General features: G+C 43.1%; 1 protein-coding gene and 2 long non-coding RNA genes across 5 annotated transcripts; 2 read left to right on the top strand and 1 right to left on the bottom strand.

The window, feature by feature from the left end:
• The first annotated feature begins 16,630 nt into the window (after positions 1 to 16,630).
• On the top strand, positions 16,631 to 23,465 carry LOC121232808. Its single transcript, XR_005931698.1, has 3 exons — positions 16,631 to 16,773; positions 20,169 to 20,176; positions 23,452 to 23,465. It is a non-coding gene; the product is annotated as an uncharacterized LOC121232808 (long non-coding RNA).
• A 2,164-nt stretch (positions 23,466 to 25,629) lies between these two features.
• On the bottom strand, positions 25,630 to 218,066 carry LOC121232769 (probable global transcription activator SNF2L2). Of its 3 annotated transcripts, XM_041121185.1 has the most exons (33): positions 217,819 to 218,066; positions 214,533 to 214,656; positions 207,146 to 207,475; positions 205,666 to 205,767; positions 203,827 to 204,076; positions 170,014 to 170,140; positions 161,590 to 161,763; positions 161,175 to 161,348; positions 156,534 to 156,704; positions 155,118 to 155,171; positions 148,787 to 148,917; positions 148,526 to 148,586; positions 147,080 to 147,180; positions 146,589 to 146,736; positions 144,522 to 144,685; positions 142,800 to 142,866; positions 142,243 to 142,353; positions 132,299 to 132,541; positions 131,873 to 131,986; positions 125,436 to 125,543; positions 121,975 to 122,061; positions 121,055 to 121,101; positions 113,526 to 113,692; positions 112,540 to 112,703; positions 106,448 to 106,675; positions 99,081 to 99,158; positions 84,442 to 84,660; positions 63,628 to 63,845; positions 33,639 to 33,744; positions 32,715 to 32,816; positions 28,872 to 29,010; positions 27,129 to 27,271; positions 25,630 to 26,507 (listed from the first exon to the last, which is right to left on the bottom strand). In XM_041121185.1, exons 1-33 carry the CDS (start codon positions 218,041 to 218,043, stop codon positions 26,472 to 26,474), a joined length of 4,713 nt encoding a protein of 1,570 aa, XP_040977119.1. In that variant the 5' UTR covers positions 218,044 to 218,066; the 3' UTR covers positions 25,630 to 26,471. The 3 variants fall into 3 exon arrangements, with proteins under 3 accessions (XP_040977119.1, XP_040977120.1, XP_040977121.1); XM_041121186.1 differs by lacking the exon at positions 32,715 to 32,816; XM_041121187.1 differs by lacking the exons at positions 84,442 to 84,660; positions 99,081 to 99,158; positions 106,448 to 106,675; ... (22 more) ...; positions 214,533 to 214,656; positions 217,819 to 218,066 and adding an exon at positions 65,484 to 65,576.
• On the top strand, positions 77,173 to 89,641 carry LOC121232825. The gene is made up of 3 exons (XR_005931715.1): positions 77,173 to 77,182; positions 88,766 to 88,769; positions 89,607 to 89,641. It is a non-coding gene; the product is annotated as an uncharacterized LOC121232825 (long non-coding RNA).
• Positions 218,067 to 252,266: the final 34,200 nt, after the last annotated feature.

Genomic DNA, 252,266 nt, shown 5'->3' with positions numbered 1-252,266 from the left:
GCTAACTAACTTAATTTAAAACAGGACTTTCTAATCTACCACAGGATTTTCTGTATCTGGCATCAGATTGACCCCAGCCAGCAGCTAAGCACCCACACAGTCTCTTGCTTACTAGCCCCTTAGCGGAATGGGGGAGAGAATCAGAAGGCCAAAAGGGTGAAAAGTCCTGGGTTGAGCTAAAGATAGTTTAATAAGTGAAGGAAAGATATAAAAGAGACATTGGAAGAAACAAGCATGCCCAAGACATCAATACCTGGCTCCAGGACTGGTGCCTCTGCCAGAACTTTGGTTTTTATAACCTTGAAAGAGTCTTCGAGGCACAAGGTATGCTGGGGCCTGACAGGATCTACCTGTCCCGATGGGGGAAATGCATCTTTGCTCATAAGCTGGCAGGACTGATTGAGAGGGCTTTAAACTAGAATCAGTGGGGGAAGGGAATACTAAGAGGATTGCCGAAGGTAAACCAAGGGTTGGCACGGCATCGCTTGAGGCTGGCAATGCTAGTGGGAACATTTATGCTGCTCCTGGGAGCATGGAGGGCTTAGGAGCACATCTGAAATGCCTGTACACCAATGCACGCAGTATGAGAAACAAACAGGATGAACTGGAAGCGTTGGTCCATTCCCAGAGCCATGTTGTCATTGGTATTAGTGAGACTTGGTGGAATGAGTCCCACGACTGGAGCGCTGGGATGGATAGCTACAGGCTGTTCAGGAGGGATAGGCAGGGCAGGCGAAGTGGAGGAGTTGCACTGTATGTAAGGGAGAGGTTTGATTGTACAGCCCTCACAGTTAGCAGTGATGTGGTTGAGAGCCTCTGTGTGAGGATTAGGGGGATGGAAAACAAAGCAGATGTCATTGTGGGTGTCTATTGTCGATCGCTCAGCCAGAATGATAGCACCGATAAGTTATTCTGTAGGCAATTAGGAGAAATCTCTGGATCGGTAGCCCTTGTCCTTATGGGAGATTTCAACTTCCCAGACATCACCTGGGAATATCATACTGCTGTGACAAGCAAGCCTGGCAAATTCCTGAAGTTTGTGGAAGAAAATTTCTTGTCACAAGTACTCAGTGAGCCAAATAGGAAAGATGCCCTCCTAGACTTGCTGTTTGTGACTAGAGATGGACTCGAGGGAGATGTGATGATAGGTGGCTGTCTTGGCCACAGTGATCACAAAATGGTTGAGTTTAAAATTTTCGGTGTAACGAGGAAAAAGGTCAGCAGAGTTGCTACCCTGCATTTCAAGGGAGCAAACTTTAAGCTACTCAGGGAGCTACTTAACAGTGTCCCCTGGGAATCTGCTTTTGAGGGCTTAGGGGTCCATGAGAGCTGGTCAGTTTTTAAGAACCACCTTTTAACAGCACAGGAGCAGGCAATCCCATGGCGTCGCAAGTCAAGCAAGCGGGGCAGAAGACCAGCTTGGCTGAACAGGGAACTCCTCTTGGAACTCAGGTGGAAAAAGAAATTGTATGATCTCTGGGAGCGAGGTCAGGCTTCGCAGGAAGATTACAGAGCTGTGGTTCGCATATGCAGGGAGAAGACATGAAAGGCCAAAGCTGAACTAGAGTTGAAACTGGCCAGAGTTGTGTCAGACAACAAGAAAGGCTTTTTTATGTATGCTAATAGTAAGAGGAGGTCCAAGGAAAACATTGGACAGATACTTGTTGAAGATGGTCACCTGACAAATAGGGATGAAGAAAAAGCAGAGGCATTCAATGCATTCAATGCTTTTTTTGCCCCAGTCTTTAAAATCAATGATAGACCTTGGGCTGCCCGGTCCTCTGAGTTGGAGGACCACGACTGCGGAAACAGTACCTTTCCATTTGTGGACACTGAAATTGTAAGGGACCGGCTGTATCAGCTGAATGTTCATAAGTCCATGGGGCCTGATGGGATTCATCCCAGAGTACTGAAGGAGCTAGCGAACGCTACAGCAGGACCCCTCTCGATCATCTACCAAAGGTCTTGGGAGTCCGGGGAGGTCCCTGCTGACTGGAAGCCAGCCAATGTTATTCCAATTTACAAGAAGGGCGTGAGGGAAGACCCAGGAAACTACAGACCTGTTCGTCTAACCTCGGTTCCTCGAAAAATTATGGAGAAGATCATACTGGGTGCTATTGAAAGGCATTTAAAGGACAATGGGATGATTGCATCAGGCACAGCCAACATGGGTTCACAAAGGGAAAGTCCTGTTTAGCAAATTCAATATACTTCTATGATAAGGTGCCTCGCCTAGTGGATGAAGGGAAGGCAGTGGATGTAGTTTTTCTGGATTTTAGTAAGGCTTTTGATGCTGTCCCTCACAGCATCCTTCTGGACAAGTTGTCCAACTGTGAGATGACCAGGTTCACAGTCCACTGGGTGAAGAACTGGCTGAATGGCAGGGCTCAAAGGGTTGTAGTGAATGGGGCTACATCTGGCTGGCGACCGATCACCAGCGGTGTTCCTCAGGGCTCAATTCTAGGGCCAGTTCTGTTCAATATTTTTATCAGTGATCTGGATGCAGGAGTTGGATGCACCCTTAGGAAGTCTGCTGATGATACTAAATTGGGAGGTGCTGTTGACTCTCTTGAGGGACGAGAGGCCTTGCAGAGGGATCTGGATAGATTGGAGCATTGGGCAATCATCAATGGCAGGAACAAATGCTGGATTCTACACCTGTGATCGAGTAATGCTGGACACAAGTATAGACTGGGAGAGGAGTGGCTGGAGAGCAGCCCTGCAGAAAGGGATCTGGGGGTGCTGGTTGGCAGTAGGCTCAATAGGAGTCAGCAGTGGGCCCTGGCAGCCAAGACAGCAAACCTCATCCTGGGGTGCATTCAACACAGCATAACCAGCCGATCAAAAGAAGTGATTATCGCTCTGTATTTAGTGTTGGTGTGGCCTCACCTTGAGTATCGTGTGCATTTCTGGGCCCCACAATTTAAGAAGGATGTTAAGGTACTTGAATGCATCGAGGAGGGCAACAAAGCTGGTGAAAGGGCTGGAAGGCATGTCCTATGAGGAGTGGCTGAGGACACTGGGTTTGTCTAGTTTGGAGAAAAGGAGGCTGAGGGGCAACCTCATTGCTCTCTACAGCTTCCTGAGGAGGGGAAGTGGAAAGGGAGGTGCTGATCTCTTCTCCCTGGCATCTAGTGATAGGACACGTGGGAATGTGTCAAAGCTGCGTAAGGGGAGGGTCAGACTCAATATTAGGAAAAATTTCTTTACTGAGAGGGTGATCAAACACTGGAACAGGCTTCCTAGAGAGGTGGTTGATGCCCCATGTCTGTCAGCATTTAAGAGGCATTTGGACAATGCCCTTAATTAGATGCTTTAAGTTTTGGTCAGCCCTGAAGTGGTCAGGCAGTTGGACTGGATGACTGTTGTAGGTCCCTTCCAACTGAACTGTTCTGTTCTGTTCTATTCTATTCTATTCTACTCTACCTTGGAAGCTAACACACATATACACACACACCCCCCCACCCCCCACCCCCCCCCCCACCCCCCCACTGCCCAGTTTTTATTGCTGAACATGACATTATGTGGCATGGAATATCCCTTTGGCCGATTCAGGTCAGCTGTCTCAGCTGTGTCCCCTCCCAACTTCTTGTGCACCCCCAGCCTACTCCCTGGAGGGGCAGAGTGAGAAACAGAGAAGGCCTTGACGCTGTGCAAGCACTGTTCAGCAATAGCCAAAACATTGCTGTGTTATCAACACTCTTTTGGTGAAAAATCCATATCACAGCACCATCCCGGACAAGCCCCCAACAGGCTGATATGAAGAAAGTTAACTCCATTCTAGCCAGACCCAATACATAAAATTACTAATGCATTTAAGATATTCAGAAATAGTGGTTTGCTTTAGTTACACAGGTTTATATCTGGACTTTATAATATATACCTAGTTATATCGTTGCCGCTGTTCTTGTACCTGGACTAGAGAGTTGCTTTACTTCAGGGTTCCTTTCTGGCCTGAAAGGCCATGAACTCTGAGTGGCAGAGAAGAATTACATACTGTGGCCTATCTTGGTCACTTACTGCACATGCTTTCAAGCAGTGTTTGACTTACTGCATTCACATTGTACAGAGCATGCACATATTTTTTTCCCTCCAGTTTGCCTGCCTGGGTCTGATGAACTCCCAAGAAGGAGGATAATCAGGAATGAGCTAGAGAAATTGTGGTGGGCTGTAGCTTGAACGCTTCTTTTTGTTATGCTGATAAAACCCAACATTACGGTGTCCTTTAAGCAGGGAGTGATTTGTGTAGCACAGTTACGTTACGCATCATTCCATATTCTTTGCCTAATAGGATTTGCAGGCCCAAGACCGAGCTCATCGAATTGGTCAGCAGAATGAGGTTCGAGTCCTGCGACTGTGCACTGTGAACAGTGTGGAGGAGAAGATACTCGCTGCTGCAAAGTATAAACTGAATGTAGATCAAAAAGTTATTCAGGCTGGAATGTTTGATCAGAAATCTTCAAGCCATGAGCGGAGGGCTTTTCTACAGGCTATATTGGAACATGAGGAAGAAAACGAGGTAAGGCAGTTAAAAACAATCAAAGAGAAGATGTTTCAGTTGGTGCTTGGGAAGCAGCTATATAACTGGTAGGCGAGAGTGCAGTTTGAGTGCAGCTTGGGACTGCTTGAGACTGCAAGCTATTATATAATTTCCTTACAAGAAAACAACTCTATTCCTAAAGGATATTCTCATGAGAACTTGTTGCTGCACTTTTAGATAAAGGCGAGGCCATGCGGGTGGCGTAGTCAGGATACCAAGTGGAGCTGCCTGCAGGCTCCTCTGTTACAATGAGCTGTCTGAGTTTATCCTGTGGCCAAGGAATTTGTGCAGCACAACACAGGCCTGAAAGCCAAGCTGTACGTGCAGCGCAGCACAGGCCTGGGTCTACTCCCATTAACTGTTATGTGGATCACTAACTCCTAAACGTGCAATGGTTTCTCAGTCAGGATCTCTACATTTCACCCCTTGATCCACATACAGCTTACCTTTAGCAAAGATATATTGTAAGTTACAGATTATATTAATAACATACAGGCTTCTCAAGCCCTAAGTACGAGCCCCAATAGAGCAGACAGCCTGTTCAAGATCCCTAACTCCTCGAATACAATGTCTTCCGCAAGGCTCCCAATACAGCTGTGTAGCATGGGGAAGGATGGGCAGGAGGTGGTCTTCAGAGACCCTACAGAGGCAAAAGCTTGCAAATGATGCAAAGGAGGTACATTTAGAGGCTGTGCGCAGAGGAGCATAAAGCCCTCAGCAACCTGGTCCAATCTCGTAGCTGACCCTGCTTTGAGGAGGAGGTTGGACTAGATGACCTACTGAGGACCCTTCCAACCCAAATTATCATGTAATCTTATGACCAGTAGATGGAGACTCCTGTGTCAGGGAAGACCTGAAGCTTCTGACTTCTGGCAACAGAAGGAAGACTCCTTCTCTGCCTTCAGATCTGCAATTACAGAACAGGTATAGTGACCTTGGAACAATTGAGGAGGAACAAGCTCTGTCAAGGGAGGCATCAGTCAACTGAGCCTATACCAAGTATCTACTCAGCACTGATGAGACCACATCTGGAGTACTGTGTCCAGTTCTGGGCTTCCAACTACAAGAAAGAAATGGACATACTAGAGTGAGTCCAATGAAGGGCCACTAAGATAATTAAGGGATTGGAGCACCTGACATAAGGAAGAGGCTGAGAGAGCTGGGATTGTTTAGCCTGGAGAAGAGAAGGCTCGGGGGGGGGGGGGGGGGGGGGGGGGGGGGGGGGGGGGGATGATATCTTATCAGTGTGTCTAAATACCTGATGGGAGGAAGTAAAGAAAATGGAGCCAGACTCTTCTCAGTGACAGGACAACAGGCAATGGGCACAAACTAAAATACAGGAAATTCCATTTAAACATAAGAAAAAAAAACCCTCTTTTTTACTGTGAGGGTGGTCAAACACCAGAGCAGGTTGCCCAGAGAGGTTGTGGAGTCTCTGTCCTTGGAGATATTAAAAACCCAACTGGACATGGCCCTGAGGAACCTGCTCTAGTTGACCCTGTTGGGGGGGGGCTGTTGGACTAGACAATCTCCAGAGGTCCCTTCCAACCTCAACTATTCTGTGATTCTGTGATTCCTTAAAGGAGTCTAATTTTCATATCACCTCCAAACAATTCAACAAAACAATTAACTATCTTAATTAAGATAACAGTATTTTTGCATGCATAACACACCTCTCGGCTTAAACAGAATAACTGTCAGATCCTGATATAATTTCTGTGGCTTAATGAGTTGTCTTAGGTTATTGAAAGGTTTTGTCATCTGTAGTTCTTTATTTTAGGCTTTCAAAATACTTAACTATTTTTAATAAAATTTAAGCAAAACCTTTGTGAATATCTGCCAGAATCTTTCCATATTAAAAGAAATTCCTTCAGTAGTCATTAAATCTATTGCATTGAAAGCAGTTAAAACTGTGAAATAATAAAGCTAATACATTTTTTACATTCACTGTGATACAGGTTTGACTTATACCATTACTTCACATGTTCATACAATTCTTTCCAGTGTGACATATATTAAAAGCAATGTTGCTGCTCCCTATCATTCAGTTACAAACATGCCTTTTTGTAGGATTGAAACCTCTCTGAAAATGCATTCTGGGAATGCTCCCAAAGAGGGTACTGAAGGTGTCATCAGTTAAAACAGCTTAATATGTGATATGTTGCATCAGTATTATTTGTCGTATACTTCTCACAATTTTCGCTTGCATTTTTTACTAGACATTTTTTACTAGACTAGATTTAAAAATTACACATGCTTTCTCTTCTAGGTCTGCACATTTCTGGGTTTACAGAAAAATATGATAAAATTGAAGGAAAAAATATTATTGAGTAATTCAAGATGATTGTAAATGCACACACATTGAGAGGAAGAGAGAGAGTTTCACTAGTTCAGAATCCAAATATTTTGTACTTCTTGTATTCTTTTGCAGGATTTTTGGGGCAGCTTTTAATAGTTTACTTAATGAAGGGTTTTTTATGCATGTGATTTTTTCATTGTTGTTAGGGTTGGTGTTGGGTTTTTTTTAACTCTCAAATTTCTTCTATTCCCCTCCACTTCTTATTTTCATTTCTTCCCATACACACATGCGTTCAAGTATATGCACACCCACAAAATATTTAATGAGTTCTTTTAAAAAAAAGAACAGCTAGCTTTTTCCAAATATTGAATGTATGAAATATTGGTGGGGAGGGGAACCAACAGTTCCAGAGCTTATGCTGCCAGAACACTATCACTTTTCTAACTGCTTTACTTATTTCATGTTTGAATTACAAATTACACGAGTATTTAGTGAGAGCTGAAGTGGTAATCATACTTTTTTTCCTGAAGTGTAGAAATCTTACCAATGGAAGGAAAATGGGATGCATAGATATAGATGCAGGCCTCTTTTTTGATTATTTTGAAAATAAAAGACTGTAGAAAGTTAATTTTGAGGGTACTATATACTGCATTCTACTCCACCTCCATTTTAGTGAGTACAAAACATTTATTGTCATGTCAAACCCTTAACTGTAGGTTTACAATATACTGTAACACAGATTCAGTAAATGTTTTAAGGTTTTTATGTGGGAACCAAACTAAAGTTTGTAGCTTTGATTTACCTGTCCTGTTATGAAATTTAAAATGCCATGTACTTTCAAAATAGTTGCTGTATTTGGAGAGAGGAACTGAGCATTATGGAGCCTGATCATGTTAAATATGGGCACCGTAGCTCTTCAACATTTATGTTTTCAGTTGAATCCTAGAGTTTTGGTTTATTTTGCCAATGAATGTTTTTGATTTTATGAAATAACTTTTTGTCAAAAAGACAGATCTTCACCAGACCCACTCCTTAGGGAAGTCTGCTGCCTCCCTGGGGCTTGGGTCAAAGACGTTACGAGAAAACTTCCTACCCTGGTACGGCCCTTGGATTATTATCCATTATTGCTTTTTCATGTAGGCAGCGATGAAGTTGCAATAAGAAGTCCAAGGGCGATCAAAAGAGACTTCAGGGCCTTGAGATGACTGGTTAAGGGATCAGGAGCACAAGTAGTGTTTTCCTCTATCCTTCCAGTTGCAAGGAATGTTGTTGGAAGAAACAGGAAGACCCAGTTGATCAATACCTGGCTCCGTGACTGGTGTCACCGGCAGAATTTTGGGATTTTTGACCATGGGTCAGTCTACACGACACCAGGCCTGCTGGCAACAGATGGGGTACACCTTTCTCAAAGGGGGAAAAGGATCTTTGCGCAAGAGTTAGCAGGGCTCATTGAAAGAGCTTTAAACTAGATTTGAAGGGGAAAGGGATAAAACCAGGCTCACTACAGATAAGCCATGGGATGGCATGCCAATGTTTGCGGGACAGTGTGCTAGCGAGGTCCTTCGGTCTGCTCCACGATGTGCTGAGTACACTGGAGCACATTTGAAATGTCTCTATACTAATGCGCGCAGCATGAGGAATAAACAAGAGGAGCTAGAAGCTTTGGCCGAGTCCCAGAGCTACGGCATCATTGGCATAAGCAAAACCTGGTGGGATGAGTCCTGTGACTGGTGTGCCATGATGGACTGTTATAGGCTCTTCAGGAGGGATAGGCAGGGCAGGCGAGGCGGGGGGGGGGGGTGGCACTGTATGTAAGGGAGGGGTTGGATTGTATGGCACTTGCAGTTGGCGATGACACGGTTGAGAGCCCCTGGGTAAGGATTAAGGGGAAAACAAATAAAGTGGATGTTGTTGTGGGAGTCTACTATCGACCACCCAGCCAGAACGATGACATCGATGAATTATTCTACAAGGAATTAAGGGATATCTCTAGATCAGCTGCCCTTGTCCTTATGGGTGATTTTAACTTCCCAGACGTCAACTGGGAATATCATACAGCAGACACAAACAGGTCCAGGAAATTCCTGAAGCATGTTGAAGATAACTTCTTGGTGCAGGTACTAAGGGAGCTGACTAGGAAAGGTGCCCTCCTAGATTTGTTGTTTGCAAACAGAGAGGGACTCGTGGGCAAAGTGGTGATTGGTGGCTGTCTTGGCCACACTGAACACGAAGTAGTTGAGTTTCAAATTGTTGGTGATAGGAGAAAAACTGCCAGCAAAACTTTGACCCTGGATATGGGGAGAGCAGGCTTCGGGCTGCTGAAGGAGCTAGTTAGTAAGGTCCCCTAGGAATCTGCTTTTGAAGGTATTGGGGTCCATGAATGCTGGTCACTTTTTAAGAGCCATCAATTAAGAGTGCAGGAGCAGGCAATTCCAAAGTGTCGGAAGTCAAGCAAGCAGGGCAGAAGGCCGGCTTGGCTGAGCAGGGATCATCTTCTAGAACTTAGGCAGAAAAGGAAAGTGTACAGACATTGGAAGCAAGGACAGGCGACACGGGAGGACTACAGAGATGCTGTTCGCCACTGTAGGGAGAAAATTCACGTGGCCAAAGCTCGATTAGAGTTTAAGCTGGCCAGCACTGTGAAGGACAACAAAAAGGGCTTTTTAAAATATGTTAATAGCAAAAGGAGAATCAGAGATAACATTGGTCCATTGCTTGACAGGGTCAGTCACTTCACAAATAGGGACGTAGACAAAGCGGAGATGTTTAATGCCTTTTTCGCCTCTGTCTTCAACACCGATGATGGGCCCTGGGACCCCCGGAGCCCTGTGTTGGAAGACTGTGACTAGGGGGATGATAAACTCCCAGCCGACTCTGAACTTGTTTGAGACTTGCTGCTCCAGCTGGATGCACATAAGTCTATGGGGCCCGATGGGGTTCATCCCAGGGTACTGAAAGAGCTGGCCGATGTTATCACGGGACCTCTCTCCATTATTTTTCAATGGTCTTGGGAGTCTGGAGAGGTCCCAGACGACTGGAAGCTGGCAAATGTTGTCCCAATTTTCAAGAAGGGTAAGAAGGAAGACCCTGGTAATTACAGGCCTGTCAGTCTCACTTCAGTGCCTGGTAAAATTATGGAGAAGGTTATTCTGGGAGTTACTGAAAAACACTTGAGAGACAATGCAGTCATTGGTCATAGCCATCACAGGTTCACGAGGGGAAAGTCCTGCTTAACTAACTTAATTTCCTTTTATGACAAGGTCACCCATCTAGTTGATCAAGGGAAGCCAGTAGATGTGGGGTTTTTTTTTTTTTATTTCAGCAAAGTTTTTGATACTGTCTCTCACGGTATCCTTCTGGACAAAACATCCAGCATACAGCTAGACAAGTCCATAATACATTGGGTGAGCAATTGGCTGATGGGTTGGGCTCAAAGAGTTGTAGTAAATGGGGTTACATCAGGCTGGCGGCCAGTCACCAGTGGGGTTCCCCAGGGCTCAATTTTAGGGCCAGTGCTCTTTAATGTTTTTATAAATGATGTGGACACAGGAATCGAATGTACATTAAGTAAGTTTGCCGATGATACTAAACTAGGAGGAGCTGTGGACTCCCTCGAGGGTAGAGAGGCCTTACAGAGAGATCTGGATAGACTAGAGAGCTGGGCAATCACCAACCGTATAAAATTTAACAAAAGCAAGTGCCGGATTCTGCACCTGGGACGGAGTAATCCTGGTTATACATACAAATTGGGGTACGAGAGGCTGGAGAGCAGCCCCGTGGAAAGAGATCTGGGGGTTTGGGTTGATGGCAAGTTGAATATGAGTCAACAGTGTGCTCTGGCAGCCAAAAGGGCCAACTGTGTCCTGGGGTGCATCAAGCACAGCACCACTAGCCGGTCGAGGGAGGAGATTGTCCCACTCTACACTGCACTGGTGCGGCCCCACCTCGAGTACTGTGTGCAGTTTTGGGCGCCTCAATATAAGAAGGACATCAAACTATTGGAGTGTGTCCGGAGGAGGGCGACCAAGATGGTGAAAGGTCTCGGGGGCAAGACTTATGAGGAGCGGCTGAGGTCACTTGGTTTGTTCAGCTTGGAGAAGAGAAGGCTGAGGGGTGACCTCATCGCAGTCTACAACTTCCTCAAGGGGGGCAGCAGAGGGGGAGGTGCTGATCTCCTCTCTCTGGTGACCAGCGATAGGACATGAGGAAATAGAATGAAGCTGCGTCAGAGGAAGTACAGATTGGACATTAGGAAAAGGTTCTTCGCTGAGAGGGTGGTCAGTCACTGGAACAGGCCCCCCAGGGAAGCGGTCATGGCACCAAGCCTGTCAGAGTTCAAGGAGCATCTGGACGACACTCTTAGCCATATGGTTTAGTTTTAGGTAGTCCTGCGAGGAGCAGGGAGTTGGACTCGATGATCCTTATGGGTCCCTTCTAACTCAAGATATTCTATGATTCTATGATTCACATCTCACTTTGTCAGTGGGCAGTGGTCTACGGAAATATGGATTGGGCAGGCTTTGTTGCTTTGTTTCTAGGAATATTTTTTTTTCAGGATCGTTTTCCTTCCTTCTGCTTTGACAGTAAAGACCTCATAGTGTAGAATGCTATTACTGGGGGAGTGCTGTAGAGCAGCAGAAGGGAAATGTGTATGTTTTAACTGAAAAACAAGCTGACAACTAACTGTGCTTGTGACCCTGAAAAAAACACAAACCAAAATTTCCTGGTTGCATGTTTGCTCACTTCCTCATTCTCAATGTATGAAAGTGATAAGAAGTCCTAATTGTCTCTTTGATTAAGTCTATTTTGTGTTACTTCTGAATCGATGAACAGCTAGGCACTTTCAAATTTTTAGTTTTCATTTGAGCATTTCACACTCCTTTTGAGAGAGAGAGAGATGTCAGTGCAACAGTGGCTCAATGCAAATGGTTGCCTCTCTTTGGACATTGCTTTGTATTTTTCTAATGCCTTTTTCTATTTAAATAGGAAGAAGATGAAGTTCCTGATGATGAGACTCTGAATCAGATGATTGCTCGGCGTGAAGAGGAGTTTGATCTCTTCATGGTAAGTGCATTATGATGATAAGTAGTATATCTTCTCTAGCCTTTTTAACACTTTTGTTTTGCTAAAGGTGTTATCCTTCTGTGATTCAAATGTTGGATTATTACTGTGGGAGCGAAAGGCTTCATTTTCTCACATTGTTCATCTGGGAAAAGGAAAGAATCTAAACAGGGAACAGCATCCTCACATGACAAACAAAATGCAGAAATCCCTGCTGAGTGGTACAGTGGAACACTCTCCATCCAGAGGAGGATTCATAGATGGTTTGATGGATTTAGACAGTGCAAAACGGATGATCACTGCTTGTCATGCTAATCCTACAGCATTTTTTTTGATGACTCCTCGCTTCTTGTACTCACACGTTACAGTATTAGCTAGGGCAAGTACAGGTATTTAACAAAATAGTAAGACAGGAGATTGATGGTGCTGTTTTCCTTTATTTGGGTTTGCTGAGGATTATGCCAAGGGCTCAGTTAGCTGTGTCTCTGCTACTAAAACTTTTGAACAGTTCTCAAAGCACACCTAGATGACAGTGGTTCAAATGCCACCAATCTATCTGTATTAGTACTTCCCTTGTTGTTAGCATTGATGGAATAATTACTAAAACACCAGTGTAAGTAATTGGCCTTTTGGCAATTATCCAACGTGGGGATTGCTGGAGGACCTATCAAAAATCAGTCCCTTATATTGATACAGCCACAGGAGCACACTTAAATAAATGTTGAAGGGAAACCGCCGTCCCCTATCTTTCTGCACTGGTGGGAGCAGGTTGATCTGTTCTCTAAAGTGAAGCGACACAGATACTCTCACATATGCATAAACATGCAAGTATATCAGGAAGTATCCATGGAGTCAATTGTTAACAGGAACCCCAGATATTACATTCTCACACCATCTCATTCTGTAAAACATAGTCTTTGTACAGCTATGCAAGTTACAAAACTTCAGGTGGACAGTTGGCAAAGGCCATGTTCCCTTATGTGGCAGTGCATTATGTTGTTATTGAAGTGCCAGTCTAGTCCTTTAGGTGCTAAGTTTTATTTAAGGAGTTAAGTTTTTCTCAGACAGCATTAAAGACTTGATGCACTGGAAGTGAATGCTTGCAGGGATCTCTATCATTTTTAAATTTCCCTCAATATAATTCAGATGTAAGGAGATTGGCAGGCCAGAGATCAAGAGATGATAATTTGATCCATAATTCAAAGGAATAATTTCAGCCAAATGTCTCCTTCCTGGCCTCCATCAAAGATGCTTGCTTCTGCACACTGTGTGGAATTTCCGGCTGTTGCTATATCCAACCTCACTAACTGAATGTGGAAGATGATAGATACACAGTGACTGATGTGAATGCTGTTGTGTCATACATCAGGGCTGAAAATGAAGTATCTGGAGTTCACTGTGCTGTAGAAATAGATTTGCTGCCTGAAACAGCATTTACGTGCTAAAGATCAAGAAAGAAAGAACCAAAGCATGGATTGAAACTCATTGTTTAATTGAAGACTCTTTAGAGGGAAAGATGCAAAGATAAGTAGCTCTAAGTGGAAGAAGTGCATCATTGGCTGTGCTTATTAAATCATGACACTCATTTATCACTCCCATCCACTAATTATGCAAAGGTTCTTCTTGAAATATGGCTAGTAAATTTTCATCTTCCCTGACGATGTCAATCAGTTGTTCTTGCAAACTAATTGGAAAGTGTTGCATTTTTATGTTTTTAACAAATGGGTACAAAACCCACTGAAACTCTTCATTTAGAAGATTTCTAAACAGGTTAGGAAATTCTGCTTCCAAGCTTTTTGAGTGTACAGATACGAGAGTTTTTATAGGTGACACACTTGCATCATTTTCAGCAACAAAGTCGCATAATGATGGAAACATTTCCAAAAAGCTGTTTTCAAAATGCTCTCTCCATAGCATGAGTTTCTTTCAAAAAGCAGTTACTTTCTCACGCCTTGTTAAAACGTTACCTTCACCTTGAAGGGACGCATTAAGTGTGTTTATTTTTTAAAAAATAAGTGCTAGGTAGCATACTACTGGCAGCCACTTGTCATCACAGAAAAGGTCAGCAAATTTGGAACACTTGTCTTTTTGTGAAAGAAAAATGCGTAACTCATCTTTAAGTTCAACAACTCCTTTAAGCACTTTGCCATGAGATAACCAGCGAACCTCTGTGTGGTACAAAAGATTTCCATGGTCACTCCACATCTCATTACAAAGTATTGTAAAGATTCTACTATTTACAGGTATTGTTTTTACAAACTTAACCACATTGATGGCATCGTGTAGCACTTTGTGCACTTCTGGCTCCAACATCTTTGCTGTAATAGCTTGCCTATGAATGAGGCAGTGGATGAGTTCCACATGTGGTTCTATCTCTGTAACCTTACCCCGGAATCCTTTTATTATTCCAGTCAAAGCAGCTGCTCCATCGGTGGTTACACTTGCACAGTTTTTCCACAAAGCATTGTTTTTTTATTAAAGAAGTCATTTACTGTCAGGAATATATCATCTCTGGTGCGTTTTTCCTTTAGTGGATCACAAAAAAGTAGTTCTTTGTGTATTTCATTCTTGAAACAGAATCTAGCAAATACCGTAAGCTGAGACATGTTAGAAACATCTGTACTTTCATCCAACTGCATAGCAACCCTCCCACGCTGTGTAATTTGTTCTAATACTTGTTTCTTCAAATCTTCAGCAATGATTTCTATGCATCCTTGTCGTGGTTTAACCCCAGCCGGCAACTAAGCACCACGCAGCCGCTCACTCACTTCCCCCCCCCCACCCAGTGGGATGGGGGAGAAAATCGGGAAAAGAAGTAAAACTCGTGGGTTGAGATAAGAACGGTTTAATAGAACAGAAAAGAAGAAACTAATAATGATAATGATAACACTAATAAAATGACAGCAGTAATAATAAAAGGATTGGAATGTACAAATGATGCACAGTGCAATTGCTCACCACCTGCCGACCGACACCAAGCTAGTCCCCGAGCGGCGATCCCCCCGCCCCCACTCCCCCCAGTTTATATACTAGATGTGACGTCACATGGTATGGAATACCCTGTTGGCCACTTTGGGTCAGCTGCCCTGGCTGTGTCCCCTCCCAACTTCTTGTGCCCCTCCAGCTTTCTTGCTGGCTGGGCTTGAGAAGCTGAAAAATCCTTGACTTGAGACTAAACACTACTTAGCAACAACTGAAAACATCAGTGTTATCAACATTCTTCTCATACCTAACTCAAAAACACCGTACCAGCTACTAGGAAGACAATTAACTCTATCCCAGCTGAAACCAGGACAGTATCCACCCCTTATTCTATACCATTGACGTCATGCTCAGTTCCCATACCTTCAGTTACATCCCAGTCAATCATCATCACCTTTTCCGTCCCTTTGAAACATATAAACAGATATACATACATATATGTATGCACACACAGAGATATCATTCCTTTAGTTTATGGGTGGTGTTCATAAAATGTTCGTTGAGTTCATTTAGTTCCCGACTCTGGGCTCCATCTGTCATACCAGTCTTTCTGGGCAGGAGGGATGGTGCAAAGTCCTCTCAGTTGGCGGAGCAGGATTGGGCTTCAGTGTGGTGTGACGAGCAGGTGACATTGGACGCAGCAGGAGGATGGTGTGCACCGTTGGATTGTTGCAGGCTGGAGTCAGTTCTGGTTCCATCACTACTGCGCTTCGCTCAGTTTTATCACAGTTCATTCTTGCTTGATCTAAGTGATTCTTACTCTAATACAATGGATATAGCATATAACAATTATAGTAATGATAACATACAGTAGCAGGGTTATATAGCAACTAATATCATGCAGTTTAATTCTGGCTATTCTCACCTAAAATCAAATCCCCTTGAGGCACACATCGGACTTCCCCATCTTCTCGCATCACCCACCAAGTGCACCCAGGCCCTTGAGCAAAAGCAATCTCACGAATGGGTTTGCCTTTGCCTGAGGCAGGAGTAACCCAGACTGTCTTCCCTAACATATTTTTGATGTGCACTACAGGGACTTCATCCCCTTCTACAGTACGTAAAAGTTCTGACTGGGCAGGGCCACCTCGATTGGCAGATCCTCTGGTGTTGACTAACCAGGTGGCTTTTGCTAAATGTGTATCCCAATGTTTGAAGGTTCCACCCCCCATTGCTCTCAGTGTAGTCTTTAACAGTCCATTGTATCGCTCGATTTTCCCAGAGGCTGGTGCATGATAGGGGATGTGATACACCCACTCAATGCCATGCTCTTTGGCCCAGGTGTCTAGGAGGTTGTTTCGGAAATGAGTCCCGTTGTCTGACTCGGTTCTTTCTGGGATGCCATGTCGCCACAAGACCTGCTTTTCAAGGCCCAGGATAGTGTTCCGGGCGGTGGCATGGGGTACAGAATATGTTTCCAGCCATCCGGTGGTTGCTTCCACCCTTGTAAGCACATGGCGCTTGCCTTGGCGGGTTTGTGGGAGTGTGATATAGTCAACCTGCCAGACCTCCCCATATTTATATTTCAGCCATCGTCCTCCATACCACAGGGGCTTTAACCGCTTGGCTTGGTTAATTGCAGCACATGTTTCACATTCATGGATGACCTGTGCGATAGTGTCCATGGTCAAGTCCACCCCTCGGTCACGAGCCCATCTATATGTTGCATCTCTTCCCTGATGGCCTGAGGTATCATGGGCCCACAGAGCCATAAACAGCTCACCCTTATGTTGCCAGTCCAGGTCCACCTGAGCCACTTCAATCTTGGCAGCCTGATCCACCTGTTAGTTATTTTGATGTTCTTCAGTGGCCCGACTCTTGGGTACATGAGCATCTACGTGACGTACTTTTCCAAGCAGATTCTCTAGCTGGGACGCAACATCTTGCCACAGTGCGGCAGCCCGAATGCGTTTACCTCTGCGCTGCCAGTTGCTATGCTTCCATTGCTGTAACCACCCCCACAGGGCATTTGCCACCATCCATGAGTCAGTATAGAGATAGAGCGCTGGCCACTTCTCTCTTTCAGCAATGTCTAACGCTAGCTGGATGGCTTTCACCTCTGCAAACTGACTCGATTCACCTTCTCCTTCAGCAGTTTCTGCGACTTGTCATATAGGACTCCATACAGCAGCCTTCCACCTCCGATGCTTTCCCACAATGCGACAGGACCCATCAGTGAACAGGGCATATTGCCTCTCATTTTCTGGCAGTTTATTATACAGCGGGGCCTCTTCAGCCCGTGTCACCTCCTCCTCTGGCAATGTTCCAAAATCTTTGCCTTCTGGCCAGTCCGTGATCACTTCTAAAATTCCTGGGCGACTGGGGTTTCCTATGCGAGCCCGTTGTGTGATCAGTGCAATCCACTTACTCCACGTGGCATCAGTTGCATGATGTGTAGAGGAGACTTTCCCTTGGAACATCCAGCCCAGCACTGGCAGTCGGGGTGCTAAGAGGAGCTGTGTTTCAGTACCAACCACTTCTGAGGCAGCTCGAAGTGCTTCATATGCTGCCAATATCTCTTTTTTCAGTTGGAGTATAGCGGGCCTCGGATCCTCGATATCCTCGACTCCAAAACCCCAGGGGTCGGCCTCGGGTCTCCCCAGGTGCTTTCTGCCAGAGGCTCCAGGTAGGGCCGTTCTCTCCGGCTGCAGTATAGAGCACGTTTTTAAAATCTTGTCCTGCCCGGACTGGTCCAAGGGCTACTGCATGAACAATCTCCCATTTAATTTGTTCAAAGTCTTGTCGTTGCTCAGGGCCCCATTTAAAATCATTCTTCTTCCGGGTCACTTGATAGAGAGGGCTTACAATCAGACTGTAATTTGGAATACGCATTCTCCAAAAACCCACGACACCTAAGAAAGCCTGTGTTTCCTTTTTATTAGTCGGTGGAGACATAGCTGCTATTTTGTTGATCACGTCCATTGGGATCTGAACGACGTCCATCTTGCCATTTTATTCCTAAGAACTGGATCTCCTGTGCAGGTCCCTTGACCTTACTTTCTTTTATGGCAAAACCAGCTTTCAGAAGGATTTGGATTATTTTCTTCCCTTTCTCAAAAACTTCTTCTGCCATGTTGCCCCATACGATGATGTCATCAATGTATTGCAGGTGTTCCAGAGCTTCACCTTTTTCCAGTGCAGTCTGGTTTAGTCCATGGCAAATGGTGGGGCTGTGTTTCCACCCCTGGGGCAACCGATTCCAAGTGTACTGGACGCCCCTCCAAGTAAAGGCAAATTGTGGCCTGCACTCTGCTGCCAGAGGGATTGAGAAAAACGCATTAGCAGTGTCACTTGTGGCATACCACTTGGCTGCCTTTGACTCTAGTTCCTATTGAAGTTCTAGCATATCTGGAACAGCAGCACTCAGCGGTGGGCTAACTTCATTCAGGCCACGATAGTCAACTGTTAGTCTCCACTCCCCATTAGACTTTCGCACTGGCCATATGGGACTATTAAAGGGTGAGCGAGTTTTGCTGATCACTCCTTGGCTCTCCAATATGCAAATCAGCTTATGGATGGGAAACAGGGAGTCTCGGTTGGTGCGATATTGCTGCCAGTGCACCGTCGTGGTAGCAATTGGCACTTGTTCTTCAACCCTCAGCAACCCCACAATCGAAGGGTCTTGAGAGAGAACCGGCAGGGTAGACAGCTGTTCAGTGCCCTCCATCTCCAAGGCAGCTATACCAAAAGCCCATCGATACCCCTTCAGGTCCTTAAAATACCCTCTCCTGAGATAGTCTATGCCAAGGATGCACAGGGCCTCTGGACCAGTCACAATGGGGTGTTTCTGCCATTCATTCCCAGTTAGGCTTACTTCAGCCTCCAATACAGTTAACTCTTGGGATCCCCCTGTCACACCAGAAATACAAATGGGTTCTGCCCCTTTATAACTTGATGGCATTAGAGTGCACTGTGCGCCGGTGTCTACTGGAGCCTTGTACTCCTGTGGGTCTAACATGCCAGGCCATCGAATCCACACAGTCCAATAGACCCGGTTATCCCTTTCCTCCACCTGGCTGGAGGCAGGGCCCTTCTAATTCTGGTCAGAGTATCCAGTACTCACTTCTCGTATAATTGGCTCAGAAGTCCCTTCAAGAGGATCAGAAATAAGATCAGCCCTTCTACCCTGTTTGGAAACTGGAGCGGCATTTTTCCTGTTAGAATCCCCTGTTGTGGTGGTTTTTCCTCGCAGCTCACGTACCCGTGCATTTAGGACCGAGGTAGGTTTTCCATCCCATTTCCTCATGTCCTCTCCATGATCACATAGGTAAAACCACAGGGCACCTCGTGGTGTGTACCTTCTATATTCTGTCTCTTGGCCAGAGGAGCGCTCACTCCTAATAGCTGAGACATTGGTCCTTACAGGTGGGGAGTAGGACATATCCTCTTTGATTTGCTGGAAATCCTCGGACAGCTTCTCCACAGCCGAAATGCAGGCTTGTAGGGAGGAGGAGAGATTTTCTTCGTATTGACGGAGTTGGCGAGCCACTTCATCCACCGTCAGTGCGTCTTCGTCTTTCCAGGTCATTATTGCCAGTGAGTTGGCATAGGACGATGGTGCGCTCCGTACAAACATCCGCCACATGGGTCGTGTGCATGGGACCTCGTCTGGATCTTTGGGTAATTGTGGGTTGTCCGGGTCATCATGAATTGTCTCTAGCACAGCTAATTCCCTCAGATATTGGATACCTCTTTCCATGATGGTCCACTTGCCTGATTGACATATAACATCTTCCTTGAAGGGGTACCTTTCCTTCACACTTGACAGAAGTCGCCTCCAGAGGCTGATGGCTTGTGTCCCTTTTCCAATTGCCTTGTCAATGCCACCTTCCCTGGCAAGCGATCCCAGCTGCTTGGCTTCCCTACCTTCTTATTCCAAGCTACTAGCCCCACTATCCCAGCATCGGAGAAGCCAGGTGATAATATGCTCACCTATACGGCAGCTGAAATCTTTTTGCATATCCCGCAGCTCACTCAAGGATAGGGATCGGGTGATTACCTCTGGTTCTGCCTCTTCCTCCTGTTCCCGTGATGACCCTGGCTCATCTTCCTCCTTTGCTAAGCAAACTGATTTTTTTGTATATGTCTTCTTTTGTATGGGGGCAACTGATACTGGTCCGCGTTGGTCCGCTGGCTCAGTTGCAGTACCGCTTGCCGAGGTTTGGGTAGCTGCAGTGCTTGTCGCTGGGACTGGAGGGACCGCAGTGCCTGTCGCTGTGGTTTGGGTAGCCACAGTGCTCATTGCTGGGGCTGGAGGGCCCGCAGTGCCCGTCGCCAAGGTTTCAGTAGCCACAGTGCCTGTCATCTTCTTGTTAGATCCAGAGACCTTCTCTTCCCCTTGAGGGCACTGAGTGGTGTTGAACAGGCCTCTATAGGCATAAGCTAGGCCCCAGCACTTTGCAGGAATTTGTATCTCTCTGGAGTTGCCAGGGTGACAGCATACCTTTTCCAAATATTTTACTAGTTCTTCTGGATTCTGCACTTGTTCAGAGGTGAATTTCCAAAACATTGGAGGTGCCCACTTTTCTAGGTACTTGCCCATACTACCCCACACACCCTGCCACTCATAATTATCCAGCCTCAGGGCAGACCTCTGGGTGATCTTCTTAAATAGTTGTTTAACCTTAAACAAGAGCTGAACCACATTCAGGAGCATGCTAATTCCTAGCAGTAGGGCTAGGACTGTGCTGGTCTCAGCATCCCAAGAGTATTCAAATTTTTCAAAATTCTCAAATGCCATTGTAACTGGACTGAAGGAGAAAGGAGAGGGGAAGAAAGGTATCCCACTCATAGACTGGTTTTCCAAGGAGGAAGGGTGAATGGTATAATTATTAATAGTTTCCCACAGATGACTCCCACAGTATAAAGGTGACAATGCTGAGTGCAAATACCGGATTAATCCCACAACCGATGACTTTATCATACCATAAACCAGTGTTATACAATACATCAAAGCGAAAACCTTAATCCACCTCCCACGGATGATAAGCAGCAGAAGAGGGACTACATACAGCAAGCGAGGTGATACATAACAGAACTTTAAAAACCAGAGCAACAACTCTAAGAACACATAAATCATCATAATGACCAGCGACTATTAGACCAATATAATGAATGCTTATAACAAATTTGTTTTAACGAGCTCTGGTCAGGTTTGTCGTTATCTCAACCTTTTGTGCCCCACGTTGGGCGCCAAAATGGACTGTCGTGGTTTCAGCCCAGCCAGCAACTAAGCACCACGCAGCTGCTCACTCACTCCCCCCCCCCACCCAGTGGGATGGGGGAGAAAATCGGGAAAAGAAGCAAAACTCGTGGGTTGAGATAAGAATGGTTTAATAGAACAGAAAAGAAGAAACTAATAATGATAATGATAACACTAATAAAATGGCAAAAGTAATAATAAAAGGATTGGAATGTACAAATGATGCGCAGTGCAATTGCTCACCACCTGCTGATCGACACCCAGCTAGTCCCCAAGCAGCGATCCCCCGCCCCCACTCCCCCCAGTTCCTATACTGGATGTGGCATCACATGGTATGGAGTACCCCATTGGCCCGTTCGGGACAGCTGCCCTGGCTGTGTTCTGTGCCAACTTCTTGTGCCCCTCCAGCTTTCTTGCTGGCTGGGCATGAGAAGCTGAAAAATCCTTGACTTGAGACTAAATGCTACTTAGCAACAACTGAAAACATCAGTGTTATCAACATTCTTCGCATACTGAACTCAAAACATAGCATTGTACCAGCTACTAGGAAGACAGTTAACTCTATCCCAGCTGAAACCAGGACAGTATTAGTCAAGGTTAATTTGTTTCTTAAAGTGTTAGATAAATAAATATAAGTAGAAGTTCTAATATTTTTTTCCCGCACCCCAATGGATCGTCGTGCGCATCCCCTGGGGTGCATGCACCCCACTTTGGAGGCCACTGGAGTAGATAAAAACCAGATTGAGAAGTGACTGTTTCAATGTCCTATGCAAAGCTATTTCAACATTGCTTAGTAGTGTGCTTCAATGAGTATTACATTTCCTTTTAAAACAGATAAATAAAAAGGAAAACTTAAAAGTAATTTTTAATGCTATTTTTATCCTAAATAAAGATTCTCAGTCTAAAAACTACCATTAAAGTAAAATTCTAGGTCTCCCACCAAAATGGCAGCTGATGCTCTAGTTGTGCTAATGTATTTTTTCTTCTTGAAGCCAAAACGGCAATACAGCATGTGGTAGGTTGACTCCGGCTCCTCATGGGTGGAGATAAAGACAGTTTAATAAGCAAAGGATAGAGGAAGAAGAAATAAAAGAAAAATCCAAAACAAGTGATACAAAGGCAACCACTCACCACTGCCCACAAGTAGACCGGTACCCAGCTCGGTATCCCGAGCAATGTCTACCTCCCCACCCCCACCCCTCCCCTCTGTTTTTATTGCTTAGCATGACATTATATGGCATGGAATATCCTTTTGGTCAGTTTGGTCCAGCTGTCCCAGTTGCGTCCCCTCCCAACTTCTTGTCCACCCCTAGCCTACCCACTGGGAGGGGCAGAGTGAGAAACAGAGAAATCCTTGACACTGTGAAAGCACTGTTCAGTAATAGCTAAGCTATTGTTGTGTTAGCAACACTGTTTTGGTCACAAATCCAAAATATAGCACTATATGTGCTGCTGTGAAGAAAATTAACTCCATTCCAGCCAGACTCAGTTCAATCGCCACCTCTTATTCCATACCACTTACCTCACGCTCGGGTCTTACACTGTCCAGTACATCCTCATTAACTCCCTCTCCCCTTCCCATCCTTTGATATATACACAGATAGCATTCCCTCAGTCTACGGGCCACCCCCATAAAATGTCCGTAAAATTTTCATAAAGTTTTTATTTAGTCCATGAGTTGAGCTCCATCTGTTATGGTGGTCGCTCAGGACAGGAGAGACAGTGTGCTGTGTTGAGTTATTGGGCGCCAAAGCCAACTCAGGTTGGGTCACTGCTGCACTTGCACAGCTTCCTGCGAGGCTCAGGTTGGTTCGGGTGATTCCTGCTGTAGTACTTCCTATAATCAACTCAAACCATGGGTTATTTTCCCCCAAGGTTAAATCTCCTTGAGGTACACACCGGATTTCCCCATCCTTCTGCATTATCCAAGTACACCCGGGTCCTTGAACAAAAGCAATCCCACGAACAGGTTTGCCTTTTCCTGATAGAGGAGCAACCCATGCTGTCTTTCCCAGCCAGTTCCCTACACACACTACAGGGACCTTATCTCCTTCTACAGCACATAGGGGTTTTGTTTGGGCAGGGCCAGGTCAGTCATCTGATCCTCTGGTGTTAACCAGCCAAGTGACTTCTGCTAAATTTGCATCCCCAGTGCTTGTATGTCCCAGTGCCCATTGCTATCAGTATAAACAGTCCAATGTATTGTTCAATCTTTCTGCAGGCTGGTGCTTGATAGGAAATGTGGTACACCCAACTAGTGCCATGTTTCTTGGCCCAGGTGCTTATGTAGTTATTTTGGAAATGAGTCCTGTTGTCTGAGGTGGTTCTTTCTGGGGTGCCATGCCACAACAGAACTTGCTTTTCAAGGCCCAGGATGGTGTTTCGGGTGGTGGTATGCGTTACAGGGTAAGTTTCCAACCATCCGGTGGTCATGTCCACCATTGTGTCCGCCAGTTGTCCCAGTTGTGTCTCAAGATATTCTATGAATCTTTGATTCTGTCTATTATACTCTGTGTGGCCACCTGTGTTAGTATCCCATCTATGTGTATGTGTCTCTCTGGAATACATGCTCAGCCTCACTACTGGCTGTCATGGTTTAAGCCCAGCCAGTAACAAAGCACTGCGAAGCCGCTCGCTCACTCCCCTCATAAAAGGACAGTCACAGACTGCTCCAGTGTGGGCTTTCCCATGGAGTCACGGCCATCTTCAGGGGCATCCAACTGCTCTGGCGTGGGGTCTTCCACAGGCTGCAGGTGGGCATCTGCTCCACCGTTCACCTCCACGGGCTGCAGGGGGACAGCCTGCTGTCTCACCATGGGCTGTAGGGGCATCTCCTCCTCTGGCACACCTCCTCCCCCTTCTTCTTCACTGACCTTGGTATCTGCATAGGTGTTTCTCTCACATTCCATTCTCCCTCCCCTGCTGCAGGTTCCCCTTCTTAAATATGTTATCCCAGATGTGCTACCACCATTGCTGATTGGGTTGGCCTTGGCCAGGAGCTGGGGAAGCTTCTAGCAGCTTCTCACAGGAGCCACCCCTGCAGCCCTCTCCCCTGCTACCAAAACCCTGCCACACAAACCCAAAACACTGGCCAAACCTGCAAATGTGGACAGCAGCAGCTGCATCTTAGAGTGGGTCTTAGAGTGCACCCAGCTGGGCTTCAGTGGCCAGGAAGGAGGAATTCACAAGTCCCCAAGTCCTCTAGGTTTGACAGTTCCCATAACATCCTTAACAGTGAGGATACATACTGAGAAACAAATAGTTCATGTAACATAGAAATCTTCAGTTTAAGAAATGTTCTAGGTGTAAAAATTTTATATTGATTGTATATTTAGAATCTGTGGTAGGTTGACTCTGGCTGGATGCCAGGTGCCCACCAAAGCCATTCTATCACTCCCCACCTCAGCTGGACAGGGGAGAGAAAATTGTATTGGGTCTGGCTGAGATGGAGTTAATTCTCCCCATAGCAGCCCTCATAGTGCTGTGCTCTGCATTGGTAGCTAGAAAGGTGTTGATAACACACCAGTGTTTTGGCTACTGCTGAGCAGTGCTGGCACAGCATCAAGGCTGTCTCTCCAACATTTTCGCCCCCCTCAATGGCAGGCTGGGGCAGGGCAAGATCTTGGGAGGGGACATAGGCAGGACAGCTGACCCAAAGTGACCAAAGGGATATTCCATACCATATGACGTCAGCTCAGATATAAAAGCTAAGTAAAGGGAGGCGGAAGGGAAGGCATTTTCGTCTTCCGGAGCAACCACTACGCATACTGAAGCCCTGCTTCCCAGGAAGTGGCCAGACATCGCCTGCTGATGGGAAGCAGAGAATAACATAATTTGTTTTCCTTTGCTTTCACACGCGCGACCTTTGCTTTCACTTTATTAAACTGTCCTTATCTTGACCCACGAGCCTTTTGTTATATTTTCTCTCCCCTGTCCAGCTGAGGAGGGGGAGCGATAGAGTGACGTTGGTGGGCACCTGGTGCCCAGCCAGGGTCAACCCACCACAGAATGTGAGAAGTTTGGGTTTCTACAGGAAGTAACATCAATATTAAGTGTAGATATTACATACTTGTAGTCTCTTTATATTACCACATCTTATTGTATCTCAGTCCTGGAAAGCATGATCTGATTCTTCATAATGAAGAAAATAAACTAATATATAGATGGGGTGACTGCCTACATAACTAACTGTATTCACTCCCATGAAAACATATGGACAGAAACATTTCCTAAAACAAAATAAAAAGGAACAAAGATGCTTGTTTTATTGATTAATCACTTGAATTCTAATTAGGGACTGGAATTATGCTTCCATTTCAAGGTATCTTTTAATAGCTGTCACTTGTCTTGTATCTCTCTGAGGATGTTCCTATGGAATTCAGACAAGCTCTTATGTTACCTGTTTAAAGCAAAGAACCTTGGGTCTCTCTACAAGAGGCACTCTTGTCACTATAGTAAAAAGGATTTTTGTGGAATTCATAACACAAGGCTGTGTTTATTGAGATAAATTATCCCTTTATTAGGAAAGCACCAATACAACATTCCTCAAAATTACTGGAATTTTATTTGCCTCAGGCTAATGACTTGCAACCAAAGACATTGTGCAAAGAAAGCAAAGATTAAGTACACTTTAGGGAAAAGGTGAGAATTCACACTGGTAACATAGAAGATCAGTTTGATGAAAGAAGCCATTCATTACACTATATAGATTGCAATATTCTAAAACATTTTTCAACCCATTGTTTTTAATCAAGAAGAGAAAAGTTTAGCAGAGTTTACAGTACACATACATTTGCTACAATTCAAAAAAGCATTTTTCTGAAGATCATCAAGCATGAAGTGAAAAAAATGTACACAGGACAAGGTGAGGTAAAGGCCAACTACTGTACATTTATAAGCTATTAAACAAAGTTGCATATATGTACCACAGTGTAAAAAACCAATAGAGCAGAAAACTGCCTGATGAAAAATAAAATAACCAGTGGCTTTTTATGGCTTCTCCTGGTTATCAATGCTACAAAAGACATTTTTTTGTCTTTCTGATGACACTGGAAAAATATCGAATGATAAAACCAAGCATGATGAAACCATTACCAAGGAAACCCAACCCAGAGAAATATACTATTAATGCACATTTTTTCATCAAAAGCTTTTCTGTTGTTTTGGAGATTTTTTAAAAAATCTTTGAGGCCCATTTGATCGCAGTATGTTACTTTTTTCCTTTTTTACACTATGATATCATATGTTTGTCAGGCACTATCCTAGAGCTAGTTTATAGAGGATGAGAATACAACCCAATGTCTGTTTGAGAAAATGAATTCAGTGGTGTAAAATGAGAAAAGGGAAGGGGATGGGGTCAGTTATGCCAAGGAAATAAACTCTGTGAATTACTCATCATTACTTCCGCTTGCTTCTGACTGGTCCTAGAGGTAAGAAACACAAGAAAAGTCAGAAATTCTTTGCCAAGTATTCCATGGATTTTGTTAAAGAAAAAAAGAAAAATTACAATTAAATTGACAAATCAAGATAGGCATAAGAAAAGTAATGTTATTTACTATTTTCCTTTCATGACATTTCATTCCAATTAAATTGCTGTGGGCCTCTTTAGAGAAGAAGAGGCACAGAGTCAGGAAACACTAGCTCCTTTCTGTCTACCCAGGTATTTTAAAAATGTCTGGAAAGATCTGTCTTCATTTGTTGCATTAATAGAAACACCTACAAGAAATTAAACCCAAGTGTTTCTAGGGTGGGAATGAAAGCGAACAAACCATGAGTTTTAAAGTTTTAAAGAAAGAAAGAACATCTTCAAAAAATAAGTGCCAAAAGTGTCAGACTTTTTGTCTTCCAGCACCAAGACCAGATCCCACAAGCAAACCCTAACACAGTTTGAACCTGCTCCCCCATCCTCCCAAGATGATGACACAGATCAAAAACAATGCTTAATGTTTCTAAGCATGAAGAGGTGAAAATTCTGAGTGCAAACAGGACAGGGTATAGATGAAATCACTACAACCATTTCCAAAATTTCAGTGAACAAAACTTACATTTTCATCTTCATCCTCATCACTGTCATTGTCACTCACAACAGGCTTGGCTTTTACTCGGCTTTGCCTCTTCTTGCCTTTGCCTTTGTCCTGGCTTTTTTCATCCTTCTTGTTCAGCTTGATTTTGACTTTCATTGATTTTGCTGTAAAAAGTGGAATGTGAATGTAACATCTGCCTTTATTTATTGTATACCCTTTTCGTACTAAATAACTTTTAAACAACTTCTAGTCTGTCTTCATGTAAATTCTCCCCTTGTAGCATGAAAATATCCTCTTTCTGTTCTTTGTCTGGATTCTGGAATTAGAGATATTTGCTCTTACTTGTGTTCTTGATAGTTGCAGCGCTAATTTGCATTAAACTATCAAGAAAATCTGAGAGTTGATCAGGTGCATCCTTCTTTCACTTTTAGAATGCATCGCACTTACAGATAGCATTTAGTGTTGCAACTACACTCAGGGAACCTTGTACAAGAAGATACACGTTAAGAAATAAAGTAGGTTTTGTTGCCTGCACATAGAAAAATGTCTATCTTCAGTAGGAACAGACAATTTTGTTTTTTTTTTAACTACACAAACTCCATGTGGAGGTGACTGGCAATTTTTGAGTTGACAGCTTACTGAAGAGAACACAAGTGCCTAGTTCCAGGGTATCTGCTCATTTCCAGATGAACTGCTGAAGTTGCATGCTCTGCACAGCTGCTTGTAATACTTGCAGAGTAGCTTAAGGCAAAAGTACTCTAGTTTCTCTATCCAGACACACTTTCAAAGTGCAGTTCTAGGTAGTTAGAAAGTATGGGGTAGAAGCACTTGGGTGGCAGAAAGCAGAATGAAGGGATCCCTCCTTTTCCGCAATATCATGTTTCCAAATTTGCAAGGACTTCAAGTTCAGAGGTTATGTGAGAAGGTACTTGTTGAGGAAACTAATTGGTCAGGGGATCTGAAAGGTAATATGTAGATCTGGCTCTTTCTATAGTAATTTTTTTGACATCAGTATATTGTGAACCTACTGGCAATTCTGTGGAATAGCAGAGATGCAGCGAATTAAAATTCAAATTGGAAATAAAAGACATACATTTTTACCAATGGAGATAATAAATTATATCAGAATAATTTAATAGGAGATGAGAGTATCACTTCTTAAGAGATGCTCCAACTTAACCTTTAGCATGCTCTAGATCCCAGATGAATTTTTGGCCCAGCCTGGGCCCATCTCACAACAGATTAGCTGGGCCTCTTAAATTATGAATGTCATCTCCTACTTGCCAAACAATCTGAGTTCCATTTTCCTTTTGTCTCACTGAAGTAACATTTTCTGGTTCTTAATCATATATGTTGCATAATATCAGAAAGGTTGCTCACCTATGGATTAAGGAAGTCACTAGTTCTAAACACTTATATTTACAAGTGACATGATCAGGAAAAGAAAGGTCCATATATATTCATGGTCAGTTAGATAAGTCAGATCTGTTTCCATCTGAGCAGTGCTTAAAAGCACCTACTGTGTTTTGTTTCCAGCCTATGAATACTTGAAGTCTTCAGCATAATTCTAAGAAATATAGCCAGAATAGAGTAGCCAAGAGACTTAAGCTGAACGGAAGCAGCCAAAACAGCAGACTTTATAAGAAACTACTTCCACCAGTGGAAAATGAAAGTCTATAACCAGTCTCAGTACACAAATTGAAAAATCAATTCCCCCCTCTTCCCTAAATGTATTTCCTTCTCAGCATTCAGCAGGGAACTTACATTCTGACTCTGACTCCTCTTCATCATCATCATCATCATCATCATCATCATCATCGCTTTCATCCTCACTCTCTTCTTTGGCAATCTTCTGTCGTGCACTTTTGAATACAGACTGAAGAACAATGGAATCCTCATAGATCTACAGTATGAAAGCAAACCTATGTCAGAACTGCAAGCCAAGCATCATAAAAAATTCACTTTTTTTCCTATACAAACTCACAGAACATAGCCTTTTTATTCCAAGTAACAATGCTTGTTTCATGAATTTTACAAAAAAATGCCAATATTGAATTTTCATGCTCTAAATGAAGAATCCAGCAAACAGTGAGCCATAAAAATATGACTCTTAAAATGTATCACATTTAAAACATCCAATTAGAGAAAGAGTCCATCCTGGAATGCAATTGTTTTTCTTTCATTATTATTTTATTACCACTAGAATTATGATATATTTTAATTGGATCATAAAAGCCTTGAAAAATTGTTGTTCCAAAGTGGGTAAAAAAGAAAATAATTTATCCCAAGCAGCTTTGGGATTCCTTTAAGACTCCTTCCTTTAAGATCTAAAAAGACTGAAAAATCAATGCTTATCCAAAACTATTAATATTCTGAAGCCTGCTAAGTATTTTTGGTACTATGAGCTTTTATATTAACCTCATTGGAAGAACATCTATGAATAAGAGGACTACATCTGGCTTGTAATGTATTTGCCAGATTAATTTAACAGAAATAAAAATAAAAAATAATAATGAGACACTATAATCATCTTAACAAAATGAGCTTGCACATACTGCTCTGTAAAACTTTGGAAGCAATGCATTGGTTAAACTGAACACACCATATAAGATCTGTCTCTCCCTGAAAGCACCTTTTAAGCCTCCAGCCCAGATGGAAATGCTTTGCTCAAAAAAAAAAACAACAGAGGAGCATGCATCGTACCAATAAAACAAATATGAAGTATCTCACTTAAATTTTACTTTATTGTGTACTTAAATATCTCTGTCTGAATTAAACTTATGGGTTTGTATCTTTTAATGTAAGTAGTGCACACGTAAATATTATATTTTAATGATATGTGTGTCAGAGCAAAAGTGGATCCAAACTATTACACAGAATAAAAGAAAACCTAAAAAAATTTGAGAACTACTGCAGGAATGTCCCAAGGTTTAATGAAAATGAAAATTAACGGTACAGAGAGTGTCTCATGCAGAAATTAAAAAAATCGTAGGTACAAGTTATTTGGACTTCATGCTTTAAAAAGTAATACTAAATTTGGTAGATAACATTATTATGTTGGAATGGAAAATATTTCTGCATCATTCTGTGATATGAATCTGATTACTTGCAAAGAACAGAAATATCTACTGAACATTTCTACCATCTCAGTATCATTATTGACATTATTGACATTTCTGACAAGAATAATTATCTATATTGATTTCTCATGTGACCATTGATTTTTCCTTGCATATTTTTACCTCCCTGATCAACTTCCAATTTCAAACTTCTCAGTCATGGTTTTTGATATCAGCTTCCCTTCTTCTTTTTTTCCATTTACTTTCATTAGCAGTAAAATAGCTATAAATATCTATATCACTAAGCAAAATCATAGCTTCTGAAGAATTAGTAAAAATTTCTCCCACACTTCCAATCATTAATATTTTTTGCTTGAATAATTAAGCTGATTTTGTTTTTTTTCATTTAGCTGAATGTTGTTAAGATATCAAAAAAGTCTGTACAACAGACAACATTTTATTCTGCTTGTACACAACAAAAATAATCAAGTAATGAACATTTGTACTAAAAAAATCCTCATTTTTAATTGAATGTTCAATTTCTTTGTTATTTGTCAAGATAACATGATATAAAATTCCTCTGTATAGCAAAGGGTCATCTATAGTGTTTAGACACTTGCAGAATGCACTAATATTGGCAGCATGTGACATTCAGTCTATAACATTTTTACTGAAGTCCCCCATGACATCTTTTTTTTTCCTTGAACATTACGGAAGCAGTCATCATGTTATCTACTGCAGTTTAATAGTGTGTTGCATCATGCTATTTGGGCCTCATCTGCTAGAATGTGTATTTAACATTGTGTCAGAGACTCTGATACAGGTAGTACTTTATTCTACATATGTTGCCATATAAATATAAATTTCCACATATGTTGCCGTTCCCTATCTTCTTTCCTACTGCCAACTCAATCTTTTGATAAAAATTTAAACATTCCAGTCTTCCCACCAGCTTTCAGGACCAAATAGGCTGAATTTGTTTTCATAATGAACAATTCTAATTCTGTTTGTTTGCCCAGATTCCTAAGACTGGTGTATAGGAAAGCAAAGAGTTTATTCTCTTCATGTTCTGCAGTGCTTAGATGTATTTTGTTCCAATGATCTTAATTTTGTTCAACACTTATTTTCCCCCCTTTTCACATAACACTTTATTTGTTTAATGCCTTCTTGACTAGCCTAGTGTGTCTGTCCCATCCAAGATTTAGATCTTATCCTTTTGTAACTAAATCTCAGAGAATCCAGAGCATATATTCCAATTTTCTCATATGTTTTACAGGTTTTTGTACTCTTTTCTTTTGTATTGCTGTTTACCTCTTCTATTGTGAATTCATAGGACTGAGTGCATCCTTGTGTGTAAACTAGGCAAAATCCTGAACTCTATATCTCTCCAAGATGAGAGATTTGGGTACATTATTTATTGATGAGGGTAGATTATTCCAGTCTCTCAAAATGGATATTGTTCTTTCAACAAGAAAAAAATGTCAACAATGTCCAGAGAATATGAACTATATACACAAAGATCTAGTATCAGACAAACTTTAAGCTTTATCTTCCATTAGTAGAGCTGAAAATTTCACCACTAAATACTTAACAACTGTCCCTAAGCTGGACCATTCTCTCAATTACTTGTATTATGCACTTTGGTGAGCTCAAACCAACATATGGCTCTTCAGGGCACAGCCATTTAGCATAGATCCAAATAGTCTGAAAACTGTCTGTCCTGCTTTCAGCTGGGATAGAGTTAATTGTCTTCCTAGTAGCTGGTACAGTGCTATGTTTTTGAATTTGGTATGAGAAGAATGTTGATAACACTGATGTTTTCAGTTGTTGCTAAGTAATGTTTAGTCTCAAGTCAAGGATTTTTCAGCTTCTCATGCCCAGCCAGCAAGAAGGCTGGAGGGGCACAAGTTGGGAGGGGACACAGCCAGGGCAGCTGACCCAAAGTGGCCAACAGGGTATTCCATACCATGTGACATCACATGTAGTATATAAACTGGGGGGAGTGGGGGTGGGGGGATCGCCACTCGGGGACTAACTGGGTGTCTATCGGTGGGTGGTGAGCAATTGCACTGTGCATCATTTGTACATTCCAATCCTTTTATTATTGCTGTTGTCATTGTATTAGTGTTATCATTATCATTATTAGTTTCTTCCTTTCTGTTCTATTAAACTGTTCTTATCTCAACCCATGAGTTTTACTTCTTTTCCCGATTCTCTCCCCCATCCCACTGGGTGGGGGGGAGTGAGTGAGCAGCTGTGTGGAGCTTAGTTGCTGGCTGGGGTTAAACCACGATGCTGTCTTACAGTATATCAGAACAAACTGATCTCAGGATTATAGAATCAAAACTAAATTCGCTGAATCTTTGAATTCTACTTGTGACCAAAGGATTCTGGATGCTTCAAAGAATCTGGGCATTTTTATTCATTAAAAGCACTAAGAAGATTAAAAATAGAGGTTTTTATATACAGAATTGTCATAATCAAACAAGCACTGAAAACACTGAGTAGGGAAGACACATTTAACACAAAATGGTTCAATCAATCAGACCTGTGATCCCTCCAAATTGAATGCCTGAGCATTGTGACACAACAACATGACATCTTTCTCCAGATCACTGAGGTTCCGATATTTATGGTTACGAATTCTTTCCTGTTGCATTTGTTAAGATGGGGAGAAGGATGGATGGCAGCAGTAGGGAGAGAAAAAGAAAAATAATGGACAGGACAATCAATTAATATTGCTTTTCAATACATTAAAACCTTATTTTTAAACATTTTACCTAAGTAAGTGAAATGACAAGTATCCGATTAAAACAAACAAACAAAATTTAAAGCCTGTGTGAGAGGAATATGCTGACAAAATGTATCATGGCCAAAGGCAGACTAAAAATTGTGCAATTGCTGTGTTAATTGGAAGGGCCAAAAGCAACAGAAATTGTATTGTTGTGGATGAGAAAGGAGTTCAATTCCAAGTTTCTTAGTACAGAAACAAAAAGAGGTACAGCGTGAGTGAAGGTAAAAGAGATAGCCATGAACTCCTCATGGCCTCTAAGGTGCAAGAAGTTGCCTAATCCTCACCTATCCAACTGTGGCTGTTCCAAGATGTGATGCTAGTTAAAAGATAATTGTATCCCTCCCAACAACATAAAATTTTTGCAAGCACTACAGTTATTTAAGTTTTGCTTACAGATTCAGGATTTGGTCCTTTACAAAAAAAATATTAATGTATCATCTCTGAAAGTATGATTTATGTCATCCTGTGTTTTGCTTTGACTTAGGTGTTAGTAGTGAAAAACTGCAATATACATTAAGCAAAATTCATAACAAGGGGTATATTAAAATTTAAAATCTAAACAAAAAATTAGGCAAATTTAATATCCACATGAACATAATTTTAATGATGACTTAATGTTCATATTTCTATATAGTGAAAAGGAATAAATAAATGTCCACACCCAGAAATGGTTCTCACCTTTATTTTTTTGAAGTCCACTGGTTTCCTAATTAATTCATAATACTCTGGTAATTCTTTTCTAGATGGGAGTTGAATGAAGACTTCACTTAGCTGCCGTCCAGAACTGTTGAGAAAAACAAGCACACAATACAAAGAATTACTACAACTTTCTCAGAAAATAAATTGTATACAATCAAATTATTAAAAATCTAGCATTTTTTTCTTGTAAAGGATTAGCAACAAATTTTATTCTGAATTGATCTTATTGATTTGATACAAATAATTAATCCACAGTTTAATGCACAACTTTCATGTTCTTGTCCTGATACATCACCACCATCATATGTGTAGATCATAAAGGAGAAGGATCAGGATTTGAATCTGAATTCTCTAGTGCTTTGTCTAGGGCAGCTTTATTTTTTTCTTCATTTTCTTTTATTATTCTTAACTATTCTCTTTCTTGTCACCTTAAATTTATCTTCCTCTTGGTCTTTTTTATAGCTATTTTTATAGCTCTGGTTCATAGTGAACTATTTGTCCATACTGGGTGCTATTATACCAGATGCTGATTGAAATCAGATCAACTAGGTTTTACAATAAATGCCAGTATTAACTTTCATTAATGAATGTTAGGTTTCTGGGAATATAATTGTAAGTAAGCGCGTTGAAAATCAGTACTGCAGTTTGTACCTCTTTAATCATCCAGAAAGAATTGTCAGAAGTAAAGTAATGGATTATTTAAATTCCTTGGATATCCTAAAATACACTTTGCCTATGATTTGCAACTGTCTATATTCTCTGAGATTTCCAGATTTTCCCTTGTCCATCCCTTATTAATAGCTACTTTAATGCTTCTGAATAAAAGTTCTTTTTATCCTCTCATTTGTGGCTTCCCAGGTAATAGCTGACTATGAGTTATTTGGAGAGGAAAGATCTGTTGATAGCCCTTATGGGCTCAAGCATATATATATATTTATGTATGTATTGCCATTTATCTGACAGTCATGGTAGCAGAAAAAAAGCAGCTTCTGAGAAGAACTGTAGTCTGTTTACATAGACAGCATTTACCAGTGTTTCTCAGCCCATATTTCACAGACAGAAATATCACTGTTTAATTCTATCACAACTTACTCCAAAGGGGACCTGTTATCTCATTTCCACCTTTGAATGGTAATTTGTAGGAGTTGGGCAACACAGAGCCTGCTGCCAGTTCTTGAGCCCCACCACCTGAGCTTCTCTCTTACAGCTGTCCTCCACAACACAGCATTCTGTTGAAACTGCAGGTATCTTATCAGACCCACTGGAACTAATGCTGAATCAAAGGTTAATTTAGGTAATTCTGTCACAATGAAGGAGGATAAGATCTATGGGACAGCTGTGTCCTCTATGAATATCATCATCTATGCCTTCTCAATAGGGATCTCTTAATGTGTAAAATAGTCTCAGGATTTGGGTAGATACTATTTTGCCTATGGACCTAGTAGGTTAACGAAGAATTAGGAATAAACAGTTTTCTTCTTTTACATGGAGATGTTGTTCGACTGAGCCAAGATTTCTTAATGTTCTTGGTTTAGTTCCAGGACACTTCTTCTTATAGACATTGTATGAGAGAGAGGGAAAATAATTTAAATATTCCAAGCATATCTTCCTATTCGGTGTGGTCCAATCAATATCCTGTGGTGTAAATCTTTTGTAGAATATTTTTCCATCCAGTTTACAGCAAACACAATCCTAGCAGTCAAATGCCTGTTAGGTTATGGCAGGTGCAGGAATATACTTTTAGCAGCTGCTGCTGCAGGATGAGAAGAGAAGGCTGGCTATGTATATCCACCAGGGAAGAGAAAGTGTTCTGAGCATAGATCCAACCTTTATAGCTGTTGAGGCCAGACAACCCTGTTCTGTACCTGTCATGGTTTCAGCTGGGATAGAGTTAATTTTCTTCCTAGTAGCTAGTATAGTGTTATGTTTTGGATTTAGTAGGAGAAGAATGTTGATAACACACTGATGTTTTAGTTGTTGCTAAGTAGTGTTTATACTAAATCAAGGGTTTTTCAGCTTCTCATGCCCAGCCAGCAAGAAGGCTGGAGGGGCACAAGAAGTTGGGAGGGGACACAGCCAGGGCACCTGACCCAAAGTGTCCAAAGGGATATTCCATACCATGTGATGTCATGTCTAGTATATAAACTGGGGGGAGTTGGCCTGGGGGGGATCGCTGCTTGGGAACTAACTGGACATCAGTCGGTGAGTGGTGAGCAATTGCCTTGTGCATCACTTGTTTTGTATATTCTAATTCTATTATTATTATTGTAATTTTTAAGTTATTATTATCATCATTATTATTATTTTCTTCCTTTCTGTCCTATTGAACTGTCTTTATCTCAACCCACGAGTTTTACTTTTTTTTTCCTGATTCTCTCCCCCATCCCACTGGGTGGGGGGGAGTGAGTGAGCGGCTGTGTGGTGCTTAGTTGCTGGCTGAGGTTAAACCACGACAATCTCCTGTCACAGAAATATTACCTCCTGCTCCCTTTGTGTATGTGTTTCCATATTGCATGTTTGAAAAGACAATATTTATGTAATTAAAAATTACTGTTATGGGTATGGTGGAAGAAAATTATTAATTCTGAATGCCATTCTCTGATTTTTAATCCATATTTCCACTTTTATAATTAAAAAATAATAAACTCTATAGCCACCATATAAAAAAGCATGAGCAGTAATCATTTATGTTTGCCTAGCAACTAGCAGTCTACATGTTGAAGAACAAGAGTGACCAAAATAAATTATCAGAACTGATTGTGACAGAAAGATGAGTGATGGTTCACTACTATTGTATTAGTTCATCCTTTTATTCCCATGTGTGTTCACATGTGAATACTTACATATTATATAGGTTAAAATTCCTTAAGGAATAGTACTCCTTTTTATCAAACCTCTTTCCCCTTCAGGTATTCAAAAATAATGAAACCAGAAAGGAAAGATAACAATGAAGCTGAAACTGCAAGATGCTCACATTTCTTTGGCAAATTTCACACTTCTCTGAGGAGATTGAAATAGACGGACGCCTGTAATCTTGAGAGCAGACAACAGACGACACTTTATTGCTAAAACACACACATACTTATAGTCACATATTCTGCAAAGTCACTGTACACGCGCACAAGCATAAAATATGATTGGTTATATCAACACTGTACACGCGCATAAACATAAGATATAATTGGTTATACTAACTCTGTACACGCGCATAAACATAGGACATAATTGGTTATACCAATTAAAACACGCGAAACTTGTCTCAGTCTAATTGGTCAAGATAAACTGCCGAATTGAGGTTCTTTGTGCCAAGTTCCCTTTATCGTGGAATGCGCACCTGTGTTCTTTTAATTGGCATCTTTCTTTTTTTGTCTTCTTGTTTATTCTGTTCAAGGTCTTCTAAAGGCCTCTGGAATGCTCTTGCGACCGATGTTAGCTAAACATGTGTCCACACTTCTCAACAAACACTGAAATTCCATTTACATGGGTTGGGTGAAGAGTCCTGCATGCTTGCTCTAGTCAGAGTTCTCACACCTAGCACTAGTGTGCTAATTACAACTTCCATTCAAGTGCAACTCATGGTGAAGTTGTTCTAAAAATATCCCAAACAAATACAAAAACCCCACCTTCATGGTAAGGTTGTTATTTTGTATTTATAACTTTCCAGCGGTAATCCAGACAGGTGGAGAGATTATTCAGTTTTGTTAAATTTATTTTAATTTTTTTCTCTTTCCAAGATTATTTGACTTCACTAGTAGATGGCAGACATTTCCCTATTATTTAAATGGCAATAGGAATAGCAATTCCTATTTTTGATGTATGGCTACATAGGCCATAATCTTGATCAGGGTATCAATCACAACTATTTATTTTGTATGCTTGAAGACTTCAGAGTATTGATTGGTATAATTAATTACTATTTACATTACTGATGACCAGTTACGTTACTATTTTATAACACAGCTAAAAGCTAATCAATTGAAGAAATCTCTGAAACAGTCCAAATGAAAATAATTTTACATACAAAGAAAAATCCTCTCCCCTGAACTAATCTGTCAAAACTAGGATAGTACAAGTACTAATTTAAACATTTTTATCTTTAATGATGCAGTGATCAAATGATACACACCAAAAATATGGGAAGTCATCTGTTCAAGCAAGAAACATGGGCAGGACACAATGATCCAACCCTCCAACCTTCTTATCAGCCTTATTAAACATGGTTAACAACCACCTACTAAGAGGAGGAAGCTTTATGAAGTTATCAGGTAAGGCTCTGTACTCACTACTTTGTCTAGGTCTAATGAGCTGAATAGAGAGTAGGTGGATCACAGAATCACACCACTTCATACAACAGAGCTGTTATGGTTGTAGAGATCTGGTAGGAGTCAACTGTCGCTATCTAAGCAAAGTTAATGCAAAGTAACAGGTGCAGCAAAATGTCACCAAGGCATTAAAGAACAAATTACTGCAAGGGACAAGAGTACAATGAAGTTGTAGGGAAGATGGAGAAATATTGGATTAAATGAATTTTTTTGCATTTAAAAATCAGGTAAGGGAAAAACTAACTTCTGAGGATTCTAGACTAATAGTTTATCTTACTTTGAAATTTAAAAATAAGGGAAAGCACTCACAGGAGGAAGAAGATGGTTTTGGAGTCTAAGGCAGCATGCATGTCCATGGTGCAAACAGAGCAACTAGGGCTCAGATTGATCTAATTTGGCATATAAATTCCTAGTTCAGTAAAAACATGGTTTTATTTCCAGTAAAATTGTTCCTAATTTCAAAAGAGTAAAATAATTACCCTGGTCATATAGAGAAACTTTGGTTTCTAAAAACATAAGAAAAGAATTACAAATTAATCTCTACACCAGCCTTCTATGTGGACATTTTCAATTTCAGAGGGAATGAAAGACAGAAAGGTTAAAAATGAGGATCAGAACTGGAAAAAAAAAGGACAGAAATGCTGGACATGCATTTCAACCATCTTTCCCCTTGAAGGGGAAATTCAAATTGTAACTGCTCAGCAATGGTAATTCATGACAAAGGAATGATCTGGCATGGAGGGCAAGAAGGCCTAACTGCAGAACGGGTTAAACTGCCTGATGAGATAAGAAATGCCACAGTATTGTCTTGTAACAATCGTGGAGTACTCTGGGGCCACTTTTGGTAAACACAGCTGGCACTGGGGGATGAACCAAACACCGGGCTAAGGTGCCTGATGCTGTCTGATACCCACACTCACATGACTGGCACAGGTGATGTCAGAAGGACAATCTGTTATTGAAACGATAGGAACAAGAATGGAAGGTCCCAGCATTGAATCCATTGAAGCAAGGAGGTGAAACAATGAGGTTCTGTCAACACTATTGCCTTACTTCTGATTTATATCATAAGTGCCCAGTTCTGGAGTAGTGTCAAGAAAAAAGTGTGTCCTTAGCTAACTTAGCTTGATTTTAATATTAAAAATGACACCCACTTGTGCATAATGAGTATGTAAATGTAAGACCACCTTAATATAATGAGTTAGGTAATTATCTAGACATGTGTAGAAGTACTTTTGTTATATAAATTTTTAACTAATCATGTATTTTGTTACAACTTTTTCCTTGATCCTCATGTGTATATAAGACCTTGTTTGCATTTCAAGTGTGTGCCAGCTTTGTGGAGTTACCACCTAGCACCCATCTCTGCGCAGACATGAAATAAACAAATATCTTGGCTCTGTGTGTTATCAGCTCTTCGCGCACGGGGTGAAGAACCCCGTTTTGGGACAACACAGGTGTAAGTGTATATAAGGAATTGGCTCATGCTGCATCTTTGCGGACTCCTTGTAGAACCACTTATTGCAGTAGGACTCTGTCCAATGCATTACTCATTAAATCTTTTTATATATAAGCACAAACGTGTGTTTAATTTGCCTCAAGGGGTACAATAAAAATTCCCTAACACGCTAAACAATTGTCTTATATCACAAATGCAGACCAAGTTTCAACACCTACAAGGGCACCTTTTCTAACTTGCAGATATTAGTTTCTTAAGTGTAGAAATAATTGCAACAAAATCCAAAACCAAAACACTTTAGACATTGAAGGTGGGGTCTGTAAAGATGATGCTTATGTCTAAAAATGTCAGCGTCATCCCCAAGTTTTTCCCCCACTTGTGATTTTAATTCTAAATTAGAAAGAGGGCAAATGTGATATCTGACACAAAGATAGTACATTTATAGATAGAAAAAGATTAATGAAACAATATCCTACTCATAATTTGGTGTTAGAAATTCATATTAGAGACAACAGTAAGAACGGTGTAGTTAAAAAAAAAAGCACAGCTATCAGAGGGGCTAATAAGTACAATTTCCTAATGTTTTCCTTTTTTTGTAACTTTGGGAAATTAATTACCTAGACAAGTGTTTTGTTTGTTTATTTTTTTAATGCCAGATATCTGCTTCAGGGTGATTTGGTTTGGAAGACTTCTTTCAAACAATTAAACTTCTAAAACCAAAAGCTAGCAGACAAACTCCTGTGAAGTTAAAAATTCTATTCTTACAACTGTTCTAGTGCTTCTGTACTTTGAACAGTAATGCAACATTGAGTCGCCGAGGCGAGCTGCTCCGGTGCCGGCCCGGCCCGCAGCGGCATAGGAGATCTCGGCGTACAGGGGGGTTTCCTGAGGCAGGGAAACGTCAGAGCAGCAGAGAGACTCACCAAGAGCCGGCAGCTCTCGCAAGAGACGCTGACGCAGCCTGGGCGTTGCCAGAGCAACTGCGGGAGATTTAAACGCAGTGTAACGGAAGCTAGTAGTCAGTCGCCGAGGTGAGCGGCTCTGGTGTCGGCTCGGTCTGCAGTGGCGTGGTAGATCTTGGCGTACAGGGAGGGGTTCCTGAGGCAGGGAAACACCAGGGCAGCAGACACACCCGCCAGTAGCTCTCATGGGAGATGCTGGTGAGGCCTGGGTGTTGCCAGAGCAGCAGCAGCCACCCCTACATCTATAAAAAGTAGCCTAGAGAGCACTAGCAACCAGGCTGTGGTGTAGCAGTTTGTGTGGAAGGGCATGTGGGAAGGGTGTTGTCACCCTACCATCTCCAATGGTCAGTTCAATGGGTGGTCATCACCCTCTCGGAAGGAGCTTAACTACGGTATCCACCCAGCAGAAAGCTATGTCCTCTGCACTCACCAGAACTGATGTGGCTACCCAGACAGAGCTCCCATGAAAACACACAGCCATCCAGGTCTCAGGTTGCAGGGCATGCCAGAGCCTTTCACTAGTACCTGATGGCAGGATTGAGAACAGCTGTGTGAGGTGTGACCAAGTAGATGATCTGCTCAGCCTGGTGGCAGAGCTTTGAGAGGAAGTGGACAGGTTAAGGAGCATTGGGGAGTCTGAGAAAGAGATAGACTGGTGGAACTGTGCTCTGCCCTCCCTGAGACAGAAACAGGAACAGCCACCAGAAAAAAACACAAGATCAAGGGGATCCTGTATCCTTCCCCCCCACACCAGGCAGAAGGCAGTAGCTTAAAGGAAAGGAGTGAATGGAGGCAAGTCTATGCTTGGGGTGGCAGGCAAACCCCCTCCTTGCCTACCTCGCCTTCCCAGGTACCTCTATACAACAGGTATGAGGCTCTGGATTTGGAAGGTCAGTCAGTTAATGATGTGGATGATGGTCCATCTACATTAGAGGCATTGCCAAGGTCAGAAAGGCCTACCCCCTGTATCGTGACCGCCTTCAGGAGGAAAAAAAAGACGGGTTATAGTTGTAGGTGACTCCCTTCTGAGGGGAACAGAGGGTCCAACATGCCAGACAGACCCTCCTCTTAGGGAAGTCTGCTGCCTCGCTGGGGCCTGAGTTAAGGACATCACTAGGAAACATCCTAGCCTGATACAGCCCTTGGACTATTACCCATTATTGCTCTTCCACGTGGGTGGCGATGAAGCTGCAACGCGTAGTCCAAGGGCAATCAAAAGAGACTTCAGGGCCCTGGGATGGTTGGTAAGGGAATCTGGGGCACAGGTAATTTTTTTCCTCTATCCTTCCAGTTGCAGGCAGTGATATTGGAAGAAACGGATGGACCCAGTTTATTAATACATGGCTCTGTGGCTGGTGTCACCGCCAGAATTTTGGGGTTTTTGATAATGGGATGGTCTACATGGCACCAGGCCTGCTGGCGTCGGATGGGATTCACCTTTCTCAAAGGGGGAAGAGTGTCTTTGCTCATGAGCTAGGGGGGCTGATTGACAGAGCTTTAAACTAGTCTTGAAGGGGGAGTGGGATAATATCAGGCTTGCCCGTGACAAGCCAAGGTTTGAGGGACAGGGTGCTAGTGAGGGCCCTCAGCCTGTTGCTGTGAGACTTGCTGGGTACACTGGAGCATACTTGAAGTCTTACAGAGTTGAGCTGGGGGCTCCTGAGGTAATAGGAGCTGACAGGGGAACACCGGTGAAATACCTCAAAGGAATTAAGGGGTGTTCCTCTAAGAAGGTGACATGGCCAACAGCCCAGCTGAAGTGCCTCTACACCAATACATGCAGCATGGGCAACAAACAGGAAGAGCTGGAAGCCACCGTGCTGCTAGAAAACTACCACCTAGTTGCCATTACTGAAACTTGGTGGGACGAATCCCATGACTGGAGCGCTGCTATCGATGGCTACAAGCCGTTCAGAAGGGACAGGTGAGGAAGGAGGGGCGGAGGGGTTGCCCTCTATGTCAAGAAATGGATAGATTGTGAAGAGCTGTCTCTGAAGAATAGGCACGAGCAGGTTGAAAGCTTATGGGTAAGAATTAGAGACCGAGGCAACAAAGGGAACCTTGTGGCTGGTGTTTACTACAGGCTGCCCGATCAAGGGGAGCCTATTGACGAAGCCTTCTTACTCCAGCTACAGGAGGCATCGTGCTCGCAGGCTCTCATCCTGCCAGGGGACTTCAATCACCCTGACATCTGCTGGAAAAGTAGCACGGCGAGCTGAAGGCAATCCAGGAGACTCCTGGAGTGCATCAAGGATAACTTCTTAGGCCAGGTAATAGACAGGCCTACCAGAGGGGATGCGTTACTGGACCTGTTGGTCACCAACGCAAGTGAGCTAATTGGTGACGTCAAGATTGGAGGCAGCCTGGGCTGCAGTGTTCATGCACTGGTGGAGTTTGCAGTCCTGAGGGATATGGGACAGGCAAGGAGTAAAGTCAGGACCCTGGATTTTAGGAAAGCAAACTTCCAGCTGTTCAAGGAGTTAGTCAATGGGACCCCCTGGGAAACTGCCCTCAGGGACAAGGGAGCAGAACAGAGCTGGCAGATCTTTAGGGACGCTTTCCACAGAGCGCAAGGGCTCTCTATACCCAGGTGTAAGAAATCAGGAAAGGAAGGCAAAAGACCAGCATGGCTGAGTCAAGACCTGCTGGTCAAACTAAAGGGCAAGAAGGAAATGCACAGGCAGTGGAAGCAAGGACAGGTATCCTGGAGAGAGTATAGGGACGTTGCCCAGTTGTGTAGGGATGCAGTCAGGAAGGACAAGGTGCAGCTGCAGCTGAATTTGGCAAGAGCCGCAAAGAATAATAAGGGCTTCTACAGGTATGTCAGCCAGAAAAGGAAGGTCAAAGAAAGCGTACGCCCCTGATGAACACAACTGGCAAACTGGTAACAACGGACGAGGAGAAGGCTGAGGTACTCAACAAATTTTTGCCTCAGTCTTCACTGGAAACCTCTCTTCCCACACCTCTTGAGTGGATCGGCCTCAAGGCAAAGACTGGGGGAGCAAAGTCCCTCCCACTTCAAGAGAAGATCAGGTTCTTAACCACCTGAAGAACCTGAACATACATAAGTCTATGGGACCTAATGTCCTGGTTTCAGCTGGGATAGAGTTAATTGTCTTCCTAGTAGCTGGTACAGTGCTATGTTTTTGAATTTGGTATGAGAAGAATGTTGATAACACTGATGTTTTCAGTTGTTGCTAAGTAGTGTTTAGTCTCAAGTCAAGGATTTTTCAGCTTCTCAAGCTCAGCCAGCGAGAAAGCTGGAGGGGCACAAGAAGTTGGGAGGGGACACAGCCAGGGCAGCTGACCCAAAGTGGCCAACAGGGTATTCCATACCATGTGACGCCACATCTAGTGTATAAACTGGGGGGAGTGGGGGTGGGGGGAATCGCCGCTCGGGGACTAGCTTGGTGTCGGTCGGCAGGTGGTGAGCAATTGCACTGTGCATCAGTTGTATATTCCAATCCTTTTATTATTACTGTTGTCATTTTATTAGTGTTATCATTATCATTATTAGTTTCTTCCTTTCTGTTCTGTTAAACTGTTCTTATCTCAACTCACAAGTTTTACTTCTTTTCCCGATTTTCTCCCCCATCCCACTGGGTGGGGGGGAGTGAGTGAGCAGCTGTGTGGAGCTTAGTTGCCGGCTGGGGTTAAACCACAACACCTAACGAGATGCATCCCAGAGTCCTGAGGAAATTGGCTGATGTAGTTGCCAAGCCACTCTCCATGATGTCTGAAAAGTCATGGCTGTCAGGTAAAATCCCTGGTGACTGGAAAAGGAAACATTGCACCCATTTTTAAAAAGGGTAGAAAGGAGGACCCTGGGAAATACCGACCTGTCAGCCTCACCTCTGTGCATGGGAAGATCACGGAACAGATCCTCCTAGAAGCTATGCTAAGGCACATGGAGGATAGAGAGGTGATTCGAGACAGCCAGCATGGCTTCACCAAGGGCAAGTCTTGCCTGACCAACCTAGTGGCCTTCTATGATGGAGTAACTACATCAGTGGACAAGGGAAGAGCTACAGATGTCGTCTATCTGGACTTCTGTAAGGCCTTTGACATGGTGCCCCACAACATTCTTCTCTCTAAATTGGAGAGAGATGGATTTGATGGATGGACTGTTTGGTGGATGAGGAATTGGTTGGATGGTCGCATCCAGAGGGTAGTGATCAATGGCTGAACGTCTAGATGGAGATCAGTGACGAGTGGTGTCCCTCAGGGGTCTGTATTGGGACCAGTACTGTTTAATATCTTCATCAATGACATAGACAGTGGGATTGAGTGCACCCTCAGCAAGTTTACGGACGACACCAAGCTGAGTGGTGCGCTTGACATGCCTGAGGGATGGGATGCCATCCAGAGGGACCTGGACAAGCTCAAGAAGTGGGCCCATGTGAACCTCATGAGGTTCAACAAGGCCAAGTGCAAGGTCCTGCACCTGGGTTGGGGCAACCCCCAGTATCAATACAGGCTGGGGGATGAAGGGATTGAGAGTGGCCCTGCTGAGAAGGACTTGGGGGTACTGGTGGATGAAAAATTGGACATGAGCCGGCAATGTGCGCTCGCAGCCCAGAAAGCCAATTGTATCCTAGGCCGCATCAAAAGAAGCGTGGCCAGCAGGTTGAGGGATGTATTTCTGCCCCTCTACTCTGCTCTGGTGAGACCCCACCTGGAGTACTGCATCCAGGTTTGCAGTCCTCAGTACAGGAAAGACATGGACCTGTTGGAGCAGGTCTAGAGGAAGGCCACGAAGATGATCAGAGGGCTGGAACACCTCTCCTATGAGGAAAGGCAGAGAGAGTTGGGGTCGTCCAGCGTAGAGAAGAGAAGGCTCCATGGAGACCTTATTGCAGCCTTTCAATACTTAAAGGGGGCTTATGAGAAAGATGAGGACAGACTTTTTAGTAGGGCCTGTAGTGATAGGACAAGGGGTGATGGTTTTAAACTAAAGGACTGTAGATTCAGACTAGATATAAGGAAGAAATTTTTTAGGATGAGGGTGGTGAAACACTGGAACAGGTTGCCCAGAGAGGTGGTAGATGCCCCATCCCTGGAAACATTCAAGGTCAGGTTGGACGGGGTGTGGTGGTGCATTTCTTCCCCCTCTCTGGGCCAATCTATGAACTCACGGAGTCTTGCTAGGCCTTAGCATAAGTGTAATGAGTTGGGCGGTTAAGCGTCCCTTGACCGTACCAGGAGCTCTTGCATCGCTAAGACAGGGAGCTGTACTGACCGTGCCAAGGACTCCTGTTGCCCGGCAGAGGCTGGGGACAGGAGTAGGGATAATTAGTCATTTCTTGGCAACCTTGGGACATATCTCAGTCCTCTCCTGACAGCCTTGGAGCATCCTGTATCTGAATCTTAACTCATTCCCTGACAGCCTTGGAGCCTTCCTTATCTGAATCATAACTCGTGAAACGGTACCAGTGCTACTGGAATCCCAGTAATTTGCTGATGACTAAAGCCAATCATCTCCTGAACCTATAAACAGCGGTACTAAGTGAGACCCTTTGAGCTCTCCTGGACCACAGCGGGCTGTGACCAGCATCTCCCTCTGAGTGGGACGCCTCTCAGCTCGCAAACTCTTCAGTTTGCGAAGACCAGAGGTCTGTTGCTGAAAGCCAACAAGACTTGGGCTGATACTCTTCGCTCCTTGAGGCTCAACCCTTTGCCCATTGAGAAAGATGCCGAAGCATTTGACATGAATATTTTCACTGAACTCGAGGGGAATTTTTAACAGGTATACCTCTTTGACTCGCTTATATGTATATCTCTTAGTGTCTTTGTGCGTGTGTGTGTGTACTAACCTGAATATTCTATAGCAAGTATATTACAAATATTGCTTTTCAAATCTATACATAAGTCACTGTCATGAACTTTAGTTGACTGTGAATGAATCTCAGGCTACTATTATAATTCCTTTAGATATAAACCATTGACCAAGTCTGAGACTAGGAGTTGATCCAGCCACACTTAGACTCCAACAAGAGTTTAGAAAGCAAGGGGGTCTTCTCTGAACCTCTTGACTCAACGGGAGGGTCTCCCCTACCTTTTTACATTCCCAATCTCTGTACAAATCATGAGAAATCAATTCTAACTTGATTTTTCTTTGTATGTTTCTCTTTTACCCTATTGCATCTTTGGTCTCTGTATACATAATTTTAGTTTGATTCTAACTTAATTTTCCTGTGTGCATTTCATCCATGTATTAAGTAATAGAGTGAACCTTGCCATTGAATTCTGTGAAGTTGCACTTTTATATAAATTCCTATTAAATAATTTTTACTAATACCATTGGAGGTGATTCTTTAAGCGGTCCAAACCACTCCATTTCACGACAAATTGGCATAGTCGGCAGGACGGCAAGCAGTATCACTGAGTACTTACAAAAACATGGAATTAGTTCGAGTCCCAAATTTTCTGAGGAATGGGCTCGTGATAACTGGCATAATTGGAAATCTGTGGAAGAACAGCTAAAGTTAGCCAGGGGCCATGTAAAGGATGGAAAAGGAAAGGGAATTATTTGCAAAATGTTAGGTACCTGTCTAGAAGCCGCTTGTCAGATTAGGAAGAACTGCAATAAAAGGGAATTGGACTTAAAGGAAGAAATACAAGGCAGAAAAGCAGCTGAATTAATACTGTCCTTGAAAATTGAGCAGCTGCAGAGACAATTACAGGAAGAAAAGGAGAAAAAAAAAAAAGTTGGAGGAAAGGGTTGAAATTATGCTTATGCAAGCTCCCCATCCCTCTGACACTGTGCAAATTAGGAAGCTAATTGTATCCTCTGAAGAATGGGATGGAAACATATAGGGTGACCCCGATGATAGCTATCCAAGGGGAAATAATCCTCTGCTGAAACGGGGAGCCAAAGGAACCTTAGTAGATATATGGATGTAGATAAGAACTGTTTAATAATTATCTAGCTTATAATGAAGTTAAAGAAATTTCAGTAGAGGTAGACATGGCCCAAGAGGATGAGAAGTGATGCTTAACGTTTGCATCGTTGGCCCAAGAGGATGAGAAGTGATGCTTAACGTTTGCATTGTTGGCCCAAGGGGATGAGAAGTGATGCTTAACATTTGCATTGTTGAGGCTGGCTGGGGCAGGAGATAGTCCCTGATAAGCAGCAGCAGTCAACCCCAAAAACCAGCCAAGACCGGCCTTGTGACTTTTTGGAACTAATTTTAATATGAAGCGGGGATAGGTCATGCCTATGTATAGGCGTATTGAGAAACCCCATGTATATGTAACACTTGACTGTATAAACTTGAAGCGAACTGCCGAGTTGGGCGCGCACGACTTTGGTGGGACTACCCCCTGTGCTGCCCAGCGCTGAATAAACATACCTACTTTACAATCTCACTGATTGTGGAGTCTGTTTCCGCACGTCAGTTTGGCGAGCCAGGCAGGAGACTCTCTGCTCGGCTGCGGGACTGACTGCGGAGCAGGCGCACCCCGAGCACTTTCCTCGGAGGAGCCTCCGCTGCCAGCCGCTCACCGCGGGAGCAGACAACAACCTCCTGAAGCCACGGACCAAACGGTATGTTTCACAAAGGGAGCCTGTAAAGGTACGGGCCGGGGCAGCTGGTAAATCGCGCAGAGACGTCTGGCGTGCAGCGTAGTCCCCTTATGGGAGGAGGGTACCCTGTATGGTAACAAGGGGGGATTTGCTGACCGATAGAGCGGCTGCCAGCAATCTTGGGGGTAGATCGAGCAAATCCGGGGTGACCACTGCATCCCAGTATCGGGAGCCAGGACGGACCTGTCGATGACTGGTACATAAGAGGCAGGAGAAGGGTAAGCGCACCCCCTCGCAATTGCGCTTGGTACATTTTTGGGGTAAGCGGACCCCCTCGCAATTGCACTTGGTACATTTTGCAGCTGCTGAAAGGTTGTCAACTGGAGCGATGATTGTATGATGTGAATGTTTGGAACTTTAATGTTAAAGATTTTGTGTGAGTATGTGGAAATGTTATGTTGAGATTTATATGTGTATATATGCTTGTTAATGTGTAAATGTCTAAAACTGTGAATTGAATGTTTGAGTAAAAGAGAGGCAGCTCAGCTGCAGAGCGTGTGTGAAGTTCTGATCCACAGTTTTGTAACTCCACAAGGGGTATGGCCAGAGACGAACGAAGTGTGACTCCCTGATGATTTGGAACTTGAATTTATATGTTAGCATTGTAATTGTAAGTTTGAGTTTGATTATCTTAATCATTTTGTGGTGTTGGTATAAGAAAGTCTCTGTATGGTGCATCGCATAAATGTGGGTATTTGAATGGTGTCTTTTACATCCAGGAAATGAGTGTATGCCCTCATATGTCCTGGAATGTGTGTGGTGTAAACAGAGGTTGCAAATAGATTGTGGAGGGGATATTGAATGCCCTGAGTGTCGGGTTTGGACTCCCTGGGATAAGAGGGGACGGGCTACGTACACAGTTGAGATTGATTGTGGTTGGAAAGGTAGCTGAAATAGTGAGATTGGTGTGTGGAAAGGAAAATTTAATCCTGGAAATTCGGGACGAGTGGGAGGAAAACTGGGAGAAGACTATAAAGAGGTGTAAGAAACGATTTGCATGGAAGCTTATTAAAAGGAGAAGTTATAAAATGGGAAACAATCAAGGAGGAATATTGAGGAAGAGTCCTCTGGGTTGTGTAATTGCCCACTGGAAAGATATTGTTGGGACCGGAGGTACGGAAAATAAAAAGAACCTTATTAAATATTGCAATCAATGGTGGCCGTTGTATGAGTTAGAAGGTGATGCTAAGTGGCCACTTAATGGGTCAATAGATTATAATACTCCATTACAACTAATGCTGTTTATAAGGAGAGAAGGAAAATGGGATGGGGTTTCGTATGCAGACATGTTTTTCACCCTCCGAAACCATCCGGAGTGGCAAAGGGACTGTGGAATGGTACCCCCACAGGACCCCATGGTGCTTGCACTTGAGCAAGAAAACAACAAGGAGCTTAGAGGTAAACCGAGGCGGTGCTGTTCGGCATGTAGTATTGGACAAAGATGTACAAAGCTAATTGATTTGTTTAAGCCTCCCCCTCGACCACAGGAACAGGATGCAGACTCGGACAGAACTCCAACCCCCCCCCCCGGACAGCAAGGTACCCTTTTCTACTGCTGACCTAGGGGAATGGAAAAAGGTTGCAAAAGATTATAGGAGTGATCCGATAGGTGTAACTAAGCATTTCCAGTTTATTGTAAAACAGCATAACCCTGATTGGAAGGATATACAGCTATTATTGGAATATATGACTGAGACAGAGAAACAGCTGATTTTAAAAACAGCAGGGAACCTTGCTGAAGATCATTATAAGATCACAGGAGGGGACATTAAGGAATATTTCCCTCTCCAAGACCCAAAGTGGGATGTTAATAGATCTGCACATATGGAAAGATTGCAAGGGTATCAGGAGTGGATTGCAAAAGGAATGGAGAGGGCAATCCCCAAAACTATAAATTGGTCAGCTTTATATGCAGTCAAACAGAGTCCTTCCGAGTCTCCATCTGAATTCCTGGATCGATTGAGGGATGTAATGTGCCACAGCACACCGCTGGATTCTGGGTCAGAGGTAGGAGTACAACAATTGGTCTCCCTGTTTTTGGGTCAATCTACAGGGGATATAAGGTGCAAACTTCAGAAATTACGCCCTACAGAGGGTAGGAATTTAGAAATATTGTTGGATGAAGCATGGAGAGTATTTAGTAACAGAGAAGAAGGATATAGGCAGGGGCAAAGGAAATTAATGGCTGTTATCCAGGAAGAAAGAGGAAGAGGGCCTAGACGAGACTTGCCCTGACTGGGCAAGGATCAATGTGCTTTGTGTAAGAAATTTGGTCATTGGAAAAAGGAATGCCCAAAGAACAAGAAGGAGGATCAGAGGGCTCAAACAGGAAGAACGGTAGCCCATGTGAAGGGAGATTGACGGGAACCTGGGGAATCTACCCTAGCGGATCCACTGGTTATAATTAAGCTAGGGAAAACACAACAAGAGGTAGAATTTTTGGTAGATACAGGGGCAACATACTCGGTTCTGAATCAAGCTTTGATGCCCCTGGGAGATGATTATGTCATGGTGAAAGGAGTGACTGGCCAAAGTGAAAAGGCATATTTTTGTAAACCTTTAGAATATAAATTAGGAAAACAGTGGGGCATTCATAAATTTTTATATATGCCCAACTCCCCAAAGGCACTTTTGGGAAGGGACTTGTTGGAACAATTGGGAGCAAAAATTGTATTCGAAAAGGGAGAAATTACTCTGGAGGTAAAAGATCAGCAATATATTCAAATATTGAGCCTAACCTTAACCAGTCTCCCCCTAGAAGGAAGCATTAGCAAGGACATCTTAAACCAAGCGTACCCAGGGGTATGGGCTACCGATACACCTGGAAGAGTGAAAAGTGCTCCACCTGTTGAAGTTAGGATCAAGGAAGGCCAAAAGCCGGTAAGAATTAAACAATATCCCCTAAAGAAGGAAGACAGAGAAAGAATCCGGCCAGTGATAGAAAAATTTTTGCAGTTGGGATTACTAAAAGAGTGTGAGTCTGAATTCAATACCCCTATATTACCTGTTCGGAAGCCCGATGGGTCATATCGGGTGGTCCAAGACTTACGGGCGGTGAATAAGATAACTGAAGATCTTTACCCAGTAGTGGTGAACCCATATACCCTGTTGACCGTATTAACACCTGAATTGACTTGGTTTACTGTTTTAGATTTGAAGGATGCTTTCTTTTGCCTCCCTCTTCACGAGGCCAGCCAAAAATTGTTTGCATTTGAATGGGAAAACCCCAAGAGTGGTCGAAAGACCCAGCTCACTTGGACGGTGTTGCCACAAGGATTTAAGAATAGTACTACCGTTTTCAGCAATCAGCTTGCGAAAGTCATAGAATCCTGGGAAGCCCCGTCTGAGGAGGGAAAGCTGTTGCAGTACGTGGATGATATCCTGATCGCCACCAAAACAGAGAAAGATTGTATAATATGGACGGTGAGTCTGCTGAATTTCCTGGGACTTCAAGGGTACTGGGTATCCAAGAAGGCAGCAGAGGTAATGCAACGCAAAGTGAATTATTTGAGCTATGAAATTAGTGCAGGACAAAGAACTTTGGGACAGGCCCATAAAGAGGCAATATGCCAAACTCAGAGACCTCAGACAGTAAAAGAGTTACGGACTTTTCTGGGAATGACGGGGTGGTGCCGATTATGGATCTATAATTATGGATTGCTTGTTAAACCACTGTATGCGCTGACAGCCACTGAGCAGAAACACCTTGAGTGGAACAAGGAGACCGAACGAGCCTTTGAGCTACTGAAAAAGGCTTTGATGTCGGCCCCGGCCTTAGGACTCCCAGATGTGAGTAAGCCGTTTCTTCTTTACTCCCATGAGAAGCAGGGCATTGCCCTGGGAATATTAGCACAAAACCTGGGTCCATATCGACAGGCAGTTGCCTACCTCTCTAAGCAGTTAGACACGACTGCAAAAGGTTGGCCTGGATGCCTGCGGGCGGTTGCAGCTGTAATACTGAACATACAGGAAGCCTGAAAGTTTACTCTGGGCCAGAAAATGACTGTTCTGGTGTCTCACACAGTATTCAGCAGTACTGGAAGCAAAGGGTGGACATTGGCTCTCTCCGCAAAGATTCCTGAGATATCAAGCTATGTTGATAGAGCAGGATGATGTGGAGATTGTAGTCACTAACATTGTCAACCCAGCTTCTTTTCTCAGCGGGAACACAGGAGAACCAGTACATCATGAGTGTTTGGAAACCATCGAAGCAACATACGCAAGCCGCCCAGACCTGAAAGACAGCCCCATGGAAAACGGGGAAACTTGGTTCACAGACAGAAGCAGTTACATCCTAAATGGTAATCGACATGCGGGATATGCCATCACCACCAGCCAAGAGGTAATAGAATCAGGGGCTTTGCCCATGAACACCTCCGCACAGAAGGCAGAAATAATTGCTCTAACCCATGCCCTGGAATTGGCCCAGGGAAAGTTGTGAACATTTATACAGACTCAAGGTATGGCTTTGGAGTTATACATGCACATGGAGCAATTTGGAAGGAGAAAGGACTATTGAATTCCCAAGGGAAAAATATCAAACACGCAGAAGAAATTCTGAAGTTACTGGAAGCTGTCCAGCTCCCTAAGAAAGTAGCAATTATGCATATTAAGGCACACCAGAAAGTGAGCTCAGATTTGGAAAAAGGGAACGAGCTGGCGGACAGAGAGGCAAAACAAGTGGCCAAAACAAAGGTAAAAACAGAAGGGGCTTTAATTCCTGATAGACAAATCTCCCTAAAAGGTAAGCCAGAATATACCAGGGAAGATCAGAAGCTTATTACAGATTTGGAAGGGTCATATAATGAAGAGGGGTGGGCTCATACCCCACAAGGAAAGCTAATCATTCCCTCTTGCTTACTGTGGCATTTGATACGGGAGGAGCATAGGAAAAGACATTGGGGGACAGAGGCTCTGTATAAACATTTGATAAGAGAAATTGTGGCTAGAAATTTATATACCACAGTGAGACAGGTGACTCAACAGTGTGATCTTTGCCTCCAGACTAATCCTAAGAATACCCCCAAGCCAGAAATGGGCCAGATTGGAAAAGGCAATGGGCCTGGACAACAATGGCAAATTGATTTTACAGAACTTCCAAGAAAAGGGGGGGGGTATCGATATTTATTGGTATTAACTGATACCTTCTCTGGTTAGCCAGAAGCATTCCCAACAAGAACAGCTAAAGCTCGGGAGGTAACTAAAATACTGGTACAAGAGATAATACCACGTTTTGGGGTTCCAGCAACCATGTCGTCTGACAGAGGACCACATTTTGTCTCAAAAATAGTACAACAAATTAGCGGCCATTTGGGTATAGATTGGCAGCTTCATACTCCATATCACCCCCAGTCGAGTGGTCAAGTGGAAAAAATGAACCACTTAATCAAACAGCAAATTGTGAAATTGGGACAAGAAGCAAATCTGACATGGCCTCAGTCTCTCCCTTTAGCCCTTTTGCGTATACGAACAAGACCAAGGGCGAGGGAAGGACTGAGCCCCTTTGAAATGTTGTATGGACGACCCTATGAAATACAGAAAGGGGTGTCTGTGCAAGCTGGGGACGAAATTGTGACCTCTTACATGGTAGCATTGAGTAAGCAGCTCAATAAAATCAAGAAGCATGTGGCTGGGACTCGAGGGAGACGTTTGGATGGACCTGTACATAATATACAACCTGGGTATTATGTATATGTAAAGTCTCTTACAGAAAAAACCCTGGAGCCACAGTGGGAAGGACCATTCCAAGTACTACTCACCTCCTTTACTGCAATCAGAATCAAGGAACAGGACGCTTGGATTCATCACACCAGCGTGAAAAAGACACCCAAAACTCCATGGAAAGTCACCACAAAACCCGATGGACATTTATTTTTTACGCGGTAATATGGGGAGTTGTGGGGACTCTGTGTAAGGCGTGGGATGAAAACCTGTTTGTCAGATATAACCAGGAGCTAGCAAAGGATATTAATGTATCAAGCTGTTGGATGTGTACCTTAATACCCAGACAAGGAGAAACCTTCCCGTTTATTGGTGTCCCCCTCAGAACAAACAAGCACTAAAACACTATTGAATAGAACTGCCAACTATACTTGTTTATATGGAAATGGTTCCAGAACTATAGTAAAGTATAAACTTGATCTGGATAGCAGAGACCCACATGATAATGATCGATACAATTGGTCTTGGAGATTAAAAGACATGGAAAGAGGCAGAGGGGGAGACCCTGTAATGATGCGCCCCCATTATGCCAACACTTCTAGTTTTCTTGGGACACTGAATGGAACTTGCTTTCGATGTAATGAATCACACTCTACAGGGATAACTAATACAGGTGTCCTAGTTTCAGCTGGGATAGAGTTAACTGTCTTCCTAGTAGCTGGTACGGTGCTATGTTTTGAGTTCAGTATGTGAAGAATGTTGATAACACTGATGTTTTCAGTTGTTGCTAAGTAGTGTTTAGACTAATGTCAAGGATTTTTCAGCTTCTCATGCCCAGCCAGTGAGAAAGCTGGAGGGGCACAAGAAGTTGGCACAGGACACAGCCAGGGCACCTGACCCAAACTGGCCAACAGGGTATTCCATACCATGTGACGTCCCATCTAGTATAGGAACTGGGAAGTGGGGGCGGGGAATCGCCGCTCGGGGGACTAGCTGGGTGCCAGTCGGCAGGTGGTGAGCAATTGCACTGCGCATCATTTGTACATTCCAATCCTTTCATTATTGCTGTTGTCATTTTATTAGTGTTATCATTATTAGTTTCTTCTTTTCTGTTCTATTAAACTGTTCTTATCTCAACCCGTGGGTCTTGCTTCTTTTTCCCGATTTTCTCCCCCATCCCACTGGGTGGGGGGGGAGTGAGTGAGCGGCTGCGTGGTGCTTAGTTGCTGGCTGGGGTTAAACCACAACAACAGGATGGGGAAATCTAACAGGGAGTTGTTATCTTCCTCCTCCTCGGGAGCCGTCCAATTGTAATCTCCCTGACGGGCGTTGGTACCCTTGTGCAAATGGGAAGGCACATAAGAGTTTACCTATCTATTGGTGGGGAGAATGCACAGAGGGAATAATAATCCCACAAACACTCCCTGTCTTAGGAAAATTACAGGGAATATTCCGATCCCCATGGCACCACACGAGGACTAAAAGAACCTCTAACCCTCTTATAGAACGAGGCACCACATTCCACAGCGTGGTACGATGGCTTTTCCCAATGCTTGTGTAATGAACGGGTTAACTTTGTTCATGAAATCGCATGTGGAGGTAGGGATATTCTTCACTTATCTAAGACCATGAGTACCGATGATTAGCATATGTAGAGAAACGTTTACAGAGCATGAATGGGACTTGAGTCACCTAAAGAACAGCTGAGGAAGACTTTGGCCTTCATCCCAACAACCACCAGAAGGCAAATTACGACCACTTAACACCTGATGGCACAAGATACCAGCCAGCCTTCACGTATCAGGGACTAAAAAGACTGTATAAATAAAGAGGCTCTTCCCCTGTTTGGGTGCGAGCTTGTGGCGGAGCACTGTCTCCCCCGGCCGCCCAGCGCTGTTTTGCTCTTTTATCGCTTGCTAATAAATTCGATCTTTTATTTAATACAAATTGGCTCCTCCAATTTGTCACGAGCGTCTATAACAAACTTGGTGCTGTGACTCGGATCCAGGTTCTTTGGTGCGGACCCTTGCAAGCGGGGAGGCGCCCTATCCCCGGATAGCCCTGTCTTGAAGAGGTGCCGCCGCCATACCCTGGACCCACGAACCCCTCTAAATTATGATAACTGAGCAAAAGAACCTGCAGGACCCCTTAAATTTTGTGCACGAAGACCAAACGAAGACCCCGGGAGCGGGTGAGTATATAAAGCGTGAGCCGTTTGGTTGGGGTGGTTATCCCGAGGTGCGATTGTGTGAGAGGTCTCTCTGAGATCACACGAGTGCGGACCCTCCAGTAGTGCAGTTCTCGTAGCCCGCGAGGGAGCGAGTCACGACCGAGGGGAAGTGAGTGTGTGTGTGGATAAGGGCACCTCGGAAGATGGGACAGAGGAAAAGCAAGCCCTCTGGACCCATGGGGATGGGGAAGGGAAATAAGTTACCAGACATACCCCCGGACAGTCCCCTAAGCCTGATGTTAAGATATTGAGACAGTTCACCAAGGAGAAAGGATAGGTCTAAGGAAAAAGATGATTAGTTATTGTATTGAGATTTGGGGTGGAAAACCTCTCAGCAATCCTCATATACTCTCGCCTGTGTTCGGGTCCTCTGAGGATTGGGTGTGTCAACAATTAAATATATGGGTAAACAATAAGAGACCACCAGCCAGCCCAGAGGAAAGTGAATATGCTGCCTTATGGATTTCCCAATCCTGGGAAATGTCATTCCTCTTTGCCTTAAGAGAAAACAGACCAGATAAACCTCGAAAAGATGATGAGGACCCCCTTTGGCCCCCTCCCTATGCCCCTCAGGCCCCTCCTCCTCAGGACCCACTCCAAGGCCAGGAAATAGCCCAGGCCCAGGAAGGGTCAGATTCGGAACCTAATTCCTCAGCCCCGGCACCCCCTCCCAGAAGGTCTGCACGTAATAAAATAATACGAAGAAAGGAAAGATTGTTCCTTCTTCGGGAAATGTTGGTGCCTGGTGAGGATGAACAGGGGGGACCGGGAACGGGGTATGTGGCAGTCCCCCTTAATACAGGGGATGTAAGAAAATTTAAGAAGGAAATGGGGAATCTGTTAGATGATCCCCTGGGGGTAGCCAAAAGGTTGGATCAATTCTTGGGACTGAATTTGTACACGTGGGATGAATTACAGTCTATCCTGGGCATATTATTTACCGTAGAAGAAAGTGACAAGATTAGGGGGGCTGGGATGAGACTGTGGGACCAGCAACATCAGGCTGGCCCAGCGACGGATCAAAAATGGCCCTTAAATTGGCCAAACTGGAATAATCAGGATCCGGCTCACAGGAAAAAGATGAGACCCCAATGGAATGGCTTGATTGAACCATTTGAGGTGGTTATTAAGAACCCAGAGATTCCAGTGAGAGTTAAACAATATCCCTTATCTAATGAAGGGAGAAGGGGACTAAAACCTGAGATTAAAAGACTATTGGGAAAGGGGGTACTCGAACCCTGCATGTCCCCTTTTAATACCCCGATTTTACCAGTAAAAAAAAATCCGATGGTAGCTATCGGTTGGTGCACGACCTAAGGGAAATCAATAAACGGACTGTCAGCCGGTTCCCGGTAGTGGCAAACCCACACACCCTGCTGAGTCAATTGGGACCCGAGAACCAATGGTATAGCGTAATAGATCTTAAGGATGCATTCTAGTCATGCCCTCTAAAGGAGGAATGTAGAGATTATTTTGCCTTCGAGTGGGAAGACCCAGACACTCATAGGAGACAGCAGTTAAGGTGGACTGTACTCCCCCAGGAGTTTACAGAATCCCCAAACTTATTTGGACAAGCCCTAGAACGGGTTCTACGGGAATACCAACTGCAGGATGGGGTCGTACTAATACAGTATGTGGATGACTTATTGTTAGCAGGAGAAAATCAAGAAACAGTCAGAAAAGAAAGCATACGGTTGTTAAATTTCTTGGGCCTTCAAGGCCTCAAGGTATCACGGCCAAAACTACAGTTTGTGGAAAAGGAGGTGAAATATTTAGGACACTGGATAAGCAAGGGGACTAAGAAGTTAGACCCCGAACGAGTAAATGGGATTTTATCACTGAAAGCCCTGAGGAGTAAACAACAGATTAGACAATTGTTGGGGCTATTTGGATATTGTAGACAGTAGATTGAAAACTTTAGTGCAAAAGCACGATTTTTGTATCAAAAGTTAACTATGGATGAGTTGCTTAAATGGACCCCGGAGGATGAAGAGAGATTAGAGAGTCTCAAGGCTGATCTAGTTAACGCCCCTGTCTTGAGTCTGCCTGATATGAAGAGACCCTTTTATTTATTTGTGGCCACTGAGGAGGGGACAGCATACGGAGTTTTAACCCAGGAGTGGACAGGGAAAAAGAAACCTGTAGGGTATATTTCCAAATTATTAGATCCCGTCAGTAGAGGGTGGCCCACCTGTTTACAAGCAGTTGTTGCTGTAACCCTGATAGTGGAAGAAGCAAATAAGGTAACGTTTGGAAGTGAATTAAGGGTGTTCTCCCATAATATTCGAGGAGTTCTCCAACAAAAGGCTGAAAAATGGATCACCGATGCTAGGCTTTTAAAATATAAGGGGATCCTAATCCATTCCCCTAAATTGGAGATCGGAACAACGAACTTAAAAAATCCGGCGCAATTTTTGTATGGGGGTCCTGAAGAAGAATTAACACATAATTGCCTTCAGACCATTGAAGAACAAACAAAAATTAGGCTAGATCTGGAAGAGGTAAAATTGAGAGAGGGAGAAAAGTTATTCGCTGATGGGTCATCTCGAGTAATAACAGGGAAAAGGAAGTCAAGACAAGCAATAAGAGGGCCCAAGCGAATAACTGTGGTACATGTTAAGGGACACCAAAGAAAAACAACCCCTGAAATTCAGTAAAGCCAGGTGATATGGTATTAATAAGAGCCTGGAAAAAATCCTCTCTCACTCCTAGGTGGGAGGGGCCCTTTCTTGTTTTACTTACCACAGAAACTGCTGTCCGAACTACAGAACTAGGATAGACTCATGCAAGCAGGATCAAAGGACCAATTCGGAGTTCTCATTGAGAGGTGACCAAAGACCCTGACAGCTTGAAAATCAAGCTCCGAAGAAAAGTGGAGGAGTGAGACTGTCTTTTGTAAAAATCCTCACTGTATATGTTATCTTTGTATGTTACAGGTGTAAACTTTGTAGAGAAAAGTGGTGGACACATTGCTCCTATGGGTATTCCCCTAGTGACATTTGCCACGAATGTTATAATTACGAACAGGAATTAATTGAGCAAGCATTATGTATGGGAATATCAACTGGGAAAATTATAAAAGACTCCAAAGAATGGTGGGATATTTTTGCTAAAGGCATAAACCCTGAGAGGTGTTGTCTTTATGTAAATGAGTTATGCCCAACGAAGACTGAAATAGTGCAAGTATCCCGCAGACGAACAGTGGTCAGAGTGGGGTGGGGAGCTTGGGAAGTGAAGGATACAAACTGGGACACATATAAGTCAAAACAAAGTAAATATAAAAGAGGTTCCCCTGAAGAATACGACTGCTGCTGAGAAGATAGTATACCTCGCTGCTCTAAGCAACAGAGTAGGCAGAGAAGAGGGCAGAGACGTACTGCTGTGGGGATTAAGGTTGATGAACTACCTCCAGAGAAGGCTCACAGAGCCTCTTGACTTATTACTCCCAAATAAAACATCCTCAGAGCTTCCCCAAAGTCTCCCATCTCTCACCAGGGATGAAGACAAAAATCAAAATGATTATCAACACCCTTGGAATACCTGTCGCAAGGGTAAAGGGACACCACTTTTCTCAAACTTGAGATTAAGCACTTGAATGATAGGACTGTTACTAGTGCTAATGGAGACAACCCAAGACAAAGGGAACCCCCACCAACCTTACAAATAGACGCTTTATAGGTGGGAGGATCAAAAGATACTACAGCAAGTAATTGCTGCCGGGGCCCCAAGCTTTAATCAATCCTTATGTCAAATCATACCCAGGAACCCATGTCTACATAACTTAGGCTTTTAGTTTTGTCCCAGTTCTAACCCTGGAAAGGGGTATTGCAACCATCCCGACTCTTACTATTATGCTTATTGGGGTTGCAAAACTATAGCTTCTGATTGGATTCCTAGGGGAGGTCCAGATAAATTCCTATCTGTAGGATGGGGGCCTCATGGATGTACACCTGCTTCACATGGTTGGGATGGAAGCCAAACAAGACTATGGAGTGGAAATTGCCCATATGTTTATATTAATGCAACCAACCCGAAAGATCCTGCTTGGTTAACCGAGAGAACATGGGGAATCAGACTTTGAAAACCAGGCGCAGATTAAGGGGGAATAATTACGATAAGGAAAGAGCTGGTGCCAAATAAACCCTCTGGTGTAAGACCAAATTCAGTCGTAACAGAGGAAGATGATAATAACAATATTGTACAGACTACTACTATCTTACAAGTAACTGTAATACCTAAGCTTATTTACCATCCCGAAGATTTTATTTATAACTATCAAACTACTCAGGCCCCTCACATACAAAAAACGTGAGCCCTTGACAGCCCTCACGGTAGCAACCCTCATAGCAGTCGGAGCTGCTGGAGCTGGTACAGGAATAACCTCCCTCGTACAACAAAATCAAGAATTTCAATCCTTAAGAATAGCAGTCGACGAGGATTTGGCTAGGATAGAAAAAGCCATGACAGCCCTAGAACAGTCTGTTAGGTCTTTATCAGAAGTGGTATTACAAAACAGACGGGGCTTAGACCTAATGTTCATGCAGCAGGGGGGGTTATGTGCAGCCCTACGGGAAGAGTGTTGTGTATATGTTGACCATACTGGAGTAGTTAGAGATACAATGGCCAAGCTACGGGAGGGGTTAAAAAAACGGAAGAAAGACAGGGAAGCACAACAGAGCTAGTATGAGTCTATGTTTAATTATTCACCCTGGTTAACCACCCTATTGTCAACTATTACAGGACCCCTTATCTTGTTGATCTTATTTTTGACTTTTGGGCCATGCATTTTTAATAAGTTGATCGCTATTGTTAAAGGGCCCTTAGAAGCTGCACACTTAATGCTGTTACGAAAACAATATGAACAAATAGAGGATGAAGGAATTAATCCTATCCTCGGGCGGACAAAAGAAGTATTAGATCGATTTAATGAACAAAATCAGGATAAAATAGAAAAGGGGGGATTGTAATGAATGGGTTAACTTTGTTCATGAAATCGCATGTGGAGGTAGGGATATTCTTCACTTATCTAAGACCATGAGTACCGATGATTAACATATGTAGAGAAACGTTTACAGAGCATGAATGGGACTTGAGTCACCTAAAGAACAGCTGAGGAAGACTTTGGCCTTCATCCCAACAACCACCAGAAGGCAAATTACGACCACTTAACACCTGATGGCACAAGATACCAGCCAGCCTTCACGTATCAGGGACTAAAAAGACTGTATAAATAAAGAGGCTCTTCCCCTGTTTGGGTGCGAGCTTGTGGCGGAGCACTGTCTCCCCCGGCCGCCCAGCGCTGTTTTGCTCTTTTATCGCTTGCTAATAAATTCGATCTTTTATTTAATACAAATTGGCTCCTCCAATTTGTCACGAGCGTCTATAACAAACTTGGTGCCGTGACTCGGATCCAGGTTCTTTGGTGTTTGTACAAAGGAATTCATTTCGGCCTAAAAAACAAAACAAAAAAACCGTCTCTGACAATTCAAAGATTTATCTTCCCTGAGGAGAAAACCTTGAATCTTGTGATGTTGTTGTTAAAGGAACATAGGGTATATGGGATGTTAAATCTCACCGATGGAGAATGCTGTCTCACCATATACAACGCAACTATCTCCTGAGAAGAAGCGCGAAAGAAGATGAGAAAAGTTACAAGACTGGAGAACTTTTCTAAACGATGCAACCTAGAGACTGACTTAATGGAGGATCGTTGCTGACCTCTCTTCTAACGTCCTTGGGACTCACAGGGTGGGGAAAATGACTTGTTAGCATTGGACACGTGTTGTTATGTGGATTTTTTGTTCTGTCCCCCTCTTCTGTCCATTAAGTATCTCTCTCCTTTTTCTCTCCCCTTTCTTTACATCTAAATCACCAGCCTGGGAGAAGACTAGGACAATGTTTAAGCCACGGGGTGGTGTGAGAGACTGAAGGAGTTAATGTCTCAAACTTTGTGGTGGGGCAAGTTCTGCTTAACGACTAACTCTGCATAACAAGGAACTCTGCCTAGCAAGGAACCACAGGTGAAAAGAAGCCCATCAGCACCCATCAGCAACAGGAGGGGGAGGGTGTGCTGGAGGGTGCACAGTTCCCTGTTCTGATAAGCTGTTCTGATATCCTGAACAGGGCAGCTCACCATGTATGGCGAAGGCAGGGAAGGGGAAGCTACTCCCCAAACGACCCCCAAGCCCATGGCTCAAAGGCTAGCTAATTAGCCTAATGAATTTTAGTGCCTGCCCGAAGGAGGGGCAAGGAGATGATAAAAGGACACAAACTGAAGCCCCATGTGTGCAAGCCCACCGGAACCGGACCCCTCTGCTGACTGGACCCCTTGGCTGACTGAACCAACTCTGGATCCAGGACTGGTGAAATCTTTCTCTTCTCTCTCTCTCTTTCCCTTTTCCTTTTCCCTAATCCCTATGCCTCATCCCTTTAGACATAAACCATTGACCAAGTCTGGGACTAGGAGTGGTTTCAGCCGCCCCTAGGCTCCTCACTGAGAAGGAGTCTAGAAAGCAAGGGGGTCCGCTCTGAACCTTGTGACTCAACGGGAGGGCTCTCATTGTCTCCCCGAACTGATTCCCAAATAAGCAAGGCCTGTAGTATATGTTTGGTGATGTATGGTTAGCACATGTTACACAGTTTACTGACAGTTTCATGCCAATTTTTGTTGTGAGCATACCAATTTTGGTGGTGAGCATGCCAATTCTTGTTGTGAGCAAATAAAAATTGAGTTTTGTGAGTTAAAGGATCCCTGGTGTCGTTTCACCTTAATCCTGACCTGGGAATCAGCAAACCTGAGTCATCATCCTGAGAAATTGAGATGTGACAATTAGGAGGTACTCAGTTCAGAAACCAAATAGGTCACACTGGTGCAGCTCCTCTGGTGTGAAAATGCCTTCTTTTTGAATGAATTTTATATTGATTTAGTTTACACCTGCTCCTTATTCAACTTAAATAAATAAATGTATGGCAAAATAGGAATGTCTACACAGGAAGTTTGCACCAATTTAAGTAAATCAGAAACCTCAGATCAAACAGTACAAGTTCCACACATAGCTGAAGCCTGATACAGAGTCGCTATTAAGTAATAGCCGAAGATGAGCATTTCTCAAGTTCTTTCTCAATAAAGAAGATTATTTTCAGTTGGAAAATAAACAAAATAAAAATCTCACAACTTCCCTTTGGATTAGAAGTTAGTTATATTTCTTCCTGAGGTTCAGTAGTCTAACATGTGAAATGTATATATATGTTCAAAATTGGGTTTTAAGGACAAAAAAGCTTGTCTCATTTATGAACAACCTACTAGTGCTCAGTATTTCTACAGTTTTTCCTTTGAAAAGTCAAGTGTTCATCAGGCAAACCCTAAATATTTTGGGACTATTCTTAATTGTCATGGTGAGAACTTGTATTGACAAAACTATATCCACACATTTAAAATTATTTATATAATTATTAAGACAGAATACTCCATTAAGCTAAAGAAAACCCCTTCCCAAACCTGCAGTACTGATATATATCTACTAAACAGGACAGTAGCATTTCTAAGCAGACATGATATGCCCATCTTTTAAATTACATTTTGACAAATTTCGATCAACCAGTTCCTTTAAAAAGCCCTCTATGTAGAGGAAGACTTACAAGATCAGGCCCTAAATGGAATTATTTTATTTATAAATAACTACAATTGAAAATTACATAGGATTAAGTTTCCAGAAATTATTTGTCAAAACCGAAAAAGGCTGAGCTCACCTGTCTTTGTAGTTTATCACAGTATCAATAATGGCATTCATCTGTTTTGTCAATTTAGGTGGGTTAGGCGACAACTTCTCTGCAGGAGGTCTGCCTCTTCTTTTCTTTGCTTTCTCCCCATCCTCTTTCCCAGAATCTTTATCCAAATTTCTTCGTCTCTTCCGTTTTTTAAGCCGGATTTCCTCTTCCATTTCTTCCAAATTGCCGTCTTCAATTGCCTGACAAACATGGATTAAAAAAAAAAACCCAAAAACCCAAAAGAAAAATATGCAAAGACAATTAACAAGTATTTAAAAAAAAACCCAAGAAAAATACAATGCAACAAGATATAGATAATTCAACATTAAATGCTCAGTCTATTTATAAAAAAGATTTCAAAAGGAAATTCAGTTACTGACAAATAATAAGACACTAAAATTAAATTAGTTATATAAAGAACCCTACCACCTAGATACATATTCATCTGATCCTGAATTTCATATATATGAGGGCTTGCATCAATTTGTTCACTTTAGTAGCAGTCCTAGAGAATGTAGTTCAAGAGAAAGACTCTGATGTGCATGTTTACAGACAGGATAGTCCACACCATGCTCAGCTTCCAATGAAAGAGATTACAGTTTTTTAATATGTTTTTTTTACATACAGACACACACACACTTTATCTAGTAACATACTAGACTCAGCTTCTCTTTCAAAGAACTTAAGTGACCTAACAGTTAAAACCATATCTAAAATGTATAATTTTCATTTAGAATAACAATCAACAAAGAGGCAGAAGCACTGACAATAGTGTTTTGCAGTAAAGAGCACTCAGAATGAAAAAAGAAAAAACACACGCATAGCCACAAAAAATTAACAGTTTCAATTACCCACAAATGTGTGCTTTTAACCAGAGCCAGCAGCACCAGGTAGAGAGATAAAATCTCTATGAAAATAAACCAGGCATAAAGGGAACCTGTTCACATACTAACAGATCCAGGTGAAAAAACAAGAAGCTGAACTTTTTTCTTTGGGGGGAAAAAATCCCATAAAAATCTTAAAAGTAGGCTTTCTGAGTAATACTTTCTGAAACATAACTGATGTTGATATTTGTCCCTCTTGCCTCTCAATATTGCCTTGAATACATGCAAATACTAATCAATCAATCATTTCTCATAGCTGAAAGAGCTATAATCATAAAGCAATTACCTTCATTTCTCTACAGAACCAAACATGACTAATATTTACGATCATATAAGAATAACAATTAATATAAAAAGAGTGATTACAGTCCAGACATAATTTATTTCATTTTCATTCTCTTGAAAAATATTTTATGAACAAAACCTGGTTTACTATACAAAAAAACCTGGCATCTTAAAACCACTAGTGGGATTTCAAAATCTGTTTCCTATTCATTCTCTAATGTGCAAATCCATAGAACAAACATGAACACAGAATCCTGAGGGACAGCCTGAAACAAGGCCTTAATAATCAAAAGACAATTTCCATCATGCTTTCAAGCATTCAGATAGCCACTATGAAGAAGGCTTGAGATCTGATGAGTTAGGAAGAGTAAGTAAGGAAAAAACTGCACGAAAACTCATTAATATTCATTTAGTTAAATCAGGACACCCACCATATACCACTGCAGCTAGCAAAGATTAAGAAAAGGAAATTTCTCCACAAATTTTAGAAGCTAAAAATAATAAATACAGCATGCAAGGCTGTCAACAGTTAATGTCATTGCTCTCCTTAAGTATTCAGTTGCACATTGAAATACAGAGAACACCAGCTTTTGATGTCTTATACATCTACATATTCCTGTGATGTAGTTCTACTGAACCTTCAAGACTGCAATGAAAAAGGTTATTTACCTTACCACTATCAGCAGGCCGGCTATCGGAAATCACAGTTAGTGGGGATAAAATTAACAAACCAGCAAAGCAATGAGCTGCTAGTCTCTTCATCAGCTGATCAGGGGGAAAAAAAGAGAGCTGGGGAAAGGCTATGTTTTCAGATACAAGTAATTTTATTTTAGTGAAAATTTAATACTGAAAGGATTGTAGATACTCAAATCTGCTGTTTCATTCTACCTAATACAAGGCCCAAGGCCTTCTTCCTTCAGCTTGCTTTAATATTGACAACTACTTATCATATTTTTCTCTTATTATTCTAGACACTCAGATTCTAGATTTTTAGCTGGGCAGTTACCAATTCTTGTTAGCATTTTAATTGTAAGAGCAAAATTGGTCAATTTCATGTATGATTTTAAGACTAAAATAGATTGTATGCAATAAATACAGTTTTAAAATGCAAACAATATTTTTTATTGTTCTGTACTGAACAGATTAGATTTTGGTTATTACAACTAATACAGCAAAATACTCAGAATGACAAGAAAAAAACCCCAAGGTTAGCATTTTGATGCAATGTGCTTTAGAAAATGGATATTCACTCATTAACCAAAACCAAAAAAATATTTTCTTGCCAAATGTTCCCCCCCCCACACCCTCCAAATCAATGGTGTTGTCACCACCACTGAGTACTAACATCTCATTTAGAACTGTGCATACAGTTGTTACTTAGGATATATACTATTTTGAAAAATTGTTGTGGGGGGTAAGATCGAAGTCAAAAGAATGTTTGGGGTTGTTGGTTTTTTTAAAATGACATTGGCCAATGTAGTAAAAAAAAAAAAAGAAAAGAACAGACAAGTTGTGACATTTGCTCTTCCACTCTGTAAATCATCCTTCCAAACCTTTACCAGCAGGATAATGCAATGCACCCCAGAAACAAATCTCCAGTTTCTGATGGATGATGTTGCACAAGAGTATAGGACACAGCAGACATCTCCCATGCTCAAATGCCTTTAGATTAGTGAGGTGAATAGAAAGAAAGTCAAGAAAACTACTGTACAAATAAATATTTAATGTTTTCCTTAAGGCAACAGGACCAAATACTACAATAAAGTTTGGAGCCTGTTTTCTTGAAAGAAAGCAGTAAAAACTATTAAGGAGTCCAATTCTGCAAAGGGTTGAACATCTCATGAGAGGTACTGGGTATCGATTTCTAGCCACATTCCAATGTAGAAGCCAATGGAAAACCAGTGAAAATTATGAGGACTCAATGTTGCATCCTGTACCAAGAAAATCTTCCTGCTGTTCAGTACCTTATTGCTGTTGTCTTGGTTCATGTTATATAAAACAATTCCCTTTCTGAAGAGCTGAGACCATGCAAAGTCTCTCAGTGCACCAGAATTTTAATCAGCATATTGACCATAGATTAAAGAGAAACAAACAAACAAGAATTTTCAGAAGGCAACTAGAAGTTGGTTCTGGGCTTTTCTATTGTTAATTGCAGTTACATTTCTCTCATCAGTCATGGAGGACCGTTTTGTCATTTCTTACATAAGGAAGTCTTCTTAGTAAAAGTGGATACTGTTACATGAGCATCAAGAAATGAAGTAAACAAAGAAATAGAAACTGCTTTGTTTGCATTCTTAATATTGACTTAGTTGAGAGTCTGGAAAACATGGCACAACATCACGTACATACAACTCTTCAGTCAAGAATTATGGAACAAAATGTACAATAAGATCTATAGCTCTGACTGGTGACAATGTCCTTTCACAAGCCAACCTGATAATACCTGAGAAAATCAACAACAACAACAACAAAGAATCTACCTTGGTGAGATCACCCATGGATATTTTATTAAATAAAAACCTGACATTGTATGTTACAATAAGGTAACTAATGGCATAAGATTAAATATATTAAACCTCACATGTATCAAAGATTCTCAAAGACCATAAAAAAATTTCTCAGACCAGTCCTATATTAGTTATTAGATTCATTTTATGTGAAGCAGGAACCAAGTGATTTGAGTATGGTCACATGGTGGTAGCAGAGTTGGGCATAAAAATCAGTTCCAGTGTTCAGCACTCCAATGCTTTTCTCTAATATTTCAATAATTACATTATGAGAGGTATTTGTCATGGACCAAGATATATACTAGTTTCCTTTGCTCTGAACTCATTATTAAGTACTACTACTAGAAAGTTAAAAGTCAAAGAAAGCTATTACTATTGCCTACAGTCATGGAAACTGTATACAGACACTTAAAACTAGTGATAGTAAACAATATAATGTTGAAACCTTCTTTGGATTAAATGAGATACTGTGCAAAACAGGAAATCTCTAGATGCTGCATCCCCCTCTTATTCCCTCTTAACCCAGAGAAGCATGTCCAAAGTGTTACTATAGCTTACTCCCTTCCCTCCCAGGCATTAATGTTCAACATCTCTCAAAGCTGCATAAGAGAAGAGAGTGTTCCTGCAAGTAATTTTGCATACAGACAGATTTGCTAACATGCTTGTGTTGGGTCTGGCTGGGATGGAATTAACTTTCCCCATAGCAGCTCTCATAGGGCCCTGCTTTGTATTGGTAGCTAGAAAGGTGTTGATAACACACCAGTGTTTTGGCTATTGCTGAGCAGTGCTCGCACAGCATCAAGGCTGTCTCTCCAACACACCCACCCCACCCAAAGGCCAGTAGGCTGGTGGTGGGCAAGAGGTTGGGAGGGGACATAGCCAGGACAGCTGACCCAAACTGACTGACCAAAGTGATATTCCATACCATATGACATCATGCTCAGCAATAAAAGCTAATAGGGGGGAGGAGCAGGTGGCATTCGTTATTAAGGTGTTTGTCTTCCTAAGCAACCACTACACGTATTTGTGAGGGACTGAAAGAGTTAATGTCTCAAACATTGTGGTGGGGCAAGTTCTGCATAACAATGCAATTCTGATAGCTGAGCAGGGCAGCTCACCATATATGGCCAGAGGTCATACAAAGTTTATTTGAGGAAGGGGCTCATGGCTGTCTGAGGGACCCTTTGTGACCACCACCCCCCCCCAATGGCACCTGCGCACAAGATTGAGAGTTACATAAGTCCTTATGGGCAGTGTGCAGAAGAACAAGAGGGGCGTGATTGATGTTAGAAAAGGCGGGAACTGGGCTATAAAAGACGCCAACACAAGGAGCCCTGTGGGTGCGCGCCCACCAGAACTGGACCTCTAGACTGGCTGGACCAATGCTGGACCCAGGACCGGTGAAATCTTTCTCTTTTCTTTTCCTCTTTCTCTCTCTGTCTCACTCACTCTCTCTCCTTTTCCATAATCCCTACACCTCATCCATTTAAGACATAAAACTGTTGACCAAGTCTGGGACAAGGAGTGGATCTAGCTGCCCCATGGCTCTTCTCTGAGAAGGAGTCTAGAAAGCAAGGGGGTCCGCTCTGAACCTTGTGACTCAACGGGAGGGATCTCCTTCTTCCATGAATTGATGTATATGGTTACCACGGGTTACATGGTTTACTGAGGTAGCTTCATGCCAATTCCTGTTGTGAGAGACCCCGCCACCTACTGTTACATCTTCCAAGTTCAGTTTGCTTCTGCCATGAATAAAACAGTCAACTGATCGTTTGGTGTTGTTTCACCTTAATTTAGCCCAAGGGAATTCCAAACTCACCATGACTCCTCCCTGGTCTGTCCAGCACGGGTTGTGACAGTACTAAGGGCCTACTTCCCAGGAAGTGGCTGGACCTGGTGTCACGACCCAGACTGGACAGACCAGGGAGTCATGTTTAATTTGAAATTCCCTTGGGCTAAATTAAGGTGAAACGACACCAAACGATCAGTTAAAGATTTATTTATGACAGAAGCAAATGGAACTGGGGAGGTGTGGTAGTAGGTGGCAGGGTTTCTCACAACAGGAATTGGCATAAGACTACTTCTGTAAACCGTGTAACCATATACATCAATTCAGGGAATAAGGAGATCCCTCCCGTTGAGTCACGAGGTTCAGAGCAGACCCCCTTGCTTTCCAGACTCCTCCTCAGAGAAGGGCCCAGGGGCGGCTGGATCTACTCTTAGTCTCAGACTTGGTCAACGGTTTATGTCTGGAAACGGATGAGGTGTAGGGATTGTGGAAAAGGAAAAAGAAAGAGAGAAGACAACAGAGAGAGAAAAAGGAAGAGAGAAAGATTTCACCGGTCCTGGGTCCAGCGTTGGTTCAGTCAGCCGAGGTGTCCAGTCAGCCGACGGGTCCAGTTCCGGTGGGCTTGCGTACCTGGGGCTTCAGTTTGTGTCCTTTTATCATCCTTGCCCCTCCTTTGGGCAGGCACTCGAACTCATCAGGCTAATGAGCAGTTTGTGAGCCTTTGGGCTTGGGGGTGGTTTGTGGAGTAACTTCTCCTTCCCTGCAGACGTGGCATTTGTTTGATCTTTGTATCAGAACAGCTTATCAGAACAGGGAGCTGCGTGCGCACCCTCCAGCACACCCTCCCCCTCCTGTTGCTGATGTCTGAGCTGATAGGCTTTTCACCTTGGTTCCTTGCTGTGCAGGGTTTGTCTTTAAGCAGAACTTGCCCCACCACAATGTTTGAGACATTAACTCTTTCAGTCTCTCATACCTGGCCTGCTGATGGGAAGTAGAGAATAAATCTTGTTTTCCTTTGCTTCCATGTGCGGCCTTTGCTTTTCTTTATTAAATTGCTTTATTTTTACCCACGAGTTTTTAATCTTCTTTTCTCCCCCTGTCTCACTGAGGAGGGGGAGTGAGAGAGCAGCTTGGTGGGCACCTGGCAGCCAGCCAAGGTTAACCCACCATAATGCTAATTATCTAACTCAGTATTTTCACTAAAGGCATATAAAATATAATTGAACAGAAAAAACAGCTTCCCATTTTCTTAAAAAGAAATAAATCTAACAATGCACAGCATCCTAAAGTCTGAACTTCTCCTACGGCAAAGGCATACCATTTATAGAACTACTTCCTGCTATGCTGAATGGCTCATTCCTCAACAAGTTCTTCTAGCAAGCTAGGGTAGCAGTAAGAGGTAAATCATTGCTGGCTGGGACACAAGACCTACATTGTTAACCTGTAATCATAAGTTTCATGGGACTCAAAGCTTTTCTTTTTTTATTAAACCAACAGCATCCTGGGTTTCAAACAACAAAATATGCTAAGAAAGAAGATGTGATATATTAGAATAGAATCATAGAATCATTTAGGTTGGAAAAGACCCTTAAGGTCATCAATTCCAACTGTTAACCTAACACTACCAAGTCCACCACTAAACCATATCCCTAAGCACCACATCTACACATCTTATAAATACCTCCAGGGATGGTGACTCAACCACTTCCCTGGGCAGCCTGTTCCAATGCTTGATAACCCTTTCAGTGAAGAAATTTTTCCTAACGTCCAATCTAAACCTCCCCTAGTGCAACTTGAGGCTGTTTCCTATTGCTTGTTACTTGGGAAGAGACCAACACCCACCTCGCTACAACCTCCTTTCAGGTAGTTGTAGAGAGCAATAAGGTCTCCCCTCAGCCTTCTTTTCTCCAGGCTGAACAACCCCAGTCACTCCTCATAAAATTTGTTCTCTAGACCCTTCACCAGCTTTGTTGCTCTTCTTTGGATGTGCTCCAGCACCTGAATGTCTTCCTTGTAGTGAGAGGCCCAAAACTGAACACAGTATTCAAGGTGCAGTCTCACCAGTGCCGAGTACAGGGGGATGATCACTTCCCTGCTCCTGCTGGCCACACTTATTTCTGATACAAGCCAGGATGCTATTGGCCTTTTTGGCCACCTGGGCACACTGCCGGCTCATATTCAGTCAGCTGTCGACCACCACCCTCAGGTCCTTTTCCACTAGGCAGCTTTCCAGCCACTCTTCCCCAAGCCTGTAGCGCTGCATGGGGTTGCCGTGACCGAAGTGCAGGACCCGGCACTTGGCCTTGTTGTACCTCATACAATTGGCCTTGGCCCATTGATCCAGCCTGTCCAGATCCCTCTGTAGAGCCTTCCTACCCTCCAGCAGATCAACCCTCCCTCCCAAATTGGTGTCGTCTGCAAACTTACTGAGGGTACACTGGATCCCCATATCCAGATCATTGATGAAGATATTAAACAGAACTGGCCCCAATACTGAGCCCTGGGGAACACCACTTGTGACCGGCCGCCAACTGGATTTAACTCCATTCACCACAACTCTTTGGGCCCAGACATCCAGCCAGTTTTTTACCCAGTGAACAGTACACCCGTCCAAGCCATGAGCAGCCAGTTTCTCCAGGAGAATGCTGTGGGAAATGGTGTCAAAGGCCTTGCTGAAGTCGAGGTAGACAACATCCACAGCCTTTCCCTTGTCCACTAAGCAGGTCACCTGGTCATAGAAGGAGATCAGGTTAGTCAAGCAGGACCTGCCTTTCATAAACCCATGCTGGCTGGGCCTGATCACCTGACTGTCCTGTATGTGCAATGTGATGGCACTCAAGATGATCTGCTCCATAACCTTTCCTGGCACTGAGGTCAGACTGACAGGCCCGTAGTTTACTGGATCCTCCTTCCAGCTCTTCTTGTAGATGGGTGTCACATTTGCTAACCTCCAGTCAACTGGGACCTCCTCAGTTAGCCAGGACTGCTGATAAATTATTGTCAAGCATGGGATTCTAACAAAGAGCATTCTACTTTGAAACTCCCAGATCATCCTAGTTTCTATTTTAATTTTATTTTATGCACAATCAAAACAGAGTGCACAAGCAGAAAGGTCAGGCATTTAAGGATTATACATTCTAGTATATTTAGAAAATAAATGTGATAATAATCAGAACACAATTTCATGGAGTATACTCAAATTAGATGCTCAAAATACACAGTAATACTATGACGATATAATACAGATCGCGATATGTATAAACTACTAGGAGACCAGGGTGGTAAAATTACTCCTATATTAAAGTTTGCTTTCTCAATCTGCCCCCTCCAATTTATCTCCTCAGCTTTATCCTTTATGTCTTGCAGAGATGTCCTAATACCAATTCCACTTTTCTTCCTTCTATGCCCTATCTGAAATCCCATCCCTCTTTGCTTTACATTTTTGCTCACACTGTCTCTAACATGTAATTTAACTTTTTAAGTCCTCAGAAGAACCCTCTTTAAAATCCAGTTATCTGGTTTAGTTTCTCAACACTGGTCTTCCTGATGTCTGTGGCTGTTTACAGTTTCCATATATCTGATTTTTTTTTGTTATCTCCCTAGATATGCAATAATTGAATAGTTCTTGCTATGCTACAGCATACAGGAGAATATATTATTAATAAAGACTATGAAGAAGAATAATGATACAATATTGCAGGCATGGCTAATCAGACGACACAAAGATATTCTATTAATAATACAACTGAATAAAATCAGTCAGATAATTCAGATACTGAACATCTGAGGATAATACAAGGATTGTTAGGGTTATTTTAACTGATTTTTTTTTTTTTTTTCCACTCTTGGATAGCATCACACAACAGATAAGCAAGACTGATTTTGCTGGGATTAAACAAAAACACAAGCATTTTGATTTGAAGATTTATTCTAATAAACTTTTATTACAATGTAAGTATATATTTACATATTTTCCTTTGAAGCAAAAGCATGTCATAAAAAATAAAAATATGTATCTATTTAAAATTCTTATGGGATCAAGGTTTTAATTTTCAATATTTTATTTCTTGTCTAAAAATGTTTCAAATAAAATACATTCTTAATGTAAAGCATCACACACAGCCAGCACCAGAAAATTTCACCTCAGTTATAATGAACTACAGTAGTAACGCATTTTCTGGTTTTGAATTGGTTTTGTTGTTGGTTTTTTTCAGAGCAACCTGATTAAAAATAAATAATTGAAATATCCAACAATGTAAGCAAAGTTTTAAAATTTAATCAATCAAACCTGATTTTGCAACTGTGAACTTTTCATAAACTTATGGGGACAAAAAGACAGAAGGGCACAATCACTAGAAATGATGTTGGGACTCACAGACTTCACAAGGAAAGCAAGACCATTAGGGAGAAGGAAGTGATCATCTAGTGATGACAGCCAGTTGTCTTGAAATGATATTAAAATAATTTGTCTCCTTTTGAGCTATAAACAGAGTAGCAAAAATTTATCTTATTTTACAGCTGAATAAAATTTTTGAAACATGAAAACACCAATTTTTTCTGTACATTATGAGATACCCATATAGGACAGTGGTATAAAGAGTTAACTGGAATTTGTCTTTCTGGCAAAGTAATCTCAATTCATGGCAATAAAGTCATCATATGTCACATCATGTTCTTTCTTTCTTAAATTCTCTTATGTTTTTTCTTATGTGTGCTGGTTTTGACTGGGATAGAGTTAATTTTCTCCATAGTAGCTTGTATGGGACTATGTTTTGGATTTGTGATGAAAACAGTGTTGATAACACAGGGATGTTTTCATTACTGCTGAGCAGTGCTTACACAGAGTCAAGGCCTTTTGTGCTTCTCATACCACCCCACCAACGAGTAGACTGGGGGTGCACAAGAAGCTGGGAGGGGACACAGCTGGGACAGCTGACCCCAACTGACCAAAGGGATATTCCAGACCACATGACGTCATGCTCAGCAATAAGAAGCTGGGGGAAGAAGAAGGAAGGGGGGACATTCAGAGTGATGGCATTTTGTCTTCCCAAGTAACCATTATGCGTGATGGAGCCCTGCTTTCCTGGAGATGGCTGAACACCTGCCTGCTGATGGGAAGTAATGAATGACTTCCTTGTTTTGCTTTGCTTGCATGCACTGCTTTTGCTTTACCTATTAAACTGTCTTTATCTCAACCCATGAGTTTTCTCACTTTTATCCTGATTCTCTTCCCCATCCCACTGGGGGTGGAGTGAGTGAGTGGCTGTGTGGTGTTTAGTTGCTGGCTGATATTAAGCCATGACATTATGTTTTCTTTTTTTCCTTGTATTTGGGTGAAGTAACACTTCTCATTTTGAAATAAGCAGACTTTATTTCAAGTTTAAGATGTAGAAGATAAGCAAACAGGAACAAAAAGAAGAAAATAAGTAAGGAAAAAAAGAAGAGACAAAATAGTCTAAATAAAAACAAAACTGATTGAAAAAAATTTCAAAAACCTTTTCTGTTTTTATTATTTTTTCATTTATAGTGACCTCTTACATCCATTTACTTAGAGAAAGTGGCTTTAGAGAATTTTCCAGTAGCATGGGAAATTGGTTGTAGAAATCTATTGCTATTAATGCAGGTAAGTCTGAAACTTCTGTCTGCTTAGTAGTGAGTAATCTTATCTCACCTTACATTTCCTCATTTCTTACTCTGTTATATTGCCACTCTTAACCAACTCACTACTAGAGCAGGCAGAAGAAAAATTGTAACACAAAGAAGGACTGTTCAAACAAGAAGTGCTATCAGCAGGAAGTACCCTTGTTAGATTCCCAATTTATATAATTTAGAGAAAGATAACATAAACTGAGTCACACTTTTTCAGTAAATTAAATAAAAGTAGAAGATGAAACAGTAATACAAGAAGATATATTCATACTATCTGTGCACAACATTTTGCAAAGCTACCTTCTAGCAATGAGTCCAGAGTTTTCAGGACATTTCTAGTTACAGAGTTGGCTACATTCATTAGAATACTGCAGGATTTACAGTGGAACTTTGTTCTTTAACGTACATGTCTCTAGAAGGACTTTTTGGTCTTCTGGGACAAATTACAGACTGATGAGTAAAAGCTATTATTTATGCAGGAGCTTACTGAAGAATACAAAGAAATTTCTAAGAAAGGCACAGGCTTTTAAGAATGGTCTAGGAGGAAGTGAAGTTCCTCCACAAAAGAACGGAGAATGCAGTGTAAGTGCATATATGAAATTAATTAAATTCAAGCAGGGCCTCAAGCAGCAATGAAGTCCTAAGATTCTGAGTCTTTGAGATCCATCTGATAATGTCTCATTATATGTACTCAGAGATAACTGAAACAGATGTCCAGTACACTAATCCTTAACTTCTCTGAAATATTGTAATCCAAAATTATCAAGTTTAGACTCTACACTTGGACAGATCTTCTATGTTATTGGAAAGATTTATTTTTTCTTCTTTTAAAAATAAAATCCCACTCCTAGGGTACAGAAAACAGAGTATTCAATTCACTGAGCAGATTACTTCAAGATGACTCAAGAATCTGATTACCTGAAAGGTCAAGAATCCAAAGGCCTTCTAGTTATGCCTATGGATGGGTTTAATAATTTTTGAGAAGCCCAGTTTTAAATTTAACTGGTTTTCCATGTTTGCTAGGTTAATATTTCTTTTCTTGTATATTAGGACACTAACAGTCCCAGAAATTGCTCCTCTAGACAAAGCAAAATATTAAATTCTTCTATATTTGCAGAGTGAATAAGTACTTTGGCCAAAATATATAACAAGTTGCTTGGAAAAATATAGGCAACTTTTCATCCATGTTGCAAATGCAAATCCAACAGAGGAAGCTTATTAATGACTAATCACTATTCAAAAGTCTGATATGTGACAAAATGTCATGGCCTACTGTATCATAAGCTCCATCATTTTAACTGTCAAGCCTCTTATCAATCTCAGAGAAAGGAAGGATCCAGCAGGCACCCAATATTTAAATGATTGTTTCTTCTCCTTCAGATCCCAAACTGCTCCTAGGAACCTGAATCTAAAACATTTAATGCAGACTTTCTTTTTTTCTGTATTTCTGTGAAATTTGTAATAATTATTTAGGCTTCACTTCATTTGAATTTTGACTTTTATCATGAGATATCTCAGAAATCTTATTTGCAAGGCTTTAATTTTCATGCAAAATTTGGCACCTCAAAAGAGTAAAAATATTACAATTCAAGTATGAAAGTCACTTTTAGTTCATGACTGCTGGGATATAGCAAGTCAATATGTGTGATAAATATAGCTATTTCAAACAAAATACAATTTATTTTTGTCTAATGCTCTCAAGAAGGCTACTCATAGTTGTCCAAAATAGAAAAGGATTTTTATGTCAAACATTTATTCTAACGTTTCCTAGAGGAGAATATACTTACAGTTCCAATAGAAAACATGTTAACACTTCTTATGGTATTTTACAAGTAAAACCCTTAGGACAAAGTAAAAGATAAAAGAATCTTATGAAAATATATCAAGATGTTTTGCTGATAGATATTTCTCTGAAATAGCTGTTCAGATTTCCTGACTTCAGGTTTTCACTACACAAAAACAGTTTCTGAGACATTTAAAATTGTTCTACTGAGAACATTTTTCAAATATAAAAGAAACATTTCAGAAGTATTTTGTTAGGCCCCAATAATCATACTCTCAGTCCTGCCTCTAGATTTTCAATGAGAAAGGTACCCACAATATGGAATAGGTTTGGGTTTTTCTTCACTTTAAAACTAACCCCTTCCTCACAGAAAACAGAACAATATTAAGTATTGGGTAGATGCACTTTAATTCCCAGTCATACATCAAAAAGCCAAGAAAAGCCCATTTCATCTTAACTGTCTTATCAGTCTTAAAGGCCTCATTTCCTTCTCTTTTCTAGAATAGTCTCTGAACTGAATTTTTTTCAGTTACAGTCACCTATATGTACATGGAAGATAAACACTCCTTCACTCCATGAAGACTTAAAAGCCACAGGTCAGCAGCACTTCCTTCCTCAACCTCATATCAACAGAGCCACAGTGGGAGAAAACTCACAATGTTTTCTGCTTCAGAATTTCCTGGTAGTAGGAAGCAACATACTGCCTAACTTCCTACTACTCTGAGAAAGCAGCTTCCACATGCATAAAATTGTAATGTGCAGTCAAGCCGATCAAAGTAGTTTTAGTGCTTGAGATGCGCTGATAGTTGCTGGTCATGGAATAGCTCTTACCCAGCAATGAAGGACTTTCTGGGTCCACAGTGACAATTAAAAAAATTTTTTTTACCCCACTGCCCCCCAAAACTTAATAAGTTCAATAGAATCTGCAATTAAATACTAAAAAGCACATAATTTATATCAGAATGCAATTTTCTTCAAATAAAAAAATAAAAGAAAGGAAAATAAATAAATAAAGCCATGGACAATATGCGCATGGCCTATGCAGACAACTTTTTCTCAATTTCACAAATACTTGTTTTTTCCTCTTTCACAAAATCCCAACCTTCAACAAAGCCTGTTAAAAAAATGTCCATTAGGATTAGATAAAAATCTTCATTAGGATTAAATAAATATAAGGTTCACTAGATGAAAGGCTAAACTGAAACTAATATTGAATATAAGACACACAATCCTATAGAGCTACTGTAGTATCTAATTACAACCACCTGAAGATCAAACTGAGTTCATGTTCACTAGCTACAAAATGGCATCTTAAATATATATGCTTAGCATTGATTATAAGAGATATATATAAAGGCAAAGCTCCTTTACAATACACAAGCCCTAAAAAAAAGCCTCTGGAATTTATGTCAGGTTGTAATAACAAGCTAGCTCAACTTTACTACAGTGTTTGATGCCAGAGTTGCCTTTTAACAGTTGATAAAAGAGAACATGTAACTTTTCAATTTTACATTCCAACTTATAAGAAAATAGGTTAAAACATTCCTAACACTTTCCTGGGAAAGATTTTGAGGAGATCAAAGAAAGATTGAAAAACAAGTTTTACTATACAACATATTCACTTTTGCCAGTATACATAAAGCAAGAAAAAAATGAAATAATTTTTATGTCATGATATTTTCCAACACTATTATATTCCAATACTTTTTTATATTCCAACACTTGGAATTCAAAATAGTCATGAGGATGTTAAAAATATCTATCACATACTTTGTACATATGTATGTCAATATTGGCTTTCTTCTAATTTAAATAAGAAAAATAAATATGGACTTAATGCCTTAATTTCACTTGAATTTTTTAAATCAGCAAAAGCAAGTAGTCTGCAATAGTTTGGTTTTGAATGCCTGTGTGAGATAAATCTGACACTGCTCATCTCAGGTTTCAGACTTGTTCCACTTGACACCATGCAAATCTATTTTGAATTAAATCTGCACATCTACAGATTTTTGTTCATGTCACCAAGCAAGCAACTATGTTGAATGAGAAACTGAATCCAGATGCAAAACATTTCAACTGTGTCAACTTCACAGTAAGGGTTTGGAGGATGAGTTAAAGAGCATCAGAACTAGCTTAGCCAGGTAAGAGCTGTCTTGATGCCTCTGCCTGAGTCAAGACTATTAGAATCAAGATCAGGTCAGGATAAGTATCTCAGATATCATAGAACACATCTAACAGCAATCCTGGTCAATTTAGCTGCTGAGCAGCAGCTCAGATACACTAATTTGTGACTACTGCAAACAAATCCATATATTCTTGAAAAGCCCTAAACAATGGAGTCCTTAACAGAACACTCATGGCCCTTTAAGAAATAATCTAATTGCTGATCTATCATTTTGCTGCCCTGTGAGGAGCACTGTTGTGGGAGAAATATACCAGAGGATACAATAATTCCACAATTTAAATGCTTTCTAGGATCAGAAAGCAGGCTCCTACTTCACTGTTTATAGAAAATGCAGTTGCCATACCAATAGTTAGGGCACAGCACCCTGCAGCATCAGCTAGTGATCAAAGCCTGTTCTTCTGTTATAACTTCCCAGGGAGTCTGAAGAGTGATATTCAATTACAGTTTGCCTAGGGCAGCTGCAGGCCTCCAAAGTAGTTTCACTACATATTGCATAAGTTCATCCTCTTGGCTCTAATAATAATTTTTATTTTTGTTCCACTGCTTCCAAACTCAGAACTCAGTTCTTCTGATAAGGAGAAAGATTACATATTTTTGTCTGTATATGCACATGCACAAATGCCTTGAGGTCTTTTTTTTTCTTTGGGGATCTGCAATGATGCATATGCTTGTGAACGTGAGCATAGGCACCAAGTACTACCCAGCACCCAGAACTCCAGGAAAGGAAAACTGGAATTAGATGGTTTTGTTTCCTTGGGGTTTTTTTCACCTTCAGAGGCAACAAGAAGGAATTAAGCCTATAAGACCCTTACTGGACTATTCAGCATTGAGGTATCTGTGTTATGGCCAGGTATATTGGGAGCCTTGCGGAAGACATTGTATTTGAGGAGTTAGTGATCTTGAGCAGGCCATGTCTGCTCTATTGGGTCTTGTACTTAAGGCTTGAAAAGCCAATAGGTTAGCATGAGTAGCCATTGTAAAGGAATCTGCTGGCATGCCCTGTGCTAGCCTGTGCTGTGGATGTTATGACAGAGACAACATTCCAACTTGTCAGGATAAGATGTATGGGGTTTTTTTTACATAAGATAAAAGGCACTATGGTACAGGAGGGAGGAGGGACTACTTCACGGACATGGGATCTGCGCAGTGTGCCGTGGGAAAATCTATCTGGGGTCCGTCCGATGCTGCATGAAATTAGGGTTCCCAGCATCTGAAGGGTTGTAAGATTTACTTGCTATCTATATTCCTCTTTTTATTCTATATTATTAAAACATCTATTTTATTATGCTATTTGTTGTCAGGCCTTTCTTACTGAGATCCAGAAAGAACCCTGTGCCTTCTCTCTCTTCCCGCCCTTGCCCACCCCCCCCGCCCCACCTGGTGCAGAACACCAGGGTCCAGCTCAGAAGGAGCAGGTAGCTGATCTGCAGTCAGAATTCTGGCTGCTGACCTGTGCAAAACTCCTCAGAAATTAAAATTCAACTGAATCTCTCAAAGACAAATGCAGCTAAGGAGACAGCTGTGAGTTGGATAATGATATTATCAAACCAATAAATTAATCAGAAACTTAAAGTTTCCTTCTGAAAAGCCTCATGTAAGTATAGCTTAAAGGTATCAGCAGCTGGAGAAAGAAAAAAAACCCTAGAGATATAGCCCTGCTGCTAGTGACCAACAGGTCTGTTTCTTCTACAGTGCTCCAAGAGTGGAGAGTGGCATAATAAAACATGTGGGGTAGTAAAGGGAAAACTTCTATGAAATAAAGTGCCATCCTTAATTTAAAATGTATCAAATCTTGTGGGTACTTTTTAAAAAGCCTTAGCCATTTAAGTAGTTTATTTTAACAAAAAATTATTTGATTTAAAATTTCCATACAATGTGTATGATATTGTTACATTGCAAGTTGGGAGTGGCAAAACCTCAGGGTAAAGCTGCTTATCGAGTCCCTCTGATAATTTTACACATTTAAAGATTCCCTTGAAAATGTTGTACATGATTGTCATCTCTTTTTCTATGATCCCTGAGGTATGTAATTTAAAAAGAAAAAACAACAGGAAAATTTAAATTGCTCAAAGAAAAGACAAGTGAGGGGTAAAAATGCAGAAAACAGAACTCCTTACTTTCCACGCAAAATAAATCTCATGAAAACACTCAGGAAAGTTTCACTTCATTCAAGTTTTCATTGTCCACCTAATGGATAGGACCTTTTACTGTGAAGCTGCATGACCAGTACTACACTATAAATCTAATCCTCAGAATACAAGCATTCAAAAATATTAGTAACTCTTACATCAGCATTTGCTGTAACACTCTGAAGTATACAGACTTGCCACCTGAAAATGCAATTGAAAATATGTACACAATACAGTTAGAAGTGACTGCTATGTAGTATGGAAACATCTGATCTAGCTTTAAACTAGCTAATTTCAGTACACAGTTTAACAGCAGAGGAGGAAGGAACTTGCAGTTTTCTTCAACAAGGTAACAAGCCATGTTGAAAAGGAGTAGCAGTGCATACTGTATCCTGACTTTAGCAAGGCTTTGACCTTGTTTCACACAACATTATCACAAACAAACCAGGTAAACATGGACTACATAAAATTGCTATCAGGTGTGTAGCAAATAGCCAGAAAATTCTATTCAGAGCACTTCTGAAAACTCGGAGTAGTTCTGTCAAAATGGAAGGCTGTGGAAATAGGGGTCCAGTGCTATTCAATATCTTTTTTTAATTACCTGGATTATGGAATGAAAAGTGTGCCTATTAAATCTGCAAAGAGCACCAAATTGACAGGGACCACAAGTATACCTGAAAACAAGAATAAAATTCAAAATGATTTTGATAAATTGGTGTAACAAGTGGAGGAAACATGGATAATTTACAACAAGGATATATGTAAAGTATTTCTATTAGGCAAGGAAAAATCAACTATTTTATTTATTACATGGCAAAGTTTTGGTAGCGGGGGGGTCTGCAGTGGTGGCTGCTGTGAGAAGAGACCAGTGGCTGCCCTCATGTTGGATGGAGCTGGTTCCAAGACGGACCCACCGCTGGCCAAAGCTTAACCAATCAGCAACGCTGGTGGCACCTCTCTAATAACATATCTACAAAAGGGTAAAATATGCTGCACAGCAGCTGTGAGAGAGAAGAGTGAGAAAAATGTGAGAGAAACAACCCTGCGGACACCAAGGTCAGAGAAGGATGGGGAGGAAGTGCTCCAGGTGTTGGAGCAGAGATTCCCCTGCAGCCTGTGGTGAAGACCATGGTGAAGCAGGTAGTCCCCCTGCAGCCCACAGAGGACCACATCAGAGCAGATATCCACACTACAGCCCGTGGAGGGGCCCACACCTCAGCAGATGGATATGCCCTGAAGGAAGCTGCAGCCTGTGGAGATAGTCCCACGCAGGAGCAGGTTTTCTGGCAGGAGCTGTGCCCTGTGGATAGCACCCATGCTGGAGCAGTCTGTTCCTGAAGGACTGCAGCCCATGGGAGAGACCCACATTGAAGCAGTTCATGAAGGACTGTCTCCCGTGGGAGGGACCCCACACTGGAGCAGGGGAAGAGCGTGAGGAGGAAGGAGTGGCAGAGACAAAGCATTATGAACTGACCACAACCCCCATTCCCCATCCCTCTGTGCTTCTCAGAGTGGGGGGGAGGAGATAGAAGAGTCAGGAATGAAGGACTAAAGTTGAGCCTGGGAAGAAGGGAGGGGTGGGGGGAAGGTGTTTTTACTTTTGTCTTTGTTTATTGCCATGCTACTCTATTATTAATTGGCAATAAATTAAATTAATTTTCCCCAAGTTGAGTCTGTTTTGCCTGTGACGGTGATTGGTAAGTGATCTCCCTGTCCTTATCTCGACCCACAAGCTTTTCTATCTTATTTTCTCCCCCTGTCCTGTTGTGGAGGGGGAGTGAGAGAGTGGCTAGGTGGGCATTTGGCAGGCAGCCAAGGTCAACACACCACAACTGTACAAAAAAATATATGGAAAAATTGGATAGGGAGTAGTTTCATAGAAAGTGATTGAGGGTTTATACTGGATCATAAGTTGAACACAAGTCAGTGTCTGTACTGCTGAGAAAATAGAAAAACACTATACCATGATGTATAAACACCCTAGCAGTTATGTGAAAGAACTCTTCCCTTTTATTCAGGCAAGGCTGTACCTGGAGTATTGGTGTTTAGCTTTGAATAAAACTTAAAGTTGTTAATCACTTGGAGAGAGTTTATGGAAGTTGAATGAAAATGATCAGAGGTCTAGAAAACAGGGCCTATGGGAAAAGATCATATGAGCAGGGATTGTTAACACAAAGAAAAAAAGACTAAGCAGGGTTATGATAACAGTCTTTTAAGACATAAAAAGATGTTGGGGGAAAAAAAGAAGTGAACAACCTGTTCTTCATGATCACAGTGAACAGAACAAGAAGTAATGCACTCAAAAACCAGCAAAGAAATTCAGATTAGGGAAATTCAGGTATTAGGGAAAACTAAATCACAGCAATAGCTTCCCTTAGGGAGTTCTAAATTTTCCATCAGTGGAGACCTTTAGGCAAACATCTATAAGGAATGACATAGGAATAGCCGATCTTGCCTTGAGGTAGAAAGATGACTTCTTGAGGGCTATTATTTTTTGACAGAAAACGGCTTAACATTGAGTACAAAACCAACCTGAGAAGTAAAGTATGAAAGTCCAAGCTGAGCTTTTGCCATAGCCAGAGTATTTCAGTACTGAAGCTAACTAGTTTAAAATGAGCTTGAGCAGATCTACCTGATATACACTTTATTTTGGTGTTTTTTTCCCTAGTTTTTATGGTCCTAGCTGCACTGTGTATTAGTGTCAACCACATAAGCATGTGATTGTTCTACCATGGTAGAATACTACCTATCAAATCAGAGACTAGTTCTGTACATGAAAAATCTTACTAATATGCTTTAGAAATCATAATTTAGTTAAAAATTATGAAATTTCCTGGTTTTGACAAGACTTTCTATAGATCAAACCTAATTTCTTTACCACCCCTGATATTAACATTCTGAAAAGCCATATACATTAGTGTTCATTATCTAATGCTTTTTGTAAGCATTTTTAAGCATTTTCATTATCTGTTTTTTTTTAAGCAGAGGAATGACAAGAAATCCTTAAGGGCAACAAAATCATAGATTCAGTGAGAGTAAGTTTAGATTTTTTACTTTCAGGCATGGAAATCCTGCAACATGGTCCTCATCGAGTTTTTTGATCTCACTGGGATCAAGAAACACAGAGGCACTTGGAAATAAAAAAGCTTAAGAGAGACACTTGCTTGAAAGTTTCCAAACCTTTAAAATTGATCAGTTTGGGTTTTTTCTTATACACTTGCAGCACAGAAAGCTGTAATGCACAATGATCATAGGTTTCCCATACTTTAAACTGAAAAGTCTCTTAATGATGACAATCTTATTGTGTCAAAAAACATAAGTGAAATATTGAAATATCTATGGCCACAGAATAGTTGCAATAGAAAAAAAACTATAATCATGATTCTGCATCTAGTAATGAGTTAAGCTTCAGCAACATAGCTTGAAACCTAAGATATGTCTTGAGCAGTTGTAAAAACAGAATAATAAGAATACATGGACCTTAGATATTACACGGTGTTTTCACTTGTGCAACTTTGTATTCTTCAATGAAAACATCCCCCCCCCGCAAATAGCAACTGTCAAAAAGAAAAAAGCAATACGTACCCGTAGCCACTGTTTCTCTGTAAGAGCATCGCTATAGTCCACATCCCTGCGCTGACGGGACCCTCTTCCAAATATTTTCTCTTCCTCTTCCTCACATGTGAGCCTTTCAACTTCAGCATCATCCTTAATAATCCAAGATGGCAATTCATCCTCTTCCATCAAGCGGGGCTTGCGCTTGGGGTTTCTGGCATCTTCCCTACGACGATCCATGTCCATGCGCTGCAATGGCAGTTGGGAAAAGATACAACAATTTGAAGGGTCTTGATTAAATAAACCATGGGAATAGCTGGTTATTTACTTATGCTTGAAACTTTAAACCAACTCCTCTGGTGGCATTTTCCTCCTCCACCCCAATACTTATAAAATGCCACTATAAAAAGGAATATCCCCACATGAAAGTTGATCTTCAATCAAATTCATTATTACAAAGTAAATTTCACTGAAGTGAAGAATATTATAGTCTGGATGGGTGGACAACCAGATGTGTAAAAAAACCTGGCTGGATAATCTGGCACAAAGAATAGTTGTTAATGGGTTGTACTCTACATGGAGACCAGTCACGAGTGTAGTACCACAGGGGTATATCCTGGGACCTGTCCTATTTAGCATCTTTATAAATGATATGGAAGAGGTGACAGCGTGCTTGCTCATAAAGTTTGCAGATGACACCAAATTGGAGGGGGGGATTTTAAGTTGATATGCTTGAGGGCTTGTTAGACCACATCTACAATACTGTATCCAGATTTGGGTCCCCAAAAAAAGAAAAACTTTGATGAACTGGGGAGAGTTCAGCAGAGGGCCACCAAGATGGTCACAGGGCTGGAGCACATGCCCTGTGAAGAGAGGCTGAGGGGACTGGGCTTGTTCAGCCTGGAGAAGAGAAGACTTCGGGACACCTAATAGTAGCTTTCCAATATGTACGAGGAAGTGGTACATGTTGGGAATATGAGAGACAACAGGCATAATTTGAAAGAAGAGAGGTTCAGACTGGATATGAGGAAAAGCATTTTCACCAGTGGAACAGATTACCCAGAGAGGTTGTGCAGTCTCCATCCTGGATAAAGCCCTGAGCAACCTGGTCTGATTTCATAGCTGACCTTGCTTTCAGTAGAAGGTAGGACTAGACACTTCCTGAGGTCCCTTCCAACCTGAATTATCCTATGATCTGATTTCTAAGTCCAGATGAAAAACAGCATGAAATACATGCAACCTGACTATGCAGGTCCAACTAGATTCCAGAATCAATGATATTCCATATTTCATTACTTCATAATGGGGAAGTGACTGTATGGACTTCTATTTGCATAGCAGACTTTCGTATTCCCCCTTTTAAACAATGTATTCATTCAAACTGGGCACATGTGGTTTAGTTTATTGACAAACCTGCCAACTGGCAAGAAATGAAGATCTGTAGTCAAACAAAGCCCAAATCAAAATACTTTTCTATTATTTAGTAATGAACTTTAATGAAATACATAATGACCAAAAATTGTATTTATTTTTTCACTGATTAATATGCTTGCACTTGAAAAGTACAGACTGAAGAACTAAGGATATGTTAGCTGCTATTTTTTTGAAAGGAAAGAGCATAACAGAGAAAATTAAAGACACTCCCAATTAAGCTGAGAAATGAGACAAATAACCATTTGCTGTTTCTCAAAAGATTCTATTCAAATCCCTTTTATCTCTGAGAAGCCTCTAGTCTCATCTTCCCATGTTTTAGCAAAACATATATTTACAAAAGAGATCCACCTTATTTTATTTAAAATAACAAAGTAATTATATTCACAGTGTCCTCAGTGAGGGCAAAAGCCTAGAAACAAAGAAATTAATATGCTACGAATGCTTATATGTGAGCAAAGAATGCATGCTTTGGTAAAATTAGGGCCTAAAACTTTCAATTTCAAAAAGCACACAATACTGCTGACCTTCGAAAAGTTATCTTATTCTTTCTAAATTGCAACTATAACTGTCCTTATATAAAAAAACCACTCATCTTAAACCCACTGACTTTTAACTCAAATGCCATGTAGTGGGTCTGGCTGGGATGGAGTTAATTTTCCTCATAGCCACCCACGTGGTGCTGTATTTTGGATTTGTGACCAAAACAGTGTTAATAACACACCAGTGTTTTCACTATTGCTGAACAGTGTTTGTACAGCGTCAAGGCCTTCTCTGTTTCTCACTCTGCTCCCCACAGAGGGTAGGCTGCAAGAAGGGACACAGCCAGGACAGCTGACCTGACCTGACCAAAGAGATATTCCATACCAAATAACATCATGCTCAGCAATAAAAATGGAGGGGAGGATGTTTTGGGGTAGGTAGCCATTGCTTGGGAACTGGCTGGGCATCAGTCTACTTGTGGGAGGTGGTGAGTGATTGCCTTTGTATCATTTGTTTGGTTTGTGGTTTTTTTCCTTCCTCTTTCCTTTGTTTATTAAACTGTCTTTATCTCAACCCATGAGTGGTTTTTTTCACTTTTCCCATTCTGATTCTTTCCCCCATTCTACTGCGGGGGGGGGGGAGAGTGAGCGAGTGACTGAATGGGGCTTACCTGCCAGCCGGGGTCAAGCCACCACAGTCCTTTTTGGAGCCCAACATGGGGCTCAAGGGGTTTGAGATAATAACAGATTTGATCAGAGTGTGCTAGACTGAACTTCTAGCCATTACACCTGTTTAGCTGAGTTGTTACTTGGTAGGCTATTACTTGTTGTTGCTGGTCATGACGCTGACGTATTTACTCTGTGTGGTGGGTTGACCCTGGCTGGTTGCCAGGTGCCCACCAAAGCCGTTCTATCACTCCCCCTCCTCAGCTGGACAGGGGAGAGAAAATATAACAAAGGGCTTGTGGGTCGAGATAAGGACAGGAGAGATCACTCACCAATTACTGTCACAGGCAAAACAGACTCAGCTTGGGGAAAATTAACTCAATTTATTACAAATCAACCAGAGTAGGGTAATGAGAAATAAAACCAAATCTCAGAACACCTTCCCTCCACCCCTCCCTTCTTCCCGGGCACAACTCTGGATGCTAATTTATGTGTTCCCTCCCCTGCTCTGGTGCTTCATCTCTTTCCTGCTGTACAACAAACTCCAAGAATTGTTAATGACTGTTTTCAATTGTTGCTGTTTGCTGTCTTGTTTATCACTTGGTTTTGTTTTGCCTGGGAGAGATATGAGCACTGGCCTTGAGCCTAATCTGGTATTTGGGCTGCTGTCCCAGTACTCCAAGAACGATCTCATGGAGAAAATTAGCAATTACACTTTTCCCCTTTTCTCCTCTGAGACACGCTTTGTGGAGAGAGGGAAGAATGGCGCCTACCCCTTCCTCTCCTCCAGGATAGGTCTTTCCAGGCTTCTTGTAATGGTCTTTCAGTTTCTTGACTATCCTTATGCAATCAGACTGTTTGCACTGGTGTGTGTCATGAGCCTGGTATTCATTTTGATTAATGTTCATAAGGTTAAACAACTAATTGGGAATGCCACACAGGAACATGTCCTGAAGCTGTCGATCCCTGGGTGTTAGGGTGTATGGGAGGATTTGGGTAAGTGCGCAGGGCCATTATCATCTCTGTTAGCCTGGGATTTTACACCTATACAGGCATGTAATGCCATTGAATTGGTATAGCATTTGAAAGAGAGAAGCCTTGCCTGCCCCAATGAAACAGCGAATTCTAATGTTGTGTTGGGGCCTGGCCCATGCCTATTGATGGATAGGCCTCATGCCCTCAGTAGAGCAAGAAGGTCTCTTGCTCTGAGGGCACACAAATGGACACTGAGAAGGTTGCTCACGCTGAGGTCACATGAACAGACACTGTGGCTAAACCAGATACCCAACCCTCAACTTTCATAGTTGCTCCTGTAGTCAAGAAGAAACAATAGAAGCAGAGGTTGACCCAGTTAGTAAGAGAGGAAAAAGCTCCTCCTAAGAGGGAGCAGGAGGAAGAATCAGAAAAGGCAGCCTGTTCTGCAGCAGGACACCCACAAGAAGAAGAGACAGAAATCATAAAAGAGGTGGAAAATATGCAGTCCCTATCCCTGAGTGAGCTGCAAGATATGTGGCAAGATTACAGAGGTTAGCGAGGTGGGTGAATTTCTACCTGGTTGCTCTGATGCTGGGATAAGGGAGCCAACGGTCTAGAACTAGACAGTAGGGAAGACCAGCAGCTGTGATCCCTCGCTAGGGACCATGGAATCAACAAAGGGATCAGAAGAGGGACAGCCATCTGCAGGATCTGGAGGCAGCTCCTATCAAGCATGAAGACAAGGTATCCCCCTCAAGGAACATCTTGTAAACTACCGAGACAAGTGGACTACTGCAGAGGAAGGTATTCAGTATTTGAGGGAATGAGCAGTGGTGGTGGTCTACAGCGACCTGGATAACAACCAGGCCTCTAAAGATCCAGATGATGTCTAGTGCACATGGCCTATGTGGCAGAAGTTTGTACAGAATACACCGACGTCCTATGACAATGCTCTGGTGATCATGGACTGGGCAGACATTGAGGCACCAACTGTGGATAGACTGGCCTGCCAGCTCCAGCAATTCGAAGAGAATTTCTCTTTCCCCTCCCCCTCTACACGACAGGCCTGTATCTCAGCTGTGGAAAGGCTGTCCCACCAGTTCCAGTGACTCGAAGAGAATATGGAGAATATATCTTCTTCCTTGCCCCTACAGGCCAGTGCCTCAGCTATCGAGTGCCGTATGGAGTTGGTCTTTCTCTGCTCAAAGGAAAGGGATCTTTGGGCACACGCCACGTGCCACCCTGTGGTTCTATCTGTGAGACTATGGGGAGGATATGAGGAAGTGGGAAGGTGCACCTACCTCGGACCTGGAACTGCAGGGAAAAACAGCAGCTAAAAAGGATCCATCCAGGAAGATTACTGCTCCAGTTGCTGTCGAGCAATTCCCCAGATGCACTAGAAGGGCTGAAGATGCCTCTCTTCCTTCTGATACTGAGTCAATGAACATAAGTCTGTGTGGCTTCGAATGCTACTCCTGGTACCATGATATAGGGACTTGCAGTTTGCAGTTACAGGAGTCAGGTCATAAATGCTCTGAAAAGGAACAGGGGGCCCCTGCCTCCAGCCAGGCAGAGGAAAGGAACAACCAGGTTTGCTGGTCTGTATAGATTCAAAGGCCTGGCTCATCGGACCCGTGGGAGTATGAGGCTTTGGTGGATACCGGTGCAGAGTGTACCCTAATGCCATGAGGGTATGTCCTGAGTTCAGCTGGGATAATTTTCACAGGAACTTGGGAGGGGGCACAGCCAGGACAGCTGACCTGAACTATCCAAGGAGCTATTCCATACCATGTGACATCATGCCCAGTATATAAATGGGGAGCGGGCTGGGGGGAGCCCTCTCGGCTTTCGGTGGAGGAAGTGGCGGAGCGTCGGGTTCCGGGTGGTGAGCAGTTGCACTGTGCATCACTCTTTTTGTATACTCTTTCATTAGTACCGTTGTTGTTCTTGTAACTTCTCTGTTTGTGTTGTCCCAGTAAACTGTCCTTATCTCAACTCTTGAGGTTCTGGTTTTTTTTTTCTTTTCTCCCATCACACCGGAGGGGGGCGGGAGGAGTGAGCGAGCGGCTGCGTGGTCCTTTGTTACCGGCTGGGCTGAAACCACAACAGTCCTTTTTTGGCGCCCAACGTGGGGCAGAGAAGGGTTGAGATAACGACAGATCTGGCCAGAGCGTGTTGAAACAAATTTGTCATATGCATTTCTTATATTAGATAAATAGATGTTAGTCACAACGTTGGTTCATTTGTTCACGTGGTGGCATTGTGTAAGTTCTTATATGCTCTATGTATTGCCTGTAGTTACGTTTATCACCTCTGGGAGAGTGATTAGGCTTATCATTTTGCTGTACTGGGCAATGTCAACTTGTGAAATGATTACATCACTGGTCATGAGGTTAAGCTGGTATCTGTATGCAGCAGTGATATCATTTCCATACTTTGGGCACCTTCTATCGGATTTTATTGGTAATTACAGCCAATCCATGGGGAAGTCAGGGGGGGATACTTCCCCCTGTCCGTTCACCTCCCTTCTCTCCTTCCGGCTAATTACAACAGCTTTTGAGAACTTTGAATATCCTTGGGATGCGCAAGCCAGTGTGCTGTTAGTGCTATGCCTCCTGAATATGTTTCAGGTCTTGTTTAGGGCTACAAAAAGGTTTTTTAAGAGTACCACCCAGAGACGTGCCCCAAGGCTGGATATTCATGGGTGGCACGGCATGTGGGAGGATATGGGCAGGTATCTAGAGAACTTCTCACCCCCAGTGGCTTGGAAGTTCACTCCCGAACAACTACAGAACCCTCATGAAGTGGTAGAATATTTGAAAGAAAAATGCTGTGGCTATTCCAAAGACGCACAACTTACCGCACTGTGCTGGGCCCTGGCCAGTATCTACCAAACACTGCTTGATATTAGGCAGCACCCTCAGGGGGAAGAGAGGGAAAACAGAGCAACAGGCAGCATGGCTACCCCTACCCTGGCGACAGGTACTGCAGCTAAACCAGAGAACCAACCTGTGCCAGTATCAGTCGCCCCTGTACAGAAAAAGAAACACACAAAGAAATCGGTTCACTTAGTGAGGGATGAAAGTGAACCAGGGTCATTGCGAGAACAGGAGAAAGAGGCAGAACCTGAAATAATTACCCGATCTCTATCCCTGAGTGAGTTGCGTGACATGCGAAAAGATTTTGGCCGCCACCCAGGTGAGCACATTGTTACCTGGCTGCTCCGATGCTGGGATAATGGGGCCAGTAGTGTGGAATTAGAGGGTAAGGAAGCCAAGCAGTTGGGATCTCTGTCTAGGGAAGGGGGCATTGACAAGGTGATTGGGAGAAAAACACAAGTCCTCAGCCTCTGGAGGCGACTTCTGTCAGGTGTGAAGGAAAGATACCCCTTCAAGGATGAAGTTACATGTCACCAAGGCAAGTGGACCACCATGGAGAGAGGTATCCAGTACCTGAGGGAATTAGCCGTGCTGGAGGTGATTTATAATGATCCAGAAAATGCGCAGTCACCCACAGATCCAGATGAAGTCCAATGCACACAACCCATGTGGCGGAAGTTTCTACGAAGTGCACCACCAACCTATGCCAACTCATTGGCAGTAACGTCCTGGAAAGAAGGCCATGGACAAACTGGCTGTCCAACTCCAGCAATAAGAAGGAAGTCTCTCTTCCTCCCTACGGGCCTGTGTCTCGGCTGTAGAGGAATTGTCCCGAGAGTTCCAGCAATTCAAAGTAGATATGTCCTCCTCCCCACATGTACAGGCCTGCATCGCAGCTATTGGGAGTAAGCATTCCTCTGCCCAAGAGAGAGGAGAGAGAAAGTACACACGATGGGCTAACCTGTGGTTTTACCTGCGTGACCATGGAGAGGACATGAGGAAGTGGGATGGAAAACCTACCTCAGTCCTGGATGCACAGGTACGGGAGTTGTGAGAAAAAGCAACCAGAAAAGAGGATTCTTCTTGGAAAACTGCCGCTCCAGTTTCCCGTGAGCAGTCCCCCAGACGCAGTAGAAGGTGTGATCTCATTTCTGATCCTCTTGAAGGGACTTCTGAGCCAATTTTATGAGAAGTGAGTACTGGATACTCTGGCCAGAATTAGAAGGGCCCTGCCTCCAGCCAGGTGGAGGAAAGGGATAACCGGGTCTATTGGACTGTGTGGATTCGATGGCCTGGCACGTTAGACCCACAGGAATATAAGACTCTAGTAGACACCGGTGCACAATGTACCCTAATGCCATCAAGTTATAAAGGGGCAGAACCCATCTGTATTTCTGGTGTGACAGGGGGATCCCAAGAGTTAACTGTATTGGAGGCTGAAGTAAGCCTAACTGGGAATGAGTGGCAGAAACACCCCATTGTGACTGGTCCAGAGGCCCCGTGCATCCTTGGCATAGACTATCTCAGGAGGGGGTATTTCAAGGACCCAAAGGGGTACCACTGGGCCTTTGGTATAGCTGCATTGGAGATGGAGGAAATTGAACAGCTGTCCGCCATGACCGGCCTCTCTGAGGACCCTTCGGTTGTGGGGTTGCTGAAGGTTGAAGAACAACAAGTGCCAATTGCTACCACGACGGTGCACTGGCAGCAATATCGCACCAACCGAGACTCCCTGTTTCCCATCCATAAGCTGATTTGCATATTGGAGAGCCAAGGAGTGATCAGCAAAACTCGCTCACCCTTTAATAGTCCCATATGGCCAGTGCGAAAGTCTAATGGGGAGTGGAGACTAACAGTAGATTATCGTGGCCTGAATGAAGTTACGCCCCCGCTGAGTGCTGCCATTCCAGATATGCTAGAAATTCAATACGAACTAGAGTCAAAGGCAGCCAAGTGTTATGCCACAATTAACACTGCTAATGCGTTTTTCTCAATCCCTTTGGCAGCGGAGTGCAGGCCACAGTTTGCCTTTACTTGGAGGGGTGTCCAGTACACCTGGAATCGACTGCCCCAGGGGTGGAAACACAGCCCCACCATTTGCCATGGACTAAACCAGACTGCACTGGAAAAAGGTGAAGCTCTGGAACACCTGCAATACATTGATGACATCATCGTATGGGGCAACATGGCAGAAGAAGTCTTTGAGAAAGGGAAGAAAATAATCCAAATCCTTCTGAAAGCTGGTTTTGCCATAAAAGAAAGTAAGGTCAAGGGACCTGCACAGGAGATCCAGTTTTTAGGAATAAAATGGCAAGATGGGCATCGTCAGATCCCAATGGACGTGATCAACAAAAGAGCAGCTATGTCTCCACCGACTAATAAAAAGGAAACACAGGCCTTCTTAGGTGTTCTGGGTTTTTGGAGAATGCATATTCCAAATTACAGTCTGATTGTAAGCCCTCTCTATCAAGTGACCCGGAAGAAGAATGATTTTAAATGGGGCCCTGAGCAACAACAAGCCTTTGAACAAATTAAACGGGAGATTGTTCATGCAGTAGCCCTTGGGCCAGTCCGGGCAAGACAGGATGTTAAAAATGTGCTCTATACTGCAGCCGGAGAGAACGGCCCTACCTGGAGCCTCTGGCAGAAAGCACCTGGGGAGACCCGAGGCCTACCCCTGGGGTTTTGGAGTCGAGGATATCGAGGATCCGAGGCTCGCTATACTCCAACTGAAAAAGAGATATTGGCAGCATATGAAGGAGTTCGAGCCGCCTCAGAAGTGGTTGGTACTGAAACACAGCTCCTCTTAGCACCCCGACTGCCAGTGCTGGGCTGGATGTTCAAAGGGAGGGTCTCCTCTACACATCATGCAACTGATGCCACATGGAGTAAGTGGGTCGCGCTGATCACACAACGAGCTCGCATAGGAAACCCCAGTCGCCCAGGAATTTTAGAAGTGATCACGGACTGGCCAGAAGGCAAAGATTTTGGAACATTGCCAGAGGAGGAGGTGACACGGGCTGAAGAGGCCCCGCTGTATAATAAACTGCCAGAAAATGAGAGGCAATATGCCCTGTTCACTGATGGGTCCTGTCGCATTGTGGGAAAGCATCGGAGGTGGAAGGCTGCTGTATGGAGTCCTATATGACAAGTCGCAGAAACTGCTGAAGGAGAAGGTGAATCGAGTCAGTTTGCAGAGGTGAAAGCCATCCAGCTAGCGTTAGACATTGCTGAAAGAGAGAAGTGGCCAGCGCTCTATCTCTATACTGACTCATGGATGGTGGCAAATGCCCTGTGGGGGTGGTTACAGCAATGGAAGCAGAGCAACTGGCAGCGCAGAGGTAAACCCATTTGGGCTGCCGCACTGTGACAAGATATTGCGTCCCAGCTAGAGAATCTGCTTGGAAAAGTACGTCACGTAGATGCTCATGTACCCAAGAGTCGGGCCACTGAAGAACATCAAAATAACTAACAGGTGGATCAGGCTGCCAAGATTGAAGTGGCTCAGGTGGACCTGGACTGGCAACATAAGGGTGAGCTGTTTATGGCTCTGTGGGCCCATGATACCTCAGGCCATCAGGGAAGAGATGCAACATATAGATGGGCTCGTGACCGAGGGGTGGACTTGACCATGGACACTATCGCACAGGTCATCCATGAATGTGAAACATGTGCTGCAATTAACCAAGCCAAGCGGTTAAAGCCCCTGTGGTATGGAGGACGATGGCTGAAATATAAATATGGGGAGGTCTGGCAGGTTGACTATATCACACTCCCACAAACCCGCCAAGGCAAGCGCCATGTGCTTACAAGGGTGGAAGCAACCACTGGATGGCTGGAAACATATTCTGTACCCCATGCCACCGCCCGGAACACTATCCTGGGCCTTGAAAAGCAGGTCTTGTGGCGACATGGCATCCCAGAAAGAACCGAGTCAGACAACGGGACTCATTTCCGAAACAACCTCCTAGACACCTGGGCCAAAGAGCATGGCATTGAGTGGGTGTATCACATCCCCTATCATGCACCAGCCTCTGGGAAAATCGAGCGATACAATGGACTGTTAAAGACTACACTGAGAGCAATGGGGGGGTGGAACCTTCAAACATTGGGATACACATTTAGCAAAAGCCACCTGGTTAGTCAACACCAGAGGATCTGCCAATCGAGGTGGCCCTGCCCAGTCAGAACTTTTACGTACTGTAGAAGGGGATGAAGTCCCTGTAGTGCACATCAAAAATATGTTAGGGAAGACAGTCTGGGTTACTCCTGCCTCAGGCAAAGGCAAACCCATTCGTGAGATTGCTTTTGCTCAAGGGCCTGGGTGCACTTGGTGGGTGATGCGAGAAGATGGGGAAGTCCGATGTGTGCCTCAAGGGGATTTGATTTTAGGTGAGAATAGCCAGAATTAAACTGCATGATATTAGTTGCTATATAACCCTGCTACTGTATGTTATCATTACTATAATTGTTATATGCTATATCCATTGTATTAGAGTAAGAATCACTTAGATCAAGCAAGAATGAACTGTGATAAAACTGAGCGAAGCGCAGTAGTGATGGAACCAGAACTGACTCCAGCATGCAACAATCCAACGGTGCACACCATCCTCCTGCTGCGTCCAATGTCACCTGCTCGTCACACCACACTGAAGCCCAATCCTGCTCCGCCAACTGAGAGGACTTTGCACCATCCCTCCTGCCCAGAAAGACTGGTATGACAGATGGAGCCCAGAGTCGGGAACTAAATGAACTCAACGAACATTTTATGAACACCACCCATAAACTAAAGGAATGATATCTCTGTGTGTGCATACATATATGTATGTATATCTGTTTATATGTTTCAAAGGGACGGAAAAGGTGATGATGATTGACTGGGATGTAACTGAAGGTATGGGAATTGAGCATGACGTCAATGGTATAGAATAAGGGGTGGATACTGTCCTGGTTTCAGCTGGGATAGAGTTAATTGTCTTCCTAGTAGCTGGTACGGTGTTTTTGAGTTAGGTATGAGAAGAATGTTGATAACACTGATGTTTTCAGTTGTTGCTAAGTAGTGTTTAGTCTCAAGTCAAGGATTTTTCAGCTTCTCAAGCCCAGCCAGCAAGAAAGCTGGAGGGGCACAAGAAGTTGGGAGGGGACACAGCCAGGGCAGCTGACCCAAAGTGGCCAACAGGGTATTCCATACCATGTGACGTCACATCTAGTATATAAACTGGGGGGAGTGGGGGGGGGGGGATCGCCGCTCGGGGACTAGCTTGGTGTCGGTCGGCAGGTGGTGAGCAATTGCACTGTGCATCATTTGTACATTCCAATCCTTTTATTATTACTGCTGTCATTTTATTAGTGTTATCATTATCATTATTAGTTTCTTCTTTTCTGTTCTATTAAACCGTTCTTATCTCAACCCACGAGTTTTACTTCTTTTCCCGATTTTCTCCCCCATCCCACTGGGTGGGGGGGGGGAAGTGAGTGAGCGGCTGCGTGGTGCTTAGTTGCCGGCTGGGGTTAAACCACGACAAGGATGCATAGAAATCATTGCTGAAGATTTGAAGAAACAAGTATTAGAACAAATTACACAGCGTGGGAGGGTTGCTATGCAGTTGGATGAAAGTACAGATGTTTCTAACATGTCTCAGCTTACGGTATTTGCTAGATTCTGTTTCAAGAATGAAATACACAAAGAACTACTTTTTTGTGATCCACTAAAGGAAAAACGCACCAGAGATGATATATTCCTGACAGTAAATGACTTCTTTAATAAAAAAACAATGCTTTGTGGAAAAACTGTGCAAGTGTAACCACCGATGGAGCAGCTGCTTTGACTGGAATAATAAAAGGATTCCGGGGTAAGGTTACAGAGATAGAACCACATGTGGAACTCATCCACTGCCTCATTCATAGGCAAGCTATTACAGCAAAGATGTTGGAGCCAGAAGTGCACAAAGTGCTACACGATGCCATCAATGTGGTTAAGTTTGTAAAAACAATACCTGTAAATAGTAGAATCTTTACAATACTTTGTAATGAGATGTGGAGTGACCATGGAAATCTTTTGTACCACACAGAGGTTCGCTGGTTATCTCATGGCAAAGTGCTTAAAGGAGTTGTTGAACTTAAAGATGAGTTACGCATTTTTCTTTCACAAAAAGACAAGTGTTCCAAATTTGCTGACCTTTTCTGTGATGACAAGTGGCTGCCAGTAGTATGCTACCTAGCACTTATTTTTTAAAAAATAAACACACTTAATGCGTCCCTTCAAGGTGAAGGTAACGTTTTAACAAGGCGTGAGAAAGTAACTGCTTTTTGAAAGAAACTCATGCTATGGAGAGAGCATTTTGAAAACAGCTTTTTGGAAATGTTTCCATCATTATGCGACTTTGTTGCTGAAAATGATGCAAGTGTGTCACCTATAAAAACTCTCGTATCTGTACACTCAAAAAGCTTGGAAGCAGAATTTCCTAACCTGTTTAGAAATCTTCTAAATGAAGAGTTTCAGTGGGTTTTGTACCCATTTGTTAAAAACATAAAAATGCAACACTTTCCAATTAGTTTGCAAGAACAACTGATTGACATCGTCAGGGAAGATGAAAATTTACTAGCCATATTTCAAGAAGAACCTTTGCATAATTAGTGGATGGGAGTGATAAATGAGTGTCATGATTTAATAAGCACAGCCAATGATGCACTTCTTCCACTTAGAGCTACTTATCTTTGCATCTTTCCCTCTAAAGAGTCTTCAATTAAACAATGAGTTTCAATCCATGCTTTGGTTCTTTCTTTCTTGATCTTTAGCACGTAAATGCTGTTTCAGGCAGCAAATCTATTTCTACAGCACAGTGAACTCCAGATACTTCATTTTCAGCCCTGATGTATGACACAACAGCATTCACATCAGTCACTGTGTATCTATCATCTTCCACATTCAGTTAGTGAGGTTGGATATAGCAACAGCCGGAAATTCCACACAGTGTGCAGAAGCAAGCATCTTTGATGGAGGCCAGGAAGGAGACATTTGGCTGAAATTATTCCTTTGAATTATGGATCAAATTATCATCTCTTGATCTCTGGCCTGCCAATCTCCTTACATCTGAATTATATTGAGGGAAATTTAAAAATGATAGAGATCCCTGCAAGCATTCACTTCCAGTGCATCAAGTCTTTAATGCTGTCTGAGAAAAACTTAACTCCTTAAATAAAACTTAGCACCTAAAGGACTAGACTGGCACTTCAATAACAACATAATGCACTGCCACATAAGGGAACATGGCCTTTGCCAACTGTCCACCTGAAGTTTTGTAACTTGCATAGCTGTACAAAGACTATGTTTTACAGAATGAGATGGTGTGAGAATGTAATATCTGGGGTTCCTGTTAACAATTGACTCCATGGATACTTCCTGATATACTTGCATGTTTATGCATATGTGAGAGTATCTGTGTCGCTTCACTTTAGAGAACAGATCAACCTGCTCCCACCAGTGCAGAAAGATAGGGGACGGCGGTTTCCCTTCAACATTTATTTAAGTGTGCTCCTGTGGCTGTATCAATATAAGGGACTGATTTTTGATAGGTCCTCCAGCAATCCCCACGTTGGATAATTGCCAAAAGGCCAATTACTTACACTGGTGTTTTAGTAATTATTCCATCAATGCTAACAACAAGGGAAGTACTAATACAGATAGATTGGTGGCATTTGAACCACTGTCATCTAGGTGTGCTTTGAGAACTGTTCAAAAGTTTTAGTAGCAGAGACACAGCTAACTGAGCCCTTGGCATAATCCTCAGCAAACCCAAATAAAGGAAAACAGCACCATCAATCTCCTGTCTTACTATTTTGTTAAATACCTGTACTTGCCCTAGCTAATACTGTAACGTGTGAGTACAAGAAGCGAGGAGTCATCAAAAAAAATGCTGTAGGATTAGCATGACAAGCAGTGATCATCCGTTTTGCACTGTCTAAATCCATCAAACCATCTATGAATCCTCCTCTGGATGGAGAGTGTTCCACTGTACCACTCAGCAGGGATTTCTGCATTTTGTTTGTCATGTGAGGATGCTGTTCCCTGTTTAGATTCTTTCCTTTTCCCAGATGAACAATGTGAGAAAATGAAGCCTTTCGCTCCCACAGTAATAATCCAACATTTGAATCACAGAAGGATAACACCTTTAGCAAAACAAAAGTGTTAAAAAGGCTAGAGAAGATATACTACTTATCATCATAATGCACTTACCATGAAGAGATCAAACTCCTCTTCACGCCGAGCAATCATCTGATTCAGAGTCTCATCATCAGGAACTTCATCTTCTTCCTATTTAAATAGAAAAAGGCATTAGAAAAATACAAAGCAATGTCCAAAGAGAGGCAACCATTTGCATTGAGCCACTGTTGCACTGACATCTCTCTCTCTCTCAAAAGGAGTGTGAAATGCTCAAATGAAAACTAAAAATTTGAAAGTGCCTAGCTGTTCATCGATTCAGAAGTAACACAAAATAGACTTAATCAAAGAGACAATTAGGACTTCTTATCACTTTCATACATTGAGAATGAGGAAGTGAGCAAACATGCAACCAGGAAATTTTGGTTTGTGTTTTTTTCAGGGTCACAAGCACAGTTAGTTGTCAGCTTGTTTTTCAGTTAAAACATACACATTTCCCTTCTGCTGCTCTACAGCACTCCCCCAGTAATAGCATTCTACACTATGAGGTCTTTACTGTCAAAGCAGAAGGAAGGAAAACGATCCTGAAAAAAAAATATTCCTAGAAACAAAGCAACAAAGCCTGCCCAATCCATATTTCCGTAGACCACTGCCCACTGACAAAGTGAGATGTGAATCATAGAATCATAGAATATCTTGAGTTAGAAGGGACCCATAAGGATCATCGAGTCCAACTCCCTGCTCCTCGCAGGACTACCTAAAACTAAACCATATGGCTAAGAGTGTCGTCCAGATGCTCCTTGAACTCTGACAGGCTTGGTGCCATGACCGCTTCCCTGGGGGGCCTGTTCCAGTGACTGACCACCCTCTCAGCGAAGAACCTTTTCCTAATGTCCAATCTGTACTTCCTCTGACGCAGCTTCATTCTATTTCCTCATGTCCTATCGCTGGTCACCAGAGAGAGGAGATCAGCACCTCCCCCTCTGCTGCCCCCCTTGAGGAAGTTGTAGACTGCGATGAGGTCACCCCTCAGCCTTCTCTTCTCCAAGCTGAACAAACCAAGTGACCTCAGCCGCTCCTCATAAGTCTTGCCCCCGAGACCTTTCACCATCTTGGTCGCCCTCCTCCGGACACACTCCAATAGTTTGATGTCCTTCTTATATTGAGGCGCCCAAAACTGCACACAGTACTCGAGGTGGGGCCGCACCAGTGCAGTGTAGAGTGGGACAATCTCCTCCCTCGACCGGCTAGTGGTGCTGTGCTTGATGCACCCCAGGACACAGTTGGCCCTTTTGGCTGCCAGAGCACACTGTTGACTCATATTCAACTTGCCATCAACCCAAACCCCCAGATCTCTTTCCACGGGGCTGCTCTCCAGCCTCTCGTACCCCAATTTGTATGTATAACCAGGATTACTCCGTCCCAGGTGCAGAATCCGGCACTTGCTTTTGTTAAATTTTATACGGTTGGTGATTGCCCAGCTCTCTAGTCTATCCAGATCTCTCTGTAAGGCCTCTCTACCCTCGAGGGAGTCCACAGCTCCTCCTAGTTTAGTATCATCGGCAAACTTACTTAATGTACATTCGATTCCTGTGTCCACATCATTTATAAAAACATTAAAGAGCACTGGCCCTAAAATTGAGCCCTGGGGAACCCCACTGGTGACTGGCCGCCAGCCTGATGTAACCCCATTTACTACAACTCTTTGAGCCCAACCCATCAGCCAATTGCTCACCCAATGTATTATGGACTTGTCTAGCTGTATGCTGGATGTTTTGTCCAGAAGGATACCGTGAGAGACAGTATCAAAAACTTTGCTGAAATAAAAAAAAAAAAAACCACATCTACTGGCTTCCCTTGATCAACTAGATGGGTGACCTTGTCATAAAAGGAAATTAAGTTAGTTAAGCAGGACTTTCCCCTCGTGAACCTGTGATGGCTATGACCAATGACTGCATTGTCTCTCAAGTGTTTTTCAGTAACTCCCAGAATAACCTTCTCCATAATTTTACCAGGCACTGAAGTGAGACTGACAGGCCTGTAATTACCAGGGTCTTCCTTCTTACCCTTCTTGAAAATTGGGACAACATTTGCCAGCTTCCAGTCGTCTGGGACCTCTCCAGACTCCCAAGACCATTGAAAAATAATGGAGAGAGGTCCCGTGATAACATCGGCCAGCTCTTTCAGTACCCTGGGATGAACCCCATCGGGCCCCATAGACTTATGTGCATCCAGCTGGAGCAGCAAGTCTCAAACAAGTTCAGAGTCGGCTGGGAGTTTATCATCCCCCTAGTCACAGTCTTCCAACACAGGGCTCCGGGGGTCCCAGGGCCCATCATCGGTGTTGAAGACAGAGGCGAAAAAGGCATTAAACATCTCCGCTTTGTCTACGTCCCTATTTGTGAAGTGACTGACCCTGTCAAGCAATGGACCAATGTTATCTCTGATTCTCCTTTTGCTATTAACATATTTTAAAAAGCCCTTTTTGTTGTCCTTCACAGTGCTGGCCAGCTTAAACTCTAATCGAGCTTTGGCCACGTGAATTTTCTCCCTACAGTGGCGAACAGCATCTCTGTAGTCCTCCCGTGTCGCCTGTCCTTGCTTCCAATGTCTGTACACTTTCCTTTTCTGCCTAAGTTCTAGAAGATGATCCCTGCTCAGCCAAGCCGGCCTTCTGCCCTGCTTGCTTGACTTCCGACACTTTGGAATTGCCTGCTCCTGCACTCTTAATTGATGGCTCTTAAAAAGTGACCAGCATTCATGGACCCCAATACCTTCAAAAGCAGATTCCTAGGGGACCTTACTAACTAGCTCCTTCAGCAGCCCGAAGCCTGCTCTCCCCATATCCAGGGTCAAAGTTTTGCTGGCAGTTTTTCTCCTATCACCAACAATTTGAAACTCAACTACTTCGTGTTCAGTGTGGCCAAGACAGCCACCAATCACCACTTTGCCCACGAGTCCCTCTCTGTTTGCAAACAACAAATCTAGGAGGGCACCTTTCCTAGTCAGCTCCCTTAGTACCTGCACCAAGAAGTTATCTTCAACATGCTTCAGGAATTTCCTGGACCTGTTTGTGTCTGCTGTATGATATTCCCAGTTGACGTCTGGGAAGTTAAAATCACCCATAAGGACAAGGGCAGCTGATCTAGAGATATCCCTTAATTCCTTGTAGAATAATTCATCGATGTCATCGTTCTGGCTGGGTGGTCGATAGTAGACTCCCACAACAACATCCACTTTATTTGTTTTCCCCTTAATCCTTACCCAGAGGCTCTCAACCGTGTCATCGCCAACTGCAAGTGCCATACAATCCAACCCCTCCCTTACATACAGTGCCCCCCCCCCCCCCCCGCCTCGCCTGCCCTGCCTATCCCTCCTGAAGAGCCTATAACAGTCCATCATGGCACACCAGTCACAGGACTCATCCCACCAGGTTTTGCTTATGCCAATGATGCCGTAGCTCTGGGACTCGGCCAAAGCTTCTAGCTCCTCTTGTTTATTCCTCATGCTGCGCGCATTAGTATAGAGACATTTCAAATGTGCTCCAGTGTACTCAGCACATCGTGGAGCAGACCGAAGGACCTCGCTAGCACACTGTCCCGCAAACATTGGCATGCCATCCCATGGCTTATCTGTAGTGAGCCTGGTTTTATCCCTTTCCCCTTCAAATCTAGTTTAAAGCTCTTTCAATGAGCCCTGCTAACTCTTGCGCAAAGATCCTTTTCCCCCTTTGAGAAAGGTGTACCCCATCTGTTGCCAGCAGGCCTGGTGTCGTGTAGACTGACCCATGGTCAAAAATCCCAAAATTCTGCCGGTGACACCAGTCACGGAGCCAGGTATTGATCAACTGGGTCTTCCTGTTTCTTCCAACAACATTCCTTGCAACTGGAAGGATAGAGGAAAACACTACTTGTGCTCCTGATCCCTTAACCAGTCATCTCAAGGCCCTGAAGTCTCTTTTGATCGCCCTTGGACTTCTTATTGCAACTTCATCGCTGCCTACATGAAAAAGCAATAATGGATAATAATCCAAGGGCCGTACCAGGGTAGGAAGTTTTCTCGTAACGTCTTTGACCCAAGCCCCAGGGAGGCAGCAGACTTCCCTAAGGAGTGGGTCTGGTGAAGATCTGTCTTTTTGACAAAAAGTTATTTCATAAAATCAAAAACATTCATTGGCAAAATAAACCAAAACTCTAGGATTCAACTGAAAACATAAATGTTGAAGAGCTACGGTGCCCATATTTAACATGATCAGGCTCCATAATGCTCAGTTCCTCTCTCCAAATACAGCAACTATTTTGAAAGTACATGGCATTTTAAATTTCATAACAGGACAGGTAAATCAAAGCTACAAACTTTAGTTTGGTTCCCACATAAAAACCTTAAAACATTTACTGAATCTGTGTTACAGTATATTGTAAACCTACAGTTAAGGGTTTGACATGACAATAAATGTTTTGTACTCACTAAAATGGAGGTGGAGTAGAATGCAGTATATAGTACCTCAAAATTAACTTTCTACAGTCTTTTATTTTCAAAATAATCAAAAAAGAGGCCTGCATCTATATCTATGCATCCCATTTTCCTTCCATTGGTAAGATTTCTACACTTCAGGAAAAAAGTATGATTACCACTTCAGCTCTCACTAAATACTCGTGTAATTTGTAATTCAAACATGAAATAAGTAAAGCAGTTAGAAAAGTGATAGTGTTCTGGCAGCATAAGCTCTGGAACTGTTGGTTCCCCTCCCCACCAATATTTCATACATTCAATATTTGGAAAAAGCTAGCTGTTCTTTTTTTTAAAAGAACTCATTAAATATTTTGTGGGTGTGCATATACTTGAACGCATGTGTGTATGGGAAGAAATGAAAATAAGAAGTGGAGGGGAATAGAAGAAATTTGAGAGTTAAAAAAAACCCAACACCAACCCTAACAACAATGAAAAAATCACATGCATAAAAACCCTTCATTAAGTAAACTATTAAAAGCTGCCCCAAAAATCCTGCAAAAGAATACAAGAAGTACAAAATATTTGGATTCTGAACTAGTGAAACTCTCTCTCTTCCTCTCAATGTGTGTGCATTTACAATCATCTTGAATTACTCAATAATATTTTTTTCCTTCAATTTTATCATATTTTTCTGTAAACCCAGAAATGTGCAGACCTAGAAGAGAAAGCATGTGTAATTTTTAAATCTAGTCTAGTAAAAAATGTCTAGTAAAAAATGCAAGCGAAAATTGTGAGAAGTATACGACAAATAATACTGATGCAACATATCACATATTAAGCTGTTTTAACTGATGACACCTTCAGTACCCTCTTTGGGAGCATTCCCAGAATGCATTTCAGAGAGGTTTCAATCCTACAAAAAGGCATGTTTGTAACTGAATGATAGGGAGCAGCAACATTGCTTTTAATATATGTCACACTGGAAAGAATTGTATGAACATGTGAAGTAATGGTATAAGTCAAACCTGTATCACAGTGAATGTAAAAAATGTATTAGCTTTATTATTTCACAGTTTTAACTGCTTTCAATGCAATAGATTTAATGACTACTGAAGGAATTTCTTTTAATATGGAAAGATTCTGGCAGATATTCACAAAGGTTTTGCTTAAATTTTATTAAAAATAGTTAAGTATTTTGAAAGCCTAAAATAAAGAACTACAGATGACAAAACCTTTCAATAACCTAAGACAACTCATTAAGCCACAGAAATTATATCAGGATCTGACAGTTATTCTGTTTAAGCCGAGAGGTGTGTTATGCATGCAAAAATACTGTTATCTTAATTAAGATAGTTAATTGTTTTGTTGAATTGTTTGGAGGTGATATGAAAATTAGACTCCTTTAAGGAATCACAGAATCACAGAATAGTTGAGGTTGGAAGGGACCTCTGGAGATTGTCTAGTCCAACAGCCCCCCCCCAACAGGGTCAACTAGAGCAGGTTCCTCAGGGCCATGTCCAGTTGGGTTTTTAATATCTCCAAGGACAGAGACTCCACAACCTCTCTGGGCAACCTGCTCTGGTGTTTGACCACCCTCACAGTAAAAAAGAGGGTTTTTTTTCTTATGTTTAAATGGAATTTCCTGTATTTTAGTTTGTGCCCATTGCCTGTTGTCCTGTCACTGAGAAGAGTCTGGCTCCATTTTCTTTACTTCCTCCCATCAGGTATTTAGACACACTGATAAGATATCATCCCCCCCCCCCCCCCCCCCCCCCCCGAGCCTTCTCTTCTCCAGGCTAAACAATCCCAGCTCTCTCAGCCTCTTCCTTATGTCAGGTGCTCCAATCCCTTAATTATCTTAGTGGCCCTTCATTGGACTCACTCTAGTATGTCCATTTCTTTCTTGTAGTTGGAAGCCCAGAACTGGACACAGTACTCCAGATGTGGTCTCATCAGTGCTGAGTAGATACTTGGTATAGGCTCAGTTGACTGATGCCTCCCTTGACAGAGCTTGTTCCTCCTCAATTGTTCCAAGGTCACTATACCTGTTCTGTAATTGCAGATCTGAAGGCAGAGAAAGGAGTCTTCCTTCTGTTGCCAGAAGTCAGAAGCTTCAGGTCTTCCCTGACACAGGAGTCTCCATCTACTGGTCATAAGATTACATGATAATTGGGTTGGAAGGGTCCTCAGTAGGTCATCTAGTCCAACCTCCTCCTCAAAGCAGGGTCAGCTACGAGATTGGACCAGGTTGCTGAGGGCTTTATGCTCCTCTGCGCACAGCCTCTAAATGTACCTCCTTTGCATCATTTGCAAGCTTTTGCCTCTGTAGGGTCTCTGAAGACCACCTCCTGCCCATCCTTCCCCATGCTACACAGCTGTATTGGGAGCCTTGCGGAAGACATTGTATTCGAGGAGTTAGGGATCTTGAACAGGCTGTCTGCTCTATTGGGGCTCGTACTTAGGGCTTGAGAAGCCTGTATGTTATTAATATAATCTGTAACTTACAATATATCTTTGCTAAAGGTAAGCTGTATGTGGATCAAGGGGTGAAATGTAGAGATCCTGACTGAGAAACCATTGCACGTTTAGGAGTTAGTGATCCACATAACAGTTAATGGGAGTAGACCCAGGCCTGTGCTGCGCTGCACGTACAGCTTGGCTTTCAGGCCTGTGTTGTGCTGCACAAATTCCTTGGCCACAGGATAAACTCAGACAGCTCATTGTAACAGAGGAGCCTGCAGGCAGCTCCACTTGGTATCCTGACTACGCCACCCGCATGGCCTCGCCTTTATCTAAAAGTGCAGCAACAAGTTCTCATGAGAATATCCTTTAGGAATAGAGTTGTTTTCTTGTAAGGAAATTATATAATAGCTTGCAGTCTCAAGCAGTCCCAAGCTGCACTCAAACTGCACTCTCGCCTACCAGTTATATAGCTGCTTCCCAAGCACCAACTGAAACATCTTCTCTTTGATTGTTTTTAACTGCCTTACCTCGTTTTCTTCCTCATGTTCCAATATAGCCTGTAGAAAAGCCCTCCGCTCATGGCTTGAAGATTTCTGATCAAACATTCCAGCCTGAATAACTTTTTGATCTACATTCAGTTTATACTTTGCAGCAGCGAGTATCTTCTCCTCCACACTGTTCACAGTGCACAGTCGCAGGACTCGAACCTCATTCTGCTGACCAATTCGATGAGCTCGGTCTTGGGCCTGCAAATCCTATTAGGCAAAGAATATGGAATGATGCGTAACGTAACTGTGCTACACAAATCACTCCCTGCTTAAAGGACACCGTAATGTTGGGTTTTATCAGCATAACAAAAAGAAGCGTTCAAGCTACAGCCCACCACAATTTCTCTAGCTCATTCCTGATTATCCTCCTTCTTGGGAGTTCATCAGACCCAGGCAGGCAAACTGGAGGGAAAAAATATGTGCATGCTCTGTACAATGTGAATGCAGTAAGTCAAACACTGCTTGAAAGCATGTGCAGTAAGTGACCAAGATAGGCCACAGTATGTAATTCTTCTCTGCCACTCAGAGTTCATGGCCTTTCAGGCCAGAAAGGAACCCTGAAGTAAAGCAACTCTCTAGTCCAGGTACAAGAACAGCGGCAACGATATAACTAGGTATATATTATAAAGTCCAGATATAAACCTGTGTAACTAAAGCAAACCACTATTTCTGAATATCTTAAATGCATTAGTAATTTTATGTATTGGGTCTGGCTAGAATGGAGTTAACTTTCTTCATATCAGCCTGTTGGGGGCTTGTCCCGGGATGGTGCTGTGATATGGATTTTTCACCAAAAGAGTGTTGATAACACAGCAATGTTTTGGCTATTGCTGAACAGTGCTTGCACAGCGTCAAGGCCTTCTCTGTTTCTCACTCTGCCCCTCCAGGGAGTAGGCTGGGGGTGCACAAGAAGTTGGGAGGGGACACAGCTGAGACAGCTGACCTGAATCGGGCCAAAGGGATATTCCATGCCACATAATGTCATGTTCAGCAATAAAAACTGGGCAGTGGGGGGGTGGGGGGGGGTGGGGGTGGGGGGGTGTGTGTGTATATGTGTGTTAGCTTCCAAGGTAGAGTAGAATAGAATAGAATAGAACAGAACAGAACAGTTCAGTTGGAAGGGACCTACAACAGTCATCCAGTCCAACTGCCTGACCACTTCAGGGCTGACCAAAACTTAAAGCATCTAATTAAGGGCATTGTCCAAATGCCTCTTAAATGCTGACAGACATGGGGCATCAACCACCTCTCTAGGAAGCCTGTTCCAGTGTTTGATCACCCTCTCAGTAAAGAAATTTTTCCTAATATTGAGTCTGACCCTCCCCTTACGCAGCTTTGACACATTCCCACGTGTCCTATCACTAGATGCCAGGGAGAAGAGATCAGCACCTCCCTTTCCACTTTCCCCTCCTCAGGAAGCTGTAGAGAGCAATGAGGTTGCCCCTCAGCCCTCCTTTTCTCCAAACTAGACAAAACCCAGTGTCCTCAGCCACTCCTCATAGGACATGCCTTCCAGCCCTTTCACCAGCTTTGTTGCCCTCCTCGATGCATTCAAGTACCTTAACATCCTTCTTAAATTGTGGGGCCCAGAAATGCACACGATACTCAAGGTGAGGCCACACCAACACTAAATACAGAGCGATAATCACTTCTTTTGATCGGCTGGTTATGCTGTGTTGAATGCACCCCAGGATGAGGTTTGCTGTCTTGGCTGCCAGGGCCCACTGCTGACTCCTATTGAGCCTACTGCCAACCAGCACCCCCAGATCCCTTTCTGCAGGGCTGCTCTCCAGCCACTCCTCTCCCAGTCTATACTTGTGTCCAGCATTACTCGATCACAGGTGTAGAATCCAGCATTTGTTCCTGCCATTGATGATTGCCCAATGCTCCAATCTATCCAGATCCCTCTGCAAGGCCTCTCGTCCCTCAAGAGAGTCAACAGCACCTCCCAATTTAGTATCATCAGCAGACTTCCTAAGGGTGCATCCAACTCCTGCATCCAGATCACTGATAAAAATATTGAACAGAACTGGCCCTAGAATTGAGCCCTGAGGAACACCGCTGGTGATCGGTCGCCAGCCAGATGTAGCCCCATTCACTACAACCCTTTGAGCCCTGCCATTCAGCCAGTTCTTCACCCAGTGGACTGTGAACCTGGTCATCTCACAGTTGGACAACTTGTCCAGAAGGATGCTGTGAGGGACAGCATCAAAAGCCTTACTAAAATCCAGAAAAACTACATCCACTGCCTTCCCTTCATCCACTAGGCGAGGCACCTTATCATAGAAGTATATTGAATTTGCTAAACAGGACTTTCCCTTTGTGAACCCATGTTGGCTGTGCCTGATGCAATCATCCCATTGTCCTTTAAATGCCTTTCAATAGCACCCAGTATGATCTTCTCCATAATTTTTTCGAGGAACCGAGGTTAGACGAACAGGTCTGTAGTTTCCTGGGTCTTCCCTCACGCCCTTCTTGTAAATTGGAATAACATTGGCTGGCTTCCAGTCAGCAGGGACCTCCCCGGACTCCCAAGACCTTTGGTAGATGATCGAGAGGGGTCCTGCTGTAGCGTTCGCTAGCTCCTTCAGTACTCTGGGATGAATCCCATCAGGCCCCATGGACTTATGAACATTCAGCTGATACAGCCGGTCCCTTACAATTTCAGTGTCCACAAATGGAAAGGTACTGTTTCCGCAGTCGTGGTCCTCCAACTCAGAGGACCGGGCAGCCCAAGGTCTATCATTGATTTTAAGACTGGGGCAAAAAAAGCATTGAATGCATTGAATGCCTCTGCTTTTTCTTCATCCCTATTTGTCAGGTGACCATCTTCAACAAGTATCTGTCCAATGTTTTCCTTGGACCTCCTCTTACTATTAGCATACATAAAAAAGCCTTTCTTGTTGTCTGACACAACTCTGGCCAGTTTCAACTCTAGTTCAGCTTTGGCCTTTCATGTCTTCTCCCTGCATATGCGAACCACAGCTCTGTAATCTTCCTGCGAAGCCTGACCTCGCTCCCAGAGATCATACAATTTCTTTTTCCACCTGAGTTCCAAGAGGAGTTCCCTGTTCAGCCAAGCTGGTCTTCTGCCCCGCTTGCTTGACTTGCGACGCCATGGGATTGCCTGCTCCTGTGCTGTTAAAAGGTGGTTCTTAAAAACTGACCAGCTCTCATGGACCCCTAAGCCCTCAAAGCAGATTCCCAGGGGACACTGTTAAGTAGCTCCCTGAGTAGCTTAAAGTTTGCTCCCTTGAAATGCAGGGGTAGCAACTCTGCTGACCTTTTTCCTCGTTACACCGAAAATTTTAAACTCAACCATTTTGTGATCACTGTGGCCAAGACAGCCACCTATCATCACATCTCCCTCGAGTCCATCTCTAGTCACAAACAGCAAGTCTAGGAGGGCATCTTTCCTATTTGGCTCACTGAGTACTTGTGACAAGAAATTTTCTTCCACAAACTTCAGGAATTTGCCAGGCTTGCTTGTCACAGCAGTATGATATTCCAGGTGATGTCTGGGAAGTTGAAATCTCCCATAAGGACAAGGGCTACCGATCCAGAGATTTCTCCTAATTGCCTACAGAATAACTTATCGGTGCTATCATTCTGGCTGAGCGATCGACAATAGACACCCACAATGACATCTGCTTTGTTTTCCATCCCCCTAATCCTCACACAGAGGCTCTCAACCACATCACTGCTAACTGTGAGGGCTGTACAATCAAACCTCTCCCTTACATACAGTGCAACTCCTCCACTTCGCCTGCCCTGCCTATCCCTCCTGAACAGCCTGTAGCTATCCATCCCAGCGCTCCAGTCGTGGGACTCATTCCACCAAGTCTCACTAATACCAATGACAACATGGCTCTGGGAATGGACCAACGCTTCCAGTTCATCCTGTTTGTTTCTCATACTGCGTGCATTGGTGTACAGGCATTTCAGATGTGCTCCTAAGCCCTCCATGCTCCCAGGAGCAGCATAAATGTTCCCACTAGCATTGCCAGCCTCAAGCGATGCCGTGCCAACCCTTGGTTTACCTTCGGCAATCCTCTTAGTATTCCCTTCCCCCACTGATTCTAGTTTAAAGCCCTCTCAATCAGTCCTGCCAGCTTATGAGCAAAGATGCATTTCCCCCATCGGGACAGGTAGATCCTGTCAGGCCCCAGCATACCTTGTGCCTCGAAGACTCTTTCAAGGTTATAAAAACCAAAGTTCTGGCAGAGGCACCAGTCCTGGAGCCAGGTATTGATGTCTTGGGCATGCTTGTTTCTTCCAATGTCTCTTTTATATCTTTCCTTCACTTATTAAACTATCTTTAGCTCAACCCAGGACTTTTCACCCTTTTGGCCTTCTGATTCTCTCCCCCATTCCGCTAAGGGGCTAGTAAGCAAGAGACTGTGTGGGTGCTTAGCTGCTGGCTGGGGTCAATCTGATGCCAGATACAGAAAATCCTGTGGTAGATTAGAAAGTCCTGTTTTAAATTAAGTTAGTTAGCCAAGATCATTCTGATCTTTTCTATTCTTCCTGTTTAATGGTGCCTCACCTGGAGCACCAATTCTGATCCTTTCCATTCTTCCTGATTGATGGTGCGTCCCTCTTGGCAGGAAAAAGAACCACTGATCCGATACAGAGCAACTTAGCGGTCAAAGTGAGGGGGGATACCTCCTCAAACGACCACCGAAGACCCCCGCGCATGCAGAGAAGGCATCTGATGTGTCATGGTTACATAATGCTATGCATATGCATTAGATAGATAGTTTCAATATGTATTAGGTAGGAGTAGTTTAATAAATTAGATGCAATTGTTACTGTATAAAAGGGACACACCTGATGAATCTGGTGTGCTTGATTTGTGGAAAGTCCACCGAGCACCCTGCACAGAATAAAGCAATATCTCTCCTGAGTGTGCGAGATTGGTCTATTGCACACCAGGTAATGAATCCGCTTTTAGGACAACAGATCCACCACAATGTGGGGCACCAAAAAGGACTGTGGTGGGTTGACCCCAGACAATGGCCAAGCACCCACACAGCCACTCGCTTGCTCCCCTCTCCTGTGGGATGGGGAGAAAATAGAAGGAAAATGAGAAGAATGGTTGATCGAAATAAAGACAGTTTAATAGGTGAAGCAAAATCTGTGCATGCAAGTAAAGCAAAAGAAGGAATTTATTTACTATTTCCTTTTGACAGGCAGATGTCCAACCACTTCCTGGAAAGCAGGACCTCAACACATATAACAGTTGCTTGGGAAGACAAACGCCATGACCACAAACGTCCCCACTTTCTCCTCCTTTCCTTGAGCTTTTATTGCTGAGCACAACGTCATATGGTATGGAATATCCCTTGGTCAGTCTGGGTCAGCTCTCCCGGCTGTGTCCCCTCCCAGCTTCTTGCCCACCCCCAGTCTACTCGTTGGTGGGGCAGAGTAGGAAAAATCAAAAGCCTCCTGGCTGTGCAAGCACTGTTTGGCAACAAACAAAACACTGGTGCATGCATTATCAACACTGTTTTGGTCACAAATCCAAAATACAGCACCATATGGGCTGTTATGAAGAAAATTAACTCCATCCCAGCCAGACCCAGCATAGACTCTAGTCCGGGTACAAGAACAGAGGCAACAATATAGCTGGATATATATAATAAAATCCTGCTATAGAACTGTGTATCTAAAGCAAATCACTATTCCTGAGACTCTTAAATGCATTAGTAATCTTAGAAATTATTTCATCTGCTGCATGAGCTTTTAACTTTGAATGGAGAGCCATTTATTAGTGCCTTATGATTAAAGGGTGAACAAAGTTATACCAATGAAACAGAAAACGCAGACTGTAAGACTCTAACTTTGAGGATTCCCTGACACTCAGAAAAACTATATACACGGACACAGTATCACTTTACCGATTTAAAACAAAACACTACTTGATTGTAGCAGTTTGCCTTACCAATTCTTCTCAAGCAGCATTTTATGATATACTTTCATTTCACTGTCAATCTTCCCAAATTAAAACACAAAGCCTAAAAAAGCACAATTATTTCCATATTACATGAAGATAATTAAATAAAAATAACCTGATGAGGATTCCAATCACTGTCAAAGATTATAACAGTGTCAGCAGCCTGGAGGTTCAAGCCCAGCCCTCCTGCCCTTGTACTCAGCAAGAAGATGAAGTACTGTGAGCCAGGTTCATTAAACTTCTTCAGCAGGGCAGCTCGATCCTCTGATTTTGTTGTACCTGAGAAGAAATTAAAAAAGAAATAAAAAGAAACCCTATGACAAAGATCTACTGAAATAATTTAAAAGCAATCTTAGTTGTTTAAGGCACATGTGGAAGGGAAATTTTAGCTCACTTGTTCTTTGCCATCTCAGCTATATTTTCTATAATACAGACGCAAACGCTAACCATGGATGTTTCAGCCAACTGTCTACAGCACTTGGGAGGAGGGTTCCCAAACTTTTATTTTAAGTAGGCTTGACATTTCAAAAGGGGACTTTGAAAAGATGCAACTATCTATTTGACAACATTTTATGACTGACAAGTTTCAATAGATGATATACAGATGCTTCAGTTTTGATTAAGGCCTTATGAGCACTCACAGAATCTAAATATTTTAAAAACTATATGTGTACACAAACATAGATTTATTAACATTTCACTATTGGCCTTAAAAAAATCAAGATTAATATCAAGGGAACAAAAATTCTTAAAAGATCACATTCAAAACACAATGGTGTCTATAGGGGAGGGAGAGAAAGCAGAGAATTCAACCACGGTAAAAGGCCTACACAAAGCTCTAAGTAACAACTAAGCACTGTACACATTGGCAACAAGGTGAATTTCCTGTACTTTGACAATCAGTTTTTACTGATCAGCTTGGTCTGACCCTCTGCTTGTTTTATCTTTTTACATCTCTGCCTGTAGCTGAAGACAGACAGAAGTTTGATATTTTTATTCAGATGTCCATACGCATATAGTACAGAGGAGGAAGTTTTTCTACTACATAGTCAAATTGCTGAACCAGGAAAACACTTCCAAATTTATTTTCATTCCTCTTACCATCAAGACGTAAGTAAAGGAAATTTCGAAATGCAAAATAGTCCTCCATAATGGTCATGAGTGATGTCATTTGACAGAAAAGAAGCACACGATGGCTAGTGGCTCGCAACTTAGGTAAAATACGATCAAGTAGTTCAAATTTCCCTGAGGCCCGATAAAGCTCAGCTCTGTTTAAGAGGAAAAAACACAATAAATGCCATGACAAGCCTGCTTTTAGAAGAGTTTTTTAATAATGCATTCTAATTACAATTGTGTCATATCATGATAATGGATAGATTCCTTTACTCAAAGGAAAACAAAACTGATAGCACTTTTCTCTCTTTAAAACTGTTTATGATGTTGATTAAAATAAGAAAAAAAACCTGCATGAATTGCATCTATGTATTTATTTGTTAGGAAAGGATTCCTCCCCCAAAATATAAGAATTCTGTGGACTCTAAAGCACATCAAATATCTTCCTTTATGAGCCCAGTATTTTTTTTTATTATTTCTCAAAACAAGTGTTATTTCTGAGGTATATAAACATTTTATTGGTTTAGATGCTGTCCCACAGGATCTGCTTTCAATCAGCATCTACTGGATCCACAAGTTCTATTCATCAAGTGTATGTTAGAATTGATTACTTTTCCACTCGCTACTGTGCACATGAAAGCAAAGGAGTCCAGACCATCCTAGTTTATATATAGAGAAACAATGGGAAAAGTTTGATAATGGACATATTCTTTTATTGTATACACTTATAACTGTCTTGAACTATCTCTATTTGCTCCAATTACTAATCTTCTGTCTTCTATGCTATCAAGATGAGTTGCAAAACAGACTGAGCTCTACGTTTGTATGCAAAGATGTTTAAGCCAAAAATCAGTAAGAGAATAACAAAGGTGACTAAATGAGTAGGACAACCATATAGTTTAGAAAATCAAATTACACATAACTCTTTTCTAACTCTAAATCTGTAGCCTTAAAATATAATTTAACATTAGGAACTGTATACTCAGTCCACAAGATACAAGGCCTTCTGAGATGTATACATATGCAATTGCTATGCAAAAGGCCAAACTATTTGAGAGACAGATGGTCTCATATACTAATAATAAAAAAAAGACATTGCTGACACTTAAACAGGAAGGGAGCCATGTGGAGGATACACACAATCTCCTCTATCCCTTGCTCAGAGTAAGACAGAAACCATTTCTAGCCAGTTGCACAGAAGTGTTGAGAACAAATTTAAATCTATTTACATTTTTTATCTAAGCAATGGATAAAGTGTTAAAATAACTTTAATTTGGAATAAATTAAAAAGGAAGAGTAGAAGAGGGAGAGAGTGAGAGAAATTAAACCCCCTACTGAAATTCCTAAAGAGCCTCCACGATAAATTTCAGATAGTGTCTTTGTTGTTTAAAAAACAGGAAGGGAGGCGGGGAGGCAGGAGGGAGGCAGGCAAGCAGGCAGGAAGGATAGGCAGGAGGGAAGGCAGGCAGGCAGGCATTGGTTTGTCTGCATGAAGACAGGATTTATTATTCAGTATATTGACATGCAGTGTGATAATCATCTTTCCCTGTTTTCCCAAGACAGACAGAGGGGCAGAAAAGCTTCACATAACACCTCTAATACCAGCATCTTTTGGTTCAGGTATGGATCCTGTGCCTCTCTGTCCTCCTATAAAAGGGTATAGAGGACAAAGGAATCAGGATTCTTCTTCAGGTCCCTCCCAAACTGAAGTCCATGCTAATGAAAAACTGATGAGAAGATGAGATATATCACAGGGCTGCTGTGGTTGCCTGCTGGGATTTGCCCCTGATCAGCAAATCATCTGGACATAAATAGTCTTCCGTGCTCTTAAATACCCTTCCATTACATCATGTCACTCTGAGAACTTTTTGATAGTGGGGAAAATCCCTGGGTAGAGCATTCTGTTACCACCTACGTTTCATTGAGAATCTGAAATATCTTCTTCGATGAGGGAAGGGGAGATTCCTAATGTGAAAGTATGAATCCAACAGCTGGAAATCTGTAAACAGTCTTGAGCTTGGAGACATGGAATGATGGAGTCGTGTTATAAATAATTTAGAATGATATATGCACTTGGATTTTAGGATAGGAAAAACACACTTCCTTCTTGTACAGAATGAGAAAAAATATCAAAACATTCTGTTAACCCTGAAATATCTTCTGTAACTGTGACTTCTGTAATGAGATCATTGCCATGTGCAGACTAATGATTGATCCTTGAAATGGACATAGCAGATGTGGAATGAGGCAGTATCTCTTGTCCTTCCACTGGGTGTCACTAAGAAGAGTCTGGCTCCATCTTCTTTACTCCTCCTATGAGGTATTTAGACACTTTGATAAGATCCTCCCATAGCCATCTTTTCTCCAGGCTAAACAGTCCCAGCTTTAAGCCTCTCCTCATGAGACAGATGCTCTTGTGGAAGCAAAATAGTTAATGCCTCATAGGCCTTTGCAGGCCTCACTAGTTAAGAAACATTTGCAGCTAATGGTCTCACCAGGGAGCAAGATTTCATTAACAAATGAGTGAATTATTTGTAAAAGGATATACTATCTAGAGCCTCCTTATCTGAAGAATTCCAATCGATGTTGTTATTTACCATATCCTGCTTATCTGACACAGTTTTGGTGAAGAACCTGGTTGTATAGCCTAAAAGGTATATAAACTCTGTAACTGCTCCATTTGCACAGGATTCATATCAGCAGTCTCTCACTGCTGCTTTGTTCTCTCCTATAGCTATAGTAATAAACTGCTTCTGTTCTGACCTGATCTAAATAGTAATTCTAGTTATTCCACAATACTCCAAACCCTTAGTCATCTTTGTAGCCCTTTGCTGGACTCACTCCAGTATCCCTGTGTCTGTCTTGTACTGGGGAGCCCAGAACTGGATACAGTACTTGAGATGCAGCCTCAGCAGTGCTGAGTAGAGAGGAAGGATCTCCTCCTTCGACCTGCTGACACTGTTCTTCCTAGTGCAGCCCAGGATGCTGTTGGTCGCCTTTGCCATGAGGGTGCGTTGGTGGCTCATGGTCAGATTCTTTTCCACCAGAACCCTCAGGTCCTTTTCTGCAAAGCTGCTTTCCAGCTGGTCAGCCCCCAGCCTGTACTGGTGCATGAGTTTATTCCATACCAGGTGCAGGACACGGCATTTCCCTTTGTTGAACTGCCCATTTCTCCATCCTGTTGAGGTCCCTCTGAACGTCAGCACAACCACCCAGTGTATCAGCCACTCCTCCCAATTCTCTATCATCTGCAGACTTGCTGAGAATGCACTCTGTCCCAAGATCCAGGTCAGAAAAGAAGAGGTTAAACAGTATGGGCCCCAGTATTGGCCCCTGGGGAACACCACTAGTGACTGCCCTTTAGCTGGACTTCATGCCTTTTGCTGTTGATAGACCTGCAGAAGCCTTTCTTGTTGCTCCTCCCATACCTCTCCAGATTCAAATCTAGATGGGCTTCGGCTTTCCTAACTGCATCCCTGTATGCTTGGACAGTGTCTCTATATGCCATCTGGGTCACCTGTCCCTGCTTCCACCTCCTGTATACTTCCTTTTTATGTTTGAATTTATTCAGGAGCTCCTTGTGCATCCATACGTCCTGCCACCTGTGCTTGACTTGCTGCATGTTGGGATGGACCATTCTTGAGCTGGGAGAAGGTGATCCCTGAATATCAACCAGCTCTCCTGGACCCCCTCTGCTTTCTAGGACTGTCTCCCATGGGATTCTTCCAAGCGGATCCCTGAAAAAGCCAAAGTCTGCTTTCCTGAAGTCTAGGGTTATGATCCTGCTATTTGCCTTGTTCCTTCCTTTCAGGATCCTGAACTCCACCATCTCATGGTCACTGCAGTCAAGACTGCCCCAACCAGTCCTTCCTTGTTTGGAGGTATTCAGGTCCAGCAGAGTGCCTCCCCTCATTGGCTCCTTGATCACTTGTGTTAGGAAGTGATCACCAAAACACTCCATAAACCTCCTGGATTGCTTATGCCCTACTGTCTTGTCCTTCCAGCAGATATTGGGGTGGTTAAAGTTCCCCATGACAACCAGGGCCTGCAAATATGAAGCTTCTTCCAGTTGTACAAAGAAGGCCTCATCTACTTCTTCCTGATCAGGCAGTCTATAGCAGATGCCCACCACAATGTCACCCACATTGGTCTGCCCTCTAGTCCTAACCCATAAGCTCCTGACTGGCACGTCATCCATCCCTAGGCAGAGCTCCATGCATTCCAGCTGCTGTCTCATATAAAGGACAGTTCCCCCTCCTTGCCTTCCCAGCCCGTCCTTCCTAAAGAGCTTGTATCCATCCATGGCAGCAATCCAGTCGTGTGAGCTATCCCAGCACATCTCCATGATCCCAGTGAGACTGTAGCCCTGCAACTGCACACAGATCTCTAATTCTTCCTGTTTGTTCCCCATGCTGCACGCATTAGTGTACAGGCACTTCAGAGAGGCACACAGTCATGCTGATTTCCCAGGAAAAGGGTGAGAGCTTCCCCCACAATACTGTCCTCCTGGCACTTCCTTATTTGTGTGCATGTGCTTGGGGTGGGCTCTCTTGTGTCCCGTTTTGTTCATTTTGAGGTCTCTCCTGTCCACATCACCTTGCACCCTCTGCTTACCAAGCCAGTCCACCACTTTCCCACTTGACTGTGGGTTGTCCTCTCCCTCCCCTGTCATTCCTAGTTTGAAGCTCTCCTCACCAGGTTGGCCAGCCTGTTGGCAAAGATGTTTTTGCCCCACTTGGTCAGGTGGATCCTGTCTTTCCCTATCAGTCCTTTATCCTCAGAGGGTCCTATGGTCATTAAAGCCAAATCTCTATCAGCAACACCAGCTGCGCTGCCAGTTGTTGATCCCCAGGATCCATCCACTCCTCCTCAAGCCCTTCCCCTTCATCAATAGGATAAAGTAGAAAACCACCTGGGCCCCCATACCTTTGACCCTCATCCCTAGATTCATGTAGTCACTCTTGATATACTCAAGGTTTCCCCTGGCAGTAGCATCGGTGCACACATGGAAGAACAGCAGAGGGTAATACTCTGAGGGCCAGACAAGCATCAACAGTCTCTCAGTTCCAGATCCGAGCCCCTGGCAAGCAGCAAACCTCCCTAGAGAGTAGATGGGGGTTTCTGTTCCCTGCAGGAGGGAGTCAGCCACTACTATTGCTCGCCGCTTCCTCCTGATGCTGCTGCATGGTTCAGTCTCAGCTGGCTCCAATGTTTCTTCAGACAGAGCTTTCAGCCCCTCATCTGCTACCAGGGCACTGCACCTATTCTGTAGTTGCAGATCTGCAGGTAGAGCAGGAGCCTTCCTCCTGTTGCCAGAAGTCACAAGCTTCTAGCCTTCACCATCATGGGAGTCTCCATTTGCCACCCCAGTGAGTACAGACTCTGGTTGCTCTTTCTGTGCAGGTGAGGATTCAGGCTCTTGCTTCTGCAGGGTGTTAGAGAAGATCCTTTCCATCTCTTTTTTCATCATCCTTATTGCTGTGCATTGATATTGACATACTGGAGCAAGTCCAGAGGTGGGCTACCATGATGCTCAGGGGACTGGAGCACATGACATAGAAGAAAAGGTTGAGAGAGCTGGATTTTTTTCAGTCTAGATAAGAGAAGGCTCAGAGAAACCTTATTGCTTGTTTACAACTGCCTAATGGGAGGATACAGTGAAGACTCTTCTCAGAGCTGCACAGTAATAGGACAAGAGGCAATGAATACAAGTTGGAACATGGGAAATTCTGATAAGATACTAGGAAAAATATTTTTTACCATGAGGGTGGTCAAATACTAGAACTGGTTGCCCAGTGAGGCTGTATAATCTGCATCCTTGGAGGTGTTCAAGACTTGACTGGACAAGTCCTTGAGCAACCTGACCTGCTTTGCGTAGGGGTTAGACCAGGTGACCTCTGGAGTTCTCTTCCAACCTAAATTATTCTATGATTCTAACCTTTTTTAACATGGTATTTATCAAAAACGTACATGTCGAGAACCTGTAAGCAAATGAGCCAGGACTTGCTGCCAAGAGATCTTTAAAGTCTGAAGTCTGACATAGATTTTGAACAATTAAGAACTGGGTACAAGTATCACTGAAGTATCAATTTAAGCATTTTATGTAAATATGTGTTGCTGGATTATAAGAATTGTGTTAAAGGTTACACAGAAAGTTTTTGAAAAGCAAAATATTAGTAGTTTAGTAGTAAACTTAAAATTTTGTTATGACAAGGTTAATTTAAAATGCTGACAAAAAATTTGAGTGGACAGATGCCAATAATCTAATTGCAAGTGTAATAAGAAAACATACCCCCCATAAAATCAGAGGTAGATTAAGGCTAACTGGAAATCATTCCTAGCCCAATACTTGGATGAGCCACAATAACAGAGGAATTTAAATGCTTTCTGTTAGAGAAAGTTTACTAATATTTCCCTAATTTGAAAGGGAATAAAAAGAAAGAGGAGATAAATTAAAACTGAGAAATGGTACTGTAACAAATAATAATAAATCACAGATATGAAAACACCAGGGACCTCTGTAAGGAAACTTTGATAATCATAGAATCATAGAACAGCCCAGGTTAGAAGGGACCTTGAAAGATCATCTGGCCCAACATTTCATGGGAAAGGGAGCCTAGATGATATTATCTAGCACCCTGTCCAATTGCATCTTGAAAACCTCCAGTGATGGGGACTCTACCATGTCCCTGGGGAGGTTGTTCTAGTGAATGATTGTTCTTACTGTAAAAAATTTCTTTCTTATGTTGAGATGAAACCTCTCCCAGTGTAACTTGTACCCTTTTCCCCTTGTCTTCTCCATGTGACATAATGTCTCATGCCATTGCAGTTGGGCAAAGGTGTCAATCTTGTCCCTAATTTAGCAAGGACTAGTGTGCAGTTATCAATAAATAAACAAGAATCCTGCATGTGACCACCATAACTATTCCTTATGTGATGGGAAAGAAAAAAGAAAAAAGACTCTTGTTACAACAGGAATAAAAGCTTTCTGAAGAACCAGCAATCATTTCTATGTTCAGTCATTGTCCAAGGACTGGAAGCTTTATGAAAGAAAGGGTCCTATATCTCGGTAAGATGTTAATGAAAATAATGGAAATCCATCTTCAAAATTCTCCTAACCATTCTCTGCTTTAACTGAATGCTTCTTTTCAAAGCACGAGACTACTTTAAATTAGATAAAAACTTTCTTGCTTTGATATTAGTCACTCAGCAGGGCTTCAGCATCAGTCAAGGACAAGACTGGAGTCCAGAAGATTCTAATTACCATCCAACTATAAAAGCAACTTTAAACTGCCAATTTGGAGAAGAAACATCCCTTGAAGTAAGAAGCAGTCCCTTAGGCTGGGGGACTATGGGAAGAGTTTTAAGCTGGTTAGGTTCCTTCTAAAGCATGTTATTTCTATAGCTGATTAGATTTATCTTAGAAACTACTTAGTTTTTGAGAACATATAGCTTTTGGAAACAAGATATGATATAATAGTTTCATTACAGTATATATGAAGAAGATAAAGATTTACCCATTGATGACACCATTTGAGTAGCCTAAATGTTCAGCGAAGGATTCCTGCAGAATTATAAGCAATAAACAGAATATTAGACACAGTCTATACAGTGGCAAAAATTATGCATCCCTATATCAAGAAATTATATGAATTGGGTTTGAGTCCCATTACACTCATACCCTTGGAATTTGCCTTGTGGCACAAGTACTCTAATGTTTTCCTGCTACTGCTTTATTTAAAATGCATGGCTTGTAGGAATAATTTCCCTCTGTATGCTTTTTACCAGATTACAAATACAGTAGAACTTAATTAATTTGCACTGATTACTGGGAGACCCATTTGCAAAATACTGAATTTCATGAGTTAATAAGCAAGTGAGCAAATGATAAAAAACATAATAATACACCACAGGAGATACTTGTTAATTTCTTTGTATATTGTAGCTACATTTTAGTTTGCTTTAGCTCAGTAATGAGAAATGCTATGCAGTAAACAAATCTTTGCTGAAAAAAAGGAGGGGTATGGAGGGGGGGCAATTTTTGATAGATATTCTAAAGGATTAGCAGTCTGCTGGATAATAAGGTTCTACTATATGGCATTTTAAACTGATATCTCTATTTTAAAATTTAGTTTTATTCTAAGCACAGGTAGTGGCAAGTTGATATGGAATATCTTAAACTCAGAAAACTATATTTTTTAAAGATAGTGCCTCAAAAAGAACAAATGCTGTAAAAGAGAATTTAAGACTGCGGATAAAAATCTGGTGACTGCTCCATTTCTTCACTTATACAGAGGAATGGAATGAGTGTTTCTCAAATGCGTTCTTTCCAGCACAAGTGTTGTTGCCAAAGATGTTCCCTCTCGCACTAGCAGTTTTTGAATATGTTAGCCACCTGAATAAAAAAGGCCCCCAAAATCAAACATAACAGACTTACCTCAATATGTTGAAACATATACGGGTGATTGCATATCTTTCTCAATTGCATGATCGTGTTCATAAGAGTTTTTGCCCCACCTTTTCCCTAGGGAAACAAACAACACAAATCATATTATGAAACCCATTTCCTAGCTTGTTAATGAAACTTTTGAAACTCAATTTCAAAAGGAGACATAAAAATACTTCTACCCCAAAGCAGAACACCATATCACCATGAAATAAAAAATATTTGAAGCTATGAAATAAGGTGCAGTTATCTGGCTGCTCAAATTAAAATATCATGAAGATGATCCAAAAAGACAAGGAGATCAAAGACTTCCAAGTAACCTGGAAAGTGTACTACATCTCATATCTGTCTATAGCAGTCACAATAAGCACTTACTGCTTATTTCTATTGCTTATTTATGAAACCATGTAAATTGTAAACAGTAAAATATTATCAGGTGTTCCACTAAGCCGGGATGGTTACAATCTAATTATCACTGATGAATACATTTGGTAACACCATATTAAGATTGATTAACACTTCTCAATTTAAGGTCCCATTTTGATTTGCTATAACTTTGTGAAACTGTTACCAAAGTTGGTACAATTTCCAAACTCACTATGTCACTCAGGTGAAATTATTTTAAACTATATCAGCCAAAACAATTCAGACATTTCCAAGAGTGAGATTAGGAAAAATTACATTATGTGATCATTTTATATTCCTGGTAAATTCATCTTTGGAAGGGAACTGACATTTAATTGGGGGTAGTCTACATGTCAAAGTCTGCTGTTGATCCCTTGAAAGTCTATCTCAATTTGCTCCAAACTGCAGTTTGCATTTGTTTATGAAATGTTTACTAGAGCTTTGCATCCTAATGAATTCTCTCTAGTTTGAGCAGATTGCAAGGCAGAGCTGCAGAGTTTTCCCTAAAACCATAGTTATTGGATCTTCAAAGTCAAGAGCTCTCAATGACCACCACCTCCTTCTGCTGGCACCAGGAAGCATGAATAAGAAAACCTGATGAATTACTTACAGAAAAGAAAAAAGTTGGAGGATGGGGAAAAATTGGACCTATGAGTATGAGGGAGTTGAGATTGCAATGTTCTGGCCAAAGAGACTAGAAAGCTAGAGGACAGCAGAGGCAATTAGAACTGTTTGAGGCAAAGAGCTGGGCAGGGAAGCAAGGAAGAAAAAGCAGAGAGAAGATTCTGAACTAGTGAACAAGAGAAACCAGAGAGAGAGGTAAGCAGAAGGCTGGGATGCAAAATGAAATTGGGGGGGGGGGGGGGGGAAGTTAGAACAAGGAACAGGATGTAAGATAGACAACGTTGAAGTGGACATAAACCTGCTGAGGTGGACAGGGAACAGGGAATGAGAGCATAGAGATGGCTGACCTCTGTTTAGTTGAGTAAGGTGACTGCACACAAATCTTGAGTCAGAGGAAGGGCAACAGGAATGGCTGTGCCAGGAAACTGGGCCTAGTTAGGCACAGAGAACTGAACTAGCAGAAGATGTTGGGATGAGGAAGAAAATAGACTGGAGATGGACCAGTCAAAGTGATTATGGTAAAAGGCATCACACTCAGGTCAGGAATAGGGGGAGATGAGCAGGAGGGACAACATCCATCCAAGTACCCTCTCTCCAGATCTTAGAGCAAACTGAAGACTCCCCAGTCTCACTGCTCTTCTGTCATCAAATATGTATTAAACCCTCAACCACATCAAACGTTGCATTGTAAAAGGCAACTACTATCAGTTATTCAGGTAACTCAAATCTCTAGCATAGGTCTCTGTAGTGCTTCTAAACTTCCAATCATTCTGATGACCTCCTTTGGATGTAAATGTGTCAAATGACATTTTCTAAGGCTTAAAAAATGGTAGCTGAAAAATTACATTAAAAATACAACAAAAGAAATTAAACTGATGTTTGCAAAGTACTCAGAACCTATATAGAGATAACTGTCATAGAAGATCCGATGAGGAAAGGACTAACTTTGTTTTTAGAGTGGGGTTTGAATACTCAACAGTAAATAACACATCAGACCACACCAAATAGAGGTTAAAACAAAATAAGATATTGAACAAAAATATCATCCATTGTGACAATGAAATTGGCAGGAAGCAGGTGGAAAAATAGTATGCAATCATATTGTATCATGAAAACACATATAATGGGGCCAATATATGGGACTGGTGCACACACCAGCTGTTACACACCAGCTGCTCAGAACCACAGAATGGTTGAGGTTGGAAGGGACCTCAGGAGGCCATCTGGTCCAACCCCCCTGCTCAAGCAAGGCCACCTAGAGCAGGCTGTCAAGGACTATGTACAAACAGCTTTTGAATATCTCCAAGGAGGGTGACTCCACAACCTCTCTGGGAAACCTGTTTCAGTGCTCAGTCACTCTGACAGTAAAAAAGTATTTCCTGATGTTCACATGGAACCTCCTGTGTTTCAGCTTGTGCCCATTGCCTCATCCTGTCACTGGGCACCACTGAAAAGAGCCTGGCTCTGTCGTCTTTGCATCCTCCCTTCAGGTATTTATACACATTGATAAGATCCCCCCTAAGCCTTCTCTTCTCCAGGCTAAACAGTCCAACAGTCCCAGCTCTCTCAGCCTTTCCTCAAAGGAGAGATGCTCCAGTCCCTTCATCATCTTCATGGCCCTTCACTGGACTCTCTCCAGTAGCTCTATCTCTTGCACTGGGGAGCCCAGAACTGGACACAGCACTCCAGGTGTGGCCTCACCAGTGTTGAATAGAGGGGAAGGATCACTCCCCTCGACCTGCTGGCAACACTCCTATTAATGCAGCCCAGGATACCATTGGCCCTCTTTGCAGCAAGGGCACATTGCTGGTTCACGTTTGTTGCTCTGTGTTAAGTGCCTACATGATCTTACTCTGAGGAATCTCATGGTAAATCCAACCTACCTCACATCTATTGCAATGTAAAACATGTATTTACAGACAAGCTGATGCATGGCTACTTGTCTTCTCTACAATAACTTGACCACGTGCCAAAGTCCTAAGATAGAAAAGTCAACATTTATTTTGGCATATTCCAATGTATGACTACATGACTTTGAATCTTATTTTTCTTTTAACACTTTTTTGCATGAACAGATGTTTTTTGTATGTATGAACAGAGGCACTCATAACCTAGCTGGCCAAAACAAGATTTGTGCTTAATAATGGCTCTCAGAGAAAAGATGAACACTCGGTAGTAGTCAGTGCTGCCACAATCCCAATTAGTCAGGTTTTTTATTGGATTAAACTCAGCATATTTTTACCTTATGAATGGAGAGCACAAACTACTGTCTTAAAACACAAACATGTCTAATTGAGATTTCTTTCTTCAAGGATATCTGTGGTAAGAACCTACTTATTCATTTTTTTAGAAAAAAGAAGTCATGTAGTTAACACATGATCATGATCTATTGTTCTGTAAGTGTTCTAGTTTCCCCTTTGTACCTTCTTGTCTTTCTCAGAACCATCTGTGAGAAGGATTCCCTTGGCTTGCATGTGGCGGTACAGAATCTTCTGAAGAGCTGACATGTCACATTTGATTACATATTCAACCTAGTGTAAAAACACAATTAACAAATACAGTGTCAAGTTTTACCAAGATATAATAATTTCAGTATGATTTTAATTCCAAGTCCTTGCCCTCCTAAACAAATAAAACAAAAACTATATTTCTTTGATCCTCATCATAACAGCACCTTTAAACAAGTTGCAATCCACTTGCAAGCATAATAATGACTATTTGAAAAGATTAACTGTGGGATTTATGATTAATACAAGACACATAGATTCTAAGGGTGTGACTGTAAATTCAGTGCTGTTTTATCAAACATATAAAAAAGGAATTATTATTTCCTGTTTCTCTCTTCTTATAATTTTAACCAACTGTTGAAAGATTGAAAGGCTAATAACCTGTGAAATTTATTATACCTCCAAAGCATCAATCACAACCTGGCACAAAATAAATAACATCACTTACAGTCCTAAGTAGCATTCTACTTGCCAATGTGGAGATGGAAACATGCTATTTTGTTTCTCAATATCTACTAAAAAAAAGGGGGAACTAATGAAGTAGAGTATGAACACCAAATTCATTTTGACTTCTTGTTAAATATGATTAAAATAAGTTAGTTTCAGAATGTTTTGACTGCACACCACCCTTAAGTCCAGTAACACAAGAAAAGTTTTCATGTACCAATTTAACACACATTTTTTCGACTGCCAGGCCTGTATACTTCACTGCCTTTAATAACTAGGCTAAAATGAAAATAGTCACATAATGAAGCCAGAATAATGGTGACAAATAATACAAGAAGTGATTAAATGAAAAAAGAGCAAGATGCTTAATGTTTCATAAATAAACTTGTGGAAGTTAACAGTTATATTTAACACTTCATAGGCCTTTGGAGGTGTCCTGGTTTCAGCTGGGATAGAGTTAATTGTCTTCCTAGTAGCTGGTACAGTGCTATGTTTTGAGCTAGGTATGAGAAGAATGTTGATAACACTGATGTTTTCAGTTGTTGCTAAGTAATGTTTAGTCTAAAGTCAAGGATTTTTCAGCTTCTCATGCCCAGCCAGCAAGAAGGCTGGAGGGGCACAAGAAGTTGGGAGGGGACACAGCCAGGGCAGCTGACCCAAACTAGCCAACAGGGTATTCCATACCATGTGATGTCATGTCTTGTATATAAACTGGGGGGAGTGGGGGTGGGGGGAATCGCCGCTCGGGGACTAACTGGGTGTCGATCGGCAGATGTTGAGCAATTGCATTGTGCATCACTTGTATATTCCAATCCTTTTATTATTGCTGTTGTCATTTTATTAGGGTTATCATTATCATTATTAGTTTCTTCCTTTCTGTTCTATTAAACTGTTCTTATCTTAACCCACGAGTTTTACTTCTTTTCCTGATTCTCTCCCCCATCCCACTGGGTGGTGGGGGGCAGTGAGTGAGCGGCTGCGTGGTGCTTAGTTGCTGGCTGGGGTTAAACAACAACAGGAGGCCTCACTAATTAAGAAATACATGTCAGCATCACCTAACAGCCTCACCAAGTCAGCACAATTTAATTAACAAAGGAGGGAATTATTTGTAAAAAAGAGGTCCTGTCTAGAGCTTCCTTATCTGACTGTTTGGAGCCTCCCTATATGAAGTAATGTATGTTACCACTCTTTGTTGCAATTTACTATAGTCCTGTTTCTCTGACATGGTTTGGTGAAGAACGAGTTGTATAACCCAAAGGTATATAAACTCTGTAACTGCCCCATTTGGGCAGAGTTCATATCAGCAGTCTGTCACTGCTGCTTTGTGTTCTCTCCTATAGCTATAGTAATAAACTGCTGCTGTTCTGACCTGATCTAAATTGTAATTCCAGTTATTCTGCAACAAACTAAATAAAGAGCATCTTTGCTAACAATTTCATTAACCTAGTGAGGAAAGCTTTCAACTAGGTACATCAGGGAAGGATTGTCATTAACTGAAGAAAAGCAAAGGCATGGGGGCAGTGAAGTGTCTGGGAGACAGCACGACTTGGGAGGTTCTTGTGCTTCCCCTATGAAAGCAGCATGACTGGGGGCCCATCTCAAGTGCCTGTACACAAATGCACACAGCATGGGCAACAAACAAGAGGAATTATAAGTCCATGCACATTTGCAAAACTCTGATCTCATTGGGATTAGAGAGATGTGGGAGATATAGCTCACATGATTGGAGTGCTGCCATGGATGGGTACAGGCTCTTCAGGAAAGACAGACTGGGAAGGTGAGGATAGGGGATTGTGCCCTATGCACAGGAGGGGCTCGAATGCACAGAGCTTTGCCTTGGAGCAGGTGATGTGCCAGTTGAGAGCTTATGAGTAAGGATCAGAGGACAAACCAGTGCAGGTGCTATTGTGGTAGGCATCTGCTACAGGCTTTCTGATCAACAAAAGGAAACACATGAAGCCTTCTTTACACAGCTCATGGGGGACATGCTCTGCTGGACTTGATAGTCATACACAGAGAAGAACTGCTCAAAGATGTGAAGGCTGAGGGCTGCACTGGCCACAGTAACCATGAAATTGTGGAGTTTAGGATCCTGAGAGAAGCGAGCAAGACAAATAGAATCACAGCCCTGCACTTCAGGAGAGCAGTTTTCAGCTTGGTCAGGTATCTCCTTGGCAGGATCTCATGAGAGACTGCTCTGGAGGGCAATGGGGCCAACGAGAGGTAGATAATCTTCAAGGACAGCCTCCTCAGAGCAGAAGTTGTTTCTTATGACGTGGAAGAAGTTGAGCAAGCATGGCAGAAGGTCAGTGTGGATGAACAGGGAACACATGACTGAGCTCAAATGCAAAAAAGGAAGCACACAGAAGGTGGAGACAGACATGGGCTACCTGAAAGGAATATAGAGACATTGCCTAGGAGTGCAGGGATGAAGTTAGGAAAGCCTAAGCTCAGCTCAAGTTGGAACTAGAGAATGACAAGAAGGGCTTCTATAGGTACGCTGGCATTAAAAGGAAGGCTAAGGAAAACAGAGGCCCACTGCTCAATGGGGCAAGGGACCTAGTGCCAAAGGACACAGGAATGATGACTGATGTACTCAGTGCCTTTTTTTGCTCCAGTTTTCACTGGTAAAGGCTTGTCCTCAGGCCTCACAGGTCCCTGAGCCTAGTGGCAGAGTCTGGGGGAGTGAAGCATTACTCATAGTAGAGGAAAACACAGTTAGAGACCACTTAAACCAGTTTGGCTATATACAAGTCCATAGGACCAGATGGGATTCATCTAAGGCAGCAATAGGAGTTGGCTGATGTCATTGTGAGGTCACTCTCTATCATCTTTGAAAGGTCATGTTGATCAGGGGAGGTTCTGAATGCCTGGTAAAAGCAAATGTCACGCCCATTTTCAAGAAGGGTAAGAAGGGGAATCCAGGGAATTACAGGCCAGCCAACCTCACCACCGTCTCTGGGAAGCTTATGGAACAAATCCTTCTCAAAGACATTTCCAAGTACATGAAGGACAAGAAGGTGACTGGCAACAGCCAGCATAGATTTATCAAGGGGAAATCATGCCTGACTGATTGCCCTCTATGATGAGATAACTGGCTGTGTAGACAAGGGGAAAGCAGTAGATCTTGTTTACCTTGATTTTAGTAAGGCCTTTGACATGGTCTTCCATAGTATTCTTATAACCAAACTAGTGAGATATGGACTGGATAAGTGGACAATAAAGTGGGTGGAAATTTGGCTGGATTGCCAGGCTCAAAGAGTACAAATCCAGTACCACTACTCAGTAGTAGTCCAACTTGCAACCAGTTATCAGTGGTGTCCCTTAAGGGTCAATACTTGGCCAATACTGTTTAATGTCTTTATGAATGATCTGGATGATGGGACAGAGTGCACTCTCAGCAAGTTTGTGGATGACACCAAATTGGAGGGGGGAGTGCTCAATATGCTGTAGGTCAGAGAGACCTGGACAGGCTGGAAAAATGGGCTGACAGGAACCTCATGAAGTTCAACAAAGGGAAATGCCAAGTCCTGCACTGGGGATAGAATAATGCCAATATACTCTGGGGACCAACTGGGTAGGCAGTAGCTTTGCAGAGAAGGACCTTGGAGTCCTGGTGGACAAAAAGTTGAACATGAGCCAGCAATGTGCCCTTGCAGCAAAGACGACCAACAGCATCCTAGGCTTTATTAGAAAAAGTGCAGCCACCAGATCAAGGAAAGCAATCCTTCCCCTCTATTGAGCACTGGTGAAGCCACATCTGGAGTACTGTGCTCAGCTTTTGTCTCCCCACTACACAACAGACATGGACATACTGGAGCAAGCCCAGCAGAGGGCCACCAAAATGGACAGAGGGCTGGAGCACATGACATGAGGAGAGTTTGAGGGAGCAGGACTTGTTCAGCCTGGAGAAGAGAAGGCTCAGGAGACCTTATTGCTTTCTTTAACTACCTAATGGGCCAGACTCTGCTTGGAAACATTCAGCACAAGGACAAGTGGCAATGGTCACAAGTTGGAAAGTGAGAAATTCTGATTAGATATAAAGAAAAAATTTCCCCATGAGGGTGGTCAAACATTAGAACAGGGACCCAGAGAGGCTGTGGGATCTCCATCCTCAGAGATATTCAAAACTCAACTAGACAAGGTCCTGAGTGACCTGCTCTGAGCAGGAGGTTGTATTAGAGACCTCCAGAGGTCCTTTCTAACCTATATGACTTTATGATTAAAAAATCAATAGGTTATTTTCATCTCAGAAGCACAGGAGGATGACCTCACATGTAAGAAACATGAACATCCACTTAGCATCTTTATCAGGGGCCTGTCAGAGCAGCTAGAACTGTCACCAACAGACTTTGGTCAAAAAGTCTGATGCTTCAAGTCAGACATGCTTTGTTTTGAAAACAGGGGGACAGAAATGAAAGAAGTGCTCCACTAAGTAACAGTGCATATTCAACTTATAAATTCTTTTTCTCCCATGACTCTTCATTGTTCTATCAAATACAGGGGCTCTAATTGGCAGAAATTTGAAAAGCAAAAAAAATTTCAGTAATGAGATTTTCCTGGTAGAATGTCAGACAACATTTTCAGATCTATGTTTCAAGCTCAAATAAATGCTACATAGAAGGCTATTGTGAATATGACATTTGGGGAAACAGAGGGTCAAAATAGCAACAGTCTTCATAACATTCTAAATTTTTAGGTCTTTAATTAGAGCATAAGTCTTATGAGGAGCGGCTGAGGGAGCTGGGGCTGTTTAGTCTAGAGAAGAGGAGGCTGAGGGGAGACCTTATCACTCTCTACAACTACCTGAAGGGGGCTGTAGTGAGGTGAGTGCTGGTCTTTTCTGTCAGGTGGCTGGAGATAGGACAAGAGGAAATGGCCTCAAGTTGAGGCAAGGGAGATTTAGGTTAGATATTAGGAAAAATTTTTTTACTGAGAGGGTTGTCAAACATTGGAATGGGCTGCCCAGAGAAGTGGTTGAGTCACCATCCCTGGAAGTATTCAAAAAGCGAGTAGATGGGGTACTTCAGGACATGGTTTAGTGGGCATGGTTGATGGTTGGACTCGATGATCTTGAAGGTCTTTTCCAACCTAAATGATTCTATGATTCTATGATTCTAATTAGAAGACTTTTTTTTAAATGCAGATAAAGAACTCTTCATTCATTCAACGTAAATACAATCTCACAACTCACATGTAACAATAACTTGATTTTTGTTACGGTTTTAACCCAGCAGGTTTAAGTATCAAATGTCGCCCCAACCTGCCTTCAATTTTCATTTTTGGCTATGTTTCTGTGGGTTTAGGGGGAAATGCAAAAGGGGAAGGAGGCTCAAAATCACAAAGGAGGGCAGGGGTGTGGGTCGAGTGAGATGCCTGGAAATTAAAATAGTGGTCTTTCAAATCAGTGTTGAATTTTACATTCTGAGATGCACAAACTGGTTAAGACACATATACAAGCCAAACAAAATACTTCACACAACTCAAGAGTCCTGAAAAGTTAACTAAAATTCTGCTAACTTTATGAATGTCACACAGTCCTTTAGGAGTTTCAGTGAAACAATTCAGTGAACAAAGTTTCTTCTCAGTGCATGAGTGGCACAATATGACTCTCAGGGTATGACTGGCATTCATTAATGCCTTGAAACCAAATACTATGGAAACAAGCTGTATGTCTTATATAAACCTTGGGTGGCTACATACAGAATTAAAGCTGTAGGACTGAGGATTAAGACCGAGAATGCAGAAATCAGGATTCCTCAGTGGCCAGTATTTCTTCTTTGCAGAGTTAAAAACACAAACCACAACAACCAAGACTTAATAAGTCCTTTTATCTAGGATGTATCTCAAAACCCAATATTATATAGTGCTAAAAAAAAAGTATAAACCCCCTTTCTATTGCAAACCTTTTCTGGCAGTTGAGACTCAACTTCTTTTTTCAGTCTCCTTAGCAAAAAGGGCCGGAGCACTTTGTGGAGACGACGGATGATCAAGATAGTCTCTTCCTCATTTAAGTCCACCTACAAAAGTTTATAAAGGTCACAACAAGGCAACTCAGTGTGTTATGTAATGTCTTTGTGATTAGGTAAATTATTATTTCTCATTATAAATGTTTGCAGTAAATACTTGTTATGTTACAACTAAATTGACTCAGAGTCCAGAAAGAGACACTTTAATGAAGGCTTTTAAAGCTGTAATAAAGGTGGCTTTTAAGTACGCTAATTCTCTGAGCACAAAGGAGAGTTCAAAGACTATTCATATAACATGGCCTCCATTCTGTTTCCATCCTAATGGTTTGTTTCTAATGAACTTTAAGCAAACTGTTGCAGTACCCTTTCTCCAGTCATGGCAAATGGAGCATTGAACCACTGTTCAAAGGTGCTACAGCTCTTGAAAATGGTAGGGAGGAGGAAGTTGAGAAGAGCCCAGAGTTCAGGCAATTTGTTCTGAAGTGGAGTCCCAGTCAACAGTATCCTCCTAGGGGCTACATAGTGAGTGTTCAAGACCTGAGTCAGCTTGCAGTGATGGTTCTTCATTCGATGGCCTTCATCTACTATCATGTATTTCCATCGAATCTGCAAGAAAAAGAAAAGCTGGTAAAGAACAAGCAGGTCAGATAGCATCAGAATTAGAACCTACCTCCAAGTAGATTTAAAACAGGAATGTTTCAAAACTGAAACATCAGTCATTCTTGTTGAATGACTGGAAACCCAAATCTGACATTATCCAAGCATTAGTGGCCTCCCAAGCAACAAGAGGAGAAACAAATACTAGGTAGGCTACATCTGTAAATAAGCTTGCATCAGCAGACAGCTGAATCCCCTCATTTCTTGGGAGGAGTTAAAGAGACTGGCACCATAAGGTCAGAATTTGTCTTACTGGGGAAGAAAAAGAACATGAGAAATCCAAATGAAACTGTCAGAAAGAAGAAACTAGACAGGATGCAAAGGCATTTTCAGACAAAATAACTGCATTCTCTCAAAAGATAGTAACCTTGAAATTTGCTTTGATTCAGTTAATCCCTTTCTTCTAACCCCTAAATGAAGCAACATAATTAAAGATATCTCAGTCACTACATCTTCTGAAATAAAAATTTAATGCAGTCAGAGCAGATGCTGAAAGAAAACTGCCATGGTTTTTATTACTTTCTGTGCTAAGACACGGATAGCTAACCTATACCCCATAGGATGAGTTTGATGGGGCACTGCTTGAACCTCAGCACATCAGTGATTCAGGCAATTCTTTAGTTCAGTCCTTTCAGACACTTCATGTCAGCTGTTGGGGGGGGGGGTTGTTGTTTTTGCTTTTTAAAAAGCAAATACTGCCTCAAAACCTACTCTGCTACAGATGTGAACCTTTCAGTGCCTCTTGCTGCTTAATATGCTTACTGAGGCCCTCAGTGATCAGAAAGTGGGCCAGATAACCAGTAGACAAGCATGCGTCACATAACCAAAAATATAACAACCCCCCCCCCCAACAGATGTTGGGCATATATCCAAATCCTAGGCCATGTGACCAGAGGCTTCATGTAAGTCAGGTCACATGCCAAGAATAGAATAGAATACAATAGAATAGTTCCAGTTGGAAGGGACCTACAACGATCATCAACTCCAACTGACTGACCACTTCAGGGCTGATCATGTTAAAGCATGTTATTAAGGCCATTGTCCAAATGCCTCTTAAATGCTGACAGACTTGGGCATCAACAACTTCTCTAGGAAGCCTGTTCCAGTGTTTGACCACCCTCTCAGTAAAGAAATGCTTCCTAATGTCCAGTCTGAACCTCCCCTTCCACAGCTTTGAACCATTCCCACGCATCCAGTCATTGGATACCAGGGAGAAGAGATCAGCACCTCCCTCTCCACTTCCCCTCCTGTAGTGGTTTAACCCCAGCCAGCAACTAAGCACCACGCAGCCGCTCACTCACTCCACCCCCACCCAGTGGGATGGGGGAGAGAATCGGGAAAAGAAGTAAAACTCGTGGGTTGACATAAGAACGGTTTAATAGAACAGAAAAGAAGAAACTAATAATGATAATGATAACACTAATAAAATGACAACAGCAATAATGAAAGGATTGGAATGTACAAATGATGCACAGTGCAATTGCTCACCACCCGCCGACCAATGCCCAGTTAGTCCCCGAACGGTGATTCCCCCCACCCCCACTCCCCCCAGTTTATATACTAGATGTGACGTCACATGGTATGGAATACCCTGTTGGCCACTTTGGGTCAGGTGCCCTGGCTCTGTCCTGTGCCAACTTCTTGTGCCCCCCCAGCTTTCTCACTGGCTGGGCTTGAGAAGCTGAAAAATCCTTGACATTAGTCTAAACACTACTTAGCAACAACTGAAAACATCAGTGTTATCAACATTCTTCTCATACTGAACTCAAAACATAGCACCGTACCAGCTACTAGGAAGACAATTAACTCTATCCCAGCTGAAACCAGGACAGTATCCACCCCTTATTCTATACCATTGACGTCATGCTCAGTTCCCATACCTTCAGTTACATCCTGGTCAATCATCATCACCTTTTCCATCCCTTTGAGACATATGAACAATGATATATGTATATATACATGTATACACAGAGATATCATTCCTTTAGTTTATGGGTCATGTTCATAAAATGTTCGTTGAGTTCATTTAGTTCCCGACTCTGGGCTCCATCTGTCATACCAGTCTTTCTGGGCAGGAGGGATGGTGCAAAGTCCTCTCAGTTGGCAGAGCAGGATTGGGCTTCAGTGTGGTGTGATGAGCAGGTGACATTGGAAGCAGCAGGAGGATGGTGTGCACCGTTGGATTGTTGCATGCTGGAGTCAGTTCTGGTTCCATCACTACTGCGCTTTGCTCAGTTTTATCACAGTTCATTCTTGCTTGATCTAAGTGATTCTTACTATAGTACTATGGATATAGCATATAACAATTATAGTAATGATAACATACAGTGGCAGGGTTATATCTATATAACATATATATAGGAAATAATATCATGCAGTTTAATTCTGGCTATTCTCACCTAAAATCAAATCCCCTTGAGGCACACATCGGACTTCCCCATCTTCTCGCATCACCCACCAAGTGCACCCAGGCCCTTGAGCAAAAGCAATCTCACGAACGGGTTTGCCTTTGCCTGAGGCAGGAGTAACCCAGACTGTCTTCCCTAACATATTTTTGATGTGCACTACAGGGACTTCATCCCCTTCTACAGTACGTAAAAGTTCTGACTGGGCAGGGCCACCCCAATTGGCAGATCCTCTGGTGTTGACTAACCAGGTGGCTTTTGCTAAATGTGTATCCCAATGTTTGAAGGTTCCACCCCCCATTGCTCTCAATGTAGTCTTTAACAGTCCATTGTATCACTCAATTTTCCCAGAGGCTGGTGCATGATAGGGGATGTGATACACCCACTCAATGCCATGCTCTTTGGCCCAGGTGTCTAGGAGGTTGTTTCGGAAATGAGTCCCGTTGTCTGACTCGGTTCTTTCTGGGATGCCATGTCGCCACAAGACCTGCTTTTCAAGGCCCAGGATAGTGTTCCGGGCGGTGGCATGGGGTACAGAATATGTTTCCAGCCATCCGGTGGTTGCTTCCACCACTGTAAGCACATGGCGCTTGCATTGGAGGGTTTGTGGGAGTGTGATATAGTCAATCTGCCAGACCTCCCACTGTTTATATTTCAGCCATCATCCTCCATACCACAGGGGCTTTAACTGCTTGGCTTGCTTAATTGCAGCATGTGTTTCACATTCATGGATAACCTGTGCGATAGTGTCCATGGTCAAGTCCACCCCTCGATCACGAGCCCATCTATATGTTGCATCTCTTCCCTGATGGCCTAAAGTATCATGGGCCCACAGAGCCATAAACAGCTCACCCTTATGTTGCCAGTCCAGGTCCACCTGAGCCACTTCAATCTTGGCAGCCTGATCCACCTGCTGGTTGTTTTGATGTTCTTCAGTGGCCCGACTCTGGGGTACGTGAGCATCTATGTGATGTACTTTTACAACCAGATTCTCTAGCCAGGATGCAATATCTTGTCACAGTGCGGCAGCCCAAATGGGTTTACCTCTGCGCTGCCAGTTGCTCTGCTTCCATTGCTGTAACCACCCCCACAGGGCATTTGCCACCATCCATGAGTCAGTACAGAGATAGAGCACTGGCCACTGCTCTCTTTCAGCAATGTCTAACGCTAGCTGGATGGCTTTCACCTCTGCAAATTGACTCGATTCACCTTCTCCTTCAGCAGTTTCTGCGACTTGTCGTGTAGGACTCCATACAGCAGCCTTCCACCTCCGATGCTTTCCCACAATGCGACAGGACCCATCAGTGAACAGGGCATATTGCCTCTCATTTTCTGGCAGTTTATTATACAGCGGGGCCTCTTCAGCACGTGTCACCTCCTCCTCTGGCGACATTCCAAAATCTTTGCCTTCTGGCCAGTCCGTGATCACTTCTAAAATTCCTGGGCGACTGGGGTTTCCTATGTGAGCCCGTTGTGTGATCAGTGCAATCCACTTACTCCACGTGGCATCAGTCGCGTGATGTGTAGAGGAGACCCTCCCTTTGAACATCCAGCCCAGCACTGGCAGTCGGGGTGCTAAGAGGAGCTGTGTTTCAGTACCAACCACTTCTGAGGCGGCTCGAACTCCTTCATATGCTGCCAATATCTCTTTTTCAGTTGGAGTATAGCGAGCCTCGGATCCTCTGTATCCCCGACTCCAAAACCCCAGGGGTCGGCCTCGGGTCTCCCCAGGTGCTTTCTGCCAGAGGCTCCAGGTAGGGCCATTCTATCCAGCTGCAGTATAGAGCACGGTTTTAACATCTTGTCCTACCTGGGCTGGCCCAAGGGCTACTGCATGAACAATCTCCCGCTTAATTTGTTCAAAGGCTTGTTGTTGCTCAGGGCCCCATTTAAAATCGTTCTTCTTCCAGGTCACTTGATAGAGAGGGCTTACAATCAGACTGTAATTTGGAATATGCATTCTCCAAAAACCCAGAACACCTAAGAAGGCCTGTGTTTCCTTTTTATTAGTCGGTGGAGACATAGCTGCTCTTTTGTTGATCACGTCCATTGGGATCTGACTACGTCCATCTTGCCATTTTATTCCTAAAAACTGGATCTCCTGTGCAGGTCCCTTGACCTTACTTTCTTTTATGGCAAAACCAGCCTTCAAAAGGATTTGGATTATTTTCTTCCCTTTCTCAAAGACTTCTTCTGCCTTGTTGCCCCATACGATGATGTCATCAATGTATTGCAGGTGTTCCGGAGCTTCACCTTTTTCCAGTGCAGTCTGGATTAGTCCATGGCAAATGGTGGGGCTGTGTTTCCACCCCGGGGCAGTCGATTCCAGGTGTACTGGATGCCCCTCCAAGTAAAGGCAAATTGTGGACGACACTCTGCTGCCAAAGGGATTGAGAAAAACACATTAGCAATGTCAATTGTGGCATAACACTTGGCTGCCTTTGACTCTAGTTCGTATTGAATTTCTAGCATATCTGGAATGGCAGCACTCAGCGGTGGCGTAACTTCATTCAGGCCACGATAGTCAACTGTTAGTCTCCACTCCCCATTAGACTTTCGCACTGGCCATATGGGACTATTAAAGGGTGAGCGAGTTTTGCTGATCACTCCTTGGCTCTCCAGTTGATGAATCAACTTGTGGATGGGAATCAGAGAGTCTCGGTTGGTGTGATATTGCTGCCGGTGCACCATTGTGGTAGCAATTGGCGCTTGTTGTTCATCAACCCTCAGCAACTCCACAATCGAAGGGTCTTGAGAGAGACCAGTCAGGGTAGACAGCTGTTCAGTGCCCTCCGTCTCCAAGGCAGCTATACCAAAAGCCCATCGATACCCCTTCGGGTCCTTTAAAATACCCTCTCCTGAGATAGTCTATGCCAAGGATGCACGGGGCCTCTGGGCCAGTCACAATGGGGTGTTTCTGCCATTCATTCCCAGTTAGGCTTACTTCAGCCTCCAATACAGTTAACTCTTGGGATCCCCCTGTCACACCAGAAATACAGATGGGTTCTGCCCCTTTATAACTTGACGGCATTAGACTGCACTGTGCGCCAGTGTCTACTAGAGCCTTGTACTCCTGTGGGTCTAACATGCCAGGCCATCGAATCCACACAGTCCAATAGACCTGGTTGTCCCTTTCCTCCACCTGGTTGGAGGCAGGGCCCCTCTAATCTTGGTCAGAGTATCCAGTACTCACTTCTTGTAAAATTGACTTAGAAGTCCCTTCAAGAGGATCAGAAGTAACATCAGCCCTTCTACTCTGTTTGGAAACTGGAGCGGCATTTTTCCTGGGAGTATCCCCTGTTGTGGTGGTTTTTCCTTGCAACTCTCGGACCCGTGCATTTAGGACCGAGGTAGGTTTTCCATCCCATTTCCTCATGTCCTCTCCATGATCACATAGGTAAAACCACAGGGCACCTCGTGGTGTGTACCTTCTATATTCTCTCGCTTGGCCAGAGGAGCGCTCACTCCTAATAGCTGAGACATTGGTCCTTACAGGTGGGGAGTAGGACATATCCTCTTTCAATTGCTGGAAATCCTTGGACAGCTTCTCCACAGCCGAAATGCAGGCTTGTAGGGAGGAGGAGAGATTTTCATTGTATTGCCAGAGTTGGTGAGCCGTTTCATCCACCGTCAGTGCCTCTTTGTCTTTCCAGGTCGGTACTGCCAATGTGTTGGCATAGGACGATGGTGCGCTCCGTACAAACTTCCGCCACATGGGTCGTGTGCATTGGACTTCGTCTGGATCTTTGGGTAATTGTGGGTTGTCCGGGTCATCATGAATCGTCTCTAGCACAGCTAATTCCCTCAGATATTGGATACCTCTTTCCATGGTGGTCCACTTGCTTGATTGACATATAACATCTTCCTTGAAGGGGTACCTTTCCTTCACACTTGACAGGAGTTGCCTCCAGAGGCTGATGGCTTGTGTCCCTTTTCCAATTGCCTTGTCAATGCCACCTTCCCTGGCAATCAATCCCAGCTGCTTGGCTTCCCTACCTTCTAATTCCAAGCTATTAGCCCCATTGTCCCAGCATCGGAGGAGCCAGGTGATAATATGCTCGCCTATATGGCGGGCGAAATCTTTTCACGTATCCCGCAGCTCACTCAAGGATAGGGACCGGGTTATTACCTCTGGTTCTGCCTCTTCCTCCTGTTCCCGTGATGACCCTGACTCATCTTCCTCCTTCGCTAAGCGAACTGATTTTTTTTGTATGTTTCTTCTTCTGTATGGGGGCAACTGATACTGGTGCAGGTTGGTCTGCTGGTTCAGTTGCAGTATCACGCGCCGGGTTTTGGATAACCGCAGTGTCTGTCGCCGGGGTTTGGGTAGCAGCAGTGCTCGTCGCCGGGGCTGGAGGGGTCGCAGTGCTCGTCGCCGAGGTTTGGGTGACCGCAGTGCCTGTCATCTTGTTGTTAGGTCCAGAGACCTTCTCTTCCCCTTGAGGGTACTGAGTGGTGTTGCACAGGGCTCGATAGGCATGGACCAGGCCCCAGCACGTTGCAGTGATTTGTATCTCTCTGGAGTTGCCACGGCGACAGCATACCTTTTCCAAATAATTTACTAGTTCTTCCGGATTCTGCACTTGTTCAGGGGTGAATTTCCAAAACATTGGAGGTGCCCACTGTTCTACGTACTTGCCCATACTACCCCACATACCCTGCCACTCATAATTATCCAGCCTTGGGGCAGATCTCTGGGTGATCTTCTTAAATAGTTGTTTAACCCTAAACAAGACCTGAACCAAATTCAGGAACATGCTAGTTCCTAGTAGTAGGGCTAGGACTGTGCTGGTCTCAACATCCCAAGAGTATTCAAATTTTTCAAAATTCTCAAACACCATTGTAACTGGACTGAAGGAGAAAGGGGAGGGGAAGAAAGGTATCCCACCCATAGATTGGGTCTCCGAGGAGGAAAGGTAAATGGTGTAATTATTAATAGTTTCCCACATATGGCTCCCGGAGTATAGAGGTGACAATGCTGAGTGCAAATACCTGATTAATCCCACAACCGATGACTTTATCATACCATAAACCAGTGTTATACAATACATCAAAGCGAAAACCTTAATCCACCTCCCACGGATGATAAGCAGCAGAAGAGGGACTACATACAGCAAGCGAGGTGATACATAACAGAACTTTAAAAACCAGAGCAACAACTATAAGAACACAAAAATCAACATAGTGACCAGCGACTATTAGACCAATATAATGAATGCTTATAACAAATTTGTTTTAACAAGCTGTGGTAAGGTTTGTTGTTATCTCAACCCTCCGTGCCCCACGTTGGGCGCCAAAAAGGACTGTCGTGGTTTAACCCCAGCCAGCAACTAAGCATCACGCAGCCGCTCACTCACTCCCCCCCCACCCAGTGGGATGGGGGAGAAAATCGGGAAAAGAAGTAAAACTCATGGGTTGAGATAAGAACGGTTTAATAGAACAGAAAAGAAGAAACTAATAATGATAACACTAATAAAATGACAGCAGTAATAATAAAAGGATTGGAATGTACAAATGATGCGCAGGGCAATTGCTCACCACCCACCGACCGATGCCCAGCTAGTCCCCGAGCAGCGATTCCCCCCGCCCCCACTCACCAGTTCCTATACTAGATGTGATGTCACATGGTATGGAATACCCTGTTGGCCACTTTGGGTCAGCTGCCCTGGCTGTGTTCTGTGCCAACTTCTTGTGCCCCTCCAGCTTTCTCGCTGGCTGGGCATGAGAAGCTGAAAAATCCTTGACTTGAGCCTAAACACTACTAGCAACAACTGAAAACATCAGTGTTATTAACATTCTTCTCATACCTAACTCAAAACATAGCACTGTACCAGCTACTAGGAAGACAATTAACTCTATCCCAGCTGAAACCAGGACACCTCCTCAGGAAGCTGTAGAGAGCAATGAGGTCGCCCCTCAGCCTCCTTCTCTCCAAACTAGACAAACCCAGTGTCCTCAGCCACTCCTCATAGGACATGCCTTCCAGCCCTTTCACCAGCTTTGTTGCCCTCTTCTGGATGCATTCAAGTACCTTAACATCCTTCTTAAATTGTGGGGCCCAGAACTGCACACGATACTCAAGGTGAGGCCACACCAACACTAAATACAGAGCGATAATCACTTCTTTTGATCGGCTGGTTATGCTGTGTTGAATGCACCCCAGGATGAGGTTTGCTGTCTTGGCTGCCAGGGCCCACTGCTGACTCCTATTGAGCCTACTGTCGACCAGCACCCCCAGATCCCTAAATTCCTATGCCAAGGGCATGCCAGTCATAAACCAGAGGATATCTTTGTTTGTAGTTATGTGCAACATTTTAGTCATGTGATGGGGTATACAGCAACATAACAAGACTATGATGTACTGATCACATGACCAGTAATGTCTCAGTTTGTAGTCCTTAAGTGCTTTCATCAGATGCTACATAGCCCCATTGAGCAGAAAAGGTTGGTGCCACACTGCTGTTCCCTGCTCTTATCTTTTAGTAATGGTGGGCAAAAACTAGAGGGATAGAAAACCTGTGCAGAATAAAACTGTTTTCAACCATTCAGAATTATGCTAAGGTCATGTACTGTCTATGTTCCAGAGAGGACAAATGAGACATCTAATTATATAATAGGATAAAAGGAAGACAATAGGATCACAAGGTTTCACAGTATGGCAAAACATACCTACCTGGTCAGGTTTGTGTGTATTTTATAAAATACTTTTATACTACCATATAGTTTTCAAAACAATTCATTACATGAGGCACCAATATCCACAGATCAGTGTGTGAGTTTTTAAAAACTGAGTCTTATGTAATAAAGCGTCTGGATATAAAATTCATTATATAGGTGGTCACTTGGGAAAAAAACACCACGCAGCTGGAGAGGTTGTAATAACAGTGAGCTTCAGTTCAGAAACAAAACTAGAAAAGTAGAGTCAGGATGACAGATTAGGATAAATGCTATCAGGCAGTGGAAAGAAAAATCACACTTTTCTAAAGACAGGTAAGTCCACAGTACTGACAAAATTCCAGAGCAATAATATTATTCTCTGAATTATATACAGAAAATCCTGCTGTTTTCAGGAGGGAGAGATCCAGTTGTCAACAGGGGAATGAAAAGGTAGATGAAATGGTTAATTTTTAGCAAGACAAAACAGCAATTCAGGACTATAAATCAAAAACAGGTGTTTTGTCCTAGGCACCAAATAAGATGATGTCTTTAAGGGTTAGCTGTTAAGAGATGACAGACATTCCTTACCTTAGCAAGAATATGTTTGTCTTTTATTATGTACTCGTAAGTAGTTAAAAGAACATTAAATTTTCCACTTCGAAGCTGAGGAACAAGTGAGCGACGCATGGCAGGTGTCCCCTAGAAGAGAGACAAAGGATGAAGAAAACAGATATACCTATATTTCTATGCAGCACAGTCATGAATTAGCAGAGAAAGAGCCAATATATGACCTTGTAATCCTGCAAAATCATACCAAATATATTGATATATTCCATACTCTTTCAAGAGTGGTTTCCCTAACCAGCTGCTGGACTGTAAAGCTCTGTTTATATGGGAATGGAAGCATGCAGATGGCAGTCTAGTCTCCTTACTAATTGCTTGACTTTATAGGAACTGAAGTAGCCAAACAACAAAATATTCAGCTGTATACAAAATGTGCAGTAGTTATCATTTGTATTGCTCTCAGCAAATCCTTGCATTTTGCTAACTGAAAGCAATTACAGTTAATTACAGTAATCTTGGGATTATTAACTCTCATGTTTTATTCTTTCAGCTTTATGTTCATATAAAAAAATAAATCAAACCTTGTAAGATATTTTCACCACAGAAGGAGCCCATTTGTCAAATTCGTATGTCCAGTTGGATAAAGTTCTAAATACAAGATTAATAGGTAAAAATAATATATTTCATTATTTGTTAAAAAAAAAAGTTAAACTTCATAATTATGCCATCTGTTTCCCACTGAATGCTGGATTCTCAACATACTTCTTACACCCCCTATAATAAACAGTATATTTAAAAAGAAGCACATAATATATTGTATCAGGATATATGTATCTTTATTTGAGAGGGGAGGAAATAGAAATAAAGTGGGGAAAATGTCTCTTCCCCTTATATTCAGGGGTCCCTTTCAGACCAATTCAGCAAAGTATCTGAAGTGTACCTTTGCATTTTGGCACATATTAAGGGGAAGATATACCTACACAGAAAGACTTATGTGTCATTGTAAGCTGATCGCTTCTCATAAATTGAGCCTGCAACTTTCCTGATATAGCTATATGAAGTCTACAGTAAAAAACACCTGTATTCAACTGTAATGACATACTATTGCCACTAGGCAGATTTGGTTTTGCACTGTGTGGTTTCAGCTTTATAATCACAATAAATAGTCTTTTAAATGGGTAAAAGTGTGTTTGCCAGTATGATATGGGAACAGAAGATAACCTTTTGTTTGTGAAGTCATTGGACATGCCAAGGCAGCACCAACCTGGTCTAATGTGCATCTTATGGGGGGAGAAGAGTGTCCTGGTTTCAGCTGGGATAGAGTTAATTGTCTTCCTAGCAGCTGGTACAGTGCTATGTTTTGAGCTAGGTATGAGAAGAATGTTGGTAACACTGATGTTTTCAGTTGTTGCTAAGTAATGTTTAGTCTCAAGTCAAGGATTTTTCAGCTTCTCATGCCCAGCCAGCAAGAAGGCTGGAGGGGCACAAGAAGTTGGCACAGGACACAGCCAGGGCAGCTGACCCAAAGTGGCCAACAGGGTATTCCATACCATGTGACGTCCCATCTAGTATAGGAACTGGGGAGTGGGGGCGGGGAATCGCTGCTCGGGGACTAGCTGGGTGTCGATCGGTGGGTGGTGAGCAATTGCAATGCGCATCATTTGTACATTCCAATACTTTTATTATTACTGCTGTCATTTTATTAGTGTTATCATTATCATTATTAGTTTCTTCTTTTCTGTTCTATTAAACTGTTCTTATCTTAACCCGTGGGTTTTGCTTCTTTTTCCCGATTTTCTCCCCCATCCCACTGGGTGGGGGAGGAAGTGAGTGAGCGGCTGCGTGGTGCTTAGTTGCTGGCTGGGGTTAAACCACGACAAAGAGAAGGAAGAAAGAGTTTTAAAATAACTAGTGACTCAAGTTTCAGCTTCTCTCTTCTAGAAACTTTAAGAGGTTCCTAGAATGGGGAAAACTACAGGCATGTAATATAAAAAAAAAAAAAGTATCATTCCTCTCTCATGGCTAATGTGAGGAGTAACTAACAGTGAAGTAGGACATACTATATAGCATGCCAACAGAGTGAACAGCAAAATTAATGAAACAAAGTGTTTTTATCAGCCATCTGGTCATCTTTCCAATGCTAGACAATCAGTTAGGAAGAAATAATCACAGACTAAATTCAGAGTACACGCTCAGTGCAATTCCAAGATGTGCCTCATCTTGTCATTGTGTGAAAAAAAAGTACATGTTGCTAAGAAATCAAACTACAATACAGAGAATAATAGTAGAATGAGTTTACTTACGAAAGGGGAACAATGATGAGATAGGGGCCATTGAGTCTTTTGTGTTCCATCAGATAAGTGATGAGCGCAATAGTCTGTATGGTTTTTCCTAGTCCCATTTCATCAGCTAAAATTCCATTCAAATTGTTATTATAGAGTGAAACCATCCATTCCAGGCCCTGAAGCTGAAATGAATAATCATTTCAATTATTTGAAATCCACAGAGGTAGGTAGTACTAATATTACAGAAGCAAGGTTCTTACTTAGATGCTGTTTTTCCTTCCATGGTACTATGTGCATGCAATTCCCAATATGTCTTGGAAAAGGTGATATGATTTACATCTATATTAAAGTCATCACCGCTACTTAGGGCTAGTGTGGCCCATGCTACAAAGTCATATTTCATACATTCTGAAGTTTTTTTGTACTGTAGGCAGACTAACACTGCTGCCCATGCTTCAGGTTTCTTAACACTTACCACTAAAAGATTGTATTTGTTAATTTAGACACTGTCAAATTTAAAACCTTCGGAGTAAAATTTCATGTCAGATCTTTGCCTCAACTAAAACTTTCTCAAAACCAAACCTATCAAGTCTCATGCACTAACCATAAGACTCACATTTGGTTCCACTTCACACCCCCTGACTGTATCACTAGCATCTTGAAACTCTTGTAGTACACACCCATTTAGTGTTTGCTGTCCACAATTCCATGTGTCAGAAGAGGTCCACTGGCCAACTATGCCTGACATGTAGAATCCCAGAGCTTGGAAGAAGCCACAACAGTGTAGTAAGCAGTATCTACCTAGCTGGGCTAGCTAGAAGGCACACTCACTCTATCACATCCTAGCACGGTGACTACTTCCTTGTCACACAGTCTTCTATGCATGTACATATCACATTATCCCATACAAGTGTAATCTAGACACATTCCCACTTCCATGATCCAGATGTTTGATGAGTCTCATGCATGGGGAGAGAAGTAAATTAACAGGTCTGAGAAAGTTCAGCTAAGAAGTATGGGGAAAACATTGTACGTCAAAAGTAATCCATTGTATCCATGAAAATTTATACAAAATAATACAGCCAATCTATCAGCTTCACACATATGCTGATTGATTTATATTTAGGTACTAAATTCTCTGAAGACTGTCTTTACTGAACTCAGGGCAACAACAGTCAAGCAGAACTTTTTCTGCAATTGTCTCCCACTTACAAGTGGCTGCAGAACTGATAATAGAGAAACTCTTTCCTGTGTCATTAATCACCCCTTCACTGACATGTACTGATGTGCAGAAGGAAGAGGCAGCCTAACTAAAGTCAAGAATGAAGAACACGTGAAAAAGGAAAAAAAAAAAGAGAAGGAAAATGGGGCAGGAAAAAATGGATAAGATCTAGCGGATATTGAAGGGCATAAGAGTCAAAGGGAGAGTGATAGGACAAGAACCAAAACCAGGCCTCAACATGCCTGCTGTAAAGCTCTCTGGAAAAGTGTGCATCTTATCTGTAACACTAACAATCTGTATATAAAACAAATATTGTATAGAACAATTTTATCAATTCAGTCACTAGAGATCCACACTGAGGTGCTAAAAGCTCAAATTGTTAAATTTTTAAATATTAAAAGAAGAAAAAGATTATTTAAAAATAATAAATTAAAATTAAAATAATGTGCAAAAATACAAATACTGGGTTGATAGGAAGGAGAGCAAAACCAAAATACTACTGGTCTGCAATGAAGAGAGATGTTTACAGGTATATATAGAAAGCTGGTATTATTCAAGCAGTATGTATGAAATTTGATCCGGGATAGAAGACTACATTCCCTTTCTCCATATGATCATCAATTTCTAACCTAATAGATATCTTGTGTTTCTGAACGCATTTTCAAACAGTTTGTCATTTTAAGTACTGTAATGAAATATCTAGGATAAGGCAAGTCTTAAACATTTTAACATACTTTACTCAATGAAAAGTATATTATATAGAGGCCTGGCCATTATTATGTAACTGTCAGCTGTAGAGCAGGGTATTATTTTGAATAAAAGGGTTTGGAACTACTTAAGCTAACTCCAACTATATTTCTTACCTGATAATGTTTTAGTGTACCATTAATAAGAAGAGAAGACTGCTTCTCCACCCTCTCTATGATTGCATGAGCAACGGTGTAGTAGGACTGAGACCCTCTAGCACTATATTGCATACTGTATTCATCATCCACATCTTGTTTGGCTGTCCTGGAAAGCAGACAAAGAATAAATGTAAATTCCCACAAATACATATATTTTTCAGTATAGTTCACTTATTTATACAAGTGGTAAAGAGGCAGTAGAAATCCTCAACTGTGGGAAATTCACCCTTAGAAGAATGCACGTTACTTTTTTAGTAGTACACAAGTACTACCGAGTGCTCATATCCCTTCTCCTGCAGACGCATGTCACAGGCGTTACAACAACCAGCCACTCATGGTAATCTAGAGCAAGCTAATTTTGATAGCCCTGATAAGAAATCACCATTCAGGGGCAGGGGGAGGAGAGAAAAAACAAAAAAAAGAAAAAAAAGGCAGAATCCAAAGCTCACTCAATGATTTGTTTAGCATCTTTCTCAGAAACTTCCTCGCTGTTAGGATCCAGAAGTATCTTCTCATCTGCTTCTAACCTACTTGATTCTTCTTCATCATCCTAGAGAAGATGGAAAAAGAACAGGAAAATGTTGTACTCTCCAATGCTACTCTGTCGTAACTTTGGCTAACACTCACACATTTATTAACAGTTTTCATTGAACAATGCTTTATACTGACAGGAACCTAAACTAAAAAGTTCAACTGACAGCTATCTTGATACACTGCACTGCAACAAAACACAAAAAAAGATTTACATAGATTAACTAATAGAAAGTCACAATACTTTAAGAAAAAATATTTTCCTCTTCAATGTTCTCATTTATAAAAATCTTACTCTACCTGTCCTGCTCATAGAGCAGACTGATAGTATGCATATGTTTGTATCATATTCAAGATGCACGATACTGTAAGACAGCTTAAAAAACTGGCACGAGCTCCTGCATTCATGCTGTTTTAAGCTTTTGGTTTATTATTTTTTTAAAACAGATTATATTTTTTATCTTTATTTATAGTTTCCCTTTTAGCTACAGCTTAAATGGATGACAAATGGGTAAATTTTTCTGATTTTACTGGGGGCTCTCTAACAATGCTTGAACCATTTGAAGAAAAGGGTGTTGTGGAATAGTTTAAATTCTTAACAATTAAACAGAGCAAAATATTGCTCTATAATATTGCATCTATCAAAGATGATATAAGCAGACAAATGAATGTACCTAACTATGTCTTATTACATTGGCCCTATTTCATCCCTACTGAAGAATTACCAAGGAAAAAACCCACAAAATTACCCTGAAAGCTTCCAAATGCTGATGTGCAACTGTAAAAATGAAGGTGTATTCTAGTAAATGATCCTAATAAACCTTTGCCATTTACTGACTCAAAACACCCGAGTCAGAATCACACCACAATCAATAAAATTTGTCTTTTCTCATCCTCTCAATAGGCAATACTTCAATGTTAAGACTAGGAAAGCATTGCTTTCTGTAGAAAAGTATTACATAATGGATACAAGATGCATCTAAAATATAAAAGATGTTAACTTCATTCAGCACAAAGCCACCATATGTCCTTTACAGAGGTGTATTTTAAAATAGGAACCTGCTTGCCTGTTCTGACATGATTATTTCATTATTTTTACTCTGATGATATGAGAGTAAAACAAGTTCTCTTTTCCCCTCATTCAGATTATCCGGTAGGCATTTACAGCACATATAAAAGACATGCTATGCAATGAGCATCACTGCAAAAAGGATGTATTTTGCTGTTTGTATTATGTTTAAAACAATTAGACACTTGCTACTGCTTTTCTTCAAGCCTATGAAAAAAAGGAACATACAGGAAAACAATGTGGGGTTTGCTCTACTGCACTACTAAAAATGAAATTTGAAGAAAAGCATACCTACCTCCTCCTCATATTCAGAACCACTTTCATCTTCACTGTCTGACCTGGGAGCAACTTCATATCTGTACAGAGAAGACAAAAGAATACGAATTAGAAATACAAAGGGAGGAATGGAATAGATTCAATACATTTCCTACTCGACTTACAAGTAATAAATTAAAAGGCAAATGTAATAGATAAAAAAGACAGTTTAATAAAAAATAACAATGCAGTTGACACCCCCCAATAATAAAAATACCCCATTGGTTTGCTAGCTACATACCCAGGGTTCATTTCCAACCAAGCATCTAGCTGACTTGCTTTTGGTGCTTCTGGTCCAAGAAGAACTTTGCCTGTTTCAGTGTGAGTCACTTTGACTGGAAGGTCACTCATCTGACTGCTCTCATCTATGGGCTAAAAATTCAGATGAAATTTTATAAGATAACTAGTCTTCCTGTGTTTGCCACAGTTAACGAAGAGAGCTAACAGCAACTGCAAAGTTATGACTCTGAATAAGTTAATGTGTTACTGAAGCCTCGGCTTCCCATACTGCTACCAAGTTAACACTAAGTCACAGTATTTCTGTGTGTAACATCTCTACATTTAATATCCACACATGCATCACAGTATTCCAAGTAAATGAATGGGAGCAGTGTGGAACAGAAGTAACTTGACCTCTCTGAAAGAAGAGAGAAAGTATATTATGCTTACAGTCCTTTCACTCTTGCTGCTTATACTGATGGAGATCTGTAAGGAGAAAAAACATTGAGCTTTCAGCCTTTTTCTTTCTTTATGGATGAAGAAATGGAGTTATAAGTTTTTAATTAACTTTTAAAGTAAAGAAGGCCTAGTTAAATATTCACTGTCCTGACTCCCTTTCACTTTGGTGCTCTAACAAAAGAAAAACAGAACAAAATTACATCTCTGATACTTCTTTGGCCTGCTCAAACCACAGATTTTCTACTTTACAAACTATTTTGGTTAAATATCTTCTTTTTAATAATAATTAGCACAATAAAGAACCCTTTCCCAAAATATATAAACACAAAACTGGAAAAAAATTTGAACAGATATAAAGATGACTTACAGTGAGTATAAAACTTATCCCCCCTTCTATAAATGATTATGTTACAGCAGTATATGTACATTTTCCTGGTGCAACTGTATATACATTAAAGGATGTGACTGTACTTTTTTAACTACACCAGCAAAGATATTACTTTCATGTGTAGATAAGACTAAGTAATAAGCAGAATTTTCAAGTTGTATTTACACATAAATGAGTAAAAAAGGACATAACAGTATAGCTCTTAATGAGGCAGCATATGTCCTCCAATTCTACTAAAAAAAAGAAAAAAAAGAAAAAGAGAGATAACTGTTCAAAGAACAATATGGGAAAACCTTTCATTTTCAATTGCTTCTGAGGGACAAAGTACCTTCAGGTATCTTGAGAAGCCTTTGTGACAGTATATTTTACCCTATGCCAGAAAGGGAATTGATGTGCAATGTCAATAGTGTATTTTCTAGTAATGAGATGATATAATCTGTTGTGCTTATAAGTGCATTTTGAAAAATAAATAATTTACTATACACAGATTTTTATCTCAAGAAAAACATTTGGTTTTAAGTGTCTGCAAAGCTCAAAAGGATTTTTCAGCATACTCAGTGATAGATTCAATGTACCTTTGTTGTAGACTTCCAATTCTTTGAAGAGAAACAAGTTAGCACCAATGTTAATCCAGACTGGATAAAATCCTGGTTATAAAAAAAGCTATGGCAATGGTATATGACTTCTCCAAATTCCTTCACTCCTATGTACTGTAACACAGAGCTCCCAGCTTGTGCCCAGGCAATCCACTGACCCACAGTCATGTTGGCTGAAGCAGCAGGTCAGATCTGAAGCTGCAAGGATTAAACAGTAAGGTTTGCCCAGCCGTGCCTAAGGGCGACTCAGGCAGGAGCTGTGAGCAATGAAGAGGAGTAAATGAGCTTGATTAGCAATCAATATCAACGGCTTCTGAATCAATTGAACCCTCTCCTGAGCCAGCTCAGGGATAGCAATACCTATGATGGGCATGGGATGAGAATGCATGATCATGCAATTCTCCTTCCACACATCACAGTACAGTCTCCTTCTTTGGACAGCTCCCAGTACATAGAGAGAGCTAGGAAGAGCTGGTAGCTCTTGATGCTGCTCTGGGTAGGATTTCCAAGGTAATGCCTCTCTAGAACCTCTCTTTTCTTCCCAGGAGGAGAAGCCATATACCACTCCCATGACTCAGACCAGGATTAACAGCCATCTTTTATTCTCTGACTGTACTGCCCCAAACAGAGCTTTTAAGAGGTCCTTTTTGTTAACACATGTAAATCTAACAAGACTCCATAAGAATCAATATAAGTGTTTTATATAAATATGGGGTCTGCACATAGCAAGAGAGAGAGAAGTAGAAGAAAAGAAGAAAGGAAAGCAAGCAAGCAGTTCCAAACCCGAAACCAGACACCTTGACTCCATACTCCACAAAACTTAAGGACAAGTATAGTTCTCCTCACTTTACTCATGAGAAAGTGAAGCTCTGTCTCTCACACACACACTCTCTAATAGTCTTTCTTTCTCTTTTCCTGATGCTCACAGACTTCTGTCTTCAGTCAGTCATCCTTGTTGTAAATTGTTTTAAATTGTAATTGCATAATCTTCCAGATTCTGGGGGGGGCCTTTTGTCAGAGGAATTCCTGGAGATATAGCCTCTATTTGATGAAATTGAGAGTTGCTAAATTAACAAAAGACAAACTGAAGATATGATTCTTTGTTCATAGTAGAAACTGTTTTAAAGTGTTACTGAAAAGCTCGGAATGAAGAACTTATCAACACCAATTTAGTGTAGATAAGCAGACACTTCTTTATTGACGGCCGGGTGCGTGGGCGAGTACTCTCAAGAACCACGCACACCTGTCTTCAAAACAATACACCTTATATTAAGACTTATCGATACATATTCATTAGATTTCCAAGAAAAGTTATACATATTCATTAGATTTTTGGGAAATCATTAGCATATGTAAATATCTTTTACGCAGGCGTAGTGAAGGTCTCTCCGAGGCGTGGTAAGTCTTGGAGGCGGGTAGCTTTTGACCAGGAGGTGTGTTTTGGTATTATAATGAAGCAAAGTTCGTCTAGAGTTTATGATTTCTTCATTGATGTTATGGCAACAGGTGCGATCCATCCTTTTTGACAGTAGCTATGCGGTTATCTCTAACGGCTCTAGCCAGGGACCTTCCAGGAGCTTTGTACTGCACATTCTATCTTTGGGGATCGGCCGCTGCGTTCCAAACAGGCCGTTGTCAGGTAACGTACTGACAACTCTTACACCACCCCGTTGTCAGGTATTTCTTTATCTTGTTATTTAAGTTCTAAATGTTCCTACTAGATGATTTTAGCCAATTTCTCTGGCCTTGATACGGGGCTATACAGGGGATTTTGCAGCAGACACTGGTTGGTGGTTAAATATATAAAATACAACATACATATGATTTTGCTAAAATATTAAAACTAAATATGATTAATTCTAACTAATAACAAATTAATGACAAATCAGTAACAAAAGGAACAAAATAGAGTACTGAAGGAGTTAGTGGATGTTACAGCAGGACCCCTCTTGATCATCTACCAAAGGTCTTGGGAGTCTGGGGAGGTCCCCACTGACTGGAAGCCAGACAATGTTATTCCAATTTACAAGAAGGGTGTGAGGGAAGACCCAGGAAACTACAGACCTGTTTGTCTAACCTCAGTACCTGGAAAAATTATGGAGAAGATCATACTGGGTGCTATTGAAAGGCATTTAAAGGACAATGCAATCATCAGGCATAGTCAACATGGATTCACAAAAGGAAAGTCCTGTTTAGCAAATTCAATATACTTCTATGATAAGGTCACCCGCCTAATGGATGAAGGGAAGGTGGTGGATGTATTTTTTCTGGATTTTAGTAAGGCTTTTGATGCTGTCCCTCACAGCATCCTTCTGGACAAATTGTCCAACTGTGAGATGACCAGGTACACGGTGCGCTGGGTGAAGAACTGACTGAACTACAGGGCTCAAAGGGTTGTAGTGAATGGGGCTACATCTGGCTGGCAACCAGCCACCAGGGGTGTTCCTCAGGGTTCAAGGCCAGTTGTGTTCAATATATTTGACACCGTCTCTCCTTGAGAAGCTGGTGTCTCACGGCTTAGACAGATGTACTCTTCGCTGGGTAAAAAACTGGCTGGATGGCCGAGCCCAGAGAATTGTGGTGAATGGAGTTAAATCCAGTTGGCGACTGGTCACAAGTGGTGTTCCCCAGGGCTCAGTATTGGGGCCAGTTCTGTTTAATATCTTTATCAATGATCTGGATGAGGGGATTGAGTGCACCCTCAGCAAGTTTGCGGATGACACCAAGTTGGGAGGGAGGGTTGATCTGCTTGAGGGTAGGAAGGCTCTACAGAGGGATCTGGACAGGCTGGATCAATGGGCTAAGGCCAATTGTATGAGGTTCAACAAGGCCAAGTGCCGGGTCCTGCACTTGGGTCACAACAACCCCATGCAGCACTACAGGCTTGGGGAAGAGTGGCTGGAAAGCTGCCCAGCAGAAAAAGACCTGGGGGCGCTGGTTGACAGGCAGCTGAATATGAGCCAGCAGTGTGCCCAGGTGGCCAAGAAGGCCAACAGCATCCTAGCCTGTATCAGAAATAGTGTGGCCAGCAGGAGCAGGGAAGTGATCGTTCCCCTGTACTCAGCACTGGTGAGGCCGCACCTCGAGTGCTGTGTTCACTTTTGGGCCCCTCACTACAGGAAAGACATTGAGGTGCTGGAGCATGTCCAGAGAAGGGCAACCAAGCTGGTGAGGGGCCTGGAGCACAAGTCTTATGAGGAGCGGCTGAGGGAACTGGGGTTGTTTAGCCTGGAGAAAAGGAGGCTGAGGGGAGACCTTATCACTCTCTACAACTACCTGAAAGGGGGTTGTAGTGAAGTGGGTGCTGGTCTCTTCTCCCAAGTAACTAGTGATAGGATGAGAGGAAATGGCCTCAAGTTGTGCCAGGGGAGGTTTAGGTTGGATATTAGGAAAAATTTCTTTACTGAGAGGGTTGTCAGGCATTGGAACAGGCTGCCCAGGGAAGTGGTGGTGTCACCATTCCTGGAGGTATTCAAAAAACGCATAGACAAGGCACTTCAGGTCATGGTTTAGTGGGCATGGTGGTGTTGGGTTGACAGTTGGACTTGATGATCTTAAAGGACTTTTCCAACCTAAACAATTCTATGATTCTATGATTTATTAACAATCCGCATGCAGGAGTTGAATGCACCCCTAGCAAGTTTGCTGATGATACTAAACTGGGAAGTGCTGTTGACTCTCTTGAGGGACGAGAGGCCTTGCAGAGGGATCTGGATAGATTGGAGCATTGGGCAATCATCAATGGCATGAAATTTATTAAGTCCAAGTGCCAGATTCTGCACCTGAGACAGCGTAATGCTGGACACAAGTATAGACTGGGAGAGGAGTGGCTGGAGAGCAGCCCTGCAGAAAGGGATCTGGGGGTGCTGGTCGACAGTAGGCTCAATAGGAGTCAGCAGTGGGCCCTGGCAGCCAAGACAGCAAACCTCATCCTGGGGTGCATTCAACACAGCATAACCAGCCGATCAAAAGAAGTGATTATCGCTCTGTATTTAGTGTTGGTGTGGCCTCACCTTGAGTATTGTGTGCATTTCTGGGCCCCACAATTTAAGAAGGATGTTAAGGTACTTGAATGCATCCAGAGGAGGGCAACAAAGCTGGTGAAAGGGCTGGAAGGCATGTCCTATGAGGAGTGGCTGAGGACACTGGGTTTGTCTAGTTTGGAGAAAAGGAGACTGAGGGGCAACCTCATTGCTCTCTACAGCTTCCTGAGGAGGGGCAGTGGAGAGGGAGGTGCTGATCTCCCTGGTATACAGTGACTGGATGCGTAGGAATGGTTCAAAGCTGCGCAAGGGGAGGTTCAGACTGGACATTAGGAAGCATTTCTTTACTGAGAGGGTGGTCAAACACTGGAACAGGCTTCCTAGAGAGGTGGTTGATGCCCCATGTCTTTCAGTATTTAAGAAGCATTTGGACAATGCCCTTAATAAGATGCTTTAACTTTTGGTCAGCCCTGAAGTGGTCAGGCAGTTGGACTAGATGACTGTTGTAGGTCCCTTGCAACTGGAAGTATTCTATTCTATTCTATTCCATAAGATATGTATGCTTGTACATTCATGTTATTGTATTTTCTTTTCTTTCAGATAAGACTGAATTGATTAATATTGTGATCTCTGTGTGTGTCTTATGAGGACCTTAGCATGCACACTTGCTACCCTCGACCTTAGAGATTCTAGATGTGTAGGCACCTTTTGAACTAATTTCTGCAAATCAGTTTCATTTTTGCACTCTCTCTGAGTGTATACGTGGCTCTTAGTCACATGCAAAAGCCCTACAGAGTACTAACTGAACAAAGAGGTCAAATGTCTGGCATACACTTTAATCTTTTACCACCACTATAAGTTATAACAAGCTCTGGGAAAATTAAACCAACTAACACCACAAACTAAAAAGGCTTGTGAAATTCATACCTCTCCATCAGGACCAAGACCAGATCCCATTCCTTCTGCATTTTCTTCTGCCTTCTACAACAGAGGCAAAACTATTATAGTCAAGCTATGAGCATAAAAACCATTTTATATGATGAATGCATTCTAGAGCACGAACAGTTTTTCACTTTGCATATTCATAGCCTGGGCTGAATGCAAATAAAGATATTGATGGATGTAGGGGGGATACATATACAGGTACTACTGCACTCACAGCACTTAGCAGTATTAATGGGAAATCTACAACCCTCTTAGTTGCCTTGGTAAATCTGTGCCTGGTACATGGCTAGCCTACTGGATTTCTGGTCCAGAAGAAGCTACATCTTTACTTTGGAGGCACAGGCCATTTTCTGTGTTAAAAATATATTCTTAATAAAATGTAAAGCTGTCTTGGAGATGGATAGAGGGGAATAAGTAATATTTTTTATGTCAGTCATTTCAAAATTGTCCATTTATTATATATTGTCATTTATTACCACATGTAGAGCATTGCTTTTAAGCAATGCATATATTAACATTTTAAATGGTATATATTTTTGGTGTCCAAAATAGACAAAGTTAAATTGTCAGGAATATTAGCTACAGCAGTCTGTTTATATACAAGCACATGAAACTTCTGAGACTTTTTCTTACAGCTGACAGTAAGATCATTCACACCATGAAAACTAGAGATGGAAATGGGCTATTAAGGCCATCTTACCCATCCTCTGGCACAGGAAAGGAATTTAGGGGTCACAAAAATGACAAATTATTACTTAATTATCACTTTTTTCTTTTTTTTCATAAATTTGCTCAGTTACCAACTAGTCTCTCTGACAGGGATAGAAATATTTAATAACATACAAAGTGGATTTTCAAAAGGCTTAAATTACATGGTTACAATGTAGACAATGAAAAATACTACTTGTAGAATACCCATTTATACAAAATACACCTATTAAAGTTCTCTTTCTCTGGCTATTTCTAATGGCCCTACAAACCAAATATAGAACTGAGTTTAGAATCTAGAGGTCTAAATAAGCAGTTCTATATGTTACAATTGAATATACTAACCTTTTCTGATATACTCTAGTTTGGACTCATAACTTATTCCTAATTTACATGGTGGGCCCATTTTTGCCTATAGGAAGTTTATCAGTAATTCAAATGTTTACAGCCCACAGGTTTCTAATCCCATCTTCTTCTTTCCATCTTTGGAATAATGGTAGCATGGCAAAAATACAGCATTTCCTACAACAGACTTCAGAGAAATATGAATTCATTCAATGTTAAGAATTTGGCAATGCAGATTTCAGACACTCCGATCTCTGTAAGACAACTGGAGATCACTGCATTTACCAATGTTAAAATGGTATTTGAGAGGGAAGTGGGATAAAAATGTTAGTTTTAGCTACTTGCCTTCTTTCTTCTCCTCCTCTTTTTCTTTTCTTTGGCTGCTTGTGCCTGTTTGTGCTCCCATACCAGATTGGTCAGATTAGCCACATATTCATCTGTCTGCTGCAATAAGTAGGCTAGGCGTCTATCTTTCTTTTGGTCAATCAACTTGCGGTAGCCTTCTTCATCTTCAGCCTAGCAATACAGGACAAACATTATCCATGAGAGAAATGTTCCTAAGAAGAACCTACAATTGCAGTCTTAATGATGATGTGTTACCTTAAATATCTCCTGCTCTTGGGGGGGAGCATTCTACAACAGGACTGAGAACAGAAAAAAATTATACAACAGCACATCAGACAAGTTACAATGCTGGGAAACTGAGGGAATTGATAAGACACCTACAGAGAAGATTTTTCAAAAGCACGAAGTACAGTTATCCCCTACTCTCATAGAAAGATAATGGGACCCAGATGCCTAACTCTTATTTGGTCCTTTACCCAGTAAAAGTAATAATCTTTATCTGTCAGGTGTTACCAAGAAATTTTCCTTAGGGCACATTATGCATGATCTATCTACTCTGGTGTTGTTTCATCTTCCTGTGCAGAATCTGATGCTGGCCACTGTTAGAAACAGGATATCAGACCAGATCAGCCACATCTCTGAGTCAGTTCAGCAACTCCCATATCCTTACAGCAATGCATAAGTATGTTGTTAGGGCATAGCAGGAAATATTACTTATGTTTGCCAGAAAGATATAATGACATCTTTATGCATATCAGGAAATATAAGACAAGCATCACAGAGCCCACTGCAGATCTTGGCCAAGATAACTCAGTGAATAAATTAATAATTGAAGAAGTATACAGGGCCTTACAAAACCAAACAAAAATAAGAAATATTTTGAAGACCATTACTTTCAATAAAAATAGCACAGTTGTGAAATATGAACAAACTCCTACCTTTCTGGAGACATACCAGAACTGCAGTAACCTGGCAAGAACTTGCAAGGTAAAATCCATTTTCAGCATTCAAGACAACAGAACTACAGTGCTCAAAAAGTAAACTTCTATGACTATTACAATTAAATATAGTATCATTATAACCTAGCCAAGGTATTTCCTCTATACATACTATCTTTTTCTTGGTGAGATCTTTTGAACCATATCATGAATGTTCTTGCATGTGATATATAAGTGTTCAGGAACTTCCCTGGGACACAATCACCATTGCTAATCCTAGTTATCTAAGGACAATCTGTGTAAGGAATTTAACACTATTATTTAAGATGCTTTGGTTAAAAAGTATGCTATCATACTTTTAAACATAGCCTATTTTCCTAGGCTAGCCCAAGTGTCTGAGAGGACATGAAGTATTTAGAAATTTCTAGTATATAGAAGATTAACTTCTGGCTACACTGAATTAAAGATCTGTAAAAACTGTAAGAACATATCACAGTTGGACTAAATTTAAACAGGGGAAATAACTCCACTAACATAACATGCATAATTAGTGTAATTTTGTTTTGCTTTTCCATGAAAATTTAATTAAGCTTTTAGCAGGGAACAGGGTAAGTGCTTCTGACTGCAAAACCCAGTTGAAGATGACTACTGAGTGCTGTGTCTTCGATAGCAGATCTGAGTCACAGGCTTTGGGTAGGAGGTTTTAGGAGGAAGCACTGGATATTAGTGTTTTGTGACATTTCTGGACATACAAATCCATCTTGTATTTATTAGCTGTGGACTTCTTTACCATATATCATATATATTTCAGAGTGACATAAGCTCATTCACCTCAGAATCTAAAAAATATTTTTAAAACAATGGAACTTCTGTAAAGTCATCATATTTTTATCTGATAATTAACATTGTAACAGCTTGAACACATAAACCGTAGGCAATTGTCTCTATTGATAGTATAAAGAAGCTCTATAATGTAGATTGGTATGTAACCTTGAGCAAAGCCATAAGGCCTAAACATTTGTTCTCTTCTGCAAGCCCTCCAGTTACATTTCATATGCACTTTTAATCCTCATTGGTGATTTAAAACCAAACTGTTCATTCCTTCTGCTTGGTGGGCATTGATTTTGGACAAGGATTAAAGTTTTATTTCACATCACCTTAAATATTTGGGGTTTTATTAGCACTGTGTTTCAATGAAAACATGCCAATTCCCATTAACTTCTATGTTGTTGTTACACTGTGTCATTCAATTGCTGACTGAGAATCTATATTTTCCCAGTCACCTACTGTCTTGTAGGTTTCAACAACACAAAAAAAAGTATTAGAGTTACCCAGTGTCTGGTAGAAGTTTTTCAGAAGAAAATCAATCTAACACTGGTTGCTAACACACTTGTACATAAAAAATAATCTGTCTACATTTTAAGTTCTAAGACAGAGATATTTTAACTGCTGAAATGTAAGTAGTCCACTGATCAATTCCACAGCATTCTGAAGAGACATGGTTATATACAAAACCATTATATCCTGTTTTTATAAAAAAAGTGCAACTGGTATTGTTCAGGTGCAAAGAAGGGAGAGAATAAGAAATAACAGCAGCAAGAGGAACTATAGCTGACTGCCATTAGTTCCCAGGAAAAAACTGCATATATTTACTGCTATTGGATATGTAAGTGTGAAAATACAAAGTTTCTGAGTAATACCATAAAAAGTTAATAATAAATAGTCTTCAAAACTATAATAGCTAGAAAGAATACATAGTACTTGTATAGTAAATAACTTGAATATCTCTGCAATATTGTAAAAATGTTGACATGACAAAGAGATTAAGTGATGTTATACAAAAGTGGCTGTGATATGCATGAATGACAAGTTTTTAAGCCTGTAGAAAAGTGTGGTGGACACCAGGTGCCCACCAAAGCTGCTCTATCACTCCCCCTCCTCAGCTGGACAGGGGGGAGAAAATATAATGAAGGGCTCGTGGGTCGAGATAAGGACAGGGAGAGATCACTCACCAATTACTGTCACGGGCAAAACAGACTTGACTTAGGGAAAATTAACTTAATTTATTGCCAATCAAACCAGAGTAGAGTAATGAGAAATAAACCCAAATCTTAAAACACCTTCCCCCCACACCTCCCTTCTTCCCAGGCACAGCTTCACTCCTGGATTCTCTACCTACCCCCCCTCCAGTGGCGCAGGGGGATGGGGAATGAGGGTTACGATCAGTTCATCACACGCTGTCTCTGCTGCTCCATCGTCTTCAGGGGCAGGACTCCTCACACTCTTCCCCTGCTCCAGCGTGGGGTCCCTCCCACAGGAGACAGTCCTTCACAAACTTCTCCAACATGGGTCCTTCCCATGGGCTGCAGTTCTTCATGAGCTGCTCCACCATGGGTCCCTTCCACGGTGTGCAGTCCTTCAGGAGCACACTGCTCCAGCGTGGGTCCCCCACGGGGTCACAAGTCCTGCCAGAAAACCTGCTCCGTGGGCTCCTCTCTCCACGGATCCGCAGGTCCTGCCAGGAGTTTGCTCCAGTGCGGGCTTCCCATAGGGTCACAGCCTCCTTTGGGCATCTACCTGCTCCGGCGTGGGATCCTCCCCGGGCTGCAGGTGGATATCTGCCCCACCATGGACCTCCATGGGCTGCAGGGGGACAGCCTGCCTCACCATGGTCTTCACCACAGGCTGCAGGGGAATCTCTGCTCCGGCGCCTGGAGCATCTCTTCCCCCTCCTTCTTCACTGACCTTGGTGTCTGCAGGGTTGTTTCTCTTACATGTTCTCACTCCTCTCTCCGGTTGCAGTTTCTGTGCCGCAGCAACTTTTTTTCCCTTTGTCCTGGTTTCAGCTGGGATAGAGTTAATTGTCTTCCTAGTAGCTGGTAAGGTGCTATGTTTTGAGTTCAGTATGAGAAGAATGTTGATAACACTGATGTTTTCAGTTGTTGCTAAGTAGTGTTTAGACTAATGTCAAGGATTTTTCAGCTTCTCATGCCCAGCCAGCGAGAAAGCTGGAGGGGCACAAGAAGCTGGCACAGGACACAGCCAGGGCACCTGACCCAAAGTGGCCAACAGGGTATTCCATACCATATGACGTCCCATCTAGTATAGGAACTGGGAAGTGGGGGCGGGGAATCGCCGCTGGGGGACTAGCTGGGTGCTGGTCAGCGGGTGGTGAGCAATTGCACTGCGCATCATTTGTACATTCCAATCCTTTCATTATTGCTGTTGTCATTTTATTAGTGTTATCAGTATCATTATTAGTTTCTTCTTTTCTGTTCTATTAAACTGTTCTTATCTCAACCCGTGGGTTTTGCTTCTTTTTCCCGGTTTTCTCCCCCATCCCACTGGGTGGGGGGGGAGTGAGTGAGCAGCTGCATGGTGCTTAGTTGCTGGCTGGGGTTAAACCACGACAACCCCCCACTACTAAAACCTTGCCACACAAACCCAATAGAAAAAGACAATTATATATTATGAGAAATCTAAAGAAAAAATTAGCTATAGCTCAAAGTGAACACTATCAAATTCACTACCATCATTAGAAATCCAAGGGACTCTTCTGCATTAGTTTTAGGTTTATACTTTTTAAACTTCTTGCATTAAAGAGATTTTATTCTGAAAAGAGCATACATAAGCACCTGAGGGTGTACATCAGACTGTATGTAATTTTAGCCAAACTTATCAGACCCCTTCCCCCATTCCTTACCATTAGTCTTCTCATTCTTTCTTTCTCAATTCTCTCAGTTTCCTTTTTCTGCTCACGTTCAGTGTTGGCATGCCAAGTTGCCACAGCTTTAGAAATTTTCTGTATTTTCCCAGACACTGACCGGTGGTATTCTTTAAAATCTTTAGCATGCTGCAATATGCTGTTCAGATATTCCTAGAGAAAGAAAACAATTTAATTCAGAGATTTGACAGCACAAGGTTTGAGATCAGGAATACAAGAGTTGTAATTTTAGAGTTTTATGCTTTTTTATTGCATAAATTTATTTTCTTGTGCCTCAGTCTCCAGAGGTGAATAAAATATAAAATGACAATGACTGGCAGATCATAACAAGATACAACAATCAACTGAATGGCATTTCCATGTCTGGGAGAACAATTAACAGGAGTTAAAATACCAGGTGTTTCTGTCTACGTTTCCTCTCTTGTTCTATCTTCTGCTGTTTCTCAAGCTTTTCTGTCATACGGGCCTCCCTCAGAGTCTGGCGCTTGCTTCTCTTGTAGGCTTTGCAGTTTAGTGATGTCTCTAGTGTTGTGTCACGACGCATGCAGGCTACTACCTCTTGTCTTAGCTACCGGTGAGAAAAAAGAAACAGTTCAAAAAAAACCCATTTTTCACACACACAAGAACAACTTCAATTAGTAATACAGTAAAGTAAAATTTTAGTGGTGCAGGACAACCCCCAGTTTCCTCTCCCCTTTCCATTACAGTTCTGCAACTCTTCAGTTGTAGCAGAAAGGTCTGTCTCCCTAAATAAATCTTCAGTTTCTGTAGGACAGAAAGCATTTCAGCTGGGATAGAGTTAATTGTCTTCCTAGTAGCTGGTACGGTGCTATGTTTTGAGTTCAGTATGTGAAGAATGTTGATAACACTGATGTTTTCAGTTGTTGCTAAGTAGTGTTTAGACTAAAGTCAAGGATTTTTCAGCTTCTCATGCCCAGCCAGCGAGAAGGCTGGAGGGGCACAAGAAGTTGGCACAGGACACAGCCAGGGCACCTGGCCCAAAGCGGCCAACGGGGTATTCCATACCATGTGACGTCCCATCTAGTATAGGAACTGGGAAGTGGGGGCGGGGAATCGCCGCTGGGGGACTAGCTGGGTGCCGGTTGGCGGGTGGTGAGCAATTGCACTGCGCATCATTTGTACATTCCAATCCTTTTATTATTGCTGTTGTCATTTTATTAGGGTTATCATTATCATTATTAGTTTCTTCTTTTCCGTTCTATTAAACCATTCTTATCTCAACCCACGACTTTTACTTCTTTTCCCAATTTTCTCCCCCATCCCACTGGGTGGGGGGGGAGTGAGTGAGCGGCTGCATGGTGCTTAGTTGCTGGCTGGGGTTAGACCATGACAGTCAGTAGGAAGGAAGATGTAGATAACATGGTAGAAATATTGCCAAAGACTTCTTCCAGGAACTGTTTTTGCTTGGTCTGACACATCACATCTCTGCTGCTTCTAGGCCAACCAGGCAAGCCAATGACAAGGGGCCCAGAATGGTCTGGCACTGTGACTCCCTTTCTGAAATTCAGATGCTGTTACACATATTCAAGATCTAACTAACTTGTATCTTAGATGTGCTTTTGTTAGGCTTAATTTTCACAGTCTGTGTGTCACAGTGGGAATGATGAACACAGATTACAGAGAAATGTTACAAAGGACTGTGGTGGGTTGACCCTGGCTGGGTGCCAGGTGCCCACCAAAGCCGCTCTATCACTCCCCCTTCTTAGCTGGACAGGGGGGAGAAAATATAACAAAAGGCTCGTGGGTCAAGATAAGGACAGTTTAATAAAGTGAAAGCAAAGGTCGCGCGCGAAAGCAAAGAAAAACAAATGATATTATTCTCTACTTCCCATCAGCAGGCGATGTCTGGCCACTTCCTGGGAAGCAGGGCTTCAGTACGCGTGGTGGTTGCTCCGGAAGACAAAAATGCCTTCCCTTCCGCCCCCCCTTTACTTAGCTTTTATATCTGAGCTGACGTCATATGGTATGGAATATCTGTTTGGTTAGTTTAGGTCAGCTGTCCTGGTTATGTCCCCTCCCAAGATCTTGCCCTGCCCCAGCCTGCCATTGAGGGAGGGGGCAAAAATGTTGGGGAGACAGCCTTGATGCTGTGCCAGCGCTGCTCAGCAGTAGCCAAAACACTGGTGTGTTATCAACACCTCTCTAGCTACTAATGCAGAGCACAGTTCTATGAGGGCTGCTATGGGGACTATTAACTCCACCTCAGCCAGACCCAATACAATCTCCACCCCTTATTCCATACCATTTGCGTCATGCTCAGGTCCCACATAATTTCATACAGATGTCTTCTAACCATGCCATTGTATTTAATTCTCATTACTGAAATCCCTTCTTACCAACACTTACAACTGTAACTACATACTTAAACCAATGTTATACCCAACATACAGATTTATACATTCTTATTAATTACTATCCCCTGTCCTTTAACAGATAGATATTCCATGGGCTTCTTCCACTCCTCCAGATGTTCACACACAGGTTATGACTTGGGCCCCATAGTGGTCAGGGCAGGAGAAGCAGTATGTTCGATCGTTGGGCACCAACACCGGCTTGGTTTGGGTCACCGATGCACTTGTCTGGTTCCTTGCAAAGTTCACTCCTCTGCAGTTCAGGTCATTCCTGCTACATTACTTCCTACAACATACAACTCACATCACAGATTATTTTTCCCTCAAGGTTAAATGTCCTTGAGGCACACATTGGGTCTCCCCATCCTTCCGCATTACCCACCAAGTACACCCAGGTCCCTGAGCAAAGACGATCCCACGAATGGGTTTGCCTTTTCCCATGGGAGGAGCAATCCACACTGCCTTCCCCAGCCACTTCCCCATGTGCACTACGGGGACCTTATCTCCTCCCACAGTATGTAGGGGCTTTGTTTGGGCAGGACCAGGACGGTTAGCAGATCCTCTGGTGTTAACTAGCCAAGTGGCTTCTGCTAAATTTGTATCCCAGTGCTTCCATGTCCCATTGCCTAGCGCTCTCAACATAGTCTTCAACAGTCCATTATATCTCTCAATTTTTCCAGATGCTTGCGGGTGATACGGTATGTGGTACACCCACTCAATGCCATGTTTCTTTGCCCAGGAGCTTATGAGGTTATTTCAGAAATGAGTCCCATTGTCTGATTCAATTCTTTCTGGGGTACCATGTCGCCATAAAATTTGCCTTTCAAGGCCTAAGATGGTGTTTCGGGCAGTGGCATGGTTTACAGGGTATGTTTCTAGCCAACCAGTAGTTGCTTCCACCATCGTGAGTATGTAGCGCTTGCCTTGGTGTGTTTGTGGCAGTGGTCCAATGTAGTCAATTTGCCAGGCCTCGCCATATCGAAAACCCAGCCAGCGCCCTCTGTTCCAGGGAGACTTTACTCTGGTGGCTCGTTTGATTGCAGCACATGTTTCACATTCATGAGTGACCTGTGTGATGGCTTCCATGGTCAGGTCCACCCCTCGATCACGAGCCCACCTATATGTTGCATCTCTCCCTAGATGTCCCAATGTCTCATGGGCCCATCGAGCTACAAATAGCTCACCCTTACGCTCCCAGTCCAGGTCCACCTGAGCTACTTCTATTTTGGCAGCCTTGTCTACCTGTTCATTATTTCGATGTTCTTCAGTGGCACGGCTTTTGGGCATGTGAGCATCTACATGACATACCTTTAGAGCCATGTGTTCTACACGGGCAGCAATGTCCTGCCACAATGCTGCTGCCCAGATGGGTTTACCCCTGCGTTGCCAATTGGTCTTCTTCCACTGCTGTAGCCACCCCCATAGGGCATTAGCCACCATCCAGGAGTCGGTATAGAGGTAGAGTACCGGCCACTTTTCTCGTTCAGCAATCTCTAGGGCTAGTTGGATGGCTTTCACTTCTGCAAACTGACTTGACTCGCCTTCTCCTTCAGTGGCCTCAACGACTTGTCGTGTGGGACTCCACACAGCAGCTTTCCACTTTCGATGGTTCCCTACCACACGACAGGATCCATCAGTAAACAAAGCATAACGCCTTTCGTCTTCTGATAACTCGTTATATGGTGGTGGTGCCTCTTGGGCACGAGGTACCTCCTCAGGCGTTGCTCCAAAATCTCTGCCTTCTGGCCAGTCCATGATCTCTTCCAGAATTCCTGGGCGGTTAGATTTCCCCAGTCGAGCCCGTTGCGTAATCAATGCTATCCACTTACTCCATGTAGCGCTGGTTGCATGATGTGCAGAGGGGATGTTTCCTTTGAACATCCAGTGTAGCACAGGCAATCGTGGTGCCAAGAGGAGATACACTTCTGTACCAACAACTTCGGAAGCGGCTCGAACCCCCTCGTATGCTGCTAGTATTTCTTTTTCAGTCGGGGTGTAGTGGGCTTCTGATCCTCTGTATCCCCGACTCCAAAACCCTAATGGTCGACCTCGGGTTTCTCCTGGTGTTTTCTGCCAGAGGCTCCAGTTGAGACCATGCTCCCCAGCTGCAGTGTAGAGTACATTTTGTACATCTGGTCCTGTCCGGACAGGCCCAAGAGCTACTGCACGAGCTATTTCCTGTCTGATATGCTCAAAGGCTTGTTGTTGCTCAGGGCCCCATTCAAAATAGTTCTTTTTCCGCGTTACTCGATAGAGAGGGCTCACAAGCTGACTATAACCTGGAATATGCATTCTCCAGAACCCCACAAGGCCTAGGAAAGCTTGTGTTTCCTTCTTGTTAGCTGGTGGAGACATAGTTGCTATCTTGTTGACCACATCCATAGGGACATGACGGCGTCCATCCTGCCATTTTATTCCCAAGAACTGAATCTCCTGTGCAGGTCCCTTGACCTTGCTTTTCTTTATGGCGAAACCAGCTTTCAGAAGAATCTGAATTATTCTTTTTCCCTTCTCAAACACTTCTTCTGCCTCGTTGCCCCACACGATGATGTCATCTATGTATTGTAAATGTTCAGGGGCATCGCCTTGTTCCAGTGCCGTTTGGATTAGTCCGTGACAAATGGTAGGGCTGTGCTTCCACCCCTGGGGCAGTCGATTCCAGGTGTATTGGACACCTCTCCACGTGAAAGCAAACTGTGGCCTGCACTCTGCTGCCAAAGGAATGGAGAAAAATGCATTGGCAATATCAATTGTAGCATACCACGTGGCTGCCTTTGATGCCAGTTCATATTGGAGCTCTACCATGTCTGGTACAGCAGCACTCAGTGGCGGTGTCACTTCATTCAGGCCGCGATAATCTACTGTTAACCTCCACCCTCCATCAGACTTTTGCACTGGCCATATAGGACTATGAAAAGGTGAGTGAGTCTTGCTGATGACTCCTTGGCTCTCTAGTTGAAGAATCAGCTCATGGATGGGAGCCAGGGAGTCTCGGTTTGTCCGATATTGCCGGCGGTGCACCGTCCTGGTAGCGATTGGCACCTGCTGTTCTTCAACTCGCAGCAATCCCACAATGAAGGGATCTTCCGAGAGGCCAGGCAGGGTAGATAGCTGTTTGATCTTGTCTGTGTTCACAGTGGCTACACCAAAAGCCCATCGGTACCCCTTTGGGTCCTTGAAGTACCCTCTCCTGAGGTAGTCTATGCCAAGGATACAAGGGGCCTCTGGGCCGGTCACAATGGGGTGCTTTTCCCACTTGTCCCCTGTCAAGCTCACTTCAGCCTCCAATACAGTCAATTCTTGGCATCCCCCTGTCACTCCAGAGATCCAGATGGGTTCTGTGCCCCTGTACCCTGATGGCACCAGCGTACACTGTGCACCAGTGTCTACCAAAGCCTTATACTTCTGTGGGTCTGATGTGCCAGGCCATCGAATCCACACAGTCCAGTATATCCGGTCATCCCTTTCCTTCTCCTGGCCGAAGGCAGGGACCCTCTGTTGCTGTTCCTCATCACAGTATTCACTGTCTGACCCTTGCGGTGCCAGACCAGAAGTCCCCTCACCAGAATCAAGGGAGGTGGTTTCAGTTCTTCTATGCCTGGAGGATCGCTGATTGCTTTCTTGGGCCTCTACAGCAACGACACTGACAGCCTTCTTCTTGGGTGACCCCTTCTTAACAGCTGTCTTCCCTCTCAGTTCACGTACGTGGGCTTCCAACTTAAAGGTGGGTTCACCATCCCACTTCCTCATGTCCTCCCCTTGGTCACGCAGGAAGAACCAGAGCATACCACGTGGCATACACCTTGGGCTCCCTTTCCCTCTGACCGGAGCAGGAGAGGACTGATTTCTTGGAGCATCCCTAACAGCCAAGGCACTGTCCTGTAGGGATGAGGAGACACAGAGATTTTCTTCAAAGTTTTGGAGCCAAGATGACACTTTCTCCACAGTTGGTGTTTCCATATCTGGGCAATACATTGCTGCCAAGCTGTTAGAATACGACGCTGGGGCACCTTGAATCACCTTTCTCCACATGGCCCGTGTGCACAGGACATCCTCTGGATCTTTTGAGACTTCCTCATCATCTAGATCACTGTAGATGACTTCCACCACTGCTAACTCTCTCAGGTACTGGATGCCTTCATCTGCGGTAGTCCACTTTTCTGAGGAATTCACAAGATCTTCCTTGAATGGATATCTTGCCCTCACACTTGAGAGGAGCCGGCTCCAGAGACTGCAAATTGCTGCTTCTTTTCCAATTCCTCTTTCAATTCCCCGGTTTCTAGCGAGGGATCCCAGCTGTTGGGCTTCCTTGCCTTCCAGTAGCTGACTGTCGGCCCCATTATCCCAGCATCGGAGCAGCCAGGCAGGGATCCGCTCACCTGGCTGGCGGCTGTAGTCTTTCCGCAAGTCCCGAAGTTCTGAGGACGTCAGGGACCGGGTAGTTTCTGCTTCCTGTTTAAGTTCCCTCACTCCTTCCTCCAATTTCTTTATTGAAGGACCAGGTTCTAAATTAAGGCTTTCCTCTTCTTCTTCTTCCCTCACTAATCGATGGTATGGACCTGTTGATCTCCTTATCCATTGTTTCCTTTTCACTACTGGGGCAATTACTGTGGTGGTTGTTGTTGTTTGGGTCCCTATCTCAAGCATGGTGTCCTCAGATGCAGTCTGGGTCCCTGCCTCAACCATGGTCCTCTGAGAGTGTTGAACTATGGCTCGGTAGGCATAGGCCAAGCCCCAGTACAGTGCGAGAAGCTGCTGGTTTTCATTGGGATAGGCAAGGCACCCTTCTATCAGGTGGCGCGCCAGTTTGCCAGGGTTACTTGCCTGTTCAGGTGTAAAGTCCCAGATTATGGGAGGTGATAACCGTCCTAGGAATCTGCCCAAATCCTTCCATATACCCTGCCACCCAGGGACCGGTCGCTTGAGGGCACATTTCAGTATTGCCTCACCCGAAACTTGTCTTCTCTTATACCAGGATGAGACCAGATTCCACAATACCCATAATACACCACCAGTATTAATTATTAGTATTGAACAACTCACATAAGGGTGAACAAGGACCTCAGGAGCCTGCATAATAAAACCATTCACATCAATGCCTGGTAGGGAGAGGGAGATGTGTTCCCTCATCTCCTCCACAAGATAGCTCCCACAACACAGCAAAGCCATCAGTGCCAGGACAAAGCACATAGATATTATTTGTATTAGCATGTTCCCGAGTTCCTTCATTCTCCCCACAAGATAGCTCCCGCAGCACAAAAAAACCATCAGTGCCAAGGCAAAGCACACAGCCATTATTTGCATTACCATGTTCCCAAACTCAGCAAGGTAGAGATAAGCAAGCAGCCAACAAGCTCCGTGACCTGCACAGGAGCTTGCCACTTAATAACTAGCTAAGGCACGCTTAATGCAAAACTGCCGTTGTCGTGCCCCACGTTGGGCGCCAAAAAGGACTGTGGTGGGTTGACCCTGGCTGGGTGCCAGGTGCCCACCAAAGCCGCTCTATCACTCCCCCTTCTTAGCTGGACAGGGGGGAGAAAATATAACAAAAGGCTCGTGGGTCAAGATAAGGACAGTTTAATAAAGTGAAAGCAAAGGTCGCGCGCGAAAGCAAAGAAAAACAAATGATATTATTCTCTACTTCCCATCAGCAGGCGATGTCTGGCCACTTCCTGGGAAGCAGGGCTTCAGTACGCGTGGTGGTTGCTCCGGAAGACAAAAATGCCTTCCCTTCCGCCCCCCTTTACTTAGCTTTTATATCTGAGCTGACGTCATATGGTATGGAATATCTGTTTGGTTAGTTTAGGTCAGCTGTCCTGGTTATGTCCCCTCCCAAGATCTTGCCCTGCCCCAGCCTGCCATTGAGGGAGGGGGCAAAAATGTTGGGGAGACAGCCTTGATGCTGTGCCAGCGCTGCTCAGCAGTAGCCAAAACACTGGTGTGTTATCAACACCTCTCTAGCTACTAATGCAGAGCACAGTTCTATGAGGGCTGCTATGGGGACTATTAACTCCATCTCAGCCAGACCCAATACAACAACACTAAGAGCATTTAACTCTCACCAATAAAAGATCCATGACAAGTATAAAGAGTATAATGAAAATTACATCTATTATGATTTGTGTTGAAAATGCACTTGCAGCCTGTCCTTCTCTTGTGTCTCTGTGCCACTGCCATTATTTTCATGAAAAACTACCACAATTCTAGGATTACAACTTATACTGGAGGATGGAGCAGGAGGGAGAGAGAACACATGTACATATTCAGTAATAAAACAAAATAAATACCAAGTTAAAAATTTCTGAGAATTTTTTCTTATCAGTAAAGTGTGCTCTTGTACAAAATCTCCTGTTTAAGGTCAGTGCTGCTGTAAAATCTGACACATGCCACAACATCACATTTGACTGTGAGCACTACAAGAACTTCCCTGCAGCAAAAGGCATTACCTGGCGCTGGAAATTCAGTAACCTAAGTGCCTTCAACTCCACTGTAGCTTTGTTTCGCAGATCAGGAGGCAAAGAGCCAGGCAAGTTCTCCAGTTCTTGGATTCTGTGAGCTATTCGAGCCTGAAGCCTAAATAAATATAGGATTGGAAAAGATACTAGGAAAAATCTGTCAGTAGTTATTAACAGTATATAGTAAAATTTGGCAATTTACTTCAGGTACTTAGTTGGCTTTTACTACCTGTTTCTGAACAGGTGTTTGTATAGATGGAGAAGAATAAGGTTTAATTTTCCATTTACAGAATAAATTGCCAAATAATGAAAGCCCTCCTCTGCCCCTCTTCCCCCTCCTTTAATTCGGACAGAAAGTATATGTGAGCATAGCAACTTGGAAATTTTGATTTACTCATGCTTCCTAGCATTCTGTCTGCAGGTCTGTTTGGTGGGTACTATTTTATACCTTTAACACATAGTGTTGTCAGAATAGTTACCATATGCAAATGGAATTTTCTTACATGACATATTCATAATATTAATATTCATAATTCTACTTGCTTGTTTTATTGTGACAACTTAAAGTTGTCACAATTTCAATAAAATGATAGCACTTAGCTATTGGACTACAAACTGGATTCTATTTCACTCTTTCTTCATGGAATTCTTAATTCATTTACGAATACAAAAGAGACCGACAATAATACACAAGCCAGAAGAAACTTACTTGGTTCTATTTTTCACATTCAAAATCAAGATCACAGAGCTAACATTTATATAATCTTTATGAGCTTTTTTTATTTACAAGTAAATATTTATTTGCAAACTCTGAATTTGGCCAAGGTAGAAAAATGACAGACCACAACATTTTAAGTGGTCCAAAGGTTGCATTTAAGTTCAAATGAATCAGAAATAAGAGCTCTTCCTCACACTCCCTCTATTTCCTACACACTTTTTAAAAAACACATACACACCCCCAATTAAAATCCCCCAAAGCACAAGAATGGAAACATATCTAATCTCTACATCACATCTCAATTTTTCACTCTCCTAATGTATAAAACATCAGATCACATGAGGAAGAGGTGTCTGGTGCATATTTACATGTTATCCTGTGATGAGGATTTCAGCACTAGCCTGCAGGCAGAAAGAAAACATCTTCTAGCGTTGCTTCTCTGCACATTAAGATAATTCTTTCCCTGTATTTCCCCTGCTGTTTCCCCACACTTACTACAGCACTAACACAGTGCCACGGGCATTCTCATACACTCAGTGTTCCAGATGCACAGCTGGAAGGCAGATCGAGCAAGTTTGTGTCTGAACACAAGTTCATGTCTACACGTGCATACACACACTCTTCTGTGGGTAGTCTGATTATAAGGACTAAATGACTGAACCTACTCATTTCTACAGAGAAATTCATAAAGTTACTTATCTCCTATCCACTATAGTAGAATAAACATTAGAAATCCATTATTAGCATAACCATATAATTTATAAATCCTGATAACTTGCTAACAGATCAAAATATTAATATTTCACAATAACTACATGCATACTGAGCAATGTGTAATCTGAAAAGGAAAATATAATTCTTTTTTAAAGCTGCAGACAAGTACCCATTCTGTAACAGTACTCCTACCCAAAATTCAAGAATAATATATTTTGAGTCTTCCTAGGTACTAACAAAGAAAAATTATTTAATATATTATTCCATTTTTTCTATCTGAGTTTTTCTCCAGCATTCTAGGTTTCCTCATACAACCTGCTATCTCCTCTTCAATTTAATACTTTATTTTTTTAATAGACGTTTCTGCATTTTATCCTGTTTTCATTTTAAGAGCTTGTTGATTTTACAGACCTTAAGTATATAAAAATAAAATGTTATCAGTTTTTCTAATCTTAAAAATAAATTCTATTTCACAGAATCACATAATCATTTAGGTTGGAAGGGACCTCTTGAAATCAGCTAGTCCAACCACCCTGCTCAAGCAGGGTTACATAGAGCAAGTTGCCCAAGACTATGTCCAGTCATATTTTTAATATCTCCAAGGATGGAGACTCCACAACCTCTCTGGGCAACCTGGTCCAGTGTTTGACCACCCTCACAGTAAAAAAGTATTTTTGGGGGGTTCAGATGGAATTTCATGTGTTTTAATTTGTGCCCATTACCTCTTGTCCTGTCACTGAACACTACTTAGAAGAGTCTGGCACCCTCTTCTTCATTACTCCCTCCCATCAAGTATTTAAACACATTGATAAGATCCCCCTGAGACTTCTCCAGGCTGAAGAGTCCAAGCTCTCTCAGCCTCTCCTCATATGAAAGGTGCTCCAGACCCTCAGTCATCTTGCCTGACCAACCTCATGGCCATCTATGATGGAGTGTCTACATCAGTAGACAAGGGAAGAGCTACAGATGTCGTCTATCTGGACTTCTGTAAGGCCTTTGACATGGTGCCCTACAACATTCTTCTCTCTAAATTGGAGAGAGATGGATTTGATGGATGGACTGTTTGGTGGATGAGGAATTGGTTGGATGGTCGCATCCAGAGGGTAGTGGTCAATGGCTCAATGTCCAAATGGAGATCAGTGACGAGTGGTGTCCCTCAGGGGTCTGTATTGGGACCAGTACTGTTTAATATCTTCATCAATGACATAGTGGGATTGAGTGCACCCTCAGCAAGTTTACAGACGACACCAAGCTGAGTGGTGCGGTTGACATGCCTGAGGGATGGGATGCCATCCAGAGGGACCTGGACAAGCTCAAGAAGTGGGCCCATGTGAACCTCATGAGGTTCAACAAGGCCAAGTGCAAGGTCCTGCACCTGGGTTGGGGCAACCCCCAGTATCAATACAGGCTGGGGGATGAAGGGATTGAGAGCAGCCCTGAGGAGAAGGACTTGGGGGTACTGGTGGATGAAAAGCTGGACATGAGCCAGCAACGTGCGCTCGCAGCCCAGAAAGCCAATTGTATCCTGGGCTGCATACAAAGAAGCGTGGCCAGCAGGTCAAGGGAGGTTATTCTGCCCCTCTACTCTGCTCTGGTGAGACCCCACCTGGAGTACTGCATCCAGCTCTGGAGTCCTCAGTACAGGAAAGACATGGACCTGTTGGAGTGGGTCCAGAGGAGGGCCACGAAGATGATCAGAGGGCTGGAACACCTCTCCTATGAGGAAAGGCTGAGAGAGTTGGGGTTGTTCAGCCTGGAGAAGAGAAGGCTCCGGGGAGGCCTTATTGCAGCCTTTCAAGACTGTGATGGGTTGACCCTGGCTGGTTGCCAGGTGCCCACCAAAGCCGTTCTATCACTCCCCCTCCTCAACTGGACAGGGGAGAGAAAATATAACAAAGAGCTTGTGGGTCGAGATAAGGACAGGAGAGATCACTCACCACTTACCGTCATGGGCAAAAGAGACTCAACTTGGGGAAAATTAACTCACTTTATTACAAATCAACCAGAGTAGGGTAATGAGAAATAAAACCAAATCTCAGAACAGCTTCCCTCCACCCCTCCCTTCTTCCCGGGCACAACTTTACTCCCGGCTTCTCTACCAACCCCCCCAGCGGCACAGGGGGACGGGGAATGGGGTTTACGGTCAGTTCATCACACGTTGTTTCTGCCGCTTCATCCTCCTCAGGGGGGAGGACTCATCACACTCTTCCCCTGCTCCAGCGTGGGGTCCCACCCATGGGAGAGAGTCCTCCACGAACTTCTCCAACGTGGGCCCTTCCCACGGGCTGCAGTTCTTCACAAACTGCTCCAGCATGGGTCCTTTCCACGGTGTGCAGTCCTTCAGGAGCACACTGCTCCAGCGTGGGTCCCCCACGGGGTCACAAGTCCTGCCAGAAAACCTGCTCCGTGGGGCTCCTCTCTCCACAGATCCGCAGGTCCTGCCAGGAGCCTGCTCCAGCGCAGGGTTCCTACAGGGTCACAGCCTCCTTCGTGAAACCCACCTGCTCCGGCGTGGGGTCCTCCACGGGCTACAGGTGGATATCTGCTCCACCGTGGACCTCCATGGACTGCAGGGGGACAGCCTGCCTCACCATGGTCTTCCCCATGGGCTGCAGGGGAATCTCTGCTCCGGCGCCTGGAGCACCTCCTCCCCCTCCTTCTGCACTGACCTTGGGTGTCTGCAGGGTTGTTTCTCTTACATGTTCTCACTCCTCTCCTCCCGGCTGCCGAATCTGCCTGTCCCAACTTTTTTTCCTTCTTAAAAATGTTATCACAGAGGCGTTACCACTATTGCTGATTGGCTCGGCCTTGGCCGGCGGCGGGTCTGTCTTAGAGCCGGCTGGTATTGGCTCTCTCTCGAACACAGGGGAAGCTTCCAGCAGCTTCTTACAGAAGCCACCCCTGTAACCCCCCCCCCCCCGCTACCAAAACCTTGCCAACAAAACCAATACAAATACTTAAAGGGGGCTTATAAGAAAGATGGGGACAAACTTCTTAGTAGGGCCTGTAGTGACAGGACAAGGGGTAATGGTTTTAAACTAAAAGAGGGTAGATTTAAACTAGATATAAGGAAGAAATTTTTTATGATGAGGGTGGTGAAACACTGGAACAGGTTGCCCAGAGAGGTGGTAGATGCCCCATCCCTGGAAACATTCAAGGTCACGTTGGACAGGGCTCTGAGCAACCTGATGTAGTTGAAGATGTCCTTGCTCATTGCAGGGGGGGGTGGACTAGATGATGTAAAGTGATATAAAGGATTGATTGCACACAGATAATCCTTTAGACATAAACCATTGACCAAGTCTGGGACTAGGAGTGGATCCAGCCGCATCTAGACTCCTCTCTGGAAAGGAGTTTAGAACGCAAGGGGGTCCTTTCTGAACCTCGTGACTCAATGGGAGGGTCTCCTTGACAGTTTTGTCTGACTGTGTCCTCCATGCAGTAAATATCAAGTGAACCTTGCCATCGAATCTTGTTAAATCACTGTCGCATTTACTATCAAACTTTGTTATCAGGTTCCAACTCAAACTATTCTATGATTCTATTCTATGATCTTTGTGGCCCTTTGCTGGAATTGCTCCAGTAAGTCCATATCTTTCTTGTACTGGGGAGCCCAGAACTGGATACAGTACTCAAGATGCAGCCTCACCAGTGCTGAGTAGAGGAGAAGGATCTCCTCCTTCGACCGGCTGGCACTGTTCTTCCTAATGCAGCCTAGGATGCTGTTGGTCGCCTTTGCCATGAGGGTGCATTGGTGGCTCATGGTCAGCATGTTGTCCACCAGTACCCCCAGGTCCTTCTCTGCAGAGCTGCTTTCCAGTTGGGTGGCCCCAAGTGTGCAGTGGTGCATGGGGTTGTTCTTCCTTTCCTCTTGTTGAACTGCATGAGATTCCTCTCTGCCCATTTCTCTTGCCTGTCCAGGTCCCTCTGGATGGCAGCACAACTCTCTGGTGTATGACACTCCTCCCAGTTTTGGGTCATTTAAAAACTCTGCCCCATTGTACAAGTCATTAATGAAAGTGTTAAAAAGGATTGGACCCAGTATTTACCCCTGGGGTACACTGCAATTTACTGGCTTCCAACTAAACAGTGTGCCACTGATCACCACCCTCTGGGCCTGGCGGTTCAGACAGTTTTCAATCCACCTCCCTGTCTGCTCATCCAGCCTATACTTCAACAGCTTCCCTATGAGGATGTTATGGGAGACAGTGTTAAAAGCCTTCCTGATGTCTATGTAGATGATATCCACTGCTCTCTCCTCATCTACTAAGACAGTCATTTCATCATAGAAGGTAATCAAGTTGGTCAAGCATGATCTCCCCTTGGTGAATCCACACTGACTACTCCCAATCAACTTGTCCTTAATGTGCCTGGAAACGGTTTCCAGGATTTGCTGCTCCATCACCCTCCCAGGGATCAAGGTGAGGCTTACTGGCCTGTAGTTCCCTGGGTCCTCTTTATTGCCCTTCTTGAAGATAGGAGTGAGATTTGCTTTCCTCCAGTCCTCAGAAACCTCTCCCAATTGCCATGACCTTTCAAAGATTATTGAGAGTGGCCTCGCAATGATACCAGCCAGCTCCCTCAGCACTCATGGGTGCATCCCATCAGGGATGGGATAGCAATTTTAAAATAACATATAACACCTATGATTTCTTGGAATACCTTAGATTTTCTATTAACCAGTGACCAAGATTAGCAATTAAAGTTTTTATTTTTTCAAAGAAGCCATTAAACAGGGATTCTTAATCAAATTCCACAGAAATATAATGGCAATAGGCTTTTTAACTAAATAAGAAGTGATGATGACTAAGATTCCCATCTAATGGTGATTTGCTGCCCAAAGGGACTATGCTTCCTCCCTTGTTTTCCTTCTGGCCCATACACTTCTCCCCTGCTTTCAACTGTCCTTTGTGGTCATGTGACTCCACAGTGAAGTGTATAGGGCAGAACACTATTCACTATTTTGTATGGGTATCTTTCTGCCAGTTTTGCTCCATGAACTGGATCACCGTTAGAGAAGTGCCAATGGAGAGACAGTGGGAAGGGTCAGCAGGAGGGAGAGGGAAAAATGGGAGACAGGACTACTTCTTTTGGCAACAGCTAACAATTAGACTGCCTTATCTGTACTGTCAAATCACACCAGAATAACATGCTTCTTTTTAAATTATGGTGCCCTGCAGAAGTAGAATATATCAATGTTTCTGCCCTGCTATTCAATCTGTTTTGGTGGTACTAAAGTTTTCTAATGCAAAGCTTCAATAGTCTTGCAAAACAAATTACATCTTCTCTACCCTTGCTTAATGAAGATATTCCAAGAATCAAATATTATGCTGGCTTTCCCTACTCTCTGAGGTAGAGTTCCCATGATAAATATATCATTATGCAATGAAATAATATCATTACTTAACATAAGGGAACTCAGTTTTGGTTTTTTTTAACTTAATCTAGCACATCATACATAAAAAAGCTTTAGTTTAAAAATGAGGTAGATTAAAAAAAATAGAAGTTTCATCACAAGACATCATATGTTATTCATAATCAGGGTTGGAACATTTAGGTCAAAAAACACAGTTGTCTGCTTCTTGAGGTGCATCTTTGTAAACAATGGTGATACAGGGAAATAACTATTTGCCTTTTGACCAAATAATTCTGTTGGCCTTGTTTATTCTTTTGAAACTCAGTTACCAAGGCCTGGCGCCTGTGGCGTCTGTCAGGGGTTAAGCTTATCAGGGACTGGTATTGTCAAGGACTGACAAGCCAAACAAAGGGAGTGATAACAGGAACTGCAATGTTAGTCTTACCACAGAACTTGTTAGGACTTGTTAAAAACTGCTGAAATCACCAAGAAGAGAGCACGCGTAAATGACTAAAGTTCATTTAGAGGACAGAAGAAGAAGAGGAAGATAAGACCCCTGAAGAAGTAAACGACCACCAGAGACAGATCTGAGCCTGCCCAAGATGACATAAACATTTTAGAACTGCTGACACAAGCTTTTGAACTAACCCTGCCCCAACGTATACATATATATATTTTGTATTGTGTAACCCTATGAATATGTATGCTTTGGTGTAATAAATATCTGGCTGCTTGCTGAGACGGTGTGCAAGCTTTGAGGAGAAATCCCCTTGCACCCGGTGCCGAAATAAACATACCTGCTTTATAACTCACTCTCTGAGTTGTAAAGTTTGATCCACGCGTCAATGGCAGTTCTAATTTTTCTTTTGAACAGCTGCTAAGGATGGAGCCCTTAAGTTAAGTTCTATTCCCTGACCACCGCAATGTCTTAGCCTTAGAGAACACCTGGGGGCAACATTAGATTGTACCCCATGGAACATTGTACTGGGTCTGGCTGGGATGGAGTTAACTTTCTTCATAGCAGCCCATATGGTGGTGTGTTTTGAATTTGTGGCTAAAACAATGTTGTTAACACACCAGTGCTTTGGCTTTTGATGAACAGTGTCAAGGCCTTTTCTTTTTCCCACTCTGTCCCCCTGTCCTAGTTTCAGCTTGGATAGTTAGTTTTCTTTCTAGTAGCTGGTATAGTGCTATGTTTTGGGTTCGGTATGAGAATAATGTTGATAACACACTGATGTTTTCAGTTGTTGCTAAGTAATGTTTAGTCTCAAGTCAAGGATTTTTCAGCTTCTCATGCCCAGCCAGCAAGAAGGCTGGAGGGGCACAAGAAGTTGGGAGGGGACACAGCCAGGACATCTGACCCAAACTGGCCAAAGGGATATTCTATACCATGTGATGTCATGCTCAACAATAAAATGGAGGGATTGGGGTGGTTTGGGAAGGTAGCCATTGCTTGGGGACTGGCTGGGCATCAGACTACTTGTGGGAGGTGGTGAGTGATTGCCTTTGCATCACTTTGTTGTTTGTTTGTTTCTTCTTCCTCTTTCCTTCACTGAGTAAACTATCTTTACCTCAACCCATGATTTTTCTCTCTTTTGCTCTTCCTATTCTCTCTCCCATCCCGCTTGGTGGGGGGTGGGAGTGAACAAGTGGCTGTGTGTTGTTTAGCTACCAACTGGGGTTGAACCACAACAAATGTCTATCAGAAACCTAAGCACTTCCTAGTCCTTCCTGAATTTTCCTAGGTTTCCCATGCTTTATGTATGTCAGCCAGCCTCCAGCCTGCTTATTCCAGCACAGATGCAGGACTTTACACTTCTCTTTTTTGACCTCCATGAGGTTCCTGTCAGCCCATTTCTCCAGCCTGTTGAGGTCCCTCTGAACAGCAGCCCTGCCTCCAAGCATATTGACCATTCTTCCCAAATTTATATTGTCAGAAAAATTGCTGGGAGTGTGCTCTGTACGATCATCCAGGTCTTTATTAAAGATGTTAAACAATATCAGACACAGTATTGATCCCTGAGGGATGTCACTAGCAACTGCATACCAGTTAGGCTTTGTACCACTGATCACAACCGTCCAGCCAATTTTCCGCCCGCCTTATCGGCCACTTATCCAGTCCATATATCACCACTTCAGTTCTAAGGATACTATGGGAGACTGTGTCAAAAGCCTTGCTAAAGTCAAGGTAAACTAATTCCACTGCTCTCCCCTTGACCACATAGCCAAACTGGTTTAAGTGGTCTCTAACTGTGTTTTCCTCTACTATGAGTAATGCTTCACTCCCCCAGACTCTGCCACTAGGCTCAGGGACCTGTGAGGCCTGAGGACAAGCCTTTACCAGTGAAAACTGGAGCAAAAAAAGGCACTGAGTACATCAGTCATCATTCCTGTGTCCTTTGGCACTAGGTCCCTTGCCCCATTGAGCAGTGGGCCTCTGTTTTCCTTAGCCTTCCTTTTAATGCCAGCGTACCTATAGAAGCCCTTCTTGTCATTCTCTAGTTCCAACTTGAGCTGAGCTTAGGCTTTCCTAACTTCATCCCTGCACTCCTAGGCAATGTCTCTATATTCCTTTCAGGTAGCCCATGTCTGTCTCCACCTTCTGTGTGCTTCCTTTTTTGCATTTGAGCTCAGTCATGTGTTCCCTGTTCATCCACACTGACCTTCTGCCATGCTTGCTCAACTTCTTCCACGTCATAAGAAACAACTTCTGCTCTGAGGAGGCTGTCCTTGAAGATTATCTACCTCTCGTTGGCCCCATTGCCCTCCAGAGCAGTCTCTCATGAGATCCTGCCAAGGAGATACCTGACCAAGCTGAAAACTGCTCTCCTGAAGTGCAGGGCTGTGATTCTATTTGTCTTGCTCGCTTCTCTCAGGATCCTAAACTCCACAATTTCATGGTTACTGTGGCCAGTGCAGCCCTCAGCCTTCACATCTTTGAGCAGTTCTTCCTTGTCTGCAAGTAACATGTCTAGCAGAGCATCTCTCCTAGTCAGGCCATCCAACACCTGTGTGAAGAATTTGTCTTCAACACACTCCAAAAATCTTATCAACTGCTTGTGCCCAGCCATGTTGCCCTTCTTTAAAAAGATCTCAGGGTGGTTGAAGTCCCCCATAAGTACCGAGGCCTGTGATCAAGAAGGCTTCCTCCAGCTGTCTAAATGAAACCCTCAACCCCTCATCCTCACTTTCCCACCTTGACCTTCTTCGCAGAATAGCTGAGGTTGGAAGGGACCTCTTGAGATGATCTAGGCTAGCCCTCCTGCTCAAAGACAGGTCACCTAGAAGGGGTTGCTTAGGAATTTGCCCAGTTAGATTTTTAATATCTCCAAGGATGGAGACTCCACAACCTCTATGGGCAACCTGGTCCAGTGTTTGACCATCCTCACAGTAAAAAAGCCTTTTCTTTTGTTTAAATGGAATTACTTCTATTTCAATTTGTGCACACTGCCTCATCCTGTCACTGGGCACTACTGAGAAGAGTCTGTCTCCATCTTCTTTAATCCCTTCCACAACATATTTAGACACATAGATAAGATTCCGCCCTGAACCTTCTCTTCTCTAGGCTAAACAGTCCCAGCTCCCTCAACCTCTCCTCATATGAAAGATGCTCCAATCCCATAATCATATTTGCGGCCCTGCTCTGGGCTCACTGCAGTATGTCCATATCTTTCTTCTACTGGGAAGCCCAGAACTGGACACAGTACTCAAGATGTGGCCTCACCAGTGCTGAGTAGAGGGGAAGGATCTCCTCCTTCGACTGGCTGGCACTATTCTTCCTAATTCAACCCCATATATTGTTGGCCTTCTCTACCTGTCCTGGTTTCATCTGGGATAGAGTTAATTGTCTTCCTAGTAGCTGGTACAGTGCTATGTTTTCAGTTCAGTATGAGAAGAATGTTGATAACACTGATGTTTTCAGTTGTTGCTAAGTAGCATTTAGTCTCAAGTCAAGGATTTTTCAGCTTCTCATGCCCAGCCAGCAAGGGGTATTCCATACCATGTGATGCCACATCTAGTATATAAACTGGGGGGAGTGGGGGCAGGGGGAATCGCCACTCGGGGACTAGCTGGGTGTCGATTGGCAGGTGGTGAGCAATTGCACTGCGCATCATTTGTACATTCCAATCCTTTCATTATTACTGTTCTCATTTTATTAGTGTTATCATTATCATTATTAGTTTCTTCTTTTCTGTTCTATTAAACCGTTCTTATCTCAACCCACGAGTTTTACTTCTTTTCCTGATTTTCTCCCCCATCCCACTGGGTGGGGGGGGGGTGAGTGAGCGGCTGCGTGGTGCTTAGTTGCTGGCTGGGGTTAAACCACGACACCCATTCATAAATCCATGCTGACTACTCCCAATCACTGTCTTGTCCTTCATGGGCATGGAAATGGTTCCCAGAATTAGTTGCTGCATCACTTTCCCAGGGATTGAGGTGAAGCTAACTGGGCCTGTAGTTCCCCAGATCCTCCTTCTTGAAAATAGGAGTGACATTTGCTTTCCTCCAGTCCTCAGAAACCTCTCCCTATCACCATGACCTTTCAAAGATTATTGAGAGTGGCTTTGCAATGACATCAGCCAGCTCCCTCAGCACTCATGGGCGCATCCCATCAGGCCCCATGGACTTATATATGTATAATTTGTTCAAATGTTCCCTAACCTGATCCTCCTCTACTGAGAATTTTGAATATCCTTGGGATGCGCAAGCCAGCGTGCTGTTAGTGCTATGCCTCCTGAATATGTTTCAGGTCTTGTTTAGGGCTACAAAAAGGTTTTTTAAGAATACCACCCAGAGATCTGCCCCAAAGCTGGATATTAATGGGTGGCACGGCATGTGGGAGGATATGGGCAGGTATCTAGAGAATTTCTCACCTCCAGTGGCTTGGAACTTCACTCCCGAACAACTACAGAACCCTCATGAAGTGGTAGAATATTTGAAAGGAAAATGCTGTGGCTATTCCAAAGACGCACAACTCGCTGCACTGTGCTGGGCCCTGGCCAGTATCTACCAAACACTGCTTCATATTAGGCAGCACCCTCAGGGGGAAGAGAGGGAAAACAGGGACAGGCACCGTGGCTACCCCAACCCTGGCAATAGGCACTGCAGCTAAACCAGAGAACCAACCTGTGCCAGTATCAGTCGCCCCTGTACAGAAAAAGAAATGCACAAAGAAATCAGTTCGCTCAGTGAGAGATGAAAGTGAACCAGGGTCATCACGAGAAGAGGAGGAAGAGGCAGAACCTGAAATAATCACCCGATCTCTATCCCTGAGTGAGTTGTGCGACATGCGAAAAGATTTTAGCCGCCACCCAGGTGAGCACATTGTTACCTGGCTGCTCCGATGCTGGGATAATGGGGCCAGTAGTTTGGAATTAGAGGGTAAGGAAGCCAAGCAGCTGGGATCCACGTCTAGGGAAGGGGGCATCGACAAGGCGATTGGGAGAAAAACACAAGTCCTCAGCCTCTGGAGGTGACTTCTGTCAGGGTAAGGAAAGATACCCCTTCAAGGATGAAGTTACATGTCACCAAGGCAAGTGGACCACCATGGAGAGAGGTATCCAGTACCTGAGGGAATTAGCCGTGCTGGAGGTGATTTATAATGATCCAGAAAATGCGCAGTCACCCACAGATCCAGATGAAGTCCAATGCACACAACCCATGTGGCGGAAGCTTCTACGAAGTGCACCACCAACCTATGCCAACTCATTGGCAGTAACGTCCTGGAAAGAAGGCCATGGACAAACGGTGGACAACTGGCTGTCCAACTCCGCAATACGAAGGAAGTCTCTCTTCCTCCCTACAGGCCTGTGTCTCGGCTGTAGAGGAATTGTCCCGAGAGTTCCAGCAATTCAAAGTGGATATGTCCTTCTCCCCACCTGTACAGGCCCGCATCGCAGCTATTAGGAGTTAGCGTTCCTCTGCCCAAGAGAGAGGAGAGAGAAAGTACACACGACGGGCTAACCTGTGGTTTTACCTGCGTGACCATGGAGAGGACATGAGGAAGCGGAATGGAGAATCTACCTCAAACCTAGATGCACGGGTACGGGAGTTGCGAAAAAAAGCAATCAGAAAAGAGGATTCTTCTTGGAAAAATGCCGCTCCAGTTTCCTGCGAGCAGTCCCCCAGACAGAGTAGAAGGGCTGATCTCATTTCTGATCCTCTTGAAGAGACTTCTGATTCACGTTCGCGAAAAGTGAATAACGGAAACTCTGACCAGAATTAGAGGGGCCCTGCCTCCAGCCAGGTGGAGGAAAGGGATAACCGGTCTATTGGACTGTGTGGATTCGATGGCCTGGCACTTAGACCCACAGGAATACAACTCTCTAGTAGACACTGGCACAATGCACTCTAATGCCATCAAGTTATAAAGGGGCAGAACCCATCTGTATTTCTGGTGTGACAGGGGGATCCCAAGAGTTAACTGTATTGGAGGCTGAAGTAAGCCTAACTGGGAATGAGTGGCAGAAACACCCCATTGTGACTGGCCCAGAGGCCCCGTGCATCCTTGGCATAGACTATCTCAGGAGAGGGTATTTTAAGGACCCGAAGGGGTATCGATGGGCTTTTGGTATAGCTGCCTTGGAGATGGAGGGCACTGAACAGCTGTCCGCCATGCCCGGACTCTCTGAAGACCCTTCGGTTGTGGGGCTGCTGAGGGTTGAAGAACAACAGGTGCCAATTGCTACCACAATGGCGCACGGGCGGCAATATCGCACCAACTGAGACTCCCTGATTCCTATCCACAAGTTGATTCATCAACTGGAGAGCCAAGGAGTGATCAGCAAAACTCGCTCACCCTTTAATAGTCCCATATGGCCTGTGCGGAAATCTAATGGGGAGTGGAGACTAACAGTTGACTATCGTGGCCTGAATGAAGTCACGCCACCACTGAGTGCTGCCATTCCAGATATGCTAGAAATTCAAAAGGAACTAGAGTCAAAGGCAGCCAAGTGGTATGCTACAAGTGACATTGCTAATGCGTTTTTCTCAATCCCTCTGGCAGCAGAGTGTCGTCCACAATTTGCCTTTACTTGGAGGGGTGTCCAGTACACCTGGAATCGATTGCCCCAGGGGTGGAAACACAGCCCCACCATTTGCCAAGGGCTAATCCAGACTGCACTGGAAAAAGGTGAAGCTCCAGAACACCTGCAATACATTGATGACATCATCGTATGGGGCAACAAGGCAGAAGAAGTCTTTGAGAAAGGGAAGAAAATAATCCAAATCCTTTTGAAGGCTGGTTTTGCCATAAAAAAAGTAAGTCAAGGGACCTGCACAGGAGATCCAGTTTTTAGGAATAAAATGGCAAGATGGACGTAGTCAGATCCCAATGGACGTGATCAACAAAAGAGCAGCTATGTCTCCACCGACTAATAAAAAGGAAACACAGGCCTTCTTAGGTGTTCTGGGTTTTTGGAGAATGCATATTCCAAATTACAGTCTGATTGTAAGCCCTCTCTATCAAGTGACCTGGAAGAAGAATGATTTTAAATGGGGCCCTGAGCAACAACAAGCCTTTGAACAAATTAAACGGGAGATTGTTCATGCAGTAGCCCTTGGGCCAGTCTGGGCAGGACAAGATGTTAAAAATGTGCTCTATACTGCAGCTGGATAGAATGGCCCTACCTGGAGCCTCTGGCAGAAAGCACCTGGGGAGAAATGAGACCAACCCCTGGGGTTTTGGAGTTGGGGATATCGAGGATCCGAGGCCCGCTATACTCCAACTGAAAAAAGAGATATTGGCAGCATATGAAGGAGTTCGAGCTGCCTCAGAAGTGGTTGGTACTGGAACACAGCTCCTCTTAGCACCCCGACTGCCAGTGCTGGGCTGGATGTTCAAAGGGAGGGTCTCCTCTACACATCATGCAACTGATGCCACGTGGAGTAAGTGGATTGCACTGATCACACAACGAGCTCACATAGGAAACCCCAGTCGCCCAGGAATTGTGGAAGTGATCAAGGACTGGCCAGAAGGCAAAGATTTTGGAATGTCGCCAGAGGAGGAGGTGACACGTGCTGAAGAGGCCCCACTGTATAATAAACTGCCAGAAAATGAGAGGCAATATGCCCTGTTCACTGATGGGTCCTGTCGCATTGTGGGAAAGCATCGGAGGTGGAAGGCTGCTGTATGGAGTCCTACACGACAAGTCGCAGAAACTGCTGAAGGAGAAGGTGAATCGAGTCAGTTTGCAGAGGTGAAAGCCATCCAGCTAGCGTTAGACATTGCTGAAAGAGAGAAGTGGCCAGTGCTCTATCTCTATCCTGACTCATGGATGGTGGCAAATGCCCTGTGGGGGTGGTTACAGCAATGGAAGCAGAGCAACTGGCAGCGCAGAGGTAAACCCATTTGGGCTGCCACACTGTGACAAGATATTGCGTCCCGGCTAGAGAATCTGGTTGTAAAAGTACATCACATAGATGCTCACGTACCCCAGAGTCGGGCCACTGAAGAACATCAAAATAACCAGCAGGTGGATCAGGCTGCCAAGATTGAAGTGGCTCAGGTGGACCTGGACTGGCAACATAAGGGTGAGCTGTTTATGGCTCTGTGGGCCCATGATACCTCAGGCCATCAGGGAAGAGATGCAACATATAGATGGGCTCGTGATTGAGGGGTGGACTTGACCATGGACACTAATGCACAAATTATCCATGAATGTGAAACATGTGCTGCAATTAAGCAAGCCAGGCAGTTAAAGCCCCTGTGGTATGGAGGACGATGGCTGAAATATAAACAGTGGGAGGTCTGGCAGGTTGACTATATCACACTCCCACAAACTTGCCAAGGCAAGCGTTATGTGCTTACAATGGTGGAAGCAACCACTGGATGGCTGGAAACATATTCTGTACCCCATGCCACCGCCCGGAACACTATCCTGGGCCTTGAAAAGCAGGTCTTGTGGCGACACGGCACCCCAGAAAGAATTGAGTCAGACAACGGGACTCATTTCCGAAACAACCTCCTAGACACCTGGGCCAAAGAGCATGGCATTGAGTGGGTGTATCACATCCCCTATCATGCACCAGCGTCCGGAAAAATCAAACAATACAATGGACTGTTAAAGACTACACTGAGAGCAATGGGGGGATGGGACTTTCAAACATTGGGATACACATTTAGCAAAAGCCACCTGGTTGGTTAATACTAGAGGATCTGCCAATCGGGCTGGCCCCACCCAACCAAGACTTCCACATACTGTAGAAGGAGATAAAGTCCCTGTAGTACGCATGAGGAGTATGTTAGGGAAGACAGTCTGGGTTAGTCCTGACTCAAGCAGAGACAAACCCATCCACGAGAATGCTTTTGCTCAAGGACCTGGGTGCACTTGTGGGTGATGCAGAAGGATGGGCAAGTTCGATATGTACCTCAAGGAGATTTGATTTTGGGAGAGAATAGCCAGTGAATTAGGCTGTATGATGTTAACTGCTAAATAACCTGCCAATGTATGTTATTGTATCTATAGTGTCTATATGCCATATCAAGGGTATTACAGTAAGAATTACCCAAATGACTGAAGGATGGACTTTGAAACCGAGCCAAGTGCAACAGTGATAGAACTTGAACTGGCGCCCAGGGATTTCCTCAAGATCAACATCTTCGACCTGCAGACCAAGGGCGTGGGTTGTACCAAATGTACCAGCCACAAGCTCCAGAGGCAGCATACAACAACCCAACACCCTCACACCATCTCTCTTATCCTGAAGAACTGTTACAACAGATGGAGCCCCAAAGTCATGGACTAAATAAAATTGATGGACACATTAGAGGGATGGCCCATAGACTAAGGGAATGCTATTTGTGTGGCAGGGGTGTCCATATACAAATATATATATATATATATATAAAAGACAAGGAAAGTGGTGGTGATTAATTGGAAAATGTACGATCTGGGCATGATGTAGATGGTATAGAATAAGGGGTGGATAATGTCCTGGGTTCAGCTGGGATAGAGTTAATTTTCACAGGAACTTGGGAGGGGGGACAGCCGGGACAGCTGACCTGAACTAGCCAAGGAGCTATTCCATACCATGTGACATCATGATCAGTATATAAATGGGGAGTGGGCTGGGGGGGGGTCTCTCAGCTTTCGTTGGGGGAAGTGGTGGAGTGTCGGGTTCCGGGTGGTGAGCAGTTGCACTGTGCATCACTCGTTTTGTATATTCTTTTATTACTACCGTTGTTGTTGTTGTAACTTCTCTTTTTGTGTTGTCCCAGTAAATTGTCCTTATCTCAACCCTCGAGGTTCCGGTTTTTTTTTCTTTTCTCCTTTCTGATTCTCCTCCCCATCCCACTGGAGGGTGGCGGGAGGAGTGAGCGAGCGGCTGCGTGGTCCTTTGTTACCGGCTGGGCTGAAACCACAACTCCTCTGTTGAGAATTACTCTCTAGAGGTTATAGAGACTTCTGTCCATTCCCTAAGTTTGTCTCTTTTCTCTGACACATCTCCTCAAACCTGTCTCGGCTAACTGCTTGCGCTAGTTCTCTCTCTGCTCTTGTCCCATATGCAGTCTTACCCTCCATATCCAAGTTCTGTCAGTTTTTAGTCCCATTCTCCTCTGCATTGAGGGGTATAGGACTTGAGGGGGCCTTCAGATTCCTCTGCTGCCACAGCTAGCCACAACTGTCCTGGTTTCAGCTGGGATAGAGTTAATTGTCTTCCTAGGAGCTGGTACAGTGCTATGTTTTTGAGCTAGGTATGAGAAGAATGTTGATAACACTGATGTTTTCAGTTGTTGCTAAGTAGTGTTTTAGACTTATGTCAAGGATTTTTCAGCTTCTGATGCCCAGCCAGCAAGAAGGCTGCAGGGGCACAAGAAGTTGGCACAGAACACAGCCAGGGCAGCTGACCCAAAGTGGCCAACGGGGTATTCCATACCATGTGACATCACATCTAGTATAGAAACTGGGGGGAGTGGGGGTGGGAGGATCGCTGCTCGGGGACTAACTGGGTGTCGATCAGTGGGTGTTGAGCAATTGCACTGTACATCACTTGTATATTCCAATCCTTTTATTGTTACTGTTGTCATTTTATTAGGGTTATCATTATCATTATTAGTTTCTTCTTTTCTGTTCTATTAAACCGTTCTTATCTCAACCCATGAGTTTTACTTCTTTTCCTGATTTTCTCCCCCATCCCACTGGGTTGGGGGGGAAGTGAGTGAGCAGCTGCATGGTGCTTAGTTGCTGGCTGGAGTTAAACTGCGACAACATAGAACTTCCTTTCATGTGCTGCTCAAACTCCATCTTAAAACTAGAGGCTATGCTTACTGAAAAGCTGTTCTGGAACCCTGTACCTCTGACAGTTAGAAATCATCTTCTATTTCCCAGCCTAACTTTATTTCTGGTGTATTTATTATCATTTGCTCATGTACAAACTGTCTGTTACATTAACTGGTTCTTTCCTGAACTGATGCTTTCTTCTTTAATGTAAATATACATGTAATAAGGAAAGCAGTACCTTTTAATGTCCTAAAAGTTTAGTACTCCTCATTGGTATAGCCTCTTCTACTACCTACAGGGAAGTTACAGAAAAGACAGTGCCATACTTCTAAGAGTTGTACACTGCAAGGACAAGAGACAGTAGGTGCAAAAAAGGGAAATTCTGATTGGACATAAGGAAAAAAAGAATCACAATAAGAGTTGTGCAGCACTGGAACAGAGGCCCAGAGAGGTTGTGGGATCTCCATCTTTGGAGACTTTCAAAATTTGCCTAGACAAAGCTCTGAGTAACCTGATCTAACTTTGAAGTTAGCCCTGCTTTGAGCAGGAAGGTCGGACTAGATAGTCTCTACAGGTCTCTTCCAACCTGAAAGAATATATAGAGCAACCATGTTTTTTTGAGCCTTTGCTTGGTTAGGCTATATAAACTTTTTTTTTTTTTTTTTTTGGTCGCTAAGCCAGAACATCCTTTCTCTGCATCATCTAAGATAACTCTTTCTGTATTTGTTCTGGTTTCAACTAACTTTTCTTTAACCTGAGTGTCTAGAACAGCACATAGTAGGTCCTCTTAGTGATGTGAATAATTACAATAGTTTTTACTCTCTTTTGGAAATACCTACCCTCATACATCCTAAAACCATGCCTGTGCTTTTCATTGGCTTTATTATCATGGCTAATTCATTATCATTAGTGGTTGAAAAGCCCTAGTTCTGAACCTAACACTAAAGACAGTGCCAGAAATTTGAAAGGCATCAGAAACAGACAAGCCAGGAGGCCTTAGACTCAGGTTTAGCACAAGATTCCAAAATTAACCTGAACAAACCTAAAAAGTTTTCTTCTGTTATATAGATTTTTGAAAGGACAATAAACTTGCAGTATTTGCAACCCAGACACTGCAATCTTTAACCAACCTCCAAACCATAAACCAAATCTCTTCCCCTCTTTTGCAGACAGTAGTTGTTTAATGAAATATTTCCTTTTAGTAATATCATAAATTACTTTCATAAGGCTATGCTAAATATAAATGGAAAAATGGGAGAAATGGGAGAAGAATCCAGTAAAATAAGAACAGGTACAGAACTGATATACATTTAATCATTAAGAGATATTGTTCTTGTATTCTTAAAAATTTAATGTATATTGCCACAGCACCTGTACACCTAAGTAATAATATAATTTGCATTATTAGGCAATAAAGCTACAATTTATATATAACCATATAGATATTTTTTTCAAACCCTTTAGAAGTTAATATAGTCTGCTTGCAATATCTTGTGGCAATTTAGTGGCAGTCAGTCACTGGATTTCAGCATTAACAGACAAGCAACATGAAATTTTCAGGGTTATTGAACACTGGACTGGCACTAAATTTACTTTTCTAATTTTCTTTTAGTAAGCTACCCCAATTCACAGTACTCAGGAACCATTAATCCTGCACTTCTATTTCTGTGACATAGTAAACCAAAGTTGATCTGCCCTCAGTGAGAGCAAGGCAGATGTCCTAGTTAAAAAGACCTTAAAATAAGTTTTCTGTGGGATAGCAGGGATATAGGACTGCAAAGACCAAAAATGAAGCATCTCCTAAGGAATGCTTCCCTCCCCCCTCAATACCTGTTTCTCCAAGGATATGGAGAATTCTACATTAACTGATGACAAAAGTAGAAATATCCCTACTGACACCACTTTGTGCAAAGTGCACCTGCACATACATGACAGCAAAAATGCAATAGAAAGAACAACGGTCCATATTGCATATATATGTATTTGGGTCAATGCATCAGAAAACATTAGGGTACATTAGAATTTCATCAAAAATATTGTGTTCAGAACTGATTTAAAATTGAATTTTAATTTTTTTTATTTGAACTTAGTAATTTTAAGTGCTGCTCAATTTTGCCTTAACATCAGTAAGGCACAGTAGACAGTCTGATACAAGATTCTAAAATTCCTGAAAAACCAAAATGGATGTAATACTGCACTAACTGCAGGAGACTCATTTAGTGTCCTCAAGAGAACAGAAAATGAAAGCAGAATTAGGTCAGTAAGGTTTTCCATACTGATTGAACACCAAATCAAGAAGGGTTCTCTTCTGGCAAGAAAGAGTTCCATTAAAAGCAACAGATATTTGTTCAGGTCCACAGAAGTTTGTGATTCCTTGAAATAAGAACGCTTCGTTAATGGGCTCCCCTTGATCAGGCAGCCTGTAGTAAACATCAACCACGAGGTTTCCTTTGTTGGCTTGGCCCCTAATTTTTACCCATAAGTTCTCAACCTGTTTATCGCTGTTTTTCAAAGACAGCTCTGTGCAGTCAATCCATACTTTTACATGGAGGGTAATCCCCCTGACCCTCCTTCCTTGCCTGTCCCTTCTGAACAGTTTATAGCCATTGATTGCAGCGCTCCAGGCATGCGATTCATCCCACCATGTTTCAGTGATAGCAATTAGATCATAGCTTTCTAGCTGCACAGTGGCTTCCAGCTCCTCCTGTTTGTTACCTGTGCTGCGTGCATTGGTATAGAGGCACTTCAAATGGGCTATCGACTGTGTTACCTTTTTGGAGGAACAAGCCCTAATTCCTTTGAGGCTTTTCACAGGTGTTTCCCTGTTGGTTCCTAACACATCAGCAGCCTCTGGCTCTTCTCTGTTACTCAAAACTCCATCCCTTTGCCATGATAAATCTAGTTTAAATCTAGTTTAAAGCTCTCCTTATAAGTCTGGCCAGCTTGTTGGCAAAGACCCTCCTGCCCCACTTGGTCAGGTGAATCCCATCAGCTCGAGCAGACCCAGCTTCTCAAAAGTAGATCCATGATCATAGAAGCCAAAACCTTCAGTATGGCACCAGCTATGCAGCCAGGCATTCACCTGTTCAATTTGTCTCCTCCTTCCTGAACCCCTTCTCCTGACTGGGAGGACAGAGGAGAGGAGACAAGATAGATATTAGACAGATATGAGAAAGGAGGGAGAGAGAGATGAGAGAGATGTGACGAGAGAGACGAGAGGAGAGAGATGAGATGCCCTGCATGCAACTAGGACATGCTCTAACATATATGCTACATAAGCAATCCATAAAAATTGAAAGATACATAGAAACATGCATGTCCCTGTAAGAGATGGCTTGTAACTCCCCAAAACAAAGATTGAGAGAAGCAGCCTGAGGGAAGCACGAACAATGGCAAGAGAAAAAACTTGGTAAAGATAAGGGGGGCGGGGCTGAGGCCCTCCAAGCCTTTCCAAGGAATGTCTCAAACACTGGCAAGTACCTGGAACTGAATAATGCAGGCCTGGTGCTCAATGAACTGATAAGGCTGATGCTTGACCCATGTGGGAGGAATAGCAAAGGATGCGGCTGGGGGAGGAAGCCCTGTGGAGACAGAAAGGTTCTGCCCTGGTGCAACTTGTGAAGTTTGTTAACTCTCTGGTTTTGGGGCCATCGTGTCCGATGAATGACCTTTGCCTCATTATCCGCAAAATGCATATTAAAGTTGACACCCCTGCATATGATAATGAAGATTACAGAGATCACACTAAACATATGTGACTACAGCACCCCTCTCTCAACCCAAATCATGCTACACCTGGGGGAAGGGGGAAGAACCTGAAATGAAGCTGCCGCTGTAGCAGGAGGGCGGGTCATACTGATATGGTGAACATAAAGGGGGAAGATAGGTGCCACTGAAATAAGGAGAAGAAAAGAAGAAAAGAAAAGAAGAAAGAAGAAGGAAAGTTTGTGGAATTCCGCATAAGAGCACTCTTATGAACCAGAAAAACCCCCCTTGGCTGGACCAATGCTGGAACTGTTATAAAATAATATGTATAATATAATTGAAATAACCAGGGAGCTGCTAAAGTCCTGTGTACAGCCCTGTGAGAGACTGAAAGAGATAATGTCTCAAACATTGTGGTTGGGCAAGTTCTGCTTAACAATGAACCCTGAATTGCAAGGAACCACAGGTGAAAAGAAGCCAATCAGCACAGGACATCAGCAACAGGACCAGGAGGGCATGCTGGAGGGTGCAGGGCCTGCTGGAGGGTGCGCAGCTCCCTGTTCCGATATGCTGAGCAGGGCAGCTCACCATGTATGACCAAAGATCAAACAATGGTCATGTCTGCAGGGAAGGGGAAGTTACTCCCCAAACGACTCCCAAGCCCACCAATCCATTTCCCAAAGGTTCTGAAAGCAAAAACCGTGCATGACACTTAATTAGCCTAATGAGTTTGAGTGCCCACCTGAAGGAGGGGCAAGGAGATGATAAAAGGACACAAACTGAAGCCCCATGCCCACACGCCCACCAGAACTGGACCCCTAGGCTGACTGGACCAACACTGGACCCAGGACTGGTGAAATCTTTCTCTTTTCTCTTCCTCTCTGTCTTGCTCTCTCTTTCTCTTTCCTTTTTCATAATCCCTACACCTCATCCCTTTAAGACAAAACCATCGACCAAGTCTGGGACTAGGAGTGGATCCAGCCGCCCCTAGGCTCTTCTCTGAGAAGTAGTCTAGAAAGCAAGGGGGTCCACTCTGAACCTCATGACTCAACGGGAGTTCCTTATTCCCTGAATTGATGTATATGGTTACCACGGGTTACACGGTTTACTGAGGTAGTTTCATGCCTATTCCTGTTGAGAGAAACCCCGCCACCTACTGTTAACGCCTTCCAAGTTCAGTTTGCTTCTGCCATGAATAAAATGTTTAACTGATCGTTTGGTGTTGTTTCACGTTAATTTAGCCTGAGGGAATTCCGAATTCAGCACGACCCCTCCCTGGTCTGTCCAGCCCGGGTTGTGACAAGCCCCCATCAGTTAATATTTAAAATAGGGAAACAATAACTAGACATGATTTAGGGTTTAGGAACTAACTACTAGACAATGGGGCTTTATGTTTATGTCAGAAAAGGTAATGGATTGTGGTCTGGTCAATAAACCTTGAAGAACTGCTTGGAACTGCCAGGATTAGGGAAGAAGTAGGTAAAAGGTAATTCCTACAGGGGGAGATCGTGACCACCGACTCATTGACCACCTACTCAAATGATACCACCTACTCAAAAGAAGACAATGAAGGAAGAAGACAGAGTCTGCACACTAATTTACATGAGGGACGAAGAAGAAATAACCAATCATTAAGGAAAATAACAATGAATATGTATTAGTTAAGTATATAAATGTGAGGATTTTTGAGACAAGGGTGTGCTGTCTTGAGACAGGCATGCATTCATGTGCATCAATGAAATTAATTTGAAAATACCTCGACTCTGTGTGTTATTGGCTAGCACACCAGGTAAATGAACCCCGTTTGTGGGACAACAGAACCAGGACCGGTGATCTCTTTATCTCTCTCCCTCTCCCTCCCTCCCTCCCTCCCTCTCTCTCTCCTTAGAGTTGTTAAGTAACGCAAGGTGTACCTTACCACTTGCCATAATTTGTTATATAACTAACCAATTATCGGAAAACCTAGTTTAAGACATATATTAATCACTGTGGGAATCTAATAAATGTTTGTATACGGACCTTGAGAGTTGTCTCAACTTAGTCCACACTGCTGGGGATTTGATATCTCAGTCACTCACCCTCCTCTTCTGAGTGGGTCGTGACATTCCCCCAAAAGCAAACTATTAATCACTTATGGGGGTGTCCTGGTTTCAGCTGGGAGAGAGTTAATTTTCTTTCTAGTAGCTGGTATAGTGTTATGTTTTAGATTTAGCATGAGAATAATGTTGATAACACACTGATGTTTTCAGTTGTTGCTAAGTAGTGTTTACACAAGGTCAAGGATATTTCAGCTTCTCCTGCCCAGCCAGCAAGAAGGCTGGAGGGGCACAAGAAGTTGGGAGGGGACACAGCCAGGGCAGCTGACCCAAAGTGGCCAACAGGGTATTCCATACCATGTGACGTCATGTCTAGTATATAAAATGGGGGGAGTTGGCCGGGGGGGGATCGTTGCTCGGGAACTAACAGGGCATTAGTCAGTGAGTGGTGAGCAATTGCATTATGCATCACTTGTTTTGTATATTCCAATCCTTTTATTATTATTATTGTCATTTTATTATTGTTATGATTATAATTATTAGTTTCTTCCTTTCTGTTCTATTAAACTGTTCTTATTTCAACCCACGAATTTTACCTTTTCTTTCCTGATTCTCTCCCCCATCCCACTGGGTAGGGGGGCAGTGAGTGAGTGGCTGCATGGTGCTTAGATGCTGGCTGGGGTTAAACCATGACAGTCCTTTTCGGCACCCAACATGGGGCACAAAGGGTTGAGATAACGACAAACCTGACCAGAGCTTGTTAAAACAAATTTGTTACAAGCATTCATTATATTAGTTTAATAGTCGCTGGTCACAATGTTGATTTATTGGCTCTTAGAGTTGTGGTGCTCGTTTTAAGGGTTCTGTTATATATCGCCTCACTTACTGTATACAGTCCCTGTGCTGCTGCTTATCATCCATGGGAGGTGGATTAAGATTTTCGCTTTGATGTAATGTGTAATACTGGCTTGGGTTATGATAAAATTATCGGTCATGGGACTAATCTGGTATTTGTACTCAGCATTTTCATCACCTCTATCCTTCAGGAGCCAACTGTGGGAAACTATTAATAATTACACCATTTACCTTTCCTCCTCGGAGAGCCAATCTATGGCTGAGGCACCTTTCTTCACCTTCCCCTTCTCCTCCAGGCTAATTACAATAGCATTTGAGAATTCTGAAAATTTTGAATATCCTTGAGATGTCGAAACCAGCATGGTCCTATTACTACAAACTAGCATGTTCCTGAATATGGTTCAGGTCTTGTTTAGGGTTAAACAACTATTTAAGAAGATCACCCAGAGATCTGCCCCGAGGCTGGATAATTATGAGAGGCAAGGTGTGTGGGGTAGTATGGGCAAGTACCTAGAAAAGTGGGCACCTAAAATGTTTTGGAACTTTACTCCTGAACAAATGCAGAATCCTGAAAAACTAGTAAAATATTTGGAAAAGGTATGCTGTCGCCCTGGCAATTCCAGAGAGACACAAATCACTGCAACGTGCTGGGGCCTGGCCCATGCCTATCAAGCCCTGTTCAACACTATTCAGTACCCTCAAGGGGAAGAGAAGGTCTCTGGATCTGACAACAAAACGATGAGCACTGCGGCCACTCCAACCCCCACAACAGGCACTACAACTGAACCAGAGAACCAATCTGTGCCAGTATCAGTCACCCCTATACAGAAGAAGAAATATACAAAGATCAGTTCACTTAGTAAGGGATAAAGATGAACCAGGGTCATCACAGGAACAGGAGGAAGAGGCAGAACCAGAGTTAATCACCCAATCCCTATCCTTGAGTGAGCTGCGGGATATGCAAAAAGATTACAGCTGTCGTCCAGGCGAGCACATTATCACCTGGCTGCTCCGATGCTGGGACAATGGGGCTAGTAGCTTGGAATTAGAAGGTAGGGAAGCCAAGCAGCTGGGATCGCTTGCCAGGGAAGGTGGCATTGACAAGGCAATTGGAAAAGGGACACAAACCCTCAGCTTCTGGAGGCGACTCCTGTCAAGCATGACGAAAAGGTACCCCTTTAAGGAAGATGTTATATGTCAATCAAGCAAGTGGACCACCATGGAAAGAGGTATCCAATATCTGAGGGAATTAGCCATGCTAGAGATGATTTATTATGACCCAGACAACCCACAATTACCCAGAGATCCAAAGTCCAATGCACACGACCCACATGGCGGAACTTTGTACGGAGCGCACCATAATCCTATGCCAACCCATTGGCAGTACCGACCTGGAAAGACAAAGAGGCACCGATGGTGGATGAAACGGCTCACCAACTCTGGCAATACAATGAAAATCTCTCCTCCTCCCTACAAGCCTGCATTTTGGCTATGGAGAAGCTGTCCGAGGATTTCCAGCAATTCAGAGTAGATATGTCCTACTCCCCACCTGTAAGGACCGATGTCTCAGCTATTAGGAGTGAGCGTTCCTCTGCCCAAGCGAGAGAATATAGAAGGTACACACCACGGGGTACCCTGTGGTTTTACCTGCGTGACCACAGAGAGGACATGAGGAAGTGGGATGGAAAACCTAACAGAGTAGAAGGGCTGACTTACTTCTGATCTTCTTGAAGGGGAAGGGACATCTAGAGTCAATTTTACAAGAAGTGGGTAATGGATACTCTGACCAGAATTAGAGGGGCCCTGCCTCCAGCCAGGTGGAGGAAAGGGATAACCGGGTCTATTGGACTGTGTGGATTCAATGGCCTGGCATGTTAGACCCACAGGAGTACAAGGCTTTAGTAGATACCGGCGCACAGTGCACTCTAATGCCATCAAGTTATAAAGGGGCAGAACCCATCTGTATTTCTGGTGTGACAGGGGGATCCCAAGAGTTAACTGTATTGGAGGCTGAAGTAAGCCTAACTGGGAATGAATGGCAGAAACACCCCATTGTGACTGGCCCAGAGGCCCCGTGCATCCTTGGCATAGACTATCTCAGGAGAGGGTATTTTAAGGACCCGAAGGGGTATCGATGGGCTTTTGGTATAGCTGCCTTGGAGATGGAGGGCACTGAACAGCTGTCTACCCTGCCTGGTCTCTCTCAAGACCCTTCGATTGTGGGGCTGCTGAAGGTTGAAGAACAACAAGTGCCAATTGCTACCGCGACGGTGCACCGGCAGCAATATCACACCAACCAAGACTCTGATTCCCATCCACAAGTTGATTCGCCAACTGGAGAGCCAAGGAGTGATCAGCAAAACTCGCTCACCCTTTAATAGTCCCATATGGCCAGTGCGAAAGTCTAATGGGGAGTGGAGACTAACAGTTGACTATCGTGGCCTGAATGAAGTTATGCCACCGCTGAGTGCTGCCGTTCCAGATATGCTAGAACTTCAATATGAACTAGTGAAAGGCAGCCAAGTGGTATGCCACAATTGAGATTGCTAATGCATTTTTCTCAATCCCTCTGGCAGCAGAGTGTCGTCCACAATTTGCCTTTACTTGGAGGGGTGTCCAGTACACCTGGAATCGACTGCCCCAGGGGTGGAAACACAGCCCCACCATTTCATAGAATCATAGAATCATAGAATCATTTAGGTTGGAAAAGACCTTCAAGATCATCGAGTCCAACCATCAACCATGCCCACTAAACCATGTCCTGAAGTACCCCGTCCACTCGCTTTTTGAATATCTCCAGGGATGGTGACTCAACCACTTCCCTGGGTAGCCCATTCCAATGTTTGACAACCCTCTCAGTAAAGAAATTTTTCCTAATATCTAACCTAAATCTCCCTTGCCTCAACTTGATACCATTTCCTCTTGTCCTATCTCCAGCCACCTGACAGAAGAGACCAGCACCCACCTCACTACAACCCCCTTTCAGGTAGTTGTAGAGAGTGATAAGGTCTCCCCTCAGCCTCCTCTTTTCTAGACTGAACAGCCCCAGTTCCCTCAGCCGCTCCTCATAAGACTTGTGCTCCAGGCCCCTCACCAACTTGGTTGCCCTCCTCTGAACACGCTCCAGCAACTCAATGTCCTTCCTGGAGTGAGGGGCCCAAAAGTGAACACAGTACTCAAGGTGCGGCCTCACCAGTGCTGAGTACAGGGGAACAACCACCTCCCTGTTCCTGCTGGCCACACTATTTCTGATACAGGCTAGGATGCAATTGGCCTTCTTGGCCACCTGGGCACACTGCTGGCTCATATTCAGCTGCCTGTCAACCAGCACGCCCAGGTCTTTTTCTGCTGGGCAGCTTTCCAGCCCCTCTTCCCCAAGCCTGTAGCGCTGCATGGGGTTGCCGTGACCGAAGTGCAGGACCCGGCACTTGGCCTTGTTGAACTTCATACGATTGGCCTCAACCCATCGATCCAGCCTGTCCAGAGCTCTTTGTAGGGCCTGCCTACCCTCAAGCAGATTGACCCTTCCCCCAAACTTGGTGTCATCTGCAAACTTGCTGAGGGTGCACTCAATCCCCTCATCCAGATCATTGATAAAGATATTAAACAGAACAGGGCCCAACACCGAGCCCTGGGGAACACCACTTGTGACCCGCCGCCAACTGGATTTCACCCCATTCACCACTACCCTCTGGGCTCGGCCATCCAGCCAGTTTTTCACCCAGTGAAGAGTGCACTTATCCAGGCCACGAGACGCCAGTTTCTCAAGGAGTATGCCATGAGAGACAGTGTCAAAGGCCTTGCTGAAGTCCAGGAAAATAACATCCACAGCCTTTCCCTCATCCACTAGGTGGGTCACATGGTCTCCACCGACTAATAAAAAGGAAACACAGGCCTTCTTAGGTGTCGTGGGTTTTTGGAGAATGCATATTCCAAATTACAGTCAAATTGTAAGTCCTCTCTATCAAGTGACCCGGAAGAAGAATGATTTTAAATGGGGCCCTGAGCAACAACAAGCCTTTGAACAAATTAAACGGGAGATTGTTCATGCAGTAGCCCTTGGGCCAGTCTGGGCAGGACAAGATGTTAAAAATGTGCTCTATACTGCAGCTGGATAGAATGGCCCTACCTGGAGCCTCTGGCAGAAAGCACCTGGGGAGAAATGAGACCAACCCCTGGGGTTTTGGAGTCGAGGATATCGAGGATCCGAGGCTCGCTATACTCCAACTGAAAAAGAGATATTGGCAGCATATGAAGGAGTTCGAGCCGCCTCAGAAGTGGTTGGTACTGAAACACAGCTCCTCTTAGCACCCCGACTGCCAGTGCTGGGCTGGATGTTCAAAGGGAAAGTCTCCTCTACACATCATGCAACTGATGCCACGTGGAGCAAGTGGGCCGCACTGATCACACAACGGGCTCACATAGGAAACCCCGATCGCCCAGGAATTGTGGAAGTGATCAAGGACTGGCCAGAAGGCAAAGATTTTGGAATGTCGCCAGAGGAGGAGGTGACACGTGCTGAAGAAGCCCCGCTGTATAATAAACTGCCAGAAAATGAGAAGCAATATGCTCTGTTCACTGATGGGTCCTGTCGCATTGTGGGAAAGCATCGGAGGTGGAAGGCTGCTGTATGGAGTCCTGTATGACAAGTCACAGAAATCGCTGAAGAAGGTGAATCGAGTCAATTTGCAGAAGTGAAAGCCATCCAGCTAGCGTTAGACATTGCTGAAAGAGAGAAGTGGCCAGTGCTCTATCTCTATCCTGACTCATGGATGGTGGCAAATGCCCTGTGGGGGTGGTTACAGCAATGGAAGCAGAGCAACTGGCAGCGCAGAGGTAAACCCATTTGGGCTGCCGCACTGTGACAAGATATTGCATCCCGGCTAGAGAATCTGGTTGTAAAAGTACATCACATAGATGCTCACGTACCCCAGAGTCAGGCCACTGAAGAACATCAAAACAACCAGCAGGTGGATCAGGCTGCCAAGATTGAAGTGGCTCAGGTGGATCTGGACTAGCAACATAAGGGTGAGCTGTTTATGGCTCTGTTGGCCCATGATACCTCAGGCCATCAGGGAAGAGATGCAACATATAGATGGGCTCGTGATCGAGGGGTGGACTTGACCATGGACACTAATGCACAAGTTATCCATGAATGTGAAACATGTGCTGCAATTAAGCAAGCCAAGTTGTTAAAGCCCCTGTGGTATGGAGGGCGATGGCTGAAATATAAATATGGGGAAGCCTGGCAGATTGACTATATCACACTCCCACAAACCCTCCAATGCAAGCGCCATGTGCTTACAGTGGTGGAAGCAACCACCGGATGGCTGGAAACATATCCCGTGCCCCATGCCACTGCCCAGAAAACTAACCTTGGCCTTGAAGAGCAAGATTTATGGCGATACGGTACCCCAGAAAGAACTGAGTCAGACAACAGGACTCATTTCCGAAACAACCTCCTAGACACCTGGGCCAAAGAGCATGGCTTGAGTGGGTATGTCACATCCCCTATCATGCACCAGCCTCTGGGAAAATTGAGTGATACAATGGACTGTTAAAGACTACATTGAGAGCAATGGGGGGTGGAACCTTCAAACATTGGGATACACATTTAGCAAAAGCCACCTGGTTAGTCAACACCAGACGATCTGCCAATTGGGGTGGCCTTGCCCAGTCAGAACTTTTAGGTACTGTAGAAGGGGATGAAGTCCCTGTAGTGCACATCAAAAATATGTTAGGGAAGACAGTCTGGGTTACTCCTGCCTCAGGCAAAGGCAAACCCATTCGTGGGATTGCTTTTGCTCAAGGGCCTGGGTGCACTTGGTGGGTGATGCGAGAAGATGGGGAAGTCCAATGTGTGCCTCAAGGGGATTTGATTTTAAGTGAGAATAGCCAATGAATTAAATTGTATGATGATAATTGCTATATAACCCTGCTACTGTATGTTATCATTACTATAATTGTTATATGCTATATCCATTGTATTAGAGTAAGAATCACTTAGATCAAGCAAGAATGAACTGTGATAAAACTGAGCGAAGCGCAGTAGTGATGGAACCAGAACTGACTCCAGCATGCAACAGTCCAACACCATACACCATCCTCCTGCTGTGCCCAGTGTCACCCATCTGCCGCACTGCACCAAAGCCCAATCCTGCTCTGCCAACTGAGCGGACTTCGCACCATCCCTCCTGCCCACAAAGGCTGTTATGACAGATGGAGCCCGAAGTCATGGATTAAATGAACTCAATGGACATTTTGTAGGGATGGCCCATAGACTAAGGGAATGATATCTGTATGTATATATATCAAGGGACAGGACAGGCGACTGTGATTAATTAGGATGTATAGGAAAGTATGGGACCTGAGCATGACATCAATGGTATAGAATAAGGGGTGGATATGGATACTGTCCTGGTTTCAGCTGGGATAGAGTTAGTTTTCTTTCTAGTAGCTGGTATAGTGCTATGTTTTGGATCTAGTATGAGAAGAATGTTGATAACGCACTGATGTTTTCAGTTGTTGCTAAGTAGTGTTTAGTCTAAAGTCAAGGATTTTTCAGCTTCTCAGGCCCAGCCAGCAAGAAGGCTGGAGGGGCACAAGAAGTTGGCACAGGACACAGCCAGGGCAGCTGACCCAAAGTGGCCAAAGGGATATTCCATACCATGTGACGTCATGTCTAGTATATAAACTGGGGGGAGTGGGGCTGGGGGGAATCGCTGCTCGGGAACTAACTGGGCATCGGTCAGCGAGTGGTGAGCAATTGCATTGTGCATCACTTGTTTTGTATATTCCAATCCTTTTATTATTATTATTGTCATTTTATTATTATGATTATAATTATTAGTTTCTTCCTTTCTGTTCTATTAAACTGTTCTTATCTCAACCAACAAGTTTTACCTTTTTTTCCCCGATTCTCTCCCCCATCCCACTGGGTGGGAGGGAAGTGAGTGAGCAGCTGCATGGTGCTTAGTTGCTGGCTGGGGTTAAACCACAACAGGAGGTGCATATGCAGAAAGAGGAATGGCCAGATACCTCAGCAAATGACTTATATAGCAGATAAATTAGCAGTAAGTGGATGTGACACAGCAGACTTCACAACTTTACTTCTGAAACACCATGCTCAAGACCACAGACTGTGGCATCAGATTTAAAGTAGAGACTTCTCCACAGTGAGGCAATATGTCAAAATTTTAACTTTTTTTCTGGATATTTGAATTATGGGATTTGTTGAAGCATCTTGTATCTTTTTTTGAAGATGTGAGTAATTCACCTTTTTTAATTAAAAAAAATTATTTCATAGTAAAATGCTTTGTCTTATTAAATAAAGGAGCTCTCTTGTTTACTATCCAGTAATCATTTTTCAAAGATATTGCTAACTTCACTGGGTTTTCAGGATGCAAATGCTTATATTAACTTTCTTCTATTCCCATTTTACTAAGGCGTGAATACTTCATACTGGTATGTTAACTCTACTTGTACTAAAGCTAAGTCTATTACCACCCAAAGCATAAAAGCTGTTTTCACAGCTTTAGTTTGGTGTTACTTATTTAGGTTTAAATAATGAAAAGACCTATACAAGTTCTAAGCACCTTGGTATACAAAACAAAACAAATTCCCAACAACAATATTTAAAAAACTTGAATTACTATCCAGCCATTACAAAAACAATTCTACTATTCCAGAATCCCTCTCAAACTTCCATCTTATTTAGCCTGCCCAGATCAGGCTATTTAGAACCTAATGGATATGCTGTGACTGCAACCAATTTCTACATAGTTGAGTAAATCTACCTCAGTTATTTTCTGCTGTCCCTCACTCCCCTTCCTCCTCCATTTATGCATATCCTCAAGTCATAAAATTTGGCACAAAATTGCGCAGCAGTGGAGCAGGGCTGGAAGGGCAGAAGCAGTTACAAATGAGTTTATGCAATACCGGCCAAATGATTGCTGGCTCAGGTTAATACTATGATCCCTCATTCAGAGCAGCAGTGAAACTGTATTATGGTACATCCTACATGTTTTCTGAAAAAGCTGTTAGATCATGACTGTACACACCAAAATAGCTACAGCCATTCCATGCTAAGGTGAAAATTATGAGACTGACAGAATGACCACAACTATAAGTCAGAAAAGCACTTAAGCATGCCCTTATGTAAAAACCACAAGTGCTTTGCTGGATCAAGGCCTGGTTTCTGGATATCGCACCATATCCTTCCTGAGACGCTTGATATCCTATAAAAGTTCATGCCACTTACCCTCCCTCCTGTATCTGAAAAGGTAGAATACATTCATGAAGCAAGTATTCATTTAATCCTGTTTTCAGTGAGATTACCATCTTTTGTCTACTTTCCCCCTATACCCTCATTGTTTTAGTAACAAGAAGAGGCATTATCATTTCAAATCAAGCAAATACACTATGTGGAGTCTGCTTCCTTTCACTGACAGTGACCAGGAACATACTTTAGATACAAGTCAGCCTTTCTCCTCCCCCAGTCCTCAAGGGGAATTGTATAATAGTCTCAGTAAGGGGAAGGAACAGTTTCTTTCTAACCTCAGAAAATCATAAGAGATTAGATCCTCTCTGTGTTACTAGGAATATTACTGGGTACTCATCACTTTTTAATTAGGGTACTTACTTAGGAGTCTAACTCAACATTTATGGACCATACTTCCTGGTATCCTATTTTTCATCTTCACTTTCACCTCCTTAATACTCTATTCTTCGGTAGTCCAGACAACCTATTTATCATTATACAAAATTAGTTTTTGCTTTGGCCACTTATTCTTCAGTCTTTTCATTGCCATTTTTTCCTTCTAATTTCCTTTTGTTTATGGTTCTTAATACTTTCTGTACTAAAATAGTTTCCATGTGGATTCCAAGGATTTTAATTTCATAGCTATTATTATTTGCAGCTTTCCAAATATCACACTAATCCAGCCAAGTACTTGAGTCCATTTTAAAGTTAAGCTGGTTTGCATTGATACTACCAATATGCTTTGCTAATTCAGAACTTGGGCTGAAATTAAATCATGCTTTACAGTTTGATGCCTCTGTACTTGTATTTGACATGGTCCCTCTATGGAAACTCAATTTAAACTACAATCACTACAATACAGGGGATGATTGCAAGAGTACTCACTGAGAAAGTAAAAAATAAGCATATGCATTTAAATCTTGTTATTCAGCTTTTACCTATATTCACGTTCCTGGAGTATTTCAATTGGATCCAATCCTTGTGGTTTCTGGATAGGGCTGATACGAGTCTGTTTTTGCTGCAGCTGCACAATTGGTGAAGACTGTCCAGGTGTGGGCTGTGGTACAGAGGACCCAGGCATGGTTGCAGAAGGCTGGGAAGCAGCGGGGGCAGGAGAAGGCCTCCCACTAGGAGGTGGTACAGAGAGCTTTTGTGGTGTATTGGGAACACTCATATCTGGGGCTTGGCCTAGAACATAAGAAACATGATAACATGAAATATGGAATGTAGTAAAAAATCCAAGATGATTTTTTAGGTCAAAACATGAAGCTAAGACAAACATTCAAATTTATCAGGAAAAATACTAGGTTTCCCTCCCTATAGAGAAACAAACTCAAATGGACATTGCAGAAAGCGATCAAAAAATAATCATAGAATCATAGAATTGTTTAGGTTGGAAAAGACCTTTAAGATCATCGAGTCCAACTGTCAACCCAACACCACCATGCCCACTAAACCATATCCTGAAGTGCTTTGTCTACATGCTTTTTGAATACCTCCAGGGATGGTGACACCACCACTTCCCTGGGCAGCCTGTTCCAATGCCTGACAACCCTCTCAGTAAAGAAATTTTTCCTAATATCCAATCTAAACCTCCCCTGGCGCAACTTGAGGCCATTTCCTCTCGTCCTATCACTAGTTACTTGATAGAAGAGACCAGTACCCACTTCACTACAACCTCACTACAACCCCCTTTCAGGTAGTTGTAGAGAGCGAAAAGGTCTCCCCTCAGCCTCCTTTTCTCCAGACTAAACGACCCCAGTTCCCTCAGCCGCTCCTCATAAGACTTATGCTCCAGGCCCCTCACCAGCTTTGTAATAAAAGTGCATGTCAGTTTATGAACAACACCTCTTTTTTTTTTTTAATTCACACTTTTTTTAAGTAAATCTAGCATTAGTAAGAGTCCTCTAGAACTAGTTTCATATAAGTGCAGGACCAAATTCTGCCTCTTCATATGTTCATTGTCCTTATACTGCTTGGAAGGATGCATCCACAGTCACAATTTGACTAGAAGCGTGAGTAGGCCTGCTTTTACAACTCCCTGTGAGAACCAGTAAGCCATATTAAAATTTCAGCAATAGTACTTAAATATAGCTGGCAAATATAAATAGCTTCCATTTTGCCCCCAACTCCCAATTAATTATATTTATGTATCTGAAATACTTGGTATCTGATTACTCTTTTATGTTATAGCATTCTAACTATTTTGAAAGTTAACTAACTCATCAGTTAACATTAATATAGCACCTGCCAATGACAGCACAGGTTTCAGTACTCTAACAAGTCAGGAAGTCACTCATGCACACAGATGTGAGATAGTCATTGAGAACAGACATCTTCAACAATAAAGATATCACTTGATTGTTTGAGGAAACATAATAGTTTATTGCTAAAAAATACAACTACACAATATGCCTGTAGTCTTGTAATCAATTTCATTTCAGATCCAGCATCCTGACCATCTGGCATTCAACCATCTGCATCAATCTCTGGAAAAGGAACAAGCTTATATATTTAATTCTGATTGTAGAGGGTGCTTCATGTTCAGGCTGCCTAACAGCTGCAATAATTTCATCTGGTCAACTCATTCACCTTTGAATAAGTGGTAAAACACTCCTTGATATTTAAGTGCTAGGCAAAGTAAAGGTCACACCATTTCTTCTTTATGCCTTTTTATTTCCCCATTCTTTTTCCTGCCTCTTTTCCCCAGTCCCTACCCACATGGTCTAACCTTAACTGTATGCATGATATAAAATTACTACTATACTCCCTTCTACCTTCTGTCCAAGGTTTAGGGGTCATGGCAGCTATATGTCCAGGTACTCCTGGAGCTGGTCCTGGGCCAGCTGTAGGACCACTCATTGCATGTGACCCAATACCTATAATTTAACAGAAAGAAAATTATTAAAATATAAAACATTACTACACATTAAAAAAATCCCTCTGCATTCCAATATGCTAGTCTATTTATGCAAATAAGCTTTGTGCATTAAATACAGATTTAAGTGGATTCCACTGTGCAAAAAATTAATGTAATGAGGTATATTAAAATCACATCTTTTAAAATACTTGATGACAAAACCACATGCGTTGAAATTAAGAGACCAGAGTTATTCAAATTATTTTTTATAAGAAAATAGGATCATTTTTACCCTCAGCTTCTAAAGCTAAATAACAGTTTACAGAAATCATTAACTCTTTAAAATAATCAGCATATTTTTTAATCTGTTGAAGCTAATTTTGTGCCCAAAATCATTTGTATGGTGTATATTATGATATCACAAACATAGGATTATTATTTCAAGTGAGTAATAAACAGCAGGAGGAGATTAATTTTTAAAAATAAAGATCACATTTTCATAGCCCTTGGTTAAAAAATGTACAAAACTGAAAAGACAAAAGAAATACATAAAAGATATTTAAAACTGCCTTTAAGTAAACTGGATATTTTTTTTTCCCATGGGAAAAGGTCCTAAAAGGTCTGAATTTGAAAGTAATGAAGAGTCAAAAAATATGCACATAATACTGTTAAGATATCACAGTGGGATCTGTATAATGTCCACATGGCTAGATAAACCATTTCTTTATTTTCTTGAGATTGTGGAGGAGGGAAAAAGTGAAAGACAATCATCATACAAATTAATGAACTTACAAACAAACAAAACCAAACTTCAACAACAGAAAACTCCCCTCCTTTCCCTCCCTCCCCATTAAATTGATCTTAGGATTGGACTTGTTCAGAAAACATAACAGGTGCAAGCTCTTTAAAGTAACACAGCTGTTTAAGACCAAAATAAGTTTGCGTACTGCATTATAACATCTATTATTATTATGAGAAACTCTTGTCCCTATGTTATGCACTTGACAACATACTGCATATAGTTTCAGTTTTCATGATCTGCATAATCAGTCATCTTCCAGATTTTATATCTATTTTTCTGCATGGCAACAGGGGAGTGAAAACGCATTCTAAGAGCAGTAAAATGTAACTGGCAAATTGTGACATTTGCAAAAGTGGCAGGCATAATCAGGACAGATAGCATATAAATTACTTTTATCTCTATTTTTAAAAATAATTAGTATCCTATTAATAATGTGCTTCACGCACTTATTCCAACTTAAAACCATAGGTCATTGTTCATATAGATGTCTGCAAATGGTTCCAAATTATATGCCTGCACACCAACAATTTCTATTTTCCACGGGTAGAACTTAAAGAAGTATCTTGCCAATGACATGGTGCCTACATTCACTTACTTGATTGCCTGCTATAGGCAGCAGGAACCTGTTGCTGCTGAATGCCGGGCAGGGTCCTCTTTCCTTGAACAGCAAGTTGGAGGTTTTCTGGTAAAGACTGACCTCTAGCTAACATTTTGTATGCTAGAATCTGAGCTCGGAGCTGATGCAGCTGTACAGGACTGAAAGGGGAAGAACCTCTGTTGGGTTGACTCATAACTTGTGGGTCTCCTGGTATCATGGGTCCTGGATGACTTGGAGTCATCTGGGGTGGAGTTGGACCTTGTCCAGACATTGGACTGGGCACATGTTCTGGTGCTCCCAGTGGAGATGGGTGTGGAGACATATAGCCTGGAACAGATAAGAGGTTCAAAACCTTATTTTCCAGGTTAATCAAGTCTAAACTCCACTGAAGTTTCTTTACCTTAAACAGTATCTGAAATATAAAAAATTCTCTCTCACATTAGTAGAGCTGTAATATTTTCTACAAGAACAGAAGTATGATCTGAAATTCCCTGAGATAGCAAGAAGGCTACAAGAGCTATTATTCAAACAATTAACTCCCCTCACATTTGGGGTAAAACAAACTAAAACTAAATTGCATGTGAAATACAGCAATCAAATGGTATGATAGGGCACTGGTTCACCTGTATGTTGAATGAATATTTCATTATAGAATGTTTTCAAAGATGTTTGCCTATTTTACAGCTTATAAAAACAGCATTATATTTATATATGTATATATTTATTTTGATGTGCATACATCAAAGCACCTATTCAATGATACATAACCTTTTTCCTAATACTCTCCAACATACAAATATAAAACCAGACAGTATCTAATTCATATTTTTATATAGTTCCTCAAGCTTATGTGGATTAAAGCTTTTAGTCTGAGAAACAACATTTACTACCTTTTACCATCCAGGTGCTGGAAAACCCAGAGTATCAACTTTGAACACAAAAACTATCTTCTGAAAAAGCTGATGAACATTAAATCCTATAAAAGATCTAACAGGGTATATTGGGTTTACATGGCATGGTTTTGGTAGTGGGGAGGGGGGGCTGCAGGGGTGGCCTCTGTGAGAAGAGACATAGGGCTGCCCCCATGTCGGACAGAGCCAGTTCTAGCCGGCTACAAAACAGACCTGCTGCTGGTCAAAGCTGAGCCAATCAGCGAAGGTGGTGGTGCCTCTGTGATAACATATTTAAGAAAGGGTAAAAACCACTATGCAGCAGCTGTGAGAGAGAGGAGTGAGAGAAACAACTCTGCAGACACCAAGGTCAGTGCAGAAGGAGGAGGAGGAGGTGCTCCAGGCGCTGGAGCAGAGATTCCCCTGCAGCCCGTGGGGAAGACCATGGTGAGGCAGGCTGTCCCCCTGCAGCCCAGGGAGGTCCTCAGTGCAGCAGATATCCACCTGCAGCCCGGGGAGGACCCCACACCGGAGCAGGTAGATGTGTCCTGAAGGAGGCTGTGACCCCATGGAGAGCCTGTGCTGGAGTAGGCTCCTGGCAGAAACTGCAGCCCGTGGAGAGGAGCCCACACAGGAGCAGGTTTTCTGGCAGGAACTGTGGCCTGTGGGGGACTCATGTTGGAGCAACCTGTTCCTGAAGGACTGCACCCCGTGGAAAGGACCCATGCTGGAGCAGTTCATGAAGAACTGCAGCCTGTGGGAAGGACCCACATTGGAGAAGTTTGTGAAGGACTGTATCCTGTGGGAGGGACCCCACACTGGAGCAGGGGAAGAGCATGAGAAGGAAGGAGCGGCAGAGAAAAAGCTTTATGAACTGACTGCAACTCCCATTCCCCATCCCCCCTGTGCAAATCAGTGGTGGAGGAGGAGGTAGAAGAGCCTGGGAAGAAGGGAGGGGTGGGGGGAAGGTGTTTTTAGCTTTGTTTTTGTTTCTCACTATCCTACTCTATTTTTAATTGGAAATAAATTAAACTAGTCTTCCCCAAGTTGAGTTGGTTTTGCCTATGATGGTAACTGGTGAGCGATCTCCCTGTCCTCATGTCGACCCGTAAGTTTTTTTCATCTTATTTTCTCCCCATCTTGCTGAGGAAGGGGTGTGAGAGAGCAGCTGGGTGGGCACGTGGAGACCAACCAAGGTTAACCCACCACACAGGGTGAGCACAACTCTGAAGGGAACAGAACTCATCTTATTACAATCCTTGCTTTTTGGTGGGTTTAGGTTTGAATTTTAATTACACTTCACAAATATTTCCCTGAGCTTCATAACACATCCATGAAAATAGATGGTATGGGTATGCTTTTTAAGTGAGATATCGAAGACTCCAAAGCACATCCAAGACAAAAAAAATCTTAAGTCTTATCCTTTAGGTGATGCACTACAGTTAGATTTTAAAGATGTCTACCAGCTGTGAAAGAGAGATTTGCAGAAGAAAAATAACATTTGTATCTGTACTGGGGCTGTCTGGGATGGAGTTAATTTTCTTCATAGCAGCCTGTATGGTGCTGTGTTTTGGATTTGTGACTAAACCACTGTTAATAACACACCAATGTTTTGGCTATTGCTGAACAGTGCTTGCACAGCATAAAGTCCTTCTCTGTTTCTCACTCTGCCCCCTCAGGGAGTAGGCTGGGGGTGCACAAAAAGTTGGGAGGGAACACAGCCGGGACAGCTGACTTGAACTGGCCAAAGGGATATTCCATGCCATATAACATCATGGTCAGCAATAAAAAATGATGGGGAAGTCTTTCCAAAGTAGCCATTGCTCGGACACTGGCTGGACATCAGTCTGATTGTGGGAGGTGGCGAGCGATTGCCTTTGCATCGCTTGGTGTTTTTTTTTTTTTTCTCTTCACTTATTAAACTGTCTTTATCTCAACCCAACCCACAAGTAATTTCTTCCTTTTGGCCTTCTGATTCTCTCCCCCATACTGCTGGGGGAGGGGGGGAGTGACGAAGCAGCCAGTGGGTGCTTAGTTGCTGGCTGGGGTCAACCCACCACAGTATCAGTCTGATGAGCCTTACAAAACAACAAATCTCCTAGCTCCCTTTCACAGTCTTTGACCAAGTTATAGGTCACAAAACTCAAAAGTTCATGCAGACTTCCCTGAGTTCTGTGGAATCAAATCTACTCCTGTGATTCCTTGGCTGATCTGACATTCTGAACTGAAACTATGCCAACTTTATCTATACCTAGTACTGGTCACAGTAAGAAGCAATTTTACTCCTTCCTTTCACTGTTCTTCCAATAAGGGCAGCATAGGGGAACTCTACAAATTTTGACTGGTGAGATGCCAGTAGCTGTAAATTCAGAATTCATACAAGCTGAGACATGAGAGTGCTAAAGAACTGAAAGTTAATGAAAGGTGGGGTCTGAGGATACTAATATCCTACAGTGAAGTACACATTAAAAATAACTGAAAGAATAAAGAAAAAAGAATGGAAGATTTGGGGTTGGTTGTGTTTTGTTTTGTTTTTCAAAAATAGGAAAAGGAAATGGAAGGACAGGACAGAAAAAGAAGTTTTAGTTGGGAAAAGATCAGATAAGACAGAAAGAGACTGAGAATTCAGTTTTATAACTAAAGAGCAAAAAGACAAGCAAAGAAAACCCTGTTGAAAATAAGAAAAAATAAGGAACCTAAGGGAAAGATAGAAAGAAAAAGTTGAGGAAGGAATGAAAAGGGAGAATAAGAGACATTAAGGGTAAAAAGCTAAAATTACTTAGGTTATTCAATAGAAAGCTTAATATCAAAATTGCTTATACATATATTCATAAATATATTGCTGGTGATAAAAGCCATGATAAATAATCATACAGATCATACAGTTTATTCCATTTATTAATCTCTGTCTACCAAAGGTGTCAGGACTGAGACTACTAACTACTCTCAAAAATAATTCTTTCTTTATTAAGAAAAGGGGGGGGCTAAAATCCCACTTATGGAAGACACTGCTTTAAATGAATATATTATGGTATTAAAAAGCATATAATTGCTCTATTGTCTTATGATTTTAAATTTTGGTTTCTTATTTATTGTATTTTTCCATTACTGTTACATTTCCAAATCTCACAATTTCCTTTAAATAGCAGCTACTTTTAATTAAGCTGTTTTCAAAACTGTCTGCCAAAGAAAGATTTCTTTGTCTCCCCGCCACAACATTACACTTTTCAAAGTTATTTAGTCCTAAATCAGTGATGGGTTTTGAGATGCTGGATCTTAAATCTGTCTGAGCTACAAAAAAGTGAAGTCAGAAAGGTGAAATGAGACATACAGCACTTGTTTTTAACCTTGACAATTCAAGCCTTAAGTGCATGACATTGCTATGGAGAGAGGAATTTCTAGAAATGAACTGGTTTTGAGGTTTCTACATATTTAGTAATTACATTTCCTCTCTCCCTCAAAGTCATACACGTTGGGAATCTTGGCAATAAGGAAAACAGGTTTTACAAAAATAAAGATTAAAATAAAACACCAACTAATTATTTCAGGTAAGGACAAAAACCTTCCAAACTTCTCATTAGCTATAAAATGTGACATTCACAGACTCTAAAGTTTTGTGATGCCATATAGAGGTTTTCTACTTTAAGTGCAAAACCTTTAAAAAGAGTCAAGACACACTGGCGAACCTCGAGCACAACCCTGGGCTTCAGGAGAGCAGACTTTGGCATCTTTAGGGAGCTGCTTGAAAGAATCTCAGGGTATACAGCACTAGAAACATCTTAGAAGAAATATACAGCGAGAAATATATTCAGACAGGACTGAAGCTACAAGAAGATTTATTTAAGGTAAGCAAAGTATAAAATTTTCCTCATTGGTAATATGGCCAGTGCTAATATCATCTCTTGTGAAACTGTCAACTAAGAGAAAGATATGAAGGCCCCAAGCATGCAATTCATTCAAAATTAGGACTGGAGAAATATACTGTTGAGAGGTAGTCTTCTACTGGCAGACAGATGGATAAGATGACCAAATAGATTTTTCTCATCTTTAAAAGGCTGAAAGGATCAGAAAAGAAAGTGCAGCTAAGTTTAAGAACAATAGGGACAGTAAATATCAATATTCTCTGTGAAGCAGTAACTTGGTGAACTCTATGTTAACCTAAATTTGGATAGCTTTATTGTAAAAAGCTCAGCAAATACTGCTTGGTGTTTAAAAATGTATAGAGATTAAGTCCCAGAGCCTTAAAAACCCTGCAGTGCTTATCTTTGCATTTCAAGTTCTTTTATCAACTGTGAACAGAGCACTTTAAATATTGTAATTGGAGTGGGGTTTACTGCTGTATCACAATAATTGCACTTATTTAGTTCCAAATTCCACAAAAAAACAAGAGGGTTTTCTGGTTTGTTTCAGTTCATTGGTATCTTTCTATGATCTCGATCAGCATATATAACCAACTTGTTCCTTTTGTTATTTACTGCTACACCACTGTTATCTGCAAATTCTACCAGCAATGAGTTTATGACATATATTTATGACAAATATATTCAGATTCCCACAAGACCAACTAGAAATGTCCCCAACTGGTTGATGATTCACTATTTAGTTATTTTTATAAGCTATCACTTAACAAGTTTTTGTCCGTTTAATATGGGTTATATTCATTTTGCTTAGTGCTACTTTTCTTCTAAATTAGAATGCTATGCAGAAGCAAGCCAAGCACTATACATGTCTATTATATAGACAGTCGTACCTGTTATTACTGCTTATTAGTTTTATTGTAGCACAGAGAAGTCCCATGCATGAGCCATGACCCGCAGTGCTAAGTATTGCACTGTATTATTAGCACATTATGTTTAAATTGAACCAGCTTTCATTTTCAGAGTAAACATTCTGTTCATTTTAGGAAACACATTTGTTACAAGCAAACCTGTCTCTAAATGCATTCTCGGGTAAAATTTTGCTCTCAGATGAGCATGCTTGAATTCCACTGAAATCAGCAGAAAAACACTTTAATCTGATGGAGAATTTGTATCTTCAGAAATCAGTTCTATTTCACTTAATTGGTACTGAAAGGTATAACTGAAAAACAGTACTTTCCAATGCTCAAGGTACAGGAACAAGTATTGACCAGGATCCCAGTCACAGCCCGCTCAGAGTCACACAGCAGTTCAAGCAAATGCATTCTGCTAATCTATACCCGTTTTCTCTTCCCACCATTTGTCTTATCCAATCTAACAAACACAAAAACACATCAAAAAAAGTGACCATCTCTTAATAGATTTGTACAGGGACTGGTAAAAGAGGGCTCCTAATTCTAGTCAGGGTCTTTAGGAATTGCTGTAATACAACTAGTTATGCAATATACAGAACCTTATCTGCTAAACTAATATAAGTAGGTGTTGTCAGTTAAATCTTCAACATACTGAGCTGCTTATAGAATACATTTCCTTTTACCTTGTGAACTAAAGGATGTGAAGAAGACATATGATGAAATTAGCTTCTATTTTGTTTCTGTTGTCAGGCACAATTTTTTGGTAAAACCTACAAACAGTACTTGACCAAACATGGCAGATAGATATTAAATAAGGCCACTCCAGGCTGGTTTCACTTCTCTCTTGTGATTCCTTCATCATAGGATTCAAACTGATTGTCCTGGTTTTGGCTGGGATAGAGTTATTTCTTCTTAGTAGCTGGTACAGTGTGTTTTAGATTTAGTGTGAGAATAATGTTGATAACACACTGATGTTTTAGTTGTTGCTAAGTAGCACTTATCCTAAGTTAAGGACTTTTCCATTTCCCATGCTCTGCCAGCAAGCAGGTGTACAAGAAGCTGGGAGGGAGCATGGCCAGGACAGCTGACCTGAACTAGCCAAAGGGATATCCCATACCACAGAACATCATCCTCAGTATATAAACTGGGGGGAGCTGGCTGGGAGGGGTGGGATGCTGCTCAGGCATTGGTCTGCGGGTGGTGAGCAACTGCATTGTGCATCACTTGTCTTTTCTTGGGTCTAATTTATCTCTCTTTTTTGTTATATTCCCTTTCATCATCATCATCATCATCATTATTATTATTATTATTATTGTATTTTATTATTGTTGTTGTTATTATTGTATTTTATTTTACTTTAGTTATTAAACTGTTCTTATCTCAACCCACGAGTTTTACTTTTTTTTCCCTATTCTCCTCCCCATCCCACTGGGAGGCGGGAGGAGTGAGCAAGCAGCTGCATGGTGCTTAGTTGTTGGCTGGGGTTAAACCACGACATAACCTTACCCAAGCCCTTACATTACCCACTTTTTTCAGTACATGGTTGATGTACACTCCAAAAAGCAAGATAATTAAGTTATTCCTCTACTCCCCTCAATATCGCAATTTATCTTCTCCAAACAGAGCACAGAGGAAATATAAGAAACTTGTTCCAAGGAACTTGTGACTTCCTGTAGCACAAAAGGGCCCCCAAAATCATATTGCATGCATAATATGCATAAACCTTGATTATGTTGGTCCATTGGACTCTGAGGTGGGCCCATTCCAGGGTGAGGAGGTCGCATACTCTTCATAGAGCTACAATGAACATCTTCAACCATTCCTTTTTCATGCAAGCCATCAGTAGGCTGTAAAAAAAAAAATATATATACCTCTACTAAAAAAAAAATCAAAGGGATATAAAATAAAAATTTACACAAGTATATAAAGAAGCATATAAACTTCTCATACTACCTATTATAAGTAAATACAATGGGACTCTCTATCCCTGGAATCAGATTTTTGGAAAGCAGAGCACAACATGAGAACGTTTATCCCCCTTCCTGCTGCTTTCTTTTTCTGATTCCTTATGAGCTGTTTGGACAATGTCAAGTACTACAAACTGGAGGAAAATTGTCCAAACAGAAACAAATGAACTGTATTGACTTCATATAACAAAGCAGTGTAATGCAGACCAACTTAGAACAGTACAGCCTGTGGCTTAGGCCAAATTATTAACCCAACCTTTTGCCTTTCAGTTGCTGCTACACTGGAATGTCCCAAATGCTGTTTCCCTTCAAACACAAAGATTCCATTAAAGGAATCAATTTCTTATTGGTATATTTTTACTTCAAGTAAAAATCCTGCTTGTGACATCATACTAATTTTTCTACAGCCAGCAATCATTTATGGTATACATGGTGTATTGGGTTTAAGTGGCAAGGCTTTGGTAGTGGGAGGGGGCAGGAAGGACTGCAGGGGTGACCTCTGTGAGGAGGGAGAAGAGGTAAGGGGCTGCCCTGTGCCTGACACAGCCAGTTCCAGCCAGCTCAGCAATAGTTCCACTGCAGGCCTGAGATGAGACAAATGCTGGACAGGCGGGGGGGGGAGAAGAGTGAGAAACAGCAGTGCAAACACCAAGGTCAGAGAAGAAGGAGGGGGAGGAGGTGCCTCAGGTGCCAGAGCAGGTAGCTGCAGCCCATGGAGGACACCATGCTTTTTTTTGTGTGTGTGTCTTTGTTTCTCACTATCCAAATCTATTTTAATAAATAAATAAATTAAATTATTTTTCCCCAAGTCAAGTCTGTTTTGTCCTTGACAGTAATTGGTAAGCTATCTCCCTATCTTTATCTCACCTCACGAGCTTTTTCATCCTATTTTTTTCCCCCTGTCCTGTTGAGGAGGGGGAGTGAGTGAGCAGCTAGGTGGGCATTTGGCTGCTGGCCAAGGCTAACCCACCACACATGGTTATAAATAAAAAAAGGATTATGCTTCTGGTTATCAGCAAATAGGAAGAGAGATCATAGAGTGCACAGTTCTCTTTCTGTCCCTCAAGTAAGATCTATGGAAAACACCGTTGTTCTGGTTAATAAATATATATAGTTAAAAAAATACATGTCCCAGTTGGTGCATAAGAACAGCTATACCACTTCAGACCAAGACCATCTTTCCCTTTCTTCTGTTTCCAGAAGGGACCAGAGGTAAATATCCAGGAAGAATAAGATCAGGGCAAACATGTAGCAATGCTTCCCTCTTCTATCCTCCCAGCTTCCAAATATTTTGAGTTCAGATTTCCTGATGCTGCTGACAATGTGATTGATGGACTAAAGTTTATTCAAAAAATTAGTGAGAAAAAGTTAGTTTATTCTTTCTGGCCTAACTATATTCTATAAATCAACAGTAAATTTTCCTGTGTACAGATTTTCTGGTTATTTGAATATATAGTATTTAATTTTCACATAATTGTTGTTAAGTATGGGAACGATATGATTTATTAATGCCAATTTAATGTTAGATTATGCTATTAAAAGCAAACCTCTGTAAACACAAAGGAGCACAGACACAATGGCAGGTAGAGGAACCCCAATAACCTAATCAGAGACAGAGCCCCTGCCCTGACTCCTCCCAGGGCTGTCCCAAGGAGAGCCTCAGCTCCAGCGTGAAACCCACCCGATGAGTTAACGGGAGCAGCTCTCCCAAGCACCTACAGACTGAGGGGGGTTACTGCCTACTAGGGTATGGGACTCATCAGGGGATGCCAGGAAGAACATTTTGGAATCATGCAAGACTTATTATGGGATGTTTAGGGGAGGAACCAAAGGCAGGAAAAGGGAGGGATCTAGGTGATTTTGGGAGGAACAAGCATGCGAAAATAGAGGTATAAGGGGACAAAAGGGGCTGGTCGCATGTAAACAGGTCTGGTGAGCGCATTTTTCTGACCATGCCCTGCATTTGATCAGCACAGTCTGTCCTGTCTTGTCATTAAACTCACCCCCTGGGTGAGAGGGCTCTCAACTCTGTGTGTGTGCATGGAGGTCTAAGTGCCAGCAATTGGAGTGGGGAACCACAAGTCATAGGGGTCTGTTTGTCTGTGGTACCAGCAACTGGAAAGACTGGAGTGCATGCTTATTGTGTGGGTATGTATGTTAGTGTGTGATTGCTAACATCTATCAAGCCAAACTAGCCAGCAAGTAGATAATCACCAAATAATGATAATGATAATCACCAAAAGGTTTTGAAATGATATCTTGCTTCTGTAAGCAGTTATTGCATATTTATGAAGGTAAAACACCTGCAAAAGTGAAGTTACCATAAATTTACTTCATAATTAAAGATGAGAATTAGTAAGAGAATGTCTTAAAAAAGAAAATTTCAGACATATTTCCTTATAGCAAAAGAAATTGTGTAAGCACACACGTAAATTTAAGCATGACAAGCACTCAAGTCAGATTATTCACATGCTTTAAATTAAATAGTTTTAAATTCCTTAATGAGATGGAGCCTACGTAAATTAATTTGACAATAATTTTTAAATCAACATGGAAGATGAAATAAATATTTAAGCCTTTTAAGAGATAATAATAAAAATAAATGTTCATGAAAAAAAAAGTCACCCCAGAAAAATATAATATGGAAAAAAATAGTTCCAAACAGATGTTGAAAAAGAACCTTACAAGATCTAACATGTAGGTTTAACTAAAAAAAAATTACTACCAGAATGGTCTTGTAGCACTTCAATTTTATTCTCTAGTGAGGCCTATTCTACTGAAACATGTAGTTTACAAGTTAAGATTTGCATAATTGCTAGCACTGTAGTTCAAACTGGTCTATTAAGAACAAACAAGTTGTGTTTGATCCGATATGTACACCATCTTTAGTAATAAAGATGTAATCAAAGTGTAGCTGCGGTTTTGCATGTGATGTATGAAGTGCAATAGCTTGTTTTGCAGGTCTAAATGTAGTAAAAGTATGCTTTTTAATCAATGGAGAGAAGTCTAGGAAAAAATCTCATTTATTGAAAACAAAATTACCTTATGCCGTTGGTGCATGCCCTCCTGCAGGTAATCAGTAGACCCCATTGTTGGCATAGGATGTGGGACACTGGGCGGTCCAGAACTCGGCCCCATCATGCTGTGTACTGAGCCAGGAGATGGCCCTGGCCCTGGGCTAGGTCCTAGAATTGGTCCAGGTGAAGGACCTGGCCCTGGGGAAGGACCAGGATGAAGCATTGTGCCAGGGTCCACTGGTGTAGACATCTGTCTCCTTTTCAATTAACAGAATAGCTATAATGAAAAGAAAAAAATAAATAAAACAGAATTTCCATGTGTCATTAGGGTCAGTGGAATATAGCCAGGAAAAAAAACTATACTGGAGACCATTTGGATGGTGAGAAACAAAGACAAAAAAATTAAAACAGCACCTTTCCCCATCCCTCCTTTTCCCAGGCTCAACTTCACTCCTAACTTCTCTACCCCTCCCCGCCAGCAGTGCAGGGGGGATGGGGAATGGGGGGTTACAGTCAGTAGTAACAGTTCCACTCTGCCTGTCCTTCCTCCTCACACTTTTCCCCTGCTCCAGTGAGGGTCCTCTTCATGGGACGCAATTCCTTCAGGAAAATCTGCTCCAGCATGAGCTCTCCACGGGATGCAGTTCCTTCAGGGACTAGCCAACTGCTCCACTGTGGGGTCCTCCATGGGCTACAGTGTAGATATCTGCTCCACCATGGTGACACAGGACATGGAAAAAGGCTGAGGTACCAAATGCCTTCTTTGCATCAGTCTTTACTAGCAAGACCAGCCTTCAGGAATCCCAGATCCCAGAGACCACAGGGAAAGGCTGGAGCAAGGAAGAGGATCAGGTCAGGGAATTCTTAAGCAAACTGGAGGTACACAAGCCCATAAGCCCTGATGGGATGCACCCATGAGTGCTGAGGGAGCTGGCTGATGTCATTGCAAGGCCACTCAATAATCTTTGAACAATCAAGGCGATTGGGAGAGGTGCCTGAGGACTGGAGGAAAGTAAATGTCATCACTCATATCTTCAAGAAGGAGGACCCAGGGAACTACAGGCCAGTCAGTCTCACCTATGATCCCTGGGAAAGTGATGCAGCAACTAATTCTGAGAACCATTTCCAGGCACATTAAGGACAAGAAGGTGATCAGGAGTAGTTAGTGTGGATTCACCAAGGGGAGGTGAAATGTCTATGATGAAATGACTGGCTTAGTAGATGAGGGGAGAGCAGTGGATATGTTCTACGTACACTTTCATAAGGTTTTTGATACTGTCTCCCATAAGACCCTCATAGACAAGCTGATGAAGTATGGGCTGGATGAGCAGACAATGAGGTGGATTGAAAACTGGCTGAAGGGATGGGCCCAGAGGGTGGTGATCAGTGGAACGAAGACTAGTTGGAGGCCAGTGACTAGTGGTGTACCCCAGGGGTCAATACCGGGTTTGATACTGTTTAACATCTTCATTAATGATCTGGATGATGGGCTATAAAATAAGCTAGCAAACTCCAAACAAATCTGTCATTATCTCAAACCCTTCAAGCGCCATGTTGGACACCAAAAAAGACTGTTGTGGTTTAACCTCGGTAGGCAGCTAAGCACAACACAGCTGCTCACTCACTCCCCCCACAGTGGGATGGGGGAGAGAATTGGAAGGGTAAAGGTGCAAAAACTCGTAGGTTGAGATAAAGACAATTTAATAGGTAAAGCAAAAGCTGCACGCACAAACAAAATGAATAAGGAATTTATTCACTACATCCTATCAGCAGGTGGATATTTATCCATTTTGAGGAAAGCAAGGCTCCATCATGCGTAACAGTTACTTGGGAAGACAAACGCCATCACTCTGAATGTCCCCCACTTCCTCCTTCTTCCCCCAGCTTTTATTGCTGAGCATGATGTCACATGGTATGGAATATGGTCAGTTGGGGTCAGCTGTCCCAGCTGTGTCCCCTCCCAGCTTCTTGTGTACCCCCATCCTACTCACTGGTAGGGTGGTGTGAGAAGCAGAAAAGGCCTTGACGCTGTGCAAGCACTGTTCAGCAATAACTAAAACATCAGTGTGTTATCAACACTGTTTTCAGCACAAATCCAAAACATAGCGCCATACAACCTACTATGAAGAAAATTAACTCTATCCCAGCCAAACCCAGTACAGTCAGAGTGTAACCTCAGCAAGTTTGCAGATGAAATAAAACTGGGAGGAGTGGCTGATATGCCAGAGGGTTTCAGCCAACTAGGCTAATGGCATCCTGGGCTGCATTAGTGTATTGGCTTTGTGTGGCAAGGTTTTGGTAGCAGGGGGGGTTACAGGGGTGGCTTCTGTAAGAAGCTGCTGGAAGCTTCCCCTGTGTTCGAGAGAGAGCCAATACCAGCCGGCTCTAAGATGGACCCGCCGCTGGCCAAGGCCGAGCCAATCAGCGATAGTGGTAACGCCTCTGTGATAACATTTTTAAGAAGGAAAAAAAAGTTGGGACAGGCGGTATTCGGCAGCCAGAGAGAGGAGTGAGAACATGTAAGAGAAACAACCCTGCGGACACCAAGGTCAGTGAAGAAGGAGGGGGAGGAGGTGCTCCAGGCGCCGGAGCAGAGATTCCCCTGCAGCCCGTGGGGAAGACCATGGTGAGGCAGGCTGTCCCCCTGCAGTCCATGGAGGTCCATGGTGGAGCAGATATCCACCTGCAGCCTGTGGAGGACCCCACGCCGGAGCAGGTAGATGCCCAAAGGAGGCTGTGACCCTATGGGAAGCCCGCACTGGAGCAAACTCCTGGCAGGACCTGCGGATCCGTGGAGAGAGGAGCCCACGGAGCAGGTTTTCTGGCAGGACTTGTGACCCCGTGGGGGACCCACGCTGGAGCAGTGTGCTCCTGAAGGACTGCACACCGTGGAAAGGACCCATGCTGGAGCAGTTCGTGAAGAACTGCAGCCCGTGGGAAGGACCCACGTTGGAGAAGTTCATGGAGGACTGTCTCGCGTGGGTGGGACCCCACGCTGGAGCAGGGGAAGAGTGTGATGAGTCCTCCCCCTGAGGAGGATGAAGCGGCAGAAAATAACATGTGATGAACTGACTGTAAACCCCATTCCCCGTCCCCCTGTGCCGCTGGGGGGGTTGGTAGAGAATCCGGGAGTGAAGTTGTACCCTGGGAAGAAGGGAGGGGTGGAGGGAAGGTGTTCTGAGATTTGGTTTTATTTCTCATTACCCTACTCTGGTTGATTTGTAATAAAGTGAGTTAATTTCCCCAAGCTGAGTCTGTTTTGCCCGTGATGGTAATTGGTGAGTGATCTCTCCTGTCCTTATCTCGACCCACAAGCTCTTTGTTATATTTTCTCTCCCCTGTCCAGCTGAGGAGGGGGAGTGATAGAATGGCTTTGGTGGGCACCTGGCATCCAGCCAGGGTCAACCCATCACAATTAGGCAAAGCATTGCCAGCAGGTTGAGGGAGGTGATCCTTCCCCTCTCCTCAGCACTGATGAGGCCACACGTGGAGTCCTGTTTCCAGTTCTGGGCTCCTCAGCACAAGAGAAAAATGGACATACTGGAGAAAGTCCAGCGAAGGGCCACGAAGATGATGAAGGGACTGGAACATCTCTCCTATCAGGAAAGGCTGAGAGAGCTGGGACAGTTCAGCCTAGAGAAAGCTCGGCAGGGATCTTATCAATGTATATAAATACCTGAAGGGAGGGTGCAAAGAGGATGGAGCCAGGCTCTTTTCAGTGGTGCCCAGTGACAGAAGAGGCAATGGGCACAAGATGAAGCACAGGAGGTTCCATGTGAACATCAGGAAACACTTTTTTACTGTGAGGGTGACCGAGCACTGGAATAAGTTGCCCAGAGAGGTTGTGGAGTCTCCCTCCTTGGAGATATTAAAAAGCCATCTGTACATGGACCTGGGCAACTGGCTCTAGGTGGCCCTGCTTGAGCAGGGGGGTTGGATCAGATGACCTCCAGATGTCCCTTCCAACCTCAACCATTTTGTGATTCTGTGTATTCACTAGCAAACTTCAAGCTGGACTAGTTGGTAATTAGCACTGGGGGAGGGGGGGCTTAGGTCTGGGCTGGGATATCAGACAGGTAAGGGTCCATGCTGCTATGCCCAGGAGGACTTGCAAATGTGGAGCACTCTGGGATGAGTGTGAGTGCATGGATGTTTGCTAGCAAGCATCAAGCTGGACTAGCTGGTGAGTAGGGGACCCATGAAGCAGGTAAGAGGGCCTGGGATCCAGGCATGGGTATCGAGTGGGCAGAGGGGCCACACTGCTACTCAAGGGATCCCCGAATGTGTGTGTGCTTGTCAATCTACAGTGTTGTGTGTGGGTCTTCACTAGTGACCTCCTATGTCTACCAGCTGAGGAGGAGGAAGGGGACTTGGCTGTCTATGTTTATGTTTTATGTGGGTCCTGTATGTAGGTGCTGTTGAAGGCAGCGCCTTGTCTGTGGCAGTCTGTGTGACTGGCCATGTCAGTGTCCTGTGTCTGTGTGTGTTTTTCTAGGATACATGCTCAGCTTTGCTACTGGTTGAACCTGCAAACAGGAAAGTGGTAACCTCATCCCTCAGCCTGGGCAGAGACCCAGGGTCCCTGGGCTGGGCTCCAGCAGCTGGACAGGAGGGAGTCCTGAGCTGGAGCAGCTGGAGGAGGTGGCCCTGCTCCTAACATCACTTAACACAATGTAATGTACCCTCCCAGGATTCCCACCAAAGCAGAGAAGAGGCCCACTGAGAAGACGTAATGGAGTAGGAGAGTAGGATGGTCATTACTGCTGGCTACCCCATTTGCTTGCAAACAAGGAATGTCATGTTTACAGAACTGCCAACTTTGTTCCTGTTGCAAGTAAAACAGCATTTACCCAACAGACTCAATACTTCAAGCAAGCAAAACACAATTGCATCAAGACCTTATTTGGGTATTCCCCCCCTTACCTACATGTTCTATCAGGACCAAAAATGTTTACTAGGTTCTGTTTATAAACTCCCTTTTGTTATGTTTTATTAGTTACATCTCTATTCTGATTCAAGTGAACAAATTAGAACAAGGGTTGAACTCAATTAAAATTAACTACCTTGGGATCCCACTTTCTTGCAGGATAAGACATGTTGATACCTCTGATGCTTTTCTCTTTTAAAAAAAAAAAAATTCACAGCAGAACACCACAGGGGCTAATTAGCACCCCACAATCCCACAGCATCACCAACAAAAGGAATCACATTTTAAAATGATCAGAAATTTATATATCATGTCAAAGCTGCTTAGAAGGGGCCTAGCAATTCAGCTGTATGACAGATGAGACAGAGCAAAAGGAAGTTTTATAAGACAAAAATCACTATGTTGAAAAATATAGCAGCTAGTAGACATTCAAGGATCACCTCCTTCGAACTCAAGAACGGTCCATCCCGATGAGCAGGAAAACATGCAAAGGCAGCAGAATGTACTGCCTGCATGGGTGTACAAGGAGCTCCTGACTAAACTCAAACATAAAAAGGAAGCATACAGGAGGTGGAAGCAGGGTCAGGTGACTCAGGAGGAATACAGAGACACTGTGTGAGCATGCAGGCATGGGGTTAGGAAAGCCAAATCTCATCTAGAGTTGAATCTGTCAAGGGACATGAAGGGCAGCAAGAAGGGCTTCTACAGCTATAACAGCAGCAAAAGGAAAGCTAAAGAAAATGTGGGCAAGGGAGCTGGTGAAAAGGGACATGAAAAAGGCTGAGGTGCTCATTGCCTTCTTCACCTCAGCCTTTGCTGTTAAGACCCGTCTTGAGGAATCCTAGGCCCCTGAGACCGGGGGGAAACTCTAGAGCAAGGAAGACTTACCCTCAGTAGAGGAGGATCAAGTTTGGGAAACATAAAAAATTAGACATACACAAGTCCATGAGCCCTGACAGGAATGCACCCACAAGTACTGAGGGAGCTGGCTGATGTCATTGCAATGCCACACTCAATTATCTTTGAAAGGTCAGGGAAAATTTTGATAGAAATCAAAATATGATAGTCAAATGTTGTTTAAAAAGCCTTGTTTTTTATTGCATTATACTTATTATTATAGGATAAGTGACCATGGCCAGGTACCCTTATTATAAAACTGCTTTCAAAGTCAAGTAAAAGAAGCAAATAGGCTAAGCCTGTCTAATGGCCAGTTGCCACTAAAGGGGGTGTTACTACCTCCTCCTTTGTGCTGGCACACATCTGACCCTACAGAAAGTCAGTTGAGGAACCCAAATCAGCAGAAATTTACTTTTTGCAGGGTTAGTTTTCTGCTGGTTTAGCTCCTCAGATAATGAAATTACTGTGTTATCAGACACGTGGAACTGGTGTCACTGGGAGGAAGGGAGAAGTACCAAGAAACAGGACTGATCTTGTTGGCAGCAACTGACCAGCAGTTTTATAAAAGGATGGCATCTGTGTTGCAATATGCTGATTTTAGTAGACTAGAAATTCCAACTGTTAGACACTGATAAGAGTTTTCAGAAAGCTAGAAAAGCAGATCGATTCTAACTTGTAGCCTGCCTCAATTTTTGTTAAGTACAAGTAACTAAAAAAATAGTAGTTGGTTCTCCAGCAAGTTGAAGCCCTATAATTCATTTTCTGGGCTCTTAGCATTGTATAAGCCACTTAAGCTGTGTTCTCATGGTTTGTGACACTCGGCAAACACCTCAAGTGAATTACAGCTGTGTTCACTCTAAAGCAGTCTTGTCTTTTGTGTGTTTCACTTGATGTTATGATTGCATAGACCTAATCAGGAATGTCCTTAAGTAAATATTTAAATACAAAAAAAAAGGTCAAATAACAGTCTTAATCTTTTTTATATTTATTTTCTTGTATTATCCTGAATTTTGTAAATAAGAATCACAATGGTTGAGGCTGGAAGGGACCTCAGGAGGTGTCCTGGGTTCAGCTGGGATAGAGTTAATTTTTACAGGAACCTGGGAGGTGGGGGGGCATAGCCGGGGCAGCTGACCTGAACTAGCCAAGGAGCTATTCCATACCATGTGACATCATGCCCAGTATATATATGGGGAGTGGGCCGGGGGGAGGGCTCTCCTGCTCTCTCTCTCGACTTTCGGTGGGGGAAGTGGCGGAGCGTCGGGTCCCAGGTGGTGAGCAGTTGCACTGTGCATCACTCTTTTCTGTATACTCTTTCATTAGTACCGTTGTTGTTGTTGTAACCTTTTTTTGCGTTGTCCCAGTAAACTGCCCTTATCTCAACCCTCGAGGTTCCAGGTTTTTTTCTTTTCTCTCCTCCGTCTCCCCCCTATCCCACCGGAGGGGGCGGGAGGAGTGAGCGAGCGGCTGCGTGGTCCTTGTTACCGGCTGGGCTGAAACCACGACAGTTTTTGGCGCCCAACGTGGGGCACGAAGGGTTGAGATAACGACAGATCTGGCTAGAGCGTGTTGAAACAAATTTGTCATACGCATTCCTTATATTAGATAAATAGATGTTAGTCACAATGTTGATTAATTTGTTTACATGGTGGCGTTTTGTAAGTCCTTATATGCTCTATGTATTGCCTGTAGTTACGTTTCTCACCTCTGGGAGAGTGATTGGGATTATCATTTTGCTGTACTGGGCAATGTCGACTTGTGAAATGATTACATCACTGGTCATGAGGTTAAGCTGGTATCTGTATGAGGCAGTGATATCATTTCCATACTTTGGGCACCTTCTATCGGATTTTATTGGTAATTACAGCCAATCCATGGGGAGTTAGGGGGGGATACTTCCCCCTGTCCGTTCGCCTCCCTTTTCTCCTTCCGACTAATTACAACAGCTTTTGAGAACTTTGAATATCCTTGGGATGCACAAGCCAGTGTGCTGTTAGTGCTATGCCTCCTGAATATGTTTCAGGTCTTGTTTAGGGCTACAAAAAGGCTCTTTAAGAGTACCACCCAGAGATCTGCCCCAAAGCTAGATATTCATGGGTGGCACGGCATGTGGGAGGATATGGGCAGGTATCTAGAGAACTTCTCACCCCCAGTGGCTTGGAAGTTCACTCCCGAACAACTACAGAACCCTCATGAAGTGGTAGAATATTTGAAAGAAAAATGCTGTGGCTATTCCAAAGACGTACAACTCGCTGCACTGTGCTGGGCCCTGGCCAGTATCTACCAAACACTGCTTGATATTAGGCAGCACCCTCAGGGAGAAAAGGGGGAAAAGATGGAAAACAGGACAGCAGGCACCGTGGCTACCCCAACCCCGGTGACAGATACTGCAGCTCAACCAGAGAACCAACCTGTGCCAGTATCAGTACAGAAAAAGAAACACACAAAGAAATCAGTTCGCTCAGTGAGAGATGAAGATGAACCAGGGTCATCACGAGAAGAGGAGGAAGAGGCAGAACCTGAAATAATCACCCGATCTCTATCCCTGAGTGAGTTGCGTGACATGCGAAAAGATTTTAGCCGCCACCCAGGTGAGCACATTGTTACCTGGCTGCTCCGATGCTGGGATAATGGGGCTAGTAGTGTGGAATTAGAGGGTAAGGAAGCCAAGCAGTTGGGATCTCTGTCTAGGGAAGGGGGCATCGACAAGGCGATTGGGAGAAAAACACAAGTCCTCAGCCTATCCCACCGGAGGGGGGCGGGAGGAGTGAGCGAGCGGCTGCGTGGTCCTTTGTTACCGGCTGGGCTGAAACCACGACAGGAGGTCATCTGGTCTGGATGACAGGACTGGATCCAGTATTGATCCCTGGGGTACACACGCGCACCAGATTTGGGGAAGATGCAGACACTCACGCCCCACCAAGCACTCACACACACAGATGTAGGTCTCACCAGTAGCTGGCACTTAGTCCTTGCAGTACACATACACACAGGATAGAGAGTGGATTACGCAGCAAGATAGTTAAGAAAACATTTAATAAGTAGATATAAGAAGATAGGACTGACTGCAGCGATCAGGCACAGGGCTCAGCCAGACAAGCATACTGACTGGGCCTGTTTTACACTTTTTTATACCCCATTCTGCCTACCCCCCCCTTTTTGTTCCTCCCTGCTCCCCCTTCCCCCTGCACATTCTTTCATGGGTTTGTACAGCTCTATCAATTCCCACACTTCTTCCAGTCTGGTGTCTAGGATCATCCTCCTCCCCCCCCGTCCTAGTTTCAGCTGGGATAGAGTTAACTGTCTTCCTAGTAGCTGGTACGGTGCTATGTTTTGAGTTCAGTATGTGAAGAATGTTGATAACACTGATGTTTTCAGTTGTTGCTAAGTAGTGTTTAGACTAATGTCAAGGATTTTTCAGCTTCTCATGCCCAGCCAGCGAGAAAGCTGGAGGGGCACAAGAAGTTGGCACAGGACACAGCCAGGGCACCTGACCCAAAGTGGCCAACAGGGTATTCCATACCATGTGACGTCCCATCTAGTATATAAACTGGGAAGTGGGGGCGGGGAATCGCCGCTCGGGGACTAGCTGGGTGCCGGTCGGCGGGTGGTGAGCAACTGAACTGCGCATCATTTGTACATTCCAATCCTTTTATTATTGCTGTTGTCATTTTATTAGTGTTATCATTATCATTATTAGTTTCTTCTTTTCTGTTCTATTAAACTGTTCTTATCTCAACCCGTGGGTTTTGCTTCTTTTTCCCGATTTTCTCCCCCATCCCACTGGGTGGGTGGGGAGTGAGTGAGCGGCTGCGTGGTGCTTAGTTGCTGGCTGGGGTTAAACCATGACACCCCCCTTTACAATCTTATCAGTTGCAAAGTCCCGGTTGATCTTCCTGGAAGTGGCACCTGTATTTTCTTCTTGATATCCCATTAATTTGTGTAACTGGCAAGGTTTCTTTCTTGTCATTGTCTCCATGTTTGTTTTGTCAGGTCTGTTTCTCTGCATATTTTGTTTCTGTTTTCCCCCTTTTTACCTTAGTTTCCCAATTGACAAGGTCCCCAATGAGATAACCTTGCTGGAATAAACATTCTCACATACCCTCATAATTAGTGTGACTGACCAGGTTTGGTTCTCATCACTGCCTCCCTTATCATTTGTCAGTGAAGTTTGTGTCCCAGTATGTTCTTGTTTATGGCTTCCTCCTTTTCTTATCATCCCTTGTTGAAAAATGTCCTTGACCATATACCCTTAACGGAGCATACACTCTCCTTCCACATACCCTTACACTTTTACTTGTCTGTTCTGTACTTGACTTGTGCTAGCCAGGATGTCAATTGCAATGTGGATTCATAGTAGTTGTTTAGAAACTGGTTTCAGACCACTTATATCAGAAAATAAGCGGAGTCAGTTATTGCCAACTGTGGATTGTGATAGATCCAAATATTGAAGGTGGAATGCTTGTTCTTCTGCTGTAAGTTCTACAAGGACAGACGATGGGTCAGGGAGACCAGCTAGGCCTTAGAAAGGACTGGAAGAAAGCAAGTATCACTCCCATCTTCAAGAATGGCAAGGAGGATCTGGGGAACTACAGCCTGGACAGCCTCACCTCAATCCCCGAGAAAGGTGATGGAGCACCTAATCCTGGAAAGTATTTCCAAGCATATGAAGGACAAAAAGGTGATTGGGAGTACTCAGCATGGATTCATGAAGGTGAAATCATGCTTAACTCACCCAATAGCCTTCTACGATGAGATGACTGGCACAGGAGATGAGGAGAGAGCAGAGGATGTTGTTCATCTTGACTTTAGCAAGGCCTTTGACACTGTCTTCCATACCATCCTCGCAAACCAACCAATGAAGCCCAGACTAGAAGAGTGGACAGCGAGGTTGACTGAAAACTGCCTGAACTGCTAGGCTCAGAGCATTGTGATCAGCAGTACAAAGTCCAGTTGGAGGCCAGCCACTATTGGTATGTCCCAGGGGTCAATATTGGGTCCAGTCCTGTTTAACATCTTCATTAATAACCTGAATGATGGGACAGAGCATACCCTCAGTAAATATGCAGATGATACAGAACTGGGAAGAGTGGCTGATACACCAGAGTTGTGCTGCCATTCAGAGGGACCTGGACAGGCTAGAGAAATGGGCAGACAGGAATCTCATGAAGTTCAGCTAAGGGAAATGCCCAGTCCTGCCCCTGAGGAGGAATAACACCATGCACCAGTATAGGCTTGGGGCTGACTAGCTGGAAAACAGCTTTGCAGAGAAAGACCTGGGGGTCCTGGTGGACACCAAGTTGAGTGTGAGTCCATAATGTGCCCTTGTGGCAAAGGTGGCCAACAGATCCCTGAATTACATTAGGGAGAGCATCACCAGCAGGTCAAGGGAGGTGATCCTTCCACTCTACTCAGCACTGGTGAAACCCCAACTGGAGTACCATGTCCAGTTCTGGGCTTCCCAGTACAAGAGAGACATGAACATACTGGAGCAAGTCCACTGAAGGGCCACAAAGATGATTATGGGATTGGAGCATCTCTCATACAAAGAGAGGCTAAACAATCCCAGCTCTCAGGCTCAAGAAGAGGAAGCTCAGGAGGAATCTTATCAATGTGTCTAAATACCTGACAGGGGGGTATAAAGGAAATGGAGCCAGTCTCTTCTCAGTGGTACCCAAGTGAAAGGACAAGAAGCAATGGACACAAATTAAGATACAAGAAATTGCACTTAAATGTAAGGAAAAATATTACTGTGAAGATGGTCAAAGACTGGACCAAGTTGCCCAGAAAGGTTGTGGAGTCTCCCTCCTTGATATTAGAAACCCAACTGGACACAGCCCTGAGCAACCTGCTGTAGTTGACCCTTTGAGCAGGGGGGGTGGACTAAACAATCACCAGAAGTCTCTTCCAACCTCAGCAATTCTATGATTATTGATCAGGCAACAAACCACCACTACTTTGAAATTCACAACCAGCAGGACACCCCAAAAGTTCCAGAAATGGCAGACTACTTTGGCACAAGACGGTTGCACTGACTCTAGCAACACATAGAGCAATAAGTATTTTCAATTCCTCTGTTAATTTCTCCTTGCTATCTAATATAACTTTTGTCTTTTTCCAGCCTGAATCAACCCCAAATGACTCTCAGCCACAGGGTGGTTTTGATCAGATCCCCTGCCTTAGCAAGATATTGGAAAACAAGTAAACTGCACCATTTAGATCTGATGAAAAGGCAATGTAGACCCAAGCTTCAGCTGCATGCTGATAGCATGTTACTGTGCAGATCACATTCCCTTATCTTTAAATCTACAGGAAAATAATTACAGTCCACCCCCCCCCCCAACTGAAGTCACGATCCACAGGTGCTTTTGAAAAAAAAATACATTATGAAATCACAACACACTGTTACTGGAAACAGGAAAGCTTGGAGCCACCTTTCTTACATCATGAAAAATACAAAATGACACTATGAATGTTTCATGATATTTGCTTGATTTACTAACTATAACCAAAACTAAGATTCTGGAAGTTTAAGAACTGATAATAGGAAGACAGCTCACTATAATTAGAACAAGTAACTTACAAGTCAGTGTTTTGCATTTTAGATCCCCATAAAACACCATTTGTTAGATAACATTTATCAGGCCCTAATTATTGCCATTCCAGGGTCAAACAATGATTCAATCAATGAACACAAAGTGTACATGAAACAATATAAAACCAGAAAAAATTAAAGAGATCTTCAACTGACATAAACTAGTGTTATTCAATTTACATAACAGGAGCTGAACTCATAAAAGTTCACTCTTGGAAGGCAACTTGCAGTTTTGCATACAAACCATAGAATCAGAAATACATCACCTCAGTTCTTTATCCAGATGCTTAGGACAGAGACAAACAAGCTCTGTACACTGCCCCAGCTTTTTCTCCAGCCCTCTGTCAGAGATCACCATCCTCACCCACAGTAGAGTGAATAGAATGGGTTGTGTACATGCATCAGAGACATTTCAGTGTGGAGGTCAAATAACATAAGGCTTTTTTACAAAAAGAGACCGTTTACTTTTGGATAGTTCTAGTAGTGTCCACCTCCAACTCTTTCCCAATCCTCTTGTAGAAGCTCATCCCTACTGTCTAGTTGTTTTGGTTTCTCATTAAACAGTTTCTGAAGCACTGTAAATTACAGCCTAAGTTATTTAATAAAACAAAAATCAGCTCCAAGAAAAGAGTGGCTAACAGCTAGGGGCTGGATCTACTACAGCCATCCCAAGGGAAGTCATCAAGAGTCAGTGTCCATAGAAGATGAGCATAAGCAATGTTATCAAATTTTTCACTGAAGAAGTTGAGGCATGTGTATATGATCCCTTTTAACAGCTTTGCTACAGAAGGCAATAACTTTCAGGAAAAGGGTAAAGTAGATAGTTGGAGTTAAGAGTATAAGGAACTACTTCTTTACCACATATCAATATTCACAACACTCTGCCAGTGCCTAAAAATCAAGTCTACACTTGGAGTAGCACTATTCAGTGCTACATGTGCAGATTTTACTCTACTTTTACAGGACAGAATACTCACTCATTACTTTGCTGACTGTTTAGGGATCAAGGGGGAGCAGAGAGAAAGAGATGCTCATACAAAAAGTGATAGTTGTGGGTTTTTTTCTGACAATTAAAATCTTTTTCAATCTCAATCTTATTATCCTATATATTTGCAAACTATCAAAGCTGTGCAAAAAAGGCATAAACTTCTACATGCTTCCATTTTCATGGCAAATGATCTTTATGTTGTAATTTTCCATTTATTACTCCCACTAGAGGATCAATCTGAAATAAAAAGCTGAAATGAAGGAGCACAGAAGAGGTGGAGGTCAAGGACACTATATGGAGATCAATTGCAGTAGGAAACAAAAAATATAATGAGTATTGCAATGATTTGTAAAAATGGTCTAATTTGCTGCTAAATTAAAATTCCCTTTTAGAAAGAAGGGCCTTCATTTGTATAACAATACACTGACTCACACAAAAAAGGCTGTCAGCCTTGACATGTAACTCTCATAATACTAAAGGAAGAAAATTTTGGTGTAACATTTATTGCCTCAATCTCAGGGGTTATGGTTAGATGTGAGTAACACCAAAGAAAGATCTAAATATACAGGAAAGGTTGCAAATGGAATGATGCTGTAAATGACATGAGTTCCATATCATTTAAAGAGAAAACAAACACAAGATTTAGTTTGCTACAATTAAGAAAAAAAAAAATCATCCATATATCCTCAACTCTTCAGCCAATTACTTACCTGTCTAAAATATTCATCAAAGACCTTCTTAGAAAGAATGGAGTTCATCTAATGTTTTGAAATGTTGGACATCAAAAAAAATTTTGAACATACAAAAACCAAACAGAGAATATAAAGGAAAAAAATCAACTCCAATGTAACCTATTTAATCATACTGAGGTTACAGCACAGTATTTATTCAATAATATTTACACTCACTTTAAAAATAATTTTTAAAAATCTGATTCTTTAGAATATCTTTTTAAAAAATCTGATTCCAATTATAGGTTAAAAAAAAATTTCCATTGTGTATATTTTGTTTCTCCTTAATCATAAATTTTGTTTGGGCATTAAAAGACAAATTTATAAACTCCATTCTTCCCCTAGCAAATATAAAGGGCTTCCTTAAACATGGTCAGGGGAAGTACCATTTGTTTTATCTACATACAAACTTCATATAAATAATATTAAAATAAAATAAAATAATAATAATTAAAAAAAAAGGATCCAAACTCAATCACTCCCTTCCCCCCTACACACAAAGAGACTGGATCATTAGAGATCACAAGTTTCCCACTCTGATTGTCTTCATTAAACAGTAAGCTTTTTCTTTTAAAACCCCAACATGAATTTTCCAGAATTACTGGGGAACATACAGGCCTCAACTTTATAACTGTAACACACCCCAGCACCTCCATCTACAAACTCACAAGTGACATGCAAGCACATTTAGCAGAACTATATTTCCTTCCTAGGAAGTTTTAGCCCCAATCAAGAGGATCTCAAAATCGATTTTGAAAGAGGCAGTCCTGCTTTCTTCTCTCACTCTACAAAGCAATGACTGCACTGCTTTTCCTGGTGGGTTACCTTGATGAAGTGACACCCAAAAGTTAGATCTAAGCATGCACAACTTGGGTTAAGAGCCAGATGCATGGACAGGAAGCACGTTTCATGGCAAAGCTAGGCCTGCCTCTCCTCCTCTTCTTCCGTCATCATGTCACACCAATCAAACACGTCCATAAATGTGTAAGTCTGTCTTTGGCTGCTGTGACTTCCCGATTCTCTGCTGCTGAACGCATATGCAGGGGAAAGAAAGAAAGAAAGACGAAAAAAACCCACCACCACAAAAAAAAACCAACACACACACACAAACAAAACAAAACAAACCCAAACAAAAAAAAAACCAAAAACCACCCCCAGCAACCACAAAACACTGCCTTTCTCTCTCCAGAGACAGGCTGTAACTGTTCTCCTCCTCCAGGCTTACTCAGCACACAGCATCCAATAACAAACTGGAACACTCCGGAAAGCCCCATTTTCTCCTTACCTCCTCTTAACCACCGGGGGGGGAACAGAAACACAAACCCACCTTTTTGTGTGTGTGTGTGTGCAAAGAACAAGATCCCTATCCCAACAGGATGATGAGAATCACATCTTTACAAAGAACTTGCATCTATATTAATATAAGCGTGTATGTATTCCCCCCCCAAAAAGGCAGATTTTCCATGCATACCGGAAATAACATGCAAATTGCACGGAAGACAATTATAAATTTGGAAGTGCATGTTGTTTTATGCCACTCTGTTCCTCAGACTACTGCAAGGTGCGGGGGGGGGACGGACGGAAGGACACACTTGCTTTTTTCCCCAGGAAAAAAGAGAATGAGCGCAGCTATTTTAGGAAATTAAATCACAACATTTTTACAGCAGGAGTGACTTGACTGTGCAATTAAAACCAGAGATTGAAAGATACTAAAATGAAAGGCAACAGGAGCTGCAGCCTTGGTTATTGAATCCCCCGTTCCCCAAACGTTCTTCCGCGTGTTTGTATGTTTGGGGCAGTCAGACAGGGAGATTATTCAGCTCACGGCCTCCTTGGCATTGCTAGTTAATGCTGCTGCTCTAACAAGTAACACCACTCCTCACACGCAGCTCTTTCCACTCCTCCCTCCTCAGCCACATCTACTTAATTCTTTGCAATAGAAGACAACAATGCCATTACAAAACACTCACAAAGCACAGCATTTGTTCTCCCATTCCCCAAGACAGAAGGCAATGAATTTTAAAGTGCAACGTTCAGCTGCATGCAATAAATCTAACCCTTCTGCTCAAAAAACTGGAAGATTATAATCCCCCTCCCAACATACTCTGTTCAGAGCCACTAAAATATAAATCAATCAATTAATACAGGGGAAAAAATTTTTTAAAAAAGACAAGACCAACTCCCAGCCCCATCATAGCTGCTGAACTGCTCCTGAAGAGGCTGTTGCATCCGGGATCTATTTCTGTTTAGACTGCTTTGCCCGGAGCCTTTTAAACGCTCACTTCAGATGCAATACTAAAGGATTACAAAAGCAGCTGATTATTCTTATCTTAATTTTTCAGACACTTTCTTTAAAAATTACATATACGCACAGAAAGACTGATAAATACATGTACACACCATTCGCTGCTTCCTCTTCCTTCTCCCTGTTGGTGCAGCTGACTTGCAAATCAGGAAGAAGGTTGGTGATTTTCTTATTAGAGATTTACATTATGATTATTCCAGAAATGCTGGATCAAAACTTTTTTTCTCTTCACCCACTGAAAAATATAAATATTTTTGGAGAAATTGAAGTTGCAGATGGCAGAAAGGAATGAAAAGAAGGCACATAATAATCCTTGAAAGCAGCAGGCATATTTTTTAAAGAGTGAAAGTCAGCATGATGCGTGCTTACATAATTAATAATAATAAATTATTTTTAAAAAACTATAATGGAAAAGCTTGAGAGTATACATGGGAAGGGAGGGGATGAAATCATAAATTACAGTTACCTTGCTTTGGAAGAATGTTGTGTTGAACGGCTTCCCTCTCTGTGAGTCACTCAGAATACAAAACCAGAGAGGGATGAGATTATGACTTCATTGATGACAACTATCCCCTCCTCCTGTCTCGTCCCACCGCTTCTCCAACCCGACACCATCACTCAAGAAAAGGGTTCTCCCATTGGTTCACCTCAAGGAGCGCACCCGCCTCCTGTTCAGAAAGGGCGATCCGATTGAGACTCATTAACTGTTTTTTAGCCTGGAACAGAGGGAGTGGGGCTGCATTAGGAAGAGCATTGCCAGCAGGTCGAGGGAGGTGATCATTCCCCTCTACTCAGCACTGGCGAGGCCAGTATCCCCAAGTCCTTCTCCCCATTGTGCTGCACCTTGTCCTTCCTGACTGCATCCCTACACAACTGGGCAACGTCCCTATACTCTCTCCAGGATACCTGTCCTTGCTTCCACTGCCTGTGCATTTCCTTCTTGCCCTTTAGTTTGACCAGCAGGTCTTGACTCAGCCATGCTGGTCTTTTGCCTTCCTTTCCTGATTTCTTACACCTGGGGATAGAGAGCCCTTGCGCTCTGTGGAAAGCGTCCCTAAAGATCTGCCAGCTCTGTTCTGCTCCCTTGTCCCTGAGGGCAGTTTCCCAGGGGGTCCCATTGACTAACTCCTTGAACAGCTGGAAGTTTGCTTTCCTAAAATCCAGGGTCCTGACTTTACTCCTTGCCTGTCCCATATCCCTCAGGACTGCAAACTCCACCAGTGCATGAACACTGCAGCCCAGGCTGCCTCCAATCTTGACGTCACCAATTAGCTCACTTGCGTTGGTGACCAACAGGTCCAGTAACGCATCCCCTCTGGTAGGCCTGTCTATTACCTGGCCTAAGAAGTTATCCTTGATGCACTCCAGGAGTCTCCTGGATTGCCTTCAGCTCGCCGTGCTACTTTTCCAGCAGATGTCAGGGTGATTGAAGTCCCCTGGCAGGATGAGAGCCTGCGAGCACGATGCCTCCTGTAGCTGGAGTAAGAAGGCTTCGTCAATAGGCTCCCCTTGATCGGGCAGCCTGTAGTAAACACCAGCCACAAGGTTCCCTTTGTTGCCTCGGTCTCTAATTCTTACCCATAAGCTTTCAACCTGCTCGTGCCTATTCTTCAGAGACAGCTCTTCACAATCTATCCATTTCTTGACATAGAGGGCAACCCCTCCGCCCCTCCTTCCTCACCTGTCCCTTCTGAACGGCTTGTAGCCATCGATAGCAGCGCTCCAGTCATGGGATTCGTCCCACCTTTCAGTAATGGCAACTAGGTGGTAGTTTTCTAGCAGCACGGTGGCTTCCAGCTCTTCCTGTTTGTTGCCCATGCTGCATGTATTGGTGTAGAGGCACTTCAGCTGGGCTGTTGGCCATGTCACCTTCTTAGAGGAACACCCTTAATTTCCTTTGAGGTATTTCACCGGTGTTCCCCTGTCAGCTCCTATTACCTCAGGAGCCCCCAGCTCAACTCTGTAAGACTTCAAGTATGCTCCAGTGTACCCAGCAAGTCTCACAGCAACAGGCTGAGGGCCCTCACTAGCACCCTGTCCCTCAAACCTTGGCTTGTCACGGGCAAGCCTGATATTATCCCACTCCCCCTTCAAGACTAGTTTAAAGCTCTGTCAATCAGCCCCCCTAGCTCATGAGCAAAGACACTCTTCCCCCTTTGAGAAAGGTGAATCCCATCCGACGCCAGCAGGCCTGGTGCCATGTAGACCATCCCATTATCAAAAACCCCAAAATTCTGGCGGTGACACCAGCCACAGAGCCATGTATTAATAAACTGGGTCCATCCGTTTCTTCCAATATCACTGCCTGCAACTGGAAGGATAGAGGAAAAAATTACCTGTGCCCCAGATTCCCTTACCAACCATCCCAGGGCCCTGAAGTCTCTTTTGATTGCCCTTGGACTACGCGTTGCAGCTTCATCGCCACCCACGTGGAAGAGCAATAATGGGTAATAGTCCAAGGGCTGTATCAGGCTAGGATGTTTCCTAGTGATGTCCTTAACTCAGGCCCCAGCGAGGCAGCAGACTTCCCTAAGAGGAGGGTCTGTCTGGCATGTTGGACCCTCTGTTCCCCTCAGAAGGGAGTCACCTACAACTATAACCCGTCTTTTTTTTCCTCCTGAAGGCGGTCACGATACAGGGGGTAGGCCTTTCTGACCTTGGCAATGCCTCTAATGTAGATGGACCATCATCCACATCATTAACTGACTGACCTTCCAAATCCAGAGCCTCATACCTGTTGTATAGAGGTACCTGGGAAGGCGAGGTAGGCAAGGAGGGGGTTTGCCTGCCACCCCAAGCATAGACTTGCCTCCATTCACTCCTTTCCTTTAAGCTACTGCCTTCTGCCTGGTGTGGGGGGGAAGGATACAGGATCCCCTTGATCTTGTGTTTTTTTCTGGTGGCTGTTCCTGTTTCTGTCTCAGGGAGGGCAGAGCACAGTTCCACCAGTCTATCTCTTTCTCAGACTCCCCAATGCTCCTTAACCTGTCCACTTCCTCTCAAAGCTCTGCCACCAGGCTGAGCAGATCATCTACTTGGTCACACCTCACACAGCTGTTCTCAATCCTGCCATCAGGTACTAGTGAAAGGCTCTGGCATGCCCTGCAACCTGAGACCTGGATGGCTGTGTGTTTTCATGGGAGCTCTGTCTGGGTAGCCACATCAGTTCTGGTGAGTGCAGAGGACATAGCTTTCTGCTGGGTGGATACCGTAGTTAAGCTCCTTCCGAGAGGGTGATGACCACCCATTGAACTGACCATTGGAGATGGTAGGGTGACAACACCCTTCCCACATGCCCTTCCACACAAACTGCTACACCACAGCCTGGTTGCTAGTGCTCTCTAGGCTACTTTTTATAGATGTAGGGGTGGCTGCTGCTGCTCTGGCAACACCCAGGCCTCACCAGCATCTCCCATGAGAGCTACTGGCGGGTGTGTCTGCTGCCCTGGTGTTTCCCTGCCTCAGGAACCCCTCCCTGTACGCCAAGATCTACCACGCCACTGCAGACCGAGCCGACACCAGAGCCGCTCACCTCGGCGACTGACTACTAGCTTCCGTTACACTGCGTTTAAATCTCCCGCAGTTGCTCTGGCAACGCCCAGGCTGCGTCAGCGTCTCTTGCGAGAGCTGCCGGCTCTTGGTGAGTCTCTCTGCTGCTCTGACGTTTCCCTGCCTCAGGAAACCCCCCTGTACGCCGAGATCTCCTATGCCGCTGCGGGCCGGGCCGGCACCGGAGCAGCTCGCCTCGGCAACTTATCTAGTCCGTGCTACATCAGTGTGTCTATGAAGATAATATGAGATACATTGTGAACAGTATTGCTAAAGTCAAGAAAAACAACATACACTATTCTCCCCTCATGCACCAAGCTAGTCATCTTATCACAGAAAGCTAGCAAATTGGTCAGGCATGATTTTCTGTGCTGTCCTTGTTTTGGCTGGGATAGAGTTAATTTTCTTTCTAGTAGCTGGTATAGTGCTATGTTTTGGATCTAGTATGAGAATAATGTTGATAACACACTGATGTTTTCAGTTGTTGCTAAGTAGTGCTTAGACTAAGTGAGACGGGGAGCCAAAGGAACCTTAGTAGATATAGTAGATATATGGATGTAGATCGGAACTGTTTAATAATTATCTCGCTTGTAATGATGTTAAAGGAATTTCAATAGAGATAGACATGGCCCAAGGGGATGAGAGGTGATGTTTAATGTTTGCATTGTTGAGGCTGGCTGGGGCAGGAGATAGTCCCTGATAAGAAGCAGCAGTCGACCCCAAAAACCAGCCAAGACCGGCCTTGTGATTTGGATAAATGCCAAGGAGCGACTCAGTCTGCACAGGGACAGAAGGTTAAGAGTTCACCACGAAGACGACATACAGCCTTCATCTTCATGACCCCCGATGACCACCACAAGGAGACACTGCGCAGGCGCAGTTAGGGAAGAACTTAGGGAAATGACTTCTTGGAACTAATTTTAATATGAAGCGGGGATAGGTCATGCCTATGTATAGGCGTATTGCGAAACCCCATGTATATGTAACACTTGATTGTATAAATTTAAAGCGAGCTGCCGAGTCAGGGGCGCACGACTTTGGTGGGACTACCCCCCCGTGCTGCCCAGCGCTGAATGAACATACCTACTTTACAATCTCACTGATTGTGGAGTCTGTTTCCACACATCATAAGTCAAGGATTTTTCAGCTTCTCAAGCCCAGCCAGCAAGAAGGCTGGAGGGGCACAAGAAGTTGGGAGGGGACACAGCCAGGGCAGCTGATCCAAACTGGCCAAAGGGATATTCCATACCATGTGATGTCATGCCTAGTATATAAACTGGGGGGAGTTGGCCTGGGGGGGATGGCTACTTGGGAACTAACTGGGCATCGGTTGGTGAGTGGTGAGCAATTGCATTGTGCATCACTTGTTTTGTATATTCTAATTCTTTTATTCTTATTCTTATTATAATTATTTTCTTCCTTTCTGTTCTATTAAACCGTTCTTATCTCAGTCCACGAGTTTTACTTTTTTTTTTCCCCGATTCTCTCCCCCATCCCACTGGGTGGGGGGGGGATGAGTGAGCAGCTGCGTGGTGTTTAGTTGCTGGCTGGGGTTAAACCACGACAGTCCTTTTTGGCACCCAACATGGGGCACAACAGGTTGAGATAACAACAAATCTGACTGGAACACATTAGAACAAATTTGTTATAAGCATTCATTATATTAGTTTAATAGTTGCTGATCACAATGTTGAATTATTCGCTCTCAAAGTTGGTGCACTTGTTCGTAAAGTTGTGTTATGTAATACCATACTTGCAGTATATGCTCCCTGTTGTGCTGTTTATCACCTGTGGGAACTGGGCTAGAGTTATCATGTTGTACTTTGTAACTCTGGCTTATGATACGATAGAATTGCTGGTCCTGAAACTAGTCTGGTATTTGTACTCAGCACTGCCATCATCTCTGTACTTTGGGAGCCATCTATCAGAAATTATTAATAATTACACCTTTTACCTTTTCTCCTCAGGGAGCCAATCCACAGGGGAGACATCTCCCTTCACCTTCCCCTTCTCCTCCAGGCAAATTACAATAGCTCTTGAGAATTTTTAATATCCTTGGGATGTTCAAACAAGCATGTTCCTATTGCTACGTCTCCTGAATGTGTTCCAGGTCTTGTTTAAGGTTAAACAACTGTTTAAGAATATCACCCAGAGATCTGCCCCAAGGCTGGATAATCATGGGTAGCATGGCATGCGGGAGAATATGGGCAGGTATCTAGAGAACTTCTCACCTCCAATGGTTTGGAACTTCACTCCTGAACAACTACAGGACCCTGATAAAGTGATAGAGTATTTGAAAGGAAAAATGCTGTGGCTATTCCAAAGAGGCACTCCTTACCACAGTCTTCTGGGCCCTGGCCAGTATCTACCAAACACTGCTTGATATTATGCAGCAACCTCAGGGGGAAGGGAGGGAAAACAGACCGACAGGCACTGCGGCCACTCCAACCCCCACAACAGGCACTACAACTGAACCAGAGAACCAACCCATGCTGGTATCAGTCGCCCCTGTACAGGACAAGAAATATACAAAAAAATCAGTTCACTTAGTGAGGGATGAAGATGAGCCAGGGTCATCACAAGAACAGGAGGAAGAGGCAGAACCAGAGGCAATCACCCGATCCCTATCCCTGAGTGAGCTGCAGGATATGCAAAAAGATTTCAGCTGTCGTCCAGGTGAGCACATTATTACCTGGCTGCTCCAATGCTGGGACAATGGGGCTAGTAGCCTGGAATTAGAAGGTAGGGAAGCCAAGCAGCTGGGATCGCTTGCCAGGGAAGGTGGCATTGACAAGGCAATTGGAAAAGGGACACAAGCCATCAGCCTCTGGAGGCGACTCCTGTCAAGTGTGAAGGAAAGGTACCCCTTCAAGGAAGATGTTATATGTCAATCAAGCAAGTGGACCACCATGGAAAGAGGTATCCAATATCTGAGGGAATTAGCCATGCTAGAGATGATTTATTATGACCTGGACAACCCACAATTACCCAGAGATCCAGATGAAGTCCAATGCACACAAACCCACATGGCTGAAGTTTGTATGGAGTACACCATCATCATATGCAAACCCACTGGCAATACTGACCTGGAAAGACAAAGAGGCACCAACAGTGGATGAAATGGCTCGCCAACTCTGGCAATACGAAGAAAATCTCTCTTCTCCCCTATGAGCCTGTGCCTCGGCTGTGGAAAAAGTGTCCGAAAAGTCCGAAAAAAATGATCAAACTGATCGAAAAGTCCTACTCTCCACCTGTATGGACCAGTATCTCAGCTGTTAGGAGTGAGCATTCTTCTGCCCAAGAGAGAGAATATAGAAGGTACACAGCAATAGGTGCCCTGTGGTTTTACCTATGTGACCACAGAGAGGACATGAGGAATTGGGATGGAAAAGCTACCTCAACCCTAGATGCAGGGGTACATGAGTTGCGAGGAAAAAACAACCACAAAAGGGGATTCTTCCAGGATGTCCTGGTTTTGGCTGGGATAGAGTTAATTTTCTTTCTAGTAGCTGGTATAGAGTTAATTTTCTTTCTAGTAGCTGGTATAGTGCTATGTTTTGGATCTAGTATGAGAAGAATGTTGATAATGTTTAGTCTAAAGTCAAGGATTTTTCAGCTTCTCATGCCCAGTCAGCAAGAAGGCTGGAGGGGCACAAGAAGTTGGGAGGGGACACAGCCAGGGCAGCTGACCCAAACTGGCCAAAGGGGTATTCCATACCATGTGACGTCACATCTAGTATATAAACTGGGGGGAGTTGGCCTGGGGGGGATGGCTACTTGGGAACTAACTGGGCATCGGTTGGTGAGTGGTGAGCGGTGAGCAATTGCATTGTGCATCACTTGTTTTGTATATTCTAATTCTTTATTATCATCATCATCATTATTATTATTATTATTATTATTATTATTTTCTTCCTTTCTCTCCTATTAAACTGTCTTTATCTCAACCCACAAGTTTTACTTTTTTTTTTTCCGATTCTCTCCCCCATCCCACTGGGTTGGGGGTAGTGAGTGAGCAGCTGCATGATGTTTAGTTGCCGGCTGGGGTTAAACAACACCTTCATAAATCCGTGCTGACTAATCCCAAGCACCTTTTTGTCATATGTCTGGAAATGGCTTCCAAGAGTATTTGCACCATCACTTTCCCAGGGATAGAGGTGAGGCTGATCAGCCTCTAGTTCCCTGTATCCTTCTTCTTGCCCTCCTTGAAGATAGGAGTGACATTTGCTTTCTTCCAGTCCTCAGGAACCTCTCCTGATCACCATGACCTTTTAAAGATAATTGAGAGTGGCCTCTCAATGACATCAGCCATCTCCCTCTGTACTCATGGGTGCATCTTGTCCTGTCCCATGGTCTTATATATGTCCAGTTTGTTTCAATGTTCCCTAACTTGATCCTCCTCTACTGAGGGTAAGTCTTGCTCCAGATTTACCCAGTAGTCTCAGGGGCCTGGGATTCCTGAAAGCAAATCTTAGCAGTAAAAAAATAAGGCTAAGAAGCAATCAGTACGTCAACCTTTTCTGTGTCCTTTGTCACCAGGTCCCTTGCCCCTTGGATTGTTCCAAGCAGCTTCCTGAAGAGGCCATAGTCAACTCTTCTGAAGTCCAGGATTGTGATCCTGCTATCTGCCTTGTTCCCTCCTCATAGGATCCTTAACTCTACCATCTCATGGTCACTGTGACTAAGGCTGGTCTTCCATTGCCCTCTCCCCACCAAACTTCTTATCCCCAACCTTGTAAATATGAGGTTCAGTAGAGTGCCTCCCCTCATTTGCTCCTTGATCACCTGTGTCAGGAAGTTGTCATCAATGCACTCCAGAAGCCTCATAGATTGCTTGTGCCCTGCTATGTGGTCCCTCCAGTAGATATCAGGGTGGTTCAAGTGGACCAGGGCCTGCAAAAGTGAGACTTCTTCCAGTTGTCTGAAGAAGGCCTCATCTACTACTTCTTTCTGATCAGGCAGGCTCTAGCAGACACCCACCACAACATCACCCATGTTGGTCTGCCCACTTATCCTAACCCATAAGCTCTCAGCTTGCTCTCATCTGTGTCTAGGCAGAGATCCATGCATTCTAGCTGCTCTCTCACATGAAGGGCAGCTCCCTCTCCTCACTTTCCTGGCCTGTCCTTCCTAAAGAGCTTGTATCCATCTACTGCAGCACTCCAGTCATGTGAACTATCCTACCACATCTCTGTGATCCCTATGAGATCTTAGCACTGTAACTGCACACAAACTTCTCATTCTTCCTGATTGTTCTGCATGTTGTGTGCATTAGTGTATATGCACTTCAGAGAGGCATGCAGTCATGCTGATTTCCCAGAAAATGTTAGAACTTTCCTCCTAATTCTGTCCTCTTGGCACTTCCTTATTTGTGTGTATATGCTTGATGTGGTTCCCTCTCAGCCCTGTTTTGTTGATTTTGAGGTCTCTCCTGTCCACATCACCCTGCACCCTTTTTGCTTGTCAACCCAGTCCACCACTTTCTCACTTGACTGTGGGTTGTCCTCTCCCTTTCCCCATTGTTCCTAGTTTAAAGCTCTCCTCACAAGGCTGGCCAGTCTGTTGGCAAAGATGCTTTTGCCTCACTTGGTCAGGTGGATCCTGTCTCTCCCTATCAGTTCTCAAACCCTACAGGGTCCCTTGGTCATAAATGCCAAATCCCTGTTGTTGTTACCATCTGTGAAACTCATGGTTGACCTGCAGGCTCTGTCCCCTTCTCCTCAAGTCCTCCCCCCTCATTGGCAAAATTGAGGAGTAAACCAAGTAGGCCCTAATGCCCTTGCCCCCAGAGCCATATGGTCACTCTTGATATGCAGTATTATTGGCGCCCACATGGATGAGCAGCAGGACTTAATAGTCCAAGGGCTGGACAAGTCTCAGCAGTCTCTCCATAGCATCCTGGATCCAAGCCCCTGGCAAGCAACAAACCTCCCTGAACAGCAAGTCAAGGTCAGCAGATGGGAGCCTCTACCCCCTGCAGGAGGGAGTCTCCCACTACTATTGGTTGCTGCTTCCTTTTGGTGCTACTGCTTGGTTCAGGCTCAGCTGGCTCTGATGCTTTGTTGGACAGAGGTTCCAAGCCCTTCATTTACAATTAGGGTACTGAACTTATTCTGCAGTTGCAGATCTATGGGTAGAGCAGGAGCCTTCCTCCTGGTGCCAGAAGTCACGAGTTTCCAGCCTTTGCCATCATGGGAGTCTCCATTTCCCACCCCAATAAGCACAGATTCTGGCTGCTCTTCCTTCAGTGAAGTTGGGGATTCAGGCGTTTGTATCTGCAGGGTCTTGGAAAAGATACAGTTGCATTGTTCCTTGTCATCCCTGATGCTATGTAGTCTGCTGACCTCTTCTCCCAGCTCCTTTACTTGGCAACACAGATCTTCTACCAGCACACAGCTGCAGGCAGAGACCATCTCTCCATGCCCCAGTCTCAACAAAAGACCCCAGGCATTCCCTAGGGCTTGAGACCTGGAGAGCTACAGCCTCCCTCTGGAGCCTCTGATGTTCCAGGGATAGTTGCTCCATTGGGTGCTGGGAACCTTGCCTTGTGGCGCATCACAACCATTGCTGAGCATGTGCACACTGCCCTCAGCAGAGTTGCTGGCCCCCTTCTATGCAAACTGCTAAGTAAATTGTTGCATTTGTTGCCTGTGCTCTGGGCCTAGCAGTTACATAGGCCTCTCCCTAGCACATGCTGAAAGGGGACTTGACCCTCCCTAACCAGGAGTTGGCTGGGAAAAAAAAGCTCAAACCACCCTTGGATCAGGAATAGCTGACAGAGCTTGTTAGAAGCTGCTAGAACTTGCTAGAAGTCACAGCCCCCTGTAGCTGTCTTTTCCCTTCAATAGCAGGTACCCTGGAGTTCCTTGAAGAGGTTCCAGAAGTCTTTTGACAATCCCATAAAATCTAGAAGCAGATCCTGTTAACTGCTGTCTGTTGGCTGCCTCTGTTAGCTGTTCATTATAGTGTTCCCATTATTGTAGGTGTACTGATTGTAGTGCAGTAGAGGAAGACAATGGAAGTCACTATTCTGGAATTTCTGTCCTATAAATGGAGAAGGCTGTGAATATTGTAGGTTGAGAAAAATAAATTGTATTACTGTGAAAATTATGGTGATTCATTTTTATCAAGGTAAAGACCAAAAGTAGAGGACCCTTATCCTTTTCCTCTGGGTAATGCTTGACTCAAGCCAGGCTGACGCTTGGAGGAGGATTGGTCTAATGACATTTGTATTACAGGTTCTGTTTCAGTTCACAATATGGAACTGGGTTAAAAAAAAAGTGGGATCTATCCAGGAAAATAATAGTGTGAGCTTTGGAAAGGGTGATTTGGCAATTTAATTTTGCATAGGTCACATATGTACCTCCTGATTTCCTAATGAGAGGAAATTTTATGACTGTTGTCTATATCAAGTCTGATGGTGCCAAAAGCATAATTCCAAAAGTGGTTCACTACATGCTCAGGATAGCAGAGTTTGTCATAGCTTGCATTTCTCTCATCCAAGCTAATTTTGGGGAGCTGTGTTCTTCTGAGTGCTTCCTCACATAGGTTTGACTTTTCACTTTGCTGATTCTTTCTCCGTATAGTTTCTTACTTGGTTTTTTTATATACATTGTGCTTTCTTCTGAACTTTGGTGTATGAACACAATTATGCACTCAAATCTGTTTCTTCATCAACACTGTTCATGTCACTGTTATTGTGATTAAATGCTTGCATAGTGCTAGTGGTCAAAGTGAAATTATATTATCTAGTGACATTCACTTAAATAATCAAATGCTCATTATTTAGGCAAAAGTTGGGGACCAGTTATGAATATTGTTTCCATTTCTGAAATTTGGGCTAGGTGTAGTCCAGATATTAGCATATTTCTGACAAAAATTAAAATAAAATTGTTTAGCTTATACTAAAGAATCTTTAGTTGGGTTATATACTGGGGGGTATGGGTTTCATGGAAAGATCATTAGGCATCTTCTCAAGCAATAACTGGTTGTTAACATGACATGTATCCTTGCTAAATATGCATTTTCTCTCATACTTATTTCAGAGCACCAAAGATGGGGACATTCTTGTCTTGGCAACTGTTTTGGCCTACTGTGCTGACATCACTCAAATAATTAGACTGATGTTGGAGGCCCACAGTTTGACCTTTGATATTTTGCTAGGTAGCTGTTAGAGATTGAATTATTGTGTAGTAATTAATGTGTGCACTTAGTCTGTCCTGACCTAAATCACAACATTAATAAAAATGGTGTCAGCAGTGGGATATGAAGGAGGTTTTGGACAGTGAAAAGAGAATTGTACAGCTGTGGCATCATTCAACAAATGCCCACAAGGCCAAGACCACCTACAGCTGCCAAATTAGTTTGCCCGGGTATAATCTTGTAGGATGTGAGGGTGGGCACTCAGGGTTAGGAGTCTGATGGGAAGCACAATTTGTACTCCTACTTGAGGCAGTGTGTTAATAGTGTATATAGGATAACACTAACTGGTATGTAAGGTAACATTCACTCTAACTTGGTAAAATGTGTCAATAGTGTATGTAGGATAATATTTTGAAACATGTCCAAGTAAAAGACATTAACAAATAAAATGCAACTCTTCCCCTCCCTGGTATGTTTTCTGTAATCATCCAACAGCTCCCAGTATATTGTCCAGCAAATCCTCCCTATGCTGTTTGGAACACCCTTAGTATAAGACTGTGCTTTTTTTTGGTGGGGAGGTGGGGCCTGAGAAATTGTGTGCTCCTTGAAGAGCAGTGGGAGGAAACAGGAGTCAAGGTTACGCAACTGTGCTCTGAGCAGCATATCTTAACTCTTCCACTCCTAGCATCCATGTGAAGAGGTTGTTTGCTGCAGCAGTTTCTGCAGCCTGGGAGAGGGGCTGAGAATAGTCACACAAAACACTAGTGACACAACAAACTGAAACCACTTGACCCTTAAATAGTGCTGAATTGTGAAACCTAAATACTAATTCTTCAATGAGGAGTAGAGGAAAACCTCCTAACCTAGCTATTATAATGCTGTAATGCGGGTGCCAGTAGCTTAGAGCTAGATAATGCGGCGACTCAATCAAGTGCTCAAGCTCTCTGTGCAAGATTCCCCTTTATTTCACTAAAAGATCAAACTTATATATGTTTCAACAAAGGTCTAGAAAGAACTAATGGCATACAGCCAATACTACTAACACAGGAGGGCATATCTGGCCCAGCTGGGATGTTTGCCAGTCCTCAGAACAGTTAAAGATAAAAACATTCCATAGACATAGTCATGACTCTTCAGCCCCATCTTCCCAGGCCTACACAAGGCCATCCTCCAACCTGACCTTGTAAAACTAGTTCTTCAAAGGCTTGGCAAACATGCAGCACAACAAATTCTAACGGTCACTCTTGAAAACAAATGCCAGGTGTTCCGAGCTGCTCCCACATCTCCCTCTTTTTTGTTTAGGAACATCAGATTCACGAGGAAGGCAGCGAGGACTCTAGATTCGAACCGACACAATCCTCGTACTGCTCCTCAGATGATTCTGATTGCTGCAAACACACAAATGATTAATAACCCTCCAATAGCAATACAAATTCAGATACACAGATTTAAACCTTCAAACCATGTTTTTGGATTTAACCATTTAACACGAATAGACAATTCTTTGAAAAACACCTTATTCTGCTAATTTTGTGTATTTCCCATTTGATCTTGTAATATCTGTGCAAGATCTTAGATCTCTCCTGCAATATTAGTAGCAAATGCAACTTGCAAATGTGCCTTCACCTAATTCCAATCACATACACTTTCATTCCCTTGTAAAGGAGTTACACAGAGCCCTTGTTTTTGAAATTCCCAATTGCAATGTAATTTCATTCTATTTTGTAATGCACTTTGTCTGTCTCTATGTGATGGGTTGATCCTGGCTGGACACCAGGTGCCCACCAAAGCTATTCAATCACTCTCTCCTCCACAGCTGGACAGGGGAACGGGAAATGAGGTTTGCAGTCAGTTCATGACACGTTATCTCTGTCACTTCATCCTCCTCAGTGGCAGCACTCATCACACTCTTCCCCTGCTCCAGCGTGGGATCTCTCCCACGGGAGACAGTCCTCCACGAACATCTTCAGCATGGGTCCTTTCTGTGGCGTGCAGTCCTTCAGGAGCATACCACTCCATCGTGGGTCCCCCACGGGGTCATAGGTCCTGCCAGAAAACCCACTCCCTGGGCTTCTCTCTCCACAGTTCTGCAGGTCCTGCCAGGATCCTGCTCCAGCATGGGCTTCCCACAGGGTCACAGCCTCCTTCGGGCACCCACCTGCTCCAGCGTGGGGTCCTCCATGGGCTGCAGGTGGATATCTGCTCCACAGTGGACCTCCATGGACCGCAGGGGAACAACCCATCTCACCATGGTCTTCACCACGGGCTGCAGGGGAATCTCTGCTCTGGCGCCTGGAGCATCTCCTCCCCCTCCTTCTTCACTGACCTTGGTGTCTGCAGGGTTATTTCTCTTACATGTTCTCGCTCTTCTCTTCAGCTGCCATTTCTGTGTGTTCCGCAACCGCATTTCTCTTTCCCCTCTCCAGCTGTTTTGGGTTTTTTTGTTGGGTTTTTTGGGGTTTTTTTTTTTACACAGAGGTGCTACTACTATCACTGATTGGCTCGGCTTTGGCCGGCGGCAGGTCCGTCTTAGAGCCACCTGGCATTGGCTCTGTCAGACACAGGGGAAAACTTCCAGCAGCCCCCACAGAAGCCACCCCTGTAACCCCCTGCTACCAAAACCTTGCCACACAAACCCAATACACTCCAAGCCAAATTACCACTGCTTTTAAAGCATCCAATCATGCTAGTATTGTCGATCAATTTGTACCTGGGTATTCATTTCAGCCGTAACATTTTTTAATACATTAGCTACTGTGTGAGCAGTCTGAAGGGATTTCACAAGCGCCGTGGTAGCAACGGCAGCAGTAGCTGCAATAATGATAGCTGATATTATAAAGGCAATTAGCCATTCTATAAATCGTTTTGGGTGACTAATTGTCCGCTTTAAAAGCCTTGATAATTGACTTAATCCTTATACCCTTTCCCACGATTTGGTCATATTTACTGGGATCCACAATTCAGCACGACGTCACATTGGCATGATTACTGTAAGATTTAGTTCAGATATATTCTTATGAGTAAAACAGCTAAAATACCAAGGTTAATTCAGATTAGTTTCAAAAGCATGGTTACATAAAGCGATATCTAGAAATTGAGCTGCTACAAAAACATAAGGATGTGAAGTACATATCATCACCGAATCTTTGTGATTCTGTGTCAGGTTCAAACTTATACAAGGAATGGTTTTTTATATAGTCACTGTGGCTTAGGCTCAACACCTTCAGTGGGCCCAATAAAAATGCTGCGCCCAAGCCACAGTGACCCCGCAAAGAAAAAAGATCAGCATTCTTACAATACTGTTGCTGGCCACTATTGCCAGGTATGCTAAAAAAAGGTATTCTTTGGAGTAGGATACACGTTGCATCATCTCGCTAGCCTGTTGTTGCATTCCCTTCAAATGTCCCTATGTGATAGCTTTTTCATTCTCGATGTGCTGCTTCCTCCTCATTCATTTCTCCTCCTTCAAATTCAGAGTCTTCATCTGCGGGATTGGGTTGTCCGAGTGGTTTTGCCAGCTCATGATATGGCTTCACGTGTTTAGCTGGAATCCACTTGGTTCCTGTGGGAAGAAGAACACAAGCATACCCTCACCCCCACATGATTAGTTCCACAGGTCCATTCCAACCAGGTCCACTAAAAGGATCTTTATACAGTACTTTAGGTCTGTGTGAAATAGAATCAGGAGTTTTAAAATGCCGATCTATCGCTGTGCTGGCCATTAAGTCTGGTGAGCGATTTAAAAAATTCAAAGTAAACATAGCATTATCTAGCTGTTCTTGTGGTGGCATATTCCCCCTTTTTTGTTTATGCAACATGGACTTTAAAGCATGATGCGCACGCTCAATTATTGCTTGTCCGGTAGGTGAATGTGGAATTCCTGTCACACGGGATACCTGCCACTGTTGCAAAAATAATTGAGTAGATTTAGCTACATACCCTGGACCGTTGTCAGTTTTAATGGTTTGTGGAACCCCCATAATTGCAAAGCATCGTGACCAATGTCGTTGAACATCACGTGCCCTTTCTCCAGAATGAGCAGTAGCACAAATATAAGAGGAAAAGGTATCAATAGAAACATGCACAAATTTCAAGGAGGCAAAGGCAGATACATGTGTAACATCACTTTGCCAAATGGCATTAGAGTGTAAACCACGTGGGTTAACTCCAATGCTCACTGCATCAGAAGAAACTCTTTGTCAATCTGGACAAGAACGAATTATATCTTTAGCCTGTGCTTTTGTCAAATTAAACATCTTTTGCAATGCTGCAGCATTTTGGTGAAAAAAGGAATGAGAGGCCACAGCAGAGTGGAATTGCACTGTGCCAACAGTAAAAGAGTCAGCCACGGCATTGCCTTTAGTCAAAGGTCCTGGCAGCACAGCGTGCGACCTAATGTGACAAATAAACAAAGGATAAGCTCTTTTATTTAAAAGAGTTTGCAATTCCAAAAATTTGTTGAATAAGTCTTCATCATTTATCTCCTTCAAGTAAGATCCTGGTAATCGCTGTACAACACGTACGACATATTCTGAATCAGAAACAATATTGAGTGGTTCCGATGGAAATAAAGCTAAAGCATGTAAAACAGCCTGTAATTCCACACGCTGCGTGGAACCTTGTAACAAAACAACAGACGTCTGCCATACTCCATTATCTAGCCAGGCAACTACACCTCGTCCAGTTTTTCCAGAGCCATCTACAAAAACTGTACGAGCATTAACAATAGGAGTATCTGATACTATCGTCTGTGGTTTGATGTTTAATGTGTGAAGGTTTTGCAGTAACTTACATTTAGGCAGTGAGAAAGAAATTTTGTTCGTGAAGTCGGCCAATGCGATTTGCAATGATTGTGATTGAACAAAAAGGTAATCAAAATCTTGTTTTGAAAAAAGAAGATACAAGGTATCGGGATCAAAACCAATGAGACACTGAGTGCGTGACCGTGCTTTTTGTACCACAGTCACAAACATTTCTAAAGGCTGTGTAATAGTTTTCTTTAAAGTGTGAGAAACACCCATTCCAAATATAAAAGTTTCTGAGCGACTTTTTATCATGTTGCCCTATAATGGCAAAAGGTTGTTTTGGACCTCGTATGACATACACATCAACAGGTAAAGTTAAGTCCCTTCTATAGGCCTGTACTGTAGATATCTTTTGTGAAACTAAATTTAACTCTTCCTTGGCAGCTGGAGTTAAGATCCGTGGTGATGTTAAATCAGGATCACCTCTCAGAATGTTAAAGAGATTACTTAATTCCTCCGTGGTTATACCTAACATGGGTCGTACCCAGTTTATTGTTCCTAATAATTTTTGAGCATCGTTCAGGGTTCGTATATCTGTCTGCAACTTTAATGATTGAGGCTGTACTGTTCTTTCCGTAAGAATCCACCCTAAATATTTCCAGGGCGGCATCGTTTGAATTTTTTCTGTAGCAATTTGAAGTCCAAAGGTGTGCAAAGAATTTACAAGATGTTGCACAACACTTTCCAAATACTGTGTTGTTTCTGTTGCAATTAGAATATCATCCATATAATGATATATATTAGCATTTGGAAAGGCGTCTCGGCTCGGTTGAATAGCTGCAGCAACTACTATCTGACAGATAGTAGGACTATTCATCATGCCCTGAGGTAGCACTGTCCACTGATAACGCTGCATAGGCTCGGTGTTATTTACACTAGGCACTGAAAAGGCAAAATGTGCACAATCATCAGGATGTAAAGGAATCGTGAAGAAGCAGTCTTTTAAATCAATTACTTGTAATTACCACTCTTTAGGGATCATTGCAGGATTTGGCGTCCCCGGCTGGGTAATCCCCATAGGTTGTAACACTGCATTTATCACTCGTAAATCCTGTAATAATCTCCATTTTCCTGACTTTTTTGGAATAACAAAAATCGGCATGTTCCATGGACTAGTTGAAGTGACAATGTGTCCCTGCTGCAACTGCTCTTGAATTAATTTATGTGCTTGTATCAATTTGTCCCCTTTTAACGGCCACTGATCGACCCAAACAGGCGCAGAAGTTAGCCACGTAAGTTTGAGCAGGGGTTTTACATCAGTGACCCTTAGGATAAATTTGAATTGACCGTGGTTAGGGTAATGTGCCATTGTTTCAATAAATCTCTGCCCCACAAATTTACAGATGAATCAAGTACATAAGGCTGAATCCATGCGTCAAGCTCCTCAGGCCCCTTTACTGACAAAAGTTTGGCACTTCGCATGGGCTGTCGAGTGCCTCCTATACCAACAATTGTAGAAAGAGCTATCTGCAATGGCCATGAAGTTGGCCAGTCCTGTTTTGATATTATAGAAACGTCTGCTCCGGTATCTAGC

Source organism: Aquila chrysaetos, chromosome W (genome assembly GCF_900496995.4).
Source record: "Aquila chrysaetos chrysaetos chromosome W, bAquChr1.4, whole genome shotgun sequence".
Taxonomy (NCBI): Eukaryota; Metazoa; Chordata; class Aves; order Accipitriformes; family Accipitridae; genus Aquila; species Aquila chrysaetos.
Note: the sequence above shows the minus strand (reverse complement) of the source record. Positions and strands in the feature narration are given on the sequence as shown.

Excerpts from the sequence above, each read along its gene's own strand:
- LOC121232769 (XM_041121185.1), bottom strand. The coding sequence starts at position 218,043 with ATGTCTACACCAGTGGACCCTGGCACAATGCTTCATCCTGGTCCTTCC. Across the intron at positions 205,768-207,145 it reads TGCCTATAGCAGGCAATCAA|GTATTGGGTCACATGCAATG; the intron begins GTAAGTGAATGT and ends GTTAAATTATAG. Across the intron at positions 63,846-84,441 it reads CAGAGAAACAGTGGCTACGG|GCAATTGAAGACGGCAATTT; the intron begins GTACGTATTGCT and ends CATGTTTGTCAG.